The 267186-nt window shown below is 35.5% G+C and overlaps 1 protein-coding gene across 1 annotated transcript; it reads left to right on the forward strand.

The window, feature by feature from the left end:
• Positions 1-32764: 32764 nt before the first annotated feature.
• On the forward strand, positions 32765-204849 carry LOC149223859 (putative proline transporter 2). The gene is made up of 7 exons (XM_089383416.1): positions 32765-33307; positions 33742-33966; positions 138625-138719; positions 139243-139432; positions 139618-139742; positions 204114-204329; positions 204413-204849. The coding sequence occupies exons 1-7, from the start codon at positions 33202-33204 to the stop codon at positions 204791-204793; spliced, it is 1338 nt and encodes a 445-aa protein (XP_089239542.1). The 5' UTR covers positions 32765-33201; the 3' UTR covers positions 204794-204849.
• The last annotated feature ends 62337 nt before the right edge of the window (positions 204850-267186 follow it).

Raw genomic sequence — 267186 nt, forward strand, 5'->3', positions numbered from 1 at the left:
CATTCACATCGATCCTGATATGGATTATACTCTACTCCCTACCTCTAGATTATTGGTTGCCGGAGTCTTTGAAGACAATAAGCAAAAATTGGGGCATTTTATAAAGATCTCAGATGCAACTCTGAAAGGAAAATATACCTCCTTCGCCCAAATATGTGTGGAAATGGACTTATCTGGGGCACTTCCAAACGTGATCATTTTAGAAGTGTATGACAAAGAATGGGTGCAGGCGGTGGACTATAACATGTCCCTTTTAGGTTCCATAAATTCCATGAACATGGACATGTATACAGAGACTGCCCAACAAACAAAATGGAAAGAAACGTCAAAATCACAACAGATAAAAATCCTAAGGGTTTCACCAAGGTCAGGGCAAAGAGAAAAGCAGGAAGTGAAAAAAAAAGATTGATGAGGACAGACAACTAAGCAAAAATGGTTTCAATATACCAAAAGAAGAATTTGGAAACAAAGGAACAAATGAGGAATCGAAGATCACTCCTATTGAGAAGGAAAGGGAGGCAAGCATGGAAAATATGACAGAGAACAACTAGCAAGAGGAGGATCTGCCATGCACTATGGAGATAAGTTGGGACCAGGACATGACACCAAGTGAGGTTGGAATGGAGGACCATGAACTGCAGGAGATTCTACAAAGGGAGAATCTAGACCTAGAGAAGTTTCTAGAACAATATATCACCAAAGGAGTGGATTCCCTACAAAAAGATGATTTTGATACGGTTCAATAGCTCTTCCTTTGAAGATCACAATCAAAGGGCTTTAGAGTCAAAAGAAATCATGAAATCCAAGAGCATAAGGGGGTAAAAATGATGGAGGACTCACAGATATAATCTCCCAAGATCCTGGGTAGGAAGAGAGGAAGAAAAAGATAGAATGAGCTATTGAACGAATGTGGGAAACTCATGATGAACTCAGGTAAGATGAGAGATCTCACTAGTTATGCCTTTACAAATATTCCTTAATGAAGCTTACAACCTAGAACATTAGAGGTATAGGAAGTAGAAGGAAACAAAGAAATCTTAGTAGTAGGATAAAAGAAGAAAAACTAGATATGGTTTTTATTCAGGAAACAAAATGCTCGATGGAGAAGATCAGAGAAATACATAACAAATGGCTAATCAAGTATGAGTATTTAGAGGTCAAAGAAAAAAACTCGGCAGGAGGGATTCTTATGCTTTGGGACCCAAAAATTTGAATCCTAGATGCTAAAGCGTCCAGGAACTATATTTCTTTGATGTGTCAACCTTTAGGGGATCAGGAGAGTTACATGATAACAAACATCTATGGGCCTCAAAAGTAAGAAGACAAGATCAAGCTTCTCACAGCCCTTGAGGAGCTAAGAGCGAGACACCCTGATGTGCCTTGGATTGTTGTAGGAGATTTCAATATGATCAGATCTCTTACAGAGAAGAAATGGGGTATCAATCAACTAGGCAGAGACTCCATTGCCTTCCAAAAATTTATAATGAACATGGGGTTAGTGGAAACTAAAGCTTTAAATGGCACCTTTACCTGGAATAATAAGAGAGGAGGGGCTTCTCAAGTTGCCTCTAAGTTGGATAGATTTCTCATCTCAGGGGACCTCTTTCTATCAGGCCCTGCCATGTCAGCTTCTATCCTTCCCATTAGAGGCTCGGACCATTGGCCTGTATAGATTGAGGCCACTTCTATGGGCACACCTAGAAACAAACCTTTCAGGTTCGAAAATGCATGGCTTTCTCACCCTCAATTCACCAGCATAATTAACACATGGTGGAGGGAGGATCTGAACATTTAAGGCACTAAAATGTTCTTGCTCCAGCAGAAACTCAAACACATCAAATCCAAGCTTAAGGATTGGAACAAAAAGGAGTTTGGTAACATTTTCACAGCCAAAAAAGAAGTTCAGCATAAACTCCAGGAGATCACTCGGATCATCATCACATATGGTTTCAATGAGGAGTGGAAAAATCTAATTGATTCTATGTTGAAAGAATGGGATGATAGATGCATGCAAGAGGAGATTTTCTAGAGACATAAATCGAGGGTGCAATGGAGTAGAGAGGGAGTAAGAAACAAGAAGTTCTTTCACAAATCTACCATAGATCATAGGGCACACAATAGAATCACAAAACTCAAGGATTCTCAAGGGATAGAGATCGTCTCTCACAAAGAAATGGAATTTGTCGTTGTTCAACACTTCCTTAACATAGCAAAGGAGCCACTGATTGATAGATCTAGGTTCACCAATGATTTCACAAAGTACATCCCTCAGCTGGTCACCAAAGAAGACAACCACAAGATTAACAGGCCAGTTTCAGAAGAGGAGGTCAGTGATGTGATCAATGAAATGTAAAATGGAAAAACTCTAGGCCTGGATGGTTTCAATGTGGACTTCTTCAAAGCCTGCTAGGGAACAGTCAAACAAGATATCCTTGAGGTGGTGGAAGACTTAAGAAGATCCAAATGAGTTCTGAAGGATTCTTAATGCCTCCTTCATAGCTTTAATCCCAAAATAGGAAAAGGCGATGACTCTGGATGGTTTCAGACCCATAGCTTTATGTAAAGTGGTGTACAAAATTATTTCCAAAGTTATCACCAATAGACTCAAGCCCCTTCTTCCAACTCTCGTCTCAAAGGAGAAACTGGCTATGTGTAGTGAACACAAATTCTCAATAACATCATCCAAGCTCACAAGTTGGTAGACTCTCCCAAAATCAATAAACGAGCCGGTATTATCATCCAGTTGGACCTAGAAAAAGCTTACGATAAGCTAAGTTGGTCTTATATGAAAGCAGTACTAAGAGCTTATGGCTTCGACCACAACTAGATAAGATGGGTTATGGGACTAATATTCATAGCCAGTCTTTCCATCTTGTTTAATGGTGCTCCTTCCAGAACCTTCATGCCCTCTAGAGGTCTTAGACAAGGGGATTCGCTCTCTCCCTTCCTCTTTGTTCTTATGATGGAAGGGCTAGGCAGAGTGATCAAAACAGAAAATACTGAAGGAAGGATCCAGTGTCACAAACTTACCTTGGATGGAGTGGAAAATACTAACCAAAAATTTATGGATGACACGATGTTGCAAGGTATACCCATAGTCAGGGAAGCCAGAGTGATCAAACAAATCTTAAACAAATTCGCTATGGCAGATGGCACAAAGGTAAGCCTCAACAAATAAAAAGTTTTCTTCTTTAACACTGACAATTCTATTTAGAGGAGCATCAACAGAATTCTTGGGTTCAAAGGGACTAGTTACCTTCCATGTACCTGGGAATGCCTCTTACAAACAAACCCCTAAACAAGGGAGTGTAGGAACCTATATTGAATAAGCTTCAGGACAAGATTATGAAATGTACATGCAGGTCTTTAAATTTGGCGGGACACCTTGTGCTCACACAAGCTGTCTTACAGGCTATTCCCTTTTTCATGTTCTCATCTCTTCCAACCCCTAAATGAGTTATGCAACAGATTAGGAGCATTCAAAGGGATTTTCTATGGGGCAGAGGGGAAGAGAAAAATAAATGGGCTTTAGTAGCTTGGGACAAGATCTAAAAACCAAAGTCCCATGGTGGTTTGGGGCTTCATGACCTTGAAACCCTCAACAGAGTTTCGGGAGCTAAACTTTGGTGGAGGTGGCTCAAGGAATGGGCAACACCTTGGGCCAAGCTTTGGAAACAATAATATGCTAGAAAACTGGCAGGAGAGGGACCACACCCAAATGTCAAGGTGCATTAAGGGCTCCCACATTTGGAATCTTAGTTGGGAGAATATAGGTATTGTCCAACAGCATAGTGTCTAGGAGATCCGAGCTGGGAACCTGACACAATTTTGGGAGGATAACTGGCAACAGGAACCCATTTTATTTAAGGACAAATTAGCCACTCTCAAAAATGATTCTCACAACAAAGGTTTACTTATGGTAAGTGACTTTTGGGATCAGGTAAGGAACAATGGTAAATTGAGAATTTGGAAGGATTTAGGCCACAATGTAGATAGCCCTTTGAAGGCCCAGGCAAATTCTCTTGCTCGGGATTTGGAGCGAAGGAAGATTTTGGTGTTCTCCTTGTCTGACCAGCTAAGATGGGGAAGGAACACTGAAGGAAACTTTAACCTCAAAGAAGCTGAAAGAATAGTCACAAGGTTTAACAACCAAAACCTTAATCAGGTATGGAAGAACCTTTGGCAGAACCCTCACTGGATGAAAATAAAGTTGTTCATTTGGCTTGTTCAACAGAAGGAAATTCTAGCCTGGGAGAATCTGTTGAAAAGGGGTTTTGTCGATCCATCCAAATGCCATCTATGTGGCTCGCAAGAGGAGATGATGAATCACCTACTCAACCTCTTCCCTTTCACCTCCACCGTGTGGGATTGGGTGGTTTCAATCTTCAGGCATACTGATCGGGACAGACTCAGCATCACCAACACTTTGAAGAATTGGAGAAAAAACTTCTCAGGCAATGAAATCATCATTAAAGCTTGGACTCTGATTCCAGGCTTTGTCATCTGGGATGTTTGGAAAGAACACAATGGAATGATTTTCAAAAGCAAGACAAGCACACCCTAGCACATAATTGCACAAATTCTATGACAGCTCAAAGAAAATGTCAGAGGTTTGTTGTGGAAACTTCTAAAGAATCCTCCTCTACCCCAGGAAGCTTGTATTCTATTGTATTTGGGTCTCTTGTCAATAGTCCCATAGGGCATAATCAAGGGTGTGAGCCCACCCCTACTACCCTGCACACGACTCGTTAGCCTCGGGGTGGGATGACCACCCCATGGAAACTAGGTTTTTTCTTTTCTTTTTTTTTTAATGTCAATTTTTAAATTCTTTCTTATTTTTCTTTTGATGTTTTTTAATTTTTAATTTTGTTGTATATTTTTTTTTAAATACTTTTTTTTATTGTATTTTCTTAACTATAGTTATACTTTGTTATTTTATTTTATTTTTGTTAAACTCGTTTTAATTTTATTTTTAAGATTTTGTTTTGCTATTTTTACTTAAATTTTTATGTCAATCATTATTTTTAGGAAAACAACTTCAAATTTTCTCATCTTTGGGCATAAAATCAATAAAAATTTCATGAAAGTTTCTTTTTTTTCAACTTTTTTTTATTCATTTTTTCATAAAAATTTATTATTTAACATGTCATTTTTAGCAGAAATGCCATGAAATATGTATTTTTTTAATTGTTCCTATATGAAAAATGAGTATTTTTTGTCAAGTGTTTAAAATTTTTATTTTTAAGTAACAATTATTTTATGTGTATAAAAATTTTAAACACTTGACAAAAAATACAAAATTAGCTAACCATTCTACGTATTAAATATTTCCACTGGCCACTGAGTGACAAATTCGCTTAGTGTCAGTGGGATTCCTTCCAAAAAATGTGCAAAACTTCGCCTCTTTAATTCTGCCCGTAACCCCCTTAAGCCCTAATTTTTCAGCCCCAAGGGGTGGTCGCATGGCACATGTGGCCGGGGACTTGCTCCTCTCCCATAGTCTCGGCCTTTGGTCACATAGTGTTAATGGGAGTGGGGGTTGACATGGACCAGTGCCACTTGGTCCTGCCCCTCCTTCACACTGAATGGTCACATGGTGTTGATAGAACCGGGGGCTGCGGCCAAGTTCCCCACCCCTCCCACCATAGTTCCAATAGGTTGAACTTAAATAAACTCGCTGGTTATAATATATTAAAAACCATTGTGTGGCCTATTGGTAATGCAGTTAGTTGTTATTTAACAGGTCATGGGTTTGACTCTGGTAGGGACAGCTGGTTTACAGAACAAACTTTTGGCCTCTCTTGGAGTGTCACGTGGCACCTTGGGATTACGCCACATGTCACTTCGTGATTGGCCCTTACCATAATCCTTCAACCAATGAAAATGTGCCACTCAATCCTATATAGTACTACCACATGACGACATGAGATTGGCTTGTACATCCCACCATGCTTTCCCATTCAGTTGATGACATCATCATACAAACTACCTAGTTAGCAACCCAGTCAACTTTGCAAGTTAACTTTTTTGGTTATTGGGAAAAAATTTCAGAACATCATAACTTTCTCATATGACATGGAATTGAGGAAATTCAAGTATCATTAGAATTAGGATGACAAACACTATGAATTGGTGCTAGTTTTGAGCCATTTTGAGCACTTTGAATTTTTAGCATATTTTTGATCCCTTGGATCACTCCTCCCTAATGGAAACTTTTGGATGACCAAAATTCTATTTTCAGTCAGCAAGTAAATGAGGGTACAACTCGCTCACTTTTCTAATCTCAATCCACCTATATTTAATTGGGTTAGTTCATTTTATTCCCACATGCAAATACTCCATGTTGCCTCTACATGAAGTCCTTATCCTCTTGTCAAGAATAGTATCTTGCTGCAATTCTTTTAAGTATTCAAGAGAAAAATCTTCTATGGATGGAATCTGAACATTCTCTCCTTGATATTCAATCATAGGAGGCTCATTCATGACAACATAAAGTTTCATGTATGGTGGCAATTCTAATCAGAAAGGATTATTACCAATCTTCTCTAAGATTTTAAAAGGACCATATCTGATTGTTTTGATATTTTTTTGTTCACCTTGAAATCTTTCCTTGTTTATATATATCCAAACTTGCTCCCCCACTTGGAAGTTGTCATCAACATGATAGTTGTCACGTCTTGCCTTGTACTTGGCTTGACTCTTCTCCAATTGTTCGTGTACCATCTCATGCAAGAACTAAATCTGTTCAATGAAGTGCTTGGCTTTGTCTATATTATTATGTCCATCCACCACAACATCTTTCACAAAGAAAAAATCTAAGGTAGATTTTGGTAAATATCACAAACATGCTTCAAATGGAGAGGTTTGAGTCAAAGAATGCTTTTCGTAGGCATGCTAGTCGTCATGTAAATGTTGATCCCAAAGCTTATGATGCTTGTTGTAGTATCCAAGAAGGATATGTTCTATTGTTTTGTTTACCACTTCTATGTGGCCATTGTTTTACAGATGAAATTTTGTTCTCTTATTCAACTTGGTGTCCATGAGTTCCCATAAACTTGACCAAAATTTCTCGACAAATTGAGAATATAAATTAGAAATAATAGAAGTGGGCAACCGAAGGTGTACCCATACATTTTGGAAGAACATCTTTGTGGTCTACTCAGTTTAACATGTTTCTTACATGGAATCAACACACACATTTTTCTAAAATGATCCACAACCTTTCTTTGACATTGGTAGTCCTCCTACACAATTCATAAAAATATTTTCCCAAGGATGAGAAGGAATAGGAAGCAGAGTGTACAAATCCAATTTCCTATTGTTAGGCTTCTAGCAACACAGATGGAGGCATCTTCTTACATATCATGAAACACTTTCATTCATGTGAGCCCAATAACAATACCTCTGTAACTATGCAACTATTTTTCCTGCACCAAAGTGACCAACAATAAGAGAAGTGTGGGCTTCCCTTATGACATTGACTCTTTCACTCTATGTAATAAAATTTAAGATGTAATTAATAATATAAATTTAATATTACACTTGATACTATTTAGAATATACATTTAATCACTTCTATATTGTTTAGAATGTGGACGTCGTCACAATAGGTTGAACTCAAAATGATGTTGCAATGTAATGAACAACAAATGTCATTGCAATGTGTTGAATAACAAATTATGTCGCAATTTGATGAACACTAAATGTCATGATAATGCGATGAATAATGAAAGTCGTCATAATGTGATGAACAAGAAAGTCCATTGAAATGCGATGAACAATAAAATTCATTGCAATATGAGGAATACTAAATCTCATTGCAATATAACAAACAATAAACAATTTTGCAACAAAAAATAAATTTCATCAAAATGTTTCAAACAACAAAATTCAAATGTGATAAAGAATTTTGCATGTGACAAACAATGTCATATTGCAATGAACAATAAATTTCATCACAATATTATGAAAAGAAAATGACAATAATGTCATGGAAAATAAACATTGTTAGAATGTGATGAACAAGAAACATCATCACAATGTGACAAAAAATGAAATTTGTCATAATGTAAAGAACAATGACATTCATCAGAATATGATGAGCAATGAAATTCATCACGATGTGATCAACAATAATCGTCATTGCAATGTGACAAACAACAATAATGTTGCAATATGAAAAAAAACAAACGTTATTGCAACTTGATGAACAATAAATGTCATCGCATTGTGACAAACATTGTCATAATATAAGGAACACTAAACATCATCACAATATGATGAACAATAAACAATGTTGCAATGTGCCAAACAACAAATGAAATCAAAGTGATGAATAAAAAGCATCATAATGTGACAAACAATAAACAATGTCGCAATGTGATGATCAATAAACTTCATTACAATGTGATGCACAAAAAATGATGTCATAATGTGATAAACATTAAACATCATCACATTTGGACAAAAAAATGATGTTAAATGCAACAAACAAAACTATTAAGAGTCATGGTTAACCATGTTCAAGAAGTAGTCAGCGATTATCTTCCCTTAATTGACCGAGGTCAAATAAAGTCAACAATGGTCATATGTGGTCAAGAATAGTCAACCAAGGCCAACCATGGCCAACCATCTCCAACCAAGGCCAACCATGGCCAAATCATATTGAACAATAGTCAACATGGTTGACTATGGTTAACCATGGTCAACCATGGTTGGCATGGTTAATATGCTCCACCATCGTCAAATGGATGTCACAACATATGAACAAAAAACATCATTGCAACATGACAAAAAATAAATGTCAACACAATTTGACAAATGAAAAAAATTGTCACATTATGACGAACAATAAATATCATCCAATGCGACGAACTATAAACATCATAATAATGTTATGAACAGTAAAAATAATCACAATGTGATTATTGAAAATGCAACAGGAAAATCCTAGTTTAATTTTTCCTTGAATTAGATTAGGAATTAAATTGTAATTTCATATCTCATGACAACTTGTAATAGTTAACTAAGTTAATATGACTTAGTTGGCTCAATTAATTTATGTTGAGGGTCTAACTAGATTCATGTAGAGTGTCTCCTACAATTATGAGCACTAGTTGAGTTTATTTTGAGTTGTAATTATTTAATTCAGTCTAACTAAGTTAAATTTAGTTAAACTAGTTCCAACTAATGGAGGAATTAGTGGGAGATCCAATAGTGAGGTGTAACCTGTAGAAGTTGGTTGTGACTTACTATAGTGGGATGTAACTTACTATAGTGGGGTGTAACATACTACATTGAGATGTTACCTGCGGTAGTGGGGTGTAACATGCAGTAGTTGTTGGCATTATGATGCATGTGTTGTACTTGATGGAAACCCACTCATAGAAGAACATCTCACTTATATACAATCAAATGAATCTACAAAAGAGATATCAGATGTGACATAATACATGGGATGTAGGACAGCTCAAAGGAATCAGATGACAAGTCCTTAGTATGACAAGTTATCTTTGCCATCAAGTCCAAAGGGGGAGATTGTTGGCATTATGGCTCAAGTGTTGTCCTTGATGGCAACTCACACAGATGACAGATCATAGTGCAACAGGGCAGTAGCAAAAAGTTGATGATCAGTCTAAAAAGAATGTAGAAAATGAAAGGCCCACAAGTTCATGTTCACAAAGATGCGGTCTTAGACTGGGTCCGCAGGTGCGTTGTTCAAAAGGTGCGTACATGTTCACAGGTGTTCCGAACAAAAGGTTCGGACCTAAAGTTCACAGACTTTCATGCAGAGAAGAGCACGCATGTGGAAATTTTATGATTAATCCATGGTATTTAGTCAGACATTTTTGATCCTATGGTTTTGGTCCGTGGTTTTACATCTAAAGTATTGATCCCTGGTATTGAATCCTTAGTATTGGATATCTATGGTTTTGGTCCATTGTTTGAGTAAGGCCTAGACTATAAAAAGGAAGGAGATCATTTGGCTGGATGTAACTTGTGTGTTGAATATCTAAAGAAGAGAAAGATCTGAAATTCTGGTGATTGGTTGGTGAGTGATAGCTAGATCTAAATTAAGGAGAAGCCTGAGTATTATAGACAAATCGACTGATGGGTCGAGTTCCCCTTGGCGCATGATTAGATCTGTAGATATGATAGTCTGGGGTATGCTTGAAGACTGATAAATTATCTATACCCAAAGGTACGCAGTCCATACATGGTGCATGTGCAGAGGTGCCCAGGCGAGCTGCAGCAGTAGGTGTGGAGGTGTGAAGGCAAGCTGCAGTAGCAGGTGCGGAGGTACGCAGGCAAGCTGCAGTAGCAAGTGCAGATACTCGCAGATCAGAATACTGTTCAGGTGTGGGGGTGCGTAGGAAAGCCACAGCAGTAGATGCAAAGGTGCGCAGTCGAGCCAGAGGCGTAGGTGCGGTGATACGTAGGCTCGTCACGGAGAAAGTGCGGATACCCGCATGCTTCCTATTGGTGAAGTTGCGGACTTCTCAGAAGATATGTTTTAGCTGATTTTGTCTATTACTGTTGTGTTCAAGGTTCTGAATTAATGTCTGGTTACTGGTACTATGTTCTGATAACAACATTCTGAGAAGTGATTGATTGATTGATTATGTTTAGCTTCAGTATTGATGGATGAGATCTATAATGGATCAGGTTCATAATGACTTATCTTTATGTGATCTGATGGACTAGATCCGGTTGCTAACACACATATTTATCCTTGTATATGTAATGATCTGGTGATTGGGTGATTCAGAAGATTGATTGATTATGTGCTTCAACTATATTGATGGGTCTAGTATGAAAATTGGATGAAACGTGGCCTTCAGATTATGTGTTGTGCTTCAGGAGTATCCAGTCTGAAAATGTATGAAACGTGGTACTCGGAGGAGAGAAGATTGTAGGCTGGCGCCTACGTACTAGTATCTTAGCTAGTACAAAAGCAAAGGGGGTGGTAGCTCCCTTCCAGTAGCAGTTGGAAAACTTTGGAGCATGTCAACAGGTAGCAGCCTGCGTACTAGTAAATGGATCGGCTAGTACAAGAACTATGGGGGTTGTAGCTCCCTTCAAGAGAAGCTGAAGAACGAAAGAAGGTTGTAGCCTTCTGCAGGTAGAACCCTGCGTACTGGTATAAGACTGCACCAGTACAGAATCATTGTAAAAGAAGTTTCTTATTAAAAAGAAGATTGAGATGACTTGCAGCAGGTGGTTTTCACCCACATTGGGTTTCCACCTTACATCATGGTGTTCATGTGTGCTTCTTGTGTGTGATGATCTGTTCTATTTTACTGCTCCTGTTTACTGTTCTTATGGTTAATAATGTTCTGATGCACTCATTAAGGATCAACTAACTGAATCATAAGTTTACTGGATATACGCTTGTTGCCTTAACTGGAGTAGAGTATATGATATGGAAATGAAAAAGTTATATTGATGTGATAATACTGATTCACCCCCCCCCCCAACATTATTTCCAACAATTGGTATCAGAGTAGGTCCTTTGGTAGAAGCTTGATCGCTTGAAGGAGATCCATAGAACAATGGGAAAGAAGCTTAAGAAGAAAGCACCTAAGAAGAAGAAGACATCTCAGAAGAACTATGACAGTGGGAGTATCGATTGGGGAATATGTGGAAGAAGCACTTCAGATTCAGAATCACTTCATGATGAAGATGAACAAGAAAATGATCTATCAGGTATGAATTTGTTATCCTCTGGTGATACAGGTATCTATCCATTTGGAAATGATGAAAGTGATAGCGAAACAACTGAATTTGCTCTTATGGGTGAGCAAGAAAGATATCAAATAGAGGCAGAATTTAAAAGGCTTACAGACAAAATTAGAGATCAACAAGATCTATTGAACAAAAGGGAATGTGCCTTCAAAGAAGAAGCTACCAAACGAAAATCTCAACTAGAGGAAGGAAACAAGGTAAGGAAGTTATTCAAGGACAAATATCAAAAGTTGCGGGATGAAGTAACATCACTAAGAGATGAAGTCAATGAGAATAGCACAACAATCAAGAAACTCAAAGATAGATCTAGTTACAATGAAAGTCTTGAAGCTACGATCCTCTCGCTAAAGGAAGATCTTGAAGAATCAAAGAAGCAGAATAACAAACTTCTCCAAGCTCATGAAAAACAAGAAAATGAAGTTCTCAATCTAAGACATCAGTTGGAAGAAGGAAGAAAAGCTGAAGAAAACATGAAGAAGCGGTATCTTGAAAAGGAAGAGCAACATCAGGTTGAGGTAAATATGCTAAAAGATAAGCTAGAAGAAAAAGATAAGCTCTTACGATTTCAAGATAGTACTAAGATCTTGGATGATATTCTTAGTAGTCAAAGGTCTCCTGCTATCAAAATGGGTCTTGGTTTTCATGAATCTATTGAAGGAGAATCTAGTTCACAAAGTAAGACAAGGAACTCTAATGTAAAATCTGAAATGCTCAGCAAGGAGATGAAAGGTCAACCTCATCAATAGCCAAGGAAAGAAATTCTTCAAAGAAAATCTTTTACTCCTCCAATGAATAATGTTGAATGTTATGTATGTCATAATCTTGGACATGTTGCAGCCAGATGCAGAAGAAGAATGGTTCAAGACCATCACATAGAAATATCATCACATTCCAGGTACTTTAAGGGATATTGCTTTTCTTGCAATATGTTTGGTCACAAAGCTGCTGATTGCTACAGGAGGAATATGAAACATGTAAGATGTTATGCATGTAACAAGCTTGGACATATAGCAAAGGAATGCAGGAGCAAAGTACGGGCATCACACCAAAAGGAGAAAACATCATCACACTTGAAGATATGGAAGAAGAAGGAAGTACAGTCAGAGAGATGTGGCACAGCACAACATACAGACATAACAGACTCAGGGGGAGCTGAAAGTGTAAAACTTCAGTGTCCTAAATCTCATATGCAAGTTTCATAAAGGGAAGTCGCGTATATACGCGAGTTGGTTACTGCTCAGTCGCGTATATGTTAGTTTGAGGAAAAGCAGTGGGATAGACTCAAGAAAAGGGGTCTGATATGATTCAGTCCATTATTTGCTCTGTTTCATAATGGTTGCAATCTGTTGATGTTGTCTTGACACTTGAATGATTTGATCTTAACTTGTTGATGCCTTGATACTTCTTGCTGATATATGCATGATCATATCTGACAATAAACAAGATGGCACAAGTTTAGGGGGAGTTTATGCTTTTAATAATGCATTGTTGGCATTATGGTCCTTGGTGATGATGCTTATATATTGTTGTCATATGATTCTTGGGGTTACATAGTTGATCAGATTTATGGTTGATTCTCTGATGATACATATATGGTGTTTACATGGTGATCTTCATAAGGATAAGGAGAAGTACAAAGCTTGAATACACATCTTCATTGCTTGATGATGAGTCACTCATATAATGTTGTCGTCATATGCATAAAGATCATATAATACAGTTATGATGCAGGATTCCTATAGTTCTTGGCGCTCATATGGATGAGGATTGTTGATGTTGATGATATAAAGAAGTCTTGACAAATGATATTGAGCTCAAGATACTTAGTGCTGGATACATGAATGATTACTCAAAGTTGCATTGTTGGAGACATGATGATGATGAGTTCTTACCCATATGATGATAGGTTGATGCTTACATATGTTGATTGATGCAGATGTTCCCAAGTAATGATACTTGAATCATGCAGATCTTGATGAGATGGCTATGGTATTTTTTAATGTGAATGATTTTGTATGTCATATACAGAATTTTGTTCAAAAGGATGAAGTTGATGCTAACATATCTTGTCACAGGATGATGTCATCTACACTAATGGACATATACAGGTTGCTGGTCTGGATGCTATTGACAGATGCTTATAGAGAAAATCATACACTATGTATGATAGTTGCTGATGACTATCATGGTCTTATTTAGATGTTTGGTCTCTATCATTCAATGTAAAGGTCATATCAAGACTCATGATGTAATAGTGTGTCTCTATCTAGTGTAGTCATCTGATGAGATCTCTTCTGGTCATAATTGTACCCCCCTCTATGCATAGGAAGGATGATGAAATATTTCAGTCATATATTATCAAGGTCATGTAATGGCCTATGTTGGTTTCCCCACTATGCCTGGGATGTATGATGTTATAATCTTGTGATATCATGTGTAAACCTTGATGTATCCCCACTTGATTGGGTGGATGAGTGAAGTTTGGTATATCCCCATTTTGGTGGAAGATGGATGTATGTATGAGTCTTTGGTGATAGGAAGGTCATTTATGATGTATAAGAGTCATGTTCTTCTTGTAGAACATCTTTTTACAGACCTTGCTTACAGTCAAGGGGAGCATGAACAACACTCTTTAGCAAAGTAGAGTCTTCAGCAGTACTCAGAGGGAGTATGGACAGCAGAATGTTTATCAAGGAAAGATAATATCTTGGTCCACCCTTTGCCCTTGATATCAAAGGGGGAGAGTGAGTTGCTATTGTTGCCATCAAGTCCAAAGGGGGAGATTGTTGGCATTATGATGCATGTGTTGTACTTGATGGCAACCCACTCATAAAAGAACATCTCACTTATATATAATCAAATGAATCTATAGAAGAGATATCAGATGTGACATAATACATGGGATGCAGGACAGCTCAAAGGAATCAGATGACAAGTCCTTAGTATGACAAGTTATCTTTGCCATCAAGTCCAAAGGGGGATATTGTTGGCATTATGGCTCAAGTTTTGTCCTTGATGGCAACTCACACAGATGACAGATCATAGTGCAACAGGGCAGTAGCAAAAAGTTGATGATCAGTCTACAAAGAATGTAGAAAATGAAAGGCCTCCAGGTTCCTGTTCACAAAGATGCGGTCTTAGACTGGGTCTGCAGGTGCGTTGTTCAAAAGGTGTGGACATGTTCGCAGGTGTTCCGAACAAAAGGTGCGGACCTAAAGTTCACAGACTTTCATGCAGAGAAGAGCGCGCACGTGGAAATTTTATGATTAATCCATGGTATTTAGTCCGACATTTTTGATCCTATGGTTTTGGTCCATGGTTTTACATCTAAAGTATTGATCCCTAGTATTGAATCCTTAGTATTGGATATCTATGGTTTTGGTCCATGGTTTGAGTAAGGCCTAGACTATAAAAAGGAAGGAGATCATTTGGCTGGATGTAACTTGTGTGTTGAATATCTGAAGAAGAGCAAGATTTGAAATTCTGGTGATCGGTTGGTGAGTGATAGCTAGATCTAAATCAAGGAGAAACCTGAGTATTATAGACAAATCGACTGATGGGTCGAGATCTCCTTGGCGCATGATCAGATCTGTAGATCTGATAGTCTGGGGTATGCTTGAAGACTGATAAATTATCTATACCCGAAGGTACGTAGTCTAGACACAGTGCATGTGCGGAGGTGCACAGGCGAGCCGCAGCAGCAGGTGCGGAGGTGTGCAGGCGAGCCACAGCAGCAGGTGCGGAGGTACGCAGGCAAGCCGCAGCAGCAGGTGCAGATACTCGCAGATCAGAAGACTGTTCAGGTGCGGGGGTGCGCAGGCAAGCCACAGCAGCAGATGCGAAGGTGCGCAGTCAAGCCGGAGGCGTAGGTGCAGTGATACGCAGGCTTGTCATGGAGAAAGTGCGGATACCCACATGCTTCCTATTGGTGAAGTTACAGACTTCTCGGAAGATGTGTTTTAGTTGATTTTGTCTATTACTGCTGTGTTCAGGGTTTTGAATTAATGTCTGGTTACTGGTACTATGTTTTGATAACAACATTCTGAGAAGTGATTAATTGATTGATTATGTTTAGCTTTAGTATTGATGGATGAGATATATAATGGATCAGGTTCATAATGACTTATCTTTATGTGATCTGATGGACTAGATCTGGTTGCTAACACACATATTTATCCTTGTATATGTAATGATCTAGTGATTGGGTGATTTAGAAGATTGATTGATTATGTGCTTCAACTATATTGATGGGTCCAGTATGAAAATTGGATGAAACGTGGCCTTTAGATTATGTGTTGTGCTTCAGGAGTATCCAGTCTGAAAATGTATGAAACGTGGTACCTGGAGGAGAGAAGATTGTAGGCTGGCACCTACGTACTAGTATCTTAGCTAGTACAAAAGCAAAGGGGGTGGTAGCTCCCTTCCAGTAGCAGTTGGAAAACTTTGGAGCATGTCAACGGGTAACAACATGCATACTAGTAAATGGATCGGCTAGCACAAGAACTATGGGGGTTGTAGCTCCCATCAAGAGAAGTTGAAGAATGAAAGAAGGTTGTAGCCTTCTGCAGTTATAACCCTGCGTACTGGTATAAGATTGCACTAGTACAGAATCATTGTAAAACAAGTTTCTTATTAAAAAGAAGACTCAGACGACTTGTAGCAGGTGGTTTTCACCCACATTGGGTTTCCACCTTACATCATGGTGTTCATGTGTGCTTCTTGTGTGTGCTGATCTGTTCTATTTTACTGCTCCTGCTTACTGTTCTTATGGTTAATAATGTTCTGATGCACTCATTAATTATCAACTAACTGAATCATGAGTTTACTGGATATACGCTTGTTGCCTTAACTGGAGTAGAGTATATGATATGGAAATGAAAAAGTTATATTGATGTGATAATACTGATTCACCCCCCCCCTCTCAGTATTATTTCCAACAGTAGTGGGTTGTAACATGCAGTGATCAGTAAACTAAATATTCACTTATAATTAAATCATGCATGTCATATAAGAGAAAGACCTAGTTGTTATTGGAGTTTGAGAACGGTGTACTATCAGTTTTATAATGAGTCGAATTGTACGAATGGTGAATGCAATCAGAGGAAGGCCTATGAGGATTGCAAAATTCATAATTGTGGGATTTGTTAATTAAATATGGGCTAATTCCAAAGGGAAAAGTGCAAGGAAATAGGAGCTTAACAAGCAATAGAATTGGCTAAGTATTAGCTTTATCTTGTCTAGGAAGCAGTGTGATAGATAGAGATAGTGCAAAGATAGCTTGGGCTTGAGAAAATAATTATAATTTTCTCATATTTTCTGATTAATGCAATATACAAAGGACATGTGCTTTTAGTTGTGGCTTTCCCTAGAACATCATTGTGTTATGTGTGATTGAATTCTTTCTCTTATATGATTTTTGACTTCATCAATCGTTTATTGTTTCTGTTGATGAGTAGAGTAGATTCAAGTCAATGGTTTTAGCATATTACAATCTATAGCTTGAATCTACATGGAATTTCTACATGGTATCAGAGTTGAAAGCACTATAAAAGAGGAGAATATGAGTTTGTCTTTTGTAGGGAAATCGATTTTGTAATATCATACTTATGATCCAGTAGGATTTCGCTCTATGGACTGAGACTAGAATATGCCCTTGAGGGAAGTTTGAACTATATTTCTTGGAAGGACAGGATGTAAGCAGTGTTGGAGGACAACAGGCTTAATGAATTCATAGAAAAAGGTATTCCTAAGCCAACTGATGTTCAGGATCTGGCAGAGTGAATAAAGTGTGAGGAAAAGGTGTGAAGGATTATCCTAGAAGGAGATCGAGATCATATTGTCTTGAAACTCCATGGTAAGGAGACTCTGTTTGCAATGTGGAAGTCATTGACAAACTTGTTTGAAGTACTTGACCAAGTTCACCCCATGTTGGGATAGGCTTGGAAGTGTCAGTGTTACAATTGTTGAAGATGATATGGTAAGCCTAAAACTTCTAGGCCTTCCCAAGAGATGACACAACTACCAAGACACATTTAATAGGAGGGAGAAGCTACCATAGTGGGAGCAGTTTTGGTCCAACTTGGTACAAGAAGAGATTTGGTGGAACACTAGAGATGGATCTTCATCTAAGAATGATTATGAGGAGAATTGTGCCTTAGCTAGAAAGGTGAAGAAAAGGAAGGGGAAGTCATCCCATTCCAAATCATATTCTAATAAGGCAAGAAAGAATAAGGACTTGTCGAATATTAAATGTTTTCATTTTCACAAGATGGGACGCTATGCCACAAAATGTCCTCACAAGAAGGTTGGTAAGAAGCCCTCAAGAGGAGTAGCAAGTGAAGCTCTTGCTTCACAATTCAAGTTGGATTTCACCCTCATCGCTTGCATGGTGACATCAATTATGGGTAGGGTGTGGTACCTGCATAGTGGAGCCTCATTCCATATGATCAAAAACAAAGTGTCTTCAGTGGCTTGGAGGAGAAGGACGTCTAGATGCACATCGAGATGGGAGATGATGGGAGGTATTGCACGACAAAGATCAATATTTTTACCTTTCAAAGGGAGTCTGGTTCTCCTATCAAAATAAATATTTCATGTATGTTCCAAGTTTGAAGAAAAAATTGCTTTCAGTTTCCATGTTGGAAGACCATGGCTACAACATGATATTTAGCAAGGGAAAGGATTTCCTTCGTCACATAGCCTCAGGACATGTGAAGAAGATGATGGTTCAGGTGGATAATTGCTACAAAATGGATGGAGAAGAATGTGTTTATTTGAGCACAAAAGCAGAGAAGGTGCAGAGTCGAGACATCAGTGAGTTCTGGCGTAGAAAATTGGGTCACTTATACCATGGAGCTTTCAAGATCATGTAGCAAATTTCTACAAGACTTCCCAAGGGTACACTAGAGTAGAGAGACACATGTAAGAGTTGTACATTGGGGAAGTACACCAAATCTTCATTTCATGATAAATATAGTTGAGCGCAAACGATCCTTGATAGTGTTCACTCAAATTTGTGTGGACCATTCTCGACAACCTCTGCGTCCAAGCACAAGTATTATGTAATGTTTATTGATAATTTTTCTCGTAAGTGTTGCATTTTATTCATGCAAAAGAAAGATCAAACATTAGATAATTTTTTTGTATTTAAAGCACATGTCGAGAAAGATACTGTCGGGAAAGTTAAAGCTCTCAAAAGTGATAATGGTGGACAATATGTGTCGAATAAATTCAAGAAATTTTGTGCATTAGAAGGAATTCAACAAGTGTTAATACACCTCTTAACCCACAACAGAATGGGGTGGCTAAAAGGAAGAATAGAAGTATTGTGGGAGCTACACAGGCGATATTACAAGATCAAGACCTACCATTGCACTTGTGGGATGAAACATGCAACATAATTGTTTTTTTGTAGAACATAATTCCTTTGAATTCTAAGGATGAGTTCACTAGAAAAATATTTTCAGGTAAGAAATGAGATGTGGCACACTTCAAGATCTTTGGTTCATCAGTTTACAGTCAAGTTATCAAGGATGCATCAAAAAATCTAGAGCCAACAACTGAGTTGGGCATATTTGTGGGGTACACTGATACACCTCACAACTTTCGAGTGTACCTTCCATCCAACATGATGACAATGGTTTGTAGAGATGTGAAGTTTGATGAAAAGAAGGCCATGAGATGTTACCTTGAGAGGTAACTTTAGTTACATGGATATGAGGATATGTGAGCTCCAAAGGAGGAGCATTAGGATGACGTGGAGTAGCCACATACAGAGGATCAAAGAGTGGAAGCACCCACTCATTCAGAGACTTCTAGAGATGGAAGGAAACACAACAGATAAGCTAGTAGATTAATGAATTATGCTAGAAAGAACATGGGAGCACCCATGTCACAGTGCAGGAAGAGGAGGTCACCATATCGGTACACTGGCTACATGGATCTGATGAGTGAGAGTGTATAGGTTGAGCCATCCGCATTCGAGGAATCAGTGCAACAAACAATATGGGTTGATGCTATGGTTGAGAAGTATGACTCCATTACCATAAACAGTGTTTGGGAAGTGGTCCCAAGACAAGAAAGCAAGTGGTGAGTTCGAGATAGCTTTACAAGGTAAAGCAAGCAGTAGATGAGAGTGTGAAGAAACAGAAGGCCAAATTTGTGGCCAAAGGATTCTCTCAAGTGGATGGAATTAATTACGATGAGACATTTTCTCCAGTAGAAGGGTAATCTTCAATAAAATCTATTCTAGCAATGTTAGCGCAGATGGAATGGAAGATACATTAGACTGATGTGAAGACGAAATTACTCAACAATATGATTGAGGAAGTGGTGTATATTGAGCATCCAAAAGGATTCGAGGCCTTCAACAGAGAGTCACATGTTTGTAGACTCAAGTGAGTGTTTTATGGACTAAAAGAATCACCTAGTACACCAATATTGACGGCTATTCCACCAGGTTGGGCTTCACAAAAAGCGAAGAAAATACAATCCTTTACCATATTGTGTTTGAAGGTAAATTATTGATTATAGTATTATATTTTGATGATTTTATTCTAATAGGTGATGAGAAGCTGCTAAAATCTTGCAAAGAGGATCTTAGAAGAGAATTTAAGATTAAGGAACTAGGGATCATGCATTAATTTCTTGGTATGGAAGTATGGAAAGGAAATGGGGAACTTTTTGTCTCTCAGGGAAAGTATGCCAATGAGATACTAAAGAAGTTCCACATGGAGAGCATCTAACCCATGGATACTCCTCTAACAAGTAATTGGTGGAAGGAAGATGCTACTTCAGGTGAAGTAGTGGAGGCTACTATTTATAGATAGCTTGTGGGTTCACTTATGTATTTGGTGAATGCACGACCCAACATGTGTTTTGTAGTTAACCAGCTTAGTCAAGCTATGGTTAAGCCAACGAAACACTATTGGAAGGAAACTAAACGTTTTGAGATTCCTTAGAGGCACCACTTAGATTGGTGTTTAGTACAGATGGATAAAGGGAGTGAAGCTTCAAGGCTTCATAGATGCAAACTAGGCTAGGGGTCCATCTAACAGGAAGAAAACATGAGGGGAATCTTCAGTATTGGGTTAGAAACATTTTCTTGGTGTAGTAGGAAGCATAGATCAGTTGCATTCATTTTAGCATAAGCAAAGTACATGGCTACTAGTCAAAGAGCTTATGAGGCTATCTAGATGAGGAAGATCCTTGTTTGGTTATTTGGTGAGCAAATTCATCCTACATTGATTTATTGTGACAACCAAAGTTGTATCAAACTCTCTTAGAATCTAGTTTTTCATGATTAGGCTAGGCATATCGACGTTTGGTATCACCATCTACGAGATTGTGTGCAAAGGAGAATCATGTTGCTAGAGTACATTCCTACATAAGAGCAGGATGAGTATATTTTGACAAAGGCACTGTCAAGATGTGAATTTTAGTTTCATAGAGGCAGGATAGGGGTAGAAAATAATCCATTTCTTGTTGAGAGGAGTGTTGAAAATGAAACAAGAAAATCCTAATTTAATGTTTCCTTGAATTAAATTGTAATTCCATATCTCATGAAAACTTGTAACAGTTAACTAAGTTAATTTAACTTAGTTAGCTTAGTTAATTTGAGTTCAGGGTCTAACTAGAGTCATGTGTAGTGTCTGCTACAATTAGGAGCACTAGTTGAGTTTATTTTGAGTTGTAATTATTTAATTAGGTCTAACTGAGTTAAATTCAGTTAAACTAGTTCCGACTAATGGAGGAATTAGTGGGAGATCCAGTAGTGAGGTGTAACCTACAACAATGGGGTGTAACCTGCATTAGTGGGGTGTGACTTACTGTACTGGCGTGTGACTTACTGTACTGGCATGTGACTTACTAGAATGTGCTGTAAGTTACTATAGTGGGGTGTAAGTTACTGGAGTGGGGTGTGACTAACTGTATTGGGGTGTAAACTGCAATAATGGGGTGTAACTTGAACTAATCATTAAACTGAATATTTACTCATAATGAACTCATGCATGTCAGATCACATAAAGACGTAGTTGAGATTGGAATTCAGGGACAATGTAATATCAATTGTATAAACATCCAAATTGTATAGGTGGTGCATGGGATTTGAGGAAGTCCTATGAGGATTGCACTATTCATAATTGTGGGATTTCCCAATTAAATATGGGTTAATTCCCAAGGGAACAATGCAAGGAAATATGAGCTTGGTAGTCAACGGAATTGGCTAAGTATTGGCTTGATCTTGTGTGAGAAGTATTGAGATAGATAGAGATAATGTAGAGATTGCTCGGGCTTCAGCAAAGCATTGTAATATTATCATATTTTCTGTTTAATGCAATATAGAGATCGTAGGGGATTTTAGCTCTGGATTTCCCAGAACAACATTGTGCTATGTGTGATTGAATTATTTCTCTTATTTGATTCATGATTTCATCGATTGTTTATTGTTTCTGTTGATGAGTATAGTAGATTTAAGTAAATTTTTGTAACATATTACAATCTTCAGTTTGAATCTACATCGAATTTCTATAGTGAAAAACAATGAAAATTGTCGTAATATGATCAACAACAATTATGATAAAAATATAATGAACAATAAAATACATTGTAATGTGAAAAACAATTAACAAAAGTCACAATTTGACAAGAAACATATATTAAATTTCATCAGAATGTGATGAAAAATAAAGATCATAGCAATATGATGAACAACAAATGACATCATAATCTCCCGAAAAGTAAATTAGGTCAAAATATGATGAACAATAAACATCATCAGAACGTGAGGAATAATAAACAACATCAAAATGTGATGAACAATAAATGTCATCATAATGTGACATACAAAAAATGATATCACAATGTGATGAACATTAAACATCATTACAGATGGACAAAGGATGATGTAGCAATGCAACAAATAAAACTATAACACCCTTACCATTTATGATATAAACATATGTAGTTATTACTTAAGCTAGTGAGCCAAATGTATAGTGTAGGCCTGTGTACCTAGGTGTTTATGAAATGTGGCTTGCATGCCCATATAGACATGTTATATATTGTGGGGCCCACATGCCCGTCTAATGTATCAGTGTTGGTTAAGTGGTCGAAGGGCCCAAATTGTAATACAATGTATTTGTAAATATTTTAATAATAATAAAAAGAGACTCACTATGATGCTACTCCATGGTGAGAGTATGAGGGACACGTAACTCCACAGGCATGGGAAATAATGTTGTTGATAGTTGGTGGTGATAGGTGGACATTGGGATCCATGTGGCTCCGGCGTGCCACATGGCAGAGAGGTGATGGAATGTGGTTAACATGTATATATATACTTTCCTATAAATAAAGGAAGTATTCATTTATTTTCATTATCCATTATGGATTATCACTCTAATGATGATTTCTTGGAGGAAAATGATGATTTTGTACTTTAGTATCGAGCAACCAGTTGGTGATCCTTGAGGTTGTCTTTTGGACCTTCTGGGAGTTGTGTCAGTTTAATGTCTTAGAGGGGTCCTAGAGCCCTAGAGTGGCATGGATGTGGGTTGGCGCCTTGGCAATTAGCTTGGAGGGTTCCTGGGGCCCTGGACAATATATCGTCGGGTTGGCACATTGGCCATGGATGTATGGTTATTTTCAGTTATGTTGCCCATGGAGTTGCAACCTTGGCTAGGGGTTGACCCATGGTTGAAACTCTTTAACCATGTTGTCTCATTAGAGAAATTTTGAGGTATAAAATGGGCTTCCTAAGGAATATTATGAAATTAATAGTCTAAATCATAAAATAATATTTGATTACATCATCAAAGTTTAGAGGGAAAGAGGAAAAAACTACATTTTCAACTTATCTTCCTATGATTTTACTCAAATTTCGAGTGGGAGCACTCATTGGGTGGTCAATTTAATTCTTCATCCAAGGAGTATCCATGTTGCAAACTTTTGACGGATCGTGCAATCATGTTTTTTCATGTATTTCTCATTTTTTCCTATGCAGAGTCCATCAAAAGTGTCCATCCTTGGGTGAGGAATTAAATTTTCCATTCAATGAGTGCTCTTGCTCGCAATTTGAGTTAAGTTATAGAGAGATAAGTTGAAAACAGAAGTTGCAAGAGTAATTATTATTTTTATTTATTTATTTTTAACTTTTTTACTTTAAAATTGGTAAACCATACCCCCATGGTTGACATCATTATTTTGAATCCTATTGGTTCTTATAAGTTGATTTTGGTTGTACATTTTTGTTTTGAGGGCCATTTTGGACCTGAAAATTTCTCTAATCATGGTAAGGTGGAAAGTGAACAGTTGTAGCTGGGCATTTTAAATAGATAAGTGCTCAAGTGCCATATTTTGCCTAAATTTTTGTAATTATTGTATGTGTCAGAATGTCGTGTATTTATTATACTTTGTTTCATTTATGAAAATGTATCTGAACCCTAGATTTAAGGATTCAAGTTTTGACTGTTTGTAATTACTATTTATTTGATTGTGTCATATATTTATATTCCAGTTGATATTTGTGGGAAAATTTGAGCTAGGTTCGAGACCACATTTATATGATATCATGTACATGATTTGGCATACTATTATATCGTTTCTATTGTATATTTCATAATATTTGTGAGAATTATATCATTTGTCATGTGAGCCTTGTATTGCATATGGCCTTGATTTCTCAGCAAAAACCCTAAGGATTCTGCGATATTAATGGATGAAGCATTATGCAGGTGATGTGATAATTATATGATTTGATGAAATTGTAGTGAGGGTTATATGTTATATGTGTAAATGTTACAATTTCTGGGCAATTTTGTTGTGCTTTGTAATTTGATATCACGATCCATACCCAGAAGTACAATAGGTGGTTAATTATAAGGTCTCTAGCTATGAGCTAGGGTTCATTTATGGAATTCATATATTATGTGTGCTTCCACTGAATTACTAGTTAATTAAATTGGTGAATTTTGGTTTGGTTACGAAATGTTTCATGACAATAGGCTAGGGACATTATAAATGATTCAAACCATAAGATGCAGTAAAGAAAGTGAATAAAATAAGGTGGGGAGGAATGTAATACCCCCTCCCATTTATTATATAAACATATGTATTTATTATTTAGGCTGGTGAGTCAGATGTATAGTGCAAGCCTAGGTGTTTATGAAGTGTGGCTTGGGTGCCCATATAGATATGTCATATATTGTGGGGCCAGTGTGCTCAGACATATGTGTTGATGTTGGTTATGTGGCAAATGGGCCTGAATTTTAATATAATGTATTTTTAAATATTTTAATAATAATAAAAAGAGGCTCACTATGTTGCTACTCCACGGTAAGAGTTGTTGGAAATTGGGAGGCTTTATAGTTTACTTTAGATTTCCTTATCCATAATAATTGCTTGTGAATCTAGTTGGCCTCCTATTAAATTTTTATTTTGATTCTTTCATCAAAATATTACCATGACATGAAATTTAAGATCATATAAACAAAGAAACATGAGATATAGGCTCCAATCCAGGGAAAAACCCCTCCAAGGGGAAAACCCATAAATTCCCTTCTTATAGAATCAGATCAAAATTGAGGCATTTAAGATCCATGAACACATAAAACTTCCACCTATAGTTGTCAGTCCAAACCTTCCTTCTCTCCAGTAGATCCATCAACAAGATATCGACAATAAGATATATACCCATATAGAACTTCATTTCTCATAATTCAAACCTCCTCAACATCTCTATCTTTTATACGATATTTCAGACGAAAATCATCCAAGTATGTGTCCAAAATGATCTCTATATTCCCTCTATTTATATAGTTTATAGAGGCGTGAATATTTATGTCCATTGGGGCAAAGCCAACTTGACATGTAGGTTGACTTGGCACCTAAAGGGGATTTTGACCCAAAATTACATATTTTATTTATTTTTCTTTTTCTTTTACAATAGGTCCAAATAGGACTTTGACTCTTCGACTCAAAAACCTATAAGCATGAAGAACATGCTTATCTAGAAAAATAATAATAATAATTTTCTTTTTTGTTTTCTTTTTCTTTTTAGATAAAATACATTATGGTACAAATTATGAAGACCGAACTTAGTTACATTCTCCAACAAGAGTATGAGGGGCACACAAATCCACGTACATGGGGAATGATGTTGATTATAGTTGGTGGTGATAGGTGGACACCAAGTTCCATGTGACTTTGGTGTGCCACATGGAGGAGAGGTCATGCAGTGTGCGAAATATGTATACTTGCATATTAATCAAGGAATTATTAATTTATTTTCATTGTCCATAATGGATTATTATTATAATGATCACTTCTCTAAGGATGATGATTTTTCAATTTTGTCTTGAGCAACTAACTGGTGAGCCCTAGGCTTGGGTTCTCTACCAGCTGGGAGCTACACCAGTTTGATCGATTGGAGGGTGTTTGGAGCCCTAGAGAGTCATGGTTGTGGGTTGGAACTTTAGTAGTTAGCCTAGAGGGTGGCTGAGGCCCTAGATATCATGACCATTGGGTTTGTACCTTGACTGTGGATGTATGGTTACTTTTGGTTACTTTTGCCTGAGGAGTTGCAACCTTGGCTTAGGGATGACCTATGGTTTAACTTATTGAACCATGTGGTTTATGGTAGGGTGGAACATTGAGAGTCATAGTCCATCAACATTTTATACTGATAAGTGCTCATATACTATATCATGCCTAAATGTTTGTAATTATTGTATGTGTCATGATGCCATGCATTTATTATGGTGTGTTTAATTTATGGAATTGTACATGAAACCATAGATTGAAGGATTCAAGGTTTAATTCTTTGTAATTATTGTGTATTTGATTGTACCATATATTTATATGTCGATTGATATTTGTAAGAAAAACTAATTTAGGGTTTGACATGACATTTATATGGTATGTTGTACATGATCTGGCATACTATTACGTGGTTTATCAATTCCACATTTCATAATATGTGTGGCAATTATATAGTTTTTCATGTGAACCCTGTGCTATGTATGGCCTAGATTGCTTGGAAAAACCCTAATAATTCTACAATGTTAATGGATGAATAACTATGTAGGTGATGTGATAATTATATGATTTCATGAAATTGTAGTCATGGTTCTATGTTATTATGCATAAATGTTACAATTTTTTGTCAATTCCGTTATGTGCTATAATTTGATATTATGGTTCATACCCAAAAGTACAATAGGTGCAGAATTACAAGGTCTCTAACCATGATCTAGGTTTCATTTATGGAATTCAAAAATTATTATGCTTCCGTTGAATTACTGGTTAATTATATGTGTGAATTTTGGTTTGGATACATAATGTTGCCTGACAGGAGGCCGATGACATTACAAAAAACATTAATGACCATGGCCAATAATGTTTAACTATGTCAACCATGATCCTCCTTTAGTTAACCAAGGTTAAACATAGTGAACCATGGTCATATCTAGTTGAGGATATTCAATCATAGAAAACCAAGTCAAAGATGGCCAACATTCCCAAGATGGCTAAGGATGTTAAACCAAGATCAAATGTAGCCAAAGCATGGCCAACATCATTGATAATGGTTCAATCATCAATAAAATTCAACCATAGTTAACATGGATGTCATGTTTTGGAAATTATATGTACATTAGTCAACCATAGTTAACAAAAGATAGCTACAAGTAACAAAAGTCAACCACAGTCAACAAAATTCAACCATATTCAATAAAATTAAATCATAGTCAACTTTAGTCAACATGGGCATCATGTTTTGGAAAATATATGTACATTAGTCAACAAAATTCATCCATAGTCAACAAAAAACAACATGGGCAACATGTTTAGAGATTATATGTGCATTAATCAAGCATAGTCAACCACAGTGAACAAACCTCAACCATGGTCAATGCAGAAAACCATTGTCAACATGTACTACCATGTTCATGCTCAACCATAACTTGACCATATTTGACCATAATCAATCATTGTTGAAACATGGTCAAGTGTGGTCACCAAGTTTAGCCATGGTCAATCGTGGTAAGCCTCATAAACCCTCTTTAACCATTAATGTAATTAATGTAAACATTATTGTGACATCAATATTAATGTAGCAATGCTCAACATTATTGTAACTTAAATAGATTGTTACATTAATGGTCAACCAACATCAACCTAGGTCAACCTTTCTAATGAAGGGCAACCATGGTCAACCTCGTCAACCCTCATGAACCGTAATTAACCATCATCAACCATAAAAAAGCCTTTGGCAACCATGGTTAACCATGGTCAAACCTCATTAATCATTTTTCAAACAATGTAAACCATAGTCAACCACGGACAATGTGGACTACCATGTACATGGTCAACCATAAATTGACCATATTTAACCATAATCAACCATGTCCAAACATGGTTAAGCAAGATTAACTACAATCAAACATGGTCACCAAGTTTAGCCATGGGAAACCTTGTTCAACATGTAACATAAATACATTATTACATTAATGGTTCACCTTGGTCAATCATGGTAAACATCGTCAACCCTCTTCAACCATTAATGTAACATTAAAATTAAGATCAATGTAACATTAATGATGGTTAACAAACATTAATGTAACAATGCTCAATATTAAATTATGTAGCATAAGCACATTGCTATGACCATGGTTGGCAAACATTAATGTAACAATGTTCAACATTAATGTAACATAAATAAATTGTTACATTAATGGTCAACCTTGGTCAGCCATGGTCAACCTTGTCAACCACAGTCAATTATTGCCTATCTCATCAACCCTCTTGAACCATAGTCAACCATCATCAACCATCAAAAACCCCTAGTAACCATGGCTAACCATTGTCAATTATTGTCAACCCTCATCAATATTTGTTAACCATAGTCAAATAATGTCAACCACAACCAACCATGGTCAACGTGGACAACATAAACTAAAATGTTACTAGTCAACCATAATTTGACCATATTTAACCATACTCAAGAATGTTCAAACATGGTCAATCAATATTAGGTCACCAAGGTTAGCCACGGTTGACTTTGTTCAACAATGTATCATAAATATATTGCTACATTAATGATTGACCATGTTCAATCATAGTAAACCTTGTCAACCCTCTTCAACCATTAATGTTATATTAACATTAACAATAATTAAGTAGCAATCACTGTCAACCATGGCCAACCTAGTCAATGAAAGTCAACCATAGTCAACATTGTTAGCCATGGTCAACCATTATCAACCTTGTTAACCATCTTCAACCATAGTCAGTCATCAATAATCCTCGACAATCAAAGTTAACCATTGTCAACCATGGACAACATGGACTACCATGTTCATAGTAAATCATAAATTGACTATATTTAACCATAGTCAACCATGTTCAAACATGGAAAAGAAGGCTTAACCATGATCAAACATGGTCACCGAGTTTAGCCATGGTCAACATTGTTTAACATCGTACCATAAATACATTGTTACTTTAATGGTTGACAAGGCAAATCATGGTCAACTTCATCAACCTTCTTCAACCATTAATGTAACAATAACATTAACACTAATGTAACATTAATCATTGTCAACCATGGTTAACAAACATTAATGTAACAATGCTCTATATTAATGTAATATAAATACATTATTACATTAATGGAAAACCAAGGTCAATCACGGTTAGCCTTCCTCAACCATGGTCAACATTGTCAATGAAGTTCAACCATAGTCAACCTCATTAACCCTCTTCAACCATAGTCAAGCATGACCAATCATCAACAACCCTTGGTAACCATGTTTAACAATTGTTCACAATGGTAAACCCTCATCGACAATTTTTAACCATTGTCAAACAATGTCAATTGTAACATAAATACATTATTACATTAATGGAAAACCAAGGTTAATCACGGTTAGCCTTCCTCAACCATGGTCAACATTGTCAATGAAGTTCAACCATAGTCAACCTCATTAACCCTCTTCAACCATAGTCAAGCATGACCAATCATCAACAACCCTTGGTAACCATGTTTAAACGCTCATCGAAATTTTTTAACCATTGTCAAACAATGTCAACCACAGTCAATTGTGGTCAACATGAAGTACCATATTCATGGTCAACCATAACTTGACCATATTTAACCATAGTCAAAGATGTCCAAACATGGTTAAGCAAGCTTAACCATGGTCAAATATGCTCATCAAGTTTAGTGAGGGTCAACCTTGTTAAATAATGTAACATAAATGCATTGTTACATTAATGGTTGAACATGGTCAATCATGGTCAACCTCATTAACCATTAATGTAACATTAACATTAACACCAATGTAACATCAAACATGGTCAACCATGGTTGAAAAACATTTTTATATCAATTTTCAACATTAATGTAACATAAATACATTGTTACATTAATGATTAGCCAACATCCAGCTTAATAAAGAATGGTCAAACATAGTTAACTTTATCAACCGTGGTCAACCATAGGCAACATCATAACCGTCTTGAACTATAATCAACCATCATCAACCATCAACAATAGTCAGCAAGCATTGTTAATCACTACCAGCCATGGTCAACTCTAATCAACAATTTTTAATTATAGTGAGACAATGTCAACCAAACCCAATGATAGTTTACTAATATTCCCCATGATTTCAATCGTGAACTTGCACAACCACATTAATAAATGTTTTATATATGCTGATCGACGTCATTTTCCAGTGTATAATAATACCAATTCGCATATGAAACATGGAAAATAATGACAATCACTATATATCAACTACTTTATTAATGTGATTTTCTAACAACTATATAAATTAATTAGCTATCTCCTCTGTAATTTATAAGTAATTGAAAACCCTAACATTTAATTATTTAACCATTTCTTTTATAATATTAAATTTTCTAACGTATAAATATTAAAAAATAAAATAATGAGCAAAAAAATACTGTTTAACCCTATCACTTTTGCTTTTGTTAAATTATAAAATTATAACAATCACCTCACCTTTGTCCATTTTTCCATGTAAATCAACTGGACCTCCACCTGTCAGATTTGATTATCCATACTTTGCATCTTTTGTGCACGAGAAATGACAATTATCATATATAATTTCGTCACTTTCAACCACTTGTCATGTCCGATAATCCATATTTAACATCTTTTGTGCACGGAAGGAGTGATAATGATCATACATAATCACGTCACTTTTGTCGATGTAATTAAAATGGACATCTACTTGTCATGTCTGACCATCCATATTTAACATTTTTTGCCCACTTGAGGAGTGACAATATCATACATAATCACCTCACTTTTCTCCATGTAAACAAAACGTACCTTCACTTGTCATGTCTGATAATACACATTTGACATCTTGTGCACTGAAACAGTGACAATTATGATGCATAATGTTCAAGATCAACGTCTTCCAACCAGTTTTTCCTTCAATAATGTCACAAAATCTATCATAAACAGTCAACCTTCACAACGCCATCTGATTTGACCATTCTTAATCTACTTTCGTATCATTCATCATACATTTTATCAAAATAACTTTCATTTCTAGAACGTAACATAGAGATCACTAGCTTGGGATAAACAGACAGGGACTGACAGATGCAGTTGTAGCAATCCAGAGCCATATAAAGCTAGTTGGGCAACTACTGGAAATATAAGGCATAGACTGTTAGATGTAACAGGCAAACGAGAACCCTATAAAGCGAGCTGGGCCATTATCAGAAATACGCAGATGGGTGAATTAGATATACTTTGGCCATTGACAGGAATATACAGCTTTCAATAATGGCACATGGATGGATATACAGCTCTCAATAATGGCACAGGGATATACAACAGGGGTACACAGCTTTCAATAATGGCAGCTAGAGGTCAAACACGTCATAGTAGATAATAATTTTGACAATTTAAGGGTCGTTGTCTTGACTCTATTAGCTTTTGGAGTTTATAATAATTCGTTGTCTTAAATACTTTTTGGTCAGATAGTTAGTGAAGTATTCTGATTCTAACTGGTTTATAAATTAAATTTCTAATTTTGGGCCAATTAGCTAGGTTTGAAAGTTGTTCGAGATTTGAATTTTGCAGTTGAGAAAAAACAAACAAATTTGTAATTTTAATAAATTTATATTTATATTTATATAATAAATATTTATAAATTAATTTTTTATTAATTTAGTCTACATGCTTATACTCCAGCTTAGATGCTTATACTCCAGTTTAGTATGTAGCAATGTGTAATTTTGTTGTTTGTTCGTGCCTTTTTAAAATAAAATAAAAAAATTATGTTTTAAATAGGAAAGTAATGGTATTAAAATTAAAAAAATGATGAATATGATGTAAAGAAATTAGAAACAAAAAAAAATGTTTGAATCACATGTTTAAATCTTATATTTAAAAAAACAAACTATTTTAATTTATGTCTACATCAATTTCATATATATTTATATATAGAAAAAAATTAAATTTTTATGGTTAAAATTTTTATGAGATCTTATATATACTCTATTTAACATTAAAAATACATTTTAAATAATTAAAAATAAAACGTTCTATTTTATACTTTAAAAACTTGAAATTTTTTTATTTCTCAACTATATTAAATCAAATCAGTACTTAAATAAATTTATACTGATATTTCAAAAACTTCGTAATTCTAAAACATTTATACTTTAATATTTCGAAATCTTTGTGATCCTAATATCTCTCGGATTTAAAAAAAAATTATTATAAAAAAATTATGAAAAAAAAAGGGAGAAAAAGAGTTACACTACGGCTAATGAAAGCTTTATATAATTTTAAAAACATTTTTTTGAAAACAGCATGGAAGAATGCTACGACTGGCCGTTGCCCAACTTCCCCTCCCAGCAAACACGTGAGTCTGCTTGATTAATTCTGAAATTCACGGTATATTTTTTTCTTAAACCCATCACTCCACAACAAGATTGAGAATTTCATAATTTTAATTTTCAAAAACAGCATGGAAGAATGCTACGACTGGCCGTTGCCCAACTTCCCCTCCCAGCAAACACGTGAGTCTGCTTGATTAATTCTGAGAAACACGGTATTTTTTTTTAAACCAATCACTCCGCAACAAGATTGAGAATTTCATAATTTTAATTTTCACCAACCAGTCACTCCACAGTGAGAATTGCAGAGCTTTAATATTTTCCAACCTGTCACTCCACAGCAGGAGAAGCACGTCCACTTTTTATATTTTTTTTCACATGGAATGGTGCAGTAGATTTACAGAACCCTATAAATTGAATTAGATTGGATAAAGAAACAAATGAGAGCAAAAGGCAGAGGAGTGGAGTCTGGCAGGAGAAATAGCATTATAGAGAAATCAACTGATCTCTCGGCCTGGAGGAGAAATTAACAAACAGAGAAACTAGCTGAATTCTCGGCCTGTAGAAGAAATGGCGCAACAGCATTTCAATATTGAATCTACGCAGGCTAATCCAACCCTACCGGACCCAGTAGACCACGATGTATCCAAGGACACAGCTCACCTTATAAGCAATGGTAAATCACTATATTTAAATCTATTATTTTATAATTAGTATTATTATTATCTAATTTAAAGATCAAGGTCATGTTAGATACTAAAATGGTGTATGAAATTTTTTTATTGTAGAACATGGAATTTTTAGTGTAACTGCTAAATTTATTAAGACATACATATTCTATCTCTTAGTTTTATGCATGTTCAAAAAGAGCATTTTTATGTAGATTACAGATTCTGAAAATATTTTAAAGTTAAATCATAAAAACAAACCTCAATATTTTGAAATAACAGATTTCAAAATATTCTTAAAATCTACAACCAACCTAAATTCAAAAACCATAAAATTAATGCTTTCTATTTAAATTTGATTCTGGATCTCTTAGATTTGATAATTCTGGATTCCATATTGTACACTTCAACTGAAAGGAATTGAATCTTGAGGTTGCTGCAGATGCATGGTACCAAGTAGGGTTTGCTCTGGTAACGGCATTGAATAGTGCATTTGTACTGGGATACTCCAGAATTATGATGGTTCCCTTGGGATGGATCGGAGGCACCGTCGGATCGATAGCAGCAGCCTCGATATCTCTTCATGCGAATCATCTTCTTGCACGACTCCATGAAACTGGAGGCAGACGACATATTCGATACCGAGACCTCGCCGGGCACATCTACGGTATGTATAGCTTTTTATTGCCGATCATTAGAGTATCGTACTTTGAGAGAGGTACGATAAGTGTCAAATTTGACTGGTAATACGACTTGAAATTCGAATACTTAGCTGAGCGTAAACGTTTGTTCCGTGGGTTACAGTCGACTGGAACTGTTGTTGATAATAATTATATGGGGGTGTGTGTCCAGATTGGCCATATTGTACGGTAGAATGGAACTGTCGTTGTTGATTAATTATATGTGGTGCTAGATTGTAATTTTTTTAGTTATTATATTTTGCACATATATATATTCATCATTTCGAAATTTAAATATACCATTTCTACAAATGTTTATCAAATTTTGAAACGTGTAGTTTAAGGAGGTGGAGGACTTTCCCCATAAAATTATAGAAATTCTGGTTATATTTAGAGTAAATCTGGCAAGAATTTTTGTAAATCTAGGTTATAGTTGTTAAACTTCAAAATTTTAGGTGTCCTCCAAGTCTTTCATGGTGTTGAATCCATTTCCACCATCAAAAACACAATTCAAACTCTGTGTCTACAAGATTTTTTGAAATTTTTTGCCCTGATTCTAACCACTTTTGACTGTCCGGGCAATTCCTCTGCTTGCCTGACGACTGCATTTTGAAAACAAAATTGATAAAATAATACTCAAAAGATATTAAAAAAGTAATTAAATTTTATTTGTTATATTTTTTAATTAATTAATAATAAATATTAAAAAAAAACTTTGACAAGGTTATGGGTTCAATTCTCTCGATGCACTTTGATCAAAGTTTATAGCTGAATTAGCACGAAGTGATCCCTTCTCGTGAATATGCTTAGTACAAATATTTAATGAATATAACACTGCTTGATCTCACCATCAACCACATGAAAAACAATAAATTAACCATTTAAAAAATTAAAAAATGTTATGAAACCAGCGCACAAAAACATAGAAAAGATAGGTAAATGCCTACAAAATAAGCCTCTTCGAGGGGGCAACCTCCTTTACATTACACAAATGAACAATTCTTGGATGATATGAATGACAAGACCTCTTTTCTATATATAGAAGTCTAAAGGGTCATACTATAATGAAAGCCCACATAATAATAATAATGTAAGGGCACAATAATAACAAAAGTGGGTTTCTATGGGGCACAATAGTAATAATATGGGAACTATATGGGCACAACAATATAATAAGGGGGTTGTACTAATAACAATAAGGGGTTACACTACTAGTATAGGGACTTAACATGCTCCTCTCTTTTAGAAAGTGTTGTCCTCAATGCTTGAGTAGTTCTTGATGCTTCTGTATAAAATTCTTGTCCTCAAATGTGGAATCTTTAGCCGGTCAGTTTTTCCACTTGATGAGATACTTTGTAATTGATCGATTTTGTAGCTATCGAGTTCTTATTTCTGTGACTGCTCCGAGTTCCAATATGATTTTTCCTTCCTCGTTAATCTCTAACAATATTGTTTGCACTGGGATCTTCTGCAACTTTTGAATGAGTGGCCACACTTCTTCGTCCTTCTTGCATTCATCCCTTGCTTCGTTTGTCCAGTCTGGTTGGATAATAGAAATAGCACAAAACAATGCTTCCACATCCTCATCCTTTCTTGAGAGTGCATCTATAACAACATTTTTCTTCCCTTTTTTGTAGATGATTTCAAAGTCATAACCCTACATATTTGTGACCCATTTTTTCTGTTCTTCTAAAGATAATCTTTGTTCTAAAAGATATTTAAGGATATTATGATCCATTTTTACCTTCAAGTGTCTTCCAATTAGGTAAGGTCGCCATTTCTTAAATGCATGTAGTATTGCGAACATTTCCTTCTCATAAATAGCTTGCTTGAGATGTAGTCATAAAATACCCAATTGCCTACATCAAAACTTCTTTCACTACAATATTGATTTTCCTATTGTTTCATTCGATTCTACACCAAAGTGGCGTTATCCTTTAAAAGTTGGAGAACTTGTTGTTGATGTTCGATGTGATCTTTCACTGCTTGAATCTTTTTCTTCTTGATATGTCCTTTTATCTTGAGAGTTTGAGGAGTGGTAATTTCTTCCAATGTACTACAAGATATGGTTGGATTCATTTCTTGATTCTCGATGTGATCTTTCACTTCTTGAACATTTTTCTTCTTGATATGTCCTTCTATATTGATAGTTTGAGGAGTGGTAATTCTGGCCAATGCATTTCAAGATATGGTTGGATTCATTTCTTCCTCCTCGATGTGATCTTTCACTTCTTGAACCTTTTTCTTCTCAGCACACTTATGACCTTTAATGTGTTTGTTATCACAATTGTAACAAAGTCCTTTTTCTTTTTTTTCTTCTAATTGTTGTGGTGTCACCCTTGTCGGTTCTGGAAGGCTAAGATAAACAACACTTCCATCTTTAGAGTTGTGAGGGCTAGAATTCCTTGTTGCCATAATTCGCTTTCCACTTTGTAACAAATCTCTTTTGCTCTTTTTTCTTCCAATTGTTGTGGTGTTGCTCTAAAGAAGGTGTTGCTCTTTTTATCCTCATAATGTGTTATAATTTCCTCCGTGAAAATTGACCATGTAACAGGTGGCTTACGAGAACGAAGCCCTTTATACCATAAAAATTGATCCGGTTCTAAATATGAAGATGAAATATGTACCTTTTGTAACAGTTGCACCTCATGTAGATCAAAATATTGCTCCATCTGTAATATCCAATTTACCGGATCCCTGCCATCAAAGTTCCTCATATTGCCTTTTCTTGATTTTAGGAGCTCGATCTTGAAATGATTATAGCTGTGTAATTTTAGATCTCCATGTTTTGAAATTGCGAGTTGCAGTAGCCCTTTGCATCCTCTTTCCAATGCCATGAGTCTGATCAAAATTGGATTCTTCAGGAAAGAGTTATGCACAATCTCCCAATATGACCTGATCATATACCTTTTCAGAAGATCAAACTTGTATGAACTGCCACATATCACTGTTTTGACCTTTGGATCTGAAAAATATACACAAAACACTACAAACTGTGCTCTTTCTGTAACTTCTGACGAAATTTCACTATGATGCTTAGAGAGATAGTTATGACAATTTTCCCCAGGTCACATGTTTGGGATGTAATTCGGGAGCCTACAAAAACCTTAAATGTCTTGGCCTGTATCTCTGAAAATATAGCGAAATGAGATTTGAAATTCGGGCCCGACCTTCCCCACGATTTTGGTTCAAATGTGTTTTAATTTCAGAGTCTAAACCTTTGTATAAAAGAAATTATAGCGAAAATTCCACAATGCCCAATTTGAGATGAAATTCTGGAGCTTGCAAAAACCCTAACTTCCTCAAATTATATCTCCCAAAATATAGTGAGACAAGATCCAAAATTCGGAGCTGAGGTTCAACGAGATTTAGTCTCAAATGGTTTTTTTTTAGCTTCTGAAATGTCGCAAAACCATCATAGAGCTTTTATATGACTTATTCGTTCAAAGTTTTATCTCTTCCCCTTTATGTAAAGTATGCATACTTCGTTTCTATAAAAATATATTCTTACTTCATTTTTAAGTTTAGAAATATATTTGAATTTTAAAATGCATTATAGAATTTTAAAAATAAAGCATAAAAATGTTTTAATTCACCATACTTATTAAAATACATTAAAATATAAGATTTTAAAGCTAATATTTAATTAAGAAAATAATTTAATAATATTATATTAAGTATTAAGTAAGTCATTTATCTATGACCATTTCCATGAGAGGTAGTCGTAACTGTCTAATTTTTCATGATTTTTGAATAGTTCACTTAGCACTCATTGCATTGGGCGATGCTCACAGGGGTGAAAATGTGTGATTGAAACTAGTGAAATAAATCACACAACGTCAATCATCACTTCCGGGGCTTGCATCTGGTAACCAGGACTTCCCGAAAGTCACCCATCCTAGATCGCCTGTGGCTCAAGAACGCTTAACTATGGAGTTTTCCCCACAATCGAGCCCACTTAGCTTGCTACCCCATTTGCAAAACCTTAGCAAGTATTGTGCCTCATGAACCATTGAAGTAGAGTTCCCTTCACTCTTTTGAATCTGTGAAAACCCCCATACTTAATTCAAAAGAGTCAAGGGAACTCTACTTGAATGGTTCATGAGGCACAATACTTGCTAAGGTTTTGCAAATGGGGTAGCAAGCTAAGTGGGCTTGATTGTGGGGAAAGCTCTATAGTTAAGCGTGCTTGAGCTAGAGGTGATTTGGGATGGGTGACCTCCTGGGAAGTCCTGGTTACCGGGTGCAAGCCCCGGAAGTGATGATTGATGCTATGTGATTTATTTCACTAGTTTCAATCCCACTTCTTCAACCCTGTGAATGGACTATTCAAAAATCATGAGAAATCCGATGCAATGAGTGCTAAGTGGACTATTCAAAAATCATGAGAAATTAGTAGTTGATGCAATGAGTGCTAAGTGGACTATTCAAAAATCATGAGTGCAAGCCCCAAAAGTGGTGATTGATGCTATGTGATTTATTTCACTAGTTTTTATCCCGCTTCCCACTTCTTCACGAGTGCTAAGTGGACTATTCAAAAATCATGAGTGCAAGCCTCGGAAGTGATGACTGATGCTATGTGATTTATTTCACTAGTTTTTATCCCACTTCCCACTTCTTCACCCCTGTGAGCATCACCTGATGCAATGAGTGCTAAGTGTACTATTAAAAAATCATGAGAAATTACTCAGTTACCCGATGCAATGAGTGTGAGGTGGACTATTAAAAATTCATGAGAAATTAGTCACGACTACCTCTCACGGAAATGGTCATAGATGAATGACTTACTTATCACACACGATGCAATGAGTGCTAAGTGGACTATTAAAAAATCATGAGAAATTAGCCAGTTACAACTACCTCTCATGAAAATGGTCATAGATGAATGACTTACTTATCACACCTGATGCAATGAGTGCTAAGTGGACTATTCAAAAATCATGAGAAATTAGTTAGTTACAATTACCTCTCATGAAAATGGTCATAGATGAATGACTTACTTAACACGGCTAAATCCCAAAAAATGATCTAATATTTTATTAATAATATTTGAAAATTTAGCAGTAATAATATAAAAATTTAATTTTAAAATCACCATCAAATTAAATATAATCTTGGCGTATAAGATTTTTTATTTATTTATAATAATGATTTTAGTTTTATTCAATAACAACTAAAATATATATATATATATTTTATCATGATTTTTTTTTGTTTTTTCAAATATTCCCGAATCTATAATTGATATGAAGATGGATGATGAACTATAGCTGACCATAGAAGGCATTAGTGCCTATTGATCCTTCGGGTCTTTTTCAATGAATAAATTTTGTCGGTATCAATAATGATCTATTGATAATTTTAGGTCATTTTCAATGAATCAATTTTTGCCAATTTCAAATAATTATAGGAACTCACATCCACCCGGCACTCCGTCATTGCTAAACTTAATTTCTTTTGGAATGGGAATGAGCTTATTATTTTAAACTAACTACTATTCGTTCCATTCCCATCAACGAGATAGGAATAACTCTCCATCACAACCCAAACTTCTATCCGGCCTCATTGCTAAACTTAATTTCTTTTTGGAATGGGAATGAGGTTAATATTTTAAGCTAACTACTATTCGTTCCATTCCCATCAACGAGATAAGAATAACTCTCCATCACAAACCAAACTTCTATCAGGCCAGGTGATACTGAAGCCTCTAAATTAATGGATCTGTAAATTCTAGTTTCCTTTACATCACCTTGCATAAAACAGAAAAACATAATCAATTTCTACAAACCCAGCCAAAAATAGTAACATCATAACATATAGTACAAAGAACTGCACCCCCTAACCAAAAAATGCCAAAGGAAACACGAGTAGGTAAAATGTGCCCATGAGGAAAAGGTTTTTTTTTTTTTAATGCGGTTTCAAATTTGTTTGGATGGTTAAAAATGGAGTAGTCTACTCAGGGAGGAATTGTTCAGTTTCCGTGAAAAGTTTGTTAAGAATGGAGTAGTCTACCCGGGCCGAGGAATTGTCCCTGCTTGGAAAAACCTCCAACTCTGAGCGGAGCTCGCGGAAGTTGGCGGAGCTGGGTGGAGGAATTGCCAACATCGCAGAAGTTGGCGGAGCTGGGTGGAGGAATTGCCAACATCCGAAGCTAGAGGTTTTTCCGGGCAAAAATGAAAACTAGGCAATTCCTCCACTGAGTAGACTACTCCGTTAAAAAATAATTGGAATTTCATAGAATTACTTTTAAAAATTTTAATAATAAGAATGTTAAATCTTGATCGTGGAAATAAATTTAGTATCATTATTCAAAAGGTTGAAACTTGAAAATAATAATTTAACTTTATAAAAAATCACTAAATTTCATAAAAAAATTCTTACCAAAGTTTCCATAATTCGCCTGAGAAGTTTGAATCCTGATTAGTCGCGCCATACTATATTGCCTCTACGGCCGTACCATACATCTACCATGTCAATTTGCACAGATTAAGAGACCACCATGTCAGATCAGAGGAAACAATGATGCTGACTGCAATTTATGACATGTCGAGAGCCGGCAAATGTAGTGGACGGACTCAAAGATTGGATGTGAATTGGATATGGGCCAATGCCAAGTCAACGCCCTCTGGATTACGCTGGAATCGTATAATGACTTTTTAGAATTGCCAAACTTTTACTTGGAATCCTAAGCTTGACTTCATCTAAAACTCTCTATGACGGATCAGTATACCTACTTTGAATGCTGTTAGGTTTAGTAAATATATTAAGACATTATTTATTTAAAAAGCTAAGGTGTTTGAATTTTTTACGGTGAAAATAGATTTAGTATCATCAAAAATTTGTCACACATTCAAAATTTTAAAATTTAATAATTAAGTAAAACTTTCAAAAATATAAGAAAATTTTATCATAATCTTCTTGAAATTTCCATATACGATAAAATATGGTTTACTTTCAACAAAGAGAAGTATTGTTTAGGAAAAGTATGAGATATCAAAATCTTAATAAATTGTATGAAGTGATTTAATAATTAGTTTTTTTTGTTTATCGTATTTATTGAACATCACTTTATTTCTATGTAATATGGGGAAGACAGACTCAATGATTAATGATGGGCTAATACAAAACTATAAAGTAGTGAGTTAGTAGTGAGTTAATGATTCACTCTCCATATGTTTATGATTTCCCTGTCACAACTATGACCTTTTTGTTTTCTCTCCCTCACCTACTAAGTTAGCCAATTTTTTTATTGGATCATTTTGAAAGTAATATTGTTTCTTTAAATTTTATTATAGGGATTAAGGTTGTTTTAGGAAGATGATTGAGATTGGAAGTCAACTGTGAGGAGTATCATGGCTAAATTTAATTTTATTTTATTTGTAACATTATATCATTTTTCTACTCAAAATGTAAATTAATTTTAATTTAAAGATATTTTTATTTTCAAGAAAAATAAGACAATATATTTCTGCTCAAAATGTAAATTAATTTTAATTTAATGATATTTTTATTTTCAAGAAAAATAAGACAATATATTTCTGGTTTCTAAAATAAATATTATAGTTGAATACTTCAAAAATTTTATTTTAAAAAAATATTATAATTATTTATTTATTTATTTAATATTAAATTTAATTAAACTAACATAATAATATAGTTAAAATTATTATTTTAATTTTTTATTTTTAAATATGTGAATAATGCTAAACTTTGATAGATTGTTTTATATATTTATTGTAAAATTTAAAAATAATTCTTAAGAAGATTTGACAATACGATTAGAATTATGATTTTTTTTGTCAAACTTCTTGGATGAGAGTAGTGGTTACAAGTTCCATTTGATTATCATCTACCTTTGGGATCTCCTTATTTTAGAGCAAACTCTCATATCCATAGGATCTTTTTATGGTCCCAACCTCTTTCTAGTGGTTGTTTCCTCTTTTGATGTGTTGTAACTATAATCTCTATTGATTCAATTTGACTTTGAACCATCGTTCTTGCTTCCTCTATTCCTTTGTCGACTGATGTGCCTTGTTGATTCTAAACATTTGTGTTTATATACTTTTCCATTGTTTCTTCATCCTCTTCTTTTGAGAGATGTAGAACTAAAACATTCCACCCATTAGGCTTTTAGGGTTGTTTCTTTTTCCTTTTCAAATCCTTCTTTTCCTGTGGACATGTGTTTCGTAAATGTACTGTTAGAAACAAGATATGCCACTTGAATATCGTGTTTTCAAAATCTAAGGGTTGGGAACAATGAATACTGTTATGGATCAAGTGAATACTATTAGGTAAAACTTTTTTAAGGTCTACTTCTATATAGATTCTGGCAACGATGAAAATTCCTTTTAAGGTCTTTCCAAATATGCCTTTATGTACTTTCCCATTGTACTTCCAATTCCCTCTAAAACTTGGTGGTGCCAAAAAGGAAGAGGGCAGTATGTAATCTGAACCAAATTAGCATTTTCGATGTCATCATTATGTTGGTGTTGAAACCTGGAAACCATAGGGTTATCAAAGGACCTGCTCTGTGCAAAACCATGGTTCCTCATTTAAGGTGAACTTTAGATCCTTCTGTGTATCAAATAGTACAATAAAAAATTCCTTAGAGCATAAGTGAATATCATAGTTGGGGGTCTAGGTGGAGAATACCCACTTATGTATATTCTCCTATTTGGGCTAGAACCCATTGAATCCTCATTATCCTCTCAAAGATTAACTTCCATTGTTAGAGATTGCTCCATCTATTGAAGAGTATAAGGGCTCGGGATATTTTGGGTTTGAGCATATGGGTTATGTGTCTTCCCTTGCGCTATTTCTTAAGAAGAGCCAAATCCATTATATATTTTTGATCGAATGACCTCCTTACATGAGGTTGATCCACTAGGGTTTTTGAAACTCTGCACTCCACCTAACAACTTCAATTTTAAAATAATGATCTAATCTTGTAGAATGGCATAATCCTGCATTATCATCAAGTCCTGTAAGATTTTCCATTCATATAACAAGTTTTGAGGAGATGTTATTCCAAGGATTTTCTAAATTCTTTGTTTCATATCTCCAACCAGATTTGTTCCCATGGCTAGAGAATGGCAACTTCCCCCTTAAGATGCTTTAAAATGATTTTAAAAGATCCTTCTTCTCTCTCTATTGTCCTTTTGATTAGATCTTGAGGGATCTATGGTTAAGTGGTAGGAAAATTTAGGTATCTCGACAGGCAAACATGATATTTTCTGTGTGAATATTTATGCAAACAACCACTTTTGAAGATATGTCATCTCATATTTCAAATTTTGCTACAAACAACCACTTCTAATCAATCATATTTTCTTAGGTTTGTATTCCAAAAGGTGGAGAAAAGTGAAGATTTGTGCATGTTGGACTAAATTTTTGTCTGAATTCTTTTCAAGGTTGAAATGGTTCCTTTAACCCCCCTTATAACACCGATAAGGGAGGGAAAATAATTATTTTACACATATGTCTATGATCTGGAGACCATGAGTTCAAATGATTGAGGATGGAAAGTTTTGAGTAACAAAGACCCCCTAACATAAAAAAACAAAATTAGGGAATAAAGAAAAAAATATTCTGTCCTAATGAGTTTGTTCCCCTTATCCACCTTAGATAGCATACTACTTAACCCACAAAGCTCTCTATCTGTCTTCGTGGCTTAGTCTTAGTAGTGTTACCTAAACATCTATTAACCATGGAGATCGAAGATGAAATAGTATTACTGTATGACCAATCTACTACTTTCAACTTCTTACATGATCCTATGGATGTGTCTCTCAATCATGACTCCCCCACGCAATGCAAGCCATGCTCCAAATCCATAATAACATATGGACTATTGACATAGTAGGAAACCCTATTTCTTAGACAATCCTCCATTGTTCCATATTACATATATTATTTAATTTAATTCATTTATTTTTACTTTGAAAGAAAGAACGAGAAACCTCATAGTACTTCTCCACATTTCATGGATGGTAAACAGTGTAAACCGTCGGCCCTCTTTCCTCAAGGAAATCGAATATATGAAAACCCATGATCTAGAACAACGAGAAATAATATCAAATAACTTCACATATGGCTCTGCTCTACACAACTTGAACTAACCCTTGGGGATCCACACACACACACACACACATAGATATATATTTTTTTATCTTAGACTTGCCCAAACATTATTGCATTATCATACCAATCATATGAAGTGGAAGGTCAAATCAAAGACAACTCAAACATTTAACTCAAGATATGAAATAAAGGTGAGATCCTTCTATTCATTATTTTCAAAATAAAAAGTTATATTTTCTAATGCAAACCATTGTGACTTATGGGCAAGGAAAATTTTAAGGATGGAAAATTATCTTGAAGTCTAAAAACATTGGCAAATCTCACTGGTCCCTAATATTCAAACTATAAAATGTTTATTGATGTATTTGTAAAAATATTCAAATTTATAATGATTATATATATGCTCTCTATATAATGTGGCCAATTTTTAATGTAAATTTTTTTTATATTGTAAAATTGGACGAATCATTTTTACAAAAAATAGAAATTCCTGAATTTGTTATTTGGAAAAATCGTGGAAAATTAGCCCACCTATGAATATTAAACCCTAACATTTTCCACGCTTATAGATGCTCAATCACCAAGTATTTTCAATGGAATTTATTTATAGTTACTTATTTTAATGGGTGTAATATGGATGGTTCAAGGGAATTCTTGATCAAGTGGGATCCTCGCTGATTTATTAAATCTTACTAAAATTTATGTAGGAGGTTTTGAGGCTAATCTTCTAGGATTATGTAGAATTTTTTCAATTATTTTACAAGCACCATTACTTCATCTTACATAATTCCATAAGTTTGAAGTAATCATTATGCAAGCTCAAAGTACAATATATAAGTCATCATCTAGAATTTCCTCATAATATTCAACATAAGAATTTCTTATGAATCATATAGAAATATTATGTCCAATACGATGACTTAGGGACCTTAAACAATGTTTGTTGTGTAAGAATCATTATTTGTTGCAAAAAGGACATGAAATTATCAAATTACTATTTTTTAGAGCCATCTAGAGAGTTATACATGCGAACCATCCATGATTTTTATTCTTCTAGGATTGTTATTGCATCTCTAACATCCATTAATATATGACCAATTTTTTTATGATAATTACTTTGTTTATCTCACCTCAATATTGTATGAAGAGTCATAAGAATTGTGAATAACTTCCATAATTACTTTGTTTGACTTTTATTTTCATATGTAAGTTTATCCATAGCAAGTGGTACTTATCCTAAATCATTGTCTAATATAATTATCCTCCTTCAAGAAATAAAAATAAAAATTTGAGGAAAATATTCCAGACTAGAGCATTTTTATGTAAAAATAAAAATACCTATACAATTGTTCTCATATATTACGGCCATATTTTTATTATCATTAGGATAATTATACATATGTCAAATTGTTATTTTTTCCACCTCTCTTTGTTATTTTTTTTTACACACACACACACACACACACACACACACACACACACACACACACACACACACACACATACAGATAACACCAATGGGACTCATTTAAAGGATCATCTTATCCTCTATGTTTGATATCTTGTCTTAGGAGGTCACCTCGATAAACAAGATTCTAATTCATTAACTCCTTCACTTGAATTTTTCATGAAAATTTGGAATTGTTTCTTTGATATGTTTATTTCTCTATGTGGTCCATAACGTTTGGTATCAAAGTGGACAATCCTTGGTTAAATTCTTCAAACAAGAAATCATACCATTTTCATTCTATTTTTTTTGGATAATTAGAATTCAATAGAAATTGTATTTTACAAAGGAAAGGGAGAAGTATATGGAGTAAAAATTTCAATGTCTAGTTCAACATATTTTCAGAGTTACAAGTTATAAAAGTTAAGGCTTTTGTCTACTCCTCAAATTTGTAACCACCCCTCCCACATTTACCCACTTTCACCTGCCTGCCAGGGTAAACATGAGTGGAAGAGCTACTATGACATGAATCAACCTCCTAGGTCCCATTAAGGAAGTGGGGCGAACTACTGATGATAAACTGACATCTCACAACATCCAACATGGATTACAAGACACTCAAAGGCTGAGAAACCATCCTCGGTGGCCAAACCCTAAGTTGGACCCTTGCTTTTCCGCCATGGGCCCTCAACCACACCCACAACAAAATATCCATGTGGTTGCAACCCAATTTTTCCAGTTAGGATCTTGTGGTCCTGAGATCTAAGCCTGGATTCTAGGTCAGCCTCGAGACCACTACCTAGAATTTCATGTAACTTCTCAACATCAATAATGACATGAAAACAATGTTAGACATACAAATTTGAAGGAATAAATTGGCCTAGAGTACCTAAAACATGACACAAATTTCGTCAAACATAATGATAACATTTAATCTACATGTATTGAATGCATATCTGAACATAGGGATACGATACCTAAGAATTATCGAGAAGGTCTAATTACCTCTCATAATTGTTTCAATAATACTTATTAACTTATGCATTCATTAACCATTCATCAACAAATCAAAATATCAAGATTTGTAGCTAGAACTTATTACAGAACAATGCTTATAACCAACATATAACCAAAATAATAACCATACCATAACAAACATCAAAGACACATAATATAAAGTACAAGTACTCATAAAATAAAATATGAAAATAGCTCTTATTAACATATGAAAAATTTAACCAAGTTAGAGACTTCCACATACCACCTTACCATAAATTGAGCTGAACCAAATCTTTCTTTCATCCAATCACCCTCGTGTCATATTCCAAGCATGAATGTGGGACTCAAGATAACATAACCAGGGATTCCTGGAGATTAAACTTCCTTGACCCTCATGCTCCCGTTATCACACCAAAAACAATCAAGAGATCACATAAGTAAACCAATACATAAACAACCAAGGCTTGCTAGAGATGAAACCACCTCCACGCTGAGGCTTTATCACAATCCCATCAAAACCTATCAATGGATTACTAGGCCCAAAACAAGCATGGATGCCTTAGAATTTATTCCAAAATACCATGAGGAATTTTACTCTCTCCACCCTATGGCTTTACCATAATCCCATCAAAACCGGTTAAGGGATTCCTAGGCCCTATGGAAATTTTTTGGAGACCACCTCAATCAATTCTGAAACCATATGACAAACCAAATAAAATAACCCCATCACACCATGATGATCTGGAAATGGAAAGGCAAGGCTAAAAGCATAGTCACACCTGAAAAAACCCATGGCAATGATAACAAGAGAACCAAATACACACATGCATGTGCCATGCATTCAAAAACCAGCTAGGGAATCACACATGCAACCTGTTACATGCAAGTATTCCTATTGAAATTGCTTGATCCAAATTTTCCTTTCTTGTCCCTTGCTTTCCTTTTCCTTATTGTCCTTCTTTTTCTTTCCTTTCTGCAATGCCAGAGTTCTCCAAGAATGCTATAAGTGTTCAATATTATGAAAGAATAGAGAGAGAGATCCAAAATGAACTGAAAAAAGGTTGTGAATTGATCCTCAAATTCCTTTTTATCATCGAGGCCTCTATTTTCTTCATTTTCGTTCAATTTTCCTCTCATCGAAACTTGTGACATTTCATATCCCTTTTCTCTTATTTTCACTTATTTCATTGATAAAATGCCAATTAATGTCTCCTTGCCTTTTCAAAGCCCTTTCCAATTCCTTTTCCAATTTCCTTAGCCATAATAAATGAAATGAATACCCACTAGGATGATTTCCCCAACATTCATCTTGGAATACATGTCCAATGACCTTGGTGTTATTTTTCCTTTGTTAACTATATTACGTGAACTTTTAAACTGTGGTTGTTACAATATTAGTCTTAAATGGGTGTTTTAGTAAAACACACATATTTGAATATTGTGATGTTAAAATTAATTCCACTCATGGGACTCAATAAAAAATAGACCTAGGTGTTGCATGCCCATATTTTAGACTTGTCAATAAAATATTGGAAATATGGAAATTCATACAAGCTTTATTACTTGAAAAATAATAAAAAAATTGGTTCGGTAGCTCAATCTAACATTCTTTTGAATACTTGAAATTGAATGAGACTCGTGGGAGTCTCAATTACACATAGTAGACACAACATTATCTTCCAATACACATTTTTAGAGACATAAATGTAGTAAAAAAAAAATTACATTGAGTATAAGTTTTGTTAGAAGAGTATACCATGAAGTTGGTGTCACAAGGGTTATAATGATATAATTTTTCTTTGTTTTATAGAAATTATAATTTTTTGGCTGTATACATGTAGAAATGTCTATATACATAAATATATATTTCTTAGTTCACAGAGATACCATTAGGAAGCACACAAGCAAATAATATACATGGGATCATCATAGGATGCCCCATGAACACATTTTTCTATATGAGACAAGTAGTACCATAGTTTATAGGATCTATTCATGGGTTAAATCTTCCACACACCATAGTTGTATATGAATTCCCAAAAACATATATGAAACCATACTTATATCACATGTCTTATGTCTATGTCTATATCTATAATACACCAAAAATAATGCTCAAGGAGATCACTCTCACATATTTAGCACCCATTTTAGTATGGATAATGAAATAATCCATGTTTCTTAACAAATTTTTCAAAAATGGCGAAGCATTATTGTTAAGAACCGTAACGTTACATATAATAGTTTTAGATACTAATGCTTCCTTGGACATAATACACTATAAAACTCTAGACCATCACATCTAGATGTAAAAATCCAAAGGAAATTCGTAGCAAGGATTCTAAAGGCTAATGCTTGTCCCCAATCATTGTAGCAAAAGAATAGCAAAGTACTATTTTTGAAATCCCAATGGTATATATAATATAGTATATATTCTAACTCTCCTTACTCATATGTCCCTGAAAAGCCTTATTCCCATCATGTCTCTATGTATTAATAGAAATGAAAATCCTATACTCGATTCTAAAGGATCAACCTTGATAGAAGAAGATAATGAATATGTGAAATTTGAGGTGTCCAAGTGGAGGGAGAAAATAGAGATCATGCAAATTACAAAGGAAAATCATGTTGAATAATAAAACCGGTAAGTAAAATATAATTCCAAAATTAGAAAGATGATATCAAGTAAAATATGTTGAGAAAATATGACCTAAAATAAATTGTAAGACAATATGATATCTAAGAGATGATAAGAAAATATTATCTAAAAGAGAATATTAAAGAAATGAAATGGATAATATGGAGCTAATGAGAAATCTTATTCTAAATTTGCCTCCTCAATCAGAGGATAAATAGAATAAGAGAATTAAGTTTGATTGCATGAATATTATAATAAATTTACACATAATATTTCATCACTCTAATATCCAAACCATTATGGTTTCAAATTGAGTCTACAAAACTACTTCATTCCCATCATTGATATGAGAAATTTTAAAGGAAATGATCCCACAACATGGATATTATAAATGAAATAATTATTTGATCAACCTCAAGTTTTAGATATATTAAACATAACTATAACATCTTGTTGATGGTCTGGAACGACTGCATCAACATTGGGGGAAACCACCCAGTCGGGACCTTAGAACAAATCCTTTTCCATTTGGTATGATCGCTCCGACTGGAATTATGGGACTAGATTCCTTTTATATGAAGTTATATGAAATGGATTGAATAAAAGTATAATGATATAATATAACTAAAGTTGAAATAAATATTAATAAAACTATTATTTATCTCGGGTATGCTGCTAGTATATGTGATTATACATATTTCATAATAGGTGTGACAATGTAGATCATCGTGTAACTATGAAGTTAATGCACATACAGATAAATAATTTAATTAAATAGTTAATTAAATTAGTTTATTAATTCATCACATATACTGAGATCTCGTTGTTCATACATATAACGTATAATTTCAATCAAAATATCAATAGTGACAATGAACGATTGCTTCAACACATATATTATGAACAAAAATTAGAACTCCATTCTACTCTAAGCAAAAGAATAACAAAGGGATAATAGTACCCGATATATCATTGATCTTCCCATGATAGAAAGGTGATGGTTGAACTTTATATTAAGAAAAACCTGAGTTACAATAATGCACCTTAAGCCTTCTTTTTCAAAAATTCACATCCCTTTCTCATCTCTAATAGAGGGGATTTATAGTTTCATGATAAAATACAAATATAGAAAATACAATAACAACCTCAGGAAATTTCAACAAACGTAACCAAAATGAACAAAAAGGGACATATTTAGAATCTGTTACAACAAATTATCTAAGGTTGGAAGGAAGAGTGTCTTCTAATTTTCTATTCTAGCTCGTAGATGTCAATCATATTCTTTAACTTAGGTGGAGACTTCGGTTGTATTCGCATTTCTCTAATGAAGATTTCATCCCTGAATGATGGCAACATTTGTGTGGTGGTATTTGATAAACATTGGAGAATAAGACACTGATTTTGTGCTTTGGCCAAAAATTTCCAATCACTCTCCAAGTTGGTTTTGGTCAGTTGATCGATAATCTCAGCTTGCTTCTTGGAGGATTCTTGCCACATTTTACTAAGTAGTTTGATATAAAGTAATTCTCCTTTGGGACAACTCGATATGATATTGGCTTGAAACAGATTATTGCTAACTTCTTCAATAAGATTATTTGAAATATCCCATGCGTGAAATATTGTTGCTTTCGCTTGCTTGATGCAAACTTCCCATTCGTTGAAACCAATCTCTTTGTGTGATTCTTTAATTTTGGGAAGATTTGCTAATTTTCCATCTGCATTTTCCTGCCATGTCAAGAAACGAGCAATTTTCTCCTCTATGTACTCAAAGAATTTTTTGAGATCAGATAGTTGGTCTATCAAGGAACTGGTTGTCTTACACTGATCATGAATGTTTTCTGATTCCTGGAAAAATACAATCTTTTGTTGAGAAAGAAGAGTGTTCAACTCTTTTTCCTTCTTCTTAAACTCAGTTAATTATGGATTGACACTCATATGTTCAATCCTTCTCTGCCACTCTTGAATTTGAGAGTTTGGGGCTTATAAATCAACATCGTAATAGATTATGAGAGAATTAAAATTATTATAAATCACTATGACTTGCATATGCTAATGTTCTGTGATCTTTTGTTTCTCAATTTCAATTCTCTATTCTAACAAAAAAATATTTCCTCTTTCTCCTTTAGGAACTATTGAACATCTATGGCTTTGTTAATAGTAGATGAAGCATGGGAACCTATAAATTAGGTAAGCCTACCTAGTTCCTCTGTAGGGGTTTCTAAAGAGACTTTCCACAACACCTCAAAAGATTCATTTCCAGGAACTAGAGCCTCAGACTAGTCAAGCTTTATTTTCTTTCTCTCCCTTTTGACCACAACCTTGTGAGGAGGGATGTAAAAGATGTCTAGTGAAGGAATCTCCTTGATTCTTAACATAACCTCAGAAGAAGGGAAAATTGGTATGATTTATACATCTTTATCTTCCAAATGATTCTCAGGAACCTTTGTTATTATCAAACTCTGTTCAAAGCACTTGGAACTATATTGAACCTTTACTTGTGGAGGATTCTTAGCAACATCAGATTCATTGGCCTTAGAATTAGGACCATGATTGTATTGTTCCCATATTTATTCTAGCTTCGCATTAGGAAAAAAAACCTCTCCTTGAGAATAATAAGAGGAAATTATTTCTCTTGATTAAGAAACATCAACAGATTGTGTAGAATCAACAATTACAACATCATCAAGAACAATCCTCTCTTGAGGAATATATAAGGAAGCTTTGTCAGCCTATATACCATGTACTAAGTGAACTGAATCATTTCCTCTAGATTTAATTATTTCTTTTCTTTGTGTATAAAAATTGAATAAGAATAATCTCTCTTAAACAAATCATCAAACTTATATGCCTCATGGGAAAATTGGTTGATGCTTGATGGAGCCGTAATCTTTTTGACAATTTGATGAGGATCATACTGTCTATTGGGTATTGTAGAAAAACTGATATCCTGAATGGCCTTGATTTCGATAATTACATGGTTTTAGTTATATAAGGCATATATACCAAAATAGGTAGGAAATATAGGCCACATATTTTTATTGGATTCCTTCAAAACTTTAGAAATTCCACTTCCCATAGTTTGATAGGATATCTCTCTCATAAGAAGCTTATAGGGAATGGGAAGAGGTAACACATGAGGGTTGGATATACTCCCAATTTCCTACTCGGAACAGGTCATTTTCAGCTTCTAGAGATACCTATGGAGCCATTTTATCAAAAATAATCTGGTAGATTGGTAACATGACTCCATGACAGATTTTATAAAATGTGGTTGATATTTGGAATCCTAAATAATATCATGGTAGATATGAATATGGGTTGAGTCTTCCAGAGTCCACTTCCAACCCATAGATGAAAAATCCATGGAAAAACACAAGGCATCGATGATATAAGCACTCATGTAGAAGGGGGGGGCTATGTTCTCAGAAAACTTTCGTTTTCTTCTAAAAGATAAGATATGGGAAGCTAAATTATCTGAGAGTATAGTAGCCCAATAAAAAGTAAAATCCTCTGAAGCCCCATCTATAAGTGGTACCCATTGGTCAAGAAATTTTTGTGTATTAGGATGTGCATAAAGCCTACACATCATAGTAGCTACTTGAGAATAAGGACCAACAAGGGAATCTATAGCATAATTAACTCTTTCCTCTCACTTGTGTTTATTTGGACCCCTTCTCCATCCCTTAATCAACTCCAATGCATGTTCATGTTCTTTAATAAATGTCTAAATGTATTTATTGTTGTATTTTCATTGTGCCTCTCGTATATGGTACATCCTCCACAAGTCCTCACTAGTGAAAGATCCAATGGCTGTTTTCCTATTTGTAACAATTATCCTATTAGAAATTCTCAAATTACTACAACCCACCTAACCATATCATTATAGGGGATAATTTTAGCTCTGGTTGCAATCCTCTATAAGAAGGAATTCACCACATCATTGCAGGTTGTATCTAAGACTGGAGTAGAATCATCAACAATTACTATCCTTTGAGTAACCCTTGGTCCTTCATCTTCAAAGAGTTTATATATCGATTCCCATGAGGATTATCTAGAGTCTTAGACCAAACTATATCAAAGAAGAGCCTTGACATAACTATCTTTTCTTCAATGCTTTCAAATGAGGGAGGGACATATTATTGTTGAGTTGTAGTTTTCTTCTTACCCTTCCACACTTTCAACATTTCTTCATTGTCATGGTGATCGGAACTAGCCTGAAGTAGAAACCACAGGGATGAGTAGAAAACCATAGGACTTAGGGAAAATAATGAAACTTTACAATAAAAATCTCTTCTTTAAAGAAAATCATCATAAAATCAAAGTTAAATGAATGAAAGAATTTCTGATTTCGAAAAAAATAACTTCTCCACTCTCAGTCATTAAGTGCGTGAGCATGAAATCACATGGGCTTTCCAAATTAGCATATCGAAAAAATACTACTAAAGAAAAATATTTAGGATTGCATTAGAAAGTACAGTAATTCAAACTTCCAAATTGGAAGGATTATGATATAATAATAGTCATTATAGATATCTATCAAAAAGATTTGATGAAAAGAGGTGTGAAGCATATTGGGGAAGTCATATCGAAGGCTTAATATTGGGAGTTTCATATCAGATGATTTAATGGAAGACATATGATTAAAGAGTTCTGATAAAGAACTTTAATGGAAATATTGAAGGTACCAGAAGTGTGGGATATCAGAGGTGCCACATGATAAAAATCATGATAACTGATGCACCAATATAATAAATGACAATTGTCGGGCCAATGAATAATTATAATATTCATTTATATAAAAGCACCCAAGCCTTGTTATAAACTTTGGTAAAATCCCTTTAATATTATTTTATTAATAAAGCAAGCATTAGGGGGGAGTTTTATCATAACATTATTAATGGGGAAGTTACGATACAATAGAGTTCTGATGAAGTTTTGACTTTATGAGTGGGGCTATCGGGGTTTACGTTTATTGTAATTTGTAAAAGGAGAAACTCTGATATATGGTTTCCGATTAAAGAAAGCCTTCAAGCATATCAAATTTTATAACTAATTCAAAAAATGTCCCAACTTTTATTGAAATTTGAAATTTTTTATTAAAAGAAAATAAGGGTCCTCATTATTTATGAATAACTTAGTATAAATAAATGGGGGGTTGCTGAATATTACATCAATTAGTGATGTACTGGGTGAAACAATTATCCCTGTAAAAATAAATGAAATTTTAATAACTAAAGAAAAAGACTTAGAAAGATTGGAATGTTTGAAATTTAGATTGATTGAAATTACTCTGAATGAAACAAAATTCATTATTTTGTAAAACTTCATAACTTGCTATTTATAACAACCTTCATTATCTTTGTGAGTCATTTTAAGAGTTGTAAAGATAAAAATAAAGAACTATGGGAGTTTAGCATTAAGATAGAATTATTTCTAACAAGTAGAGCCACTGCTACGAGCAAGCATCCATAACCTTGACCGAGTTACCATTTAATCGAATAATACTAGTATCTCATCCACTATAGTAATATTTTAGAGGTATTGATCTTCTTCTTTTTAAAATTTTATTTCAGTTGTTTGAAAGCCATTGTCCTGGTTTGGTAGCTAAATAGTGAGAATTCCATTCACAAGTTATAATGATATTGAACAAGTCGGCTCATGATGAGACCTCTTGTCCTACAACTATACAAAGATAAGCCATTATTAGTTTGGTGACCAGTGAGGATAATGTCAACATCATTAGTTCCACATGATCATGGTAAGGTAGCTCATAATAAGACCCCTTATATTTCAGTTTTAAATATTTTTTAATTACACTCTAAAAATGTAAAATCAGTGGATATGGAGGTAAAATTATTGAAGAGTTTCAGATGAGAATTGAAGTCATAAGATGCCCAAACTTCAAGATAATATTTATTTATTAAAAAAACTGTAGATGACAGACCAAATGATAACAAGATCTTTTAATGTTTCAAGTCATGAAATATTCACAAGCTAATGGAGATAAAAATATCAATGATTATAATGGATGAAATATAAATTTAAATGTTATAATTTCTCTCTAAATAATTATCCTTTAATTAATAAAATTCCATGTTAATGATGAGAGAACCCAATACGAGGTCAAAGGTGTATTACTCAACATAACTAACCTAAAGAAACCAATATCTACATATAATTATTTCATGTTTACAACGGAATATGAATTCTCAAGAAAAATACTTCTTTAAAACTATCCCATTTATGGAAAGAGAATCTCTCTCACCCTGTAAATCTTGGAGGATATAAGTTAATGCGCCTAGTTTTTCAATGATCTGAAATGGTTTGAGCCAAAGTTTTTGGAAATTTTTGTGTTTTCCTTTTAATTCATGGGCCTTATCCCATTTTAGGATTAAGTCACCAATTTAAAAAAAAAAAATCTTACTGAAATCGCATCAAACCAAGACTTGACCATTTGTTGATGTTGAGTATGAATATCTTTAGCTTTATCTCTTCCTTCCTCTAGCTCTAGAATTTGAGACATTCTTAACTATAAAGTAGAGCAAGGTTTTTCCTCAACTCATTGGACTAGGGCTAGTGAAGGAAAAGCTAAATTAGCAGGCAAGAAAACTTCTTTTCCACATAATAAGTTATAGGGAGAAGTGCCTAAGGAAGCTTTATGAGTAATTATGTCATCCCATAGAGAAAAAACTAGAGCTTTATGCCAGTTCTTTTAGTTTTCAAAAATACTTCGCTTAACAATTCTTATGAGGTTTTTATTGATGGATTTTGTTATGCACACAATTCACAAAATAGAAGAAAGAGATAGATCAACGACTTAAAAAGTAGCCTCTTCAAGGGGGAAACCTCCTTTACATTACATAAAATGAACAATTATTCGATGATACAAATGCAAGACCTCCTTTCTATATATAGGATTCTAAGGGGTCACAATATAATCAAAGCCAACATAACAATAATAATGTAAGGGCACAATTATAACAACAATGGGCTTCTATGGGGCAAAATAATAACAGTATGGGGACAACATGGGAATAACAATAACAATAAGGGGTACAATTACAATAATAAGAAGGGAATACACTAGTATTATAAGGACCTATCATACCCCTCTCCTTCAAAATAGTGTTGTCCTCAATGCTTGATAAATTATAAATGATTTTACATAAAATTCTCATCCTCCCATGTCGAATCTTCCACTTGATGAGATACTCTGAAATTGACCGATTTCATAGTTGTCAAGTTCTTGTTTCTGTGACTGCTTTAGGTTCCAATATCATTTTTCCTTACTCTCAAGTTTTGGCAATATTGTTTGAATTGGAACCTTGTCACCTATAACCTTATTTAAGCATGAAACATGGAAAACTGGGTGCACTCGGGAAGATGAAGGAAGTTCTAATTTGTAAATCATAGTACCAAACTTTTGCAACACCCTGTATGGACCATAATACTTTGGTGATAATTTATTATCCTTCTTAGGTTGTTTGAGGCACATTTGTTTGTAAGGTTGTAGTTGTAGATATACTTGGTCACCTACATCAAAAATTCTTTCGCTGTGATGTTGATCTGCTTATTGTTTTGTCCTATTCTACACCAAAGTGAGTTATCCTTTAAGAGTTGGAGAAATTTTTGTTGATGCTCGATGTGATCTTCCACTGCTTGAACCTTAGAATTTTCTCTTAAAAATGATGTGATGGATGGTGGATGATATCCATAAAGTGCCATAAATGCACTCATTTTTGCTGCAGTATGGAAGGAAGTGTTATACCACCATTCAGCTATAGGAACCATTTGATCCATTGTGTTTGTTTATCAGATACAAAGCAACGATGATATCCTTCCAAAAATTTGTTCATTATCTTAGTTTGTCGATCGAATTGAGGATCATAAGATGATATATGAGCTAACTGAGTACCCAGAAAAGAAAAAATTATATCCAAAAATTTCAAGTGAAAATAGGATCTTCGTCACTTATGATAATATTTGGGTTTCCATGTAGATTTTGAATTGTTTCCATAAATGTACTAGTAACTATATTGGCTTTAAATGGATAAGATAATGCAAAAAATTGTGCATACTTGGTAATTCTATCAACTACCACCATGATGACTCTCTTTCCTTCAGACTTGGGTAAACCTATGATAAAATCCATTGAAACCTCCTCCAAACATTGATTTGGAATGGATAAAGGTTGTAATAGACCTAGGGTCTTAATTTTCTCGAATTTATTTTTTTGGAAAACCAAACATTCCACCACAAACTTTTAAGGCCATCCCAAAAAAATCCTTCTTAACCTCGTGGCAAGTTTAAAAAAATCCTAAATGCCCTCCTAAGGGAGAGGTGTGCAATTCCAGAAGAATCTTTTGTTTGAGTTTGTAATTCTTGCTGAGGTATAAGGGATCTTTTTACCATAACAAATCATTTTTCCAGCTGAATGTATCATATGTAATGGGATCTTGCTGGAAATTTTGAATGAGTTCCCACACTTCTTCATCATTCTTCCATTCATCCCTTGCTTCATTTATCCAATTTGGTTAGGTAATAGAAATGGCAAAAAGCAATGCTTCCACATCCTCATCCTTTCTTGAGAGTGCATTTGCAACAACATTTTTCTTCCCTTTTTTGTAGATGATTTCAAAGTCATAACCAAACATATTTGTGACCCATTTTTGTTGCTCTTCTAAAGATAATTTTTTTTCTAAAACTATTTAAGACTATCATGATCTGTTTTTACCTTGAAGTGTCTTCCCATTAGGTAAGGTCGCCATTTATTAAGTGCATGTAGTATTGCCAACATTTTCTTCTCATAAATAGCTTTGTGTAAATATTTTCCTTTGAATGGATGACTTTTGAAAGCAATGGGTCTTTCTTCTTGCATTAAAACAACACCAATTCCATTTCATAAGGCATCACATTCCACAATAAAGGTATTTGTGAAGTGTGGCATAGCTAAGATTGATTCTTGGCACATTGCCTCTTTAAGATATTCAAAGGCCTTCATTGATTCTAGAGTCCAAGAAAATTCATCTTTATTTAGTAATATTGTTAGAGGTGCTGCTATTTTGACATAATTCTTAACAAACTTGTGATAATACCCTGTCAACCTAAGAAATCCTCACAGATTTTTTATGGATGTGTGGATTTTCCATTCCTTAATGGCTTTAATTTTTCTAAGGTGTACCTTAACACCTTCATGAGATACAATATGACCCAAATACTTCACCTCTTGTACTCCAAAGAAACATTTGGAGGTTTTTGCATATAATTGTTTCTCCTCTGATAGTTTGAGCACTCTGTCAACATGATCCTTCCAAGACTTGTTGTAGATTAGTATATCATAAAAAAATACGAACACAAATATTCTAAGGAAGGATTTGAAAATGGAATTCACCAAACCTTGAAATGTAGAAGGTGTGTTGGTAAGGCCAAAAGGCACAACCAAAAATTCATAATGACACGTTCATGAGTTCTAAATGTTGTTTTCAGAATGTCTTCAATATTCATTTTGATTTGATGATATCTTGAATGAAGGTCGAACTTGGTGAAGTAAATTTCTCCATGTAATTCATCAATAATTCATCAATGAGAGGAATGGAAAATTCATATTTAATACTATGCTTGTTGAGCTCCCTATAATTTGGACACATGTGACATGATCCATCCTTCTTGTGCACCAATACTACTGGAGCAGAGAAAGAACTTTGACTATGTTGAATTATACCAGCCTCTAGCATTTATGCAACCATACGTTCAATTTCACTCTTTGGAGCATAGGGATATCTGTAAGGTCTGATGTTTGGAGGAACACTCCCTGGAATAAAATGAATAGCATGATAATTATCAAGAATAGGTGGGAGGCCTTTGGAAGTCTCAAATACCTTGGAATGATTCACCAAGACTTTTTGGAGATATGGAGAAATAGATGCTTCCAACGTGGGAACATGTAGTGAATATAATTGTGCAATTATGCCTTGTTGTTCTTTATTTAGAAGCTTTTTCATGTCGTTAGATCTGATTATATGTCCTGGTATCCCCGCAATACCCCTTAATTCACCTTCCTTTCCTTCTGAAAAATATTTCAAGACAAGTTCTTGAAAATTAAAATCTATCGGACCCAAAGTTTGTAGCCATTGGACTCCTAATACAACATCATCACTGCCCATTGGAATGGAAATCGTTGGAATATTCAACACATATTCCCCCATGTATAGCTTCATGGCACTTTGCAGGGCAATTTATGGTTCGTCCATTTGCAACCATCACTTGACACTCTGGTGTTGGATATAGGAAGCAATTCAATTCCTTCACTATCTTACAGTGAATAAAGTTATGGGTGCTACCTGAATGAATCAACACTATTACTTTTTTCCTCTTGATATGTCCTTCTATCTTGACAGTTTGAGGAGTGGTTATTCCTGCCAATGCATTACAAGATATGGTCAGATTCATTTATTCTTTCTCTGTGCTTTGTTCCTGGTGTGTGTCCTCTTCTTTTGATGTTTCTTGTTCCTTTTCTTCTTCCACTTCACAATCTATGTAAAATAATTTCTTCTCAGCACGCGACCTTTAGTGTATTTGCTATCACAACTATAACAAAGCCATTTTGCACTTTTTTCTTCCAATTGTTGTGGTGTCAACCTTATAGCTTGTGGAAGGCTAGGGGTAACAACATTTCCATCTTTATAGTTGTGATTGATAGGCTTCCTTGTTGCCATAATTTTTCTTTCAATTTTTTTTGCCAACCAGAATGCCATCTCCAATGAATCAGGTTCCCAAATGCAGACCTCATGTTGTACGTTATCCTATAAAGTCCCTATGAACACATAATCCTATGCTCCTCTAGAATATCTTTTACCCTTATATTCAAAATTTGGAAGTCCTCAACGTGCTCCACCATTGAACCCTTTAGTTTTATATTTATCAATTGGCTAAAAAAGATGTTGCTTTTTGTATCCTAATAATGTGTTATCATTTCTTCCATAAAATTTGCCCAAGTGAGAATCTTTTCACAAGAGAAAAGCCATTGATACCATACAAACTGATTGGGTTCCAAATATGAAGTTGCAATGCATACCTTTTGTGTGTTTTTCACATTATGGAGATCGAAATATTGCTCCATCTTTAGTAATTATGTTACAAGATCCTTGCCATCAAAATTTCTCATATCGATCTTTGAAACATGGTGGGTCTTGAATCCAACATTAGAGTTTATGACATCATAACTAGCATTTTTTTTGTTCTCATCATGAGTTTCCTTTACTACCTTTTTGCCATTACTAAGCATTTCTTGTAGCAACTTTGTCAAATCTATCTTCAAATCTTTCATGTTGCCTTTAATTTTTTCTTCTATACCATCCATCTTAGCTTTCATGCCATCCACCTTAGCTTCCATTCCATTCTTTAAACCATCCATCTTAGCTTCAGTTACCTATTGTGACAATGAAATTTGTTGCACTTGGGCTCGTAACTTTGATATATCATGTTGCATTTGTTCCTCTTCTTCATGTGTCATAGTAGATATTTCAGGTTGCTTACTAGGTGTTTCCATTTTCTTTCTTTGATTCATAAATGAATGACAATTATGCTTCAAAAATCCATTTGAATCACTTCAAACTAATTTCTCAAACAAAACTTATGCAAATTTAAAAAAAAACTACACCCCTTTTTTTCTGCTTTGTATGACCTCGATATTGAAATGCCCGTAACTCTGTAATTTTGGATCTTCAATTTCTGCCATTTCTGTTTGTGATAGAATTTATAGTTCTATTTCCAATCCCACAAGTCTAATCGCAATTGGATTCTCTAAGAAAGAGTTATGCCCAATCACTCGTGATGACTTAGTTATAGACTAGTTCAGTAGAAAAAACTTGTACGACGTGCCACATGTCAATATTTTGACCTTCAACTCTGAAAACAATACCAAAAAAACTACACTCCATACCTTTGATTTCACTTTTTACGAAATTTGAATCATATTCTCAGAGAGAAAGTTATGACAATGTTCCCAAGGTGACCTGTTTGAGACCGAATTCGGGAGCCTGCAGAAACCCTAACATCCTCAGTTCATATCTCTAAAAATATAGGAAGGCCAGATCTGAAATTTGGTCACGTGGTTTATCATGATTTCGACTCCAATGGGTTTTAATTTCTGCTTCTGAAGCTTCATAGAAACAAATTTATAGTGAAAATTCCACGACGACCTATTTGAAGTAGAGAAACCTTAGAATCCAAAGCTCTGAAACCAATTGTTATGCAACCAGCTCACAAGATAGAATAAAGAGATAGATCAATGTATTCAGACGTAGCCTATTTGAGGGGGAAGCCTCCTTTACATTATATAAAATTAAAAATTCTTCGATGATACAAATGACAAAACCTCTTTTATATATATAGGATTCTAAGGGTTCACAATATAATCCGAACCAACATAACAATAATAATGTAAGGGAAAAATTATAGCAACAATGAGATTCTATGGGGCATAATAATAACAATATGGGGACACGATGGGCATAAAAATAACAATAAGGGGTACAATGACAATAATAATAAGGGAATAAACTAGTATTATAGCGACCTAATAGATTCAACCAATCCATTTCCCTGAGGATACTAATTTGTAGAATATTTGACTTTAAAACCTTGATTGAGTGAAAATTCAGTAATAACATTTCTAGAAAAATATGTTGCATTGTCAAACATGAGGGCACAAGGAAGAAGAAACCTGGTAATTACATTTTAATCGATAAAAGAGATAATAATTTCAAAATTGACCACCCTTAGGGGTATTTCTTCCACCCACTTGGTGAAATAAAGTGTAGTGGTTAAAATATACTTGTGTCTTTTAGAAGAGTGTAGAAAAACCATACCTATGATATCCAATACCCATTTATGAAAAGGTTGTTCTATACTAAATGGCTGCAAAGGCAAGGCTAACTTCTTTTCTTTCCCTGAAGCCGTTTGGCAGACTTTGCATTTTCTTACATACGCATGTGTATCTTTGAATAGAGTTGTCCAATAGTAACCAACATGAAAGATTTTGTGAGCAATAGTATCCCCACTATAGTGTCCACTAGTTGGTCCATCATGTAGTTCATGCAAAACGTTTTCTGCTTCAGGTTTCCCTAAACATCTTAGTAAGATAGAGTCATGTTTTCTTCTAAACAAGACATTATTAATAAGTTGATATTGATTGGCTTTAACTATCAAAGTTATTTTTCTCTTGTAATCGAGTTCTACTAGAGCATAACATTTTTTCAAATAAAAAATTAAATCAACATCTGATATTCAATACAATAGGACATACCTCTAAAACTTGAATATTTTTACCTCAATCTTCCTCTATTGAGCTATCAAAAGCTCTAGTTATTAACCTGCAAAAATCTTGACCTCTAAGTATTTTAGCTGGCTTTATCTCTAGGTCATATTATTGCAAGTTTGTAACCCAATTAGCTCTCTTTTCTCTGAATTCTCTTTGAATAAGCAATTGTTTAACTTCTAGGAAAGGAACAATCACTTTCATATGTGATTTTAAGAGAAAAGGTCTAAAGTATTTTATTGACTTAACTATTACAAAAGTTTTTTTTCCACTTCTAAATAGTTTAAATTGACTCCTTGTAGATTAGAACTAAAGAAGGCAATAGGGGATTCAATGTTTTCTTCATTTGGTTGGGTTAAAACAACTGCACAGGAGTGTTCGAAAGGAAAAGTATATAGAAGAAATTCTTTAGAAAAAGTGGATGATGTGTTAGGTCCCTATACTACTAGTGTAGCCCATTATTTTTATTAGGGCAACCCCCTTATTGTATTGTTGTGCCCATGCAGTCCCCATGTTCTTATTATTGTGCCCCATAGAAGCACACTATTTTTATTATTGTGCCCCTACAATATTATTGTTATGTAGGCTCTGATTATATTGGGACCAATTAGACTCCTATATATAGAAAGGAGGTATTGTCATTTGTATCATCCAAGAATTGTTCATTTGCGTAATGTAAAGGAGGTTCCCCCTCAAAGACGCTGATTTTGAAGTTGTTGATCTATCTTTTCTATGTTTTTGTGAGCTGGTTTCATAACATTTGGTATTAGATCGAAACATGGTATCAGATGAAACATGGTATTAGAGGAAGTTTCATGCCAAGGATCCCGTAACATGGATACTATAGATGGAGCAATATTTCAATCTCCATAATGTGAAAAACACACAAAATATACTTATTGCAACTTTATATTTGGAACCCAATTAGTTTGTATGGTATCAATAGATTTTCTCTTGGAAACAAATTGTCAGTTGGGAAATTTTTCCAGAAGAAATGCTAGCATATTATGAAGATACAAAAAGCACCAGTTTTTTTAGCCAATTGATAAATCTCAAACAAAAAGGTTCAATGGTGGAGCACATTGAGGACTTCGAAAAACTGAATATAAGGGTAAAAGACCTTACACAGGAGCATAGGATTGATGTTTTCATAGGGAAATTAAATGATAACATACAACATTAGGATTGTTGAAAGAAAAATTATGGAAATAAATAAGCCTACCAATCACAACTATAAATATGGAAGTGTTGTTGCACCTAGCCTTCCACAACCTACAAGATTGACACCACAACAATTGGAAGAAAAAAGAGAAAAAGGGCTTTGTTACAATTTTGATAGCAAATACACTAAAGGTCATAGGTGTTCTGAGAAGAAGTTATTTTATATAGATTCTGAAGAGGAAGAAGAAAAGGAACAAGAATCATCAAAAGAAGAGGATACACACCAGGATCAAAGCCTAGAGAAAGAATAAATGAATCCAACCATATCTTGTAATGCATTGGAAGGAATAACCACTCCTCAAACTATCAAGATAGAAGGACACATCAAGAAGAAAAAGGAAAAAGTGTTGATTGATTCAGGAAGTACCCATAATTTTATTCATTGTAAGATATTGAAGGAATTGAATTTCTTCCTATATCCAACACCAGAGTGTCAAGTGATGGTTGCAAATGGAAGAACCATAAATTACTTTGGAAAGTTCCATAATATCAAGCTATCCATGGGAGAATATGTGTTGAATATTCCAATGCTTTCCATTCCAATGGGTGGAGCTGATGTTGTACTGGTTCATTTTCCTCATCTAAATCGGTCACAAAGTGTTTCATATTATTTTCCCTATCAACACAGATTTTATTAGGTTTTCCATTGTAAGGGAGCCAAAGATGTGACCAGTCAGTTGAGAAATAGCCATGTGGTTTCTCATACCAATCCCTACTTGAAATGAGACCATAAAATTCAGGGATGTCAACAACCAATATATCACTTATTTGAATTTTTTTTGGATTTGAAGATAGTCTAATTAGGACAAGATTCATTTCTCCTAATATTTTGACTTTTTGCTATCTAATTGGATAATTTAAAAACATATTTCTGAGGTGTAATGTTCAATTTAAGACAAGCTGAATAAGGCATGATATTGAAGGATGTGCCTGAATCTATTAACCAATTTTGAACATTCTTGTTGAGGATTTCATAAGTCAAAAGAAAAGGAGCAGTGTGATAATTTGATTCATCTCCAATCAAAATAGCATCACAAGGATCAATCTTATCTATAGGGAGATTTGGGGTTTTATGTTTTCCTTTTGAATATTTTGAGGTAACATTAGTAGAAGGTAATGTAGATGTAGGGACAACATTTATATCATTGAGTAAAAACTTTTGTTGTTGTTTTAATTTACTAACCTCATGTATGGAAATGTTAGCCTTAATATTTTTCATGTCCCCTACAATATTATATTCAATACTATATTCAACAAAAATTGTTCTTCAAATATATCCCAAATTTTGATTGATCTAGTTAGTAAGGAGAAATACTAAGATGTTTCATATCCCTCAAATGTGTAATGGAAAAGTCTGCAAAATACATCTTCTTCTAAAACCCCATTGAGATTGATTTCCAACACAAAGTTACGAATGTGTTCCTCTGCAAGCAAACCATCATCTGGATTATGATTGGGTAAAAATATTTCTGGGTGCTTAGGAAGAGGATGTAATGATGGTGTCTTTACAACTTCTGCTGGGTTATTCCATGGTATATTTTCCATTCTCGGAGTATTAGGAATAAAAGGAGTTGCAATTGATGTATATGTTTTGGGAGATTTAAGAACTGAAGAGGTTGCTCTTGTAGCAATAATAATTGCAATAGCACTAGTTTATTGTGAAAGAGGAATATGAATGGAAGGAATTTCCAAAGGATGATAACAAAAAGGTAAAGGAGAATGAGAAGAAGAGGGATAAAAGAAACGGTATGAGGTAGGGACCATGATGTAATCGCACTAGCTGAAGATTGAGTATCTCGAGTATTTTTTTTCTTCGATGAGTGGTTAATGTAAATTCAACATGCTTGATTCCAAGTTTCTCACTCTGAGATCTAGTTAGAGCTCTAGAAGATTGAAGTCATGAAGTAACACTTCCTTCAGATAAATCTATCTTAGCAAGTTTTTCTCCTGAAATTGAAATTCCTTCCTCTATTATGGAACAAAATACACTAGAATTAGGTATATCAGTTCATACGAACAAGAAAATCATTGAGAGCGAATAAATATATTGAAATGATTATGTAGATCAATTTGCAAGTACATGAGGCACTTAATAAGTTACAAGAAAAGTATAAGGCTAGACATGGTATAGGTAGATCAATTCGTCGGTGTAAGATAATTGATCTATTATATGAGTGCTTCATATAGATTAAATTTTCATCCCACAACTTTTAATTCTTCTAATTGTAACCCCTTTAAATATGCACCAAATTCCTATTAAGTACTTCTATCTACACATCTTCCTTTTGATAAAATGTAGTATATCTCTTTAAATTATTTTCAAATGTTGTGTGGATATGGGTAAAGGATAGTATAGACATTGCTTTTTACTATTGGGTTTGTTTTTACAATGAAGTTTGCTACTTATAATACATTGAGCTACTTAGTCTTGCATTATGGGCTAGTACACATAGATTTGTAAGTTAGCAACTATCTTCTGAACACCAAATTGTCCTACAACCTTTTAGGTGTAAGCCACCCTAACAAACTAGAATATTTCACCATTAGAATTATAGATCTTATATATATTGTAAAGTATCCTTTTATGGAGATGATATCAAGCCTTACTATGACCTTTTCCTACATGAATTTGAGCATGTTCGTGTTGAAACACCTTTCATTTATCGTATTTTGTGTATGCCTCTTTGTATGCATCATGGGTAAAATTCAACATGTACATAAGAGTTCCTAAAGTTGTAATATTAGATGTGGGTGACCTTGATAGTATGTCTGGTAATGTACTAGTGATACCATTCTTATACATGATGGCTAGATGAAGTTATTACAAAAACCCCATCCATTGTAATATCCTATTTGTGGAAGCTTACTATAGGCCTAGAAATACTATGATGGCTAGTGATATGTGTGGATAATGGTCTCATTTATAATCATACAGTGATTCTAATTCTTAATAGCTTATAGTAGGATATAAAGTTCTTTTTCAGATATATGTTAATTTCACACTCTTCTATGATTTTTTTTTAATTATGGCATATCCACTTACCTCCTTGCATTAATAATACTCCAATGGAATAACCACTTGCATATTTATCCACATCAAATGGATTCTACAATTTTGGTAACGGTAGAATTGATGCTTGACTAATATTTTGTTTCATTTTGTCAAAATCCTTCTATTAAATCTTCCCCATTCAAAAACTTTACTACTTTCTTTTATCATGTGGGGTGGTGAACCTATCACTAAAAAGGATTCTATGAAATTTTGTAGGTACTATTCTACTGTGGAAAAGCTCCTAACTTCTATGACATTATTATGAACTAGCCATTTCGTGATGGCCTTCATCTTTACATGATTTATCTTTAGTTTCACTCCACCAAAAACATACCCTGAATACACCAGTGAATTCATGTACAACTCACATTTCTTGAGGTTATCCATAAGCTAGTGATATTTTAGAGTCTCTAACACCTACATGAATTGTGACATATGCTCCTCCCAGGTAGATTTATAAACCAATATATCATCCAAATTTACTATAATAATGAATCTAAATATGGGTGTAATACATCATATGTTAGATAATTTGCCTTAGAGAACAAGTGGAAATAATATTTTATGGGGATTAGGAGTAGAAACCAATAATAAGGTTGATTTTATCGCACTTTGGAATGGACATTTCTATAAGTATTGGAATTAAGAAATTACCGTACTCTTACTCAACCAAGGGGAAACCTAGGCATTAGAGACGAAGGTGCAGGAACAAGAAAAGGGAACAAGTGCACCAGTGAGGAAGTCGGTCCTTCAAATATTCGTTAATGTTTTTTTTTTGTGTATTGCAAGTATGTTTACAATTTGGTTAAGTTCTTCTGGTCATATTGTAAATATTAGTGTAATATTTTAGTCCACAAGGCTCGTAGGGAAAGAAAGTCCCTTTTTGGTTGTAATGGAACATAGAAGAAGCTGAAATATCTTAAGAAAATTCTTCCTTTTTTATGAAAACGGTTGTGTCCATGTAATCCTACTTTTATAATATAAAGTATCCATATCGTTTAGGAAAAAATACATCATTCAATAGTATCATAAAGTAGTTGGTGCATTATATAAATCAAATGGCATGAACAACCATTGATACAAACCTTTCCTTGTCCTAAAGGTGATATTTTAAGTTCCTTCCTCTTGCACATGTATTAGTGATATCCCGATTTCATATATAGTGCCTTAGTGAAGTACTTGTCATGAAACAACTAGTCTGACAAATCATTGACCCCAGGAAGAGGATATTGATTCTTGACTATACTATTGTTCAACACCCTATAATTGATACACATATTCCAAATGGAATCCTTCTTGGGTACAATGATGAAAGGTGACCCATAGGGTGAGGTTCTTGGTTATATCACTACCTTCTCTATTATTTGTTGTAATTGCTTCTTCTCTTCATTAATTTATAAAATAGACTTCATGTATAGCCCAATGTTGGTAATGGGGAGTTAGGAAACACTTGCATATTATGCCCCAATTCCATTTTAAGTGTGATCCCTTTAGGATTCTACAACACTCTTCTGTATACTTGTAGTGACTCTACCAAATTCTACATTTTCTATTTACTACATCCCTTCAAGGATTTCTTTTCCCTTACTAATCCATCACATAGATAAATCTCTCCTAACAAGAGAAAAACATACTTCTTACTATAACTAATCAACCTTTTATTTTCATTGGAGCTTATTAGGGACATTTTTTATATTACCCTTATGGATGTTTATGATGTGGCACTTCCCATCCTTAATCAACCAATTCTATTTGGATATTCACATTAATATTGCATCCTTCATATGCATGTAGGGGAATTCGAACACCACACCCCATATGTCAAAGGGTGCTACATCTAACTCAAATTCATCAATCAACTTTTCACTTGAAAATAAATTGATCATGTACTATTTTGGGACATTGGTCTTTTCGTCCTCAATCATCTAATGCAATGGGTATGGACTTGGATTATCATGAATTTGTTTTATGCGATTTATGAATTTGTTGTTAGAAGGTTCTTATTATTTGCATCCTTCTTATGATACTTAGGATTCATCTCTTGATGTAGTTTCCAAAAATTTTATTTATTGTGACCATCAATATTTCAATGGATAATTGGAGCCCTGCATCATTGTGTAGTTGTGATTTTCTTGCATTTCTCTTTCTATTTATTTTATCCATCCTTGGAAGAATCTGAGTTCTCTTTCTTCCTTGAAACACTTGGCTATTCCATCTTGTGTCCTATACTTCCAAATATTTTGTTTTCATAGAAGCCTCACCACTTGTACCAACCTTACACAGCATCACTTATTTTCAAAATAAATATATGTACCCCAAAAATACTTAAGAATCACATCTCGGTTCTTGGAAGAGACACCTAGCTTGATAGTTATGTTCCTAAATCCAATGGTGTAATCTTGCACACTCAACCCTGACTTTTGCCTAAAGAAATGCTAGTGGATGCATTGGTCCTCTACATATCCAATAGGCTAAAATAGGGACTTAATGAGTATTTTGTAACCCTCCCACTTAGTTACTAGTGGATCACTCTCCAACATAATTGTCTCTATGTGAATTTCCCACCAGGTTAATGTATGACCTCTAGTTTTATCATATAAAGTAGAATATTATAGTCATCTTCTATATGGTGGACACAAAACAGATGTCTAAAAGTTGCAACCAATGAATCAACTTTACTACACCACTCTCACCTTGATATGGCTTGATATCAAACTTTTCTTCAATTTTGAATAAGGACTATGAAGTTGTAATGACAATGGAACTTGGATGATATTTCGTATTCTCTTCTTTTTAATTTATTTCTAGGCTAATTTGTCCCAATTTCCCCTCTGATTTTATGTCTAAATTAGAGTCTGCAACCTCCCTAAATACTCTAAGGTTTCTTGCTCGAGCTAACATGATGAGAACCTTATTGTGAGAGACATTAGTGAATTTCTCTTCCATCGTTCAAACCTCTCTTTTGTTATATTGTGAGGGTTGTTGTGAATAAAATTGTCTTCCATGGCTAGGGTTGTTGTGAATTTTTTCTTATTCCAATTATTTCATCTTGCAATTCCCCATAAATACGTCAACTAAAACTACTCTAATACCAAAGAGATATCTAAATTGTTGTATATAATCCATTGGAGTAGCTCATCACAACATATATTTTAATATTATGAAATATTTGATTATTTGGGTTATTTTCATTAGACCTTAGATTAGTTGTTTCTAGCTTATGACTTGAATTTAAAAAATAATTCAAATATGAAAACAAAAGAACAACAAAAAGGTACACAACATCCACAAAAATGAACACAATATTTATCCTACGAAACCAAAAATGAAAGAAAACCTTGTAATAAGGTGAGGCCTATATTCTTCTCTCTTTTCTTAACCTATAAAAATGCACATACAAATTAATGGGAACTCATCTGTATTTATTGCTTGATGTTATGGCCTAAATGACTACTATGAATTTCTCCTCCTCATATATTATACTCTCAAAAGAACACTTCTAGATGGTTTTTCTCAGCTATGGAACCAATAGAATGCTAAATAATGGAACACCCTCTCCCCCTATCTTCTCGATATTTAACACAACATGCATGTAGTCTAGGATAAAGATTTGAATTTCCCACTGGGGATTCACTCAATGAACCTCTGACATAGCACGTGAATTTGTGGCATACTAAAAAATACCCTTAATTTTGACTACCTATTGGAAAATACCTCTAAAAATCACTTTATGTAACCCCTAATTACCAATACAAATCTAATACACTTTCCTAATTTAACAAACCCCTACTTTCACTAGTGATCCAGGTCCGGGTATGATGAAGGACCCTTCCAAGACCTTTTACTTTCGTGATGCGTTAAATTTCATTTTTAAAAGAACATAAATGAATACATCTGCATGCTGTAAAGAAGAGAAAAATGTCAATCATCAACAACATAAAAACATAAGTCATTGATAACAGAGTTCGTCCAGGAGGGACTACGTCTCCGGGCCCCAGTGTCAAGATGGTGTAGGCCGCTGCATTAAGTGTTGTCAATAGTGATGATGTAGATAGAGGTGATGTTGTTGTCATACAAGGAAAATGCCCTCTCACAAGAGTGGCTCTAAGAGATGTTCCGCTATAGGAACTCTTAGTCAAAAGACTCCTATCAGTATGACATAAAACTCATGCATGATGAGAATCCTGCCAACATGGCATAAAAGGGATCTTAGTCCAAACATACATGACAACAATATGAGTATCCCATCAACATACAACAAGGGATCTCAAAACACAACAGATGAGTCATGACAACAAGTACATCATACATATGATTCTGCATCACATCAAGCAAGGAATCATAAAAACGAGTAAGAAACAGGATCCCACATCAACATCAAGTAAGGACCTGTGTAGCACAATTCATAGAAAAAGAGGTACATGAACACTGCATGTACCTCACAACCAAGGGACATCTAAAGAAGCTGATGTCAAACTGCTGAAGTTGTTCGTGCCATCTATCTCATGACATCAATCGCATGGAAATGGCTGCTCGCACATAAATGTTGACACCTGCATTCCACTTAAACAAGTGGTTGGAAAATAAAATGTGCAAATGAAAAATCTGAACCCATCATCAGATTTGTGACGTCAAACAGTGAAAAATTGATAGTCCAATTTTTGAATTTTGTGAAATTGAGAATCTGGGGCTCAAGGAATCTTTTAGATTACCCTTAGATTCCTCAAGGATTTTGCTCCATAGGTGGACTAGAAATCTGCAACTCAAAAGGTGAATTTGACCTTGCCATTGTGATACCTATGGAAAACCATGAAAAACGACTGTAAAGTTGACTATATTTCAACATGGAGAAAAATTACCTCCTCGGGAAATTTGCAAGGATCATGGTTCCACTCCCTATTTCTGCAATAGTCAATGTTCCACCTGCATACTGAAAAACGGATGAAAAATTCAGAACTCTGATGGAGAAACAGACATCTCCATTGTGTTTGTGGTGTCAAAAAGTGCTGAAACCATATAAAATTTGTCAAATTCTGAAAAAGTGAAATTTCGCCCCTCGTGCAAAATTATACCTCGAATGGCGTGCACTGCCTTCTCCTCTGGGCGCACTGACAAACTGTGTTTAAGTATCAACGCGGTGACAAAATTTCCAATAAAGTTGTTATGGTGCATTGGTTGGAGATTTGTTTAATAAGGAGGAGGTTGGGCGGTCAAACCCCGCCTCCTCCTTTTTTTATACACCGAATTTGTTAAGTTTAAACAAAACTCTTTTTAATTAGTTTTTGGGTTGGGTCGGGACAGTCTTGTGTGGCCCGCCCATCGTACCTTCCTCGTTAGCTCCACACATTAAGGCTGGTGGTTTGTTTTGGGTTGGGTCCGTGCCCCAAGGGCAGACCCACCCACTTCCCCATGCCATTACGTGCCCCCCGTACTCCGTGGGCTAGTTGAGGTTCCGTGGTGTGGGGTGGCGGGGTCATGGATGCCCACCCTGGTTTTGGTTACTTAGTTCCATGGGAGGGGACGGTGGTCATGGCCCGCCCCTCCACTAATATAATATTGTTATGTGGTATGCATAAGGGGTGGCGATGTTGGTGGCCTGCTGTAGGAGTCATTTTAATGAGACCACAATTTTGCTTAGAATCTAGCTGGAGTTGTCTAGATTCCAACCGTCGAAAAATGCCAAATTGTGTCTTTGTTAAGCCTGCCCAGTGATCAGAAAGTCAACCCAACTTTGACTGCCTCTATCTCCTTCATCTGGACTCGGATTGATGAATCGTGCACACCGTTGCGATTAGGATGACAAAATATACAACCTATACTTGGTTTGAGAAACTTTCGAGCACTTCGATTTTTGAGGTTCCATTAGTCCTCTTTGTCTTGTGTGTCTCTCTGGAGCCACCTAGATCAATCCTCCCCACTAAGGAGCTTTTGTTCCTCCAAAAGCATGAAAAATAAACTGCAAATTCTCTATACTTTGTCTGCATCACAAGCATCCTGAAAAGGTCTCACTTCCATCTCCTTCACCTTTGTTCTTCAGAGCCTTAAGCGGTGAGCCGACACCTACAACCTCTGCAACCTATAGTACATTGTTTTGAAAATTACATGCTTGAATTCATGACCAACTAATGACCCAAACATCCCACACTTGCCATGATTTTATAACACATACTCGATGGTCAAGTTTACATCAAGATGGATGCAAGACCCCAGCTACAATAACAAGGCCAACCTATCATTGCTACTTCAACAAGTGATGGAAAACACATCATCACTACAACACATGATTTACAAAGATAAGGCCAACACTATTTTTTCTTTCGACAAGTGATGGAGACACGACATCACTTTCATAGTTTAACATGCGACACCAAATAAGACTAGACATCATTGTTGCTGAACAAGTGATGGAAAACACATCATCACTTTTACATCTTAAAATGCAACAAATGATTTACAAAAGCACGACCATGAAATGACAACATGTCTATAAACCATTTTTCACTTATCAATGTGAATGGGTCGCCTCCTTATGGCATTTTTGCTTATCAAACAACTACTTCACCTGGTTCATGCATCGACACTTTGTCCTTAAGGCGCTTCTCTCGATGGAGCCTCCAACAAGTGGCTCTTTGATGGCCACTTCTATCACAATGACTGCAATAGATTTTTTTCCTCCAGATCTGCTTAACATGCTTCTTTACCTGTTGTTGAGAGCATCTTTCACGCCTCATCCTTTTATGTGTTGCCATTCTTTTCCAACACTTAGAAAATGTATGTTTATGTAATCCACAAAAGGTACATGCTTTTCGATGCCATGTTCTTCATTCATCATTAACAACATGATCATAATCGAAATGAACATTCACATGTCGAAAGTGGTTATACCTTTCCTTTCTGTGTGTGGTGTAAGTATGGCGATGAGAGCTTGCCTCAGCGCTTTCCCTGCAATGGAAACTGCCATGGGATGATGTGGATGTTTTCCCATCATTAGCTTTCTTCAACGATTTCAAAAATGTCTCAGAAGAATCTGAAACCTTTGATCTTTCCCCCTCTGTGTATCTCACGCCTGCAAATTTACGTCTCTACACAACCTTTAATGATTGAGTTATGCCTTGGTTATTAACACCAAGTTCTTCTTCCTTCTCTTGCCTCATCCAAGTAAGGAGCCTCATGTTTGTCCCTGTAATTGGGATCTCCAAATCTCCAACAAAAATCATACTATGTGAAGACAAAACCAAAAGGAAATCAACATCTTTCACCTCCTTTGTCGAGTTGGAAAGAACTAATGAGGGCTGCTCATCATCTATTGTTGTTGGTTCGCTAACTGTCATGGCACATTCCCTAACTTCCTTTCTAACATACCCAAGTCCTGCCTGACGGGGTAATTATTCTACTTTGATGGAGTTGACAATGCCTTGGCCATTAATGCCCAAGCCTTTTCCTTCATACCCCATTTTCTTCAATAGTTTGGTGCTAATCCTTGTGGTGTGATTTTAAAAAATAACGAATTCATCATCAGGAAACATACATGAATTTAGAGAATTACATTTTACCTCACATGGGTCATGCTGCAGCTTTTCCAAGGCCTCATCCTTTGCTTGCAGTTGTCGTAGAAAACTATCTTTTTCCTCTTTCTCTTTAGGTAGACACATCTCCAATTCAGTGTTCTCTGTTTGAAGATAGTTGGGTCCCCATAATACTAGTGATTAACCCATTACTATTCTAGTTGTATCCCTTATTAATATTGTTGTGCCCCTATTGTCCCCATATTGTTATTACTGTGCCCCATAGAATCCCTCTATTGTTATTTTTGTGGCTTTATATTATTATTTAGGACAATTGGGTTATATTGTGACTCCTTAGACTCCTATATATAGAAAAGAGGTTTTGTCATTTGAATCATCCAAGAATTTCTCATTTGTGTAATGTAAAGGAGGTTGCCCCTTCAAAGAGGCTAAATTCTAAGGCGCTGATCTCTCTTTTCTATCTTTTTGTGAGCTGGTTTCATAACATTTGGTATCAGAGCTTTCGATTCTAGGGTTTCGCTGCTCCAAATAGGTCATCATGGAATTTTCACTATAACTCTTTTTCTGCGATGTTTTAGGAAATAAAAAAAACCCATTTGAGAAGAAATCGCGCTGAATCTTGGGTCCGAATTTTAGAGCTTTTCGCACTATATTTGTAGAGATATGATCTGAGGAAGTTAGTCTTTTTGCAGACTCTTGAATTACATTCCAAACAGGTGACCTGTGGAAAATCGTCAAAACTTTCTCTCTAAGCATCGGATTGAAATTTCATAAGAAAGCATAGAAAGAGGATGGATTGAAGTTTCTTGTACATCTTTTTCAAATCCAAAGGTCGAAACCATTACTCATGGCATGTTGTACAAGTTCGCTCTACTGAACTAGTCTATAATCAGGTCATCATGGGAGATTGTGCATAACTCTTCCTTGTAGAATCCAATTTCGATCAGATGGGTGGCATTGGAAAGAGGACACAGAGGGCTACTACAGATCACAATTTTAGAACTGGATGATCTGAAATTACAGAGATACATCAGATTCAATATCAAGCTTCTAAAAAGTGAAAAAAGGTGTGTAGTTTTTTTTTTTAAATTTTTGCATAAGCTTGGTTTGTAAAATTAGTTTGAATCGGTAATTGATGCCCTGAAGAAAGAAAATGAAAACACATAGTAAGAAACCTGAAAGCTCTAGCATGACTCATGAAGAAGAGGAATAAATGCAACATGATATATCAAAATTATGAGACCAAGTGCAACAAGTGTCACTTGCACAAAAAGCAACAGAATCTAAGATGGATGGTTTAAGGAAGGATGTAGAAGCTAAGATGGATGGTTTAAAGAAAGGTGTAGAAGCTAAGATGGATTGTTTAAAGAAATGTGTAGAAGCCAAGATGGATGTCATGGAAGCTAATATGAATGGCATGGACGCTAAAATTGATGGCATGGATGATAAGATGGAAGAATTGAAGATAAATATGAATAAGTTGCTACAAGAAATGGTCACTAATGGTGAAAGGGTAGTAAAGGAAACTCATGATGAGAACAAAATAAATGCTAATCATGATTCCATAGACTCTAATGTTGGATCGAAGAACCACCATATTTCAAAAATTGATATGAGGGAGTTTGATGGCAGGGATCCCGCAACATGGATATTACAGATGGAGCAATTTTTCGATCTCAATAATGTGCAAAACACACAAAAGGTACGTATTGCAACTTTATATTTGGAACCAAATCAGTTGGTGTGGTATCAATGGCTTTGCTCTCGTAAACAAATTATCACTTGGGCAATTTTTACGGAAGAATTGACAACACATTATGAGGATACAAAAAGCAACACTTTTTTTAGCCAATTGATAAGTCTCAAACAAAAGGGTTCAATAATGGAGCACATTGAGGAGTTCCAAAAATTGAACATAAGGGTAAAAAATATTCCAGAGGAGCATAGGATTGATATGTTCATATGGACTTTAAAGGATAATATCCAACATGATGTTCGCCTTTGGGAACCTGATTCATTAGAGAAGGCATTCAGGTTAGAAAGAAAATGGAAAGCAAAATTATGGCAACCAGGAAGCATACCACTCACAACTATAAAGATGGAAGTGTTGTTTCCCCTAGTCTTCGACAACCTATAAGGTTGACACCACAACAATTGGAAGAAAAAAGAGCAAGAGGGCTTTGTTACAATTGTGATAGAAAATACACTAAAGGTCATAAGTGTGCTGAGAAGAAATTATTCTACATAGATTGTGAAGAGGAAGAAGAAAAGGAGCAAGAAAGGTCAAAAGAGGAGGATATACTCTAGGAACAAAGCCTAGATAAAGAAGAAATGAATCTGACCATATATTGTAATGCATTGGCGGGAATTACCACTCCTCAAACCATCAAGATAGAAGGAAAAATCAAGAAGAAAAAGGTAATAGTGTTGATTGATTCAGGAAGTACCCACAATTTTATTCATTGTAAGGTAGCAAAAGAAGTGAATTGCTTCTTATATCCAGCACCAGACTGTCAAGTGATGGTTTCAAATGGAGGAACAATAAATTACTCTGGAAGGTGCCATAATGTCAAGCTATCCATGGGAGAATATGTATTGACTAGCCCAATGATTTCCATTCCAATGGGAGGTGCTGATGTTGTACTAGGAGTCTAATGGCTACAATCCTTGGGTACAATAGCTTTTAATTTTCAAGAACTTTTCATGAAATTTTCTGTGGAAGGAAAGGAAGTTGAATTAAGGGGTATTGCAGGAAAACCAAGAAATATAATCAGCTCTAACGGTATGACAAAGCTTCTAAAAAAAGAACAAAGAGGTGTAATTGCACAATTATGTTCGCTAGATGTTTCCACATTGGAATCATCTATTTTTCCAGATCTCCAAAAAGTATTGGACAATCATTCCAAGGTATTTGAGACTCCCAAAGGTCTCCCACCTATTCGTGATCATGATCATGCTATTCATATGATTCCAGGAAGTGTTCCTCCAAACATCGGGCCGTACAGATATCCATATGCCCAAAAGAGTGAAATTGAACGTATGGTTGCAAAAATGCTAGAGGCTAGTATAATTCAACCGAGTCAAAGTTCTTTCTCTGCTCCAGTAGTATTGGTGCACAAGAAGGATGGATCATGGTGCATGTGTCCAAATTATAGGGAGCTCAACAAGCTCACTATTAAAGATAATTTTCCCATTCCTGTCATTGATGAATTACTGGATGAATTGCATGGATCAATTTACTTCACCAAGTTGGATCTTCATTCAGGATATCATCAAATGAGAATGAAGACTGAAGACATTCTAAAAACAACATTTAGAACTCATGAGGATAATTATGAATTTTTGGTCATGCCTTTTGGCCTTACCAATGCACCTTCAACGTTTCAAGGTTTGATGAATTCCATTTTCAAACCATTCCTTAGAAAATTTATGTTAGTATTTTTTGATGATATACTAGTCTACAGCAAGTCTTGGAAGGATGATGTTGAACATGTTGACAGGGCACTACAACTATTGGAGGAGAAACAATTATATGCAAAAAGATCCAAATGATTCTTTGGAGTACAAGAGGTGGAATATCTGGGTCATATTGTATCTCATGAAGGAGTTAAGGTAGACCCTAGAAAAATTAAAGCCATTAAGGAATGGAAAATCCCCACATCCATAAAGCATCTGCGAGGATTTCTCGTGTTGACAAGGTATTATTGCAAGTTTGTTAAGAATTATGGGAGAATAGCAGCACCTCTAACAACATTATTGAAGAAAGATGCATTTTCATGGACTCCAGAAGCAACAAAGGCCTTCGAGCATCTTAAAGAGGCAATGTGCCAAGCACTGGTCTTAGTTGCACCAAACTTCACAAAAACCTTTATTGTGGAATGTGATGCTTCGTGAAATGGAATTGGTGCTATTTTAATGCAAGATGAAAGACCCATTGCTTTCGAAAGTCGTCCAATCAAGGGAAAGTTTCTACACAAAGTGATTTATTAGAAGGAAATGTTGGCAATACTCCATGCACTTAAGAAATGGCGACCCTACCTAATGGGAAGACACTTCAAGGTAAAAATGGATCATGATAGCCTTAAACACTTTTTAGAACAAATATTATCCTCTGAAGAGCAACAAAACTGGGTCACAAAGATGTTGGGTTATGACTTTGAAATCATCTACAAAAAAGGGAAGCAAAATGTGGTGGCAGATGCACTCTCAAGAAAGGATGAGGATGTGGAAGCATTGTTGCGCGCCATTTCTATTATCGAACCAGATTGGATAAATGAAGCAAGGGAGGAATGGAAGAATGATGAAAAAGTGTGGGCACTTATTCGAAAGTTACAACAAGACTCCAATACGTCTGATACATTTAGCTGGCAAAAGGATTCATTTTGGTACAAATATCGCTTATACCTCTGTAAGAATTCCCATCTAAAACAAAAGATTCTTATGGAATTGCACACTTCTCCCTTAGGAGGGCACTCAGGATTTTTAAAAACTTACCACAGGGTTAACAAGGAATTTTTTTGGGAGGGCCTTAAATTAGATATTCAAAAGTTTGTGGCGGAATGTTTGGTTTTCCAACAAAATAAATTTGAAACAATTAAGACACCATCTGTTACAACCTTGATCGATTCCAAGCCAACGTTGGTAGGAGGTTTCAATGGATTTTATCACAGGTTTACCAAATTCTAAGGGAGAGAGTGTCATCATGGTGGTCGTTGACAGACTTACCAAGTATGCACACTTTTGTGCATTATCACATCCATTTAAAGCTAGTACAGTTTCTACTGCATTTATGGAAACAATTCAAAAGCTACATGGAAACCCAAAGATTATTGTAAGTGACAGAGATCCCATTTTCACTGGAAATTTTTGGACAGAATTATTTTCTTGTCTTGGTACTCAGTTAGCTCATAGCTCATCTTTTCATCCTTAATCTGATGGGAAAACTGAGATAATAAACAAATGTTTGGAAGGATATCTTTGTTGCTTTGTATCTGATAAACAGACACAATGGGTCAAATGGTTGCCTCTGGCTGAATGGTGGTATAAAACTTCCTTCCATGCATAAAAAAAAATGACCCCATTTATGGCACTTTATGGATATCAGCCACCATCCATCACATCATATTTAAGATAAAATTCTAAGGTTCAAGCAGTGGAAAATCACATCAAACATCAACAACATGTCCTCCAACTCTTAAAGGATAACCTCGTGTTGGCATCGAATAGAATGAAACAACAGGCAAATCAACATCACAGCGAAAGAAGTTTTTATGTAGGTGATTGGGTATTCCTACGGCTACAACCATATAAGCAAATTTCCCTCAAGAAAGCTAAAAAGGATCATAAATTATCACCAAATTATTATGGTCTGTACAAGGTGTTGCAAAAGATTGGTACTATGGCATACAAATTGGAGCTTCCTGCAGCTTCTCGATTGCACCCAATTTTCCATGTTTCATGTTTAAAGAAGTTTATAGGTAACAAGCTCCTAGTTGAAACAATCTTTCCAGAACTTGACGAGGAAGGAAAAATTATATTGGAAACAAAAGCAGTCACAGAAACAAGAACTCGACAGTTATGAAATCGATCAATTTCGGAGTATCTTATCAAGTGGAAGAACTTATCCGCTGAAGATTCCACAGGGGATGATGAGAATTTTATATAGAAGCATCCAAAACTACTGAAGAATTGAGGACAACACTTTTTTGAAGGAGAGGGGCATGTTGGGTCGCTATAATACTAGTGATTACCCCATTACTATTGTAGTTGTATCCCTTACTAATATTGTTGTGCCCCTATTGTCCCCATATTGTTATTACTATGCCCCATAGAATCCCTCTATTGTTATTTTCGTGGCTTTATATTATTATTGTTAGGTCGGCTGGGTTATATTGTGACTGCTTAGACTCCTATATATAGAAAGGAGGTTTTGTCATTTGAATCATCCAAGAATTGCTCATTTGTGTAATGTAAAGGAGGTTTCCCCCTCAAAGATGCTGAATTCTAAGGCATTGATCTCACTTTTCTATCTTTTTGTGAGCTGGTTTCATAACAAAGATTATGTTTGTTATGCTTCAGTTCTTCCAGGGCCTCTTCTGTGGCTTGCAACTGACGCTGCAATCACTCCTTTTCCTCTGTCTCTTTCTGTAGAGTTTCATACATGATTTCCACCCTTTCGGAAATGTTGAGCATGGTCTCGTACATTGCTTTTTCATCCTCTATTGCTGCATGTTCCATTGTTCATGCTCATAACTCACAACAATGCAAATAACGCTTTGATACGAATTGATCCAGGTCCGAGTGTGACGAAGGACCCTTCCAAGACCTTTTACTTTTGTGATGTGTTAAATTTCATTTTTAAAAGAACATAAATGAATACATTTGCATGTTGTAAAGAAGAGGAACATGTCAATCATCAACAACATAAAAACATAAGTCGTTGATAACGGAGTTCATCCAGGAGGGACTACGTCTCTGGGCTCCGGTGTCAAAATGGTGTAGGCCGCTACATTAAGTGTTGTCAACAGTGACGATGTACATAGAGGTGATGTTGTTGTCATACAAGGAAAATTCCCTCATGAAGGAGTGGCTCTAAGATATGTTCCGCTACAAGAATTCTTAGTCAAAATACTCCTATCAATATGACATAAAACTCATGCATGATGAGCATCCCACCAACATGGCATAAAATGGATCTTAGTGAAAAAATACATGACGACAATATGAGTATCCCATCAACATAAAACAATTGATCTCAAAACACAACATGATGAATCATGATAACAAGTACATCATACATATGATTTTGCATCACATCAAGCAAGGAATCATAAAAACGAGTAAGAAATGGGATCCCACATCAACATCAAGTAAGGACCTGTGCACCACAATGCATAGCAAAAGAAGTACATGAACACTGCATATGCCTCACAACCAAGGGCCATCTGAAGAAGTGGATGTTAAACTGCTGAAGCTATTCATGCCATCGATCTCATGGCATCAATCGCATGGAAATGGTTGCTCGCACATAAATGTTGACACCTGCATTCCACTTAGAAAAGTGGCTAGAAAATAAAATGAGAAAATGAAAAATCTAAATGCACCATCAGATTTATAACACCGAATATTGCAAAATCGACTGTCCAATTTTTGAATTCTGAGAAATTGAGAATCTGGGGCTCAAGGAATCTTTTAGATTCCCCCTAGATTCCTCAAAGATACTGCTTCATGGGTGGAATATAAATCTACAACTCTAAAGGCGAATTTGACCTCACAATTGTGATCCATGCAGAAAACCATGAAAAACAACTGTAAAGTTGACTATATTCCGACATGGAGAAAAATTACCTCCTCAGGAAAATTGCAAGGATCATGGTTCCGCTCCGTGTTTCTCCGGTAGTGGTGGTTCCACCTGCATACTGAAAAATGGCCTAAAAGTGCATAACTTTGATGGAGAGATGAATAATGCCATTGTGTTCGTGGTGTTGAGAAGTGCTGAAACCATATAAAATTTGTCAAATTCTGACAAAGTGAAATTTTGCCCCTCTTGCAAAATTCTGCCTCAAACTGTGTGCACTGCCTTCTCCTCTGGGCGCACTGAAAAACTATGTTTAAGTATAAACAGGGTGATGAAATTCCCAATAAATTTGTTATCCTGTTTTGGTTGGAGATCTGTTTAATAGGGACGAGGTTGGGCGGTCAAACCCCACCTCGTCCTTTTTTATACACCGAATTTGTTAAGTTTAAACAAAACTCCTTTTAATTAATTTATGGGTTGGTTTGGGCCCGCCTTGGGTGGCCCACCCACCATACCTTCCCTACTAGCTCCATGCATTAAGGATGGTGGTTTGTTTTGGGTTGGGTCTGCACCCCAAGGGCCGGCCCACCCATTTCCCCATGCCATTACGTGCCCCCGTACTCTGTGGGCTAGTTGAGGTTCCGTGGTGTGGGGTGGCGGGGTCAAGGAAACCCACCTTAGTTTTGGTTACTTAGTTCCGTGGGAGGGGTTGAGGGTCATGGCCTACTCATCCACTAATATAATATTGTTATGTGATATGCATAAAGGGTGGCGGGGTTGGTGGCCTGCCACCCTGTTTTTATATTTTCTTTTATTATATAAAACAAACCGATGCATTTTTGGAAATTCGGTTTTGGACCGTAGGAGTCATTTTAGCAAGGCCACGATTTTGCCCGGAATCTGGTTGGAGTTGGCCAGATTCCGTCCGCTGGAAAATGCCAAATTGTGTCTTTGTTAATCATGCCCACTCATCAAAAAGTCAACCCAACTTTGACTCCCTCTATCTCCTTCATTCGGACTCGAATTGACGAACCATTCACACCATTGTGATTAGGACGACGAGATCTACAAGCTGTACTTGGTTCGAGAAACTTCCGAGCACTTTGAGTTTTGAGCTTCCATCAGTCCTCTTTATCTTGTGTCTCTCCGGAGCCACCTGGATCAACTAGATATTGCAGGTATCCATTTTTTCATTAGCATTTTTTATACCCTTTTATATTTTTTCATTAACTTTGAGCTCCATATTTTATACACAAAATATAAAAACCGTTTACCCCTTATTGTATGCTCAATATATTATGCCACTTTTCCTCAATATATATCCCCCAATATGAATGCACGTAGTATGGGTGAAGTCATTGTGGAATTTCTTCATCCCTCAATTACTAATAGGGTTTTAGAAAGTTTATAATATTCTTAAAAGTACACATGTGGTTATCCCCACATGATTAAGAAATGGACGCTGATGTGGAATCCACTCATACAATGGTGGTAAACTAGGTAAGTGAATTTGTAGGAGAAATAAATTCCACATATGATTTCCAGTTGAGGTTATTCTTACACCATTTTAAATGTTTTGATGTGTTTCCAACCAATGTAGATATTTCTTACCAAAAAAATCTCATTTGATGCCTCAAAATGTCTCTAGAATTTTTCATATCATTTCAACGCCAATTTTCCAACCTGGATTTGTTGCTAAAATGGCCCTACAAGTTAATTCCTCCAATTTTCTCCACCCATAAAGAGTTTAGGTAGATGAAAAATTATATTATGATCCAATATAGATCATCCTCTAACATTTTGTAATCTTCTAGCTGTAATTCCTTTATTATAAGTAGGACATTGTGACTGGTTTCAGTCCAATATGGAAGTCTCATCAAAATTTATATCTTGCACATGCATTATTGAGTAATTGTGCATGTACGAGCATACATTGAATCTATAACCATTACAATCCACCTTCTCTAATACTTACGGCCCATACCTTACAGCCTTTATTTTATTACTAGGTCCTTATGCATCCTTCCTTTGTTCATATGCAACAAAACTCTCTCCCATTTCTTAATCTTTTTTTGACCATATTAGGCCTTGTACTTTTCTTGTGACTTATTCAAATTATCTTATACTTTTTTCTTTTTTCTAATTCCTTCGAAATATCATTTTTCTTTCAATGCATCTCGTATAATGTCCTCAGTCACTCTTTGTTATCCATATACAATATCCAAGCAAGATGGTGGAAATACCCAAAGAAACTTTGAAAGAGGGACTTGTGGACTAATATAGTAAAATAGTGTTGAATATAATGAAAAAATTTAATCCTATGCCTTTGTATGTTTCTAATCCTAACCCATCAAAGAATGAACTAGTGTAATATAGACTACTTCCTTTTTCCCATTTGACTATGGATGGAAAGTTGTATATCTCTTCAACTTGGTGTAAGATCTTCTCCCAAATTGAATTACAAAATGAACGGAGAAATATTGAATCCCTGTATTAGATGATGCTCCTTAATATCCTAAAATACACCCACACTTATTTTAAGAGCATGTTTGCTACTTCTTTTCATTTTTCCATGTTTTACAAGGCATAAGAATGTACATATTTTTGAACCTACTAGTTTCCACAAATAAATAGCCATGTCCCTTACTAGTTAATGGAAGACCACTCCAAAATCCATGGAGATTCCATCCCAAGGTCTAGGGATGGTATAAGTCTTTATTTCTATCAATAGGCCTATTGGTACGCGAAACTATGCATCCTATAAGAAATTAATTTTCATCTTCTTTCATTTTGGGCTAATACATATATCTCTATAAGTTAGAAACTTTATTCCCAACAACAAAATGTCCTACAACATTTTAGGTGAGATCCTTTTCTATAAGTTGTGATAATTCACCTTTAGTAACACAAATATTGTCTAGGTTGTCAAGAAATCCATTCTAGAGATGATAGCCATACTTATCTTCACCGCATTAAACATGAATTTGGTCTTTTATTTGTCAAAAAATCTCTTTAATGTCCTCATATTCCATTTATTAATGTACATAATAATTCCTAATGTTGTAATATTAGATGTGTGTGGTAGTAAAATCCTAGTTTCCAACTTATTATTGTTTCCCTTCTTCTATTCGAAGAAAAGATTAAACTAATAAATAAAACATCCAATTGTGGTATCTAGTTCGTTGAAGTTTTCTTTGATCATACAAATATTGTATCAGTGAGTGGTTAGTGTAGATAATGGTTTACTTACGCATTAGGCAGTTCTTCTATTTCTTAACAAATTGAACTAGTGCATAGAGTTTTTTATCATTGATATGGTAGTTCGGGAATCCGCCATGAAACATTTTAGTAAGATAGCATATTTTCTTACCTCCCTACATTAATACCACTTCCATAATATATCCACATGCATCCAAACCTAGTTTAAAATTATTCGACACCTTAGGAAATGTGAAAAAAAATATTGAGAAAGAGAAATAATATTTAAAAACAATTTTTTATATGTATGTACAAATGTATTAAAAGATAAATATTTGAAAAGTAATTAAAAACAATTGTGGGTGAGTGATCCTATGAATCAACCCTTCCCTAGGTATCCCTCCCTCCCTTTCCAGTTGGCCCTAGAGGGAATTCCCTCTCTACCATGGTGCCCCTCCCTCTCCCTGCCATCCTATTGTAATCCCCCCTACAACAATCGCCTTTGAAAATTAAAGCAAATGGGTGGGGGGGAGGTTATTTTTTGAATTTCTCCCACCCCTAAATATCCCTCTCTTTCCTTCCATTCATGCTAATTGATACCATGGAGACTAATGAGAATAGAAGGAGCGATCCTAGGGGGAAATATAGTTCCTAGAATCCTACATCCCCCTCCCCCAGCCAAATATCAATTGATTTTATATCAGATCATGGGGGATGGGGAATCCTAGGGGAAGGAGTTATAGAATCACCCCTCCCCTAAATTAATTATTTAATTTTGTTTTCTATTTTGTTTTTTTATTTTCCTTATGTTTATTCAGTTTTTAAGACATGTTTTTAAGATATTTTTTTCCTTGTTCTTATTTTGGCCATCTTATTATCGTTTTTCTTCCTTCTTGTTGGATTTTTTCAAAAAGTTTTTCTATGCATAACAATTTTAACATGGTATTCCTTTTTCTTTCCTTTTTCTATTTTTCTATTTTTAATTGTGTTTTCCCTCTCTTCTGAATTTCATTTTTCTTTGTTAATTTTTCTTTTTATGTTGAGATTTTAAATTTTATGCTATCTATTTTTTTGTAATGGGTTGTAAAGCAATATGTTTAAAAAATGTTTCTATTTTGAACTTAATATAAAATCGAAAAAGAACAAGTGTTATTTCTATCACTAGTTTTCAATTTGGTGATTGATTTTAAGTTTTTGTTATGACAATACATATTCAGGTTATGGTTTTTAAGAAGTTCTAATTAAGGTTTTTTCTTGCTATGATATAAGTGTGTAATTCCATGGTTCAAAACAATTGTAGTTTTAACTCGAAGAAAGAGAGAGTGCTACTAATAGTAGTAATTTTTTATTTTAGGGTTTATTTTGGTGAATTTTATGTAATAATATGAGTTATAAAGGTTATCATTGTTGTTTTAAGACCACAATTCTCATTAAGTTGGTAACTATGTTAATATTGGAGTAAAAAAAGTTAGAAAGAGACTTTTTCCAAAAAAATTGTCTCCAACATGAATTCAAATTGTGAAAATATGTATTTTAAGAAGCTATGTTAATAACTAAATATGGCATAAATACGACATAGTCATGATGCATATATGACACAAATATGATGCAAAAAGTTATGAATTTTCACACTATCATGATGTTGGTATGACAGAAATATGATGCACTACAATGCTAAAATGACACATTACAATGTTGATATTATGCAACATTCATGATTTTGATACAAATTTGACATAAAATTGTCACTATAAGTTTTTGTATGCAATAATATATGATGTGACATGATGATAATATGATGTAGGAATGAATTTTGTTTCATGTTCTTTATTTAGAATACAATACCTTATAGAGTGCACATGGAAAATGATAGCATAAATTCAGTTTAAATATGACAAAAATCACAATGTTACCACTAGTGATGTGTTTTTTCCTCCTTGAAACATAAACAATTTTCTTTGAAATGTACATTGGGAAATAAAACTAATGACAATGTTATAACCATGTTTTATGCCATAAGCATAACAAAAACTCATAATGACATTCATGTGCTGTAAACGATGTTATTTGATGTCTTCTTGATCACTAGTTTGGATATTATGATATCGTGATAAAATATCTAACTAAGAAAATCCAAATTATCCTTGTAATTTATGTAAAAATTCGTCAGTGACATGAATAAGAAATTTATCTATAATAATGATATGCTTAATTTTTCTATAATATATTCACAAACTTCATGAGATTATATTTTCTAAACCAATGCCATGAGTTAAGAGAAGTCGATCTTGTTAGATTTTATGATGCCAAATACTAACATTTCTTAAACCATATGCTCAATCTCAATGTCTTTGGCATATTAATATTTGTAAGGTCGAATACTATATGGAAGGAGTCCCAAAATGTGTTGAATGTCATGAACATGTTCTCAAGTAGGAGGAATACCTTCAAATGTCTTTATAAATAACTTTAAATTATTGTGACCAATAACTCTATGGACATCCATGTTGGGAAATCTAAGGAATTGGCAGTTAATTGATTTCCCTTATTATGACATTAACTTGTGATGTTCTTGTTATAATTATTAGATCTTTTGATTTATATTTTCTTATCATCAAGACTAACGACAAAGAACAAATATAAGAGGACACGAGATATAGGCATGCTGCTAGGGAAAAACCCCACTCTTTGGGGAAATTGTAGTTAAAATTCTTCCTTAAGTAGATTCAAAATGAGATGACCATAACCCTTATAACTTAGACTCAAGACCACTGTTTGTACTAAGACTACATCACTGTGTTGGTTCTAGCACCGAAATCGTTCACTGAGTTTTCACCGAGACTATGGCACTGTGGTGAGACTTCATCTCTTTTTTGCATCGAAATAAGATAGCACTGAAACTGTGATCATACCGAGATTGTGATCTCTATAATAGCCCAAAAACATGGTCTCCATAATAGTCTAAGACTAAAATATCATTGAAATTGTCCACTTCAAACACTGAAATTTCATTTCTAGGATTACTGAAAAATTTTGTGAAGTCTGAGATTCCATTTTGTACTGGTGCCGAAACATATCTCTAAAATTATGAGAAAATATATATGTTTACTGAAAAAGGCGCTCTGAAATCCAAGCTCTGAACTGTCCTCCTGAGCGAAGACCCTACACACACATATATAATTTTTTGTCCATATTTAATTAGCTGACATGAATATATGAAGAGACGTGTCATTGAATTAAACTGACATGTGATCTTTTGAGGGAGGCTCTTTCAACAACAATGAGACTTTGATGGATGGAGGAGTCTTCATAATTTGACTTTGACAGTAATCTAAATCCTACAATGGAGGATTGATCTCTACATTTTACCTAAGCAGGAAACCCATGCTTTAACAAGTCAAATAATAATAATAAAAAAGTTTTTTCTTTCATTTAAATAAATATATTACAATTGACTTCAAGTACTATAATGAAGACCGAACCTAGTTACATTTTCCAACACTCCCTCTTCACTAGGGAGGTATTCATATTTACATATAATCGAAGAGGTACACGGAAGATCTCAACACATCATCTATGAAGAAGTTTAGGCACCACAATGCCATGGACTAGATTCCTGACCAGGAAAATATATCCATTGGTCTCTCAATAATTTAAGCACCACAATGCCACTGACTATATTCCTAACCAGAACAATCTATTCGGGTAGAAAAAATATGGACTCAAGATTTTAACTTATCTAGGTACCATCAGGCTTACTTTCTAACCATCAACCCAGAGATCCAGGTGTGTGTCAGAGCTCACAAAGCCTCAACACTTCTTGATCCAGCAAATCAAGGATAACCGATCTCTCCTAATCAAATTGATTGGAAACCAACATTCTATCAAGACATTTGATAGATTCACTTGTACAAACAAAAATATAATCAATAATATACTTTCACATGTACATAATCAAATACAAACCTCTAGGGTCTTCCAGACAACTTGATGTTGCTTCTCAAATTTCCATAGTAGGACTATCAACCGAATATTTGATAGAAGATTCCTCAATCATACAATTTTCTTTCCTACTTCATATGCAGCAACATATTCTTCAATTAGATCCTACTTTCCTTCTTTCAACAACATCTCAAAATGAATTCTCCAATTTCCTTCTCCTACTCATGGCCTTCACTAAAACTTACGGCTGTTAGTACTGATCTAGTGCATGAAACATGAAGGAGAGAACCATATATTTAACTCACTCTTAATCATAAAGGATCTAATCATTCCCATACAAGGAATATTCTAAACCATCCTCTTATCCTAGGGAGATTTCATCCAAGCTCCCTCTTAACTTAGGGATTTCTAATTCTTCTTTACAACATCGAAGAATCTTTCATGCTTCCATCATTCTTATCAGATTCATTCATATATAATGCTTATCACATCAAATTTACTTACAATCTTCTTCAACAACTTTAAGATGATGTACCTGCACAACTTAGATAGCAAGTATGACCAAAATAAAAGAAGCATGAAGTTAGCCATATCAAAATATTATGATAGCAGAAGCATTTAAACTTTACAAACATAATCAACAAGAGACCATACTTCAATATTTCAACTTCTTGCCCAAGTTTAGTTACAAAACTTAACTCACATTCAAAATTCCTCAAGATATCAAGCTGATTATATCTAGGGTTTCAATATTCTTTCAACAACAAATTCATTTTGATATCAAATCCTAGAAACAGATGAAATCAATGAATCTAACAACTTTCAGAATTCATATGTTAGACTCCTCACTAAGATTTCATACACGAGATTCAACAATATCCTAGATTTCATACATGAGCTTTAACAGTAAAAGTAAATCATAGCTTAATCAACCTCACTACTAACATATACTAGGGTTTGATATTCACCCTATATTATCTCATTTACATCATCTCAACAAACACTCTCTAGATTCATAGATTATATTATCACACACTTAGAGAGTTTAACTACTATTAGGGTTTAGCTAGAAGAGCCTATATTTTCCAAACATCATCCTAGACCATCTAAATTTGATTAGGGCTTGTCTCCAAACCCTAGTACTCATGACCATCAACACTTAGGTCAACACATATATCTAGGAATTCATCAACACATCATATGTTAGACATATACAACCCTAGAACAGGCTAGGGTTTCAACCAAATGAACACATACCTAGGGTTTAATTCCTAGGAATCTAAACTTAACAAGGGTTTTTCTTAAAGACCCAACCAAACCCTAAGGATTTAGGGTTTCAATTTATAACATAGAAAACCCTACTTTTCCAGAAATTCAAGGGTTCAAGATTTCAGACAACATCATTACAACCTTGACAAGTTAGTGTTTCTCATGATCATATCAAAACCCCGAACATGACTTCAACAAAAAAATAGCATTTCACAATAACCATAAGAATTTTTATGGTTTCAAACATTGACATTAGCATACCCTTAGGTTATGGATTTCTAGAGAAACTCTCTAGGGTTCTATAAACTCAATTAAGAATATGAGTAGGAGTAGATTTATCAAGTGATGAATCATCCAATACAATAATCTTCATGATTCAATATAACTAGACATAATGATCTTAGTAATATATTATGAAATGAATAAATAGTTATTATAAGGAAATCAATGTTTTGTAGTTTGAGACATAGCTTTGTGCCTTAACAAAACTTATAGGGATTCCATGAAGTGTTGTGATATTTTGCACCTGTAAAAATACTTCTAGACAAAATATGTGATACCTAGAATATAATGTTAGCTCTAAATCTATATTTTATAACAATGGAGGATGGAATCCTTTATATAAAAATTGTTAGGATATTCCGACACATAGGAAATATTGTTTAGATAATCTTTGGCAAAATCACATAACCAATCTTTTGTCGACGCGTTTCGAACCAACCAGTGTGGTTCATCGTCAGGACAAGTTGAAGAACCAATCCGGCTTAGCGTGATTAAATAGAGTGTGCAGAGACTCCAACATCTATAATGCTAACGGCTAATTTTGACCTAATGATGCTGGTCAAACCACTAAATTAGTTAATTAATATTTCTCGAAAAAGCTAAATTAGGTAAATAAAGGAATTCATTTGTCAATTTAAAATAAATAGGTATATTATTATTATTATCCCAAATATTAAGAGAAATCATAGTATAATATTAATATTTCAATTATAATGGTCATTAATAATATATATATATATATATATATATATATATATATATATTTATTAATCTATATTTAATTATTATTCCAATATAAAATACAAGTAAAGGTAATCAATTACTATTTTTGGAATTTAGTTATACTAGGTAATTGTGTAATAATTATTTAATGGTCCTTGGTAAGTTAGATCTTCACTATCTTGTTCTTTTTGGAACATTGAGATTATGCTTAATCCGGGCAAAGTTAGGAATAACCGAGGAATCTCTGCAACGTTTAAGAAATACCAGATCAGATTTCAACTTAGTAACCTGCATGCGTGACCGCTCGAATTGATGAACCTTCTTAGCAGCGGCTTCTCCGTGCAGGGAAATTATTAAGGAATTTAGACTTCTGTGATCCATAACATTGTTTAGATAATCTTTGGCAAAATCACATAACCAATCTTTTGTCAACACGTTTCGAACCAACCAGTGTGGTTCATCGGATTGGTTCTTCAACTTGTCCTGACGATGAACCACACTGGTTGGTTCGAAACGCGTCGACAAAAGATTGGTTATGTGATTTTGCCAAAGATTATCTAAACAATGTTATGGATCACAGAAGTCTAAATTCCTTAATAATTTCCTTGCACGGAGAAGCCGCTGCTAAGAAGGTTCATCAATTCGAGCGGTCACGCATGCAGGTTACTAAGTTGAAATCTGATCTGGTATTTCTTAAACGTTGCAGAGATTCCTCGGTTATTCCTAACTTTGCCCGGATTAAGCATAATCTCAATGTTCCAAAAAGAACAAGATAGTGAAGATCTAACTTACCAAGGACCATTAAATAATTATTACACAATTACCTAGTATAACTAAATTCCAAAAATAGTAATTGATTACCTTTACTTGTATTTTATATTGGAATAATAATTAAATATAGATTAATTAATATATATAATTTATTAATGACCATTATAATTGAAATATTAATATTATACTATGATTTCTCTTAATATTTGGGATAATAATAATAATATACCTATTTATTTTAAATTGACAAATGAATTCCTTTATTTACCTAATTTAGCTTTTTCGAGAAATATTAATTAACTAATTTAGTGGTTTGACCAGGATCATTAGGTCAAAATTAGCCGTTAGCATTATAGCTGTTGGAGTCTCTGCACACTCTATTTAATCACGCTAAGCCGGATTGGTTCTTCAACTTGTCCTGACGATGAACCACACTGGTTGGTTCGAAACGCGTCGACAAAAGATTGGTTATGTGATTTTGCCAAAGATTATCTAAACAATGTTATGGATCACAGAAGTCTAAATTCCTACATAGGAAATAGTTAAGTACAACTTGGTCTAGTGTAGAGTTAGGTATAGAGTTAGTTAAAGTGTGTTTCTTTACCGTTGTACATTTTGTAACTTACAATCCGATGGTCACGATATGTAGTGATCCGACGGTTCATTCTCTCCTCGGTATTACCGACACTTGATCCGTGGCTTGACACCCAATTGGTCCGTGCATGAGAGAAACATATGTAAATTTTCATTCTTTTATTAATAAATTGCCTGAAGTGGCCGCGTTGGCTCAGGCCGTGGACTGTTTCCCTCTTTGAGGGTTTTAACCACGTCAAAATACTGGTGTATTGATCTGCGATCTGGTTGTGAGCGGTGTCCTTTTGGTGTTCTGTCTAAGGAACTTACCTTGTAAATTCCTACATGGTATCAGAGCTATTTGAGGGCCGTGTCTGTTGGTGATCCAAATCTGAAGCCGGTAGAACTGCATCCGACTGCCGTTTCCTAGATCTGCTGTTTCTGATTGCTTTCGGGCTGAGAGGACTACTCTGTTGTGTTGGGAGCATCTGTTCCAGTGAGGAACCCCTTTCGTTTCACGCGAAAAGGTTTCTGGTAGCCCTAGCTGCGTCATTTTTAAGATCTGGAGGTATACAGTGTTTATTTGCAGTTTACTATTATTTTCTCTCTGTTTATTTCGGTTTCGGTTTATTTAGCCTTTTTATTACCGGATCTATACCTTTCATTTCTGCGTATGCTCTTTGCCCTACGACTCTATGCGATCTGGGCAAATCAGAAACAGAAAGGAAGGATTTTTCTCATGTGTATGCTCTTTTCCCTACGCCTGAGGGTGATCTCGGAAAATCAGAAACATTGAGGAAAATATTTAGTTTCCGGCTAAAGCTAACTTTGAGCCGCAAGGTTCATTTTTGAAAATATCTAGTTTTTCGGCTAAAGCTAACTTCGAGCCGTAAGGTTCGTTTTCTTTGCATGTCCGTGTTGGGTTTTGTGTTTTTTGTTTTGTAGGGAAAAAAGAGCCTTTTCAAAGCAAGCACGCAACCCAAAGCACCCCCCCCCCCCTCTCTCTCTCTCTCAAATTTTTTGTATAGATCAATTGGTTCAAAGCTATTTTAAGAGAGTAGAGGTCTTGGGTTCAAGTCTCCATTTTGTGGGGGCGGACTTTTTCATTTCCGCACATTCCCGCACTTCGTCGGCAACTTCAACAACTTTTTTCAAAAAGCCATAACTTCTTCATCCGGAAGCCGTTTTCAGAGCCTTTTTTTTTAAACCAGCCTAATTTTTCGAGATCTATCCATTGGAACACTTATTTTCAGCATCTTTAGCTTCAGTTTCCATTGAAATGGAAAGTCAATACCAAGTTACCCTTGACAGCACCAACTACTTCCAATGGTTGGCTTACATTGAGGATTTACTTAGAAGTAAAGGTCTCTACAGAATAGCCTCAGGCCAAGAAATGAAACCGAAGGATGAAGATAAGGCTGCTAAATGGGAAAATAGGCAAGATCAAGCACGTGGATTGATAGGGATGTCTATTTCTCCAGATCTTAGATTCCATATTGTAGAAATTGATACTCCTGATGAAGCAATGAAACAAATCAATAAAGTTTTTGGGATTAAAAATGAAATTAGAGCCCATCAACTTGAAAATGAGTTGCTTACATTGGACCCTAATAATTTTTCTTGCATTGAAGATTTCTTGTCCAAGTTCAAGACCCTTAGATATCTTTTGGAAGGTGTTAAAGTTAAGAAAGAAGATAGTAACCTTATCTATTCCATTCTTACAAAGTTGGGACCAGCCTACTCTGTGTTTGTTTCCACCTTCCATTCTACAAGAGAAGCCTTCATTTCTCAAGGAACAGACTACAAGCCCCCTTCCTTTGACTCTTTTTGTGATTCTTTAATAAGAGAACAAGAAAAACTCTTACACCTTGGTCTTCTTAATCTTGGAAACTCTTCCAAGAAAGCGTTAGCCGCCTAGCAGCAACCAAATTCAAAGAATCCTAAGAAGTCATATCCTAAAAAGAATGGTCCTAAACCAAACAAGGGTCCTAAGCAATTTCAGCCCCAAAATGAAAAATCATTTCAACAAAATGATAAGACAAATAAAAACAAAGGGAAGAAGACTGATAGACATTGCAATTTTTGTAATCGAGATGGCCACTTAGAATCAAAATGCTTTAAGAAGATGGAAGCCTTGGAAGCAGCAATGAAGAAGCATAACATCCATTTGGGGCAATCTTCAACTTCAACTTCATCTTCAGGAATGGCACTTTCTGCATGTGGTTGTCAAGCATCTCGGTCTGGCTATGCATTAAATGTATCTTCTTCTTCTCATTCTCATGAGTGGATCATTGATTCTGCAGATTCTTATCACATGGCCAAAAACAAAGCCATGTTTTCTTCTTTAAATGATTGTAACACCAAAAATATATATGTTGGTGATGATAGATCTCTTAATGTTGTAGGGACTGGAACTCTTCATCTAGACAATGGTCAGTTTAATGATGTATTATGTGTTCCAACCTTATCCTGCAACCTTCTATCTATATATCAGGTAACTCATTCAGGTGAAGGTAAAATCGTTGAATTTTCACCTCATGATGTTGTAATCAAGGACTTAAGAGATCCTAAACAGATTTTGGCTACTGGAATTGCTGATGATTCTACAAGGTTGTATAAGTTTCACAACTTTGGGTCATCAAATCTTCCCTCAGTATTTGTTGCTCATAATGATGAAGTGAGAAAACTTTGGCATGAGCGATTTGGTCACTTAAACTATCGCTCCCTTCAGCATCTATGTAAAGAAAATATGGTGACAGGTCTTCCTATGGTATCTTGCAGAGATGGTGTTTGTTTCGGATGTGTACTCGGAAAACATCATCAGGACAGTTTTGAAAAACGTGCCTCTTGGCACGCCTCAGCCCCTTTACAGCTTGTGCATAGTGATTTACGTGGTCCACTTCTAGTTGTGTCATTCTCTGGCTGCAAGTATTTCTTAACTTTCATTGATGATTTCTCCAGACGCACTTAGGTATACTTCTTAAAACTCAAGAGTGAAGTATTTAACACTTTTTTGGCCTTCAAGGCCTTTGTTGAAAAACAATCTGGACATCAAATTCTTAAGTTAAGATCTGATAATGGTGGAGAATATGTTAAAAACACATTCATCAACTATTGCACTGAGAATGGAATTCAAATGCAACATACTGTTCCATATACTCCACAACAAAATGGTGTAGCTGAAAGGAAGAATCGCACCTTAAAGGAAATGGCTAATTGTATGCTACAATCTAAAGGACTTGGTCTTAGTTTTTGGGCATAAGCAATTAACTGTGCAAATTACATAATAAATCGTACTCCTACTAAGGCTTTAAAGAATATCACTCGAGAAGAAGCATGGAGCTCAATCAAACCAGATGTAAGTCACTTTCATGTTTTTGGAAGTGAAGCGTGGGCCCATATTCCAGATGAAAAGCATAAAGCTTTAGAACCTAAGAGTGAAAAATGTACTTTTGTTGGATATTCTGAAGATGTCAAAGGCTATAGACTTATTCCATTTAACTCCAAAAATGTTATCATTAGAAGAGATGTAAAATTTGATGAAAATATATCGGCCTGCGAGCCTAGTCCGGCGGTTGTGCCACCTCTCCCTATCTATTCTACTTTTGAAAACATTTCTTCTTTAGATGATGAAAGTGAGGATGACAATCCTCCCCCACCATCTCAGGATCCTCCTTCAGCTCCTGAGCTTCCAAAATGGGTTCGTGCTACTCGAGATGCAGCAGGTGATCTTGTCGGTGATCCTACAGATCAGCGACGCACACGTTCTCAGTTCGAGAGAGCCTCTTCTTTACTGGCTCAAGCTCCAGTAAATTATGATCCTGGCACGTTTGCAGAATCTTCAGGCCATCCACATTGGGAAGCAGCTATGAATGAAGAATATCATTCATTATTGGCAAATGATACATGGGATCTTGTTCCTCCACCAAAGGGACGAAAACTTGTTAGATGCAAATGGGTTTACAGAACCAAGTATGGACCAGATGGGAAAGTTGATAAACATAAAGCTCGTCTTGTTGCTAAAGGTTTTTCACAGGTTGAAGGCATTGACTACACTGAAACCTTCTCCCCTGTTGCCAAAATGAACTCTATCCGCCTTGTTCTTTCCCTTGCTGCCTCTCTCAAATGGGAAGTCCATCAGATGGATGTTAAATCTGCCTTCTTGCATGGAGACTTGCATGAAGAAATCTATATGGAACAACCCATTGGCTACATACAAACAGACTCCAGCCTTGTATGTCGACTTAAGAAATCCCTTTATGGTCTCAAGCAAGCTCCTCTGGCTTGGTATGCCAAAATGGATAGCTTTCTTTTAGAATCTGGCTTTTCTAGGTGTCATTCTGACAATACTGTCTACACCAAGAAAGTGGGCAACTCTCTTATCATCCTTGTTCTTTATGTTGATGATCTTATCCTTACTGGTAGTGATCCCAACCTTATAAACCATGTGAAGTCTAGCCTTAAAAGAAAATTTGAAATGACAGACTTAGGACACTTACACTATTTTCTCGGTCTTCAAGTCTTGCAATCCAAGGAGGGTATTTCCCTTTCCCAGTCCAAGTATGCTTGTGATATTCTACGTCATTTTCACATGGAAGACTGTAAGCCAGCCCCTTCTCCCTTTCAGTCTGGAGTCAAACTTTCAGTCACTTGTAATTCTCCTGAAGTTGATGCTACCTTATACCGTCAACTTGTAGGAAAACTTTTGTATCTAATCCATACTCGTCCTGACCTTTCCTTTGCTGTTGGCCTTGTTGCTCAGTTCATGCAAAACCCCCGTGAAAGTCATTGGAAAGCAGCTAAAAGAATACTTCGTTATGTTCGAGGTACAGTTCAGTTTGGGATTCATTACAGTGCCGAAGCAGCTCCTCTATTGGTTGGTTTCACTGATTCCGATTGGGCTGGTGACCTTGATGATCGGAAGTCTACGGCCGGTTATGTGTTCACTCTTGGTTCAGGACCTATTACATGGGCTTGTAAAAAACAAGCTGCCATTTCTCTTTCATCAGCAGAAGCAGAGTATCGTGGTGCCGTAGAAGCTAGTAAGGAAGCCTTGTGGCTTCGTCAGATCTTGTCAGAGTTTGGTTTTCAGCAGCAGCATCCGACTACACTTTGGTGTGATAATCAAAGTGCCATTCAGCTATGCAAAGATCCAGTCCAACATCAGCGCAGCAAACACATTGAACTGCACATGCACTTCATCAGAAAGCTCATTCACGACCATGTTCTTGAAGTGCAATATTGTTCAACAGATGATCAAGTTGCATACATCTTCACAAAGACTCTCACAGAGGCGAAGTTCACTAAACTTCGATTTATGGTTGGAGTTCAGGAAGTTGTCACTAAGGGGGGATAGGCTCTAGTGCCTCCTTCCTTCTCCTATTGTGTCATATTTGTAAATCCTTCAATCCTATCCCAAGTTGTTCTTAAGGGGGGATGTTAGGATATTCCGACACATAGGAAATAGTTAAGTACAACTTGGTCTAGTGTAGAGTTAGGTAAAGTGTGTTTCTTTACCGTTGTACATTTTGTAACTTACAATCCGAAGGTCACGATATGTAGTGATCCGACGGTTCATTCTCTCCTCGGTATTACCGACACTTGATCCGTGGCTTGACACCCGATTGGTCCATAAATTCTATTTGAAGCGCATGGAGGGTCATTTGTAGGGTAATCCGTGCATGAGAGAAACATATGTAAATTTTCATTCTTTTATTAATAAATTGCCTGAAGTGGCCGCGTTGGCTCAGGCCATGGACTGTTTCCCTCTTTGAGGGTTTTAACCACATCAAAATACTGGTGTATTGATCTGTGATCTGGTTGTGAGCGGTGTCCTTTTGGTGTTCTGTCTGAGGAACTTACCCTGTAAATTCCTACAAAAATCAAATTTCTTTCCTTCTAATTAATACTAAGATCTTACTTGACATCCTAGATTGCTTTATAAATCCTAAAAGATAAGGGTTAAGGTACTTGTATGTTCTAAACTAGGATTATGTAGACTATCTAATACAATAAAATATTATAAATATCCGTACCTCGAGTTTACGTACCTTGAACTTATTTAATTGAGAGACTAATGTTTCATAGGACTTGATGCTCTGCTTGGAAACACAAGTCATTGGTGGATTTCCATAGGAAGCTATTCCGAGAACCTTTTCCTCAACGAGTTGTAGACCAAATGTGTTACTTCACATATCATTGCTTCAATCTTATCACTGCTTCAGCACTTAGAGATTGAACACATCAATGAGCCCAAATTCTTCTTCATGACTTTGACTGTGACTTCTTTCATTTTTGAAGTTGTTTTGAATTACATATTCAATTCCTTAAGATAATCTAAATTATCCTATTGTCTGAATTTCTTCACTGTGATGAAACTAAACTTCACACTTGTACTTACTTCTAAGATATTACTAAAGTAAAACCTTGTCACTTGATTTGTCTTCTTGAAACCTTTTTTCTCTAATTTAAGTGGAGTATGAATCCTTGACTATGAATTTATTGATCCTCATACTACTACAAATTGATCCAAACTTGTCACCTTGAGGAATATTGGAATCCTCTTTTTTCTTGAAGGTGTGAATGAATGAGCTCATTGTAATATGCTATCCATCCTTTCAATATACCTCATAATATTAGCTCAAAAATGTCCTTGGGATATTGATCTTGATCTTCAATGAAAACAAAATGTTTCTCTGAGAATTATTTAGAGATGTATGAGTGCTTTTAAACTGTCACTACCCTTGACCATAGCTTTGATACCATGTTGGGAAATCCAATGAGTTGGAAGTTAATTGTTAGGCCCCTATACTAGTGTAACCCCTTATTGTTATTAGTACACCCCCCTTATTATATTGATGTACCCATGTAGTGCCCATATTGTTACTCTTGTGCCCCATAGAAGCCCACTATTGTTATTATTGTGCCCTTACATTATTATTGTTATGTCGGCTCTGATTATGTTATGTCCCCTTAGACTCTTACATATATAAAGGAGGTATTTTCATTTGTATCATCCAAGAATTGTTCATTTATGTAATGTAAAGGAGGTTTCCCCCTCGAGGAGGCTGAATTATAAGGCGTTGATCTATCTTTTCTGTCTTTTCTTGAGCTGGTTTCATAACATTTGGTATCAGAGCTTTGGATTCTAGGGTTTCACTGCTCCAAACAGGTCATCATGGCATTTTCGCTATAACTTTTTTTCTGTGACGTTTCAGAAGTCGCAACAAAAACCCATTTGAGAAGAAATCGCGCTGAACCTTGGGTCAGAATTTCAGAGCTTTTCACGTGATATTTGCGGAGATATGATCTGAGGAAGTTGGTCTTTTTGCAGACTCCTGAATTACATTCAAAACAGGTGACCTGGGTAAAATCGTCATAACTTTTTCTTTGAGCATCGGATTGAAATTTCATCAGAAGGTCTAGAAAGATGACAGACTTTAGTTTCTTGTATATCTTTTTTTAGAACCATAGGTGGAAAAATTGATATGTGGCACTTCATACAAGTTTGCTCTTCTGGAAAGGTCTATAATCAGGTCATCTTGGGAGATTGTGCATAACTCTTTCTTGGAGAAACCAATTTGGATCAGACTAGTGGCACTGGAAAGAGGACACAGAGGGCTACTACAGGTAGCAATTTCAGAACTTAATTATCTGAAATTATAGAGTTACAGGCGTTTCAAGATCGAGGTCCTAAAATCAAGAAAAAGCAAGATGAGGAAGTTTGATGGCAAGGATCCGGTAAATTGGATACTTCAGATGGAGCAATATTTTAATCTACATGGTGTACCACTGTTACAAAAGGTATGTATTACATCTTCATATTTAGAACCGGATCAATTTTTATGGTATAAAGGGCTTTGTTCTCGTAAACAACTTGTTACATGGTCAATTCTCATGGAGGAAATGATAGCACATTATGAGGATACAAAGAGCAACACCTTCTTTAGAGCAACACCACAACAATTGGAAAGAGTAAAAGGGCTTTGTGACATATTGGAAAGTAAAATTATGGCAACAAGGAAGTCTACCCCTCACAACTATAAAGATGGAAGTGTTGTTTCTCCTAGCCTTCCACAACCTACAAGGGTTACCCCACAACAATTGGAAGAAAAAAGAGAAAAAGGGCTTTGTTACAATTGCGATAGCAAATGCACTAAAGGTCATAAGTGTGCCGAGAAGAAATTTTTTACATAGAGTATGAAGAGGAGGAAGAAAAGGATCAAGAAACATCAAAAGAAGAGGATATATGCTAGGACTCAACCCCAGAGAAAGAAGAAAAGAATCATACCATATCTTGTAAACTATTAGCAAGAATGGCCACTCCTCAAACTCTCAAGATAGAAGGACATATCAAGAAGAAAGAGGTGAAAGAAGTGAAATATCACGTCAAGAAATAAGAAATGAATCCAACCATATCTTGTAATTCATTGGTTGGAATTACCACTCCTCAAACTATCAAGCTATAAGGACATATCAAGAAGAAAAATGTTCAAGAAGTGAAAGATCACATCGAGCGTCAAGAAATGAATCCGACCATATCTTGTAAAGGATTGGAAGAAATTGCCACTCCTCAAACTCTAAAGATAGAAGAACATATCAAGAAGAAAAAGGTTCAAGCAGTGAAAGATCACATCGAGCATCAACAACAAGTTGTCCAAATTTTAAAGGATAACGCCACTTTGGTGCAAAATCAAATGAAACAACAGGTAGATCAACATCATACTGAAAAATGTTTTGATGTAAGTGATTGGGTATTTTTACTGCTACATATAAAGAAAACTATTTATGATAAGGAAATGTTGGCAATACAACATGCACTTAACAAATGGCAACCTTACCGAATGGGAAGACTCTTCAAGAATGAGGATGTGGAAGCATTGTTTTGTGCTATTTCTATTATCCAACCAGATTGGATAAACGAAGCAAGGGATGAATGGAAGAAGGATAAAGAAGTATGGCCACTTATTCAAAAGTTGCAAAAGATTCCAATGCAAACAATATTGGCAAAAATTGAAGAGGAAGGAAAGATCATATTGGAAACTGGAATAGTCACATAAACAATAACTCGACAGCTACGAAATCGATCAATTTCAAAGTATCTCATCAAGTGGAAGAACTTACCTGCTAAAGATTCCACATGGGAGGACAAGAATTTTATACGAAAGCATCAAGAACTACTCAAGCGTTGAGGACAATGCTTTTTGAAGGAGAGGGGCATGTTAGGCCCCTATACTAGTGTAACCCCTTATTGTTATTAGTACACCCCCCTTATTATATTGATGTACCCATGTAGTGCCCATATTGTTACTCTTGTGCCCCATAGAAGCCCACTATTGTTATTATTGTGCCCTTACATTATTATTGTTATGTCGGCTCTGATTATGTTATGTCCCCTTAGACTCCTATATATATAAAGGAGGTATTCTCATTTGTATCATCCAAGAATTGTTCATTTATGTAATGTAAAGGAGGTTTCCCCCTCGAAGAGGTTGAATTCTAAGGTGTTGATCTATATTTTCTATCTTTTCTTGAGCTGGTTTCATAACATTAATTGATTTCCCTTATTATGACGTTAACTTGTGATGTTCTTGTTATTATTATTAGATATTTTGTTTTATTTTCTTATCATCAAGCCTAATTCCAATCAACAAATATAATATGACACAAGATACAGGCATGCTTCCAGGGAAAAACCCCACTCTTTTTCTAAAACCTGGTCAAAATTGTTCCTATAGTAGATTCAAAATGAGACAACCATGACCCTTACAACTTAGACTCAAGAGCACCTCCATCTATCAAGTCAAAGTCATCATTGTGCTTGCATCGAATCCTTATCACTATGTTTGCAATGTGACTACATGCCTATGTTGTTACTAGCACCAAAATAATTCATTGATATTTCTTCGAGATTGTGGCACTGTGGTGAGACTTCATCACTATTTTGAACTGAATTAATATAGAACATAAACTGTGATCATATAAGAATTATGATCTCTGTAATATCTCAAAAAAATGGTATCCATAATAGTTTAAGACTGATATAACATTGAAATTGTCCACTTTAAACACTGAAACTTCATTTCTAGGATCACCGAAAACTTATATGAAGTTCGAGCTTCCATTTTGTAATGGTACCAAAAGTTATCTCTGAAATTATGTGAAAATACATGTGTTCACCGAAAAAGTCTCTCTGAAATACGAGCTCTGAATTGTCCTCTTAAGAAAATACCCTACACACATATATATAGTTGTTTGTCCATCTTTAATGAGCCAACATGAATATATGAAGAGGTGTGTCATTGAATTAAGCTGACATGTGATTTTTTTAGGGAGGCTGACTTCATGAGGGTTCTTTCAACAATAAAGAGACATTGATGGATGGAGGAGTCTTCACAATTTGACTTTGAAAACAACCTAAAGCCTACAATGGAGACTTGAACTATACATTTGACCTAAGAATGAAACCCATGCCTTAACAAGTCAAATAAAATAATAATAAAATTCTTTTTCCTTTTCTTTAGACAAGTATATTACATTGGACTTCAAGTACAATAATGAAGACTAAACCTAGTTACATTTTCCAACAATACCAATGCGTAAAGGCATTAGACGTTTAAAAATTTATTGAGAAGAATTATGCAAGTGCTTAAAGGTGTTGCTTTTCATTGATATTTGTAATTTTAATTTACTCGTCTTCTATAAACTATTTTCGTAAGGTATTGAAAATATATAGCCACTATTCCTAAGGGTTTATACATAGGACCACATTAGAACCACTCATTTTGGATTGAAATTATTAGATCGTCCAAGAAATATTTTCCCATAGTGAACTTATTATAATGGAATTACCATTAAGATAGTATGGTACCTCCATTGACAACCATTACATGCTAGAAATATAAATAATTTTATATGTTTGGATATTTTGCAAATAAACAAATTATGATGACTATGGAAATAAATCAACATGGTTTCCCTATTTTTTCTCAATGTATCCTTCTGGATCGAGTGTTCCATGAGTCTCAACATAATTGAGAGCATGACAAGGCATCGATGGTGATCCATAAAATGACGTGGATATTTGACTCGACAGTTTGTCACAACAGACTGATAATATTATATTAAAAATCCTAAGTTCTACACCATTACAATTTTATTTAATTTATAGATCTATGGATTTTACTATAATTAGCGCATGTATGTGAATGAAAATTATGCAAAAAAGTAGAGAATGAAAAAATAAGCTCATAAACACACATAAGACATAAAATATTCTTTGGGAAACCTTTTTTGGAGAAAACACAGCTGAAAGGTGAGGTTGCTTCACTCTCTTTCTTTGTTTGGAAAATATGGTTGCAAGTACAAAGAAGTAATGTTTGTGGCCTATGGGCTACTATAGTGCACAAATCCTCTCTGTGTTCTCTACCTCCCACCTCTCATGGCTATCTTTGCTCAACTATGGAACAAAATTATCTCTTGTAAAAACGATGTCGTGAGCTAATTCCTCCAACTTTTCCACTCGGAATGCATCGATATGGATGAAAAACAATATAACGATGCAATTCAGATTAGATGGATTCATATCGTCTAGTTTAGGATTACAATAAGCTTACAACTATTATTTTTATTCCTTTTTAAAATATATATAGAATAATTTATTGTCACCACATTTATGTCCCTCAATATAATTGTTGTCAGAATGGAAACATAGTTCCTTTGTTCTTCACCCTTATAGAATGAGAGAGGTTAGGATTGGGAACATTTTTATCCATGTAATGTTGAGTGGAAACCACTTTAATTGCCATACATTTATCTTTAACTCTATTTTCCATAGCAAAATCCCTATACAAGGATTTTTATTGAAAGAGAAACTACTCATGTTGAATCCTCTCTTTTAAACTACCTATAAAGAGATCCAACAATTTATCCTCATGAATCTCCTTCACTTTAAGACAATTTTTGAAACCACTGAATATTCTCTATAATTTGGCATCTTTATCTTATATCTATCAGTTGACTAAATACTATGTTTCTTATACCATAAAAAATAATGAGTTATCAATTCTTCATATAAGAAAAATAAGAGACAATAGAGATTTTATTGTGTTAATAAAGCTATTGAAACTACACAAATTGATAAGGTTATCAATATAAGGATGTGTTGTAGTATTCAACAAACCCCCATTTATTTATACTTATTTATTAATAAATAATGGGACCCTTCTTTTCTTTTAATAAAAATTTTCAAATTTCAATAAAAGTTGGGACATTTTTTGAATTAGTTATAAAATTTGATAGCCTTGGAGGCTTTCTTTAATCGGAACCCATATTCCAAATCTGCACCTTTTAAAAATTATGATAAACATAAACCTCGATAGGCCTCACTCATAAAATCAAAGCTTCATCAGAAGACTTCCATCATACCTCTATTATACTGTAACTTCCTTTTTAGGAATGTTACAGTAAAACTCCTTCCCGATGTCTTTTTCCCCGATGCCTACTTTATTAATAAAATCACATTAAATGGCTATTATCAAAGTTTATAACAATGCTTATGCACCTTTATATAAATGAATATTATAATTATCCGTTGACCCCACAACTATCATTTATTATATCGCTGATCCATTATTGTAATTTTTATCATATGAGACCTCTGATATCCCACACTTTCGATACCTTCGAAATTTCGATTAAAGATATTTATTGGAACTCTTAATCGAATGTCTTCCATTAGATCCTCCAATATGAAAGTCCTGATATCAAACCTCCGATATGACTTCCCCAATACGCATCGTGCCTCTTTTCATCACAACCTTTTGTCTGATATCTATCATGACCATTATTATATTGGAATCCTTACATATCAGAAGTTCAAATTAGCGTAACTTTCTATTGTAGTCCTCCAATATTTTTCTCCGATATTATTTCTTAGATATAATGATTTGGAAATCCCACACGATTTCATGCTTGCACACTTAATGATTGAGAGTGGGGAAGTTATTGTTTTCTAAATCATAAACACTTTCATTCATTTCACTTCGATTTTATGAACATTTTCTTGAAAGAAGAGTTTGTTATTGTAAAGTTTCATTATTTGTGCTAAGACCTCTATGAGTAATTTTTTTTTTCTCATCATTGTGTTTTCTACTTTAGGCTAGTTCTCATCACCGTGACAATGAAGAAATGTCAAAAGCAGGGAAGTGTAAGAAGAAAACTGCAGCGTAACAACAATCTACCACTCCTTCAGCTGAAAGCATTAGAGAAAAGACAACTATGCCAGGGCTTTCTTTGATATAGTTTTATCTAAAGAATTTAGGAAATCCTCATGGGAATCAATATATAAACTCTTTGAAGATGAAGGACCTAGGGTTACTCAAAGTACAACAATTGTTGACAATTCTACTCTAGTCTCAGATACAATCGATAGCAATGCGGCGAATTCCTTCTTACATAGGATTGCGGACAGAGCTAAAATTATCCCCTATAGCAATATGGTTCGGTGGGTTGTAGATAATTTGAGCATTGATAATAGGATGATTGTTACAAATAGGAAAACAATCATTGGATCTTTTGCTAGCGAGGACTTACGGAGGATGTACCATGTACCCGAGGCACCATGCAAATACGATAAGAAATATATTGAGAAATTTATGAAAGAACATGAACATGAATCATAGTCAATTAAAGGACGGAGAAGGGATCGAAATGAACGCAACAGAAAGGAAAGAGGTAAGTAGGCTATAGATTCCCTTATTGGTCCTTATTCTTAGGTAGCTATTATGATGTATAGGGTTTATGAACAGCCTAATACACATAAATTTCTTGGCCAATGGGTACCTCTTATAGATGGTGCTTTAGAGGGTTTTATTTTTTATTGGGCTACTATAATATGAGATAATTTAGCTACCCATATCTTATCTTTTAGAAGCAAACAAAAATTTTATGAGAACATAATCCCCCCCTTCTACATGAGTGTTTATATCATGGATGCCTTGTGTTTTTCCATGGATTTTTCATCTATGGGTTGGAAGTGGACTCTGGAAGACCCAAAATCTCTTCATATCTACCATGATATTATTTTTGGTTCCAAATATAAACCACTTTTTTATAAAAAAAGGTCATGGAGTCATGTTACCAACCTACCAGATTATTTTTGATAAAAGGGCTCCACGGGTATCTCCATAAGCTAAAACTAACCTACTCCAAGTAGGAAATTGGTTCGGTGAAAATTATTCACCTATGTTAGAGTCTATTGGAGCGTAGACAAACCTCATGTTTTACCTCTATTCATTCTTGATAAACTTCTTACCAAAGAGATAGCCTATCAGACGGTGGGAAATGACATTTCTAAAGTTTTGAAGGAATCTAATAAAAAGATGTGGTTTGTCTTTTTAGCCTAGTTTCGTATATATGCCTTAGATAACTATAAGCACACAATTATTGAAATCAATTCCATTTAGGATCTCAGCTTTCCTATAATACCCAATATATAGTATGATCCTCATCAAATTGTCAAAAATATTACATATGCATCAAGCATAAGGAAAATTTCCCATGAACTAGATAAGTTTGATGATTTGTTTGAGGGAGATTCTTCTTATTCAATGGTTATACACAAAGAAGAGAAACAATTAACTGCATAGAAAATGATCTAGTTCACTCAGTAAAGGGTCTCTAGGTTGGAGACGGTTCCTATGGACTAGCTACATATTCCTCGAGAGAGGACTGTTCCTAATGATGTTGTAAGTATTGGTTCTACACAATATGGGGATGTTTCTCAATCAAGAGAAGCAATTGCCTCTTCTTTTTATCAAGTATAGAGTTTTATGCCTGATGATAGGATAGAAGAAATATGTGAACAATACAATCAATCTCTTAATTCTATGGCTACTGAATCTCAAGTTGTTAAGACCCCTACACAAGTGAAGGTTCAAGACACTTCCAAGTATCTTGAATAGACTCTGATAACAAGAAAGGCTCTTGAGAAGCCTTTGGAAGATAAAGATGTTGAAATCATACCATCTTTCCCTTCTTCCAAGGTTATGTTAAGCATCAAGGAGATTCCTCCATTGGACATCTTTTACAGCCCTTAGCACAAGGTTGTGGTCAAGAGGGAGATAAATAAAAGAAAACTTGACAAGTCCCAGGCTCTAGCTCTTGGCAATGCATCTTTAGAGGTGTTGTGGAAAGGCTCTTTAGCAACCCCTACAGAGGAACTAGGCAGGGTTACCCAATTTATAGGTTCCTATGCTTCAACTACTATCAATAAAGCCACAGAGGTTCAGCAGTTGCTAAAGGAGAAAGAAGAAGGAATTTTTCTATTAGAACAAAGCACTGGAACTGAGAAACAAAAGATCATAGAACATTGGAAAATGAAATCCATAGAGCTTTGGAAAAATTTTAGTTCTCTCAGAGTCTAGTATGATGTTGATTTACAGCCCTTAGACTCTAAAATTCAAGAGCTATAGAGAAGGATTGAACATCTTAGTACCAATCCAGAATTAACTGAGTTTAAGGAGACAAAGAGTTGCACACTCTTCTTGCTCAACACCAGATTCTGTTTTATGAGAAATTGGAAAATATTCATGATTATTGCAGGAAAACCAATTCCTTGGTAGACCAGCTATCATATGTCAAAAATTACTTTGAGGAGATAGAGGAGAAAATTGTTGGTTTCTTGACAAGGCAAGAAAGTGCAAATGGAAGATTGGCCAATCTTCCCAAAATTGACGGATCACATAAAGAGATTGTTTTCATAGAATGGGAAGTTCACCTCAAGCAAGTGGAAGTAGCGGTATTTCTTATATGGGATATTTCAAATAATATTATTGAAGCATTTAGTGATTATTTGTTTCAAGAAAATATCATATTGAGTTTTCTTGAAGGAGCATTACCTGATATCAAACTTCTTACTAAAATGTGGTAGGAATCCTTCAAGAAGCGAGCCGAGATTATCGATCAGTTGACCAAAATCAACTTGGAGAGTCATTGGAAATTTTTGGTCAAACCACACAGTCAATGGCTTATGCTTCGATGCTTATCAAATACCATTACACAGATGATGCTAGCGTTGAGGGATGTAATATTCATTAGCCAAATGTGATTACATCCCAAGTCTCCACCCGAGTCAAAGAATATGATTGACATCTATGAGCTGCAACAACGAATTGGAGGACACTCTTCCTCCCAAGCTTATATAATTTGTTGTAACAAATTCTAAATATGTCCCTTTTTGTTCATTTTGGTTACGCTTTTTGAAACTTCCTGGGGTTTTTATTTTATTTTATCATGAAACTATAAATCCCCTCTATCAGACATGAGAAGGGGTTCTAAATTTTAAAAAAATAAGGATGATGATGCATTATTGTAACTCAGGTTGTTCTTAATATAAACTAGAATCATCACCATTTCTATCATGAGCAGATCAATGACATATTGGATATTATTATACTTTTGTTATTCTTTTGCTTAGAGTATAATGGAGTTATGATTTTTGTTCATAATATATATGCTTAAGAAATTGTTCATTGCCACTATTGATATGTTTGATTGAAATTATAAGTTATATGTATGAACAACGAGATCTTACTAGTATATGTGACATATTAATAAACTAATTTAATTAACTATTTAATTAAATTAGTTATATTACTCTGCATTAAATTCATACTTACAGGCTGATCTACATTTTCATGTCAATTACGAAATCTATACAATCACATATACCAATAGCATACTCGAGATAGGTAATAAGTTTATTAATATTTATTTACGTTTCAAGTATATTAGAGAATTATAATTTTATTCAATCCATTTTATATAACTTCATATAAAGGGAAATTGGTCCCATAATTCTAGTTGGAACCATCATCGAAAGCATAAAAGGATCTATTCTAAGGTCTCAACCGGGTGGTTTCCCCTAATGTTAATGAAATCATTCCATACCATCAACATTTTGGCATTAGAATGAGGTCCATCAGACTATGGATGGAAACAAAGTCTCCTCCTAAAACCAAAATTCATTCTAAGAGTCAGTCTCCATCAAAATCTCCACCAACTTCAATATCTAATTCTAAATCTCCTAGTTATAGATCTAAGGTTGCTTAAATAGTCACTAAATATTCTGGCCCACTCCCAAATTCAGTCGGTTAAACTTCTACAAAATCACTTGTAGAGTCCCCCAAAGTGCAGAATTTAATTCAAATATTAGAGTAGTTGATAGTGGATAGAGAGAGGGTGGAATAGAGATGGTTTGTGTTTTGGGGCATTCCATGGGCCATATGTCTCATTCCTTTATATTTGTGTTATTTTCATTCAGAGAAAGAGAAAGAAGAGAAGCCTCACCTTGTTGTTGGGGTTTCTCTCAAAATGGTTTCCTAGGTCATGCCTTGGTGTTACTATGGTTTGTGAGGGTGTTTTTTTTTTCTATGCTTTTTTCATTTTGTATATTGCATGCATATGCAATAAAACAAAAATTGAAAAAATATACAAATCTAATGAAAATTAACCCTCATTGTCTAAAATTTAGATTTTGGTATATTTTTATTATATCTTTTGTGAAAAACTATCTAGCGGGATATTCATGACAATGTATAGATCATATTGGTATTAGAGTAGGTGTCTTTGGGAATTTTGTCTGGTAGGGGATCCATATTAGTTTAATAATAAAGTCATAAACCCTAGCTATGACTATTGAATTGATATTTAATAACCCTCAATATTAGGTAGAGAATAGATCTCCAATGTTGGAACAGTGAGTCACATATGGCAATTGTAATATGAAACTCCTTATGGCATCTTTGGAAAACAAGCTTGTTATTGGAGAATACGGAGGTTCTAACTTATAGGTCATATTAGAGGGAAACTTTGGGGACTAGGAAGAACAAAAGAAGGATTGTAAGAAATAACCCAAAAAAGAATATCCTAGTTCAAGTGTTATTAACCATTCATAGTGTCTGTGTGAGGTGGAAGTGATCATTAAAATCAAGATGCATCAATGTGATATTAATTATTTGAAATAAAATGATTGGTTGCAACAATTATAGGTTTATTTTATTGTCCATAACATAGAGGGAAAATTTCATTTTCTCAATTGAAACTAGAGGGTTGTTCCCAGACTCAGTGGGAAAGCCACACAGAAACCTTAAGGATGGAGGGGGATCCTCAAGTGACTATGCAAGATTAATTTAGGGATATCATAATCTCCCAATTCTACCCTATCAGGTATGTAGAGGACGAATGGATATCGTCACATTGCTTTAGGAAAAGACAGGGGTTGAGTGTATAGGAGTACACCATGGAATTCAAGAATATACCAATAATTTTGGGTAGGTTGGAAATATGATTACACTAGGAGGGGGGAGGGGTGAATCATTGTAATGGAAAATTTTCATTTATGAAAAAAAATTAATTTATAAAATGAATGACAAAAAAAACATAAACATACACCAGACATATACAATAAATTTATTTTATTATTGAATGATCTTGTTGGCACAAACTTGCTATCACATTAATTCTCAAGGAATGACCAGAAGGAGGAACCTAACCCCTGATAAATATAGGCACCAACATAAAAAGATTTACTCCCACTAAGAAAAGGTAGGCACCCACCCCTTGAGTAATGCAACCACCAACCTAAATTGTGACTTGATTTCTAATTCAATTTGTCTATTTTCAAGTTCTCCTTTTCTTTAGCATGTCAATCTAGCTCCAAACATATTCCTTGAATTTAACCTCTTACCTCTCTAGATTATTCATCTCTAATTCACATAGACCTTTTTTTATCTTCTTCGTCTTTCTCACTATTCACAGAATCAATAATAGAAAATGATTACTATGTTACAGAAACATGACTGTATCAATTGTAAATGACCACCCCATGCAGTTTCAAATTGTTCTAGTTTTTTTGTATTTTATCAAATAAACCAACCATCGCTTAGGCTGACACACAATCTAGATATTGGGTTATCTTTCTCCTAGAGATGTTCAGGTGTCCTAGATAACTTTCATATCCCTTTGGCTCCTTTATTCATATGATCAATATCCAAGACCATAGCTTTAATTCCACACCAAAGTTAACCTAGGTTAAATATCCATCAAATTTAATGTGCGCTAATTAATCATATTAAGATTAATGGTGGACAGATCACTTCGGTCCCCCTCAAACTATTCGAACTTTAACAAAAAGGGGAAGGGGTTATGATTTTTGTCATATGTGAACGTTAAATATTCCCCACTTTTTTAAAGGAATTTCAATGATCCCATGATCCAATCAAACAAATGACGAAGAAGATACTCCACCCACACATACTTGCCCCCTTCAAATTTCTATAGTTTATAAAAAGGTGGGGGTGGTAGTCCAAAGTAGTTTTCATGCACCATGGTCATCCCGACATACCTACCAAGTCATATATGAAAAAAATAAGACTTCCCACATCATATTTCTACCACTATCATTCCATGTCACTACCCTGTATCATCTCCTCAAGCTACAAAACTATCTCTCTATGAACTATTGTGCCACATCACTACCATGTGCCACTTAGAAAAGGGCTAGTTGGCAATATAAAAATTCTAAATACACCTACCACATGCCCTCAACCTAGTGTACCATGTCATCACTGCCATCTATCATCCATGTAATTTCCACCTAGCACCTATGTGGAGGTGCCACCTGTAATTCTATGTGTTCCTTCGTGCCAGTCGTTGCTCACCACTCATTCTATTGTGAGCAAGTTATTTGAACTGGGTAAACCAATGAGTGGCTAAATAGTGAATTTCGAACCCCTTATGACTAGGGTCTATGAATAGAATCCTTGCCACTCCACCACTCATCGTTAATCACACTCATTCTAATAGATATGCTTTTGTACTTTACATGGTTTGATAGATCCTGGGAAGCTTCTCATTAGGCTCACTATGACCAAGTGTTGTGACCAATGACCTTAGTGCTCGACTGCTCATCGATTGTCATCCTCCATTATGAGCTTTTTGTTTCATGATCTTGTATCAAGCAATCCGATAGATACTTGAGTACTTTCCACTGGACCCTTTATGACTGATTGATGTAACCAAGACATTTATACTCCACTTCCCATCAACTATCACACTCAAGATAGTCTAAGACCATGACCAAGATAAAACCCTTTTAGACCTGGGATACTTCAAATTTAGTTTTCTCCTTATTCCTTTAGAGTTTACCTAAGTTCCATATATGTTTGGAGATTTATTTGAGCGTCTTATCTATCCAAAGATTTTGCATGCTTATTTGATCAAGGTAAACGATGCTTGCAAATATTGGCTATCTAACTGAATGCATTTATGAATTGCAACATTCACTTCAATCATGAATTATCAATAAGCTCCCCATGAAATTGAAATCACTCGACATGAGTTATTGGAGTTGACAACAATGACAAAAAATGTGCAATAATCTCCCCCTTTGTCATTGATGGCAACACTATTAGACATGTGTTAGTCATTATTGATCTTATCCTAGAATCCCCCATTTTTCTTGTTGATTATTCTTCTTATTCTCATGATGTTTGTTTATTCTCCCCTTTTGACATCAACGAAAAAGGGTATACACTCCCCCTGAGTTGATGCATAATCCTTTGTTGAACTCCCCCTGTCACCAACATACTTATTGATAGAAATTAGTGGATCACTCCCCTTTGGGTGGTGTAAATGACACCCATTACTTGTCTAAGATATTCAAAACTTTCTCTTGGTAGATGTTTGGTAGATATGTATCTAATTTGTTATTTTGTTGGAATGTATTCCAATATGATAGATTTATTAGCAACTTGTTGTCAAGGAAAGTGGTATTTGATTGTAATGTCCTTTGTTTTATAATGCATAATAAGGTTTATAGAGATATTGATAGAATTGGTACTATCACACATGATGGGAACAAGTTGAGCACCATTTTATTGAAGATACTTGAGATTATGCTTCATCCATAAGACTTACGAACAGCATGATGCTCCTTGAATAGATTTTTACTCAATTGTTGATACAAAAATGGGGTCATGTTTCTTATTGATCCAAGGGACCAGACAATTGCCTAAAAGAATGGATCCCCACTGGTGCTCTTCTTATAATCGAAACTTCCAACCAAATTTCCATCTATATAAGCTCTTAGATAAATATATATACCCTTTGGACACCACAAGCTATATTCTATGATTCCCTATAGATATATGTATATCATTTTAAGTCTTGACTACATTCACATGAGTTTCTTCTAGGATTGGTTGAAACCTACCCACCAAAGCTACTAGTTGCATGATAACCAATCTAGATGTTGTTAAGTGAGGAATGTTTCAAATCATGGACCTATACATGATCTGATTTACTTCTTGAGACTCGTCATGTTTACTGCTCTTACATCCTATTTTCATAAGAGTGATCATGAGTTCACATCCATCCCTACCAAATTTATTTAACATTTATTTAAGGTACAGGGTCTGAGGAATAAAGATGAATTTTTCTAGCTGATGAACCAACAAAGAAAGAAAGAAAGGAAATTCCTGCAGCATAAATATTTGAAATTCCTTTTGCATGGTAGTTGCAATTTGTTTATGATAAAGTTAGCATCCCTTCCAAAATTATGTCATCCACATAGACAACAATGACTAGAAAGTTATATTTTTCATCCTTCATGTAAAGTATACTATATGGTGTACCTGTCTTGAAGCCTTGTTGCTGAAGATATTTATCCAATCTAGAATACCAGGCTCTAGGTGCCTATTTTAAATCATACGATGCTTTCTTAAATCTATACACATAATCCTTTCCTTCTGATAGCTGAAACCCTTGTGGTTGTTTAACATGTATCTCTTCTTGAATTTTTTCATTTCAAATTGTTGGTTTTACATCTATTTGATAAAATTTAAACCCCTTAAATATTTAAAATGCCAAGAATATCCTTATTGCTTCTGTTTAGCTACTAGAGAACATGTTTATTTGAAGCCCATACCTTCGACTTATACATATCTTTTACATGAAAGTCATGATTTGTTCCTTAATACTTTTCCATCTTTATTCAACTTATTTATGTAGACCTATTTGGTTCCGATCACATTTTTTTCCTTAGGTCTTGGAACATACTCCCATGTCTCATTCCTTTCAATCCAATTTAGTTCTCCATTTATAGCCTTGATCTAATGTTCATGTTGGCTAGCGTAGGTAAAATTTTTAGGTTCTATCCAGGATTACGAAGCCAAGTTATCATTGTTTGTTTTTCTAACAATATTCCTTACGTTTTGACCTCCTAATTTCTTATCTCCAATAATTTGATTATCTGGATTATTTTTTTTTTAAATATTTGGCTGGAATTTTTGGATGCAATGGCTCACGTTCTTCTCTCTGTTCTTCATCATGCTCTTCATTGTAATTTTCTTCTTGTTGTGTTTCTTGGTAGACAATTGGTCATGGATGGGTTCGAGGAAATGCTTCATATATTCTTACATCAATACAATAAGCAACCTTTCTTGCCCTTTTCTTGTAACATTTGTATCCCTTTCATCTATATGCGTATCCAAGAAAAAATCCTCCATCAAAACTAGAATCAAGTTTCCCTTAATTATGTTCATTTATCTTGATATAACATTTTCTTCCAAACACTTTGAAACAATCGAAAATGGTTGGTCTACCTTTCCATCGTTCTTAAGGTGTTTTAGTATTGTCTACCCTTATTTGAGCTCTATTCAATATATAGAAAACTGTGTAAAATTCTTATCCCCAAAGACATGTCTAATAGTTGATATTTGAAGAGCGTGGTTCTAGCCATTTTGTCCACTGTTCAATTTTTCTTTCAGACACCCTATTCTACTATGGATTTCTTGCAACAATTATTTTCTTTATAATTCCATGATGTTAACAAAATCTCTTGAATTCATTTCAAGTTAATTCACATCCTCTATCAGTTCTGAGGAATTTGATTTTCAGATTTTTTTCATTTTCATTTGAATCCTTAAAAGCCTTTAATTTCTCAAATGCCTCATATATTTCTCTAAGGAAGATAACCCATGTCACTCTTGTATAATATGTTGGAATAAGGAATTGTTGATGGGGGGGTGGATCAATAATTGTGAGATTATTTTCTTTCTTCTAGTATGCTTAGAGCCCCTTTTTATATTCTATTAATTGTGAGACCATTCATTCATAAAGGGAGTGACCATCAAGTTCAATTATACATGTTCATTCAACAATAACATGATGTTCATACACATTTGACACAACGGTTTTCACATGGAAACCCAGAGGAAGAAAACCACCAAATTTGTTGTTTATTTATGATGTAAATTAACCAGCTACTTAATTACATTTATTTGTTTGTGAGCACCCACTCATAGGAGGCACTAACCCCCTTTAATTAGCAAGCACCAACTTGCTGCAAAAGGTGCCAAACTCTTCTGAGTGTAAGCACAACCCTCCTCTTGTCACTGTTATACTATTTCATACAATTTTCAAACTAAAAATAGATGAATATATATTACAAGTAAAATACCAAAATGGTTGGCTACAGATTCAAATTATGATCTCTGTCATATGTGTTCTCATGCAGTTGTTATTTACTTTCTTCTCACAACAACAGATCCTCACCACTCTCCCTCCTTTATCATGGGCTTCTCTGCTGCAATGCCTCTGCTCATCTCACAATGTTCTTTTTACAACAATCATCTATTACCTTCTCTTCAACACTTTCCTTGATGTTCTCCTCAAAGAACACCCACTCGCTTATTGCAAAATCACTTAGTGTGCTCTTGATGCTTATACCTATCTGTATCTACACACAACTCTCACTCCTCATCTCTTTAGTAATATGCTCAACACATAGAATGCTCCATTGAAAATGATGGTTTTGTATTAGAGATTCACACTACGCAAAGTAGTCTCTGCTACCTGTACCCATACTGCGCAAACGTAATTTGGCATAGTTTCCTCTGCTATTGTTGCTTGTTCTTGGATGACACTTGTAATGGTATTAAACATGGAGATAGAACTTGGATCTTTTTACTAAACAACTTCATAAATCTCCATGTCAAGAAATTAATTCTCAGACGACCTACACACTCCTCTGAGAGACTCATTCTTATTTATTGCTCAACAAAACTTGACAGTCTTAAGGAATGGATACTCTAAACTTCATTTAACTCACGCAGTAGTGCACGTGAAGTAGCTAATAGCTTCCTTCATTCCCACATAATAATCTCTATTAAATGATGTCCTTGTTTCCTTTTTTTAGAGTCTTTTGCAAGTTTAGCCCATTTCAACAATCAACTCCACTGATCCTGAATTCAATTCTTCAACTACCGACCCATCCATCCTTTAAATTCATTGTACTGCCTCATCATAATATGCCATAGCGTAACTTACATAGGTGAAACGTTACAACATTGCAATCCCTAATATCCTTGAATCCCTTTTCCTTTAGCTCCTTTAGCAAGTTCTTTCTCATAGAACCAGGAGCTATGAGCATGGGTTTAGCACTATATCGTAGCCCCCCAATATTGTAACTTTCACAATTGAAATGTTACGATATTTCACTGTCCAATATCCTTAACTCCCTTAGCACTTAGCTCCCTCTGTGTTTTCCTTCTTGCAGGACTAAGGGCTATGACCAGGGGCTTTGTCCCAGGTGCCGAAACCTATTGTTCCTTCCGAGGGCATTTCCTTGTTAAATATTCTTCACCCTTAGTTCCTTTGGAGCATCTAACCATCATCAAATCCCTCTTTATTGGAACCTTCCTTAGCCATTATTGTCACAAAGGTATGGATATCCTCTGATATTTTGAAATCAATAGTCACTACACTATCTCAAGCCCATTGATCTTCCGCCATGTGTCCATCTGGAGGAGAGAGAATGGGGTCCCATTCACCCTTGACTTTGCAACAATTACTTTGTTCACTTGTTTGACATTCATTGGTGCTTTTACTAGTATCAACTTGCTGGATATCATAACTTCTTAAAACACCTCTCTTAAGAAATCATGATATTCTGATGTCCCGATCCTCTGATATTATCTTCTCCAATATCCCAATACTCGATATGCTACCTGATCTGATATCCCGATATCCGATATGTTGCCTGCTCTGATATCCTACTATCTAATATGATGTCTTCTCTGATATTCCAATATCCAATATGCTAATATTCTCTGATATCCTGATATACGATATGCTGATCTGTTCCAATATCATATTCCAATGGGCTCTGATCTTATCCTTCTTAAGGCTTCACATCCCTGGACGTCGGTAGAATCTTGTTATCCAGTTGTTCATTTTTGTACTTCCTCATTGTGGAGTACTAAAAGGGTATGCTTTTGATGATCATTTCAGTGGATTTTCAGTAGAACTTGTAAACCTTTTTGCATCATGAACTTGGAAAACAATAAAGAATTATAACAAAACATGTGAGAATTAATATGCAAGACTTAACCGCTGATAATTGTTATTCTTCTGTGCAGGAAAGGGTGAAAACGAGGAGTTGTTGTTCCAAAGAAAAAGACAAGAACAGGGTAACTACTGTCCCTTTGACGGGGGACCGAGTGCAAACAAGGCTTAGCAGATCAAAGCAAACCAGCCTGGAAAAGGAGGAGAAGGCACCAGCTCGACGGAGGAGAAGGCACCAGCTCGACGGAGGAGAAAAGAAATGATTAAGGATTAACAGTTTGGCGAAGCTGCTTTATCTATCTTGTTACTTAGACATCTCCGCCGTCACCCTTATATAAAGGGATAGCACTGTTAGCTTTGGGGGGATTATGCTTTTATGTAATTTTCTGTTAAAGATCAAACTTTGATCATCGAGTCTCGTTGAGAACTAGTTCATTGTACTTTTATTTTATGCATTAATATAAACTTGGTGATTATCTTATCTTTGCGTCTAGATTAACTTAAAGCAGTGTACCCTTGGAGGCTAAGGGCCCGGCCCTGAAGGACACTTGCTTCTGTATCACTACGATTTGATTTCTGCATGGTTTGCTTATCGTCGTTATTTGGTAATCTGATATGCTTTATAAGTTGCCATCACATGCTCTGTTAAAGATTAGTCCATTAAGGTTTTTACAGATAGAACTGTGTATTGACTCTGCATTATATTATTGATCCTTTCAGAGTTGATTGAATGTTATTAGTCTTGACCAAATATTATTACTATTCTGTTACAGAGCTTTTGTGTTGTACTTTCATGTTATAGAATTCATCTGAAAGTTGTGTTATTTACGATTGTTGGATTCAGAAGTAATGTTGTTCTATTTGGAAACACAGTCGTATTCCTGTTAATTAAGACTGATCAGATTACTATTCCAGCGTGTTGCGTGCGTATATGATTTACAGGCGCTGTTCCATAACTTATCCATAGTTAGTGCTGTTCTATTAGTGTGTTCTGCTTGATTTGCCTTAAGAATGAAAGATTGTTGTTTGATTACGATGAGTGCATTTGAGTTAGTAGATTAAGTTTGATGACTGCTCGTGAGACTTAGTTGTTTAGTTGCTGTTCCATTTTAGAATTGTTGTTCCATTTTAGAATTGTTGTTCCATTCCAGATTTGCTGTTCAATTTCTTATTTGATGTTCCATTTTGCTATCTCCTGTTCCATTTACTCGCATTTGTTGTTTTGGTGTGAGAGACGATCTAAGGCTGTAGTGAGCCTCGACATTTACTTTCTAGCTCCCAGACCCGTGGTCCATGCTCTAATTTCCTTTCCTTCAGTTTCCAAAGGGATGGGTTATCGCTGCCGAACCCTTGACTGATAAGTTGCCTAGTTTTCTAAGTGTGTGATTTATTCTTTTGAAGTAAATTAGTTATAGACAAGCATCCGTTTACTCTTGTATTTTTGAACTCTGTACTACTAGCATTACTCTGAAAAATGATAGCCTCAGACTGAGACACTCTTTGAAATAACAAAACGCTCCCGTATTGACATATTAATGTGAGGTAGTTAGAGGTGAAAGAGACCCTTTTTCTATCTCTACATTTTGGCGTCGTTGCCGGGGAAAGAGTGTAGCCATTTGTCTTTTTTAGAGTAGTGTACGAACCTACTAGGGAAGAGTTGGATCTTAAAAACGGAAGGTAAGAACCTGCATGCAGAGCATGTAAAAGCCCTGCTCCACTATCCGCTTTCCTAATAGATTTGCTGTTGCTTTGTTTGAATAGAATTTAGTAGTTCATTTGAGTGCATGACTAAGCAGAAAAAACCAGAAAAGAATATCAAACCTCCACCCAAACCTGAAAACGCTAAGGGGTCGGTGACCCTTGGCCGAATGACCTTCATAGACGAAATCTATAAGAAAGCAGAATCTCAGCCATCAGTAGGCCCCAGGAAAATCATTTCTAAACAGCCTACTAGTTCTCTTCAGGCCACAGGATCACCATCTGTAGCCTTTGTTGAGGTGCATAGTCAAACTGAAGAGCAGGACTTTCAAGAAATTGAAAATTCTACTCCAGAACTATTGCAGGAAGGGAATTTCAGCAACTTTTGTGAAGGAGAAGGAGAAACAGGGGAAATCGAGGAACCAAAATCTCTTATTGGAACAAATCAGCAATTAAATAGCCCAGATAAGGGGAGCGCTGCAAAAATCATTGTTGAAGGAATCCAATCTCCTCAGACATCAGGTATTCTCATTATCCCAGATAAAGGAAGTGCTATTAAAACTATCCCTGTCAAAACCATTCCCTCTCAACCTAGGAATACCCTCCTAGATATCCCAGAAGGTTATTGGCATATATTCGATCCTATGGCTCAGAACCAGCCAAATGCTCAAACCTCTACATTACAATATCCTATAGTGGATTCTGCAGCAAATGCGCCCATGAAAGCTATCCCTCTTCAACATATCCCTACATTTCACTGTCTCACATCAGAAGATCCGGATGAATTTTTATTCGAATTCGATGTGTTGTGCAGGGGATATGATTACACCACCGATCCCTAGAAATTGAAATTATTCCCCTCTAGATTAAAAGGGGCTGCTTTAAGATGGTTTATGGGACTAGGTGGTGGGGTTATAAACAATTGGGATCAAATGAAAGAATCTTTCTTGAAAAAATATCAGGATTATTGTAGGTCTAGAGAATTAAAAGACGAAATATTCCAAATGACAGCCAAACCGAATGAAACATTAGAGGAGTATGTGGAACGTTTTCAGTACAATCTACAAAGATCTCCTTATGCATCACTACCTTCACCTGATAATGTGTTAAAAACTGCATTGATAAGGGGCATGAAGGAACAATGGATTGAAACATTAAACATCATCGGAAAAGGTGATATTTATCAAGACAATTTTGCTGACATCATTGATTTATGTATCAGGAGTTCGAGAGGCAGCACAAGAGTAAAACTGGCAGAATATGATCAGTTTGTAAGAGATAATAAAATACCAATAGAAGGAGTAACACGTGTAGAGATTGGGAATTTATTGGAAAATTTTAAAACTGATATTTTGGGGACACTAACTACACAACTTGATATTATGCAGGCTAAACAGAAGCAGATGGAGGCAGAACAGAATTTGGCGATCTTCTGTCCCTGATGCAGGAAAAAGCATAGTCACAAGGAATGTCCACTGGATACAGTCCAAACATGCGCCATCTGTACAAAAGATCACCTTACGGAGAGCTGCCCCTCACTTCCTGGATTGAAAGCAGTATATAAGGAAGCGGAAGAAGAACTAGAATTGGTGTACTTGATCAACCAGCGCCGCCAATGGCAGCCGAGACAATTTGGTATGTTTCCAGAACCAACTTCTTCTTTTCAGCCTCCACAGTATAATGCTCAACAATATTGTATGTGGCAAAGTCAGTCCCAACCCCCATTTTCAAACTGGTCACCACAGTCGTTTCCTTCTTCAAACCCGTCACTGAATCAGGCAAGCCAATCTGGTTGGCCGAATTTCCCTTACACTCCACCATATTGGAAAAGTAGCCCATATCCTCCACAGTGGACTCCCCCTACTTCATAAAGTTCACCCTAGCAGACAAACTAGCAAAGACCGATGCACCAGCCAGTAGGAACTATTCCGCTCCCTCAACCTACTCTGCCAGCCTTACAACAAAATCCCCAGTCTAATCTGAGACCGCAACTCCCAGCCCAACCCAACCCCAATCCAAATAACAGACCGATCCAATCTCTCCAAATTATAGAATCACCAGAAATAAGACCCGACCTAAGGGAGTGTAATGATCTTCAGTTACGATCTGGACGTATTATTGAAACCGAGGGAGATAAAACAGTTCACATTGAAGATTAGTTACCAAGAGAACATCAGTTGTAACAAGAGTATGTAAATAAGCAGCAGACTCATAATCAAGCAACCACATCCTCTCCTCCATTCCCAGAATGATTAGTCATACCTCGACCTTTACAGTATCCTGACTTCGACATTCTGGGAGAATTACAAAATCTGTACATAAAAATCCCATTCCTCCAAGCCATTCAAGACATTCCTATATACGCAAAAACTATCAAAGAATTGTGCATAAAGAAACCAAGGAGGAATATAACAACTAATCCAAGAGTCCAAGTAGTCGGTACTTTATCTGATTTACTATCCGGGAAAGAAACACCCATTAAATATGAAGACCTGGGAAATCCAATTGTAACTGTTCAAATTTATGGTCAAAACCTGCCTAATGCCTTAGTTGATCTAGGAGCTGCAATTAATATTTTAACAACCACTACTTGCCAAAAGCTCGACATTACATCTGTAGAACCCACCTATACTTTGTTAGAATTGGCTGACCGATCTATGGTTAGATCGGAGGGTACTCTACATGATGTCATGGTCTCTGTAGATTCCTGGGAATATCCAACTGATTTCCTGATAATTAATCCAAAAACCCGACTTGATGGACACCTGCTAATCCTAGGTAGACCTTGGCTTGCCACTGCCAATGCTTACATTGGTTGCCGGCAAGGAAATATGACCATAACCAAAGGACCAAATATCAAGAATTTAGTTCTATATCCTCCAGCGCAGCCAAGTGTACAAATAATTAAAACTAACAAACACCCTGTATCATGCCTTATTGATAACATTAGATCTCCATTGACTATATAAGAGGCACTTGATTTTAAAGATCAAACAGAAGATGATGCCATTAACAACTTCATTAGTCAAACTGAATCCGGATCCTACACACAGTGTCACATGATAGAAGCAGCATTTGATAATGAATTAGAAGAAGATCCTCTGAAAGATACGCATGACCAAACAATACTCGTTACTTCTGTTGCAAATAGTAAAATTGTGGAAATTGAACCAGGAAAAACTTTAAATATCAATGCCAACCTCACACCTGAACAAGAAACGAAGCTCATCCATTTGTTAATAAAATATCAAGAGGCATTCGCATGGGATTACCCTGATATGAAAGGAATCGATCCCCAATTATGTACACACCACATTTATATAGAAAAAGATGCCAGACCTGTTCGTGAACCGCAAAGGAGACTTAATCCTCATCTAAGGATGTGGTAAAAGCTAAACTTCAGAAACTTTTAGATGTCAATTTTATCTATCCTATTTCTGACAGTAAATGGGTCTCTCTGCTTGTGGTGGTACCAAAAAAGAATGGGAAATGGAGAATCTGTGTAGATTACAGGAAACTAAATAAAGCAACACAAAAAGATCACTTTCCTCTCCCATTCATAGACCAAGTATTAGATACTTTAGCGGGAAAGAAATTCTTTTCTTTCCTGGATGGCTTCAGTGGATACAATAAGATTCAGATTGCCCCTGAAGACCAAGACAAAACTACTTTTACTTGTCCTTGGGGAACATTTGCTTATCGAGTTCTACCTTTTGGCTTATGTAATGCTCCTCCCACATTCCAAAGGGCTATCCTTAGCATTTTTGCAGATTTAATAAATGATGGACTTGAAGTATACATGGATGGCTTTACACCATATGGAGATGATTTTGATCCAGCATTAGACACCCTAGAAAAAGTACTACAACGCTGCATAGCTACTAGGATTTGCTTAAGCCACGAACAATGTTACATGATGATGACTGAAGGACTTATTCTAGGACACTATGTTTCAGCAGCTAGCATTCAGGTAGTCCCGGCCAAAATCCAAATACTTTTGCGTATTCCCACTCCTACTACTCAAACAGAGGTACACAGCTTTCTTGGATTTTCTGGTTATTATAGACGATTTATAGAACATTATTTGCACATTGTTGCACCTTTATATGCACTAATTGGTAACGTTGATTTTCTTTGGACAGAAAAATGTGAGCGTGCTTTCAAGGATTTAAAGAAGCTCATATCCACAGCCCTAGTCCTTCAAGGACCAAACTGGGATTTGCCATTTCAGATATCATCTGATGCCTCAGATACAACCATTGGCGCAGTCCTTGGGCAGGAAGAGGATAAAAAACCATATGCTATCTATTACATCAGCAAAAATTTATCCCCTGTTGAATTAAATTACACTGTTACTGAAAAAGAATTCCTAGCTGTAATACATGCTGTCAATAAGTTTAGACATTATATTACAGGCTATCCTGTTATCTTGTATACAGATCATTCTGCCATAAAATATTTAGCAAATAAGCCTGTCACAAATGCCAGAATAACTAGATGGTTGATTTTATTGCAGGAATTCGATATCACAATCAAGGATCGGCCTGGCAAAGAAAATCCTGTAGCCGATTTTCTCTCAAGAATGCCAAAGCCAATCAATGCAGCAACAGTTGAAGATCAGTTTCCGGATGAACATCTGTTTGCTGTTGCCGTTCAAACACCCTGGTATGCAGATGTTGCCAACTACCTCGCAGTACGTAAACTACCAAAACACCTAACCCCTAATGAGCACAAACCGATTGTTCAGAAGAGTACTCGATTCTCCTGGATTAGGGGCTATTTGTTTCACACAGGGGAAGACATGCATATCAGGAGATGTGTTTGAGAAGATGAAATCTTTTACATCCTAAAAGCCTGTCATGATGGACCATGTGGTGGACACTTCGCTGAGCGTAGAACTGGACATAAAGTATTGCAGACAGGATATTATTGGCCCACGATTTTCAGAGATGCAAAGAAATTTGTCCAAGCCTGTGACAGCTGCCAGCGAGCAGGACGTCATGGTCAAGCTGACGAGATTCCTCTGAAACCACAGTTAGTCATTGAACCATTCGAGCGATGGGCTCTTGATTTCATTGGACCCATCAACCCATCATCAAATCAGAAAACATATATCTTGGTGGCAACAAAGTATGTCACCAAATGGGTTGAGGCAGAAGCATTGCCAAGAGCCAAAGAGGACTCTGTCATCCAGTTCCTGTTCCATCTATTTGTACGTTATGGCCTTCCAAGGTAAATAATTACAGACGGAGGAGCAACAAAATCACGACTCCATACCACCCACAGGCGAATGGACAAGTAGAAAGCAGCAAGAAGGTAATAGAATCAATCCTAACGAAAACCATTGCATCACATAGGCGTGATTGGGCTGCCAGACTACCTGAAGCACTCTGGGCCTATAGAAAAACATGGAGAAGCACCACTGGTTACTCACCTTATCAATTAGTGTTTGGAAAACAACCCATTTTTCCCATAGAATTTGAAATCCAAACATTACGAACAACACAGGAAGTTGGCTTAGAACTAAGCGAGGCACAGATTAATCGACTACAGCAGATCAATGAGTTGGATGAAATTAGGCTCTCTGCACTACAAAATACAGCACTGATTCAACAGCAGTGAGCTAAATGGCATGATGCGCTCATAAAAAACATAGTCTTCCACGAGGGAGACTGGGCTCTGTTGTACGACTCTCGGTTTCAGGATTTCCCTGGGAAACTCCAGAATTGCTGGTTGGGACCATACGAAATCCAGAAGGTACATGACAATGGGACCCTTACTCTAATCACCATTTATGGTTCTGGATATGCCTTCAAAGTAAATGGCCACCGAGTTCGTCTCTATCGTAAACCACTCACTTGGGAATCCTTCTGCCAGCAGCTACGCGAGACACTTATATGGAGATTTTAGGAGAGGAAGAGAAGTCTTCCTCACCTGTAATTCATTAAGGAATTCATTTCTTTTTACAATTTGTACATAAGTTCTTTTCTTTGAGTCGTTCTTGTACATATGCTTGAACTAATGTTTTCCTGTCATTTTTGTTGTTCCTTTTCTTTCTCAAAATTTCGATTTTTGCCGTTCCATTTCTAAAAGAATGGCATTTGTGTGTTTCTGCTGTTCCTTTTCGAAAGGAACAACATTCTTGATTTTTGCTGTTCCTTTTCTAAAGGAACAACATTCTTGATTTTTTGCTATTCCTTTTCTAAAGGAACAACATTCTTGATTTTCTACTGTTCCTTTTCAAAAAGAACAACATTCTTGATTTTCTGTTGTTCCTTTTCAAAAGGAACAACATTCTTGATTTTCTGTTGTTCCTTTTCAAAAGGAACAAAATTCTTGATTTTTTTTTTGCTGTTCCTCTTTCAAAGGAATGACATTTGCTTGTTCTGCTGTTCCTTTTCTAAAAGGAACAACATTTTGATTTTTGTTGTTCCTTTTTCAAAAGGAACGACACTGCGGTGTGTTTGCTGTCCCTTTTCCAAAGGCGCAACATATTTTTGATTTCTGTTGTTCCTTTTTCAAAGGAACAGTATTTTTGCGTCTTTTGTTGTTCCTTTTTCAAAGGAACAACATTTTTCATGGCCGTTGTTCCTTTTTCAAAAGGAACGTCATTTCGAGTGTTTTGCTATCCTTTTCCAAGAAGATAGCATTTTTTTTAATTTTTGATGTTCCTTTTTCAAAGGAACGGCATTGGTGTGTTCTGTTGTTCCTTTTTTAAAAGGAACGACATTTGCACTTTTGAGATCTATGCTCCTTTGTTGTTCCTCTTTCCAAAAGGAACACTTCTAGCATACTTTTTCTCTCCTTGGGAAACAACTTATCCCTTTTGCTGATCTAAATTGAGGATGCTTCTTGCTCCTGTTCTTTCAAAGTCTTTAAGAGACAGTTATGCACTTATGCAATGAACACAAAATCACAACATACTGAAATCCACAAATTATAAATCACTATCTTTATAAGGCTTTGTATTGGTAAGAGGAAAAAAGGAAGGACACACTTATTCATCATCTTTTGCTATCATTGTCTTACTAATTTTGCTTTGATTGGTTATCTTTATCATGACATTCCCTTTAATCCTCTTTGATTATTGTTTAAGAATAAGAGCAAAGGGTTTATATCTTCCTATTGAGATGATAAGACTTCTTCCACCATTCCTACTCTTAAGGAGTGTTGAACCACCCTTTGTGTATAAATAAGGAAAAGTGCTTTATGAAAAAGAAGAAAGTAAAAAGATGAATTATAAGTTATCAAATGCAGGATAGGGGGTCTCATCAAGAGCCAGCCTACCATGATCATGAGGATGGAAGTGAAGTGGCATTCCCACTATGGCCACCACACCAGGGATATGGTCCAAAAGGTATATCAAATAAACAAACCTTGGAACAGGAGGTCTCATCACGAGTCGGCCTGCCCACTTTTCGCTCCTTCCTCGTGAATGGCATTATGGCTAACTGGTTACCAAGCCAGCATAATGGCCTACACTTTGACATTACATTCCTTAATATACACATAAAGGATCATGGTTCCAGGGGTGAAATAAACAACTCTGCCAAGGTTATGGACACCTATCGACAGCAGAGCACTGTTAATGGTATTGAAGTCACATTGGTTACACCAATAGGTAAGATACTAATACTCTTTTGTTTCTTATATCCTAGGAACTAATCATATATTATTTCCCGACTTATATATCGCATGAACATTTATTACCACCAATCATGGCAAAGGAAGTGACAATGACCACTTGAGATTTGGCAAGTACGACAGACGTCCTATCCCCCAGCCTCACATCATATCACAACAGCCTCTTACGTAATACGCGATCCAACTTTATGCCTCGATTTCAGTAATTCGTTGTTTTTCTAAACATGGCATATTTTCATACATTGTTCCTTTATGACTCTGTTGCAGATCGGGTGCTGCTCCTTTATTTGACGGCTGGGACTGCCTATCACATTGTGGGGGGGAGGTTAACCTCATTATTCCCTGGATTATGTGTCAGCTCACCGTTCGGGAAAGATAGTGTACTAGGGGATGGCACGGCTTAACGACATGATATTTCTATTTTTTTTACACAAGTTGCTGTTCATAAGCCATCTCTGTTGCATACTCTGTGTTTTTTTCGAAATCTTGTGATTATTACCCTCTCTGTGTTTCAAAAAGCACAAGCAGTTGCTGTTCCATTGAGAATCCACAGTGAAACCATGGGAGGAAGGGCAATTCGAAGGGAACCTCAGGTGTTGACAGTCTCCGCTGCTGCCCGAGAGATCCTGGAAAGAGCAGGGTGGCTGACTTATCTCAACCGCTTGCAGGAGTCTAATGAAACAGTGGCGATTGAATTCCTGCAGAATCTGTAGGAGGATTACTCCATAGTAAGGGGGAAGCAGATAGCAGTCACCGACGATATAATCGCAGAAGTATCGGGACTACCAGCCACCAGACCTGTATGGACACTAAAAAAGAAAAGACTACAGAAGATTATAGAAATCTTCCAGGACGAAGGCCAGAGCTTGATGATTAAAGGGAAGGGAGTTTTGCGAGCAACGCTAGGAGAGCCCTGGGCAGAATTGGCAAGAACCGTTCAAAGCTACATCACCTGCGAGGGTAGAAAAGACGTGGTAAGACCACGACATCTTAAACTCTTAGCTGTTCTAAAGCAGAAATGCTCTGTAAATCTGCCTGCACTTTTGAATTCATTACTTCATGACGTTGCACGAAGCTTAAAAAAAGGCACAACATGCAGAGTCAGATGTTAGTCACCACAGGTTAATTCAATTAATAGTTAGTCATAGCCTCACCCAGTAGCAAAGCAGCTGGGAAGAGCTAATTGCAATAATTGAGGGGAGGGCGACAGCACCATCCCCAAGACGTAAACATACTACAAGCACACCAGAATGTCCGGAAAAACGTAGAGAATTAGTAAAACAAAAACACGTTGCTAGCACATCTGAACGACCAGAAACACGCCAGGAATCGGCAAAGCATAAGCATGCCACCGGTACACCCGAACAGCCAGAGAAGCGCAGAAAATCAGTTTGGTTAGCTCGGATATGAGGAAGGCTGGAAAAGCTCCAGGAAAGCACCATCCAGCCAGTGGAAATTGAGGACGAGCAATCCTCACGGCCAGAAGTAGAAGTAGAGAAAGCTGAAGGAGAAGAGAAAGAAGAGGTCGTGCAATCTCAAGAGGAGGCCGAGCAATCTGAAGAGGAAAATGAGGAAGAAGCTGAGCATTCTGAGGCAGAAGCTGAACAATCCAAGCAGGAGGAGGAAATGGGACAACAGGAAGGTAGCCCACCACATGACCCAGTAGGAGAAGATGAATTGGCCGCAGTTTTGGCCAATATGGGTGAGTATGGCCAACCTTCTAGTCCAACAGACCTCCATGACAAACCCCAAGAGGAAACTCCATCTAAAAAACCACATGCAGAAGAGGCAGAAGAAGGAAATCTGCCTGTTCATGATGAAGAGGAGATAAGAGATACTGAACGGGAACAATCCATTCCCAAGGCACCAGAGGAAATTCCGGAGGAAGTAGGAGCAGAAAAATAAGTTGCCCAGGAAGTGACAGAACCAGCTAAGGTTCCTACCCCAGAACAGCCAGAGCAGTTTAGCGAAGAAACACCCTAAGAGAAAGATCTAGGGACTAGTCACGGTCCAAACCGTAGTAGACAGCCTATTGTTCCTTCTAATGAAACACTGGAAATTAATGAATTGTTAAAGGAACAACAGAGATTATTGAGCATAATAGCCCACTCCACCAGCAGATCAGGATCCTGAAAGCAAGGCAGAAGGTAAGGAAGACCACAGGGAAGAAAAAGGTGACCATTCCAGTAAAACTCCGCAAGGCAAAAAAGCGGAAGACTAAAAATCACCCTGCTGTTCAAAACCTTGCTGAAAATCCAGTTGTTGTTCCAAACAATGCTGAGGAACAGACTATTGTTCCATTTGAAAAGGAATAGCAACAAACTGATATTCATGTTAAAATAGAAAGGGATGATATGATGACTTGTGACAAGGAAATCCAGACGGAGGCACCACCCTCAGGGGTGATAAGGGTTCTGAACTCAAAACAACGCAATAAGAAAGTTCAGGTAAAACTCCCGGCCTCCACTGCTGCATGGAGAAGAGATCCAAAGACAGTGACCTTGCACCAGGGATTGAAACAGGCTCAACAAGAAGCAGAAAGGCTTAGAGAGCAAACGATCCCTCGCGAGAAGTATGAAGAACTAAAACAACAACTAAGGAACGTCAATCAATCCAAAAGCCAGGCCTTTGAAGGATGGCGAAAGGAACAAGAGAAAGTTGCAAAGGTAACTCGTAGGCTAGATACTGTTATCAAGCAGATGGATACCTTGTGTTCTTTATACAATGACGTTTTAGCATGTAGCGCCCCTTCCAAAAACTATGCTCTGTTTTTACTGGAACGGTATTTACAATTAAAAATAAAAGCTGTTAACGCAGGCGCCCCTATACAAATTAACACTGTAAATGACTTTATAGACTGCTGTAAACATTATGGGGTGAAGGTCCAGAGATTGCTGTGTGAATTCTATTTGCATAACCTCGTGCTAGATCAGGAGACTAAGCTGAACCCTGGCCCTTTTGTTGGAGACATCCAATTGCAAGCATTCATCTCATTCAGGGTTAATCAGATTAAATGGCTCAAAGCCTATAATACTTTCCAAAGGCAGGAAAATGGCCTAGATTTGTGGGTAAGGGCTGAGCCTAGGAACCTAGTGCAGTTATGGAAAGCACATAGAAACCTCATGAGGACTCCGGGTGTCATTGAAACGTTAGGACCCATGCATGAGGCACTCATTCGACAAAGTTTAGAATATTTTCTTTCTATCAAAGACCTCGCCATTGATGCAGCCAAATTTCGGTACCGAATCTCTAATCCAAACATCCAGCTCAGGGAACCGTTTAAGTATGAGAATTTTGAATTAGCTGCCAACCGTTTGAACCTCTATGGCGAAAGAATTTTGAGAGCAGGGCCATCCTGGTTAGGATATAGATTCCACAGTCCAATTATTTGGCACCCTGCACCCAGATATCAAGCCCTGTATGAGATGCCTGAGGGTCAAACAGGCTAGTTCTTTGACTACCTAGTCACTCACCACGACTGTAGGCCTCCCAATAAGCCTGCTACTATGATGATTCTCTACAGAGTACTGCAACAATCATGGGAGTCAGTGCATAAAATCAATTACAATAGAAACATAAACATAAACATACACTAGATATATATGATAAATTTATCTATTATTGAATGATTATGTAGATACCAACCCCTTGAGAAATATATGTACCAACCTAAAAAGATTTACTAGTAACAACCAAAAGGAAGCACCAACTTCTTGAGTAATGGAACCACAAACGTGAAGTATAAGTTAGTTGATTTATGATTCAATTTGTCTCTTTTCAACTTATTCTCTACTTCTACATGTCAATATAGCTTCGCACATATTCCTTGAGTTTATCCTCTAACCTCTTCTGCAATCACACATCTTCTATCGACTATATTTCTCAGGCTTATTCTTCTTTGATTCACGTAGGACTTCTTTTCTCTTCTCCTTCTTTCTCATTATTCACACAACTAATCCTCACAAATTATTTCTTCCATGTCTATGTTAAATATTCTCATGAGGCAGAAGCATGATTGTTTCTTTGTTACAAAAACATGATTGCATCAATCATAACTCACGAACCCCTGTAATTTCAAACTATTCTAGTTTATTTATACTTTACCAAATCAACCAACCATGGCTTGGGCTGACATGCAATCTAGATAATGGGTTATCTTTCTCTTTGAAATTTGTTCTGGATGGCCCAAATTACTTTAATATTCCTCTCACTCCTTTCTTTATATGGTCAAGTTCTAGGACCACAACTTTAATGGCACACCAAATTTTTCCTAGGTTAATTATACAAAAACTAATGCATGATAATTGATCCAATTAAGATGAATGGCCGAGATGTCACTTTGGGCCCCTCAGTATATCTGAACTTAAATAAATGTGGGGGGGTTTGGGGGGGGGGGGGGGGGGGGGGGTGTCATATGTGTACAATAAAAATTCCCCACCTTTTTAAAAGGTATACCAATGATATCATAATCCACTCAAAAAAATGACAAAGAAGATACTTTATCCCCCCCTCCCCACCCCCACAACTTTTCATACTTAAAAAATGGGGGGGTAGGGTCTAAAGTGTTTTGTTGTGAATCATTGTGATCCCAGCTCAGCTGCCAAGTCATCTATACCAACAAACTGAAACTTTCCACAACATTTGCCAACCACCTATCATGCTACATCACTGCCACATGGGATTCCTTCCAAGTGTCATCACCTCATACTACCACATCATCTCTCTTCTACCTGTCATACCACATAATTTCCATGTTTCACTCAGAAAAGGACCAGTTGGCCACCCAAAAATCCTAACTCCACATGCTAGATGTCCTCACACTAGTGTGCCACATCACCACCTCCACTTGCCATCCATTTCATTACCGCTTAGCACTTACTTGGAGGTGCCACATGTACTTCCATGTGTGTGTTTTGGCTACTCGTCGCTCAATTCTCATTTTGTTGTGGGAAAGTTATTTAAACTATTTAATCAGATAAGTGCCTAGTTATTGTCTATCGAGCCCCTTATGACTAGGGGATATGATTGTCGATTTCACCGCTCACCACGCATTTCTCATCACACTCATTCCTATAGACATGCTTATATGCTTCATAAAATCTTATAAATAGCTAGGTGCTTCTCGCTAAGCCTCATGTCTCTAGGTTTTGTGATCAACAATGTTTCTTTATGATCCCTCTTGATATTTTTCTTTAATAATCTTGTATCGAGTAGTATGTTACATGCCTAGGTTCTGACTAGTAGGCTCTTAATGAAAGAGTACTATAACCAAGACCTCACCAATCCATTGCACATCGACCATCATGATCCACACTCAATCTATTATGAAATTGTGACACAACTAGAACCTATTTTAATCAAATATATTTTAATTAAGTTTTCTCCTTATTCATTGGGAGTTTATCTAAGTCGCATATACCATTAGAAATCTCTTTGAGAGGCTTATGTATCCAACCATTTTTCATGCTTATTTGATCAAGATAACTAATCCTGCAAAGTTGGTCTATCTAGCCAACTACATTTATGAATTGCAAGATTCACTTCGATCATGTAGCTCAATAACCTCCCATTGAACTTGAAATCTCTTGACATAAATAATTGGAGTTGACATTAGTGACAACATATGTGCAACAAAGTGTTTCTCTTAAGAACCTACACATACTCTTGAAGTATTTAGAGGGTCCAAATTGTCATTTATGGAAGAAAGTGATGTTGATCAAACCTAGAATAATGAATGACACTTATGTATAGGTAGAGTACCTACAAACAATAGGAAAAAAAAAGGGAACTCGAGTGGTTTGAAGTAGAATGATCTCTAGGAAGTTTCAAAATAAGGGAGGAACAAAAGGAAAGTGAGGAAGCATGAGAAGAAAATATACACATCACACCAATTCAAATATCTCAACAACCACTATAACATTGATGGTCACAGAGGAGAAATTCTAGAAATTTCATCTAGAAATCAACTTAAAGAACTGAACGAAGGATAGGAAAAAGAAAGATATCATGGCCATAGATCCAGGAAATTACATGGAAATGATCTCAGAATTGGATGATAATATTTTTTGTACATCAGTGCAAAAGTCGATGAATATGAGTATCCTTCAGGAATAGGAAAAGAAGGAGATGGCCAAACTCTTCATATAAAGATATAAGTCACGAAGAAAAAACTTGATGCTCTATTTGACTTAAGATGATAGGAGAATCTCACTGCAATAGAGATGGTCAATAAATTTGGATTGGAGGTTTGAGGTCATCCTAGCCCATATCCATTGAGATGGGTAAATAAGGATTTGGAAATGAAGATAAGAAATTAGTGTAAAATAAAATTTTCTATCAATGTTAATTTTATTGATAAAGTAGATCTAAATGTAGTTCCGCTTAATCTATGTGGGTTTGTAATACGGAGTCTTTATATGTACATGTAGGATGTAATACTCACATGAAGATCCAACTTGTAGTACCTCATCAAGGATGGAAAATCCCTAACATGCACAAGGGAAAGTATTAAATTTCTTTGGTAAGTTTGATCAAGACTTATACAGGAATGCAAAAAAATAAAATAACAAACATAAACACAAAGATGCAGCAAAAGTAAAAATTCATCTCATTAATATAAAAGAACTGAAATATGCTTACATATAGAATGGAAATAAATTAGCTCGGATGATGGTAGCTTATCTTTGAGAATAGATATGGAGGCTACATGCCTCTGAACTATGTTACAATGAGGCTCAAGGGCCTTCTTATCATTGAAAAACAAGGGAAAATGCTAAACAACTAAGACCCTAAGCCCGGGAGATGGAACACCAAGAGTTTGTGGGCTCCGTTGGGGTTATTTGGGTAGGAAACTTCCCGATGTCATAACTTGGTCATATGATCTCCATTTGGCGCATACAATAACCCATTCGAAATATCTCTCCAAGTACTATAGGATTTGTGGTAAGCCCTTGCTTGTGGCTCTGTGGTTGCTGCAGACCTCAAAAAAATGTCGTTTAGGGGGTCAAAACAACACTAGAAGTTCAAGGCCTGAAAAACTATTAAAAATAGTAAATGATACTATAATCAACGAAACAGATGAAAGAAGTTGGAGGTCTAGGTGGAATAGGCTAGTGGCCACCAATATCCAACCAAGTCAAAGTTCCAACCAAGTGAAGAAATTGATCAGTTCTAGTAGGAAGTATGTTTTATTATTTTGAAGAGAAATTTTGTCTATGGAAGAGTTAGTCAGGTAAAAGGTACCCCTATAATGGTGCAATAAGGGAAAGAAGGCAATAACTGAATGACTTGATATAGGCAAACATGGGAGTGTTATAGGACCCTAAAGGCTTGCCACCAAAGAGGGAAGTGGAGCATGAGATTCAATTGTTTCTAGACTCTCTATTTCCAAACAACAAGCTATAAAAGCAGTTCATTATATTACCAAACAAGGGGAATAAGTAGTTGCAACAACTATTGAAGCATAGTGTTATTCAACCAATTACCTCCCCATGTTGGCCACCCATCATAATTGTGCCAAAGAAGGATAGGAATTGGAAAATTTACATTTATTACAAGGCATTAAAAAAAAATATGCTCAAGAGAAACTAACCCCTAGCAAGGTAATTATTTGTTTCCATGTCACACATTAAATAGAATTATTATAAAAAAATAAGCTTTAGAGCTAATTTGAGGCATCAAATGACACTTTTTGTGGTTGAAAGTTTATAATAATAGCTTTGGCCAATTGACATATTATATGTGCCAAAATGATTGCAATGATGTGGAAATCACGACAATCAAAGTTAGTATGTAGAAGTTATTCTTTGTATAAGTAAACATACCCTACTGACTACCATTGTACTGAGTTTATGCAACATCATCTCCTATTACTCACACTTGTGGGGCTAGTAACATGTTTATTTTCAAGAAAATTATAAAGGGCTTAAAACCTTAACCCTAATTGAGGGTTGAGATATGCAAAATATGTAACGCTAAGCCTAGATGAATATTAGGTTATGTTAAATAATAGGCTACTACAAAAGCAAATGGTTCCACTATTTTTGTATTGTTAGTATACTTCAGTTAAGTAGGGAATCTAGGAGTGGGATATTGAATAAGAACAAAGGAAATAGAAGATTATGTAATAGCCACTCATACCAAAATGTAGATGAAAATTCCATAGTGATTTCCCCTTTCTTTGTCCCTACATCTCATAAGTGAGAAAATAAAAGAAAAGCATAAGCCTTACATTCTACTTCGGTTTCTTTTACATTGGGTTTTTGTGATCATTTTGTTTTTAAATTCATGTGAATCATGTGTTTATTGGCTTGTTTCTTTCATTTTTGTTTCAATTATTTCCATAATTTTATGTTTTACACTAGTAATATGAAATATAAAATCTAAGTTAACAAAATGCATATAAAATCTAAATTAACAAATCGCACAATATATTGTTTTTAAATATTGTAAAATATGTTATACTATTCAGGTGGAATATCCCTAACATTTTATAAATCAATTTACATCATAACTTATCTAACCAACATAATTGGTAAGATTAAAATATTGTTGTTAATATGTTAGAAAACTGGAATCTAGTAGCCGAAATCTTAAAATAAAAATATTAAAATACACGAACATGGGAATACTTTAAGACAAGACATAGTTGAATTAAGTAACTACGGAAATGAACATACAAATATAACTACAATGTGTAGGAGAAATAAAACATTGTTTCGAGAGAGCAAAACGTTCGGTATAAAAAAACAAATAAAACGTGGGGGAACCATAAGGTGGCAAGTCCATATACATAATGTTGAGTTTCTTTGTGACATGTTAAGTTGATTAGTAAACAGCATAGATCGCTTTCATTTTCTATTCTCCTTCCAAGTAACATCACTCATACCTATAATATGGATCATTCTATTATTTTAGAAACGAAACTATGGAGTGAAAAGAATGGAATTTTTTTTTAAAGCGAAGACTTTTTGCATGCTGGCCAAGCCATTAGATTCACTTCTTCATTTGTAAGTATAAAAGGAAAAGTGCATTACATTGTGCACAACCAGAAAAATTTCATTATTCACTCATAGAAATTGACATCATAATTGTGCAGTGAAAATTTCTAAAATTGATGTGAGATTGACATGAAGGAGATTAAGAAGATTTTATGAAGCCGTATCTCTTTTAGAAAAGTTGTAATTTGATTTACTTATTGAAACAACTTGCATGAGTTAAATTAACATAAAAAAACAACTAGATAAAATGATAGCCACAATAAAGCCATGATAGCATAAGTTAGTACTAACCTAACATGACATGGACTAGTACTAACTACACATGACATGCTAATTAGTGAGTAGCACATCTTTATTATCCCATCACAAATAATTTCACAAACAAAATTTCTTTATATAGTTAACAAGTGAAAGTGTGACTATTGTAAGTTTTTTTCACTCAATCAATGAGGAAGTCATTTTATTAATTTTAGTAATATACATTATCTCTCAATTCTTCATTACTTTAGTTTATGTAGGTTATTGTGAAAATATGAACCATGATTTAAAAGTTAATGGAACTATCGTAACAAGTTTATGTAGAGTCATATTTAGGATAAACTAGAGAATGACATATAAGGTAAATTGGTTAGTTGTAGTTTTGACATCTAACAAGATGGGGGCATTCAACAAGGTTCATAAACCATATAGGGAGGTAATTCAAATACTTTACCCAATGACCTCTTGTTTGTAATTCACATCATTCAACTACTCAAAATAACTCACAAACTAAACTTAATCCAAATTTAATCATAAAAATTAATTAATTGTTTTTCTAGTACCTCCATTTTTTGGTTGAATTTCTTTCCTACCATCTTCCTTTCATAATCAGGTATGGGTCACAAGATATGGTGTGTTAATTGAGTTCAATCATCAAATGAAACATAATATATTGAGTAAGACTAGTGTCAAGGTCAATGATGAATTGCCATTAAATTCATGTTCCTAGCATTCCTATTAGCCCTCTCTACCTTAACAACATCTTTGTCAATAAAGTGGTCCGCTAAAAAGCATAAATGTAATGAGAATCTTTGTCTTTATTTACTAGACAAAGGCCTTACTATTATGAAACACTTTACTGATATTGAGAACCAAATTAAACAAAACAATAATTAAAAACTAATATTAACCAAAAACAATAATTAAAAATTAATATTAACCAAAAACGAAAGATTTTTTTTTATAAATTAATCATATTTAACAAATGTGAACTTCTTATTGAAACTCACCCTGCGACTAAAAAACCAAAACCAAAAAATAAACCATATAACCTTTGTCTTTACTTCCCCTAAATCAATCATAATAATCTATTGAGAGCATCCTAAATCATTTGACTTCCATTTTACCAGAGGCCTGTTCTTATCATAAAACTTCGTCCGCAGCACAAACTTCCTCCCTTCCCTTGTAATTGTGTGAATTAATACTTCTTAAAATCGACGCATAACAAGTGACATGAAAGCACCCAATACAAGGGAATCACTACACCTAATATTGTAATGATTTTTTATATAAAATAATGTGGTGAATCCACTCTTCAATGATTCTCTAAACACTCGTTCTTGCACACTAATACGATAGCTAAATGAAACGATGTTGTCTTTAAGATTTGCAATTCATAAAAAGGGAGATTTTTCTTTTATAATTCATTAATATATGAAGAATAATCCTTTGCAATACATTTTTCAATAATTTTAAAATATATATATATATATATATAATTATTTTTTAAAGATTATTTTAAAGAAATACAAACTTATTTGTTATAAAACAATTTCAATTTATTTACTATAAAGTAATTTAAAAGTTTTTATAATTAAATAGCTTTAAAAACAACAAAATTGTAAAAACCATCCAATTTAATCTATAAACCATCAAATTTAGGTTTTTTTTTTAATTTCAATCTCGGTGGCATTTCTGAATAGAATTCAAAATAAAATCCTTATAAAACATATCACTCAAAAGTGATTAATTAATTGGCAACTGAAACTCACTTAACTTCATTTTAGTGTTTATAACTAAATTCATTATATGGTTATATTAAATAGTAATTATGTATTTACTTGGACATTTTTATATTCTAATTAAGAAAAACTTTATAAAACATATCACTCAAAAGTGATTAATTAATTGGCAAAGTGACACTGACTTAAATTCATTTTAGTGTTTATAACTAAATTCATTATATGGTTATATTAAATAGTAATTATGTATTTACTTGGACATTTTTATATTCTAATTAAGAAAAGCTTTATAAAACATATCACTCAGAAGTGATTAATTAATCGGCAACTGAAACTGACTTAACTTCATTTTAGTGTTTATGACTAAATTCATTATATGGTTATATTAAATAGTAATTATGTATTTGCTTGGACATTTTTATATTCTAATTATTTATCGTTAACCCTATTAATTATATATTCAATTATACAGCTTTATATTCTTATAATTTATCATTTTTATATACTTTATTGGACTGACCGATTGCATATTAACAATGTATATGTGATCGCATTTTGTAGGTACATACATGTACTACATTACATGGACTCTGCAATATATTAATCTCTTCATGGTTAATATTGGATACATCATTTTGGCAGGAGAAGCACTCAAAGTATGTTCTCATTTATTCCTTCGAATTTACATCCTTTATTATCTTGGTATGTGATATTATTTAAATTTTTTAAATTTTTAATTATATTAATTATTATTTTAAAAAAATAATTAAAATGATTAATATTAAAATATTTTTCTAAAATGATTATATATATAAATAATTTAGTTAGTGTAATAATTATATTTATTATAACAATTTAATGTAGTTGGATGATAAAATTAGAAATATATATTAAATTATAATTTAGTAATAAAAAAAATATAATTATTTTAATGATTTGAAATCAAATTCAAATAATTATTTTATAACTATATATATTATATATGGGGTTAATTCAAATTCGCTATATATTTGTATAAAGAAAAAGTATAAAATTTATAAGAGTTATGTGGTTTAGGTATAAGAGTTGTGTTTTATATTTTTTTAGTATTTAGTATATAAATGTTTTTATTTGTTTTTTTTTTTACTTTTTTAAGATATATAATACAAATGCAATGCTTACATATTTTTGTTTTTGTAGGCAATATATACCACATACAGTAACGAAGATGTGTTGAAGTTACCGTATTGTATTATTATTACCGGAGTTGCTTGTATTATTTTCGCATTTAGTATTCCACATTTGTCAGCATTAAGGTTGTGGTTAGGCATTTCAACTCTCCTTAGCCTAATCTACATCATAGTTGTTGTTGCTTTATCGACAAAAGATGGTATTTCTCTCTCCTTTTTATGGTCTTCTTTGCATTTATATAATTTGTATTTTAGTAATTGTATAATGTAAAATTCGCTTTATGATAGAAATATTGAGTGTTAATTATCAATATTTTTTTATCTCATGAAGAATGACATTTTAATGTTGATTATTTTTTATTATTATGTCACATTGAATATGTAGGGATTAATAGCTCAAAGAGAGATTATGGAATTCCTGGATCAATGACAACTAAAATTTATAGTGGAATTGGTGCTGCAACAAGTCTCTGTTTTGCATATAATACAGGGATGCTTCCAGAATTACAGGTAATTGTGAATTGTGTTTTTATGTTGATTTATATTATTAACTTTACTAAGTTACATTATATTGTAAGGCTTAATAGTTTGTAAAAAAAAATATTAAATTTTTGAATCAATGAATTGACCCTACAATAAATCTCTATTTCATATATATTGATATGCATGTAGAAATGCAAGTACTTCATATTTTTTTCCAAGGAAAAAGCATATATTTTTATTAACATAACAAAAATACATTGTTGGATGCCCATGTCATTCATGTAGGAATTTACAGGGTAAGTTCCTCAGATAGAACACCAAAGGACACCGCTCAGAACCAAATCGCAAATCAATACACCAGTATTTTTGACGTGGTTAAAACCCTCAAAGAGGGAAATAGTCCACGGCCTGAGCCAACGCGGCCACTTCAGGCAATTTATTAATAAAAGAATGAAAATTTACATATGCTTCTCTCATGCACTGATTACCCTACAAATGACCCTCCATGCGCTTTAAATAGAAATAATGGACCAATCGGGTGTCAAGCCACCGATCAAGTGTCGGTAATACCGAGGAGAGAATGAACCGTTGGATCACTACATATCGTGACCGTCGGATTGTAAGTTACAAAATGTGCAACGGTAAAGAAACACACTTTACCTAACTCTATACTAGACCAAGTTGTACTTAACTATTTCCTGTGTGTCGGAATATCCTAACATCCCCCCTTAAGAACAACTTGGGATAGGATTGAAGGACTTACAAATATGACACAATAGGAGAAGGAAGGAGGCACTAGAGCCTATCCCCCCTTAGTGACAACTTCCTGAACTCCAACCATAAATCGAAGTTTAGTGAACTTCACCTCTGTGAGAGCCTTTGTAAAGATGTCTGCAACTTGATCATCTGTAGAACAATATTGCACTTCAAGAACATGGTCATGGATGAGCTTTCTGATGAAGTGCATGTGCAGTTCAATGTGTTTGCTGCGCTGATGTTGGACTGGATCTTTGCATAGCTGAATGGCACTTTGATTATCACACCAAAGTGTAGTCGGATGCTGCTGCTGAAAGCCAAACTCTGACAGGATCTGACGAAGCCACAAGGCTTCCTTACTAGCTTCTACGGCACCACGATACTCTGCTTCTGCTGATGAAAGAGAAATGGCACCTTGTTTCTTGCAAGCCCATGTAATAGGTCCTGAACCAAGAGTGAACACATAACCGGCAGTAGACTTCCGATCATCAGGGTCACCAGCCCAATCGGAATCAGTGAAACCAACCAATAGAGGAGATGCTTCGGCACTGTAATGAATCCCAAACTGAACTGTACCTCGAACATAACGAAGTATTCTTTTAGCTGCTTTCCAATGACTTTCACGGGGGTTTTGCATGAACCGAGCAACAAGGGCAACAGCAAAGGAAAGGTCAGGACGAGTATGGGTTAGATACAAAATTTTTCCTACAAGTTGACGGTATAAGGTAGCATCAACTTCAGGAGAAGTACAAGTGACTGAAAGTTTGACTCCAGACTAAAAGGGAGAAGGGGCTGGCTTACAGTCTTCCATGTGAAAATGACGTAGAATATCACAAGCATACTTGGACTGGGAAGGGAAATACCCTCCTTGGACTGCAAGACTTGAAGACCGAGAAAATAGTGTAAGTGTCCTAAGTCTGTCATTTCACATTTCCTTTTAAGGCTAGACTTCACATGGTTTATAAGGTTGGGATCACTGCCAGTAAGGATAAGATCATCAACATAAAGAACAAGGATGATAAGAGAGTTGCCCACTTTCTTGGTGTAGACAATATTGTCAGAATGACACCTAGAAAAGCCAGACTCTAAAAGAAAGCTATCCATTTTGGCATACCAAGCCCGAGGAGCTTGCTTGAGACCATAAAGGGATTTCTTAAGTCGACATACAAGGCTGGAGTTTGTTTGTATGAAGCCAATGGGTTGTTCCATATAGATTTCTTCATGCAAGTCCCCATTCAAGAAGGCAGATTTAACATCCATCTGATGGACTTCCCATTTGAAAGAGGCAACAAGGGAAAGAACAAGGCGGATAGAGTTCATTTTGGCAACAGGGGAGAAGGTTTCAGTGTAGTTAATACCTTCAACCTGTGAAAAACCCTTAGCAACAAGACGAGCTTTATGTTTATCAACTTTCCCATCTGGTCCATACTTGGTTCTGTAAACCCATTTGCATCTAACAAGTTTTCGTCCCTTTGGTAAAGGAACAAGATCCCATGTATCATTTGCCAACAATGAATGATATTCTTCATTCATAGCTGCTTCCCAATCTGGATGGCTTGAAGCTTCTGCAAAGGTGTCAGGATCATAATTTACTGGAGCTTGAGCCAGTAAAGAAGAGGCTCTCTCGAACTGAGAACGTGTACGTCGTTGATCTGTAGGATCACCGGCAAGATCACCTGCTGCATCTCGAGTAGCACAAACCCATTTTGGAAGCTGAGGAGCTGAAGGAGGATCCTGAGATGGTGGGGGAGGATTGTCATCCTCACTTTCATCATCTGAAGAAGAAACGTTTTCAAAAGTAGAAGAGATAGGGAGAGGTGGCACAACCGCCGGACTAGGCTCGCAGGCCGATATATTTTCATCAAATTTTACATCTCTTCTAATGATAACATTTTTGGTCTTAAATGGAATAAGTCTATAGCCTTTGACATCTTCAGAATATCCAACAAAAGTACATTTTTCACTCTTAGGTTCTAAAGCTTTATGCTTTTCATCTGGAATATGGGCCCACGCTTCACTTCCAAAAACACGAAAGTGACTTACATCTGGTTTGATTGAGCTCCATGCTTCTTCTGGAGTGATATTCTTTAAAGCCTTAGTAGGAGTGCGATTTATTATGTAATTTGCACAGTTAATTGCTTCTGCCCAAAAACTAAGACCAAGTCCTTTAGATTGTAGCATACAATTAGCCATTTCCTTTAAGGTGCGATTCTTCCTTTCAGCTACACCATTTTGTTGTGGAGTATATGGAACAGTATGTTGCATTTGAATTCCATTCTCAGTGCAATAGTTGATGAATGTCTTTTTAACATATTCTCCGCCATTATCAGATCTTAACTTAAGAATTTGATGTCCAGATTGTTTTTCAACAAAGGCCTTGAAGGCCAAAAAAGTGTTAAATACTTCACTCTTGAGTTTTAAGAAGTATACCCAAGTGCATCTAGAGAAATCATCAATGAAAGTTAAGAAATACTTGCAGCCAGAGAATGACACAACTGGAAGTGGACCACATAAATCACTATGCACAAGCTGTAAAGGGGCTGAGGCGTGCCAAGAGGCACATTTTTCAAAACTGTCCCGATGATGTTTTCCGAGTACACATCCGGAACAAACACCATCTCTGCAAGATACCATAGGAAGACCTGTCACCATATTTTATTTACATAGATGCTTAAGGGAGCGATATTTTAAGTGACCAAATCGCTCATGCCAAAGTTTGCTCACTTCATCGTTATGAGCAACAAATACTGAGGGAAGATTTGATGACCCAAAGTTGTGAAACTTATACAACCTTGTAGAATAATCAGCAATGCCAGTAGCCAAAATCTGTTTAGGATCTCTTAAGTCCTTGATTACAACATCATGAGGTGAAAATTCAACGATTTTACCTTCACCTGAATGAGTTATCTGATATACAGATAGAAGGTTGCAGAATAAGGTTGGAACACATAATACATCATTAAATTGACCATTGTCTAGATGAACAGTTCCAGTCCCTACAACATTAAGAGATCCATCATCACCAACATATATATTTTTGGTGTTACAATCATTTAAAGAAGAAAACATGGCTTTGTTTTTGGCCATGTGATAAGAAGCTCCAGAATCAATGAGCCACTCATGAGAATGAGAAGAAGAAGATACATTTAATGCATAGCCAGACCGAGATGCTTGACAACCACATGCAGAAAGTGCCATTCCTAAGGATGAAGTTGAAGTTGAAGATTGCCCCAAATGGATGTTATGCTTCTTCATTGCTGCTTCCAAGGCTTCCATCTTCTTAAAGCATTTTGATTCTAAGTTGCCATCTCGATTACAAAAATTGCAATGTCTATCAGTCTTCTTCCGTTTGTTTTTATTTGTCTTATCATTTTGTTGAAATTATTTTTTATTTTGGGGCTGAAATTGCTTAGGACCCTTGTTTGGTTTAGGACCATTCTTTTTAGGATATGACTTCTTAGGATTCTTTGAATTTGGTTGCTGCTGGGCGGCTAACGCTTTCTTGGAAGAGTTTCCAAGATTAAGAAGACCAAGGTGTAAGAGTTTTTCTTGTTCTCTTATTAAAGAATCACAAAAAGAGTCAAAGGAAGGGGGCTTGTAGTCTGTTCCTTGAGAAATGAAGGCTTCTCTTGTAGAATGGAAGGTGGAAACAAACACAGAGTAGGCTGGTCCCAAATTTGTAAGAATGGAATAAATAACGTTACTATCTTCTTTCTTAACTTTAACACCTTCCAAGAGATATCTAAGGGTCTTGAGCTTGGACAAGAAATCTTCAATGCAAGAAAAATTATTAGGGTCCAATGTAAGCAACTCATTTTCAAGTTGATGGGCTCTAAGTTCATTTTTAATCCCAAAAACTTTATTGATTTGTTTCATTGCTTCATCAGGAGTATCAAGTTCTGCAATATGGAATCTAAGATCTGGAGAAATAGACATCCCTATCAATCCACGTGCTTGATCTTGCCTATTTTCCCATTTAGCGGCCTTATCTTCATCCTTCAGTTTCTTTTCTTGGCCTGAGGCTATTCTGTAGAGACCTTTACTTCTAAGTAAATCCTCAATGTAGGCCAACCATTGGAAGTAGTTGGTGCTGTCAAGGGTAACTTGGTATTGACTTTCCATTTCAATGGAAACTGAAGCTAAAGATGCTAAAAATAAGTGTTCCAATGGATAGATCTCGAAAAATTAGGCTGGTTTAAAAAAAACGGCGGCTTCCGGATGAAGAAGTTATGGCTTTTTGAAAAAAGTTGATGAAGTTGCCGACGAAGTGCGGGAATGTGCGGAAATGAAAAAAGTCTGCCCCCACAAAATGGAGAGTTGAACCCAAGACCTCTACTCTCTTAGAATAGCCTTGAACCAATTGAGCTATACAAAAAATTTGTGAGAGAGAGAGAGAGAGAGAGAGAGGGGTTGATGCTTTGGGTTGCGTGCTTGCTTTGAGAAGGCTCTTTTTCCCTACAAAACAAAAAACACAAAACCCAACACGGACATGCAAAGAAAACGAACCTTACGGCTCAAAGTTAGCTTTAGCCGAAAAACTAGATATTTTCAAAAATGAACCTTGCGGCTCAAAGTTAGCTTTGGCCGGAAACTAAATATTTTCCTCAATGTTTCTGATTTTCCGAGATCACCCTAAGGCGCAAGGAAAAGAGCATACACATGAGAAAAATCCTTCCTTTCTGTTTCTGATTTGCCCAGATCGCACAGAGTCGCAGGGCAAAGAGCATACGCAGAAATGAAAGGTATAGATCCGGTAATAAAAAAAGCTAAATAAACCGAAACCGAAATAAACAGAGAGAAAATAACAATAAACTGCAAATAAACATTGTATACCTCTAGATCTTAAAAATGACGCAGCTAGGGCTATCGGAAACCTTTTCGCATGAAACGAAAGGGGTTCCTCACTGAAACAGATACTCCCAACACAACAGAGCAGTCCTCTCGGCCCGAAAGCAGTCAGAAACAATAGATCTAGAAAATTGTAGTCGGATGCAGTTCTACCGGCTTCAGATTTGGATCACCAACGGACGCGGCCCTCAAATAGCTCTGATACCATGTAGGAATTTACAGGGTAAGTTCCTCAGATAGAACACCAAAGGACACCGCTCACAACCAGATCGCAGATCAATACACCAGTATTTTTGACGTGGTTAAAACCCTCAAAGAGGGAAACAGTCCACGGCCTGAGCCAATGCGGCCACTTCAGGCAATTTATTAATAAAAGAATGAAAATTTACATATGCTTCTCTCATGCATGGGTTACCCTACAAATGACCCTCCATGCGCTTTAAATAGAAATCATAGACCAATCGGGTGTCAAGCCACGGATCAAGTGTCGGTAATACCGAGGAGAGAATGAACCGTCGGATCACTACATATCGTGACCATCAGATTGTAAGTTACAAAATGTACAATGGTAAAGAAACACACTTTACCTAACTCTATACTAGACCAAGTTGTACTTAACTTTTTCCTATGTGTCAGAATATCCTAACAATTCATAAGTTCTCTTGAGCCTTTTTTTATCACATTCGTATATTTGATCCATCATTAAAAAGTAAACTAAAGGTTATTCATGCTTAGTTACATCAATAACCTTTTCAAAAATAACCAAAATGACATTCTAAAAAGTACAATAATCATTCATCTAGAAATCAATGAAAGTCCACCATTATATATAAAAAAAAAATGAAGTTTGACCATAAAACAATGAAATTCCATCATTATAAAAAGTGGATATTGAAATTTAAGTGGCTACAATCAGGTCCATGGATCATGATTTCATTTTATAATATGTCCATTTTGGATTACTAAACAAGTTAGGTTCTTTATTCTATCCAAATTCTAGCTTTTGATAGCTCATATAAAACACCGAGCATTATCCCTATTAAGACAAGACAAATATGTATATGAGAAAAATGTTAGTAGATTGAGAAATTCATCATCCAAGGGTCATATTGTAAAAATGCTCAAAATTATTTATTTGTATGATGATTTCCATCTTTTACTTTCAAAAACCTTATAATTTCTTTACACAAAATTCTTGTGCTAGTTTTAATACCAAAATCGAATTCATCGATTTATAAAGGTTGTTAGTCTCTTGACCATATCCAAATTTAAAATAATTATTGTGATTTGAAAATAAGTTAACTATGATGCATGAACCTCCCTTGGAATAGTTTTTAATAATGGACCATTAAAAAAAAATACCATGGAATATCCTTATTTATAACCTCTCTAAATCCATCAATTTATAGAAGTTGTTAGTCTCCTGACCATATCTAACTTTAAAATAAATACTGTGATTTGAAAATAAGTTAAGCCTGCTACAAGAACATTCCTTAGAATATTTTCTAGTGATGTACCATCAACAAGAGACCATGGAATATCCTTATTTATAGCCTTTTCACCTTGCATATGAGAGATATTTTTCTTACACTAGTGGCTACGCATTTAAAATATTTAAGGATTAGAAAACAAATTTGACAAGAAGTATCTCCTTTTCTAGAAACAGATTTACATTTTTATGGAGAAACACATGATTTACTATATTAAATGAAATAATGTTAATCATGGAACTCTTATTTTTTCTTACACCATGCTTTCAAGACCTCTCAAAGAATTCTTCTTAGATATTCCCCATCGCTATTAATCTTCCCACCTATTCTTATACCTTGTTGGAGGCATTAAGCTTCCATATATGCTTGGTGACATTGATATCACCATTATAGTCTTATAAAATTCCTCTATTGAAGAACATTTTATTTTAGAGCATTGTCTTGTAAAGTTAGCCACATAACTATCTTTTTTTTTTGTTGGAAATTTGATCTTCGATATAACTATCCACCACCAATATGTTTTTATTCTCTTCCTCCATCTCTCAATGCTTCCTATACTATTATAGGAACATAAGGTATAATTGGATTCAATGACCAAATTAATTGATAGTCTTCATCATTGATCCTAATATTGTGACTATTGAAATATCTATGCATCTTTTCAATTCTTTTGTATACTCTAACCCTATACCAATTTCTTTCCATGTTAACCATTGTTGGTGCGAATAAATGGATATTCCTAATTTAAAGTTATATAAGAATGAATTAACAATTATTCCTTTTCCATGGGTGATATCACAATTGGCAAAAGGTGCATGTTGGCAAGACCTTCTGTATCTAAGTGACCGAATGTTCAATCCCCCTGGACATGTCTCACCAATCAAACTTAAAAAAAGAAGAAATAAGATTTATTCCTTAACTCTTGAATCAACTTAAATAAAATTTTGTGCATACCTTTTCTCCCTACCTAGGGGTTGAGGCGAACTTTTTCTTATCCCTTTTTTACAATTTTCCAAATCAACCATTGCCAACCAAATGAAATGCATAGATAATAACTTTCTATAATATTGAGACATTATTTTGTTGTTTCAATGGATCCTAATCCAATCCTCTATTGTTTTAGGAGTTATAAAATTATCTCTTACTACCTAAACCCACAAACATTTTTCATGGAATATTTGTACCAGGCAGATAAACCCAAAGGGATCACTTCCTCTTAGCTCAATGATCAGTAAAATACCATTGATATTCCACTGGACAGTTCGTCACAATAGATTTCATAATATTACATTAAAAATATGAAATTATACACTATTATAGTTTTATTAAGTTTCTAGATCTGTAGGTTTTACTGTAATTAATGTATGCATGCAAATGGATATTATCCTAAAAATAGAGAACGACAAAATAAAATATCTCACATACACATAAGACATAAGATATGCTTTGGGAAACCATTTTGAGAGAAAACCCAATTGGAACATGACATTGCTTTGTTCCCTTTCTTTATCTTGAAATATGGCTACAGGTATAATGTTAGGGTCCCACCCTAACCCCCTTATTTATGTAGTAGGATCGAGTCATAGTTATAGTTAAGTAAAGAGTCAATAAAGCCCATATTAATAATTGTAAGTGGTTAACCCGCATTTAATGACGGGACCAAAGTTAGTTGCAAATGGGCCATGGTATTAGATAGATGGTATTAATAAGAACCATGGTATTGCATGTATGAGTCATATATAAAGGATAAAGACTCCCTGCAAGGAGCATCGTGTCTTATTTTGTAATCGAGCTCTGCTCTATTGGAGGTTGCCCCCTCGAAGAGGCAAGTGAACATTGATTTTTTAATAATAAAATACTTGTTGTTGTTTCCACTATTCTATGTTCTGGGTATATTTCTTCGCATATTCTGTATTTTGGTATCATCTTCCAGGTTAAGAGCATAACAAGTGGTATCAGAGCACTTTCCAGGGCCAGTGGGATCTCCATTTTTTAGCAATTTTTTTTTTGGCTAGAGACGTGTTCGGGCATCTTTAAACCATGGGATCTGTCATTGAGCGCATAAACCTGCAGATTTGGGGAGGCATGCACGTAGAAAATACAAGAGGTGGTCACACTTGTTGGACTCCCTTGTAATGCTTGTGGGTACCCCTTCGAATAGTAGCGCATTAGATAGAACCGTGCACAGATAGTCTTCCAAGTACTCTCTGGTAAATCGGAAGCCCCCTAGCTCCCTTGAAACCTCGCCATAGATAAAACGTCAGTCGTCTTGCTGCTACAGTACACCGAGAACAGCACTCAGAGAGATTACTCATCCGTACGATAGCGTAGTCGGGTTGTACGGCTAAGGGTACGGTTGATCCTCCTTAGTTAGAGCCCTGAAACATTGGGCCGTGTACTATTGTCAGACCCTTATGTATATTGTGATCTGTAGCACCTGACACTCCTCGAGACCATAGTTCACTTTTCTATCTCTGGATCACGCATAATCTCTGCCAGATCAGATCTCACAAGTGGGGTTTGCAGCAGCAGCAGACATCAGTCTTGCAGTTCTAAGTTAACAGAATAGCCATTCAAATCTATTAGATCCATCAGATCTGCAGTAGCAATCTGTTCCACTACTTAGAGCTATTTGATTAGCCATTCATATCTCTCAAATCCACCAAATCTGAGTAGTGGTGTGGGGTTCCTATACCAGGGCGTGATTTTCGTAGGACTTTTGGCAGCATTGACATTTTGGGGATTCGGCTACTGCAGTATTCCTAAGCAAGGAGTAAAACTCTGTTAGGAGTTTTCTAAAAAAAAAAGAAAAAAAAAGTCTGAGACCCCCCAGGGAGCTTATTGGTGATCTAGCCCATAAGAATCAGGACGACGAGCTGAACAAGGTGGTACCATTGAAGTGTTAGTGCCAAAAAAAAAATCGGGCGGTCCCAAATTTCAAGTGCATCGAATCGGTGCATGGTAGAAACTAGAGCTCAAGTTATGGCCAATGAGAAGATCGACAAACTTGAACAATCTTTGAAAGAACTCTGAGAGTAGCTGATGACACTAACTAATGCACTCTCTAAGGGCAAGGCGGAAGCCCGCAAGGAGGCGTATATTGGCAATTAACACAGTGAGGGTGAGTCTAGCCACTCTCTTCACCTCTGGGGCACCCACCAACAATCCCGTCCGCGACCTTGCAAGCTGGATATGCATAAATTTGATGGTTCTCACCCGACAGCATGGGTACCACAAATGGAGCAGTATTTCAATCTGAATTACATCTTAGATAATGAGACTCAGCTAATGGTGGGGAGCATGTACTGGGAAAATGAAAGATGGAAATGGTGTTAATGGCATCAACGTTGCAATGGAAGTTTTTTGACTTGGGACACCTTCAAAAAAGCTCTTATAGACCGCTTTGACCATGACTCTGCTTTTTTGGGTTGTCTCACTAAGCTCCGATAGACTGGCACAGTGGATGAATATATTACAGCCTTTGAAGCCTTAGCTTTCTGCACTAGGGGTCTCCAAGATGCGTTCTACATGGAATGTTTTATCAGTGGTCCTAAGGAGGCCATACAAGCCCACGTCCGACTGCACCACCCTCCTACATGGTCGGAGGCTTGCAGGATAGCTCGTAATGTAGAACATGTGTTAGCGGCTCAATCCACTCGCCCAAATTTCACCACCAAGGGTCGCCCCCCATAGACTCATAGCACGACTCAAACACTTAAGGTTCAAAAGGTGTCACCTGTGGAAATGGCAAAAAGAAGAAAGCAGGGATTATGTTACTACTGTGATGAAAAACACTCCCCACGTCAAAAATGCAAGGAGCCCAAATTCTTTCAAATTGATGCCACTGATTATAGCTCATCGGAGGAATCCCCACCACTTGAGGAACCTAAGGAGGCAGAAGAGGACAACCAGAAGGACAATGTCCTTGAAAAACCAGTTATTTCACTGCATGCTTTGGCAAGGATTTCTTCACCTAAAACTCTCAAGATCAGAGGTTTTATTAAGCATCGCCCAGTAGTAGTCTTGATTGATAGTGGAAGTACACATAATTTTATCCATCAAAGAGTCGCGGAAGTAGTGCATTGTTTTGTACGAGTAGTTTCTAACTTCCAAGTCCAAAGTGCGGATGGGGGAACAATGAAATGTGAAGGCCACTATGAAAATATCAAACTTTAAATGGGGGATTATCAGTGGAAGACCCACATGTTTGCCATACACATGGGAGGGTGCGACATTGCCCTCGGTGTTGAATGGCTTCACACACTTGGACCAATCACAATGGATTTCCAGGAGTTATATATGAGCTTTAAGCAGAACAACTCCACACATACCCTCCATGGACTCCAGGCAGGAGCTCCCTCGATCATCAGCTCACTTAGGATGGAAAAATTGTTAAAAAAGGGCCATCATGGAGTTATAGTTCAATTTAATGCCATCCAGGCCGTCGAACCTAACTCTCTATCGATTCATCCTGAGATGCAACAGATTTTAAATAACCATCTACTAGTCTTTGAAAAGCCTCATGAGCTTCCACCCTTGAGAGGGGAACATGATCATAGAATCACCTTGGTCCTAGGAGCCCAACCACCAAATGTGCACCCATACAGATATCCGTTCACCCAAAAGAATGAAATAGAAAAAATAATCAAGGAACTTTTGGAAGGAGGCGTCATTCGTCCCAACATTAGTCCTTATTCATCATCGGTGGTCATGGTGCTCAAGAAAGATGGGGAATGGCATATGTGTCCAGACTTCAGGGCCCTCAATAAGTTGACAGTCAAAGATAAATTTCCCGTCCCAGTTGTTGATGATTTGCTGGATGAACTCAATGGGGCTCAATTCTTCACTAAGCTAGATCTTCTCTCAGGCTACAACCAAATTCGCATGAAGGAAGTCGACATTCCAAAGACTACTTTCAGAACTCATGAAGGCCATTATGAGTTCCTGGTCATGCCATTCGGTCTTTGTAGTGCCCCATCTACTTTTCAGAGCCTTATGAACCACCTTCTCAAACCATATCTTAGAAAATTTGTCCTTTTTTTCTTCGGTGACATCCTCATCTATAGTTGCACTTGGGCTGCACATCTTCAACATGTAGATCTGCTCTTGCAACTGCTTCGCAAGCATAAATTATTTGTTAAGATGTCCAAGTGTTCTTTTGGCATGGATGAAGTTGAGTATTTGTGCCACATTGTGGGGCGTGACGGTGTCAAGGTGGACCCCAAAAGGATCCAGGTAATGCAGGATTGGCCTCAACCCAAGACCTTGAAGAGCCTGAGAGGATTTTTGGGTCTCAGAGGCTACTATCGCAAATTTGTCCGCAATTATGGTCACATTGCGAAGCCCCTCACTCAACTCCTCAAGAAAAATTCATTCTTCTGGAATGATGAAGCACAATAGGCATTTACAGCTCTCAAAAATGTTATGTGTTTCACTCCAGTCTTAGCACTACCTGACTTCACCAAATCTTTTTTCATTGAATGTGATGCTTCGGGTACAAGTATTGGGGCGGTCTTAATGCAGGAAGGTCGTCCCTTGGCATTCAAAAGCCAACAACTAAGTGGGAAGAATCTGGGACAATCTACCTATGAGAAGGAAATGATGGCCATCTTACATGCAGTAGATACCTGGCGACCTTACTTATAGGGGCGACGTTTCCAAATCTGCACAGACCATCACAGTCTTAAATATTTTTTGGAGCAACGCCTATCCTCCCCACGACAAAATAAATGGATCGCCAAAATGTTGGGATATGATTATGAGATCATTTACAAGAAAGGGCACAAAAATATTGTAGCCGATGCATTATCTCGCCAATTTGAGGAGGAAAGTACCCTGCTTGCAATTTCCCTTCCCATTCCAGAATGGATTGAAGAGGATCGTAGGGAATGGTTTTCACATCCCTGGCTCTCCCAACCCATTACTCAATTACAGGCGGATCCAAATTCCACCAAGGGCTAATCGTGGCAGGATGAGATTCTTCGCTACAAGGACAAAGTCGTAATATCACCAACATCCACCCTCAAAAGTCGCATTTTGGAGGAATTGCACTCATCCCCCACTGCAGGACATTCAGGCTTTCAAAAGACATATGCTCGCACTAGAAGATCATTTTTTTGGACAAGCATGAAAAAGTACATCCTTACTTTTGTAGCGAAATGCGATCTCTATCAGTGCCACAAAGGGGAGACAGTTGAAGCACTAGGCACATTACAACCATTGCCCATCCCGGCATCAATATGGATGGAGGTTTCTATGGATTTCATTACAGGTCTTCCAAAGTCAGGAAACAAGGCAGTCATCATGGTGGCTGTGGACCGAATTTCTAAGTATGCTCATTTTTGTGCCCTACCCCACCCTTTTACACCGACTTTGGTCGCTCAATCTTTCATGGATCGGATCTTCAAATTGCATGGCATGCCCACTTCTATTGTGTCTGATCGTGATCCGATCTTCACCAGTAATTTTTGGCAAGAACTCTTCAGGCTGCAAGTTACCCAACTAAAACTCAGTACTTCCTATCATCCACAAACGGATGGTCAAACTGAAGCAGTCAACAAATGTCTGGAAACCTACCTTAGGTGTTTCACTTCAGAAAAGCAACATCTTTGGGTACAGTGGTTACCTTTAGCTGAATGGTGGTATAACACCAACCATCATGCCACCACCAAAGTGACTCCCTATGAAGTAGTTTATGGTCAACTCCCTCCTTCCCCTACTTCTTATATCAAGGGTTGCTCAAAGGTACAAGCAGTGGATCAACTCTCACAAAGCCGCACAACCATGCTCACCCATCTTAGAGAGAATCTTCATCAAGCTCAAAACCGCATGAAGAAATAGGTAGATCAGCATCGCTCAGAGTGCTAATTTGAAGAAGGGGATCAGGTATTTTTGAGGCTGCAACCATATAAGCAAACATCACTCAAAGACAAGGGTTGTCAGAAACTATCTCCAAAATTATATGGACCGTATCAAGTACTTCATCGCATTGGAGAAGTGGTCTACAAGCTAGCTTTGCCACCCACTGCAAAAATCCATCCAGTTTTCCATGTCTCATGCCTCAAGAAAGTGATTGGGAACAATTGCAAAATTCAAACCAGTCTACCTGAATTGGATGAAGAAGGGTCAATATGGCTCCAACGTGACCATGTCCTACACACACGAGAATGGCGCCTGCGTGGCCACATGATCAAGGAAGTCCTCGTCAAGTGGAAAGACACCTCTTCGGAAGATGCAACCTAGGAACCAGCCACTATTCTTCAGCAGTTTCCGCAGCTTTAGCACTGAGGACAAGACTATTCTTAAGGGGAGGGCATGTTAGAGTCCCACCCTAGCCCCCTTATTTATGTAGTAGGATCGAGTCATAGTTATAGTTAAGTAAAGAGTCAATAAAGCCCATATTAATAATTGTAAGTGGTTAACCCGCATTTAATGACGAGACCACAGTTAGTTGCAAATGGGCCATGGTATTAGATAGATGGTATTAATAAGAACCATGGTATTGCATGTATGAGTCATATATATAAAGGATAGAGACTCCCTGTGAGGAGCATCGTGTCTTATTTTGTAATCGAGCTCTGCTCTATTGGAGGTTGCCCCCTCAAAGAGGCAAGTGAACATTGCTTTCGGAATAATAAAATACTTTCTATTGTTATCACTATTCTATGTTTTTGGTATATTTATTTGCATATTTTGTATTCTGGTATCGTCTTGCAGGTTAAGAGCATAACATATAAAGAAGTATAGCCTATGGCTCGTGGGCTACTAGAGTGCACAAATCATGCCTTTGTGCTCTACTTTCTATCCCTCTTGGCTATTTTTTCTTAGCCATGGAACAAATACACTTGAAATAATGGAATTCCTCTTCCTCCTAGTTGCCCAGTTATAACATAGCTTGATAGCCTACTAGTGGTTAAACTTAACTATCTCAACTCTTAATCCGAGTTACAATATAGATTCTTTCTAGAGTTTTTTACATCACAATCATGTGGTTCACCCCTTATCCATGAATAATAGGGTTTGATGTGACATGCTCTCAAACCATGACGGTGAAAATAGGAAAGACAAATTTTGAGTGGAATAAATTTGACATACAAACTTCAATTGACAAGCTTATTATGATGTTGGAAAGATATCCATGTAAAATAACATGAAAAGGTGAGATGCTGAAGGGACAAATTTTTACCCCCAAAAAATGTTGTTTGATGCCTCAAAACACTCTCGAAAGGTTCTCGACCTCGTTTTGCAAACTGGGTCCTCGCCCATAAAAATGGTCTTGTGATGTGATTCATGCATGTTTTCCACTTCGAATGCATCAAGGTGGATGAAAAGCAATATAATGATCCAATCTAGATCACACCTTCCATTTATGGAGGGTTTTGGTCCCCAAATGCTTCTACTAAATGAGGTGAGGAAACTTTTCCTCCACCTTCTCTCTGCTGTACCATTTAGCTTTGACACCTAGAAGATGTCTTTTAAATACAATCTATCAAAGGTCATGCTACCCTTGTCTTGTAGTTATGGACCTCTTCTGCAAAGTTTTATCTTCTTTCAACTCTATATGAGCATCTACTACTAAATCCTCTAGAGAAGGTAGGACTTGTTCCTCTTCCTCATGGAAGGCTCATAGAGTTTTAAATTATCTACATTCTCAACTAAGTAAATTCACATATATGGTGGTAAACTGAGTCGATAGGCATTATCACCCACCTTTTCCAGTATCTCAAAGGGCCATGCCTCAAAGCCTTAATTTTCTTGCCAGGCCCCTACAACCTCTCCTTATTCAACTATATCCATAGTTTGTCTCCCAACTTGAACAATTTCTCTCTTTTGTGTTGATCATACCTGGCCTTATACTTCTACTGCAACTTTTGCAGTGTTTCTTGTACCTATAGATGGCTTTGCCTAATCTTCTCTATAAATTTTACAGCACTTAAACCATCTTAGATAAGATCTTCCCTCGCTCCTAGCAAATATCAAAAACAAGTTTCAAATTGGGACTTTCCTGTAGATGTGTGGAATGCTTTGTTGTAATAATGGTGTATATACACCATATTTCCATCCTATATCTTCAGATGATTCTGTTTGTATGCCCTCAGAAGCTGCATAAAAGTTTTATTGAGTAATTTTGTCTGCTCATATGTCTATTGATGGAATGTTGTAGATCTATTCAACCTTGTGTCCATATTCTCCCATAATGTAATACAAAATGCACTGACAAATCTCATATCCCTGTCTCAAACAATGCTCATTGGTATCCCAAAGTGTACCCAAACATATCCATACAACAAGTTTACTGCTTCTTACCCATTTTTGGTCCTTTTACAGGGAATCAGAACACACATCTCGATGAATCTGTTAACTATCATGAACAAGTAGTCATCTCCCTTCCTTGTTGTTGGTAAACCTCCCACAAATTCTATGGAAATCCTTTCCCAAGGACAAGTAGGTATAGGTAAGGGATGATATAGATCCTATTTCTTGTTGCTAGACTTGCTGGTACAACAAAGCATGCATCCTCTTATTAACCTAGTTACATGCTCTTGCATTTTGGGTCAATACACATACCTCTGGAAGCTAGCCATGGCCTTCCCTACACTAAAGTACCCTGCAACCTTGGAGGTGTCATATTCTCTAATTATGTGTAATTGTTCACATTTAGGAACACATAACTTATCCATCATATAGAGTAACCCATCTTAGAGATGGTAGTCAACGGTGTTGTCCCCATCGTGCACATGACTTTGACTCTACAACTGTTGATACACCTCCTTGAAGTCCTCATCCTTTGAATATGCCTCTCTATATGCATCATTGGGGAATGGCTACATGTGCATAAGAGTCCCCAAAGATGTGATATTTGATGTGGGTGGCCTTTAAAGTATGTCAAACAACCTTTTTGTGTTCCCTTCTTATACTTGATCACCAAATGAAATTGTTGTAAAATCCCCATCCACTTGCAATTCCTAGTCTATTGTAGCCAATGTTGGGCCCTCACGTATTGTAACGACTCATGATATGTGTGAATTACTATCCCCTTTCCCATCAGATAGTGCTTCCACTTATTCACAACTTGCACCATGGCATAGAGCTCATTTTCATAAGTAGGGTAGTTAAGAATCTCCCTGTGAAATACTTTAGAATGGTAGAATATAGGCCTTCCTCCCTACATCAAGACAACCCACATAGCATACCCACTCACATCTGTCTCCACTTCAAAGAGTCATTGCAAGTTTAGTAATGTTATAACGGGTGCTTGATTGATCTTCTTCTTTAGCTCCTTGAAAGCCTTCAACTAAAATTTTCCCCGCTGGAAACCTTTTCCACTTATTTTTATGGCATGGAGTGGAAATGCTACCGCTGAAAATGAGGCTATTAATTTCCTCATTCCCCCAATTAAGCTCCTCACCTCATAAACATTCGTAGGGAACCAACCATTTCATGATGGCTTCCATCTTGGAGGGATGTATATTAAGTGCTCCTCCACCAATCACATACCCTAGATACACCAAAGATTGCTGCACAAACTCACACTCCTTGAGATTTTCTAGTAGTGAGTGCTTCTTTAATGTTTCTAGCACCTGTGTCAAATGTGAAATATGCTCCTCCCAGGTAGAACTATATCCTAGTATATCATACAAATAGGAAATAACAAATGAATCTATAAAAGTGTGCAATACATCATTCATTAATCTCATAAATGTAGTTGATGCATGACATACGCCAAATGACCTAACTAACCACTCATACAAAACTTGACTGGTTTTGAAGGTGGTCTTCTAGGTATCTTCTTCTTTGACTCAAACCTAGTGATATCCAAACTTCAAGTCCAGCTTGGTAAAGTATTTTTCTTGTTGCAACTGATCCAATGCATCATCTATCATGGGCAAGGGTTATCTATTCTTAACCGTGATTTTTTTCAACACCTTGTAAGCTATACACATCCACGAAGTCCCACCCTTATTTGACACAATGATGATGGGTGACCCACATGATGATGGAATTGGTCTAGTGACACCTTGTTCCAGAAACTGATGCAATTGTTTCTTCACCTCACTTGCTTCTATAACAGACTTCTATAAAACCCAATATTTGGTTATGAGGAGTCTGACAATACCTGGATCTCATGTTCTGCTTCTCTGTTAGGTGGTAACCATCTAGGATCTTGGAACACATCCATGTATGCTAGTAAAAAGTCCTCCAATTGTTTCTTATGTTTCTTAGTAAATCCCCCGAGGGATTCCTTGCCTCTTATTGAATCTTCTACAAACTTCTTTCCCTTAAAAACAATAAAACATACTTCTTGTTGGAACTGATCAATTTCTGGGCATGGTTGGCACTTACTAGTGAAATTTTTTACTTTCCTTTGTGCACATTGATGATGAAAAAATTTCCATCCTTGACCAGCTAGTACTGGTTGGCTCTCCTCATGAATATTGCATATGACATGTACATGTATGAACTCCCAAACACAACTCCACATACATTAAGGAAAACAACATATAGATATACTTCATAAAAAAAATCAGCAAAGATAGAAAATGTAATTTTTCACTATTTTGTTATCTTTAGCACTGCATCATTATTTACCCATCCCAGTGGATATGGGTTTTGATGATCATGAACTTACAGCCCCAACTTCTTGGCCAGCTTTGCTGCAATGAGATTCTCTTGTGATCATGTGTCAAACATAGCATGAATCTTTGTCTTCTTAACCCGTATCTTTATATGGAATAGTTTGGTAATTTCTTTCTCTTCCTATTGTTTAAGGCTACTTAGATTCACCTCCTTATGCACTCAAGTATAAATGATCTTCTCGTCCATGTTCGAGCTTCTTTAAACTTGGTTTCCCGAATCAATGGCCATGAGATTCTTCTTCTTCTTATTTTTTTCTTGTTCTTTAGGTTTAGTGTTGGATGCAACTTCTAACACTTCTCCTCTATATGGTTGTCGATGTTGTGGTGGTTTATAGGATATTTGCACTGGTGTACTATGGTTGTGACACTCGAACTTGGATGATCTTTTCCAGGTTCTTTCTTTAGCCGGTTCTCCATTTCTTCCCAATCTCTTGACCCCCCTTATGATTTTTCCTCTGCATTTGAACCCCCATCTTCTCCAAAAATCCCAAGCTTGTTTCTTAGGGCCACAATGAGGAGTTTTACATTGTGATTTATAACTATGAGTTGTTGTTCCAACTGTGAAAACCTCACCTTTGCAAGATCACAAGGGTCATTTACAGATAACCAAATAAACCCACTCTAATACCAATATGATCTGTAAACGTTTGTGCATATTCCACTCGAAAACTCATCATAATAGATTTGTTAATATTATATTAAATATATGAAATTCTATATTATTATAGATTTATTAAATTTCTAAATATGAAAAGTTTACTGTAATTAGTGCATGCATGAAAATGGAAATTATCCAGAAAATACAAAACAGATAAAAGTTCACACACACACACACATACGACACAATATATGCTCTAGGAAACCCTTTTTAGAGAATACCCAACTGGAAGGCGAGTTTGCTCAACTCTCTTTCTTTGTCTGGAAATATGGCTATAGGTACAAAGAAGTATGGCTTGTGGCCCGTGGGCTGCTACATTGCACAAATCCTCTCTCTCTGCTCTATCCCCTATCCTTTCTTTATATTTTTTATTATCTATAGAATAAATTCACTCGAAAGAATGGAATGCCGCTTCCTCCTAGTGGCTCGGTTATAACACAACCCGATGGCCTATTAGTGGTTAAGTTAGATTACCTCGTCTCTTAACCAAAGTCGCAATATAGAATCTTCTAGAGTCATTTACATCACAATGATGTGTCTATCCCCATTTCCATGAATAATGGATGCTGATGCGGCATCCTCTTGAACCATGGTGATGAAAACAGGAAAGTCGACTTCCGAGTGGCATAAATTTCACATACAGAATCCGATTGAAACGCTTCTTGCATTGTTGGAAATATCTCTGCTTTTAGAATAGAATGAAAAGATGTGATGCTAAAGGGATGCATTTTTACCTATAAAAAAATTCATTTGACACCTCAAATCCTCCTAGAAGGTTTCAGAATTCATTTTGCCAAATTGTGTCCACTGGTAAAAACGATATTATGAGTTAATTCCTCCACTTTGTCTACTCCAAATGCATTGACATGGATGAAAAAAATATAATGATCTAATCCAGATCACTCAACCCTGGAGCGTAACCCTAGGAGTGTTGAGATAATTGAACCCATGACCTCGCAATAACATAGGTTGTTTACCGATGGAGACTCAACCAATTGAGTTAAACTTTGGGGCTTTCTAGGGCCCACAAACCTATTACTTGAATTAATCTCCATACATATTTTGCAACAAGAAATTTTCAAAAGTGAAAGACATCTTTGGGTCGCCCATCCTCCAATGGATTTTGTTACTATTTTTTTTCCAAGAGGCCAACACTGGCACTTTTCTTTTTGGATTCCATACTATATAGCATTGTAGAAATGTTTGCTAATTATTTCCAAAACATGTTTTGGGACCTAATAAAGTGATATCTAGTACAATAAAATCCCTTCCAAATATTTTTTTAACAAAACAAAATGACCTCCATTGGATAACGATATATTGCACAATTTGTTTATTTTATTCTCTACTTTATCTATAAATCTCTACAAATCATTTTTTTTTATAGTGATCTGGCTTAAAAATAAAACTAGATTCTTGAAAATTTATTGTAAGTCAATTATCTTATATGGAAAGTGTTGAAGAATAAATTATTTCTTTCTCAAATATTCCCCACAAGCTCATGATATAATTTTCCATACTAATGACAATTTCAATTGCTTTGTATAATAAATCCATTATTACCTTGAATACCTCAATAGATATTTTGGATCCCTATATATATATATATATATATATATATATATATATATATATATATGTGTGTGTGTGTGTGTGTGTGTATATATATATCATCTACAAATAATACATGTGTGATATTACATGATACCCCAATAGATACCCCCTTTTGTACTGCCATTTTCTTTTGCAATTTTAAGTAGCTCATTTATGTCTTTATCTATTAAAATAGATAGGAGGGATAGGGGTTATCCTTATTTAAGGTCTCTCTCTACTTTGAAGAAAGGGGCTTCTTATCCATTTAATAAGATAACAAAGTATATTAAATAAATGAAAGTCATTATCCAGACGATAACCTAATGGAGAAAACGTACATGAAATAGAATTAGTCTAATGTATATCCAACTTATCTCACTATAAATATTTGGAAAGAACCACTTTTATCATCATAAATATTTGGTTACAACTTTCATTGAATGTATGCATTCTTGGGAAAAGTCAAGTTCCTCATGCATTTTCCTACCCTCTAGGAACTAGGGTATTTTTTAAGGATTCAAATATTATGCCTAAGAAAAATATTATAGAAAACTATTCTGGTTTGAAAACCATTCATTGATATTTTAAGTGAATATTCAATTAAAAACATGTAATTTATTATTAAAACTAGTAAATATTTGGTAAGTATCATCAATTTAATCATATATATTGAAAGAATAGGTGCATTTTTAACCAAATGGGTGAATATTTTTTTCCAGAAAATGTGCAAAAGCTAGACAAATGACAAAAGTTGAACCCTAAAAAATCCCTTGTTAGTAATCCAAATTGTTCTAGATAAAGATTTAGTTTGAGAGAATGTTATTCAATCACATCATAAATTACCTTTAAGATAATTTGGATATGAAATAGAATAATGAAAGGAGTCTAAAATTCTTAGAATTGTATGATTGTCTTCTTTAGGAATCAATGCTATGAATGTTGGATTGAAGGATCCCAAGTTTTTTTGAGTTCTTATTTTCTCCACCACTCTTAATAAATATTCCTCTATGAAATCATAAAATCCCAAGAAGAATTCCATACGTAGTCCATCAATCCCAAAAAATAATCCTTCTAAAATATCTCAAGAGTTGGATTTTCTTTTTTCAAACTAATTTATCATGGTGTAATTATATTCTTCATTGACAAAAATAGGAGGAGTTTGATACCATAATCACTTATGCTACTGTAACACATACATGTTCCTTGAAAAGAGAGTAAAAATGCTTTACTCCTTCAAAATTTATCTCCTTAAAATTTGTAGCTAAAGTAACATCTTCCTTAATTATTTTCCAAACAATGTTTATATTCCTTTTATAATGGGCATAACTATAAAAGAATTTTGTATTCTTATCCGCCATATTGTAGTTATAATTCCTTATTCTTGAACCTCTAGTCTTTTCATTTTTGAAAAATAATCTGAGTCATGTTATCTTCTAATACCTTTACATCAATTTTTTATTTCTTAGTCATAATTCCAAAACTTCCATATTGTGGAGAACCTCCAAGGATTCCTCTACTACTCTAAGAACTTATCATTTCTCATCCTCTTATCCCTTTCCCAATTAATTTCTACATTTTTTCCTCTTTATAAATTTGTTGAAATTGAATTGGAGTAGATTCTTCTAAGTTGCCATTAAAAGGTTTCTGAATTTCTTTTATTTTCCAGACAAAATACCACATCCTCATCCACTATGGATTTATTTTAAATGCATTGGTAGGTTCCTCTATTATAGGACACACTTTTAATACAATAGGATTATGATCGAATTCCCCTCTAGTGATGACCCATTTTTTTCTCCTAATAATGTCATTTAGGAAGGCACCAAAAACTATAAACCTATTGGGTGTCTTAGCAATGATAGATTCCCAAAATATGTTGTTATTGCAAGTGGGAGGTACATTAGATGGTTCAATATCCAAAAGATAAGTTTCTTCTAGTTTGATAAGTAAATATGTAGAGATGCTATTTGAGTAGGTTAACCTAAAAATTGACGCTCTTGAGGTGCAATTCAAGTCCTTCGTATCAAAACTCGTCTATTTTGAAAATATCATCCTAGTAACGCATCTTGTCTAAACAAGGACCATAAAAAATATTGAATGCAATATATTTTCCCATGTCTAAAGAAAAAAAGAGGTTTCTTTTCCCATAGGAATGGCCCAAGAATTTGTGAGAGTTAAGTACCATTTGGTCCATCTAATCACATTCACATTGAATCTCCTAATGACATCAATAAAATAGAATTCCTAATTTCAAAGAAACATAGAGAGTTTTTTTGTGATTTTATCCCCATCTATCATTTTCTCTTAGAACAAAATAATATATTTTTTTATATTTTTAACTAGTTTCTTTATAGCTAAATTCTTTGAGGGATTGGTTGTTCCTCTATGATTAAGGCTTCAAAAAATAATTTAGAACCCTCAAAAGGGTTATTTTCTCCAAGATCCCTAATTAAGGATATTTTTTTCCCATTGCTAACTTTTGAGGATGTTTATTCTTTGTCCATCGACATGAAATCCCTGCTTCCCCTTTTGTCAGATTTGATTATTTTGTAATTAAATAATACTAAACCCCTTACCAATTTCCGTACAAAATGAAGCATACCTTCGCTTCTAGATTTTTTATTGTACTTCCTCAGTTCCAATGGATGAGACTCACATATGCCCTTTCCATTTAGAGTGTAGTTTGCATTAGGGGTTGTAGTGGAACCTTTTGGAGCTTGTTTAGAATTTAAACCCTCTATAATTCGAAAAATGGGTATAATAAGTAGTGGGTTAAGGTGTTTAAGACTAGATAAATTGGGAAGGAAATTTCTCAAATATTCCATTTCCTTAGATCCAACTTCATTTCCACATTTCCCAAAATTATTTTTTCTAAGGAAATAATCTTATTTATAGGGTGATTTTCATGACTCTTACCTAGAATTTCCTTCTTGTCCTTATTCTCAACGGTTATATCCTAATTAGGTTCACTGAATTGTTTAGTGTCTATGTCATAATCATCTACTACTAATAATCAACTCGTCCCGATGATGAACCACACTCTTTGGTTCAAAACGCATAGACAAATATATCATAATGTGATTTACACCAAAAAATCTTCTCATAACTTGATATGGATCACAAAAACCTCAATTCAATACTAATTTTACTATTTGAATTCTATTTCTGGTTACTTAAACCTATAAATATTCTTTCCTACCTATAATCTAGAATGTTTGTAATATAGAATGCTTGTAGTTCCAATGTCTCCAGGCCTCTCAAATGCTTCCTCAATGTCCAACACTTTCGCAGCATACCTTCGCTTCTAGATTTTTTATTGTACTTCCTCAGTTCCAATAGATGAGACTCACATATTCCCTTTCCACTTAGAGTGTAGTTTGCATTAGGGGTTGTAGTGGAACCTTTTGGAGCTTGTTTAGAATTTAAACCCTCTATAATTCAAAAAATGGGTATAATAAGTAGTGGGTTAAGATGTTTAAAACTAAATAAAATGGGAAGGAAATTCCTCAAGTATTCCATTTCCTTAGATCCAACCTCATTTCCACATTTCCCAAAATTATTTTTTCTAAGGAAACAATCTTATTTATAGGGTGATTTTGATGGGTCTTACCTAGAATTTCCTTCTTGTCCTTATTTTCAACGGTTATATCCTAATTAGGTTCACTGAATTGTTTAGTGTCTATGTCATAATCATCTACTACTAATAATCAACTCGTCTTGATGATGAACCACACTCGTTGGTTCAAAACGCATAGACAAATATATCATAATGTGATTTATACCGAAAATCTTCTCATAACTTGATATGAATCACAAAAACCTCAATTCAATACTAATTTTACTATTTGAATTCTATTTCTGGTTACTTAAACCTATAAATATTCTTTCCTACTTATAATCTAGAATGTTTGTAATCTAGAATGCTTGTAGTTCCAATGTTTCCGGGCCTCTCAAACGCTTCCTCAATGTCCAACGCTTTCGCCCATAAAAGTAGAATCCTCCTCTCACCATCAATGGATCCATAGGATTAGGTCAAAACTCCAATCATGGAATGATATGATTAAGTTGTTATAAACCTTAGATTGATTACTAAGAAGTATCATCGCACTCATATTCATTTACCCCAATGTTTTGATACCCTATTCACCTCTTTGATGTGTCAATTTTCCCAAATCGCCACAAAGGCCTCCTCCATGGTTTTAGATATTAGATGGTGTAGCTTGTTGGAATACTCGTTTTAGATATTAAATGGTGTAGCTTGTTAGAGTACTATAATGCATCTAAACAACACACAACACGGTTGGACCAATACACTTGAACCATGCCCATTTCTTTTTCTATTAGGGACCAGATTTAATCTCCTAGGGACTTATCAAATTTTCCTGTGTTTTTATAGATTTTTGTTAGACACTGTAATCCTTCCGGATTATGGTAAAAAGTAATTAGGTATGAAGATATAATAAATATCCCTCATTTCTTAATGAATTGATATTGGAACTTTTCTCACGATCCGACATGGTATCAAAGATGAGTGCTCCATTGTTTTCTTTAGTTCTCTCTGGGTATTTTTGGTGAAGACCCGCTTGGGCAGGACGAAGATGCTCTTATGACATGGTTTTGAATTTGGTTCAAAAGTTATATTATCAAAGATGAGTGCTCCATTGTTTTCTTTAGTTCTCTCTGGGTATTTTTGGTGAAGACCCGCTTGGGCAGGACGAAGATGCTCTTATGACATGGTTTTGAATTTGGTTCAAAAGTTATATTGCGCAAAGGGAAGACGGAACCGAGATCGAGCAACATGGATACTATGCTTTAGCATTCTCCACCCTGTTTTGTAACCGACGTTAAGAGCCCGCCAGCTCTGCACCTGCGCGTCGCTGAAGTAAAAGATAGGATGTTGTTACGCTTGAAAATTGTTTGTAGCATCTCTTCCTGAAGTGCGCATTTCAGTGGTAATTTCTGGTATTATCTTATCCTATAGTATGAATTTGAATTCCCGTTATGAGTAACTCCCTTTCTCACGATCCTTCGAAAAATCATTGAACCTCCTGTAACAAATTGTAACCCCTACATGGTGGCTCCCTCTCTCTCTCTTTTTTGCATTCAGGTTAAGAAATCGTCTGCAATGGGTCAGTAACGCCTAAACGTTATGACGTTCTGCAAAAAAATTAATGCCTGCACTCAGTACTACAAGCCCCAGACACCTTCAAATTCATAGTCAAGACCTCCTCGGTATTTGAAGAAGGCCGCAAGAAATGAGTTAAGCAATGGTAAAACACAGTCTGCAAGGGCAACAAGGGTGCTGAGAATGTTGTGGCCACCGAGATGAGATATCTCATTAACAACAATTGATTTCATGTGTTTGGACGCCAGTTGTAGCTTCAACAAGTCACAGGTGGATTGTCATTTTTCGGTCTAAAACCAGACCGAAATATCTTTTTTTAGGATAAAAAAAGAGAACATTTTCAGTAAGGAGGAAAATGTTTTACATGGTCATAGATCCAGAGCAAGACTATACAGATATCTATAATCTAAGCAAACCTACAGCCACCATTGTTAACCGAGCATACCACCTTATGGCAACAAAAGGATATAGAGCATGGAAGTACAATGTAGTAAAATGTCTAAGGAATATAACAAAACGACCCAGACACAACATGAGGATAGGAAACCAAATCAGGGGTTCTTGAAACGGCGGCAGAGTCCCTCTAAACCAGAAAGAAACCATAGGAAAGTAAGGAGACTGAAGAAAATTCAAAAGAGCCTGACTATGGGAAATAGTCATCCCCTTTGAAATCAGCTCAAAATGCATCAGCCCTGGCAAAAGAGACAAAGCTAGCTTAGAGGGTGCATCAGCTTCAGAATTTTGTTCCCTGAAGGCATGCTGGAAGGAAATCACTGAGAAGAGGGACTTTAGACCCAAAATCCGCTGCATCCAGTTGAAAAGGGATGGAACCTGCAAGGCGCGTCTTGGATCCATTTGATCGTTGAGAGGGAGTCCCCAACAACCAGAATGTTTTCTATGCTGAGCCACTGTGCCACCTCTAAGCACGCCATAAAGTCAACATTTTTGCCCTACAGTTTTCTCCAAAAATGGAAAACCACCTCAAGCTATAGGGCAAATCTCCCTCTCAACAACCAGAATGTTTTCTATGCTGAGAGTCGAGACACTGTGCCACCTGTAAGCACGCCATAAGGTCAACATTTCTGCCCTACAGTTTTCTCCAAAGATGGAAAACCACCTGAAGCTATAGGACAAATCTTAGTTCCACAACCACAACGCCGACCAGCAGAAGCCTATCAAAGAAGAAAATAGGGAAAATGTTGGACAACCCAACCAGAGAGTTTGACCTAGAGGCAGAAGGGACCAATCCCCTGAAAATGTGCAACAATGCCAAGACATGTCAATGTGCAACAATGCCCAGAGACGTTAATTTGGCATCTGGAGATGTCTCTTCAAATATGTACTCATTCCGAGAGTACCATATGCCCCAAAAAAATAAACAATAAAGAGGAACAAATTGAAATTATTTTGATTGATTTTCGCATGAACAAATCCACGCAGCAATGGGGGACCTGTCACCAATGACCTGCATCCCCAAGAAAGAGGAAACCTTCATCTAGATGTCCTGAGTGAAAGGGAAGATAATGAAAAGATGTAAACAGTCTTCCAAATTAGATTTGCAGAATGCGCATCTGCCGTGACCCACCAAAACCTTTCTTCAATAGAGTATCTTGGTTAATATACGGTTGTGTAGGATTTGCCATGTGACACATAAAATTTTGAGAGGAACATCCCAGGACCACATTTGGGCAGTGAAATTGGCAGACGAGAGATTTTATGAGTAGGAAGTGATGTGCTCGTATGCTTCAAAGGCCGCTATCCTTCCATCAAATAAATGACCGCCCCAAACCAGATTGTCTGGACATGTTGATAATGTGATACGTGCATGATAGAGATTGTTGCGGTATACTTCCACTCTGCCTCCAGATAGACCGAGATCCAAATTTCCCAAGCATTAGCCCAATTGAGGGATGATAGAAAGAAATGAGGGTCCCTCCAAATGTTGGCCAACGTGGAAATTCCCTATTGATTTAGATCGATGATGATGGGGGCTGAGAGATAATGGCTTTGAGGCATGCTTTTAATGGCGTTCATTCCCACTTTGACTTGTAGACCGTTGCCAACAACCCAACAAAGATTACTGGTAAGCCAAGGGATTGCAATCCGTAGGCTTGCCCATATCGTTGGCATACATAATTTCGATGGAACACAATTACAGATCCACTCCTCCAATCCACGGTGATGGATATATTTTTCTGTCATAATACTTTTCCATAGTCCTTTTTCTCCAAAGATTTGCCATAGATTGGAAGTCAGTAACGCTAGATTAAAAGTTCTGAAATTTAGTATGCCCCAGCAGCGATTCTTAATCGACCCGGAGATTAATTTGAGACCAGCCAGGGGCATCTTCCTTTTAGAGCCCGATGCGGACCATAGGAAATTGGCCGCAATAGATTCAATCTTCTTAATTATAGATTGGGGATGTGAAAAATGTGCATCCAATATATGGGAATGCCTTGAAAATGCGCTCGAATCATGATTACCCTGCTTTTGAGTGTTAACTATCTAGGATTTCAATGGAATAACATTCTCTCAAATTTGTCCACAAGCCAATCGGAGTCTGAAATTTTGTAATTGCAGGGTTTTAAATGACAACCCATTTGAGATAAAAAGTGAATCGCAAATTCATGAATGTTCTTTTGTCTCTTTTTAGTGCCGCGTTGAATGGAGGCTTGTTGTTGATTGGTACACTAAAGTGTGTTGGAAAGGCAGAGGAGATAAAGCATGAATTTACACATAAAACATGAGTTGCTTCTCTTCTATTGATCACACAAAACATGATGATTACAATGAACCCAGTGAAGGGTATTTAAACCTTTTCCAATTAGCGAACTGCCTAAAATATCTTGACATGCAATCACACACTCAAAGTCGTCTATCACTTAATTGGACTTGACTCAACACTCAATCACTCAGTTAACTGACTCTCTATGTTTAGCCAACTCCACATGCGGGAGTAATTACAATTTCTAACACTCCCCCTTAATTATAATTGTATGACTCAACATAACTTAACTTGACTCAATTATCACTCAAACATGCTTGATGGTCTATGGCTTAGCTAGGCTTACAATGACTCAAGTCTTTCACAATTTTTCATTTTCTTTTTCTTCTTCCAAATTTTAAATCCTCGAAATTGCTTCATTCTCTATTGTGTTTTCTTGTTGTGGGCTTTATTCACTTGTTGCTGCTGCAATTTTTCTTTGACTTGTCTTGAACTTGTTCTGAAAAACAATTGGATCATGTCTTCTACAACTTCCTCTTCAAATATTCGTTCAACTATGGACTGATGCCAATTCATTTCATCTTCAAATTGTCTTCCTTGCTTTACTTCTTGCGCTTCATATTCCTAATTTTCTTTCTGCCATATTTCTTGATAGCAGAATCTTATCTCTTCTTGACTCCATTTCTGAAAAGCGTTTTCAATACATTCATCTTTGTCTTCAAAAACATCCATATCATTTTCACTTTCATCATCAGGTACTGCTGCTTTTTTTCTGTAATTTGCATCAAATTTATTAACAACCTTGTTTTCAAATTTTTCACCTATGTTATTTTGAACACCTGAATATTAAAAAACAATGTTAAAAAGCATCTCTATTATGCTCTTTAGTGAGAACTTCCTGCTCTACATCGGTCTTCTTTTCAACTGCATGAAGGTTGTCTTCCACTGTTATGTTGTTAGTGGATATTTTCATCAAAAACTCTTCAATCAATTTATCTTGTTCTTGATCCTCAACTACTACTAGATTACATACTGCTTCGTGAGTAGTTCCAACTACTTCATATCTTGTTGTTATAGTGCAAGCTTCACCCTTCAATGCTTCATCAAACATTGTGCTTACCATATTGTCACATTCGATCCTTGTTTCAAAAATGAAACCACACATATCATCAACATAATGATCATCTACATTGTGGTGGGATATTCGAGCATGCATGTGCTCATTGTCAATTTCATTAACAATTTCAACTTCACCGAATCCATCAGCGGCGATTGGATTCATGAATTCACGTATAACTTTGCAGTCATCATACACATGTGTCCGATCACAATGGGATTCACTGTGTTGCACGGGTACCCGCACCCGGGGGTGGGGTTCTCGAACCCGTCCCAAGTTCCCGCACCCAAGTACCGGATTCGGGTACGGGTTCTTCCCAGATGAACCCAGAAGAACCGGGTTCTTCCATGAAGAACCAGGTTCTTCAAAAAAAAAATTGGGTTCTTTTCCTTTAACGGGTTCTTGGGTCCTTGGGTTCTTCGGGTGCTTGGGTTCTTCGGTTCTTCGGGTTCTGCGGGTGCTTCGGGTGCTTGGGTTCTTCGGGTTCTTCGGGTTGGGTTCTTTGGGTTCTTCGGGTTCTTCGTGTTGGGTTCTTTGGGTTCTTCATAAAAAAACTATGTTAAAAATTTAATTTTCAAATAATTTTTTTATTGAAATTTAATAAATAACTTATAACAAAGGTAAACTTAAGAAACCCTAAATATATTAACTCTTGAGTCTTTACACAAGCAAATATACTGATACCGTGATACGTGATTATTCTTGGAACAAACACCATGATACCGATCACTGATTTGAGGCTTGAGTCATCCCCATTTACCATTTCCGGCGGCAGTGGGCAGCTTCAACAGCAGTGAGCAGTGGGCAGCTTCGGCGGCAATGGAGAGAGCAGCTTCAACGGCAGTGGACCATGGTATTTACAAGTTTTCCTTTGCAATTTTATTATTTCAATTTTCCTTAAAAGTTTAAAACCAAAAACCCAGGCCTGTAGACCCGTGTTCTCTGTTCTCTGTAGACCCGTGTTCTCATTTCCAAAGATTACAGTTTCCGAAGACTGTCTTTGTTCACATGCCTTAGCATTGCTCTGTGGGCATGACGTGTTGCTCAAGGGTAATGAATCATTGTAGAAATTTATCAACAGTGATAAGTTTTTCAAAACTTATGAGCGACACAGTATTCTGAAATCATATATGATTATGATATCTCAATATTATAAAAGGAACATTATGGGTGTACAATCCCACAAGCAGAATATCATATCATATTGCCTGTAGCTTTGTGGAAATATTTAATAAGGTGATGACCATAGTTGGAAAAAAAAGGGTAGCTGTTTGCACATTCATGAGTCCCTTCCTACCGCAGGAGACTCTTATGATTAGTCTCTCCATTAGTCTTATGCTATAAAAACAATTTCAAAACTTATGCCCAAGGTTTGTTAGAGTCTCAATGTAAATTATGAATCTCCTGTATTTGTGGATCTTCAATGCCTTTAATATTATATGGCATCGAAACCAGAACTGGAAAAGAGACCTCTTACTCTGTAATTTGAGCCTGTAGATTCTTGTAAATCAATTTGGAATGAATTTAATAATTTATGAAACATTCATTCCCAAGCCAAATAAGTTAATAACTTAATAACCATCAAATTATAAACTGTAAATGCACACATACAGGTTCAGACATTTTCAATCAAATAGAAAGTAGGATTGAGAGTCGAGACCAGCCATAAGCTATAATCAGTTGATGCTGTTAAATGGCGAAGGGCTATTTTGGACAATGGCTGAATTAAGTATCAAAATTTGCCAATTTCTCACAACATTCTGATAACATCATGTTAAGATTAAAACTAGGAAAATATGCCTAAATGAATAAGCGTGTTTTGTGGAAGGGTAAGGCTGCCACTGTTTTAACTTTTAACTTTTTGGGATTGCTTTACCACAGAGCACACCATGCATGGGGCATTTTCTTCTAATGATGTGCATGTTCAAATTTCATATATATTATTAATTATAAATTTATAATCTATAAAATATAATTATTAAAATTTAATATTATTATATTACCCGACGAACCCACGCACCCTGTTTCCAAAAATGCCGTCCCCGTCCCCGTCCCCGCACCCGCACCCACGTTTCCTGGCAACATAGGGGATTCACCATCATTTGCGTCATCCACATTATAGTGGAGTCCTTAAGCATTTGTATGCTTTTGCTCTGTTTCACATATAAAGGTTCCTGCTTCTCTCTCTGCAATCTTTGTTGTGTTTTCTTCATCCATATGCATGCTTGCATAATGGGTTTCAATTTTATGGTCTTGACAACCATCATCCACTTTTGAATGAGTGTCTCCAAGCTCTATTTTCTTCTCAAAATCTTACTCATCTACTCTCATATCAGTGGCTGACTTCTTTGCTTGTGTTATAACCTGCTGTTGCATGTCACTCTCCTTTGTGCATAACTCTACTTCCAAGATCTTCCATGCTTCCAAGGAAGTTGTAGCTTTTGCTACCTTGCACAAACACTTCTCATCCAATGCATATTTTATAAAATTCAATGCTAAAACATCACATACTTCATCATATGGGTTATTAGATTCATACTCAATTAACTTTTTAGCTCTAAGAAAAGTTAACATCCTGATAACCCAATGATCAAAATATTCACCTGTAAACATAGGAGGTGGTAGTAGATCTAGGCTACACTAATCATCCTCGATTTCTTCTTTGTCTTCTACTAGACTTTTGAGTTCCTCGGCTACGTCCTGAACCTTTCTAACCATGGAAACAATCTCTATCTTTTCCTTTTTATTTATTTTCTTAGTCTTCTTCAGTTGCACTTTGCGATCCATGACTGTTGTCATTCCTTTTCTTATAGTTGCTTCACTGATTGCATGAGGCTGTCTTTCATATCACCCCCGAAAAAAATATAATTTTAAATATGCGCCCTTGTAAGGCACAATATTCACCCAAAAATTGTCATGCTTGACAAAATGCCAAAATATTTGTGTAAACTAACGAACTTTATAAAGCCTTAAATTCTCTTGCCAAAAAAATTCTTTATAAACCCTTTATCTTCTACCTTTTCATTAAAAAATCACTTAAAAAAATCTCCCATCTTTATACCTTTTGATCCAAATGGATTTGGGAATTCTCTCTATGTCTTCATAAATTCTTTAAAAATCGTGCCAAAGATCAAAATCTTTTAAAAAAGATCAAATTTATTGCAATAGGAACAACCTTAGTATGGCAGGGAAACACTATTGGGAGGCCCAAAACCTGTGAAAATAGAGAAAATGGAGCTATTGAAGGCTGAAAAGTGGAATACATAGTATCCGTCCAATCTGGCCGATCAACAGTCCAAATCCAATCGGTGGATCGCTAAAGGCAGAGGCTATCGGTGCTTATCAGCAGAACCCACATAAGAGTTGCGACGATGGTCGGCTGAGATCTTATGGTCGATGTGAAAGTGACTAGCGGGGTCAACGAGGGTCGTCCATCAAGCACACAAATCAATGACCCACGTTGCGGCACCAAGTCGCAGTCGCCAAATACAAAGGAGCGGGGGTTATATACATATATGCAATCCGATGGACCAGACCCGATAATATTATAGGCCATATCGTATGGATCTTGAGATCCAATAAACACTATTTTTTAATGTATTGTCACAGTTTTGTTTGTTAAACAAAATGTGAAGGGGGAAGCGTTGATGTGATAAGCTAGACCCGAAAGGGTGCCTTAAGGCTATTATATATAATTTCAAGTCCATAGGAAAGCCATTTCAATGCATTTTCACAGTTATAATATATTTCTAAAGTGCAAAGGGACGGGCCCTTCTGATATGTGATAGCGACTTGTGGGTGGACACGATAGAGGAATGAATCATATTTAAGGAATTTTAAAGTTCGATGTATTGAGTTTTGGCAGAATTTCTCTATGAAAATACATTTTCACTCTATATTAACAGAGCGTAGCTATTTCAGGAGTTTCAGAGGCCCAGGGCACTCTAGCAGTATAGAATGGGTGGCCACGTCCTCTCTATGCATTAAGCAATGATTGCATGACGCTGGCAGAGGGACTCGAAGCGGACAGAGGCTAGTGAGACTGAGAGACAGGAACATGAAACAAACAAGCAGCACATTTTTCGCTATAAAGCCACAGACAAAGAGCGCAGTAGAGACAGGCAGTATTGCAGGCAAATGTCAAGACGGAGTTAGCACAGAGACAGAGAGCATTGAGGGAGTCTATGTACTCATAGAGAACTTGAGAGGTTCAAATAAGCTCTTGTTATTGTATTTTGTTGCATGTGAGGCTCAAATAGAGCTCATTGTTGTAAAAAGAACTCTGCTTGAAGACATAATAGAGAAGCTACCACTGAAGGCTGGATCAGGAGATGTAGCCCAAGAGTATTGGGTGAACTCCTCATTAAATTTGTTGTGTTATGTGTTGTCTACTATGTTTTGTTTATTGCTTCATTGTCTGTGCATTTCACAATCTTATCGATCCATTTCATAAAATGACATAGACTGATCCATGCACATAAGTCTATAATACCTTATTAGTGTCTTAGATCTCATTATAAGATCAAGTGGTATCAGAGCTTTAGGTTGCTAAGGTTAAACAAGTTTGTGTTGGACTATTTTTGAATGCTAACTAGGCCAAAGCTTAAATTAGGAGAAGGAGAATTGGTTGAAACTAACCCAGAAATTGGAGGAGTCTATCCTAAGAGGAAAATGATAGAAGAAATTCCCTTGGAATCAGACTCTTAGTTCATGGATAGTTTCATGACCATGAGAGCCATGGTAGAAGAAATGTATAGAGAATTTAAGAAAGGTCGAAGTGAAGATACTTCAACTTCCAAACAAGACAAAGGAATAGAAGAATATCTTATATATGGCCATTCTAAGGGCAAAGGGAAAGGAAAAGAGGCTCCTCTATTCACACCTCCTGATAGCCCTAAAAATAAAAAGAAGAAGACATCTTTGATTAAATTAGATGTTAAATTTCATTTGCCAATATATGATGGGGAGTTAAATGCAGAGAAGCTAGATAACTGGATTAGACAGATTGATGTGTATTGCAAGGTGCAGAGCATTGATTCAGACAGGAGTAAAATTCAACTGGCCAGCCTACGCCTTGGAGGAACTACCTTGGTATGGTGGGAAGGTAGGACACAAGATGACTTGAAGAAGCATGGTAAAACTCTTTCTGTTTGGAGTGAATTTTTTTCTGCAATTAAAAAACAATTCTATCCACTAGCTTATATGTAGCAAGCTATGATGAGTTGGCAAACTCTTTGCCAATTAAAAGGGCAAAGTGTACAAATTTACACCCAAAAATTTAGGATAAGAGCTTTGATTCTAGGCATTTCTTTAGACTCACCCGAAACTTTGCTGAAGTATATAAGTGGTCTACATAGTTATTTAAGGCACACCATTCTCATGTTTAACCCCACTAACATAGATGAGGTATCTATTCAGGCTACCCATCTAGAGGCTAGAAGCAAGAATGTGAACCCAAAGATTGGGGGATCATCAAAACCCACTGCAAGCAAGAACAAGGAAAAGAGGAAGCAGAAATGGAAAGAGAGGAAGGAGAATACTTTACAAAAGGCCAAACCTTCATGAACTTAATGCAAGAAGGATGGACATGATGATGAACATTGTTGGTCTTTGCATCCAAAGTTGAAACCCAAGAAGTTTGATGGCAAGAAGAAGAAGATTGTTGCGTCCATACAAAAATATTTGGGGTCAGACTAAGGTGATAAAACAACAATCATAGCCACAGGTATAAAAGGTAAAAAATTTGAAGTGTCTACTAGTAATTCTGCACAAACTATTGATAGTGAATAAAATGAGAGGAAAAGACATGAGATTTTTCATATTAGAGTTATTTCCAAGCCTCAAAAGATTGAAACTTTGTTTGATAGTGGCTCACAAGTAAACTTAATTTCTGAAGCAATTGTAAAGAAGCTGGGATTACTAACCACACCTCACAAGAAGCCATATCCATTGGGTTGGGTATGTGATAAAGCAAAGCTACAAGTGACTAGACAATGTAAACTTAGGTTTTCTTTTGGGTCAGCATTTGTAGATGAGATTGAGTTAGATATCATTCCCTTGGATATATGTGGAAGTGTTTTAGGAAGTCCTTACTTGTATGATAGAAAAGTCATTTTCATATAGCTAAAAATAAGTATCAACTCGTTAAAGATGGAATTGAATATATTGTAAGAGCTCATAAACTCAATAATAATTATACTATCATAAACTCAGGGAAGATGAAAAGAATTGTAAATTCATTCAAGCAATTTTTAATGATGGTTGTAAAGGAAAAGAAACCTGATAAAACCAATGTATTTGAAGGCTATGATGCAAAACAACATGCTGATTTAGAAAAAGTTGTTTCAGAATATGATATCTTATTTCAAGAACCTAAGGGTCTGCCACCCAAAAGGGAAATTGTATGTGATATTAGTTTGCAGCAAGATGCTCCATTGCCTAACATCGAAATGTACAGGTTATCTGCTTTAGAGAATACAGAAATCAAGAAGCAAGTACAGGAGTTGCTCGAGAAAGGGTTCATAAGACCAAGCACATCGCCATGTGGATCCCCAATAGTGTTGGTGAGAAAGAAGGATGGTTCATGGAGGATGTGCATTGATTACCGAGCACTGATTAAAATAATGATCAAGAATCATTACCCCCTTCCTCGCATTGATGATCTACTGGATTAGCTGAAAGAGGCTGTTTACTTTTCCAACTTGGACCTACGTAGTGGTTACCATCAAGTCATAGTAGCAGAGCAAGATGCATGGAAGACTACTTTCAAAACAAAGCAAGGGTTGTATGAATGGCTAGTTATGCCTTTTGGCCTAACTAATGCTCCTGCCACTTTCATGAGGGTTATGAATGATGTACTTAGGCCTTTTATTGATGATTTTTTAATTGTATATCTAGATGACATTCTTGTATTCAGTAAAACATGGGAAGAACATTTGAAGCATGTAAAGTAGACTCTAGATGTTTTGAAAAAATAAAATCTTTATGTTAAATTAACAAAGTGTGAATTTGGTAAAACATCTTTGAATTATTTGGGTCATATTGTAGGGGGTGGTGAACTAAAGATAGATCCCTCTAAGGTTGCAGTCATTATAAATTGGCCTAAACCCAAGTCTGCTACAAAAGTTAGAAGCTTCGTAGGGGCAACACAATATTGGAGAAAGTTTATTGCTAGCTTTTCCTTAATTACATCTCCCTTACATGATTCGATAGGATTGAACAAGGTGTTTCAGTGGGGAGGCAAATAGCAGAAAGCCTTCGACACCTTGAAAGAAAAAATTAGTACAACACTAGTACTAGCATTGCCAAATCTTCAACAACCATTTGAGATTGAAACCGATGCCAGTGATTATGCCATGGGAGCAGTGTTGATTCAACATGGTAAACCCATATGCTACCATTCTAAGACTTTTAATTTTGCAGTGGTTAATTATCCTACATATGATAAAGAACTGTATGCATTAGTTCAGAGAGTGAAGAAGTGGAAACATTACTTAATGGGCAAAGAAACACTAATACATACTGATCATCAGCCACTTTAGTATTTGCACTCACAAATTAAACTATAATAGTCAAGACACTATAGATGGATGGGTTTCCTACAACAGTTTCATTTAGTCATCTAATCTAAAAAGGGCATACACAATAAAGTTGCAGATATGTTGTCCAGACCAATCTTAAATGCATCTACTATACTTAAGCATAACTCAGTAATGCATGAAAGCTACGTTGAACAATATTCTCAAGATATAGACTTTAAAGATGTATATGCAGCTTTAAGTAATGGCAAAATGTTAGAAGAATTGGATTACTATATTAAGGACCGAATCTTGTATCATTTGGGACAACTATGCATTCCACAAACAGAGAGCATTGACATAATTAGGGAGGCACATACTTCCCTGATATTAGGTCATTTTGGTGCAAGTAAAATAGTTGCACAGTTGCAAAGATACTGCTATTGGCCAAAATGAATGGAATAGTTTCTAGATATGTAAGAGGGTGTACCATGTGTGCTAAAAGCAAGCCCAATAATAAAAAACTAGGCTCATACACTCCACTTTCAGTTCCTTCCCGTCCTTGGGAAAGTGTTTCCATGGACTTTGTTGGGGGATTGCCAAAATCTAGAAAGGGACATGACTATTTATATGTTATTGTGGATAGGTTCAGCAAAATGTGTATTTTAATACCTTGTAATAAGCAGATTACAGCTGAACAAACAAAAAAATGTTCTTTTAGCATGTCTGGGTGCATTTTGGGTTACCCACTTCCATAGTATCTGACCGAGACTCCCAATTTGTTTAGAAGTTTTGGTCAAGTCTATGGGAATTAATGGACACCAGACTAAAGAAAAGCATAGCCTTTCATCCATAGATAGATGGCCAAACAGAGGTAGTCAACAAGACAGTGATCCAATTGCTCAAGAGTTATTGCAGCAAGCATCCCAAGCTTTGGGATGAACACTTATTTTATGTGCAACATGCTTACGGCCATGCTAAACATTCTTCTACACAGAGATCTCCTTTTGAGACCTGTTTTGGTTTCATACCAAGGTCTCCCTTGGATTTTGTCTTTGAAAAAGACACAGCAGTTGCTAGACATAGTGATGTGGACAAAGCAACCAGATTCATTGAACAGATCCAAGAAATTCACGAGGCAGTGCAGGAACAGCTGGAAAAGAGCCAAGCCAAATATAAGGCAAGGCATGATAAGCACCGAGTGGAGCACAGCTTCCAAGTTGGCGATCAAGTCTGGCTATATATCAGCAAGGACAGAATGCAAGGTGAAGGAAAGAAGTTGAAGCCAATAAGGTATGGGCCTTTTAATGTACTTGACAAAATTGGTGAGAATGCTTTCTCCCTTGACATGCCAGCATACATGCACATCTATTCAGTAGTAAATGAAAAAAAATTAAGATTGTTTGCACCTTCTTTAATTGAATATTGTCAAGAGAAAATTCAATTGCCTTCCATTGATGATCTGTTGCTTGAATACCTCAATGAGCTGTAGGAAGACATAGTTCTAGACAGGAAGGTGAGGACAATACGCAGAGGGGATGTGGAGTACCTTAGAATTGGACTCAAAGGTTCAAAACCCAATAGTGCCAAATGGATAGAGATTGGGCAAGTGAGGAAGTTGTATCCTTACGTAAGCGATGCTTGAAACCAAATTTTGGTGGTCCAAAAGCCTTTTTCAGTGGGAAGGCATGATCCAAATGGATCTGAGAATGCTCTCTAAGTCTTCATAAATTCTTTAAAAATCATGCCAAAGATCAAAATATTTTAAAAAAGATCAAATTTATCGCAAGAGGAACACCCTTAGCATGGTGGGGAAACAGTATTGGGAGGCCCAAAACCCATGAAAATAGAGAAAATGGAGCTATCGGAGGCGGAACAGTGAAATACACAGTAACCATTGGATTTAGTCGATCAATGATCCAGATCTGATTGGTAGATCGCTATTGGTGGTGGCTATCGACGCTTATCGACAGAACCCACATAAGAGTTGTGACGGTGATCGGCAGAGATCTCATGGGTGATGCGATAGTGACTGGCAGGGTCAACGAGGATCGTCGATCAAGTGCGCAAATCAATAGCCCACGTTGCGGCACCAAATCGCAGTTGGAAAATACAAAGAAGCAGAGGTTATATGCATATATGCAATCCAATGGACAGGACACGATAATATTATAGGCCATATCGTATGGATCTTGAGATTTGATAAACACCATTTTTTAATGTATTGTCGCAGTTTGGTTTGTTGAATGAAATGTGAAGGCGAAAGTGTTGATGCAATAAGTTGGACCCAAAAGAGTGCCTTAAGGCTATTCTATATAATTTCAAGTCCAGAAGAAATCCATTTTAATGCATTTTCACAGCTATAATATATTTCCAAAGTGCAAAGGGATGGGCCCTTCTGATATGCGATAGTGACTTGTGGGCGGACTCGATAAAGGAATGAATCATATTTAAGGACTTTTAAAGTTTGATATATTGAGTTTTGGCAGTATTTCTCTGTGAAAATACATTTCCCTATGTATTAATAGAGCGTGGCTATTTCAGGAGGTCCAGAGGCCCGGGGCACTCTGGCACTACAGTATGGGTGGCCACCTCCTCTCTATGCATTAAGAAATGATTACATGACACTCGCAGAGTGATTCAAAGTGGATAGAGGCCGGGGAGACCATGAGACATGAACATGAAATGAACAGGCAGAGCATTTTTGGCTATAAAGCCACAGACAAAGAGCGCAGTAGAAAGAGGTAGTATTGTAGGAAAATACCAAGACGGAGTTAGCACAAAGACAGAGAGCATTGAGGGAGACTGTGTACTCATAGATAACTTGAGAGGTTTAAGTAAGATCTTTTTATTGAATTCTATTGTGTGTGAGGCTCAAATAGATCTCACTATTATAAAAAGAACTCTACTAGAAGACATAATAGAGAGGCCACCACTGAAGGCTGGACCAGGAGATGTAGCCCAAGAGTATTAGGTGAACTCCTCATTAAATTTTTTGTGTTATGTGTTCTGTATTATGTTTTCTTTACTGCTTCATTTTCTATGCATTTCACAATCTTATCGATCCATTGCATAAAATGACATAGACTAATCCATGCACATAAGTCTGTAATACCTTATTATTGTCTTAGATCTCATTATTAGATCACCTTTCAATATCTTTATAATAGACCACTCATAAATGAAAACCTTTATAAATCATTTCTCAAGTCTTTATAATTTTTTTTTTAATAAAATCTTACTGAACCTTGTAAAAAGGACTTAGAAAAACCATTTTTTAATGTGATCCTTTTCAAAAGGCATGCACTCACTTATTTAATTCAATAAGAACTAAATCCAACACATATTTAGTTCAATCATTATTATTCAACAAGGGATCTTTGTTCAACCCTTGTGCCTTATACCAACTGCGTATAATTTTTTTTCCCTTCTGAAAAAAATGAAAAACACCCACGTGAGCTTGTTAAATTTGAAGTACGCCTTTGAAAAAATTATAGAACACTATGGCTTGGCTGCTGTCTCTTCGCACGTTGTCTTGGGAGGTGTAAACAATTTGTAGACCACGATCCAACTGTGGCTCACCGCGGTGACTACAGTACCCAATATAACTCTGCACACTACGGTTGCAGGTTTTTTATTTTTGGATTTTAGTTTTTTTTAGCTCAGCTCTGTGACTTTAGCTCTAATACAAATTTGTTGGAAAGGCAGAGGAGACAAAGCATGGATTCACACATAAAATGAAGCAGGACAATTCAACCCAAGAGAAAATAATTGTAATTAGTAGACATAGGGGTCATGTGTTTTAGGGAAATTAGTTTCCTAAGTCTCAAGTCAATGTAATATTTAGGCTTTTAGGTGATTTAATTAGATAATGGGAGAATATGTAAATGCTCTCAAATAAATGAGAACATGAGCGGGAATAATGACAAAGGAGTCTAAAGTCAATTAGGACTCGTAAACAGTTCCTTGATTCAAGGAACAAGAGAGGGCTTTTAGGAATTAATTAGAGTAGAAGGATAGAGTGTATCTAGGAGTCAGTTCACTAGATTTATGAGTTAATCTAGGATTTTCCCTAGAATTAGTTCAACAAAACCATTATGGATATATGTAAGCCTATGGGCAAAGTAGTTGAGAAGAGGCCACAAATGTTAAGAATTAGGACTGTGTGAGAGACCAAGAGTCTCAAATGTAATGAATTGTTTATGTTAATATACAAAGATTCATCTTGGAACTGTATAGATGCATGAATGGATAATGAGTGATTGAATTAAGTTATGAACTCGTAGATTATGTAACGAATTGTAGGCAGAGTTCTGAAATGATACGCAGAGGCATAAAATGGTCTGGAGGAATCATAAAATGGATCTTTGAATCCAATTGAGGAAGCAAAGCGAAGCTCTGGAGAGGTAGCAGAGTGAGAATTCACTAAGGAGTAGAGCTCAGAAGAAGTTGAGTAGTGGAAGCAGAAGGCAGAGTTTGAAGAACTGCAGAGGAGAAGAATGATTCGAAGGAATCGTAATGGATGGTTGAATCCACCTGAAGGATAAATAATTTCTTTGAAGTAATAGCAATCAAGGGAGCAGGCGAAGTTAAGCCCAGGAGGAAGATCAAGTAGCGAGAGAGCAGAATACTAGGAGCTTTAGAAAACCCGAACCACAGAGAAGACTTGAAGAAATGTGAAAAAACCAAGTAAAAGGATCTCACAGAGAAGTGAAGTGTTAGATGCTTAGCAGCTGTTAGATTTCATAGATCAATGCTCGAGAATTAGTTGCATAGGGGAGTAATCCCAGAAGTCAAGCGCAGAGGAGTGGAATGCTGACAGACTGATTAACGATGCGCCAATAGCCATTGGATCAGTGATTGAAATGGATGGTAGAGATTAAATATTGGCATATTGCATATCAGGGAGGCCAAAGGGTTGGCGACGGTATATAGCGATAACTAATCGGAGTTCAGAGGTGTTGACTTATCGGAGATTGAAGGATTTGCATTGTTAGTGAGTATAGCGAAGATCCGGACCCGATGACAATTATAAGAGCTGGTGCATAAGATTTGAGATCCGCCTTATATGTGTTCGAGCGGGTTTTCCCATGTATGCGATGTATTTCATGTTAAAATGTTGCGGGTGGTTTAAGGCTTAAGCAGTGTTTTAACAATTTCGATAGTCATATGTTGAATTCGGAGGGGTGATGAACCACATATGTGGTAAGGCCGAGGAAAATAGCCGATAGAGATTACAATGAGGTTAAACCTCGAAATCTGTGCAAATGCGTATGGAAAGCGGAAAAGGGTATGTTTGTGTAAGTTTTCTTTGTAAATGTATTTATAAAGGAATTGCACGAATGAAGGGTTTTATATGTTAAATATGTATGAACCAAAGGTAAAGAGGATTGGTTTTATATATATATATACACATACACATATATGTGGCTAAAGGTTTGATTTAAGGTGCTGAAGGGTTTTAATTCCTGATAGAAGTATTTAGATGGAAAGCTTTAATCAAAGTCTCATATGAAGGATTGAGGATGAAAATAGTCTCAATTGGAGGTTTTAGTCGGGGTGATTGGTTCTGATACAAAGGAACTCTATAAGAGGGCCTTAACCATTTTATGTATGAAGATTTGACTCCATTGTAGAGTTAAATACCTGGGACAGTTGTGTTTATGCATATTGAGGCATACTGTTGGTATATTTTGGGTAACCTTGGCATTAGTTTGGCTAAGTAGTGGTTATATGCCAGGGACTCATGCATCATTAGTTGTATCAAAGAAGAAGATTTGTAATCTGTAAGGGGAACTTTTGAAGTTCTCAGGGGAATAGACAGGAATAGAGGAGAGAGAAAGCAAGATTGCTTAATGCAAGTTCTGGAGGAAAGAGGAATTGGAGACAAGTAGAAGACAAGCCATTCAAAGTGCAGAAGAATGGTGAAGCAAGATCATGCATATATCTTGAAGGTAAGACAATGTGTTTTTATCTCAATGTTGAATTGAAGATTGTTTGTGGAAGATAAAAAAATCTCAGCAAAGGATAGCAAGAAAAGTTGTGAGAGAAGAACTAGATGTGTTCTCGAAGGTAGAGTAAGGAGAATTCTTTGAAGAAGAAGTGGCAGTGAACCTGAAGAATCCAACAAAAGATTGGACAGAGAGGAAACTGAAGTGTTCTCAATAGAGAGTGAGAGATTGCAGAAGCCTAGAAGGAGCAAAGGTGTTGCTCAAGAGGAGGTTCCAGATAAAGGACCCGTGCTTACCAAAAGACTGAGTGAGGAGAGCTTAGTGAGGTAAGATTGCAGCAAGGAGGACTTGTTGTTGCAAAGAATTTAATGCAACTCACAACAAATGAGTGAGGAACTGATGAAGAAAGAGGAGAAGAAGATGACTACTAATAGTCATACCAGAGGTTTAGAGAGAAGCCATAGTAGAGGATATGAGAAAGAGGATGCCAAAGAAATAGCAAGAACATGAGTCAAGAGGAAATTGACAAAGAGGTTGCTAAATTAAAAGAAAAACTTAATACATTAAGGATTATGCTTGATAAAAGCCAGAGACTAGGTTGGGTATTGAGGGAAAAGCTAGTGAAGTGGAATGAAATATAGATAAGGCTACAACAAAAGCTGTTGGCATTATGGCACAGGTGTGACACTATGGTACAGGTGTTGTCCTTGATGGCAACTCTCTCTGATGACAGATCTCAGTACAGACTACAAGAATGAAGAGAAAATTCATATACGCAACTTCATTAACATCGAGTCGCGTATACACGCAGGTTAGACAAGTCCAAAGGGGGAGATTGTTGGCATTATGGCACAGGTGTGACACTATGGTACAGGTGTTGTCCTTGATGGCAACTCTCTCTGATGACAGATCTCAGTACAGATTACAAGAATGAAGAGAAAATTCATATACGTAGGTTCATTAACATCGAGTCGCGTATACACGCAGGTTAGACTTTATAAAAGTGCGTATGCGTATACACGAACTTTCATGCAAAGAAAAGCGTGTATATCTTACCTTTGGTCCATGGCAGTTAGTCCTTGGAATTTGAACCTATGGTTTTGGACCATGGTATCTCGACAGACGTGTTGATCCCTAGTATTGAGTTGATGGTATTGGTTTATTATGGTTTTGGACCGTGGTATTGAGGAAGACCTAAAACTATAAAAGAGGAAGGAGATCATGTGGCAAGGTATTATCTGAATGATTGAATATCTGATATTGTGATAGATCTGGAATACGGGTGATTGGGTTATGGTGTAGATCTAGATCTGAATGAAGGTGGAACCTGAGCGCAAGAAGGATAAGGACTATTAATGGATCTAAATCTCAAGGCTTGAACATTGGTATCTCTGTATGATTTTGATCTGTTATATGTGGCGCACTCCTGATCTATAAATCTGGGCTAACTAATGTCTGAATTCTTAATAGAATAAATTATCATTTATAGATCTGTACGCAGGTTCAGTGAATTGAAGGTGCGTATATACGCGTTTTCTGTGAATGAAAGACGCGTATACGTAGGTTGGGTATGGTACAGAAGCGTATACTCGCAGGTTGATGAATAGTGAAGTAGCGTATATGTCTTGATTTATGTTCTAGCTGCTTCTGTTTTATTGCTGCAGTGTTCTGGGTTCAGAATTGGTGTTTGATTACAGTTACTATGTTCTGGGTTCAGTAATCAGAGAAGTGCTTAGTTGTTTCAGCTTTTGATTGGTGAAAAGGAGTTTGGGTTATGCAGAAATTCTTGATGTTTGATTGATGCTACTTGTGGATCCAGTCTGAAAATTAATGAAACGAGGTCCCTGAAAGCAAAGAGAAGGTTGCAGCCTTCTGCAGGTAGGAGCCTGCGTACTAGTATCTCAAGCTAGTACAAGAACTAAGGGGGTTGAGAGCTCCCTTCCAGGAAAGCTAGAAAACGAGAGAGAGTTGTAGCTCTCTGCAGGTTGCAGCCTACGTACTGGTAAAGTCTGCTCCAGTACAAGACATTGTAAAGAGAAGTTCCTAATTAAAAAGAAGATAGAGAGGAATTGCAGCAGGTGGTTTTCACCCACATTGGGTTTCCTCCTTATATCTTGTGTTCTTGTGTGTGACTGTCTTCTGCTCTGTTTCACTGTTTCTAGTACTATTTATGTGCATCTAAATCACAGATTAATAACTGACATCTGAAAGATAATTCAAATTATAAGTCTGATTTATATACGTTGGTTTCTTTATCTGTAGTTGCGTATATACGCGGGTTGTGTTAACTGAAGTGGCGTATATCTTCTGGAATTTAAAAAGGAAATATTTGGCTTAATAATACTGATTCACCCCCCCTCTCAGTATTATTTCCAACAATTGGTATCAGAGCAGGTCCTTCAGAGAAGCTTGATCGCATGAAGGAAGATCATTCATCATGAGCAACTACGAGAGGGAAGCATCAATCAGACCTTCTATTTTTGATGGGACAAACTTCAATTATTGGAAGGTAAGAGTTACTGCCTATCTTCAATCTCTTGGTACAGAAGTTTGGGATATCATAGATACAGGCTACATTTTTCCTTCAGCTACTCCTACAGATGCGGCCGAGAAGAAGAAATATGAAACAAATGCTAAAGCAGTCAATACTCTGCTAGGATGCTTATCTCAAACAGAATTCGTGAAGGTTATGCAATATAAATCTGCAAAAGAAATATGGGACAAGATTGTCTTGAGCTACGAAGGAGATGAACAGGTAAAGCGTGCTAAACTTCAAACCCTCAGGATTCAATATGAAAATCTCAGAATGTATAATGATGAAAGTGTGGCTAACTATTTCCTTCGGGTAGATGAGATTGTTAATTGCATGAAAAACTTGGGTGAAGAAATAAAAGAGGCTATTGTGGTTGAAAAAGTTCTAAGATCATTGTCCCCCAAGTTTGAATCTAAAGGGTCTGCAATAGAAGAAAAGGAAAATCTACGAACTCTTACTATGTCTCAGCTACACGGAATTCTAACTGCTTATGAAATGAGGAAAGGAGGTCCATCTGATAGGAGAGAAGTTGCCTTCAAGGCTTCAGGCAAAGGAGAGTACTATGAATCAAGACATGAGTCAGAAGAAGAAGAAGAATCAAATTTTGTCAGAAATCTTCAATGAGGTGTTGGACGGTTCAGAGGTAAGTTGCCCTTCAAATGCTTTTCTTGCGGAAGAGTGGGTCACTATGCTGCCAAATGTCCTCATAAGGATAAGATCGACAAGGGAAAGGAACCTACTAGATGGAACAAGAAACAGAACGCAAATAAGAAGAGCTACTACACTCATGAAGACAGTGATGGTCTATCAAATAGTGATGAAGATGAACGAGGTAATGACTATAAACTTTTAATGGCCTTTGAAGATGATGACTACATGGATGCTATAGATGTGGATAGCTTTTATGATGAAATTTCTAAACTCAAGACATGTATAGAAGAAAAGAATATGATCATTGATACTCTACAATTTCAAATAGATGAAAAGGAAAAATATCTTGAAAAGTTAGAAGGTGAAATTGTTGGCCTTAGAAAAGAGATTGAGAAAACAAAGGCTATTAATCTTAAGTTTGTCAAAGGATCTGAAACTCTGGATGAGATCATCAATGTACAGCGTTCTCCACTAAACAAGACAGGTTTGGGGTATAATGGAGAAACTTCTCAAGCATCCACCTCAAAGAGTTATCTTGATGCAGCAAGAAGAAATGAGCAAAAGCACAACGGAGATCACCAGGTAAAGCAGGGACGAATTACATCAAGAACAAACAAAGACTATCAGGTAAACCAGGGGCAATCCTTCTTAAGGGTGAACAAAAGCTACTACCAGCCACAGGTAAAATCTTCTCAATTTGCTGGTAGATTTGATAACCGTAGAAGTTTCTTCAATGGACAATGCTTCTGTTGCCATAACTTTGGTCACAAAGCATCTCAATGTGTTGCATATAAAACAATCATGACTAGAGAAGCTCAAAAACACAGAAGTATGACAGGGATTACAAAAAGGACCTATAACAACTTTTCGGCTCTTGAAAATGAAGTTGAATGTTCTATTTGCAATAACTTTGGTCATGAAGATTCTGAATGCAGGAGCAGGTTTCTGCAGACAAAGGAACAAGCCTCAAGCACAAGAACATGGAGAATAAAGGAACCACAAGCAGAAAGATGTGGGATAGCATTTTATGCAGAGGGACAGGAAAATCTATGGTACATTGACAGTGGATGCTCGAAGCATATGAGAGGTGATAAAGAAAAACTTGAATCATATTCTGCTCTAGAAAAAGGAAAGAAAGTTTCTTTTGGAAATGATACTCCTGCAACTATAAAAGGAAAAGGCACTGCTCAGTTAAAAGAAAAGGTTAAAGCTGGAAATGTTTTGTATGTTGATGGATTGAAACATAATCTTCTAAGTGTCAGCCAGATGTGTGATCAAAGAACCGAGGTGATATTCAGATCAAATGGAAGTCTTGTTCGTGATCTTGATACAGGTAAAACAATGATCAAAGGTAAAAGAACTCCAAATAATCTATACATATTTGAAGAAGGACAACAACAATGCTATCTGAGCAAGGATGATGAGCACTGGTTATGGCACCGGAGGTTGGGGCATCTAATCTTTTCACAAATAAGGAAAGCATGCAAATATCAGGCAGTTCGTGGTCTTCCAGATATCAAAGTTCCAGACAACACCATATGCAAATCATGTCAGTTTGGCAAGCAAACCAGAACTAACTTTCCGGAGAAGGAAGGATCAGCTAGCATGCCTCTTGAGCTAGTACATACAGATACATGTGGTCCATTCAGGAAAAGGACACCTCGAGGAGAAGAATACTTGATATTATTCATTGACGATTTCTCCAGGTTTGTCTGGTTAGGACTTATGAAGCACAAAGATGAAGCATTCGAAAAATTCAAATACTTTAAAGCCTTGGTTGAAAATGAATCAAGATACAAAATTAAGTGCCTCAGATCCGACAGAGGTGGGGAATTTACCTCAAATGAATTTTTCGATTTCTGTGAAGAACATGGGATAAGTAGAGAATTCTCTACAGCTAGAACTCCTCAGCAAAATGGAGTAGTGGAAAGAATGAACATAACAGTCCAACAAATGGCTCGTGCTATGCTTGATGAGTTAGGAACTCCCACAACTTTATGGGGTGAAGCTGCATATGCTGCGGTTGTTATTCTCAACAAAACAAATGTCCGGGTGAACAGCACTCAAACTCCTCATGAGCTCTGGTATGGTGAGACTCCTTCGGTAAAGCACTTCAAAATCTTTGGGAGCAAATGCTATATTAAGAATACTGATGAGCAGCTTGGCAAACTTGAACCTAGAGTAGATGAAGGCATTCTTCTTGGTTATTCTCCCTACAGCAAAGCTTATAAGTGTTACAATAAAAGACTTGGAAGAATTGTTGACAGTATTGATGTAGTGGTTGATGAAAAAGGATACATCCCCAGGCAAGTAAATCATGAAAATATCGATGAGGATGAAGACTACTCTCCAAATCAGGCAGATGATGAAGAAGAACCCCAAGAGGCACCAGAGGAACAGATAAGGATAGAAGAGAAGACTCCATCCAGATATGTTCAGAAGAATCATCCAGAATCTCAAATTTTGGGGCAGAAAGAGGCAGGTGTACAAACCAGAAGAACAATAGCAGAAGCTTCAAGCTATTTGGCATTGCTCTCTTCCACTGAACCGCAAAATGTAAAGGAAGCATGCAAAGATGAGTGTTGGGTTAAGGCAATGGATGAAGAGCTTGAGCAGATCGAAAAGAACAACACTTGGGAGTTGGTTCCTAGACCAAAAGACAAGAATGTCATAGGAACAAAATGGATCTTCAAGAACAAGTTGAGTGAAAATGGGGAAGTTATTAGGAACAAGGCCAGGCTTGTTTGCAAAGGGTATGCTCAACAGGAAGGAATAGACTTTGAAGAAACTTTTGCTCATGTTGCTAGACTTGAGGCCATCAGAATGTTCCTTGCCCTCTCTAGCTTTCAAAAATTCAAAGTTTTTCAAATGGACGTGAAGTCAGCCTTTTTGAATGGAGACTTAGAAGAAGAAGTGTACATTGAGCAACCAGATGGCTTTATCCTTGGAAATGATCCAAATCTTGTATGCAAACTTAAAAAAGCTCTCTATGGGCTTAAACAAGCTCCAAGGGCTTGGTACTATCGGTTGGACAAATACCTTCATCAACAAGGATTTTCAAAAGGATCAGCAAATAGCAATCTATATATAAAAATTGAAAATAACAAATTGCTAATACTTGTTGTGTATGTAGATGATATTATCTTTGGGAGCAATGAAGAAGCCATGAGTCAAAGCTTTGCCTTGGTGATGCAGAAAGAATTCGAAATGTCATTACTTGGAGAATTGACATATTTTCTTGGATTGCAAATCCAACAAAATGAAGGCGGTATTTTCTTGTCTCAAACCAAGTACCTCAAGCAGATCTTGAAGAAGTATGGCATGGAAGATTCGAAACCAGTATGTACCCCCATGGTTACAGGATGCAGCCTTAGTGCAAATGATGAATCAGCAGCAGTACATCAACCAACCTATAGATCCATGATTGGGAGTTTGCTTTATTTGACAGGTACCCGACCAGATATTATGCATGCAGTGCGAATAGTTGGAAGGTTTCAGGCAAATCCAAAAGAAACTCATCTTCAGGAAGTAAAGAGAATCTTCAAGTACCTTCAAGGAACTCAAAACTATGGCTTATGGTATCCTAGAGATGCAGATCTCACACTTCATGCTTACACAGATGCAGATTGGGCCGGAAGCGTGGATGACAGGAAGAGCACAATTGGTGGTGCATTCTTTATGGGTTCCAGATTAGTATCTTGGTTCAGCAAGAAACAAAGTTCAATTGCTTTATCTACAGCAGAAGCGGAATATGTGGCTGCTGCATCTTGTTGCACACAACTCCTTTGGATGATGCAAACCTTGCAGGATTTTCAAATCACTTGTACTCCACCTATCTCTATCTTATGTGATAATACAAGTGCAATAAGCATTTCAAAGAACCCAGTCATGCATTCAAAAACCAAGCACATACCGATCAAGTATCACTTTCTTCGGGAACAAGTGTTGGAACAAAAGGTCAAATTGGAGTATGTTCCTTCTAAGGAACAAGTTGTTCCTTCTAAGGAAGAAGTTGCTGATATACTCACCAAACCACTGCCCAGGGAAACTTTTGAATATCTTAGATAGAAGCTGGGAGTTGTTGATGCTTCATCCTGCTGTTGAAGCTTGTCTGTGCAAAGAAAAGTTTATGTACGCGAGTTGGATGAGGGTAATCCGCGTACATACGCTGATTTGTGCAGGTGCAGTCACGTATATGGAGTTCTGAAGAAAATAAGCAAGGGAAAACTCTGGTTGAAGAGCATCTGATATGGGTCTGTCAGAGATCATCAGGCACAGGTTCAGGGGGAGCAATTAATCTTCTAATAATGCATTGTTGGCACTACCTTAGAAGTTCTTGGTTCTAGTACTCAAGCTGTTTTGGTTCAGGTGGATCAGCTGCAGAAAGGGATCAGAAGGAGAACCTGATTACTAATATCGACAGTGATTGTCAGATGATAATTGTCATTGGTGTTTTGCTTAGTCTTGATATTTCCTCTCTATGTCATGTATATTTTTTTTATCAAGGTCATGTAACGGCCTATTTCGGTTTCCCCACTATGCCTGGGATGATTGATGCAATTGATTGTCATATGTGAATTTCTGTTGTATCTCCACTTGGTTGGATGGATGATCCCCACTTGGTTGGGTGATGATTGTATGTATGTATTGAGTCTTTTGGTGATAGGAAGGTCCTTTATGATGTTTAAGTCATGGTTCTTCTTGAAGAACATCTTTTTTTGCAGATCTTGCCTACGGTCAAGAGGAGCATGATCACCACAGCAGAGCAGAGATATCAGCATGAACTCAGGGGGAGCACAGCCCTTTGCCCTTGATGACAAAGGGGGAGAATGACTTTGAGGATCTTGGGGTTGCCATCAAGTCCAAAGGGGGAGATTGTTGGCATTATGGCACAGGTGTGACACTATGGTACAGGTGTTGTCCTTGATGGAAACTCTCTCTAATGACAGATCTCAGTACAGACTACAAGAATGAAGAGAAAATTCATATACGCAGGTTCATTAACATCGAGTCGCGTATACACGCAGGTTAGACAAGTCCAAAGGGGGAGATTGTTGGCATTATGGCACAGGTGTGACACTATGGTACAGGTGTTGTCCTTGATGGCAACTCTCTCTGATGACAAATCTCAGTACAGACTACAAGAATGAAGAGAAAATTCATATACGCAGGTTCATTAACATCGAGTCGCGTATACACGCAGGTTAGACTTTATAAAAGTGCGTATGCGTATACACGCACTTTCATGCAAAGAAAAGCGCGTATATCTTACCTTTGGTCCATGGCAGTTAGTCCTTGGAATTTGAAACTATGGTTTTGGACCATGGTATCTCGACAGACGTGTTGATCCCTAGTATTGAGTTGATGGTATTGGTTTATTATGGTTTTGGACCGTGGTATTGAGGAAGACCTAAAACTATAAAAGAGGAAGGAGATCATGTGGCAAGGTATTATCTGAATGATTGAATATCTGATATTGTGATAGATCTGGAATACGGGTGATTGGGTTATGGTGCAGATCTAGATCTGAATGAAGGTGGAACTTGAGCGCAAGAAGGATAAGGACTATTAATGGATCTAAATCTCAAGGCTTGAACATTGGTATCTCTGTATGATTTTGATCTGTTATATGTGGCGCACTCCTGATCTATAAATCTGGGCTAACTAATGTCTGAATGCTTAACAGAATAAATTATCCTTTATAGATCTGTACGCAGGTTCAGTGAATTGAAGGTGCATATATATGCGTTTTCTGTGAATGAAAGACGCGTATACGCAGGTTGGGTATGGTACAGAAGCGTATACTCGCAGGTTGATGAACAATGAAGTAGCATATATGTCTTGATTTATGTTCTAGCTGCTTCTGTTTTGTTGCTGCAGTGTTCTGGGTTCAGAATTGGTGTTTGATTACAGTTACTGTGTTCTGGGTTCAGTAATCAGAGAAGTGCTTAGTTGTTTCAGCTTTTGATTGGTGAAAAGGAGTTTGGGTTATGCAGAAATTCTTGATGTTTGATTGATGCTACTTGTGGATCCAGTTTGAAAATTAATGAAACGAGGTCCCTGAAAGCAAAGAGAAGGTTGCAGCCTTCTGCAGGTAGGAGCCTGCGTACTAGTATCTCAAGCTAGTACAAGAACTAAAGGGGGTTGAGAGCTCCCTTCCAGGAAAGCTGGAAAACGAGAGAGAGTTGTAGCTCTCTGCAGGTTACAGCCTGCATACTGGTAAAGTCTGCTCCAGTACAAGACATTGTAAAGAGAAGTTCCTAATTAAAAAGAAGATAGAGACGAATTGCAGCAGGGGGTTTTCACCCACATTGGGTTTCCTCCTTATATCTTGTGTTCTTGTGTGTGACTGTCTTATGCTCTGCTTCACTGTTTCTAGTACTATTTATGTGCATCTCAATCACAGATTAATAGCTGACATCTGAAAGATAATTCAAATTATAAGTCTGATTTATATACGCTGGTTTCTTTATCTGTAGTTGCGTATATATGCGGGTTGTGTTAACTGAAGTAGCGTATATCTTCTGGAATTTAAAAAGGAAATATTTGGCTTAATAATACTAATTCACCCCCCCTCTCAGTATTATTTCCAACAAAAGCAAGTAAAGTGGTTAGAGGAAAAACTCAAGGAAGTTGAGTTAGAAATGGAAGAGTCCATTTGTGAACTAGAACAAGGAGAAATTCTGGGAGAAAGTGAAGACTACACTAAAGATAAAGAATGGAGATCAAGTGAAGATCTCATGGACTATTGGGATAGTTCAAAACAACATGAGGAGATGCTAATTGAGGGTGAAGTTCTAAGTGAAGATGAAGACTTGAAGACTGAAAATTCAAGTGAGGCCAAAGGGTCACATGGTTTTAAGTCTGACAATTTGTGTATGATTGCAGGTGAAATAGGTGAAGGACAATTTACTGATATTGTCATAAAGGAGGAAGAAGACCAGTAGAATCAAAATTTTGTTTTGGAAGAAGATGAGATAGATAGATCTCATATGCAGTTGGAGGAAGATATCAAGCAACCAAGTGAAGCACTTGAAGAGATTGAAGAAAAGACCATCGAAGAATTTCTAAATCATTTGAAGGAATTGAAACAACAAGAAGATATTATGGTTGAAACATCAAGTGGAACCACAGGGTCTTATGTTTCTAAGAGTGATAGTTTGTCTATGGATGCAGAACAAATGCAGATGTTGAGACAAGGATAGCTCTTCGAGAAGGTAAACAGCAAGAGACTGAAGGAAAACTGGAAGAAGAGACCATGTTAACTGAAAACATAGTAAAGGATCCTCAATTCACTATGATGATAGGCATAGTGGAAGTAGCCATGGAAGTTGTTGAGACAATTAAGGAAAAAGAGGGACATCTACTGAAATATGTTAAGAAGGAAGAAGTCTATGAAAAATACTTAGCAAAGGGAGAAAGAACACTAACGAAGGAGTGTTTTACAGAGGATGGAAAGTCTTTTGAATATGTCAAAACTCTGGAGTAGTATCTTGCAGAAGATGAATACTCTAAAGAGGGAAATGAGAAAGAATGTGTATTAGGAAATGAGGAGTACTCTAGGAGAACATAGTATGATGGAGAATATCTCTTGAATGAGGAAAGTAGTGATTCGTTATAGACAAAAGACCTTGAGATTACAAGGGTCGGAGGAAGATAGTGCTTTAACACTATAACACAACATGTGAAGGATGAAGCTGGAAGAAGATAGCATTGCGATGAAATGCTTGCTAAGTGTGAAGAAGAGATTAAACTGTTGGAGAAACTGATGAGAGAACTTGACGGTAGAAAAAAGTTGCAGTTATAGTTTCTGAAGATGGAGATGTGTCTCAAGTAGCCATGGAGATAGTAAGGTGTAATAATTTGTTTGCAGATTCATTAAATAGCATGAATGAGTATGATTACGTGATCAAAGAGATTGAGAAGAGATTGTTTGAAGATGGTATGGAGGTTCTTAATGAACGCAAGGGTAAGGATGAAAGGGAGGCAGTAGGGATAAAACCATTTCAAAGTGAAGATAACCAACAATAGGTTAAGAGAGGAAAAGTTCACTATTGTGAACCCAAGCAGGAAGACATCATTAAAATAGATCGTGTGGAAGAGAGACTAACTGACAGTCTCATGAATTCTGCTGAGAATTCAAATCAGAATACTGATGTGTTGACAAAGGAGGAGGAAATAGAGCAACAAGCTAAAATGTTCCCAAAGAAAGAAGGGTCACCAAGGCCTCATGTTTTATACTTTAACAATTGGTTTGTGAATGCAGGTTATGTTGCAAACGATGAAAAAGATTTGGAGAAGAACTTAAAGGTGCAGAAGATAGAGGAAAGCAATAATAATATGAATTATGTTGCAGATGATGAAAAATATTTGAAGAAGAACATAAAGGTGTAGAAGATAGAAGAATGCAATAATAATCTGAAGATTAGAGAAAAGAAATATATGTAGCAGTCAAAAGATGTGCTGGACATAGAGATTAAAGAGTTATGGCAGATGATGATAAAGCAACTCAGGTGGAGGAAGCTGATGATAGAAGGAGAGATCAATCAGAATGTGAAGCTGATTGAGAAGAAAAGGAAAGAAAAAAGAATGAGCCAAAAGACAATAGACATACAACAGCAGCAAAGGTGCAAGGCATTTGAGCAGTTACAGAACAAAGTGTGGGATCCAAGAAGACCAAGACTAGAAGACACATGATCAGGAGATCATGAATATTTTCTACTTTGGTAGTCTGATGCAGGAGCATTCCACCCAAGAGAAAATCATTGTAATTAGTAGACATATGGGGTCATTTTTTTTAGGGAAATTAGTTTCCTAAGTCTCATGTCAATGTAATATATAGGCTTTTAAGTGATTTAATTAGATAATAAGGGAATATGTAAATGCTTTCAAATAAATAAGAACATGAGTGGGAATAATGAAAAAAGAGTTTACAGTCAATTTGGACTCTTAAACAGTTCCTTGATTTAAGGAACAAGAGAGGGCTTTTAGGAATTAATTAGAGTAGAAGTGGACAGAGTGTATCTAGGAGTCAATTCACTAGATTTAGGAGTTAATCTAGGATTTACCCAGAATTAGTTCAACATAACGATTCTAGAGATATGTGAGCCTACAGGCAGAGTAGTTGAGAAGAGGCCACATTTTTAGAATCAGGCATGTGTGAGAGGTCGAGAGTCTCAAATGTAATCAATTTTTCATGTTAATATACAAAGATTCATCTTGGAATTATATAGGCATGTGAATGGATAATGAGTGATTGAATTAAGCTATTAACTCATAGATTATGTAACGAATTGTAGGCACAGTTCTGAAAAGATACACAGAGGTGTAAAATGGTTCGGAGGAATCTTAAAATGGGTCTTTGAATCCAATTGAGGAAGCAAAGCGAAGCTCTGGAGATGTAGTAGAGTGAGGATTCACTAAGGATTAAATCTCAAAAGAAGTTGACTAGTGGAAGCATAAGGTAGAGTTTGAAGAAATACAGAGGAGAAGAACGAATCGAAGGAATTGCAATGGATGGTTGAATCAACTTGAAGGATCAAGAATTGCTTTGAAGTAATAGCAATCAATGGAGTAGGCGAAGTTAAGCCCAGGAGGAAGAGCGAGTAGCAATAGGACAAAAGACTAGGAGCTTTAGAAAACCCGAACCACAGAGAAAACTTGAAGAAATGTGAAAAAACAAGTAAAATGATCACGCCAAGAATTTTAGTGTTAGATGATCAATAGTCGTTAGATCTCATAGATCAATGTCTGAGAATTAATCACATATCGGAGTAATCATAGAAGTCAAAAGCAGAGGAGTGGAACGCTGACAGGTTGATCAGTGATGTGCCGATAGTCGTTGGATCAATGATTGAAATGGACGACGGAGATTAAATATTGGCATATTGCATATTAGGGAGGTCAAAGGGTTGGCAATAGTATATAGCAATAGCCGATCAAAGTTCGGAGGTGTCGGCTTATCGAAGATCGGAAGAGTTCCGCTGTTAGTGAGTGTAGCAAATATCTGGACCTAACGACATTTATAAGTGTTGGGGCAAAAGATTTGAGATCCGCCTTATATGTGTTCGAGCGGGTTTTCCCGTGTATGCGATGTATTTCATGTTAAAGTGTTCCAAGTGGTTTAAGGCTTGCAGTGTTTTAACGATTCTGATAGTCATATTTTGGAGTCGGAGGGGTGACGAACCACATATCTGGTAAGGCCAGGGAAAATAGCCAGTAGCGATTGCAATGAGGTTAAACCTCGAAATCTGTGCGAAGGTGTACGACAAGCGAAAAAGGGTATGTTTGCGTAAGTTTTCTTTGTAAATGTATTTATAAATGAATTTCACAAATGAAGGGTTTATATGTTAAATATGTATGAATCAAAGGTAAGGAGGAGTGGTATATATATATATATATATATATATATATATATATATATATATATATATATATATATATATGCAGATAAAGGCTTGAACTAAGGTTCTGAAAAGTTTTAATTCGTGATAGAAGTATTTAGAGGGAAAACTTTAATCAAGGTGTCATACGAAAGATTGAGGATGAAATTAGTCCTGATAGGAGGTTTTAGGCAAGGTGATTGGTTCTGATACAAAGGAACTGTATAAGAGGGCCTTAACCATTTTATGTACGAAGATTTGACTCCATTGTAGAGTTAAATACCCGGGACAGTTGTGTTTATGCATATTCAGGCATACTGTGGGTATATGCTGGGTAACCCTGGCATCATTTTGGCTAAGTAGTGGTTATATGCTGGGGACTCATGCATCCTAGAACATGAGTTGTTGCTCTTCTATTGATCACACAAAACATGATGATTACAATGAGCCTGATGAAGGGTATTTAAACATTTTCCAACTAGCTAACTGCCTAAAATATCTTGAAATGCAATCACATTTCACACACTCAAAGTCATCTATCACTTAACTAGACTTGATTCAACACTCAAACACTCAACCACTCAACCACTCAGTTAACTAACTCTCTATGTTTAACCAACTCCACATGCAGAAGTAATTACAATTTCTAATAAAGAGATCATTCAAATTTTAGTAAGTTTATTTTTTGGACTCTTGATTGTGATAAATTACAATATTCAGATCCCCCTTCGAAAATTATATTGATGGCCTTCCTATAATATCTATTGAGACCATAAAAGAAAAGCTTGAGACCATTAAAACCTATATATTAATGGTAAGGATAAATAAGGAGTAACATGTTTCCAAATGCTCTTAACATTTGAATTTATATATTAAAAGTTATGGTTTCGAATAAAATTGTTATTACTTGGTGAGAATTTTAATTTTAAAGGAGGAGATATTTTTATTTCTGAGTAAGAAATAATTAGTGGAAAGTTAAAATACAATTCATCAAAGACTTAAAAAATTTAAATAAAAGTTAAAGTTTATGAAGAAAATGTATTCATTAAACACTATAGTTGGTGTAGTTTTGAACAGTAAGGAAAAATATGTAGAGTGGCTTGGAAAGATAAAGAGTACACTCATTTTTAATGATTTATGGCATGGATTTTGTGAAGGAGAATTTCCAAATAGAATGATGATGATGAATTAGAAGTGAAGCCGAAGGAAAAGGCACCAGTCAAGCCCACGTCTATCTGAGAACTTATCGTTTAGAAGAGCAAGGAGAATAAAGCATTTTCCCACATTAATGCTACAATAAGTGAGGAGGCAAGGAAACACATTGTCTCAGTTACTGATTCCTATGGTGCTCCTAAGAGGTTAAAAGATATGTATTATTCTCATTCAAAATTATAACTCATACAGTTTCTTGTGAAGCTTTTTATTCTATAATTGAAATATGATGATCCCATGGCACTAGCTTCAAAAATAAAAGCTATAATGCACAAAATTGATGCCACAAAAGTAAATATTGATCTACCTCTCACAACTTTCAAATAGGTCCTCTATCGTACCTACTCTGTACCTTGAATTGGTGCAAGTGAGTGGCCATATGAAAAACATAAAATTTGATACCCTGGTTGGGAAGGTTGCAAAAATAGAAAAACACTTCGGAAAGAAGAAGCAAGAAACACAACCCATTGAAGAAACTATATGCATTTCCCATAAACAAAAGACATGTACTTCCAAAGTAGATAATAGAAAAGAGGACAAAGGAGAAAGAACTATAGACAGGGGGGCGTGGTGTAGATAGAATCGTATAGAGAGACTTGATCTACATTATGTACATTGTGGAAGAGATGGACATGAAGTGAAAACATGCACAATTCCATGGGAGAAGATCAAGAACAAGAAGAAAAACACAATGACAAGAATCCGGAACAAGAAAAAAGTAATGCACCAAAATATTCTCACTATGTTGTTGCTTACTATAATATTTGTTTGCATGAGGATGTGTTTAACATTGCTTCCGTTTCTTGGAAAAACACATAGCTGCTTGACACAAATGACACCTTCCACATGGTTTTTCAAAGAGAAGTTTTCAAACAATTTGATGAAAGCATAGATGCTGTAATATACTTTTATGATAGGTCTAGTCTCAGGCCTTCAAGGATTGGATCAATTAGACTAAAGTTTCTCAGAATTTTAGATTATGTCCTACATGACTTTATCTATCTTCCTCGATTATAGAGGAACCTATTATCCCTTGTACATTTATACCAACAACTTCATTCCATCCACATGTTTTATGGAAATGTTGACATAAGGAGGTCTTCTTATAAAAAGGTTGTGATGTTTAGAGAGGAATAAGGCATGTTTTGAAGCTAAAGGGGACATTTTCATATTCTGCACAATTTTCAAGCCATCTCACTCAACATAATGAAGGTACCATGTCTTCAATCTTCTATGGCATGCCATATTTAGAAATATTGATTATGATAACCTCTATTTGATGAAGAATAATGGTGTTTTTGGTCTTCCAACTATTCCTTGAAACTTAAATCAATTTTCTTCCCGCATTCTTGGAAAACATAATAAACAACCATCCTATGACTCCAATTCTAGAGCATCTAGAAAACTTGGATTGATTCATTCAAATTTGTGTGGTCCTATGCATGTACCTTAATTCCAAATGGAAATAAATAGATCACGAAAGTTTTTGATGACTACACTAGAATGTGTTGGGTATCTTTGTTAAAAGATAAGTCTAAAGCATTTGAAGCTTTTAAAAATATCATGTATGGATTGAAAATGAGGCACAAACTAAGATTGGCGTCCTACATATTGATAATGGAAAGGAGTATACTAGTAATGATTTTCAATCCTATCTTCAACAACATGGTATCTAACATCAAGCAATGACTCCATACAGTCCTCAACAAAATGGTGTAGCTGAGAGGATGAATAGAACATTGTTGAATATGGTTCATTCCATGATGTTCTTTAAGGATGTAAAACTAATGTTTTGGGATGAAGTTGTTTTATGTGTAATCTATCTTGAGGAAAAATGTCCATCGCATGTTATTAAAAACAAGACTCCTTTTGAAATGTGGTATTGCCACAACCCCTCCATGAAGCATCTCAAGGTTTTTGGTTCCACCTGCTTTACCTTGATTCAAAAACAATAGAGAAATAAACTTGATGCAAAGAGTTGTAAATGCATTTTCTTTGAGTACTCAAATACAATCAAGGCCTATCATATTTACTATGAGGAAAACAAGAAATTCATGCTTTCTAGAGATGTCATATTAATTTTATTTCCCTGTTGCATCTTTTGAAGCTAAACTTATCTTGTAGTATATGTATATGATTTGTTAATAACATGAAACATTGAAAATTATATTGCATCCGTGAAGAAATATTTGAAGAAGGGGTTTGAAATGACAAATTTGGGACATAAATTCATTATTACTTAGGCAGTGAAGTCAATCGAAATCCAAAATCCATATTCATTTCCCAAAAAAAGTACATTGGAGGACTACTAAACAAATTTGGCATGGTAGATTACAACCATCTCTTGACTACAGCAGATCATAACTTGAAGCCTATGTCGAAAGAAGGGAATACATTTGAGGATGCAACCAAGTACAAAAACTTGTAGGGAGTCTCAAGTACCTAACCATGATAAGACCAAATATATCATATGTGGTGAGCATGCTTTCTAGATTTATGCATAAACCTTATGAGAGACATTGGTTTGCTACAAAAATAGTTGTGAGATACTTATATGGAACTCAAGATTATGGAATTAAGTACACTAATTTGGAAGAATTTAGTCTTATTACACATTCTAATTTAGAGTTTGATGGGGACAAGGAAAATTGAGTATCGACTTCAGGATTTCTCATGAGTCTAGGTTCAACAACTATCTCATAGAGGTCAAAAAAATAGTGAGTTCCAATATATTTGACAATAGAGGTAGAATATGTGGCGACTATAGAAGTGACAAACTAAATTGTGTGGCTCAGGAAAATACTTGAAGACTTGTAGGAGAAATGAGTGAACTTAACTCCTTTACTTGTAGACAATACATTTTCAATCAAGTTGCCTAAGAACCCCAGATTCCATGATCTAACCATGCACATCAACATGAAATATAATTTGATTCGATACCATGTAGAGGAAAAAACTATTCATCTAAGACATTATTCCATGACTGAGAAAATTGAGGCATCTTCATCGAAGCACTTGGAAGAGAAAGTTTTGAAAAATGCAGAATGATGTTTGGGCTCACCAACACCCCTTCAGGTTAAGGGGGGTAATGATAGACACTTTAATCCTTGGTATTATGGTAAAAAGTAATTAGGTGTAATAATGGATAGTTGGTTGGACAAACTAACAACCAACACATATCCTCCATGTAATAAATATCTCTCATTTCTCAATGAATTAACTCAAACATTTTCACACGATCATTAGTCTAAAAATGTATTACTCCTCTCTTCATTCATTAGAATATTCAGAATAACTTGAAGCATATAAATTCAATCATTCAACACATTCACATGTGAGTGTACCAAATGGTTTTTCAAAATAAATAAAGTAAACGAAAGAAAATAGTAGAAATAAATATCTCACTAATTCATTGCATGGTACATCCATTCATACATTATTATGAAAACATACTTGAAGAAAATTCATAGACAAAAGGAAAAGAAATGGCCCAAAAATTTAGAGAAATCTAAAATGATTTGATTCATTCAAAAATCATAGGGAGTCGTAAGATAACATTTAGGTGATTTCACTGCTTATTTAATAGAATTGAAACAACAAATGATATCCACCCATGGAAATAGATCCCTATAAGAGTAAAAAATATTATTACAAACATTAAGTTTGAATAGAGTGAGTGCCTAAATTACTTTATAAATATTGATACTTGAATTGGGCTCCCACGTACCAAACAATAAGTCGTAACCTAGAAGAAAAAGAGAAACTACAACTAAGGATTAGATTCATAAATATGTATGATAATTCACAAAGCTTGATGTTTAAATACTTGTAAGAAATAAAGGGAATCTTTTCAAATAGAATAGACAACACTCACAAAATATTTGAGCAAATGACTAGTGTAATGAATCTTTTGTCTCCTTTTGCAACATCTATTGTTGGAGTGTAAATTTTCTTCACGTATCTATTAACCTAACCACCAAGGAAATTATTTTGAATTAGAAATTTCATTTAAGTATATCCTAATCCATTCTTTCATATACTCCTTCATTGGTGGGATGGTTATATCTTGCTTAATTTTTAGCCTGAGTATATTATCTTCTATTTCTTTGGATTCTCACTATGGTTGTTCAACAATTTATACTTGGTCATCATTTTCATTAATGAAAGTATCCACCGAGTTCCTGATCTCATCCTCTGGAAAGTTAATGAATTTGTGTGTATTTTGGGGGTGAGATAGATAGATAGAGAAGGACACATGGAGGAAGATAAATATATAGATGAAGGGGGGAGAGGGAACAAGATAGAGACATATATAGAGAGAGAGAGGGATGGAGAGAGAGAGTGTGTGTGTTTTGGGGGGTTGAGATAGAGAGAAAAAGGAGAGATGGAGGGATATATAGATATCAATGGTAGGGGGAGAGAAAAGGACTAAGACACACACACACAGGGTGATAAACATAGAGATCCACGGGGGGAGAGAAAGAATAAGAAAGAGACACACAAAGACAAATGTAAATATTATATAGTATTATATAATATTAAACATTATTAACCATAGAGGAAGAGGAAATAATGCTTTTAAAAAAATTAAAAGAGGTTAGATTTAGAAAGCCATGAATATTTTGGTTTTGATTGAAGTCTATTCATTGATTTCAATGTAGATGTTGATTCCTAATTATATTTGATTGATTTCACTAGATGCATTGATTTTAGTGTAGTTGTTTATTTTTATCATATTTGATTGCTTGCACTAGATGCATTAATTAAATTTATATATTGATTATTAATCCTATTTGATTTCTTGCATTAGAAGCATTGATTTCAGTGTAGATGTTGATTTCTAATCCTATTTGATTGTTTGCACTAGAAGTGTTGCTTTTAGTGTAGATGCTGGTTCCTAATTGTATTTGATTGCTTGCACTAGATGCATTGATTTTAGTGTAGATGTTAATTTATGATTTGATTTAACTAGATGTATGATTTACATTAAATTCAAACTAATTAATTATATTTATAGTGTGCAATTATTTTAGTGTAACCACAAAAAAATATTGATGACATGCATTATTTTCTTTGTTACAATAATTCAACCATAAATAAAATAGTTGAATTTTCATCTTAAATAAAATATTCACTTAGTTTAAATGTTTGAAGTTATTAACAATCTTTATCATCTCAACAATCTTAGGTAACTGGGAAAATTTAAACTTGAAATAACCATATATTTAGCATATTTAAAAGGATCAAAATAATTAAATGTTCAACAAATTTTGTGTGACCACCTATAGAACAAAAACCAACCTAAATTCATCTTAATCCCACATTTATAGAGGATCAAATCTCTTGATATGTAAACTTTTCTTAAAGTTTTACACTAAAAAAAGTGTTTGCATCTCAAAAGATTTGATCCCTTTTGCTCTTAATAACTCTAAAATTAAAATAGATCTAAACTAATTTTACTAATTTGAAAATTATATAATAAATACAAGAGAAAATATATATAATTTACATAAGTAACAAATTTATACACATATCATTAAAATGGAAGATTAATAAATACATAACTATTCACTACATTGACAAGTTGCAATATTTTTCCTTATATGTTTATGTGAGAAAGGATTTGGATTTAAACCATCAAGAATGGCTAAGTAGCCCAATAGTATTTTTTTAACCTTATTTTTCTTAATGTTTTTTGAGATGAAAAGATTTAGATTTAAATGAAAGGCTGAAAAGTGAATTATTATTTCATTGGAAAAAATAGTATTCAATAAAAATACTACTTTAGTTTTATTGATATTTAAAATTTTAATAAAATTTTATAATTTTATTTAATTTTCATAAATTCATTATTTTCAAAAAAATATATATATTATTTATTTACTTACTTAATTTAGATAATTTCATAATTATAATTATAATATATTATATTCAATTTTAAATTTGAATAATTTGATTTTGACTTATACCCCGAAATTAGTAAATGGGATACTTTCCCTTCGTTAACTTTTTATTTTAAACCTGGAAACTTTCCCTTTTTAAACATTTTATTTTAAAGTCAAGAAAGCATGGTTATAAACTGTGACAAGTATTTTTTTAAAAATAAATAAATAAGAAATTATTATCTCCATTTATAATATAGTATTCACATTGCTTTTTTATTATCTCTATTTGTGATATAATTAATTGACATTGTTTGTATAGGCTACTGTAAAACCTCCTTACACAAGGAACATGCAAAGAGCCTTGTATCTCGAATTCACTGTGGGTCTTGTGCCATTCTATACTCTTATCTTTGTGGGATATTGGGCCTATGGTTCATCAACTTCGTCATATATTCTCAACAATGTACATGGACCCAAATGGATTAAGACTCTTGCAAATGCTGCAACTTGTCTACAAACTGTGGTAACATTACATGTACTGCCCTCACCTTTAAACCCGTTAATTTTCTATCGAAAACAATGGTCCATAATTCATTTTAACAAGCGTAATGTTTGTAGATATTTGCAAGCCCCACTTATGAATATCTGGATACAAAGTTTGGATGGAGAAGTGAAAGTACATATTCTATGCGCAATTGGGTGGTGAGGTTAATTGCTCGAGGGACCTACTTGGGAGTTTCCACCTTCATTGCAGCATTGCTTCCATTTCTGGGAGATTTTGTGAATCTAACAAGTGCAATCACCTTATTACCATTGACATTTGTTTTGCCAGACCATATGTACATAAAGGTGAAGGGAAATGATTTGAATGCATTACAAAAGTCGTGGCATTGGGTAAATATATGCTTTTTCTCCCTCTTATCAGTTGCAGGTGCCGTAACAGCTTTCCGCCAAATTGTTATGGATTCTAAAACATACCATGTCTTCGCTGATCTCTGATCATAATATTGCAGCTATGCTCATTTGAGACTCTGGTCTTTGTTGGCGTTATATGATCAATAACGAGTCAATATCATTCGTATTAATGTAGAATCAGTTTTATTGACTTTTTTGCCGGTTTTCATGTCATTCTAAATTATAAATTCATTCTCGTCTTGAAAATAATATTGTTGTGCATTCGGTGAATCAATTCTGTTTATTTTTCGAGTGACTATAAACTATAAAATCTCTCGTAAAAACTTTCGATTCTATTTATTTGTTTGAATATTGTCCATATTATATACTGATTCAATGTGAATAACAATGTAAAGTTCAGGGTAATATATTTCCATCCGAATAAACGAAGTTCAAATTAAGCCTCTTCATCTAAAACTGTGGCGAGTGCCAAATGGTTCCGTAAAGCATGATTTATGTTTATGCGTGGTCGAATATTAAATATATGTTAGACTTTTTGTATGGAAAACCGAGGAAACTTCTTATCATTATACATTTAAATTGACCAAGACTGTCAATTAGCTATGTAAATCATAAATTATGTTTATGTTTATGTGCATATAATAATAAAGAAATGTTTTAAAATTTATACGAAAAAGAAAGAAAAAGAAATGGTAAAATAAATTTGAGTGGATTGAATAATTTCAATAATATTGTTTTAATGGAACCAAGTTATCTAAGAATCTAAATAAGATACGGGTTAAAAATATGGAACAAGAAAATAGAAAGAATTATATTAGGATAAGAACTAAATTATTTATTACGCGGGTTAATACTTTTTATAGTTACATCACGCATCAAATTAGGTCTCCTTTCACCTGGGAGAGATCCGGTAGATCTGGTTTCACTATATCTGGTTATTTTTTTATTTTCAAATATTAGCAATAAATAATATGAATTACTTGAAAAAAATTTAATGGTAAAACAAACTAATTAATGATTGTGTTTTTGTTTCACATGATTCATAAAACACTTGACTAGTGTGATAGTATTGTCAAAATTATAATATTATAAACCACTAACTATATATAAAGTTGATCATATTGATTCACCAACATTTATCTGGATTATAATTTTATCATCGATTTATAACTTTAAATTTGGATTGGTTCCAATCTGATATCTTTAAATATAGGTTAAAATAAGTTTTTTTATTTGCAATTTTAAAAATGCAAAATTAATGAAAAGAGATCGGGGTATAAGCCCAAAATCCCCTCCCCTTTCTTTCTTAATAAATCTCAACCTTGACCTTCGGTTATAGCCCACAGGCCTTGACGGAAGCGCTCTTTAGGCTATGAGCCTTTCATAACCATGGACTTACAATTAAAATCCCACTTTATAACTTTATCGGGCCTTTATATCCCATCGGAAGCCACCACCCATCCGCATATACATCAATCTTAAACATTTCCATATATAAATATTAAAACCCCGCTTTACCTTGTATAACGATGGACTTACATTAATGCCTTAACCACCCTTCGCAAACCTTGCAACATAGGCATCAAGCCTTAAGACCCCCGTAGCCACATATATAAACATACACGGAACACTATAAAACCCCGCTCCAATTGATACACACGGATTTCAAATATTATAGCTCCGTCTATATATATATCGGTGGTTCCGGCTTTCGGCGATCGCAACAATCCTTTGACTCCAACCTCCGACGCGATGCGGACCCGACGCCTTTATCAGCTCCTTCCTATACTGATTTCGGATCCGCCATATCGGCGGATTCGTATCGGTGGGTTTGTAATACAAAGGTTCTGCGGACCCGACGATCCTTTAAGCTCCGCTCTATAATGTTTCGGCTCCGAAAGTCGGAGCTCCCACTTCACAAGGTTAACGGTCCCTTCGGACCCGACGCCTTTACATGTTGTGCTCTATAATACGATTTCGGGTCCGGAAGATCGCGATTTCATTAATCGCTGCTCCGAAACGATACAAGGCCTCTGCGGACCCGATGGCCCTTATACTCGGCTTTATAGTGGTTTCGGCTCCGGACTGTCGGAGCTTACACTTCGGCAGTCTCAAAGCTTCTCCTCCGATGCGAAAGTAGGGTCGGACCCGATATAATAACTGGCCAACTTAATAACTTTTTCAATTCTGCCAATGTTCCGCCAAGGGAAAATATTAAGAATTCTCTGTGTAAACAGAAATATATACAGAGCCTTATAAAATGACTTAAGCCAGCATAAATATGACGAAATCAAAGGGAAATGATTCCAAGGCCTTAATCACACATCATGCAGTATAGCCAAGGCGCATTCATCAACTTCCAACTCACAGTAACCTGTTAGCCGATACACGCAGGTATACAAGTTTTCAATTAACAGAAAGTCTTTAACACAGATACACGGAGAAAGAAACTTCCCAAGGATCAGAAACTCTGCATATATTAATATGAATGCATGAAATTACATTGAGAGACTTGAGCTCTCGCACAACCACACACACAGAGGCCAGATTTTCCTCACGAATGGCCTTCTCTCTCACAGGCCCGATTATCAATACTGGTGGCCTCCTCTCTCATAAGCCAAATTCTCAACACTAGTGGCCTCCTTGCCCGTAGGCTTACATACATATATATAAAACTGGGATTGGATTACTAATCCCATCCTTTCCCCTAAATTACTCCAATAAAAGCTCTAACTCCTACATGCAATGCATACAAAAAGTCTCTTGAGGCTTTATTCCATCTTTTCCTGTTTTAAACCAAGAAAAGCCTCCTTATCCCTTAATGGTCCACATTCATTGCTTTTATGCCTAAAAGCTCTCCCTATATTCTCATTTATTTATTTTGAGAATATCTAATTAATCACACTTAACAGCCTAAATATTAAACTGACTTGTAACTTAGGAAAATAATTCTAAAAATGCTTGACCCCCTATGTCTATATTTACAATGATTTTCCCTTGGGCTGAATGCTCCTGCATCAAAAATCCACTTTCGGATTATATTTTTCAATTCTCAACCTACACATAGAATTGGATTTAATATTTTGGGATATTAGCATTTTAAAACCCTATTTGGAATTTTAAAAACCAATAGATTGGTTTTACACTAGGGGAATTTAATTTTATGCTTTTGGAACACTTACTCTCAATTTAGGAATTTAATTTTATACTTTTGAAACAGAATATTAAGATTTTTAGATTCTACTTCACGCTTAGCTTTTAGTTAACATTAATTGATGTCGTTCATAACTTTCAATGTTTGTTACACATCGTTTAAAAGAAACATTGAATTCGGCAGAGAATCATAAAAATTTGACATATAAAAAATACTAAAAATATAATCAAAGCATTACTTTTCATGGCTTTAGAATATATCTAGCTTCATTAACATCATTCTAGCGTAGTAAGATAATAATTCATTTTAAAAATGTGTTCTGGCCGTTGTTTTCTATTTCTATTCTTCAATTTGACTTTTCTTTTTTCAAAACCAACGTTGCTATTCTAAGAATATTATTTTACACATTTAAATTTTGATACTAATATTTTTAATGTGTGATTTTTCACTTTACAAACTTAGAATTTATACTTAATTTTCAATTACATCCATTATTTTATATATATATATATATATATATATATATATATATATAAACCTTAAACACTATATCAAACATGGGAAATTAAGAAAGAAACCTTGACTATGTTGCATTATAGTGTTACAGTTGTTTCCTATTTCTATTTTTCAATTTGACTTTTCCTCTTTCAAAATCAATATTAATGCTTTAAAAATATTATTTTGCATATTTAAATTTTGATACTAATATTCTTTATTTTTAGTATATGAGTTTTCATTTTGCAAATTTAAATTTTATATTTAATTTTCAATCACATTATATATATAGATATACCTTAAACTCTTTATCACACATGGAGAATTAAGAAAGAACACTGAATATGCTCATGAACAAACTACTTTCATGTTTTCCTAAATAAATTTGATATCAATAAAACCATTTATTTGTAGAAAAAGACAACCACAATAATGTAACAACTATATGTCATGGGCACTATTATAAAAAATTTTTGGTTTGCAATACCCTTCATTATTAAAAATATGTTTTTTCTTTTAAATATTTACCATCATTATATTTTTATCATTATAAATGCCTTTCATAATCTCCAAACCCTAGGCATATAGAATAAATATTAGTATTCAATGTTATTTGATGAATTTTATATAACAAGACTCTTCATATCAGATATAATCAAATGTTTACTTAATAGTAGTGTATCACAAGCAAAGGATAGAACCGATAATTTAATTAATATTGCTATTTATATATTATTAAATTATTACAATTAGCAATTAAAATATAATATTCAAATTTTTAATTATATCGTCATTTAAATAGTTCAATTTATAAAGTGTTTCAGAAATAACCACTTACTAAAGTAAGTACAATTATTATTTAAATATATAAAATTATTTTTATATATAAGTTTTATGAATTGTTAAATGATTAACATGATTTCAATATAAAGCAATTAGGCTTATTAGAGCTATGTTTGTATATATTTGACCATCAAAAACATCATCAATGTTCAAACTGGCTATAGAGTGTTCTAGATCTAAATCTCCAAATTGTGAGCTACCACTAAAAATAGGCCTTGTAAGAGAATTCTTCTAACTATTCCACTCATATAGTATCTAGATAGATCAAAAATTATATAATAATTCATTCCATACCGTATATCCCCATTTACAGATACTTTTGGTCCCCAAAAGATTTTATTGAAAGATGAGGTGAAATTTTCCTCTACCTTCTCCTCGGGGTACCATTTTTGTTTCTTGGAAGTTGTCCTCTCAACCTTATTTTCCAAAGATCTTGATACCCCCATGCGGAAATTATATAATTCTTATAAAAATATATACATTCTACCAATTGTACTTGAGATTTGGGTGCTAATTCCTCTATATTACAGAAGACATGCTTGTTATTTTCACAATCCAACAAGGAAGGCTCATATAGTTTCATATTTTCCACATTCATTATGGTGTAAATGTTCATATATATGGTGGAGTTAATATATAAGTTTTATCACCCACCTTCTCCAATACTTCAAAAGGTCCATATTATATATCCTTGATTTTATTACCAGGACTTTGTACTCTTTCCTTACTTTGATGCAATCAAAATTTCTCTCCCACCTCGAATGTTTTATCAATTATGTTCTAATCATGTTGTGGCTTGTACTTCTATAATGAATTATTTAATGTTTCCTACACCTGCATATGGATCTTCCTAATATTATAAGAAAATTTATCTACTTTCAACTCTTCACTCTTAATGCCTTCCATCACTCCTTATTGTCCATAAATAACATCCAAGGGTTATGATAACAATTTCCCAAGGAAGTTTCAAAAGGGAAATCACAGGTAGAAGTGTTGACTACACTATTATAAGAGTGTTGAATTTAAATTACATTTTCATTTCAGGTCATTGGATTCCTCTAATTGTAACCCCTACAAAGCTAAACAAATCTCTTATTGGCTACATTTTTCTCATCTATTTCTGGATGTAAACTTATAGATATCTTTCACTTGGTGTCCATATTCTCCCAAGGTTTCACTAAGAGATTTAGTGTCCATATTTGAGATTATGCTCCTTAGTCTTTTTAAGTGCACCAAAGCCTATTCAAAGAACATTTTCACTACATCTCGTATTTTGATGATCCTTTTAGAAGACACAAGTATGAAGATGTTATTGAATCTACGAACTACCAAAAGGAGATAGTCATCAACCTTCCTAGTTGTTGGTAAACCTTTGATCAAATCCATGGAGATACTATCCTAAGGTTGAGCGAGTAATTAGAAGGAATGGCATAAACATTTCCTTCAGTTATCAAGTGATCTAGGATCTTTTCTTTGGTGATTTTAGTTTAATTACATAAAATGGCTTGTAAAAACATAAATGCGACACTTTAAGAAGAAACAACACATAAAGAGACCATAAATAAATTTCACCAATATTTGATAAAAAAGTTCACTCACATCATGTGAGCTATGTCTTCGGGTCCATTTTCAAAGTGAAGAAGCCTCTTCATTCATCTGAGCGAAAAGAAAGGCAACAATAGGCGATTTTTGAGGTCTAAAATGGGCCTCCTAAGAAAAATGTACAATCAAAATAAACTTTATAAGAACCAATAGGATACAATATGCTGATGTCAACCATGGGGCTGATTCACCATTTTTGGAGTAAATAGGTATAAAGATTAAAAAAATAATAAAATAATAAAACTAGTTTTTCAACTCATATTTTCAACTTATCTCCTTCAGTTTTTACTTAAATTTCTAGCAGGAGTACTTGTTGGATGAAAAATTTAATTCCTTATCCAAGGAGTACCCATGTTTCATACTTTCAATGGACCCTACTACATGAAAAATGAGAAATACATAAAAAAAATGTGATTGCATTCATGTTTTTCATGTATTTCACGCTTTTCTTGCAGCAGGGTCCACCGAAAATATGTAACATGGGTACCCTTTGGTTGAGGAATCAAATTCTACATCCAACGAGTGTTTCCGCTCGAAATTTGAGTAAAACCATACGAAGATAAATTGAAAAGATGAGTTGAAAAAAACTCGGGGTTCTTGTTCCTTTTATTATGGTATTTCTTGTGTCAAGTTCACGAACCATAGATTCTTATGATAGAAATACTACCTCATTTCCTTGATCACGCATTTGGCTAACACTCAATAGGTTATGCATGGCTCTAACAAGTGTCCCCTTACAATAAAAGCTATTCAAACAAATTACTAACAATTCTCCTAAATTAGAGCCTAAGATATGACACATTTGTAGAGTCATATATTTTACAACAATATACTAATTCTAAATGTCTCCATTAAATAATTAGATATTCTATATTAATAATTATTAATTTAATATCTTAAAGTGATAATTATTTTATTCTAACTTAATAAACTATGATAATATCTATTTTTGGATCATCTAACATTCCCCGCTATGATCCAAAGATACATTACAATAGATACCAAGTTCATCCCTGAACTTAGTAAATTTTATTCTGCCAAGAGGTTTCATGAAAATGTCGGAGATCTGATCTTCTGAAGGACAATAAATTGGCTTGAGGACATCTTTGGCAATGAGAGATCTAATATGATGATACTTGGTGTCCACATGCTTTTTTTTTAATGAAAAAGTAGGTTCTTGGCAAGCTTGATGGCTAACTGGCTGTCAATGAATAATGATGTAGCTTCTACTTGAGAAATGCCCAAGTCCTGCAAATTTCTGTGGAACCAAACAATTTCACATGTTGCTTCCCATGCTAAAATGTACTCTACTTCTGATGAAGAAGTGGATGTTGTAACTTTTTTCTTACAACTCCAATACACTGCTGCTGACCCCATGTTCATTCAATAACCTGATGTTGATGCTCGATCATCAATACTTCCAGCAAAGTCATCATTTTAAAATCCACCAAGTACAAACCTTTTAGTCTTTATGTAAAGAAGACCAAAATCTTTTGTTCCTTGGATATATCGAAGAACTATTTTGGCGGCATTCCAATGGCTTTCTCGTGGTTCCTACATAAAATGAGAAAGAATACTGTTTGCATAAGACAGATCAGGGTGAGTGTTTGTCAAATAAATCAAGTTGCCAATCAACTATCCATAAGTAGTATTGTCCACCTTCCCCCCCCCTATCAAATTTTGAAATTTTCAAGTTTTTCTCCATGGTGGTAAGAACGGGCTTGCAATCCTGCATTCCAAATCACTGAAGAGCCTCTTTTTCATACTTACTTTTAGAAATGAAAATATGATGTGGACGTTGGAAGATTTCAACTCCAAGATAGTAGTGAAGTAATCCCAAATCTTTCATCTTAAAACCTGCATGTAACTATGTTTTCACCAGTGCAATATAATCATCATTGTTTCCAGTAATGATCAAATCATCTACATGCATCACAAGAATCACCAGATATTTAACCTATTGTCACACATATAAAGTATCATCATATTCACTTCGTTGAAAACCAACTTTCCTAAGGTATTCATCCATTTTTGCATACCAAGCTCGGGGAACATGTTTTAACCCATATAAAGCCTTGAGCAATTTGAAGACTTTATGTTCTTGCCCTTCAATTTCAAAACCAGGTGGTTGTGTCATATATACTTCTTCCTGTAAACCCCGATTGAGAAAAGCACTTTTTACATCCATTTGACGAACTTTCCATCCTTTATGAGCGACTAATGCAAGTGTTAATCAGATGATGTTCCATTTAGTTTTAGGAGCAAAAGTTTCCTCATAATAAATGCCTTGCTGCTACGCAAAACCTTTAGCCACAAGTCTTGCATTATACCTGTCAAGTTCTCCCTTTTGGTTGTACTTAATTATGTAAACCCATTTGCATCCTATGGGTTTAACATTTTGAGGACAATCAACAAGTTTCCAAGTGTTGTCATCAATTATTGCTTGATATTCTCCAATCATAGCCTGTTGCCATTCTTTATGTTTTACTACTTCATTGAATGTGGAAGGTTCAGTAAAATCATTTGCTATCAAGGCAAAATTTCCTTCACTTATGTGTGACTTCCTTGTTCCTGTTTATTCTGCTCATCAGGTTTTACATCTTTCAAAATTTCACATAGGACACTGAGCTTATAAATAGCTCATTGCAAGATATATAGATTTCTCGAGGTTCTTGTTCCTTTTATTATGGTACTTCTTGAGGCAAGTTTACGAACCACAGATTCTTATGATAGAAATACTACCTCATTTCCTTGATCACACATTTGGCTAACACTCAACAAGTTATGCTTTAATCCATATACATACCTAACATTACCAACTTTAACTTTTTATTTTAGAAAAATAGAACCTTTACCCTTAATCACAGCAAGTGAGTCATTTCCAAAAGTGACATTATTTTCTTTCTCTAAAGCAATGTATGAAATAAGTTTATCTTTATTACCTGTCATGTGTTTGAGCATATACTATCAATGTACAATTTATTTTCCTGTCCTTCTGCAAACAATGTTATGCCATAACTTTCATACTATAACTCCTTCCTTTTCCATTCCTTGATACTTGCTCCTTTTGAGATGTTGGTTGTAATTTTCTCCTACATTCACATTCTTCATTTCCAAATTTATTGAAAAATGGGCATTCAATTTCATATATAAGAGGTGAGAAGATATTATAAGTGTTCTTCTTGACTCCTATCCGATTCCTTTGTTTTCTTTATTCTCTAGTCATGATAGTTTTGTATGCAACATATTGGGCAATTTATAAATAGCTCATTAAAAGAGTGTTTTGTCATTCGGGTTTAAACTCTTGCCAAATTCCGAATGTAATTATTTTTCTTATTAGTAAAATTATGTGTCTAAGGACACTTCTACGATTAAACAATGCTACATAGGAAAGGCAGAAGAAAAATGGCTATGGAATAGAAGGTTGGGACATCTAAGCTTCTCTCAAATAAGCAAATCAAGCAGGATCAATGCTATTCATGATCTATCCTACATCACCATACTAGAAAGTACCATATGTAAGTCATGTCAATTCGGTAAAAAACTAGATTTCAATTTAATGCCAAAGAATTATCAGCAGGTAAGCCTCTTAAAATTATACATACTGATTTGTGTGGACCAGTGAAGAAAAATTCACCTCATGGAGAACAATAGTATATCTTATTCAGATGACTTTTCTAGAATGTGCTGGATTGGTTTATCGAACCAAAAATATGAAGAATTTTATAAATGTAAAGTCTTCAAGGAATTAGCTGAAAATGAACTAGATATAAAAATCATATGTCTCAAATCTGACCGAGGAGGAGAATACATATTAGATGAATTCTTGGATTTCTGTGAACAACATGGCATAAAAAGACAATTTTTATTAGCTAAAACTCCTCAAAAAAATGGTGTGGTAGAAGAATGAATAAAATTCTTCAAAAAATGGCTCGTGTTATGCTTGGTGAGTTTGGAACTCCTGCCACCTTATGGGGTGAAGTTGCACACACTACAATAAATATTCTCAACAATGCTCATGTTCCCGTGAATAGTGGTAAAACTCTATAGGAACTTTGGTATGGTAAGTCTCCCACTGTAAAGCATTTCAGAGTTTTTGGAAGAAAATGTTTCATCAAAATAATGATTGAAAACTTGGTAGGTTTGAATCTAGAGCAGATGAAGGAATACTTCTTGGTTACTCATCTAGAATCAAAGGATATATATGTTACAATAAGAAACTTTAGAAAATTGTTTAGTGCATTGATGTTGTTATTGATGAAGCATACATAGGGCCCAAAAAGGTAGCATCAACAAAAGAGGATGATGATGATGAAAGCTTTCCCACATCAAATCACAATGTATAGAAGAAGAAACTAATGAAGCATTAAAATAAGATACCACAGATAAAGAAAAGGATCCATCCAGGTATGTTCAAAAGAATCATCCAAAAACTCAAATTCTAGGAGAAAAGGAATCTGGCTACAAACAAGAAGAACACTTGTAGGGTCTTCTAGTTGTCTAGCTTTATTATCCACCATTGAACCAAAAAATGTAGATAAAGCTAGTAAAAATGAATGTTGGGTTATGGCCATGAAGAACTTGATAAAATTGAAAAGAATGATACTGGGGAATTGGTTCCAAGGCCTCATTTTAAAAATGTTATTGGGACAAAATGGATATTCAAAAAAATTTGAATGAAAATGGAGAGGTCATTAGAAACAAAGCTAGATATGTTTGTAAAGGTTATGCTCAACAAGTAGGTATAGACTATGACGAAACGTTTGCACCAGTAGCCAAACTTGAAGCCATAAGAATGTTTCTTGCATTTTCAATTTTTCGAAATTTCAAAGTTTATCAAATGGATGTAAAATATGCTTTCCTTAATGGAGATCTAAAAGAAGAAGTATATATTGAAAAACTAGAAGGATTCATTTTGGGGAATGATGAATACCTTGTATGCAAACATAAAAAGGCATTATATGAGCTAAAACAAGCTCCGCGGGCATGGTATTATCATCTTGACAAATATCTTCAACAACAAGGTTTCATAAAATGATTTGTAGACAATGACTTATACACAAAAATTTAGGGTGATAAACTACTAATTATTGTTGTTTATGTTGATGATATCATCTTTGGTAGTAATGAGGAATCTATGTGTCAAAACATTTCTTTTATTATGAAGCAAGAATTTGAAATGTCTTTACTTGGGGAACTAACCTAATTTCTTGGTCTACAAGCACAACAAGAAAAATATGGCATCTTTCTCTCACAAAGAAAATATCTCAAGAAAATTCTAAAGAAGTATGGGATGGAAGATTGCAAACATGTATGTACTCCCATGATGATAGGATGTAGCCTTAGTTCTAATGATGAGTATCCTGTAGTAAACCAACTAGAGTACATGTCTATGATTGGCAGTCTGCTTTGTCTAACAGGTACCATACTAGATATTATTAATGCAGTTGGGATTGTTGGATGTTTCCAAGCCAATCCCAAGGAATCACATCTTTTGGCAGTAAAGAGAATATATATATATATATATATATATATAGATATATATATATATATATATATATATATATATATATATATATATATATATATATAGATATATATATATATATATATATCGTACTCAACCTAAACACTTTATTGAATATGTATGGTCCTTCCTTTTCCATTGAGAGTGATAAAAATTGACCCTATTTGTGCTTGTCCATTGACAAGATCACTCAAGTTCTCTTTTCTAGAGCAACTGGTTCATTGCTATCCTTCTAGTTCACCCTAGCAAACCATTAGGAGCATTATTAATCCTAGCAATATTGTTTGATAGTGACAAGGGAGCATTGAAGGCACAAATCGTAGATTTTCTAGAGTTTCCATAGACCAATTTGCACATAGTTATTTGCAATATGTTGTTCTTCTCAAGTTAACCCAAGGGGGTAATTTTTTGAGCTATAATAACCCACTCTATATTTACTCATTTCCATAATCTATATTTGGTATGGCTCCACTATGTATATTTTTCCTTTTCAATACTTGTGCATTATATATAAATCATGGATGCCTAGTGCACTATATTTGGATAACATGCTTCTTTTTGCACCTATTCATGGGGTATGCCCACCTTAGAGAACATAATAATTTGATACATTTTTTGTCTATATATACCTAATTTTAGATGTTGAATTCATTTCATTATACCAATATCCACTTATTTAATTCATCTCTATTATGATAACGTATTTCATCAATTAGATTTTAATTTGACCTCATACATTAGGAGGCATATATTACATCAATATTTTCTTATCATTGACCTTTGACGCCCTTCCGGGTAGAATACCTTCCAGTGTTAACCTTTTCCTTATGTGAAATGTATGATAATTTTTGTTTTTATATAATACCCACACCTTTATTTTATGAAACACGTGTACCAATACTTTTACTTAAGGAAAGGAACAAGTCCATCCTAAAAAAAAGAAAAATAATAAATATACATTAATCACATGATCTTTGATAGGGTTTACATGATTTTTCCATATGGGAAACCATATTTGTATTGACAATGAAATTAAGAAACTATTAATGGTATAAACTGACTTAGAATTTTGAATAAATTCCACTTACCTTTCTATCATTGTTAAGCTTGGGGTATTTCTCTCAAATATTTTTCCTTGTATTTTTATGACTATCCTTCTAAAAAACAGTAGTTATAAGAGACACTATCTTGCTAAGAATTGGGACCTATATCATTGTTTCTTTTCCTAGTCAAGTATATAAAGGAGTTATAAAGTATATAAAGGAGTTATAAAGTGTATTAGAAGACAATAAGTGGTTCAAGCTAAACAATTCTAGAGTTGATGAGAAGGGTGTGAATACCAAATTTATTTATAATTTACTTGATTATTGATTATCAATTTTGTAATTTGAAGAGAAGCTAAACACCTAATTTTGAAGTAGGATGAGTTAGTTACAAGTTTTTTTGTGTAATATTTCAATTGATATTTAATTTTTTAATTGGTTTGAGGAAGGTTGTTTTCATTTTTATATACATTTTAAGAGAAGGTTAGAGAATTCATGAATTTTTCTAGACATACTATGACAAAAAACAAAATTTCAGCTAACTGTTCATGTGGTATTTTACTTCATCCATTTCCTTTATATCTGACATAGTAATTGAAATTGGGAGGTTTAGTAGCTTGTATTCTATCTACTCTATCAATGCTTTGACCCTAGTTATTGAAATTATTTCCTAAAATAATATTACAAAGAATTGGGTAGTTATTCAATTGGCTTTCATAAAATAAAACTACAATTTTATATTACAATATGGTAGATTTTGATATCCATTTCCTTTATATCTGACATAGTAATTGAAATTGGGAGGTTTAGTAGCTTGTATTCTATCTACTCTATCAATGCTTTGACCCTAGTTATTGAAATTATTTCCTAAAATAATATTACAAAGAATTGGGTAGTTATTCAATTGGCTTTCATAAAATAAAACTACAATTTTATATTACAATATGGTAGATTTTGATTAAACATTGGCCTAGCCACGTGTTGCAGCAAAAAAACAATCCCATTTTGTATTTAGCTATAATAAAAAATGAGAACCTTTTAAATTTGTAACTTATTTGGTCTATTTTTCATTAATATTTTATTCTTTAAAAAAATCTTGAAAGATATGAAATTTTATATTTTTTTAATACATACCAGAAGGGTTAAATAATCATCACAACCTTGACCTTATACATTAATAAATAAATGATATATTAATAAGGAAAAAGGCCAGAACCATCACAACGAAGCACTTTAAAAAATGACCAAAAGTATAATATATTGCTTTTATTTATGTGTTAATAAAGCCTTTTTTATTAAACCTTCACACACCTTATCTTATGGCTTCATACATCACCGAGAGGCTCCTCATAAGAGCTTTCACGTATAGCTCCTTTCCATTCTCCCCAAAATCACCTTCTATGGTGATGAAAGCATATATGATGGAATAGTGCAGAAGCCCCCCCTCATCCATGCAAGGTAGTCTAATTTTATTATTTGCCTTTCATCCCACCTTTACGACACATCATCCTAGGTCATCTTTCCCCAAATATTCCATTCACTCCTCCATTTCAACGAGTCTAGACAAAATCCTAGGACATATCATCATGGAACTTCTACTGGTAGGCCCCCCTCCCACTTCCACTTATTATCTCATTGGAACTTTAAATCCCACCTTCCTCATAATCCTAGTGCTTGTTACCCCAGAATTTTTAATGTGCCTTTCCCCATTTCTTCTAGGATCAAATTCCCAAGATGAATCATCCTCTCCGCGTGGAATTTATATTGATTCACAGAGCTTTCTATCTAGGTCACATGCGTTTACCCTCCAAGTCACCCTACACTTAATAATCCTGACAATTTTTAGTGCGCACTCTTTGTTTCTTCTAGGCTATAGTGCCTGGGCTCATGTAAAGAGCCATGTCGACTACCATCTCACCATTCACCAAAATCAAATTGTGACACCTATGAATTCTATGCAACTCTCATATTTACATGGAAAATAAAAATATGCCACCAAACTTCAATTCTCCATACTCTCCACCTTTCATGTTTTGTAACTCCTACATGTGAAACTTAATGATCTAACATTTGTATGAAATTATATGAATTTTATGGGTTTTATTGTGTAAATTACATTTTAAACCTTATTTTCCTTTATAAACTATTGAGATGGCGAAAGCAAAGAAGAGGGCGTCATTCCAATCACCAACGAGGCCATTCCTAGAATTAATTGATGAAAAGTTGTTTGATCCTTTTCTCTTTTTCGATACTATGTGCACAAAGGAATTTGGAATTTTGTCCTATAATGATATCTATAACTTAAGAAAACTTACCAGTGGAGGACTACTCAAATCCAACAATATCAAATGCAGAGTTCGGTGGGAACAAAACTTCCAAGACGACAAATTAAGATTCCTCAAAGTGTCTCCTGCATAGAATTGATGCTCGCACTAGACTTCTTCTTTACACTAATATGATTCATTGGGTAGTTGATAATGTGGACATAAATCAGACATCTGCAGGGTATGTATCAACTGTCTAAGCCACAACTTATATATAATTCTTAGTTTGTTGATAGTTTTATTAAAGGAGAATCTAAAAATAAGGAGAAAGATCTCCTTGGTCTAATTAGAGAATGGAGGAGAGACCCCACCAAGCACAAGGAAGAATCATCTCACAAATATCCCATACAATCTTTAAATCCTCATTTTTGTGTGTTTCTTCTATGTTATGTAGGTTATTTTCTTATCAAAATATCTCATAATTCGATTAGATTGGGTCCCTCTTATTCATAAGGGATTCTGATGGATTTCTTTTCAATTAGGCCCAAATGTTAACTGATAGTCTCACCAAACATATTCTCTCTTTCCACACCAAAAATACATCCACCCTTAATCCTCCATTTTACATGTCGTCCTTCATAATGGATGCCATTTTTCTCTTTGGATTTTCCAATAATGGGATGGAAATAGACACTTATTGTTCCTCTACCCTTTCACATTTATCATATTAATTGTGGAAAGAGAATTATTTCGACAATTTTTTTATCAAATTTGTCATCTTGTCTTGATACCCATTTATCGATCCATTTTCGGTTCCAAACCTCGAAGAATGTCTACATCTACTATGGATTATCTACTAAGAATGAGAGATTGGTTCATGGAATAAATGTTTGCTTATATCACAGTGTGGGGGAGTAATAGTAAACCACATGTTTTACCTCTTTATGTTCCATATAAGGTCTTATATAGAGAGGTTTCCCACCAAACATTAGGAACAAGGATAACCCTTGAGTTAAAGTAAGATTCCAAGAAACTTTGGCCCAAATTCCCCTTGCAAATTGATCCTTTTACTCTTCATAATTACACTCATCTTGAAAAGGAATTGAAACATTTATATGAGTTAAAATTGGTTATTGCTCCTGCAAAGCCACATGACCTTACCAAGTTAGCTGAAAAATTGATTGTTGACGCAAATATTATGAAATGTGTTCATGAGACCAAAATTATTTCATAGGGATTTTTCCTATTTATTTGTCTACAATAAAGCTAAACAACTATCTGCAAACAACTACCATCATTTCCTAGTTTACAGAGATACAACAAGGTCTATCTTGCCACTAAATGTGCTAAAATTTCCTGAAGATGATGTTATATAAGTAAATGATGTTAGTTAATCAAAATAACAAGTCACTCCTTAAGTAACCATGCATGTTCAAGTTTCTTACTTGGATTCTTAGGAGCAAACTACTTTATAAAATAGAGTGGTTAATGATATTATTTAAGATTAGCAAATATTTGAAGAGTTTAGATCAAATCCAATTAAACAAGTAAAGGAGAAAATAATGCTTGAAAAAAGTGCTATGGCTTTGGTTAGATAATAATTTGTTGGTGTTTCTCGTAATATGTCAGAGACTTCTCTTGCAAAATCGGGTGTTATTTCTAAAATTTCTATCAGTTCTTGACGTAGTGTGGAGAAAATTCCAACTTCTCCAAATGTTGTTATTCAGTTGAACATTGAATAAATACCACCTATAGAGTTATTCTATAACCCACATCACAATGCCATTCTGAAGAAGAGTAGGAAGAAAAATAATGTCACTAGGGCATAAGTCTTAACAACAACTATTGCTTCATCAACATATTCAATGGAAGTAGTTTTGGAAGGAACATTAGAAACACCTGATGAGGAGCTTAAGGAATTGACTCAATATGCAATGACTCTTGCTTCTACTAGTATAGTAAAAGTAGAAACATTTAGAGAATTCATCAAACAAAAATATGAAAGAATACAACTCTTGGAACAACATTTCTCATATGCTCAAGCAAAAATGCAAGCTCAAGTTTCTTTGGTCAGAGTCCAATATGAGTCTGAAATAAAGAAAAGGGATGACGATAGACAAATTACTAGAGAAGATAAAGCAAATTGAAGAAAATATTTTAGATCTTGTTAAGTTTAAGTATGAATCTCATGAGTTAAATTAGAAACTTCAACATGAGTATCAACTCCTCTGCCATAAATTAAGCACAATTCAGGGTCTAGAAAAATTGGTAAATTCTTTTCTTGATGATGGTATTGTTATTGAAAGCTAGTATGATGAAACCAAGTTCAATCTTAGTGAGCTTTTGAAAATTTTCCCAAGATTAATGAAATGCGGTGGTCTAAGATTCTTCATATATGGAAGCATAATTTATGCTTGGTCAAATAATTAGTAAAATATGCTAGACATATTTCTAATTATGTTATTTAATCCATCCTACAATCACTTAAATAAGTAAAACTATTTTCAAGTGATTCAAAGCATACTCTCCCATAAACATAAATGTTGAAAGAAAAATGGAATAATGAAAAGGGATAGTTTCATGAAAGGATTGAAGAATTGTCAAAAGTAAATTTTGAGTTGGCGTGGGAATTACTTATCAAACCACATTGTTACGTTTGTAATCAAGGTACTCATTGAACAAGTAACTCAATTATTGTCATCCTTGCAAGCTCAATTATTTAGCTATCATGTGAGAATTAGACCTCACTCACATCCTGTGATAACTCATCTTCTAGAAGTCTATCAATAATGGAAAGAATCCATTGGCTCTTCATCAACAATTCCCATTCTGAGTTGAATATTTCATTTTAATTTGTAACACATTGTCTATCTTCTACTAGTTTGTTTTTACTTTAGTTGAGAGAATATTTAAGATGCAACTATTTTCTATTTCTGTTTGAAAACCTATTTAAACTACTCTTGGGCTTAGAACTAGGGGTTCTAAATTTTTTCAAGAAAAGCCTTGTTACACTTGTGCATTTTCATATTTCTCTAATATAAGCTCTATATCACTTGTGGATTCCATGCTTCAAAGGAGTAAGACAAACTTGGTACTTTTATTAGTCTTTTTTTCCTTCAACTTATAATTGGAATATTTTCTCATGTATTGTTACTAATGCTTATGATTTACTGATCTAAGTATTGGATCTAAGTATTGTCATTATATATATATATATATATATATATATATATATATATATATATATATATTTCTGTCGATTATGAATATAAGTAAAACAAAACGATATGTGAATTTTCTTTGGAATTAATTCAATTAACTATTTTATTTAATTAATTAATTAATGTATAGTCAAATTTCTTTTAATTCATGATGTAGCTTGAAGATCTATATTTTTAGTTATAAGTTATCTTTCTTTTTCACATATGTATATTAACACCTGAGTTAATTAAGATATAATATAATTTATTTTAAATTTTAGTTTACTTTTTTCATTAAGTTTTATCAATCTATTTCCATTATTTCCCCTAATTTTTACATTTTCAAAGCCTCCATCCATTGGGGCAACATTTATATAGGTAACTAGACCCAATCTAAAAGCACTTGAAATCACCATTCCAAATAGAAAAGAGTTTAATTTGGGGATCTAATTGAGTTATTTCTCATGTGTTTATAAAGTCATTTCAAGCCATCATCACCACCACAAGATGTCAAACCAAGACTTGAAACAAGAAATAGAAAAAACAACCATTATTTTATTTTTATTAATCAATAATAATATTAAACATAGGCACCTCATTGTTATTGCATTGGCTTGAATTTTACATAAGAAACTTAGATGACATGAAACATTAAAATAAATTATAAATATAAATTCACTAACTTTATATAAAGTATCTAATTTAATCACACAGATGGTACTTATGTCTATCGTTTACAAATAATTATGTAGAAAAAAAATAATATATCATCATAAAAATTATAATAATAATATATTAACAAGAAGAATAAATAAGTTATTCTATATTATAAACCTAAAAAAAATAATTCCTCATATAATCAATGTAAGAGCTAATAAAATTTTCCAGGTTAAATAAAATAGAAATAAAGTAAAAGCTAACAAACACTTCACTATTAATTAAGTTAAAGTAAAACAAAATCACTAAAGAGCTACACTTTTGGATAAATATAATTAATGTAAAAGGTAATAAAAGTTTCACTATTAAATAAAATGAAAATAAAGTAAAAACTAGTAAACATTGAATTGGAGCTGGATTTGGTTTCGAGTGTGGTGGGTAAAAATTTCAATTTTTTTGTGGTTAATTGCATGACACAGACTTCTCACTTGGAACAAAATTATAAGGAAAGACTATGAAGGACTGTCTCTATGTTTTCTTTTTCTCCAAGCTGAGGAGAATGTCAATCACCTATTTCTTTTGTGTATGTTTTTGTTGCAGGTATGGGGCATCAGTATTTTCATTTTTGGTATAATTATGTCTAATCATGAAAGTATCAATACTATGTTGGATCAATGGAATTTGATGAGATTGGATTTATCCTATGGAATTTATGGAAGAAGCATAATTATCATATTGTTTAATAAGAGAAAAGAACAACCATGGTGGTCAGAGATCTGGTTCTTTTGAATTTAAGAGAAAATCTACTAATTGTTTCATGGCCTTATGATGACTGGAAGTTGGATAAGACAAAAGTAGTGATTTTGCATAAACTCAATTTGGATCAGTCAATGATACCCTCCAAATCAAGCCCAATAGGGGTTTCAAATCTTACAATTAATATTTCTTATACCCATCCTCCATGTGATTTTATTAAATTGAAATTTGATGGTGCATCTAAGAGAAACCCTAGTTTTGCAAGGTTTGGGGGGATTTTCGTGATGAAAATCTTGTAATGAACTTTTGGATAACAAGTAATAATTTGGAAGAATTTTGGGCATTGGAAAATTTCATTCATATGGCTATTCAGGAGGGTTTTCAATTGTTACAATTTGTTGGGGATTCTTAGATTGCGATACAATGCATTCAAAAACTCCTTATGGGAAACCTTCTATAAAGACTATGAAGAGTTGAAGATTGGAGGGGGTGGTGACTAACATCAGTACTTTTCTTTATATCCTAGAGTATGTAATTTCCCAACATACTAGAAGAGTAGGGAATAGAGTTGCATATTTCTTGGCCAGCATGGGGTGCCCATTGAAGGATTTAAATTTGGACAGACACTAGCCTCTTGCTACTTGGGATGATGAAATGCAAACTATGTATAATTTGATAGAGGAGGAAAAATAAATCGTCGATTGGGGTTTGATCCATGGATGGAATGATTTTCTCTTGGAGGAAGTGTTTGGAATACACTTATCATTATTTGGTAATGGTGTGGCATAAATCGGGTATTTGTAATTGAGCTTTAAACCTAACAAAATTTCACTATAGATGCATGAACATGAATAGGAAGTGGAACATGTACGTTGTGCATAGAAATGGAGGTGAGTTGCAATCCTCACCCTCCTGCTTTCGGTTTTATGGTTTAGTGAGATATGTGAGCTTTGGACTGCATGTTGCTTGTTTTAGTATTCTAGTTGAGGAGTTCGGCTTTGGTGGTAAAATCCTTATTTGTGATTTTTTTTATGTTGATGAGAGGGTGGGGTCAATGTTTTTCGTTATATACTTGCACGTCATAGAGCTCAGTATTTTTTTTTTTTTAATTGATGTTTTTTAATTCAAATTTGACCCCCTTGGAAAACAATTTCATAGCTCGTAGGGAAATTTTATTATTGGAATCACAAGAGTCTAGGGATTTTCCCTACAATTATGACTCAATATTTGGTGGATATGGAAGGATTCAGAAAAAGAGATCTTACATTTCATGCATTCTTTATCTTTGCACCAAAAAATAGACACTCTATTATGCTTGGTATTCAAGGAAAAACAAGGTGACAATTACTGGGCTGGAAGACATTAAGCACATTTTACAAACATGAGATACTTCCTCAATGATATTGACTCTCATTTGAGTCATGTGGAGAGATACTTGATTTCATATTCTACATCATGGGATCTTAATAACCATCTTAGAAATCAAAATCATCCACCTATGTATAGTAGTCTATACCTTATTGTTATCTCATTCGATTAAGCCTATAATATGTTATCAGAATGTTGGAATTCTTTTCTCAAGTTGGTTTTGAGGTTGTTGATGCTTTTATTTTTCTCCTCTACATGAATATATGGAGTTAGTGGATTGAATTGGGGGTGTTTTTTGGTTCACCCTTGTTTGCTATGAGCATGGTTTTGCAGCGCTTTTTCCTAGGTTTTCGTCTTAGTAATTCGCCATAATGGCGAACCTCTGGGTCTATTGAGCAAGTTATTTGTGGTAAGTGCAACATACAAGGAAAATCATTTTACGGAAAGTGCAACTTGGAAGGTTTCAATTGTGTCTCATCATTTCACTATTGTTGCTATGGTTGACTTTGGTGATGGGTTGTTAGGCTAATGGATACACCTTTCTTGATGGATTGAGGCCTATCCTAGCTCTGTTAGGGGTTCACCTTTGGTAGTGCATGCAAATTATTCTTTGTTAATGATTGCTATGGGTTTGGAGCTCTTGTCTCTTATGGGTTCGTGTATTCTTTCTTTGGTTGGTAACTTCAGTACTTTGTCCTAGAGTGCATTTTGTCTCAAGTTATATGGCATCCCTCCTTGATTTCGTCCCCTACATTGTTGTGTCTAAATTCCTGATGTGAATCTTTAGATTCAGTTTCATTGGGACATGTCTATTTTTGTAATGATTCTTTGGTGGATCTGAAATCTTGGGAATGTTTGAAAAAATAATATTTTTGGAGCTCTAGATACTCCATGCTTAAGGGATCCATGTAAACATGTTTTTTTTTATGAATATAAAGTTCCTTTATTTATTCATGAAAAAAAAAACATTGCACTATTAAATTAAGTTAAAGAAAAAAATAATAATTGCATGGATAATGTGTGAAGTCTATATATATGGATGTTCTTGTATGGATATAATGGAAGAAATAAAATTTAAATTTAATTCGGGGAAGTTATGAGGCACTTTATCTTTTGTGGTTATGGCTATTGATTTGAAATTGGAGGTTGAGGATATTGTGAGGTAGTTAGAGACACACTTGTAATAATTTTATTGATTTAGAGATTAAAAGTTCTTATTCTTGAACAATGAGGTTGGTTGGGAGGAGAACTTTCCTCCAAAATTTGATTGTCTAGTTATTGGCTTTTGTTAGATTGTGTTTCTAGTTTTTGGAGCTTAGCTACGCTTATAGTTTTTATTAGCTAAGTTTATAGTCTTCTTGTTCATACGCTAATTTCATTTTCTATCTTATAATTATACTAGTACTTTTATATAATATAATTGCTACATAAAATGAAACTTTTTTGTAGAAAAAGTCATTTCTTGCAAAATATATGTTACATTCATCTTCATCCCTAATTAGTTAATGATAGTTGTTTTACCTCTTTTAATGCTTCTTACACTAGTTGAATAATGCTTCTGCCTAACACTCCTACTTAATACAAATTGATAATTAGAAATTCCAAATAATCATTACAAGCAAAGTGAAAATGGTCCATAACGTATATCATATCATCATTCTAATTAAATACATATCTATTACTAATCAAATTTAATACACATCTTACATCATTCTTATCATAACATTCATCTGTCATAAATATCATGGCTATTTACATTTAATGTAAAACTAAAACTAAATATTATTATTTGTTAACCAAAAACGGTATGTTGCTATAACATGTGATGGCCATTATCATTTTTACCATTTATATATATCCTCATCTCATAACATATTCATTTATTTAAAACAACCAAAGATGAGGATAAGTCTTTGTACATAAATATAATCAAAACCAATAATAATGACATCATCTAGTATATTAATAAAATCACACCTCATAAAGAAGTGACATGGAAAATAGAGTATATATAGCATCGTGAGCTAAGTCCACATGTTATAACTAAACAGGTTAGAAATAATGGGAAACTACAATCATTCGATTATTTTCCTTGCAAAATAGTTAAAATTAAACATAACTCACTCATGTTGTGTTATGAAACCAGCTCACAAAAAGATAGAAAAGAGAGATCCACGCCTTAGAATTCAGCCTCTTCGAGGGGGAAACCTCCTTTACATTACATAAATGAACAATTCTTGGATGATACAAATGACAAAACCTCCTTTCTATATATAGGAGTCTAAGGAGTCACAATATAATCCAGCCGACCTAACAATAATAATATAAAGCCACAAAAATAACAATAGAGGGATTCTATGGGGCACAGAAATAACAATATGGGGGTAATAGGGGCACAACAATATAAATAGGGGGTATAACTACAATAGTAATGGGGTAATCACTAGTATTATAGGGACCCAACATGCCCCTCTCCTTCAAAAAAGTGTTGTCCTCAACGCTTGAGCAGTTCTGGATACTTCTGCATAAAATTCTCATCCTCCCATGTGGAATCTTCAGCGGATAAGTTCTTCCACTTGATAAGATACTCTGAAATTGATCGATTTCGTAGCTGTCGAGTTCTTGTTTCTGTGATTGCTTCCGGTTCCAATATAATTTTTCCTTCCTCGTCAAGTTCTGGCAATATTGTTTGAATTGGGAGCTTGTCACCTATAACCTTCTTTAAACATGAAACATGGAAAACTGGGTGCAATCGAGAAGCTGCAGGAAGCTCCAATTTGTATGCCATAGTACCAATCTTTTCCAACACCTTGTACGGACCATAATACTTTGGTGATAATTTATTATCCTTCTTAGCTTGCTTTAGGGACATTTGCTTATATGGTTGTAGCCGTAGGAATACCCAATCACCTACATCAAAACTTCTTTCACTGCGATGTTGATCTGCCTGTTGTTTCATTCTATTTTGTGCCAACACGAGGTTATCCTTTAAGAGTTGGAGGACTTGTTGTTGATGTTCGATGTGATGTTCCACTGCCTGAACCTTAGAATTTTCTCTTAAATATGATGTGATGGATGGTGGTTGATACCCATAAAGTGCCATAAATGGGGTCATTTTTGTTGCTGTATGGAAGGAAGTGTTATACCACCATTCAGCCAGAGGCAACCATTTGACCCATTGTGTCTGTTTATCAGATACAAAGCAACGAAGATATCCTTCCAAACATTTGTTTACTATCTCAGTTTGCCCATCAGATTGAGGATGATAAGATGAGCTATGAGCTAACTGAGTACCAAGACAAGAAAATAATTCTGTCCAAAAATTTCCAGTGAAAATGGGATCTCTGTCACTTACAATAATCTTTGGGTTTCCATGTAGCTTTTGAACTGTTTCCATAAATGCAGTAGAAACTGTACTGGCTTTAAATGGATGTGATAATGCACAAAAGTGTGCATACTTGGTAAGTCTGTCAACTACCACCATGATGACACTCTTTCCCTCAGACTTGGGTAAACCTGTGATAAAATCCATTGAAACCTCCTCCCAACGTTGGCTTGGAATGGATAAAGGTTGTAATAGACCTGGTGTCTTAATTGTTTCAACTTTATTTTGCTGGCAAACCAAACATTCCGCCACAAACTTTTGAATATCTGATTTAAGGCCATCCCAAAAAAATTCCTTCTTAACCCTGTGGTAAGTTTTTAAAAATCCTGAGTGCCCTCCTAAGGGAGAAGTGTGCAATTCCATAAGAATCTTTTGTTTTAGCTGGGAATTCTTACAGAGGTATAAGCGATCTTTGTACCATAACGAATCATTTTGCCAGCTAAATGTATCAGAAGTACTGGAATCTTGTTGTAGCTTTCGAATAAGTGCCCACACTTCTTCGTCATTCTTCCATTCCTCCCTTGCTTCGTTTATCCAATCTGGTTGGATAATAGAAATGGCACACAACAATGCTTCCACATCCTCATCCTTTCTTGAGAGTGCATCTGCCACCACATTTTGCTTCCCTTTTTTGTAGATGATTTCAAAGTCATAACCCAACATCTTTGTGACCCACTTTTGTTGCTCTTCAGAGGATAATCTTTGTTCTAAAAAGTATTTAAGGCTATCATGATCCGTTTTTACCTTGAAGTGTCTTCCCATTAGGTAGGGTCGCCATTTCTTAAGTGCATGGAGTATTGCCAACATTTCCTTCTCATAAATAGCTTTGCTTAAAAACTTTCCCTTGATTGGACGACTTTCAAAAGCAATGGGTCTTTCATCTTGCATTAGAAAAACACCAATTCCATTTCCTGAAGCATCACATTCCACAATAAAGGTTTTTGTGAAGTCCGGTGTAGCTAAGACCGGTGCTTGGCACATTGCCTCTTTAAGATGTTCAAAGGCCTTTGTTGCTTCCGGAGTCCATGAAAATGAATCTTTCTTCAATAATGTTGTTAGAGGTGCTGCTATTCTCCCATAATTCTTAACAAACTTGCGATAATACCCTGTCAACCCAAGAAATCCTCGCAGATGCTTTATGGATGTGGGGATTTTCCATTCCTTAATGGCTTTAATTTTGCTAGGGTCTACCTTAACTCCTTCATGAGATACAATATGACCCAAATATTCCACCTCCTGGACTCCAAAGAAACATTTGGATCTTTTTGCATATAATTGTTTCTCCTCCAATAGTTGTAGCACCCTGTCAACATGTTCAACATGATCCTTCCAAGACTTGCTGTAGATTAGTATATCATCAAAAAATACTAACACAAATTTTCTAAGGAATGGTTTGAAAATTGAATTCATCAAACCTTGAAATGTTGAAGGTGCATTGGTAAGGCCAAAAGGCATGACCAAAAATTCATAATGACCCTCATGAGTTCTAAATGCCGTTTTCGGAATGTCTTCAATCTTCATTCTGATTTGATGATATCCCGAACGAAGATCCAACTTGGTGAAGTAAATTGATCCATGCAATTCATCAATAACAGGAATGGGGAACTTATCTTTAATAGTGAGCTTGTTGAGCTCCCTATAATCTGGACACATGCGCCATGATCCATCCTTCTTGTGCACCAATACTACTGGAGCTGAGAAAGAACTTTGACTCGGTTGAATTATACCAGCCTCTAGCATTTCTGCAACCATACGTTCAATTTCACTTTTTTGGACATATGGATATCTGTACGGCCTGATGTTTGGAGGAACACTTCCTGGAATCAGATGAATAGCATGATCATGATCACGCATAGGTGGGAGACCTTTGGGAGATCTGGAGAAATAGATGATTCCAATGTGGAAACATCTAGCGAACATAATTGTGCAATGACACCTCTTTGCTCCTTTTTTAGAAGCTTTGTCATGCCATTAGAGCTGATTATCTTTCCTGGTTTCCCTGCAATACCCCTTAATTCAACTTCCTTTCCTTCCACAGAAAATTTCATGAAAAGTTCTTGAAAATTAAAAGCTATTGTACCCAAGGATTGTAGCCATTGGACTCCTAGTACAACATCAGCACCTCCCATTGGAATGGAAAGCATTGGGCTAGTCAATACATATTCTCCCATGGATAGCTTGATATTATGGCACTTTCCAGAACAATTTATTGTTCCTCCATTTGCAATCATCACTTGACACTCTGGTGCTGGATATAGGAAGCAATTCAATTCTTTTGCTACCCTACAATGAATAAAATTGTGGGTGCTTCCTGAATCAATCAACACTATTACCTTTTTCTTCTTGATTTGTCCTTCTATCTTGATGGTTTGAGGAGTGGTAATTCCCGCCAATGCATTACAAGATATGGTCGGATTTATTTGTTCTTCATCTAGGCTTTGTTCCTGGAATATATCCTCTTCTTTTGACCTTTCTTGCTCCTTTTCTTCTTCCTCTTCACAATCTATGTAGAATAATTTCTTCTCAGCACACTTATGACCTTTTGTGTATTTGCTATCACAATTGTAACAAAGCCCTTTTGCTCTTTTTTCTTCCAATTGTTGTGGTGTCAACCTTGTAGGTTGTGGAAGACTATGGGCAACAACACTTCCGTCTTTATAGTTGTGAATGGTATGCTTCCTAGTTGCCATAATTTTGCTTTCCATTTTTCTTGCTAACCTGAATGCCTTCTCTAATGAATCAGGTTCCCAAAGGCGCACATCATGTTGGATATTATCCTTTAAAGACCCTATGAACACATCAATCCTATGCTCCTCTGGAATATCTTTTACCCTTATGTTCAATTTTTGGAACTCCTCAATGTGCTCCATTATTGAACCCTTTTGTTTGAGACTTATCAATTGGCTAAAAAAAGTGTTGCTTTTTGTATCCTCATAATGTGCTATCAATTCTTCCGTAAAAATTGCCCAAGTGATAAATTGTTTACGAGAACAAAGCCATTGATACCATACAAACTGATTTGGTTCCAAATATAAAGTTGCCATACGTACCTTTTGTGTGTTTTGCACATTATTGAGATCGAAGAATTGCTCCATCTGTAATATCCATGTGGCGGGATCCTTGCCATCAAACTTCCTCATATCGATTTTTGGAACATGGTGAGTCTTCGATCCAACATTAGAGTCTATGGAATCATGATTAACATTTCTTTTGTTCTCATCATGAGTTTCCTTTACTACCTTTTCACCATTAGTGACCCTTTCTTGTAGCAACTTCTTCAATTCTTCCATGTCTGTCTTCAAATCTATCTTCAAATTTGCCATTGAATCCTCCATCTTAGCTTCCATGCCCTTTATCTTAGATTCCACGCCATTTATCTTAGCTTCTGTTAGCTTTTGTGAGCGTGACATTTGTTGCACTTGTTCTTGTAATTTTGATATATCATGTAGCATTTCTTCCTCTTCTTCATGAGTCATGCTAGAGCTTTCAGGTTCCTTACTAGGTGTTTGCATTTTCTTTCCTCGGGGCATCAGTTACCGATAATAATGCTTTACTATGCCCTTTGAATTCCGTTAAACCAAGCTTACACAAAAATTAAAAAAAAACTACACACCTTTTTTCACTTTATAGAAGCCTGATATTGAATCTGATGTATCTCTGTAATTTCAAATCATCCAATTCTGAAATTGCTACCTGTAGTAGCCTTCTGCGTCCTCTTTCCAATGCCACAAGTCTGAGCCAAATTGGATTCTCCAAGGAAGAGTTATGTGAAATCTCCCACAGTGACTTGCTTTTAGATGGTTCAGTAGAGCGAACTTGTACGACGTGCCACGAGTCACTGTTTCAACCTTTGAATCTGAAACACACATACAAGAAACTACAGTCCGTCCTCTTTCTGTACCTTCTTACGAAATTTCAATCTGATCCCCAGAGAGAAAGTTATGACGATTTTCCCCAGGTCACCTGTTTTGAATGTAATTCAGGAGTCTGCAAAAAGACCAAATTCCTCAGATCATATCTCCGCAAATATCACGCAAAAAGCTCTGAAATTCGGACCCAAGGTTCAGCGCGATTTCTTCTCAAATGGGTTTTTTTTGCGACTTCTGAAACATCACAGAAAAAAAAGTTATAGCGAAATTGCCACGATGACCTATTTGGAGCATCAAAACCCTAGAATCCAAAGCTCTGATACCAAATGTTATGAAACCAGCTCACAAAAGGATAGAAAAGAGAGATCCACGCCTTAGAATTCAGCCTCTTCGAGGGGGCAACCTCCTTTACATTACATAAATGAACAATTCTTGGATGATACAAATGACAAAACCTCCTTTCTATATATAGGAGTCTAAGGAGTCACAATATAATCCAGCGGACCTAACAATAATAATATAAAGCCACAAAAATAACAATAGAGGGATTCTATGGGACACAGAAATAACAATATGGGGGTAATAGGGGCACGACAATATAAATAGGGGGTATAAATACAATAGTAATGGGGTAATCACTAGTATTATAGGGACCCAACATGTTGATTACCACAACTTGTCAAAAATTAATTCTTAAGCCTTATAATTTCTACATAACCATTTGAAAGTTATATAATATTATTGACATAGAGAATTTATAATGGGAAAGTGGTTTTGAAAGTATTAAAATAAAATTATGAAAAATGAAAAAACTGCTTTAATAAGGTGGGTTTATAGGTAGAGAGCATGTTTTGGGGTTAATCCCACCACCTCGCTATGTGATGTGCATTAATGAGTAAGGATCATGGCTCACTCTTACCATGATTATGCATGCATATTATTTATAACTATTTAACTATATGGTTAGTTTTATTTTGTATGTTTTAGGTGGAGGTTTGGATCAGGAGAGGTGATGTCATGCCCCTAAACTAGTGGTACTCTTCCAACTCCACTATGGCGAGGTGTAGCACTACCAAACATTTTCTTTTCACCAATACTTACAATTGTAGACTACGCCTAACATTTCGTACTTGGTTTTTTTTTTTTGTTACCAAGTATTATCTTTGTCCTTTATACAGCGAAAGCCCATAACATTCACATAAACAACATTATACAATAGAAATGCACAACAGCATAAAGGGAGGGGCAACGCCTTGCAATATGAGTCTGCCCGAATCAATATATATAATCTTATTTTATAAGTACAAGTTAAATCTTGGGAAACCCCAAATTTACACTTAGCCAAATTTCCAACATTGGCAAACTCGGTTTCCCAGCTCGTTAGCGCCTCCACATGGTCGCCGCACGGCTCACCAACCCTTTGTTCACCTCGTCGCACAATCATGTTGTTTACCCAACTTGGGCGCACCTCGTCGTAGCCAAGTCACCACACGCAGGTGCCTCCGCACGAGTCACACCTTCGTTCACAACCTCAACACTTCATCATTTCCATCATTTCGTCGTGCACGGCCCGCCTTACCCAAGTCGCCCGTCAGAATGATTCTTCATTTCGGCTTGCACGGTGTGCCCTCACCCGGACGCCCGTCTGCACGTCCACCCATTCACCCAAACTCGTTCACTCGAATAACTTCACCCGAGTCACCACACGACTTCACTCAGGTGGCCACATGACTTCACCCAATTTTCCCGAATGACATCACCAGGGTTGCCACACGACTTCACCCAGCTCGCCTAAACGACCTCACCTGGGTCGCCCGAACGACCTCGCCCGAGTTTCCTGCCCGACGACCTTACTCGAGTTTTTCCTGAACGACCTCGTCCGTGTTCTGCCTGAACGACCTCGCCCGAGTCCTGCTTGAACGACCTCGCCTGAGTTTTGCACAAGTTTCCTGCACGAGTTTTCTGCACGAGTTTTCGCCTGAGTTTCTCACCCAAGTTTTTCACCCGAATTTTCTACACGAGTTTTTCACCCGATTTATGCCCATCGTGCGGGCTCATCCACGCACTACAAAACTCCTTGATCGAACTCGTGATGTTTGAATGATTATTTTCCTCCACAAATCATCCACTAATATATATGGGCGGGTGGCAAGTTATGTCACCTGGGCGACCCACGCCCAATGCCCAAAGCCAAATCGTTCAACATGTTGCCTTCGCCTGAGTGGAAGGTCAACCCGCCCAACTCGTGGGACCACCCTCACAACTCACCCAACATCGTATCAACTCACCTCTTGATTCATTCATTTCACGTTTCACACAAGTCCTTTGCACGATGGAGTCGCCCTGCCCATCACACGGACCGCAGGTCCATACATCCTCCCCCACTTGAAGTCATTGTTGTTCTCAACAATGTCTCATCTCGAAAACCATCTTTTACCAAGATATCCATACGAAGGCATACAACCCATCGGTATGTCATACATCGAAAATCATCCCAATCCATGATCATCAACAACCCTGTCATAATCTCCACATGTTGCTCCCACCGTGGAAGGTTGGTCCCTCCATCTCAAGCTACATGCCCACTGCAACATAATGTGTTGACCTCATCATGTGTCGTCCTCATGTGAACTGCTACGATGATACTCCAACATAATGCTAACACATCTCTACACATTACTAGCCCTCATGTTTGAACTAGTTGGGTAGCTAATCCAACTATCATGCCCAAACCATGAGAATTTACATCCTCATGCCATCATCAGTCATTTCTATGAACATCCTATCACATCCTCAACTCGATCAAGAATCCATCTCCATACAATTAAGCCATGCTCAGGTCCATGAAGTAATATCCATCTCGTCTACAACATGTTGTCCTTGATGTTTTCTATCCAACATCATCATCCATCTGTAAAACATCCATCTCCTCAAAGGAAGAGATCATCTCCCGACTCTCGATGTGCCACATCCAGGTCCATGAAGCAACCTCCATCATATCTGTATGTGCCATCCCTCAAGTTTTCCATAGAAACAAGTATGCACCTGTCTCATCTATCCATGTACTGCCCATGATCACAGATCAATTAGCTCCCATGTGTCAAAGGTGGTTGAGTCTCGGCTCAACCCATGCCGAAGTGTTGCCACCAAGGCATCATCATCATTGTAACCCCATCACTCCAAAGTTTCTCATATCGATCCTCCACATCAAGTCACTCTTTCAGGCTACACCTATACATGTACTCGAAAGTATGCATCCCATTCTACATCAAAGTCCCTAACCTCAGATCCTCAATGCATCAGATCCTCCAAGTCCACCGTATATGAAGTCCCTAAAAGTCACAACCTCATGTCATCATGAGCTCCATGAATCATATCCAACCAACACTTTAGCAAGCATACAATTCTCGGCCCAAAGGTCTCTGTAAGATGCCTCAGATCTCCATGTAGTAGGAATGCTCCATAGTCTGCTCACAACTCCATCCAAGTTCATGGCCTTGTTGTACGAGAGTGCACAACCTCTCCATCGGCTCATAAGTAAAAAATCTCCATGTCACACCAGCAAATCCACCTGCATAACATCCCTGCCTTGGCACTCCTCATTGGATGCCCATAAGTGATACCTCTACAAGTGCTCCTGCATCATGTCCCTACATAAGACAGTCGTGCTCCATGTATCCAACCTAATGTTCATGACTAAGTTGCCCATGTAGTCCAACCAAGTAGACCCATCACAAAAATCAGTCATTCCATCTAAGTTTGCATATTTGGTCTAGTGAACTCAGTCACCCAACCATATCATCAATATCACGAGTCCCTTCCATCATATCTCCCCCACTAAAGGTTCCACCAAGACTTTCTCTTGGTCTCGGCCATGATAATTCCACCCAAGTATCATCACACCTCAAGTGTGTGCCCTCTCCATGAGTCATGCCGGGCACTTATCCAATTCTTCATGTGGCTAAAGCATGACCCAATCCTCCGCAACGATCAGCATGTTCCTCCCTTGTCATGGGCCTTTGTACCTTCTACCATAAGGTCACAAACAACCCCAACAAGTCCTACAACAATCAACAACCCTTGCTTCTCCATACAAGGTCTCATTGTAGACATCCATGGTAAGATCCTCCCTAGGATCGATAAATTGATTTTGCTCCTCCCTACATACAATTCATCTACCAAATGCTCAAATGAAACACAAGTATCAATAGTACTTACATCATCATCATGAGGCTCCTCCATGTGAGTATCCTCTTCCATCCATGTCTGTAAACTACACGATCCTGGTCCAACTTGATCAATCTCAAGTTCATCCTCCATCATTGTCATATCTGCAACATCCTCAATCATCATGACTTCCACTTCCTTGTCAGCACAATCTGCAACTTCATCCTGCTCCATTGTCTGACCAAGTTGAAGAAGTTTGTCTTCAACATTCCTTTCCAAGACTTCAAGTTCCTTTCGAATCTGGGGGTTCTCTTCTTTAAACCACTTCAACCTGTATAAGGTATGTAAGAGCTTCCCTTCACATTCTTCCAAACTTGCCATGCCTTGTCGTTCAGCTTGGCCCAAGCACAAAGCTTCTCCTCTGTTAAACCTATTTCACCCTTCACCTGAATCACCGTGATATTCCACCTGACACCTACAAAACTTGAACTTCCTTTCAAGTCTTTGGTCTTCATAGAATCAACTCCTTGATTTATTTCACCAAGTTTCCTGCAAAACTTGGACCAGCTTTGATACAACTTGTCACAAATTGCAGGTGTGTATCAGCTTCAACGCTTCAACAGCAACACCAGCTCCCCGACACTAGCTCTGATACCACCTATCACAAAGTGACAGTGGGATCAGCTTCTTCCGCAAATCCCCTTTGCACTTCACCAGCTCTGATACCACCTGTCATGCCTCTACACTGGCAGTACTCTTCCAACCGTACTATAGCAAGGTGCGGCACTACCAACCATTTTCTTTTCACCAATACTTACGATTGTAGACTATGCCTAACATTCCATACTTAGTTTATTCTTTTTTGTTAACAGGTATTATCTTTGTCCTTTATACAGTGAAAGCCCATAACATTCACATAAACAACATTATACAATAGAAATGCACAACAGTATAAAGGGAGGGGCAACTCCCTGCAATATGAGTCTGCCCGAATCAATATATATAATCTTATTTTATAAGTACAAGTTAAATCTTGGGAAACCCCAAATTTACACTTAGCCAAACTTCCAACTTCGGCAAACTCGGTTGCCCAGCTCGTCGGCGCCTCAACACAGTCATCGCATGACTCACCAACCCTTCATTCACCTCATCGCGCGATCGTGTTGTTTTCCCAACTTGGGCGCGCCTCGTCGTAACCAAGTCGCCACACACGGGCGCCTCTGCATGAGTCACACCTTCATTCACAACCTCAACACTTCACCATTTCCAATTTTTCATCATGTACGGCGTGCCTTACCAAAGTCACCCATCCACATGATTCTTCGTTTCAGCATGCACGACGCGCCCTCGCCCGTCCGCACATCCACCCGTTCACCCAAACTCGTTCACTTGAGCAACTTCACTTGAGTTGCCACACGAATTCACTCAGGTCACCACATGACTTCACCCGGATTGCCGCACAACTTCACCCGGTTTGCCCGAACGACCTCACCCGGGTCTCCACACGACTTCACTCGGCTTGCCCGAACGACCTCACCCGGGTCACCCAAACAACCTTGCGTGAGTTTCCTGCCCGACGACCTTGCCCGAGTTCTGCTTGAACGACCTTGCCTGAATTCTGCCTAAACGACCTCACCCGAGTCCTGCCTGAATGACCTTGCTCGAGTTTTGCATGAGTTTCCTGCACGAGTTTTTCGCCCGAGTTTCTCACCCGATTTTTTCACCCGACTTTTTTGCACAAGTTTTTCACCCGAGTTCTGCCCATCGTGCAGGCTCATCCATGCATTCCAGAACTCCTTGATTGAACTCGTGATGATCAATGATGATTTGCCTCCACAAATTGTCCACTAATATATATGGGCAGGTGGAGGGTTATGTCACCCGTCCGACCCACGCCCAACGCCCAAAGTCGACTCGTTCAACATGTTGCCTTTGCCCGAGTGGAGGGTTAGCCTACCCAACTTGTGGGACCACCCTCACCACTTGCCCAACATCATATAAACTCACATCTTGGTTCATTCATTTCGCATTTCGCACTATTCCTTCGCACAGTGGAGTCACCCTGCTCGTCGCACAGACCGCAGGTTCATATAGGTGAAGTTGAGGAGCTGACATCCATGTTATTAGTGGAAGCAAAAAAATCTTATGTTATGAAAGGGTCTCATGTATGGGTGTCTAGTTCTTATGCGATTATGCTGGTGTATTAACCGACGTTGGTGAATTAGAGGTCGAAGGGTTTTTTTATCGGTGTGTGGAATTTCGTACAGTGGTCTCTGGATTTTGATAACACTATTCAACAAAAGGCAATCACTAGCAACTCGGATGAGGTGGCTCATGATGATTTATTTATTCTCTTGATTATTATATTGATTCTTTTTTTTCTATTTTTTAAATTTTATCTTTGGTAATCAATTGAGGTTTATGGTTATGCTAAGGTTGAGAGAGATTCTGGTTATTTTAAGTCATAGGTCGGATCTTTTATTGTATAAAAGATAGTGGGGAATCCTAGACTATGTGTGTTTTGTCTCATGCATGGTTGATGGTTGTCATGACGATTTTGTACAATTGGTTCAATGTTCTCTCGTCCTACCGATATTATTTAGAATTGCATAAATATTGTGGGATATGTTTTCTCGTTGGTCTCTGGTTTTGTATTTAGCTAAATTTCCTGGTGAAGTGGGTTGTATAACAAGTGGAACTGGCTTGGTGGGGACTGAATGTGGGGTTCTCTCGAGCATTGTAGTTTTTATTACCTGGTATCGTGACAACTTTGTCTCATGTGGTTTGGTTCCTAGTAGTCTTTGTTGGCATTATGATGCATGTATTGTACTTGATGGCAACACACTTGTAGCATAACATCTCACTTATACATAATTAGATGAATCTACAGAAGAGAGAACACATGAGATGCAGGGCAGCTCAAAGGAATCAGTTCAATGTACAATGATAACTCATTAAGTTGAAAGTTCTTAGTATGGCAAGTTAGCTTTGCCATCAAGTCCAAAGGGGGAGATTTTTGGCATTAGGATACAAGTGTTCTCCTTGATGGAAACTCACATAGATGACAGATCATAGTTCAATAGGTAAATAACAAAGAATTGATGATTAGACTACAAAGAATGAAGAAAGAAAAGTATATACACAGGTTCACAATATACCAAGTCATGTACACGCACAGGTTCACTATATACCAAGTCATGTACACGCACAGGTTCACTATATACCAAGTCAGGTATATACGCAAGTTCGCTATATACCAAGTAGTGTATACACACAGGTTATACACGTAGGTTCACTATATACAAAGGTGCGTATACACGCGGGATTGCTAATCAAAAGTCACGTATGTGTATGCACGCACTTTCATGCACGGAAAATCGTGTACATGTGGGAAAGCTTATTTTTGGGTTCGTGGTATTTAGATCTATGGTTTTGGACCTTGGTATTGCATCCAAAGTGTTGAACCCAGGTATTGGGTCCCTAGTATTGGTTCTAAATGGTTTTGGACCATGGTATTGAGTAATGCCAAAGACTATAAAAGCAGAAGAAGATCATTAGGCAAAGGCATTGAAGAAAGTTTTGAATATTTGAGGAAGTATGAGATCTAGTATGCAAGTTATGGGTTCATGATGCTTTGCTTGATCTGAGCTAAGGAGGAATCTCAACGGTTGATGGAGAACAAGATCTAAGGATAGATCGGGATCTAATGACATGGAATGAATCATCTGTATACGGTTTGATCATGTTTATTCTAGATTTGTATATTGATGCATGTAATGTTCTGATCTGGGTATAACTTAAGTTTGAAATAGCTGCAACTCATGAATGAATATTTAGAGATGTATATGCTGGTTGACTTTGACAAAAGCGCCTACATACGCAGGTTATATAAATATAAGTAGCATATACCATATACACTATGATATTTCAAGTTACAGGTGGTTCTGGTAGTTGATGCAAAGTCTGAGTTCTAGTGACTGTTTACTGGTGTCAGTAATCTGCATATTCAGATTGGTTGATTATGTTTAACTTCAGTGTGGATGGATGACATCTATAATGGATCAGGATCATAATGACTTATCTTTATGTGATCTAATGGACTAGATCTGGTTGCTAACATACATATTATCCTTGTATATGTAATGATTTGGTTATGTCTGAAGTGAGGAAGTGCAGCAAAGACATAAGTAAGTAATTAATGACATATACATGTATGTTTCGCTTTGGTGAAGTTGCGTATACATGTTGGTTCGGCTCTTCCAAGTAGTGTATGCACTCTGATGCATGATTTTTGATGGTACTATTAAATTTGAACATTGTTGCAGAGTTTTGTGTTCTGCTCTGTGTCCTGGTGATTACAGTTTGTTGACAGGGTTTCAGTGATTCAGAGATTGATGATGCTAGTGTTGATTGATTTTGTGCTTCAATGATATTGATGGGTCCAATATGAAATTTGGATGAAATGTGGCCTTTCAGATTATGATGTTGTGCTTCAGAAGTATCCAGTCTGAAAATTTACGAAACGTGGTACCTGAAGGATGAAAGAGAAGGTTGTAGCCTTCTGTAGGTTGGCACAGACGTACTAGCACATCAGCTAGTACAAGAGCTAAGGGGGTGGTAGCTCCCTTCCAGTAGCAGTTGGAAAACAAGTGAAGGTTGGAGCATTCAGTAGGCTGGCACCTACGTACTAGTGTATCAGTTAGTACAAGAGCTAAGGGGGTTGTAGATCCCTTCCAGAAGAAGCTGGAGAATTAGAGAAGGTTGTAGCCTTCTACAGGTAGAAGCCTGTGTACTGGTATAAGACTTCACCAGTATAGAAATATTGTAAAAAGAAGTTTCTTATTAAAAGAAGATAGAGACGACTTGCAGCAGGTGGTTTTCACCCACATTGGGTTTCCACCTTACATCATGGTGTTCATGTGTGCTTCTTGTTTGTGATGATCTATTCAGTTTTACTACACCTGTTTATTGTTCATATGGTTAAAAAAAAGGGGGTTCTAATGCACTAAATAAAGATCAACATTTAATGGATTAACTGAATCATAAGTTTACTAGATATACACTAGTTGCATTAGACACAGTTGCGTGTACACGCAGGTTCCCTTAACTGAAGTAGCGCATATGAATCTCAGTATGGAAATGAAAAAGTGTTTGATTTGATAATACTGATTCACCCCCCCCCCTCTCAGTATTATTTCCAACAATTGGTATCAGAGCAGGTCCTTTGGTAGAAGCTTGATCTCTTGAAGGAGATCAATAGAACAATGGGAAAGAAGCTTAAGAAGAAAGTGCCTAAGAAGAAGAAGACATCTCAGAAGAGCTATGACAGTGGGAGAATCGATTGGAGAATATTTGGAAGAAGCACTTCAGATTCAGAATCACTTCAAAATGAAGATGAACAAGCAGAAGAAGTATCAGGTATGAATTTGTTATCCCCTGGTGACACATTTATCCATCCATTTGAAGATGATGAAAGTGATAGTGAAACAACTGAATTTTCTCTTATGGGTGAGCAAGAAAGATATCAAATAGAGGCAGAATTTAAAAGGCTTACAAACAAAATTAGAGATCAACAAGATCTATTGAACAAAAGGGAACGTGCCTTCAAAGAAGAAGCTACCAAACTAAAAGCTCAACTAGAGGAAGGAAACAAGGTAAGGAAGTTATTCAAAGACAAGAAAGATCAATGTCAAAAGTTGCAGGATGAAGTGACATCATTAAGAAATGAAGTCAATGAAAGGAGCACAACAATCAAGAAACTCGAAGAAAGATCCAGTTACTATGAAATTCTTGAAGCTACAATCCTCTCGCTAAAAGAAGATCTTGAAGAATCAAATAAGCAAAATAAAGAACTACTCCAAGCTCTTGAAAAACAAGAAAACAAAGTTGTTGAACTAAGACATCAGTTGGAAGAAGGAAGAAAAGTTGAAGAAAACATGAAGAAGTAGTATCATGAAAAGGAGGAGAAACATCAGATTGAGGCAAATATTATAAAAGATAACTTAGAAGAAAAGGATAAGCTCTTACGATTTCAAGATAGTACTAAGATCTTGGATGATATTCTTAGTAGTCAAAGGTCTCCTGCTATCAAAACTGGCCTTGGTTTTTATGAAGATGTTGAAAATGAATCTAGCTCACAAGGAGAGGCAAGGAATTCAAATGAGAAATCTAAAATAATCAACAAGGAGATGAGAGGACAACCCCATCAATAGCCAAGGAAAGAAATTATTCAAAGAAAATCTTTTACTCCTCCGATGAATAATGTTGAATTTTATGTATGTTATAATCTTGGACATGTTGTAGCTATATGCAGAAGAACAATGGTTCAAGAGCATCACACAGAAAGACCATCACATTCCAGGTACTTTAAGGGATATCGCTTTGGTTGCAATATGTTTGGTCACAGAGCTGTTGATTGCTACAGAAGGAATATGAAACATGTGAGATGTTATGCATGTAACAAGCTTAGACATATACCTAAGGATTACAGGAACAAAGTACAGGCACCATACCAAAAGGAGAAAACATCATCACACTTGAAGATATGGAAGAAGAAGGAAGTACAGTCAGAAATATGTGGCACGGCACAATATATAGACATAACAGACTCAGAGGGAGCTGAAAGTGTAAAACTTTAGTGTCCTAAATTTCATACGCAAGTTTCATAAAGGGAAGTCACGTATATACGCAAGTTAGTTACTGCACATTCGCGTATATGTTAGTTTGAGGAAAAGCAGTAGGGATAGGCTCAGAAAAAGGGTCTGATATGATTCAATCCATTATTTTCTCTGTTTGATAATGGTTACAATCTATTGATGATGTGTGGAAATTTCTTGACACTTGTAAGATGTTTTAAAGTGTTTTGATCCTAAATTAATGATGATGATGCCTTGATACTTCTTGCTGATATATGCATGATCAGATCTGACAGTGAACCGATGGCACAGGTTCAAGGGGAGCATATGCCTTTAATAATGCATTTTTGGCATTATGGTCAGTAGTCCTTGGTAATGATGCTTATATCGCTAAATGATATATCTTTCTATGATATGGTTATGAGTTATCCATGACAAAATCTTATATGATTCTTGGGGTTACATAGTTGATGTTTAGATCAGATTTGTGGTTGATTCTCTAATGATGCATATATGGTGCTTACATGGTGATATTCATAAGGATAAGGAGAAGTACAAATCTTGAATACACATCTTCATTAATTGACGATGAGTCACTCATATGTTGTCATCGTCATATGCATAAAGATCATATAATACAGTTATGATTCAAGATTCTATAGTTCTTAACGCTCATGTGGATGAGGATTGTTGCTGTTGATGATATCAAGAAGTCTTGACAAATGATCTTGAGATCAAGATACATAGTGCTGGATACATGAATGATTACTCAAAGTTGCATTGTTGGAGACATGATGATGATGAGTTCTTACCTATATGATGATAGGTTGATACTTACATATGTTGATTGATGCAGATGTTCCCAAAGTGATTATACTTGGATCATGCAGATCTTGATGAGACGACTATGGTGTTTTTCACATATGATATAATGTGAATGATTTTTTATGCCATATGCAGAATTCTGTTCAAAAGGATGAGTTGATATCTATACGCAGACATACCTTGTTATAGGTTGATGACTTATACACTAATGGACATATATAGGTTGTTGGTCTAGATGCTGTTGACAGATGCTTATGGAGCAGATCATACATTGTGTATGATAGTTGTTGATGACTATCATGGTCTTATTTAGATGTTTGGTCTCTATTATAAATGTCATGTAAAGGTCTTATCAAGACTCATGATGTAATAGTTTGTCTCTATCTATTGTAGTCATTTGATGAATCCCTTTTGGTCATATGATGTAATTTGTACCCCCACTATGCATGGGAAAGATGATGTAATATTTCAGTCATGTATAAACAATCGGTATCTGGTATATCCCGACATGGTTGGATGGATGAGTCAATATTTTTATATCCCCACTTGGTTGGGAGATGGATGTATGTATGAGTCTTTGGTGATAGGAAGGTCATTTATGATAGATTCATGTTCTTCTTGTATAACATCTTTTTGCAGACCTTGCTTACAGTCAGGGGGAGCATGAACAACACTCTTCAGCAGAGCAGAGATTTCAACATTTACTGAGAGGGAGCATGGATAGATTGGTACAACTTGGCATATATAAATGGGGGGCTCAATCAGAGATTTCGGCAGGTACTCAGGGGGAGTATGGACATCGGAATGTATATCAAGGAAGAGAATATCTTGGTCCGCCCCTTGCCCTTGATGTCAAAGGGGGAGAGTGACTTGGTATGGTTGTTTCCATCAAGTCCAAAGGGGGAGATTGTTGACATTATGATGCATGTTTTGTACTTGATGGCAACCAACTTGTAGCATAACATCTCACTTATAAATAACTAGATGAATCTACAGAAGAGAGAACACATGGGATGTAGGGTAGCTCAAAGGAATCAGTTCAATGTACAATAACAACTCATTAAGTTGTCAGTTCTTAGTATGGCAAGTTAGCTTTGCAATCAAGTCCAAAGGGGGAGATTGTTGGCATTATGATACAAGTGTTCTCCTTGTTGGAAACTCACATAGATGACAGATCATAGTGCACCAGGTCAGTAGCAAAGAATTGATGATCAAACTACAAAGAATGAAGAAAGAAAAGTATAGATGCAGGTTCACTATATACCAAGTCGTGTACACATGCAGGTTCACTATATACAAAGGTGCGTATACACGCAGGATTGCTAATCAAAAGTCACGTATGCGTATGCATGCTCTTTCATGCATGGAAAGCTTATTTTTGGGTCTGTGGTATTTAGACCTATGGTTTTGGACCTTGGTATTGCATCCGATGTGTTGAACCCAGGTATTGGGTCCCTAGTATTGGTTCTAAATGGTTTTGGACCATGGTATTGAGTAAGGCCTAAGACTATAAAAGGAGAAGAAGATCATTAGGCAAAGGCATTGAAGAAAGTCTTGAATATCTGAGGAAGTATGAGATCTAGTATGCAGGTTATGGGTTCATGATGCTTTGCTTGATCTGAGCTAAGGAGGAATCTCAGCGGTTGATGGAGAACAAGATCTAAGGATAGAGCGGCATCTAATGGCATGGAATGAATCATCTCTATACGGTTTGATCATGTTTATTCTAGATCTGTATACTGATGCATGTAATGTTCTGATTTGGGTATAACTTAAGTTTGAAATAGCTGCAACTCATGAATGAATATTTACAGATGTATATGCTGGTTGACTTTGACAAAAGCCCATACATACAGAGGTTATATACATCTATTTAGCGTATACCATATACACTATGATATTTGAAGTTACGGGTGGTTCTAGTAGTTGATGCAAAGTCTGAGTTCTAGTGATTATTTACTGGTGTCAGTATTCTGCATATTCAGATTGGCTGATTATATTTAGCTTAAGTGTGGATGGATGACATCTATAATGGATTAGGATCATAATGACTTATCTTTATGTGATTTGATGGACTAGATCTGGTTGCTAACATACATATTATCCTTGTATATGTAATGATTTGGCTATGTCTGAAGTTAGGAAGTGTAGCGAAGACATAAGTAAGTAATTAATGACATATATGTTGTTTCGCTTTGGTGAAGTTGCGTATACACGCTGGTTCGGCTCTTCCAAGTAGCGTATGCACTCTGATGCATGATTTTTGATGGTACTATTAGATCTGAACATTGTTGCAGAGTTTTGTGTTCTGCTCTGTGTCCTGGTGATTGCAGTTTGTTGACAGGGTTTCAGTGATTCAGTATTGAGTGATTCAAAGATTGATGATGCTAGTGTTGATTGATTTTGTGCTTCAATGATATTGATGGGTCCAATATGAAAATTGGATGAAACGTGGCCTTTCAGATTATGATGTTGTGCTTTAGAAGTATCCAGTCAGAAAATTTATGAAACATGGTACTTGGAGGATGAAAGAGAAGGTTGTAGCCTTCTGTAGGTTGGCACATACGTACTGGTGCATTAGCTAGTACAATAGCTAAGGGGGTGGTAGCTCCCTTCCAGTAGCAGTTGGGAAACAAGTGAAGGTTGGAGCATTCAGTAGGCTAGCACCTACGTACTAGTGTATCGGCTAGTACAAGAGCTAAGAGGGTGTAGCTCCCTTCGAGAAGAAGCTGGAGAATGAAAGAAGGTTGTAGCCTTCTACAGGCAGAAGCCTATGTACTGGTATAAGACTTCACCAGCACATAAATATTGTAAAAAGAAGTTTCTTATTAAAAGAATATAGAGACGACTTGCAGCAAGTGGTTTTCACCCACATTGGGTTTCCACCTTACATCATGGTGTTCATGTGTACTTCTTGTTTGTGATGATCTATTCTGTTTTACTGCACCTGTTTACTATTCATATGGTTAAAAAAAAGGGGGGGTTCTGATGCACTAACTAAAGATCAACATTTAATGGTTTAACTGAATTATAAGTTTACTGGATATACGCTAGTTTGATTAGACAGAGTTGCGTGTACACCCAAGTTCCCTTAACTGAAGTAGCGTATATGAATCTGAGTATGGAAATGAACAAGTGTTTGATTTGATAATACTGATTCACCCCCCCTCTCAGTATTATTTCCAATAATCTCTCATATGTGATATTTTTTTATTACTTTCCAGGTCGTGGTTACTTCAGCTATTGTTATAGATGTGACTCCCTTCTGGAAACCATTCCTCCTAGGAAGCGCATGCATTGCAGGAGGGGTGCTGGATGAAGTAACTCTCAAGGACAAGAAGGGATTAGCTCTTCACTCAAGACTCTGCAAGAAACTATTTTAACATAGTTTCCCTGGAGATAGAGAAAGAAATTAGAAAATTGGAAACTCAGGCACGAATGGAAAGAAAGCCCTACTTGGACTTTGAGATTCTAGACAAGGTATATTGTTGGGTTTGAGATCTTGGTCACACCACAGGACAGAAAAAGGAGTATCTAAACTTAGTGGTTCTACACTCATAGATGAAGACTCTACTTGGACTGGTATTGAAGGATGAATAGGCGGAAACTTATTATGACTTTGCTTCTTTGGAGGACATCAAGAGGATACTAAGGAACTAATGATTCACCTTGGACACATTAGATGTAAGGATGGCCCACGTAGAAGGGCATATTCACTTTGATTCATACATTCTTGCACCTCCTATAGCGAGTGCTAGGGACCCTTCTTCCATCTCTTCCTCTGGATTTGAATGATTTTTATGCATGTTGGTTTATTTAGAATTTTGTAATGTGTTTTAATGACCTCTTAGAATGAAGTGTCTTTTGTACTTTGGGGCTAGTTAGATGGTTTGATTTTATATTCTAAGATAAACAAAAAAGTTTTACAATGTGGGTACTCTTATATCCCTAACAGAATGTATAAAATTCTTTAATTTATTACATGTAACAACCAAATATCTTTGAGTTATTTTGATAAAATAAAGTTCTTTAATTAAAAAAAAAAAAGTATTAACTTATTATTAGATTTTTTTACATTATTTTTTACAAACATAAATATTCTTTAATTTATTAGATGTAACAACCAAATATCTTTGAGTTATTTTGATAATATAAAGTTCTTTAGTTTAAAAAAAAAAATATTAACTTATTATTAGATTTTTTACATTATTTTTTATAAACATAAATTTGTGTATATATTATAATTAGTTTTAATTTTAAATCTTATATTATAATAATAAATATTAAATTAATTGTAAAACATATATATCATAGGTTTCTTATTAATCTTATCAAGGATACATTAATTTGATGTTTCTCATATAATTTTATAAATAAATATATAAATATATAAATATATTTATTTTGAATTGCAACTTTTTATATTTATTATCAAAAAGATGTTATATAACTAACATGTCTATTTCGAGATCTTCCAAGCTCAACATACAAATCCGTACAACCATGAAAACCCTCGGCAATAACTTGCTCCTCAAGATAGCAATATACAAAAACATAATTTTTTCCTAAGTTATTTTCAAACAAATTGCACCAGTGAGACAACACCGAAATGAAAATAAAACACCAAAATAACTCGATCTACGAACGATAGACATCACCAATTTCCATCGTAAATACATAACCATAACGCCCATAAAAACATGATTAAACTTCATAGAAAAAAATTCAATCCGTGGACCTTGTCATGCGTAAAAACAATGTGAACCATACTCACTTACCTCTTAACCAGTGGCAACATACCAGCTCTAGCTCCAACATAACCAAAACAACATAAACCCAAGGCCAAACATAAAACCATTTCACGATACACGCCACCAAGAGAAATACAATTTCAAAACCAAATCAAATTAGGTATTATTGGAAAATATAAATATATATAAAAAATAAGAAAAAAAAGGCAATTACTCGTGTAAATTGGCGTTTTGTGTGTAAATCTCCAAATGTGAGTTGCAAACAAATATGTTGTTGCATTTAGCTAGTTATCAAAAGTCTACAAAGTGAAGGTACAATGAAATTGTTATTTCAAGTGAGCATTTTTTTCTAACATTTATTTGGACGAAAATATGTACTTACTAGATGCAAATATTTTTTTTAAAGAATTATGTTTAATAAAAATAAATTATATTTTATATTTTATATTATAATTATAAATTTCATTTTCATTATAATAATTAGAATTCATAATTATAAGAAAAAAAAAATATTTAAAAAATATATATTTATTCAATTACTAAAATTATTTTTAAATTAAAAAATAAATATAAATATTGGAATTATTATTTTTAAATTAAAAATTAAATATAAATATTTGAGAATAATCATATTCACTAGTTCAAAATGTCAACAAAATCCTAGTGATGTGATTAATCCGAAATACTGATATCAACATTATAGATCACAAAAGTTTCAGATCTAACAAATATTTGAATTTTTGTTTTTCTTAATTAATCTAAATATATATCATGATATATTCACTATATCATATAAACAAACGTTTAGTTTAATAAAGTTGTCAATTTTCTTGGAAGATAATGGAAATTCAGGTAGGATTTTTATAAAATTTAGCAAAAACTTTTGTAAATCCTAATTATAGATGTCAAGCTTCAAATTTTTGGGGCCCTAGAAGTTTTTGATGGCGCTGAACCCATTTCCACCATCAAGACAAGATTCAAGCACTACTACTATCAAATTTTTAGAGAAAAAATAGTTACAAATTTTGACTATCCAAACAAATTTGTTACCTCTATCTACCATGTTTACTAAAAATATTCATTAACTTTATTCACGGAAAGAGGTTCTATTTCACGGAAGGCAGTTCTATATCAACCCAAGGTAGATGTACGGTCCTTGACTTTTTTAACATTATAATGGATGAGGAGGAGGGATGGACAATTTGTTCAAACATAGGTGATTTATTTGTCAAATACAGTTTAAAATTTTACAAAACCGTCAGGATTTTTATTTGATATTAAAAAATAAACAGAAAAAATGTGAAAACCATCAAATTTAACAATTCTGTTTTGAAATTCCAACCCTATTCAGAAAATTTAATGTTGAAGAAATATATTTCGAATAAATAGCAGATCGAAAAATGAGATTGCTCCATTGCCTTTCTACAATACAGAATAATCAAATTAATTGAAAAATCCAAATGACTGTCCCGGTGGAGAGATGTGTGCATCGTTTCATTTCTGTTTCATCTCATTGCCATCTGTCTATCCCAAAACCTCTTCCCTTCCGTGGGTGGAAACCATTTACGATAACCCTGTAAAATATAACTACTAACAGCCCAAAGATCATCAACACCAAATATTTCACATTCAGAACTTAATATGTTGTTTAAGATGACATACCTTGACTAACAGCGGAAGATGTAATGGCTGCCATCTTCTGTCTTCTTCTCAGAATTCGGTTTCTCTCCTCTTGCCCTCACTTCCTTATGTGTTTCTTGATGGAGAAGAATACAACTCTTGTGTGGGAGAGAGAGGACCCAATCCTTTATATATTTAACTTTAAATCTGGTACGTCCATCATATACCAATTCAACGCTTTAATGCTTTAATGCTTTAATGCTCTTAATTATAGAATGACTTAATTAGTTGGGTCACATTAAGATTTAGAAACTTCCATTTAATTTCTAACATTCTCCCACTTGACCCGACTATTCATAATATTAAGTGTTGAACATCATACTATGATAAATTGCTGAGAGTTATGGCGGTTGTGCACTATTAATTCAATGCATTCCCTTCCATATACTACAATACCAGCAATCCATCAATTCATACTCATAATTTATATAAAACAGCATAATGGTCCACATAATGTCTTATATCATAATGATTAAACATAATATCTTTATAAGACTCTTTCTTGTTTAAAATTACATAGAATACGTACTACCATATTAAAACAAGAGACACATAATTGTATATCAGAAACACATAAAAGAGCTCAGAATGTCATACATCAATTATTATTAATACAACCAAGACCCATTCTTTGAACATGTTCCTTAAATTGTCTTGGTTGTAACCCTTTCGTCAAAGGGTCTGCAATCATAAGTTCTGTCCTGATGTGCATGATTGACACTCTTTGTTTCTGAACCTCATCTTTCACAACAAGATACTTCAGATCTATGTGTTTGGCACCTTTAGAGTACTTGTCGTTCTTTGAGAAAAATACTGCTGCAGAGTTATCACAATAAATTTTCAGCGGCTTGCTAATGGTGTCGACAACCGCAAGTCTTGAAATAAAGTTCCGCAACCATAACGCATGAATTGTGGCTTCAAAACATGCCACAAATTCTGCCTCCATAGTGGATGAAGCAACGATAGTATGTTTCGCACTTTTCCATGATATGGCACCTTGAGCAAACATAAACAGGTAACCAAAAGTCGATTTCCTAGTATCGATGCATCCAGCAAAATCTGAATCGCTATATCCAATCACCTCTGATTCATTGGATCTTCTATACATGAGCATGTAATCTTTTGTGCCTTGTAAGTACCTCAAAACTTTCTTTGCAGCTTGCCAATGTTCCCTTCCTGGATTACTTTGATACCTCCCTAACATACCGACCGCAAAGCTGATATCCGATCTAGTACAGGTTTGAGCATACATCAGGCTACCAACAACAGATGCATATGGAATTGATTCCATTTCCTTTCGTTCAACATCATTCTTAGGACATTGCATGAGACTGAATTTATCACCTTTCTGTACAGGAACTATCCCAGGTGAACACTTACTCATTCCAAATCTCTCTAGAATCCTTTCGACATATCCTTTCTGAGACAATCCCAATATTCCTTGTGATCGATCACGGAATATTTCTATTCCAATCACATAGGATGCCTCTCCCATGTCTTTCATTTCAAAGTTCGTTGAGAGAAATTCCTTAGTCTCACGCAATATACTTAAATTATTTGCAGCAAGCAAGATGTCATCAACATAAAGGACCAGAAAAATAAACTTGCTCCCACTGATCTTTAGGTATATACAGTGATCAACCGTATTTTCCTTAAAACCAAAAGATGTAATAATCGTATTGAACTTAATATACCATTGTCGGGATGCTTGTTTAAGCCCATATATTGATTTCTTAAGTTTACACACCAATTGTTCTTTACCTTCTATAGAAAAACCCTCAGGTTGATCCATATAAACATCCTCGTCAAGATCTCCATTCAGAAAGGCTGTTTTCACATCCATTTGATGCAACTCCAAATCATAATGAGCTACTAATGCCATTATTATTCTTAGTGAGTCCTTTTTCGAAACGGGAGAAAATGTCTCCTTGTAATCAACACCATCTATCTGAGTGTAACCCTTAGCAACAAGTCTAGCTTTATACCGTTCGATATTACCACTAGAGTCGTGTTTGGTTTTAAAAACCCATTTACATCCGACTCTTTTACAGCCATGTGGTAACTCAACGAGATCCCAAACTTCATTCTGTTGCATGGATTTCATTTCTTCTTTCATGGCATTAATCCATTCCTTTGACTCTTTACTTTCTACAGCATGTGAAAACGAAACTGGATCCTTATTGATTCCAATATCATAATCTGATTCTTGCATATAAACCACATAATCATCAGAAATAGCTGACCTACGATTTCTTTGAGGTCTTCTTAATGCTACTTGTTGTGGTTCATGCATATCACTATTATGTAAGTCATTTCCTTCAGGAAGTACTTCTTCATTTATATGTTGTTCATTATCATCATGCTGTTCTACAACAGCTGGAACAACATTTGGAGTAATAGTAGATGGAGGAACTATTCTAGACAATGTAACATTTACCCTTGTTTCCTTTATTTCTACTATTTCTCTTCTAGTACTCCCACTGACTTCACCATTCTCAATGAATCTTGCATTACCAGTTTCTACAATTCTTGGACTATGATTAGGACAGTAAAACACATACCCTTTAGATTTCTCAGGGTAACCTAAAAAATACCCACTGATCGTTCGAGAATCTAATTTCTTTTCATGTGGATTATAAATTCTCGCTTCCGCTGGACAACCCCAAACATGCAGGTGTCTTAAGCTAGGTTTCCTGTTAGTCCATAACTCAAAAGGAGTCTTTTGAACAGCTTTACTAGGAACCCTATTCAACAAATAATTAGCGGTTTTGAGAGCATACGACCACAAATTCTTAGGTAGTGTAGAATCTGACATCATACTCCTAATCATATCTATTAACGTCCTATTGCGCCTTTCTGCTACACCATTTTGCTGTGGTGTACCTGGCATTGTGTATTGCGCACATATGCCATGACTTTCGAGGAATTTTGCAAATGGACCTGGACACTGGCCTGACTCATCATATTTACCATAATATTCACCACCTCTATCAGACCTTATGATTTTCACCTTTTTATCTAATTGCCTCTCAACTTCCTTTACAAATGTCTCAAGGACATTCACAGATTGAGATTTTTCATGAAGCAAATAGACATAACCATAACGGGAAAAATCGTCAATGAAAGTGATGAAATACTTTTCTCCATTAAAGGCTGGAATGTCCATAGGTCCGCAAATATCAGTGTGTATTATTTCAAGAAGCTGGCTGCTTCTAGTGGCTCCTTTCTTATTATGTTTGGTTTGTTTGCCTTTAATACAATCCACACATAATTCTAGATCACTAAAGTCCAAATTTGACAAAATTTCATTACTTACTAATCTCATCATTCTTTCTTTGGATATATGACCTAGTCGTTTATGCCACAAGAAAGCATAATTTTCATTCAACCTGCTACGTTTACATCCAACATTATTTACTACATTCAACAAGGAATTCGCATAAGTGTCATTCAGTTTCAATTTATATAAACCATCAATTAGAATACCAGAACCAACATTATCAGTATTCTTATATAAATCAAATCAACCAGATCCAATCATACATCTAAAACCAGAAATATCCAATTTACTTGCGGAAATAAGGTTTCTAGATAATGAAGGTACATAAAGGGTACTGTATAAGTCTAATACATATCCACTTTCTAGAATTAGACGATAAGTCCCAATGCCTTCAATTGAAGATTTCACTCCGTTTCCCATAAAAAGAAAACGATCTTCATTTGGATTTATGGTTCGGATCGTAAGAAATCCCTGCATATTGTTGGAAACATGAGTTGTAGCACCAGTATCAAGCCACCATGTATTAATAGGAACTTCAACTAAATTTGATTCAAAACATACGAAAGATAGACAACCTGCAAATCAAAAATGAAATAACTATAAGCTCATAACTAACGCGATTCAGATGTAGACATAATAGTATAATATAGCACTCCTTTGGGTAGATACTATCTTATACTTAACATAATTAAATACCAAAACATAAGTAGGTAATAAATATATTCAATTAAATAGAACTGACATCTTTGGATGATCAATATTTATTTAATCAAAATATCTATCAAACCTCATCATGTCAACTGGTTATAGAACAAGACTTTCCTTTGGGTAAGTTCTCAGGTTCTATCATTAGTGACGCCAGTTTTTAATTGGTATTATTATAACTGGCAATTTCTATCAATAATCATTATGTCACTTATGCACTAAATGATTATTCTGATTTTGACCACTTTGGTGATTAACAAAATCATAAATCTCATGTGCATAAATAATTTGCAAAACAACATTCTGATTTTGACCACTTTGGTGATTAACAAAATCATAAATCTCATGTGCATAAATAATTTATAACACATACCTTATGCAAAACAATCAGTCATAGAGCAATTACTTTTATGCCCAAATTTCAAACAATTATTTTGCACCAGTAAACTTTACCAAAACAGTAAATGATGCACGAAAAGACCCGATTGAAACCCCTTTATTTCAACTTCAAATATTCAGATCATGCATTTCTAAACACCCAATATTGGCGGCCCCAATCTGGTCCCATGTGACCAAGCTCCCAAACACCAAATCCGCAATGCCGCGCACTCAATAAAATCCTAAGGCCCAATGGTCTACCGCATGTAATGTTTTCAATAAAACCTCCAGATCCAATGGCCCATCGGGAAACCCCACCGCGTCTTACTATTTATTGGCCAGCAAAGTACAGGTTTCTTCCATTATAGCGAGCCAAGAAATATATACACATTACATATATAATAAACCTTAAGTTGGTGGGAGTTCAGCATCACACATTTAATGAGAGGAACAACTAACGCAAGTGGAGATGTGAATGTTTATGGAATTGAGTATCCGTGAAGCAGACGGAAATTTTAATTTCTTGGTCGGTTTTTTAGTTGGATTTCAGAGGTCAGAGGATCGAATCCATTTGCTTTGCAGTTGTTTTATGAAATGCAAAGAGCAGGCGTCAAACCAAATTAGTTCACCTTGACCAGCGTGAAAATCTTGCTTTAATACATCTCCGCGCCATCAATTATACTTACTACTTGCAAATACTTGAAAATTAATGCATAAATATGACATCACGTGCATAATGGGAGAAACAAGTTTGGACATCACTTCAGAAACTCGGAAAAGAGTACACAGTTCAGTCAATGGAATTCGGATCCGCCTGAGAGGTAAAGTGAAGGACGACCCTGTTCTCATTTCAAATGGCCATACCTACGAGAGGAAAGCAATCTCGCACGAGTTTGCCAAAGGCAGATTGAAGGATCCCATTACAGGATGGCGTTTTGACACCGGCAGCGCAATTACATGGCTCGGATTTTGAAGGCAAGAATTGAGCTTGAAAATCGAAACGATGCTGAGCGAGTAAGGGCGCTTACGGATTTGATTAACATCATGAGTAAAGCTCAATTGCAATCATAGGAAATATTCAGTTATTGATTTGCTCCGATACCAAATGTAAAATATAACTACTAACAGCCCAAAGATCATCAACACCAAATATTTCACATTCAGAACTTAATATGTTGTTTAAGATGACATACCTTGACTAACAGCGGAAGATGTAATGGCTGCCATCTTCTGTCTTCTGTCTTCTTCTCAGAATTCGGTTTCTCTCCTCTTGCCCTCACTTCCTTATGTGTTTCTTGATGGAGAAGAATACAACTCTTGTGTGGGAGAGAGAGGACCCAATCCTTTATATATTTAACTTTAAATCTGGTACGTCCGTCATATACCAATTCAACGCTTTAATGCTTTAATCCTTTAATGCTTTAATGCTCTTAATTATAGAATGACTTAATTAGTTGGGTCACATTAAGATTTAGAAACTTCCATTTAATTTCTAACAAACCCCTGTAACCAGTTGTTGCATATTCTTTTCTAATTAATTTTCCCAATCCGTCAACGCATGTCAGTTGCCTTTGCAATTTTGTAGTTCTTTGATGCAAAAGCATGTCTTAGAAAATAGGGAAAACGCTACAATTCTATGGTGAAAATTGACATTTTTGTGATGCTGGTTTTCATTAACCTTCCAAGATAGGCATAAATGCAATATCATTTATGTGACATAACTATAGGTTTATTTTCTCTCGCACGTATATAAATATACAGATAGATCTAAATGAATAGAGAAATCGATATCCCAACAAAAATCAAACTGAAAAACAACGTGAATTAGATTTTCATTGAACGAGTCAAAGCTTGGGGTATCGATTGTGTTTTTTTGGGACCTCCTAATTTTTCAGTTATATTAAGGATTTTTTTCGAATTTTTTTGTTTCTCAATAAAATTAGCATGGATTTATTTTAAATATGGATTTAACATGAGTTGAGAGGATCAAATTTTTTCAATTGCAAATTTTATTATAAATCAACATTATTTAAATATTTTGTATAGTTGTGTAATTTTTTTAAATTCTTAATTTTTTTTTAAATTTATAAATTTTTTTAATTTTTTTAATTTTTATTCTCATTTACATGATCAGAATTTCTGAAAAACCGACAAAATTACACATCATACTGAACTGTAAAATACACTTCTCGCTTCAATAAAATGTGAAAATAACAAGACCATAAATCAAATAGATCAGATGCACCTTTCATTCTCTTCAAATCTGATTTTTAATTCATCATCAAGAAAGTCTCACCAATCTGATAACATAGAAAACTATGAGAAAGATTGGGCTCACTTAACAAACGTGGTCAATTTTGTCAACTAGCTAATCTAACAATGTTTAGAGTATACGGCCAATACAACAATGTTTGCAGTATACAGTTCGATTGTCTTTGTTTCTTTCAATTGCAATTATGTGGTTCAATCAAGAATCTTACTCAAAGGATCTTACAATTCATAGAAAGACGGTTTAACAGTATTTTTATTTGTAATATGGAAAAAAGCTCAATAGCCACAAAACTTGGGAGCATATATTTTGCAAATAATATGATTTTTTTTCAAAATTCTACAATTATTTGCTCTATTTTCAATTCATAGATGTTCATTGCTCTATTTTCATTTCACACACTTGTACTGAAGTGTTAAAATGTTCAAAATCTTCTACAGAAGACACTTTGAAACAATTAGCAGTTAATATTTATCGCAAACCACGTACTACCGTTCATATATGCATATGGAATAGTGCAAGGAAAAGGCATTCAACACAACCCTTTGTAAAATAAGTTTGTGTTAAAAAAAATAATAGTTAAATTAATAATAAAAGTGAGTTTAATTTTTTTTCATATGATTTAAATAATTGGTATTAAATCAAATTAGCTATTATGTACTAATTGTTAATTAATTTTTGTTTTCATCTATTTATTCTATTTATTCCATTACCTGGATCTGATTTTTCATCTTATTCTAAAAATGAAACACAACAATTAATTAGAAACACTTCTACTCCTATCTGATTTTTAAATATTATCATAAATAACATAAATAATTAAAATCATTTGTGCATTAAATGTAATTGAATTTTCACCAACCTTACATACAATTTCGTGCCCATAAAACTTTCTCCAAAGCACTTGAATTTTCAAAAAATTATGGAGAAAAAATATGCATATTTTTTTTTCCCAAATATTTACTTGAATGCATAGGTTTTTTTGGGGAGAAAAATGTAAATATTAACCTTATAAATCTAATATTACAAACTTTAATATTATTTCTATCATGAATCTTATTTTTCTACCATGCACATTGTGGGTAAACAATACCTATAACAATCATAAATTATTTTTAATCATTCATATTATACAATAGAGTGGTTTGTAGTTCTTCATAGTCGAGACGAATTTAGATTTTAATTGTAAAAAAGTTATAGTATTTTTACTTTAAACATGTATAAATTTTGGAGTTTCATATCTCTTACCAAATTTTTTAATTATAATCAATTCAATAATAATTAATTATAATTATATAATTATATTAATTAAATAAATATAATAATTTATTAATTAATATTTATTATTATTTAATTATTTATATTAATTAAAATTACTTATTAATTATTTAATATTAACATTAATATTGTCAATATTTAAATATTTAATTAATTAATTTGTTATTAATTATACTAATTAAGAATATTTTAATTAGTTAAGTTCAAATAATATTATTTTAAATACTTTATTTTCACACCAAAGTAATAAAACATATATTTTAATGTTAATATTTTAGTCTTTTAAATATTAAATAATACATTGATATATTTATTTAATTATTAATTTTGTTTATTGATACACTACTTAAAATCAATTTATGAATATTTAGTAATTAATATATTATTAATATTTAATTTATGAATATTTAGTAATTAATATATTATTAATATTTAATTGTGATATTAATATAATATCAGCGAATGTACAAAATATTATTATAATGATTAAAAAGTCTTAATTAAAGTTTAATATAGTATTAATGATGTATTAGTAATATATTATTCCACACATTTATAATGTTTATCTTATAAATTAATCTATCTTTTAAAACATCTTAGTTATGGTTGACTATTGTTGACATGATAAACTATAGCCAACATGGTTTTGGTTGACTCTAATTGACCTAATCAATTATAGAACTTAGCATGGACATCATAGTAACTAATATTCAACATGACTACCATGATGAACCACATTCACCACATACATCATGAACTATCACTAGGTGACCCATTGTCAACCATAGTGAACCATGATCAAATTGTGACCAAGATTGTCTCATGGTTTAATATTCATGCTAATGTTCAATGTTGTTCTATTGGGTTTATAATCCCTTGGGATTTTTATATTAATCTCTTAGGTCTATAATATTAATCTTGAGGTTTATAATATTAATGGTGGGGTTTGATGTTTATTTTAGGGTTTATAATATTTATGTTAGGGTTTATATCCCTTGGGTTTGTGACAAAGATATTCTCTATATGGAAATCAATCATGGTCAACCATGATCAATCATGGTCAACATTAGTCAAACATAGTTGACCATTGTCAATTGTGGTCCAACACCGCATTGTGAGAAAGATTGTCTCAATATGAAAATAAACAATGGACAATCATGGTCCAATGTGAGACTGTGAGAAAGATTGTCTCAATATGAAAGTCATCATGGTAACCGATGGTCAATCATGGTAAACTATGATCAATAACTATGGTCAAATTGTGACAAAGGTTGTCTTATGGTCCAATGTCACATTATGTCAACCATGGTAGTCGTGGTAAACCATGGTAAATCATGGTCAACTATTGTCAATCGTGGTCCAATGTCTCAGTATGACAATGATTGTGTCAATGTGAGAATCAACCATGGTTAACCATGGTCAACCATGAACAACCATGGTCGAATGTCACATTGTGATAGATTATCTCGAGATGAAAATCAACCATGGTCAACAATAGTCAACCATTGTCAATAATCATGGTCAGATTGTGAAAAATATTGTCTGGTGGTCCAACATCACATTGTGACAACCATGGTCAACTATAGTCAACCATGGTCTGATGTCACAATGTGGCAAAGATTATCCAAATATGAAAATCAACCATTGTCAACCATGTTCCAACATAGAGTTGTGAGAAAGATTGTCTCAATATGAAAATCAATCATGGTCAATCATGGTCAGACATGGTCCAATGTTGCATTCTAACAAATATTGTCTCAATATGAAAATCAACCATGGTCAACCATGTTTATTTTAGGGTTTATAATTTTTATCTTAGTGTCTAATGTAGTATTGTGACAACCATAGTCAACCATGGTCCATTGTCACATTGTGACAAATATTGTCTTAATATGAAAATAAGACATGGTCAAGCAAGGTCCAATGTATCATTGTCACAATTATTGTATTGATATGAAAATCAAATGTGGTCAGCCATGGTCGAACATCGTGTTTTGACAAATATTGTCTCAATATGAAAACCATGTTTGTTTTAGGATTTATAATATTTATATTAGGGTTTATATTCCTTGGGTTTATAATATTAATTTCTTAGGTTTAATATTATTCACTTGGGTTTATAAATACCTTAGGTTTTTAATATTTATCCATTGCATTTATTATTCCCTTATGTTTATAATTTCAATCCCTTGCATTTATGAATGTAAGGTTTCATATGTCTCGGATATAATATTATTCGTAAGGTTTATAATATTAATCCTAGCATCTAATATAAATCCCATGAATTTACAATCATGGTCAACCATGGCCCAATGTCCCAGTGTGACAAATATTGTCTCAATATGAAAATCAATCATGGTCAACCATTGTCAACCATGGTCCAATGTTACATTGTGACAAAGATTCTTTCAATAGGAAAATAAACCATGGTCAACCATGGTCCAACATCACATTATGACAAACATTGTCTCAATATTAAAATGATGTTGAGGCATATGAAATCTATGTTCAACCATAGTAAATCATAGTCAACCATAGTAAAATCGTGGTCAGCCATTGTCATACAATTTTTAACCATAACCATTCATAGTTAGGACATTGTTAGTGATGTTTTGAAGTAATAAACCCAAGGGATTTATACTAAAAACCTAAGGGATTATAAAACCAAGAAAATAATATTAAACCCAATGGATCAATATTATAAACTCAAGGTATATAAACCCTAAGATAAATATTATAAACCCTTAAACAATCGTGGTTGACCATGGCTGACTTTCATATTGAGGCACTCTTTTTCACAATGCAATGTTGGACCATGGTTGACCATGATTGGTTTTTATATGGAGACAATCTTCGTAACAATGAGATGTTGTACCATGATTGATCATAATTATAAACCCAATGGATTGATATTAAACCCAAATATTGATATTATAAACCCTATGAATAATATTATACCTTAGGAAATGAACCCTTACATTCATAAACCCAAGAGATTGATATTATAATCCTAGGGAATAATAAAGCGAAGGGATTAATACTAAAAACTAAAGGGAAAAATATTAAACCCAAGGGATATATATTATAATATAAATCCCTTGGGTTTATAATCATGGTCAATCATGCGCAACCATGGTCGAATTTCACATTGTGATAAAGATTGTCTCAATATGAAATTCAGCCATGGTCAACCATGGTCCCGTGTCACATTGTGAAAATGATTGTCTCAATATGAAAATCAACCATGTTCAACCATGTTCTAGCATCATATTGTGACAAATACTATCTCAATATGAAAATCAACCATAGTCAATAGTGATGCTCACATTGTGACAAAGATTGTCTCTTGGTCCAACGTCACTTTGTGACAACCATCATGATCCATGGTACACCATGGTTCAACTTCGCATTGTGACAACCATCGTTATCCATAGTACACCATGGTCCAACGTCACATTGTGACAAAGATTGTCTCAAGATGAAAATCAATCATGGTCAACCTAAGGCATTTCCCTGCCAGGCCATCTAACACTTGGTCAATGCAAGGTAGAGGGAAATAGTCCTTCTTCGTTGCTTTGTTTAACTCTCTATAATCAACAAAAATCCTCCACTTCCAATTTTTCTTTAGAACTAGCACCAAAGGAGACACCCACTCATTGTCTGAGATAGGGTAGATGAATCCTGCATCCAACAACTTTTGCAATTCTTCTTTGACTATATCTTTAAGAGTTGGATTCATTCCCCTTTGGGGTTGTCAGACTGGTTTTCAAACTTCTTTAATACAAATGTGGTGACTACACATAAAGGGGTGCACTCCTTTCATTTCATTGTAACTCCAAGCAAAGGCACCCAAATTCTCTCTTAGCATATTACATAATTATTCTTCCTGGTTTATAGAGAGAGGGGTTTATTTTCAGAGTTCTTTCAGGGCCTAATTCTATTGTCTTAACATGAGTATGGTTTGAATCAGCTAAGCATAGATCAATCTGATGGTTTCTCTTGGTTTCCTTCACTACTTCCACTAGAGACAAGGTGTTGGGAGTTAGATTTTGGAGGATGTGTTTAATCAAATCATCTTCATGAGGTTGTCCTCATCCCATGGAGGTTTCTAGGGTATAGAGTTGGGTGTAGTAGACTTCATATTCTTCCTCGTCTTCTAGCCATAAACGTAAATAATGTTCTAAAGATGGTTGAGCAAGAGGGTAGAAGTCCAACAACTTGAATAGATGCCCATTTTTTATAGTCATGTTTCTAGCCCTGCAACTGATGTAGGCATCAATAATGGCTAACCAAGGCCTCCCAAGTATGAGAGGATGACCATTAAAATGGATCTTAGGTTGGAGAACTATGAAGTCTGTAGGGTACTACCAAGAGTCAATGGAGACCATCACATCCTCAAAAATCCCCTCAGGGGCTACTGTGGATCAGTCTGCAAGCTGCAAGACTATTGTGGTCTTTCTTAATGAACCCTGGAGACTTAGCTTGAGCATGGTGTCCTTAGTCATCACATTAATGGCAGCCCCAAGATCAATCAAGGTATGAGGAATAATGGTGCCATTGATGTGCTCATCTACTACATGGATTCTAAGGTCTAAATACTTTGGGAAACTTGCCTGCCCCAGCATTAAGTCAGATGACTGTCCAATGACATTAATGGTAGGGAATTCTCTTTTTTTCCTCCCTGGATGTTTGAAACAATTCTCTTTAATCAATTTGTTGTAAATAGGTACATCCTTAATGGCTTGGAGAAGTGGAATTTTGACACATAGATTTTTCAATTCACCCAGAAGATCATTCTCTTCTAGGGTAGGCTGGACTGGATGAGTTACTCTTTCAAGAAATGGTGGTGGACTCACTCTAGACATACTTTCCTCTCCTTCCGCCTCACTCTCCCTAGGTGGAGATGGAGGTTGGTTATTTGGGAGTACTCTCCCAGACCTCAGGTTGATTTCCCGAATTTCCACAGCATAAGTAGGGTAGGATGTCTCTCCATTGTAGACTTATTGTGCATATCCGTTGTTCGGGTTCGGATTTGGTTAGGTAGACATCTAAGGTTGTTTAGGTGCAGTAGGGTATAAAATCTGTGGTTGAGTAAGAGTTGAAGGCAATAAAGTTGGACCATTATTGTACGTGGACCTCCACCCCTGGGATGGTGCATTACGCTGAAGCTGTGGAGGTTTATATGGCTAAAATGGCTAGTTGATCGACTCGGAATGGTACTAAGGTGCAAAAGACCATGGAGAAGGTTTAGACTAGGATGGACGAGAAAGGGGCCCCCAAGAAGGAACGGATGTGCTTTGGGTAGGGTTGTAATATGCATAGAATGACCCTTGTTTGCCCTACTAGTATGGTCGAGGCCCATGAGGTCTCCTTTGATTTATGTAGAAGAGTTGTTCAGTCACCCTTTCAATTCTCTGATACACAAATTTTAGTCCAGGTAGATAAGGGAACTTGTTTGTGGAGTGGTTTTCTTCATAGACCGAGCAAATTTCCATAAGGTTTAATGACATTCATTCCTAGGGTGCCTCCTTATGCATCTAGGCTAGAAGATGGCTAATTCTCTCTCTCCTTTCTCTTGCTTCCTCTTGATTTTAATTTTTTCCATTTGTACGGAAAGGGTTTGTACCATTTCACTATTAAAATCTTCCAACATCTTTCCAATTTCACCTTTTATAGATGTCTTGGAAGAGGATGAGCTAGACACTATTTGACTACCGATACCCTCTTTCCTCACTTCCCCCTTAAAGATGGTCTTAATATATTCATAGGGTAGCTAGTAGATGTCCCCTCCTGATAGAAGGTTTAGGGTATCCATAAGAGCTTCCCCGACACCCCTGAGTAGGACTAGCTTAAGTGACTCAGGATCAAGTGTACACTTGGCCCTTTTGTAGCTAAGCTGGAATCTTCCCTCATAATCCTTTAAGGACTCATCATGCCCCAAGGTCATTCTAAAATTTCCTCTTTGGTGTCTTTGGACCTGTAGTAGTGCCTATACTTGTTGTTAAAATCTTGCTGCATCTGAGCCCATGTGGTGATGTTATCCCCAGGTAAACCCATGAACCATCACAGAGCTGCATCCTTGAGAGTGGATAGGAATAATTTCAACTTCTAATCATCAGTGATGTAATCATAAGTTCTGCATATGACAACAAATTCAAACAAGAAATCATCTGGATCTTCTGAGGTCAGGCCATGGAAGTGAGGAAGGGAAGAGGAGCTTATATTTTTCATATTAGCATCCCCATTGGTTTCTCTAATGGGAAAATCACCCTCAACTCTTTCTCTATCTCCCCCTTCATTTCTATTTTCAACCATTAGGTCAGTTGGAATGTGTTCTTCTTCTTCTTCCCCATTGGCTCATAAAAAATATGTGGTTGTTCACCTAAGGAGTCCTCTAATTCACAACCACCGAGGAAGAGACAAGGTTGGCTATTTGAAGTGGTGGGGGTATTTGGTAGAAATTTTCCTAAGTTATCCCTATTCCTACGAGGCATGAAAGAAGTTTTTTTGTTTTGTTTTGTTTTTCAAGCTTTAAGACTAACTATAGAATTGAAAAGACACTGAATTGAAACTAACTACTCAATGAACTCACTTGCAGAATGGAATGTAGACCAACTTACAAATACTTTTGTAAAAGTGAAGTTAATAACACAATAAAAGAGATAAGAAATGGAAAAAAGAAAGAAAAAATACAATCTACTCAGACACCTCCTCGACAACTCTGCCAAAAAGTGATGAGCATTAGTATTGCAGCAAGAATGTTGCAACTCCTGGGGCTACCAACTTTAGTTCATCAACTCGGGGTTCGTACAAACTTGGAGGTGACACTGTTGTATACATAAATAGATGTAATGGGTCCACTCTTTGTCACTATTGAGCTGGCGATAAATCACTGCAGTTTCTCAAACCAACCTTCTATTGATTTAGAATAATCTTGATTACCAATGTAGAGGCGGGAATTTTACCCTAATTGAGGGAATTGAAATATTATCTACTGCAATAATGAAAGAGTGAAATAGATGCTTAAAACACACCACTCATCTAGCTATTTGTTAAGATATCTTGCTTCACAAGAATTCTAAGATGACACATGTGAAACCCTAACTAACCTAAGCATGCAATTTGATCTAATCAAACACTTTGTTGTTGTGCATATTGATGAACATCACAACCTTTTTCTTTCTGTCCTCTTTGTGAAAACATGAATAGTATTTCTTCATCATTATATGGTAGGTGGGTTAGGTGTGGAGAGAGATGGTTGTGAAGGGTCAGATTGCTTGAGATGTAAGTAGGGGTCTTCTCCTATATTTCGTGATGCATTTCTCACAAATGGACCTCAAAACAAGCTACTAAAGGTCATCCTACATGATGGACTGTTCACCTACAGGATCCCCTATATTCCTAGAAGATGAGGCGGAAAGCATGAGCAGTGATTTGGACAGTGGTATAGGGCTTATTGGAGGTGAGTGATGGAAGGAATAAGGCAAGGAAGTGGCTAGGACTTCCTCAGAACTCAAGCCCAAGTTTGTATGATGGTTGGATTTGCTCAACAAGCGTGGCAAGTTGTTCTTATGAAATGATAACTTGGTTTATGGACATAACTTGGCTTTTGGCGATCATGGATGCATGAGTTTAGGTTGGGGCTGCTGATATGAGGTCTTCCTACACTATTGATACTCCTGTAATACACACATCACTGATATTTACCCATAAATCATGTCAAAACAACAAAGATTTCCAACAACATAACAAACAGTATTTCATCATTCATTTGCCTAGTTGATGCATGGAAACACTTGCAGTCTATTGTGAAACACCATGAAATCTAATACAAAGCTGGAGATATCAGAAATAACAACTGCAACCTATCCTTGAAAACTAAAATATGCTGGCCTAATTAGCAAAGAACCCTAAATTTTAGAAGAAATCAGAATTCTGTCATTTTTGGGCTGAATGGGAGTTTTCCCTCAAACCATGGTCCCTGAAGGGAGGAGTCAGGCAAGATCCACGTGTTATCAGCCTTTTTGGTATTCCTTTATCTCTCTAAATCTACTGCTAAAGCTATGCACAAATGTAAGAAAACTAATCAAATTCACGAATACTTGCAATGAAACAATGCCAAAATCAATTCAATAAGTAATATATGAAATAACCTAAGTATAAAAGTATAGTAAGAGGAACCTATGCTGCTAGGGTTGGGTCCTAACCCAAGAGCTTCAACCCTCTGAGTCAACTGAGTTATGGATCAAGGAAATGCTCATTTTCATTAACATATAAAAAAAATACATTACAGTGTTTTGCCACAATCCTTCACCTTGAAAGTGCTTAGTTATATTGCATAAAAAA

This window comes from Pinus tabuliformis, chromosome Q, assembly GCF_031772625.1.
Source record: "Pinus tabuliformis cultivar Carrire ecotype Pingquan chromosome Q, CPIR1, whole genome shotgun sequence".
NCBI lineage: Eukaryota > Viridiplantae > Streptophyta > Pinopsida > Pinales > Pinaceae > Pinus > Pinus tabuliformis.

Bases quoted from the DNA above. Each gene is read 5' to 3' on its own strand.
- LOC149223859 (XM_089383416.1), top strand. From the start codon at position 33,202: ATGGCGCAACAGCATTTCAATATTGAATCTACGCAGGCTAATCCAACC. The intron at 33,967-138,624 runs GTATGTATAGCT...CGCATTTTGTAG, and splicing joins CCTCGCCGGGCACATCTACG to GTACATACATGTACTACATT. The intron at 139,433-139,617 runs GTATTTCTCTCT...TTGAATATGTAG, and splicing joins TGCTTTATCGACAAAAGATG to GGATTAATAGCTCAAAGAGA.